Here is a 212,701-nt window from a genome sequence, read left to right on the forward strand (position 1 = left end):
ATCATTCAGAAGCATTCAGGATTACTGGCATTCCCAAGAGGCTGAGGTATTCGCCAGATTCCTCAAACACATTCATGCACAAACAGCATCAGGTGTCAGGTGCTGTTCTCAGTCCTGCCAGTGTCAGGGCATGATCATTAAAAACGTCAAGCCTGGCAACGTGAGCGGTTTGAGCAGCAACTGGCAACTCCCCAGGAACCAGACTTTTACTGAAACAGATGCTTGCCTTTATGAATTGTGGCATATCCTCAGGACTAGACTTTGCGCCACATTTCTCGGTTAACCAGCTTTGCCAAGAATGCCTTGGAATCAGTGTCCAAAAGCTAACCCGCAACATGACTCAATGTGAAATGTGTGCTGGTGAGCAGAGCAGAATGCGGATAGGGAGAACGGATGCAAAATGAATCCTATTTTCGATGTCTATTTGCGGTCTCTGCGCGGTCTGGTGTTCAACGTCTGGTTATTGGAATTGCATCCATTGAAATCAATGAGTTCTTTTAGCTCTGTGTGTCGAACTGTTATTGAGGGAGCTGGCTTTGCCTGGCATTTCCCCTCAACCGTGTATGAGGTCATTGTCAGGCGCACAGGCATTAAACTTCTGTTTATCTCACAGATGTGTGTGAGGGTTTGCGAGGGCACGTGTGTTAAAAAGAGCTGTCGTTGTGTTATACTCCAGCCCCCTCCTGTGGTAATTGACAATGCTATTAATGTGGTTTACACATCATCTAGCACATGTTCGCGCAGTGGTTCGGCACCCACACGCAGGTTTGTGTGAACGTGTTAACGTCTTTGCACTCTAGAAAGGCATTTTGCGGATGGTCAGCACCGTATAGGTCGAGTGGCTCTGTGTTCCACTGTGACCCACCACAGTGTGCCGATCATTCCACTTCATTAGTTCTTTGTTCTGGACATCATTCCTATCACCGTAGCTGGCAATCTGATCATGTTGTTAGGGCTGCTAATGGCTTGTTCTTTCCTCCAGAGATGGTGGTTTTGATTTTTGGCCCTTTAACAATGCAAGACCACACATACATTTTCCTCTGCTATTTTTAAACCTGTCTACAGAATTACAGAATTTGGTAAACTGATCTCAGTTGAGGAACTATTGGAGTACGTTTTGTAGCCTCAACAAGCACAGCTAACCAATGAAAGACAACCATATGTCAAACTATGCAGGTGCACATCTTTCAGAGACCACAGAGGCGATGCCAAGAAGCACATCTGGGTCTCACAGTGCTGAGAAAGCTGCATTTATCATTAAATAGATAGACTGTGACTTAGCTTGTTAAAGACAAAGACTTTATAATATAAAGCTTATTCCATTTAATTAGTTCGATTTAGTTCAGGATGTTTTAAACTAGGAAATAAATCACTATTGTTTTTAAAAGACATGCATGCATGTTTTATTAATGCTGACATTGAGCATTTTGATAGTGACAATATTTTCACTCATTTCAGAAGCAAAATGTTGTCACATTTTCAGCACTGTAAAGCACTCTTTTCCATAAACATGTTGGCAAGTATGGCTGGTTGATAGCATACCAGACTCTGCTTGCTCATAGAAATGCACACTGATTTGACTGATAGATAAGATTTGGTGTAAATTCAAACAAAGCAATGCATCTAACATTTTGAGGTCAAACTGTCATCTCAGTAGAACATGTCTATGTGTGTTTCAATGGTGTTTTTGACCTGTGTTGCAAATTTGCTTAAAATATTAACGTTACAATCTACTACAGGGGTGTCGAACTCTCAAGGGCCGGTGTCCTACAGGTTTTAGACGTTTCCTTGATCCAACACAACTGATTTAAATGGCCAAATGACCTCCTCAACATGTCTTGGAGTTCTCCAGAGGCCTGGTAATGAACTAATCATTTGATTCAGGTGCATTGACCCAGGGTGATCTCTAAAACCTGCAGGACACCGGCTCTCGAGGCCTGGAGTTGGACATCCCTGATCTACTGTTTTCTTCACTGTACTTTTGTCGATGATGCTGTGGATTTTATTTGACATGCTTACCACTGAACATTCTGAGTGGGTTAATTCATATCTCAGGAAACTTTTCTTATTGATAATTTTATGAAAGAAGAAAGCACATGATGTCAATCAGTTCTTGAAGGATTTTATGGAAGAGGTTGTCCAGCTGTTGCCCAACAATGGTTTACACTGTTTTTCACTTGCTTACATAGCTGCCCTGCAACAGTAAAGCAAAGGCTGTTCACTAACCAGTATGACTTTATGGATGGTGACTCAATTTGCTTTGTGCTATACACCCAGCATGCCCTGGTAGCACAAAAAGGAAATGAAGAACCAAACATCAAAATGTCAAAGATACATATCATCTGATTTAGATCATTAGAAATCCATGTAGTTGTTTATGTTCCAGTCTACTGAACATTTGACCCTTTTTACTGTGTATGTGCCTTCCCTTTTGAGAATTTTATGTCCCACTTAAAGCAATTTGCCAGAAAATCTCAACACATTCTCAAACAGATTTCAAGTGTACAAAAGTAACACAAAAGTGTCTGAACCTCAATACAAAAGCAACAAAATGGTGTGCTCTGCACGTAAGGACCTGTTGGAGTACGAATGACTGTTGCAATTTCAGGCTCGGAAACTAAAAAACGGCCCCTAAATCAATTTGTTTTCTTGTTATACAGGGTGGGCCATTTATATGGATACACCGTAATAACATGGGAATGGTTGGTGATATTAAAGTCCTATTTGTGGCACATTAGTATATGTGAGGGGGCGAACTCCTCAAGATGAGTGGTGACCATGGTGGTCATTTGGAAGTCGGCCATCTTGGATACAACTTTTGTTTTTCAATAGGAAGAGGGCCATGTGACACATCAAACTTATTGGTAATGTCACAAGAAAAACAATGGTGTGCTTGGTTTCAACGTAACTTTATTCTTTCATGAGTTATTTACAAGTTTCTCTTTGTCCACAGCCATTGACATGTCGAAGAGGTTAACACGTGAGGAGCGGATCAAAATTGTGTTGATATCTGGTGAACGCAGTAACCGGGTCATTGCAGCCGATTTCAATGCAAGACACCCTACGAGACCATCCATCTCCCATGCTACAGTTAGCAAACTGCTCGCTAAGTTTCGTGAAACTGGTTCAGTGTTGGATTTGCCAAAATGTGGACGCAAGAAAACTGTCACTAATGAAGAAACATCAGTGGCTGTCCTAGCTTCATTCAGCAAGAGCCCACAAGGTAGCACTCGCCGCATGTCAGTGGAGAGTGGCATTAGTCGAACAGCCCTTCGGCGGATATTAGCTACTCACAAATGGCACCCTTACAAACTCCAGCTACTGCAGCATCTCAACGAGGATGACCCAGATCGGCGCACAGAATTTGGAGAATGGGCAAAAAAAGTAGAGTAGCAGAAGATTTTGTTCAGTGATGAGGCAAACTTTTATGTGAATGGTGAAGTTAACAAACAAAACCACCACTATTGGTCTGACACTAACCCACATTGGATGGATCCCTCCAAGACTGTTGGAACAACAAAAGTGATGGTTTGGTGTGGTATATGGGGTACAACGATAGTGGGTCCATTCTTCATCAATGGAAACCTCAAGGCCACTGGATATTTGAAATTGCTACATGATGATGTGTTTCCCTCTTTATGCACTGAAGTTGGCACGTTCCTTGAGTTTTTCCAGCAAGATGGTGCACCACCATATTATGGGTGCCAGGTCCAAGCATTCCTAGATGAACAGTTTCCTGGAAAGTGGATTGGTCGTCGTGGGCCAGTTGAATGGCCCCCAAGGTCTCCTGATCTGACCCCCTTGGACTTTTATCTTTGGGGTCATCTGAAGGCAATAGACTATGGTGTGACGATACGAGATGTGCAGCACCTGAAACTACGGATACTGGATGCCTGTGCTGGCATTTCTCCTGCGGTGTTGCTATCAGTGTGTGAAGAGTGGGAGAAGAGGGTTGCATTGACAATCCAACACAATGGGCAGCACACTGAACACATTTTATAAGTGGTCAGAAACTTGTAAATAACTCATGAAAGAATAAGGTTACGTTGAAACCAAGCACACCATTGTTTTTCTTGTGACATTACCAATAAGTTTGATGTGTCACATGGCCCTCTTCCTATTGAAAAAACAAAAGTTATATCCAAGATGGCCGACTTCTAAATGGCCACCATGGTCACCACCCATCTTGAGGAGTTTGCCCCCTCACACATACTAATGTGCCACAAACAGGACTTTAAGGACTTCTATTAAATAACACCAACCATTCCCATGTTATTACGGTGTATCCATATAAATGGCTCACCCTGTAGATTCGGTGTCATGTTGTGCTAGCCTCACTTGAGTGAAAAGTTGTGTGTTGCATTGCTGATTGACAGGCTAACTTTAGTTGTTGTCCAATAAAAAGTGGGTGGGCAGTTGGACAGTTTTACTATGAATCACGTCTTTGCTCTGTTTAGTTACTTTACAATAAACTACAATTGTTTTGACTTTATTTATCCAACGCATCACAATTGGCCCATTGACACATAGAATATGGATATAAAAGATTCTGGCCTCCACATTTTCACCCACCATTGTTGGCATTGTAGCACTGCCACATTATTATTATTATTTTTAACTATTTATTTATTTTTCAGAACAAGAAGTAATCACCGGTGTATGAGCTAAGTTCTCAACTGTTGTTAGAAAGCTATGTCCATACACTACCAAACTATGAAAATACCAGACATTAACTCACTAAAAATAAAGCACAAGCGTCATGGATGAGCTGTTCCACACAGTAAGACATTATTGCCAAGATAATTCCATTAAAAATGTTTCTAAAGAGACCAACAGCACAGCTGATGACTTTCAGTGGCTAAATGCCTGATTGGAAGATACCAAACCAATTCCAAAGTGGAATAGAATGTTCTACTATAAACTGACATTTCAGATACAGACTCTGAGACTGTTTCAAAGACGCACGCTGAATTTTTCTTGTGTAACACTAAATCATTTGTAATCTTATACAATCCAGGTAAACGTGGCAGGCTTACTACAAGAGACACACAAAAATCCTTTCTTGATACTTGTTTTAATTTCAATTGTTAATAATAAAAAGAGAATCTACCCATAGCTAATGACGATGTCTGGACACCTGGACTGTGTGTGTGCATACATTTTTTACATCAACTAAGGCTTACAGATGACCATGCACTCGTGAATCAGCACAGAGATTTGGAGTCGGGACCAGACGTCCTGGACATGTGTCAAGAAGAAGTCATCTAAAAGCTAAAGTACGAAAATGAGGAATGTCTGCAAAGTCCTGCATTGTTAATATTGTATGAGTAAGATAACATGCGTGGTAATACATAAAAAAAACAGTGACTCACAATTGTGAACATACTTGCTCTTCAGACACTTGGCCACATTTCAGTCTGTGAACTCAGTTTAGCTTTATTTCAGAGGAATGAGGATGTGTCGATGGATCGTTTAGGACAAATACCAAAAGTGTTATTTCTCCTGAATTTCATCCAGCAGGGCTCTCTCATACTGATGCTGATACACATCTGAAAGCAATAAAACAAGGAAGAAAGAGGGACCGGCAAATTATAGATGATGAAAGAAGAATTTTAACAAGTTCATAAAGGCGTTTTTTTTACTGTACCTGTTTACAAGGCTTTATGTGAAGCTGAACAAGGTAAGTTTAAACAGCCAACTGATGCCAACGCAACACAACAAAGCTTCAAACTCATAGCATAGGTTTACATATCCCCCCGCACTGGTTTATTAATCTGTATTTATGCTTGGAGCTTAAGCTAACATGAACACAGATGTTATCGGAGTGTGCCAAAAGACCTTAGGACGAGCGTGTGCCTTATTCATACAGTTGTCTATGATATTTTCTGTGGAAGTCTATATAACTTTATTAGTGAGTGTTGATTATTCCTGCTTGGCTGCAAGCATTTACATGATTTAATCTAAGGATTTTACTGACCTCTACTGGTCTACTGTGTTTACAACAACAGTTTCATATCTAAAATTAAGAAAGTGTAATAGAAATGCCTGAGCGCCCTTTCAAACTGCTTCAAAGGATTTTTTTTTGTACTCATCTGAAAAAATAAGCTCCAAAAACAGCACAAAGTAACACCTTTTTATAAAGCATGGAGTGAAGATGTGTGTATGCAGTTATTGTGTATCACTTCTGTACAGATTCAAGTGCTGCAGTAACAAAACTGAAGCTTCTGTCTTGCAAAATACCAAAGACAAGTTGTGAGCTGCTTGTATGATGGCAGCAATAAGCTGAAACTGGCAATCTTCTTTTTTTTTTTTTAAACATATCTCTCATTATTGAGAGCAAGCCATCAAAAGTGTGTGTGATGGGTTGCATAAAGACTGCCAGAGTCTTCCCAGCTGTGTGATACTGATTTTGATGGCTCAACTCAGAATATTGCCAACCTAAACCTTTCCAGAGTCTGTATATCTAACATTGAATGACTTGGAATCAGTTTTGTGTCACATGAGACCAGAAATTGTTGAATTACCCCCCCCCCCAAAAAAAAAAAAAACTACACGCATTGCTGCCTGATGAATGACAGCAGTTTATAACTATATTGACTGAAGCGACCTCATGTAGTAGCATAAAGATGCCAATTTGAAGAGACATACCACAGATGAACTGTCAAAAATCTGGAAAAACCTGGACTTTCACTGCCTGTTGTGGCCCTGATCCTTTCCCCATATTTCTGCTCTGTGTTTACTTTTGCTCTTTAACTCACAAATATCGCAAATAATCCATTGAATTTTTTTTCAACCACTGAAATACAGCAATCTTCTATTTTAAAGTTGATAGAATCCTTCTACCCTAACCGTCTTTGTGTCAACTTTGTGTCTGTTTAACAATGCATCCTATGCAAAACTGATCCAGCTGATCCAGGGGTCAGCAACCTTTAACACCCAAAGAGCCATTTGGACCTGGTTTCCACGCAAAAGAAAACACTGGCAGCCGCAAATACTTTTTGACGTCTAAAATGAAGATAACACTGTATATATTGTTTGCTTTTTTTTACCTTTACCTTTATGCTTTGTGTGAACAACTAAAGTGTGTTGCTTATAAAATCCATGAAGTGCTAATGAGAAAGTTACATTTTATTTATGTAATTAACACATTTTGAACTCTTAAAGAAATATAACAAAAGGAAAGACACCCCCAGCTGAACTAAAATGATCCAGCAAACAAAAACTGTTGTGAGCCGCCACCCTTATATCGCCTTTGGGCTTTTGGAGCCTTGACCTGACTTTTTAAAAAATAATTGGGAAAAAAAGCACTATGCTGCTAAAAAATGAAAAGTAGATAGTTGCAAAATTCTGTCTAAATATGTATTTTACCTGGTTAATGTGTGTGGCGGGGCGTGGTCTGCAGCGTCGCTGCAGGGGAGGCGGACGCACCTGAGCGGCACCCGCAATCACGCCTCGCCACCTTAAAGTCTGTGCTCTCTCTGCTGTTGTTGGTGTGTGTCGGGCTGTGAGCTGAAAAGCTACAGCCGGCTGTATGCGTACAGCAACCGTGTGTGAAAAGTGGTCAATAAAGAGATGCTGAAAAGCATGTTCATGGAAACATCGTCGGGTCTGCCGTGATATGTTTACAATGGGACTTCTGCTCCTGAACCTCTGCGCACAGCGTCTGCAAATCGGGGCTGTACGAAGTCACTTTCATCTTTACGCAGGACTGTAAGCTGTCATCTGTGAGGCGTGAGCGGTGTTTGTTTGTAACATAGTTCACGGTCGAGAATAGCTGCTGACATAATGAGGATCAGAACATCCATAATTGGCCTACCTGGGGTTGAAAGTCTTGATAAATGCGCGGCGTTTTGGTGGGTATACCGGCTTCCGCGAGTGTGACGCTTATTTTGAGCGATGAAAAATAAAAAAATACAATTTTATTTTTATATTTTAATATCACAATAATCTTCCAATTTAGAACTACAAGTTAAAAAAAAGAACTAAGCACAAATAAAATACACTTCAGCTAAATACTTCTAATTTATTTTCCCAAACCACCCGGAGCCGCAGTATAAGGACAAAAAAGAGCCGCAGGTTGTCGACCCCTGAGCTGATCAAACCTCTAAATGCAAAGTAGACTTTCTCTGAAGCTTGCAAGACTGTCAGATAAATGAATGTTAATTAGTATGTATTAGATTAATGTGTAAATATGAATGTTCTTTGTCTTTCCACTCTGATCCCTTCTTGATAACCAGAAACAAATAGTAACTGATTAGCAACATTAGGGATTTTTTACTGTAACAGACTCACTTTCATCCTCCTCGCTGATATAAAGATGCAGTTGAAGGAAACATTCCTGGTTTATGTATCCCAGTGTCCAGCCACCCAAGTGGATGTAGCAAGCAGCTCCATCATATCAGGGACCAGGCGGTTCATGTGATTCTGAAATGGAAAGTCTGGCTTCTGCAGTTCTTTTTGCTCTGTCATAAGAAGCGAAACTCCTTAGTTGCTGCTTCTGGACAGTCTGAGTGACTCACAATTGGTCACACACATGCATATTTATTCATACACGTACACACAAACTCACACCTAAACACGCCAACACACACTGTGCTTGAAGGTGGCCCAGCATAAAATGCACCTACATAGGATAAAAGACGTCAGAGGCGGTGTTTGATGTCATTTTGCTGCTAATCCTGTTCCACATCCCACATGAGAATAATGAACAGAGCACACACTCATTTCCTCTGCTGGCCTCACATCCTGTCAAACAGCAGCACGATGGTTCACGTTCAGTCTGTGAGGTTTGATCATATCCCACAAACAGAGGACACACAGAAAGACCACTTCCAAGAAACCAGTACAGTAGTGACGTTTGGATTTCCTCATATCAGACCTGCAGTCTGTTCAGATGGCAGGATGTCAGATTTTTGCTCAGGAATGCACAAAGTGTGGAGCATCGAGTAAACATAAAGACAAAATCAGAAGCTTCTTGGAACAGGCCTCTGACTAGTAAGTGCAGTGTTGCCACCTTGTGGTTAGCTGTGGCAATCGCATCTTTCCTAATAAACGAAAGGGCAAAGACAAAAACGAGAGTTTTCACAAAACCATCAGCATTTACATCATTTAGATTAAAGGGTATAAATAGTAACTTTCATACAGGTTACTTATGGATTCATATTTCGTCCGAACATATCCAGTGTGCTGATAATCGTGATGATTTTTCGAGAAGGTAAACATCCTGTATCCTCTGCATGTAATCAATTAAAGAAGACTTCACGTAGAAAAGTAATGGTGCTCATCACAGCTTAACCCTACAGGGCGCAGCTTGAACATCCACTCCAGAGTCTTTGATGACCCCGAAGGAAGATGCCCTTCGAATACTAATAGGTATGCGAAGTGTTTTAACATACAGGACACATTAGCTACAACTACAGAACTTATGAATCTGCAAACGTGTTTCATTTTAAACACCAGTTATCTCTTCCATCACACGCATACCGCTCGGGTTTACTACATCACATTTGTTTAAAGAGTAACTCTACAAGAAGTTTGAATGTTTTACGCAGTAAATTTATTTTGGTTCTGATACCTTTTTGCTATGTTTAAACATGTTACCTAAAATGAAGACGCTTTCGTCTGTGCGCCCTTGTTGGTTTATACTTTATCATGGCCATTTTTCTATAACTATTCACTATCTTTAGTGAATAGTTATTTACTGACATGATTTTGTGACATGTATCAGATGCATTTATCTCAGGTGTGTTGCTAGTCGTTGCCACAGTCAGAGAAACTTTCCACTGAAATCCTGTCAGGGAAAATGGGTGTCAATCAGCAACTGGATGGACTGAGGGATGTTCTGGGTCAGCTCCAAGTCGCTCATGTTCCCCAAGCAACGGCCTGATGCAAAACACGGCGTTACTATGGTTGCCGAGACACAATCAGTGCATACAGTCAACGTGACTGACCCGGGCACATGGAGGACCTGAGGGAGTCACCTGCTGCTGAGGACGAGAGACTAGACTATATAGCGGAATGCGTCCTGAGGACTCTTAAACTGAAACAGGACAAATGGCAGAAATGCGTGTCCAGCGAGGACAACAGGCAGGTGCTGCAGGAGTTCCTGGACAAAGCCGAGCAGAGGACTCTGGTGGTGTCTGTGACTGCAGGAGGACAGCTACAGACCGCCTCCTCCTTCACTGGCGACTCCAAGAACAAGGCGGTGTACTTCATAAAGCGAACCACAACCACACTGAGTCCCGAATCCATGAAAGAGAATTTGTTTTACGGGGACCTGTCTTATGCTCCACTTGACCAGTTTTCTGCTCTAGTTGAGGAGGTAAGCCACAGAGCAGGGTACGTTAATGATTGTTAGGTGCATGAAGCCCTACTTACCACGACCGAGTACATTAACCTCCTACCTAGACTGCAGTAAGCATGCAGAGCTGCGAGTGAGGGTTCAAATTAAATGACCGCTTTCATCGTGGTCCAAAAACAAAGCACTATTCCTTTTTTATGCTTAAAACAGTACATATTTCAGTACTAGGTACAAGTACTTAGGTATTTCTAGGGAAAACCAGCAAGCAAACCTCGCCAAGCAAAACAGCCAAATTATTGAAATAGTAAAAAGTCAGTGTTATTAAAAATGATGCTTAAATTAAAAATGTAATTTAAAATCTGTAATTGAAAATATTAGTTAATACGTTGCCAAAACTAATATTGTACCTAAATGGTTGACATTGTTTGCTAAAAGTAATTGTTTAACAGTGATATGCATAACACTAATGACCTGAAAGTTTTGTCACAAGTAACGGTTAATAATTGACGGGGTTAAAATAATTGCTAATGTCAGTCTATAGTTAACTTACATGCCACACTTGAGAAAAATGAGTACTTTTAAAACTTTAAGTCCTTTTCCTAATACTGCTGTCACTCTGTACTTTAAAAGTTTAGTCCATAACATTTTTCCAATTTCTTTAAACTCCTTCAGGTTATAGCTCCACTGCTCTCCAACAGCAACAACTACATTCAGTGGCCACAAGTTGTGGTACAGGATATCAAGTGTCATGTCCACTCCCTTAAGAACAGTGTGTTTGTGGTGTCTGGCCAAATCCAAGGCAAGACTCTGTTGCCTCTTCCCGCAGGCTCGGAGCGAATAGACCGAGCCGCCCTCGAGACGGACAAAAGGTAAGCAGACCGCTGTGACAGGATCGTGTCAATGCATCATTTGTCCAACTCATACATTCTAAAATGCTTTACTTGTGAAACATCACAGGGGGGAAATAGTGGATAAAAGCATCATCCACTCCTTGGAGTCTGCAGTGATAGAGTGGAGCCATCAAATCCGTGATATCCTCAAAAAAGACTCCTCTGAGGCTCTGCTGGAAGGCAGAAACCCCACACCTCACACCGAGTTGCTCTTCTGGAAGAACAGGTCAGCACCTCTGTTATTACACACACAAAGTAGCCAGTGGCAGCTTCTGAGAAGTGCTTGTTTCAGTGTCACAAGTGTGAGAAAATAACACAGAAAATAATACAACTTTGAATTACTGAAGGGACCTAAGTTTTTGCTTCTAATTTCAGTTTCAAAGTGCCTGTGCTGTCGAGTGAACAATGTAATTTGCAGCCCAGTACTTTCTTTATTTCTTTGCTGAAACAAATCTGCTTATGTAACAGAATTACATCTTATGAGAATTACATGCTAGCAGTCCAGTATGCTCTATTTTTACCATTTGTTTTTCCACTGAAGAAATTAGACAAAAATGAAAAACAACAAAAGTTGTTCCTTTTTCTTAAATACATACTCTAATGCCACCAGCCTTTGGTACATTTTTTATGTTATTCATATGAACAAATTAATGCCAACACATATGGTAGTTCATATTGTGCAGTCTGTAGCTACAAAATTAACACTGACCCTGCGTTAATTGAATTCAGTTTATTTATTTATTTATTTATTTATGTAGCACCAAATCACAACAATAGTTGCCCCAAGGCGCTTTATATTGTAAGGTAAAGACTCTGCAGTAATACAAATGAAAAAGAAAGAAGAACAGAGAATCTGCATTTCTTTTTGATGGTGCAACCCGTTTGGCTTTTTAAAGAATCTTTAAGGAAAATATATGAGAAAATGTTTTGATTTGTTCCTTCAGTTCCAATCTATGTAAAAATTTCTGGATGAATTTCGGGTCTCAGTCTGTAATTCAAATATTTTATAATGTATATTTTATGAATTATAGTCCCAGTAAATGTGGAATAAATTATAAAGCCTGGAATGCTGAAGGTGATTGACATTAGCATATAAATGTGCAGTGAACCAGGTTTTGCTAATGTCTGGTTTCCAAATGGTCCAGAATGGTTTTTGTAGTTGTCATTTCCCAGATAAGATTTGTCCAACATTCGAGGCATAAATTAGTAAAACATTTTGGTTGTGTTAGGCTAATCAGATGTTTACCTTTCACTTGTAACCGCATTAATAATAGTTTCTTTTCTGTGATTTTTCTTCTTCACCTCTGCTGCGATTGCTGTTGCAGTAACCTGCTGTTAACACAGCTGACCGGGCAATGCTTCCAGGTTTTTAAGAACAGTTTTACACTTTCTGAGTCATTCTTTGCAGTCTTTCAGAAGTGATTCAGGCCCCTGGGAAGCTGCAGTTAAATAGATCCATAAACGTCCCTTGTTTTTCTTTAAGATATGCAGATTTTAAGTGCATCCACTCCCAGTTAAAATCATGCAAGGTGAATAAGATGGCAGTGTTGTTGGAGGCTGTGGAGAGCTGCTACCATGCTGCTTTTATGAACATGCAGCAGGATGTCCTTGCAGGTAATCTAACAACAGACAATAAACTTAATGAAGTTTGCTTTCTGAGATGCAATATGTTTTTGTTCTTTAAGGGCCAAAGAACAAGATGCTTTATCTTTTTACTTGTGGTCAAATTGACTTTGATCACATCTTCATTTGCAGCTCTCGAGGAGGCAGAAGACATCTGCACCTACCTGAGACCCCTGCAGCCTCTGTTTACTGACATGGAGAATGTGGAGATTCCTGCTGTCAAGGGTCTAATCGGCCCTTTAATGCACACAGTATGTCTGGTGTGGGCAAACTCAAGATACTACAACACTCCAGCACGGCTGATTGTTCTCCTGCAGGAGACATGTAACCTCCTCATACAGCAGGTCAGCTGCAGTTTCTGCTCTTTGTCTGCATGTTTTGTTGAAATGACTTTTGTCTTCACAATTCAATTCAGTTCAGTTTAAATCCAATTCAGTTTTATTTCTATAATGCCAATTCACAACAACTTTTGCCTCAAGGCACTTTATATTACCAGGTAAACACAATATTAGAAAGAAACCCTAACAATCAAACAAAACCGTGTCACACTATCCCCTATAGACAGGCAAGTGAATGTGTTTTACAGCTAGGTTACAGTTGGGCAGTCGGTGTTGCTAAGTAGTCATACTGCAGTGTTTCTGAACTGCGCTTTCAGGGATCACCTGTCACTGCGAAGTGGGTGGGTGATTTTCTTCTTAGAGTTTTTTTTCCTGTTTGTAGGTGGAACTTTTTTCTTTGTCTGCTCAGCCATGAAAGTTCATGCTCTCAAACTGTTCTGTTTTATTGTGTTAAGTTTATTGGAAGCAAGTCCCTGTTTTTGCAGCCAAAAATATATAATGTACCAGAAACTCCTTCCCAGGAAAGACCTGGCAGCCACCAGCGTTTACCTGCTGGGCTGTGCATTGGGAAACACTGAGCTGTAGGCTGTCTTTAGATTGCCACTGTGTCCCATGGCATTTAAGTGCCCACACTGCACATGGCAGTTTCAAACTTGGCCTAGATCCCAGAGACCAACCAATGCTTCTGTCTGGGCTATCTTCTTGTTTGCTGTTGCATATTTTTCTTATCACCACCTGAAACAATATTCACCATATAATGATTATAATATTAAAACTCAGTAGTGAAATTTGGCCATTAAACAACCCAGATTTTCAAGATTTGGTGAAAATACACTATTATTTAATGGCCTAACATTGCAGGGAACAGCCTTATTTGCTTTCTTCTCAGAGTTAGATGAAAGGGTCGATATCACATAAAATGCAGGAAAGTCACTTTTCTTGCTTTCATTGCAGCAAACTCAGCAGTAAGAGCTGTGTAATTCATCTTAGATGCAGCATCCTTTTCAATGGATAGAACAGCAGGTCTGCACAGTCTGCCCCGAGAATGTGATGTGCTCAGATAGCTGACGATTTGTTTCAACTTAGAGAAGCTCTTCTCTCCTGATGCTCCATTTACCGTGATAGGCACAAGAATTCTGAACACATCTTGCAGCTGAGAAATGTTTATCTAATGCCTTTGAGGAAAGAAAAGGTTTGAAGTGCTGTAGTTTTCTTTGGAATTGTAGATCTGAGTATCCTCAGCTCTATAAAAGGGTCTCTGTGTTTATGTCCTCAGATGCTCTGTGCATATGTAGATGCATTTCTACGTCAGTACATTGCAGTTCTTTAATTAATGCTTTCAATGGCAACTGGTGGTTTAATATATATATTTAAACTATTGGTTGATAAACATGTATATTTATTCATAACTGTTTGATGACAGTTGACTGTAGAGCAGAAGACAAGGAATAAATAAGGAGGTCCATCTGGATTCCTCCGTTTGCAGGAAGTTGCACTCCCCGTACTCGCCTATTAAACAAAACCACTGATGCCACTAAACACAAACGCTAATTACCCATCACATATTTTTTTAATCTTATTTTTAAAAAAAGATAATTCTTGTTTCTCCTTTATCAGGCCCGCATCTATCTAGTACCAGAAGATATTCTGAGAGGAGAGGTTTCTGAGACTCTCCAGAAAATACAGACCACCCTGGAGGTCCTGATTCTCTTCAAGAGCACCTATGAGGACCGGCGGGCCAATCTGAGGCAGTACCAGAAGAACGGGAGCTTGGTTAGGCCCTGGGACTTTTCCCCTCTTTTGATTTTCTCCGGACTTGACCGATTTGTTAACAGAGTCAAAATCATTAAGGTGAGTATGGAAATACGTTCTCAGCACCTCTTGGAGAAATGCCAGCATTTTTGGTATGACAGTTGACTGGAGCTTGCCTTCTCTGCAGGATATCTTGTTAACAGCTGTCGACCTGCTGAAGCTTGAGAAACTGGAGATTGGAGGCGTCCGAGGTCGAGCCCTCAGCCAGCAAGTCCAACAGCTCCAGCAGGAATTTACTGACACGTATAAGTTCTTCACAGAGAAGCCCTATGACTGCTTGGATGTAAACAACATGGTACGAATGATTATGATCATAGGATATATGGGGCTCTAGTTCACTTGCCTGCTCTCTTATTTTACTGAGCATTGTCAAGGTGAATTCCTTTTAAAAGGGCTTTATGAAATATGAAAGGCTACAGGCCCAGCAGAGCTTTTATACCTTCTTCTTATCCTGGCTAACAGCACAGTAGCGTGGTCGCCCAGCATCGGTGGAGCAAATTGCTTTTCTGCCAATAAAGTATTTTATTTGTAAATGTCATCTGTTTGCTTATCCAAGGTTTTTGAGACCTATAAGCAAATATAAATTGACTTAACTTGAATATCTCGAATCGCAAATTGTTGAATGGCTTTGAGTCAGTGAATTGTGAAAAGGAATATGCTTTGCTGGCTTTGCATTACATCACACTGCTGTTTGGTATTTTGGCTGTTGGTGTAGCTGAGCTATTTCCTCTGCAGGAGTTTGAAGAAGACGTGAGGCAGTTTAAACTGAAGGTGGATGACATAGACCGAAGACTCGGAGCTATCTTCTGTCAGGCCTTTGATGACGCCTTCAGTCTGGAGCACGCCTTTAAGGTCTGGGATCTTTTTCTCAGACACACACACATGCATACACCCACCCGCCCAAACTCACACACGTGCACACACACACATAATCATTAAGCCCTTTGGCATATCTGTTGTCTGCAGGTTCTGGACATGTTTGGCAGCCTGCTGGAGCGCCCGCTAGTGGCTACAGATGCTCTGGACAAATACCCTTTGCTTGTGTCTATGTTTGACAAGGAGCTGGACTGCTGTAAAATTCTCTACAACAAACACATTCAAGCTGCTGAGGAGTGGGGTGAGATTCACGACAAAGTCTTTATTTCACAAAAGTCTAATTATAAACAACATTATGATGGTGTTTATTTAAAGAATATGCCACTTTTTAGTCTCACAAACTTGCAAAGAAAGACACAGTCAGCAGTTAATGTTGGTGTCCATGATAACTCTATATTTAAGGTGCATTTATACACCTAAATATACTTCATTTTGTAGTTTAGCTGTAAACACCGTTTAAATTTGAGTATCAAGGGGAACTTGTCTTTCCCTGTTGAAAAACATCATAAAACTGCTTTTGCTTGGGGTTGGAAAAAAGGTTGAGATCAGTGAAGAGTGAGATCCATTACAACCCCTCAAGGATGTTGTCAAAGTTTCTAAAGGAATTAAACGTGGAGTGTTCTTGATTTAAAAACTTCTTAATTGAAACGACCAAGCTCTTTGGAAATTTGCTGAGTTTAAACCCTTAAAACCCCCACACACCCATAGTCCACCCACACAGATGATTTTCCTGTGTGTGGGTGTGTACATACTGAGCTTAATTAGGGCAGCTGAATCACCCTGTAATTGTTCATCATGTAATCCCCAGTGTAGCTCCTCCCAGCTGCTGATATGAGGTCACGAGGAAACAGCAGTCTTTTGAAATTTGCACTTTAAAGATAATCTTGATAGATTATAGTGTACTGACAAATCTAGCATATGGAAACTATACGACGAGGACATGAGGGGATCTCACATTATTGGGTGGTCGTTGCTCAGTTATGTGCCTTTTTAGTTCAGCTTTTCTCTGAATGTTGGTAGTATCTAAAATTTGGGAAAATTACATATTTAGTACATTTTTTGTTGTTGTTGTTGGTAAAGCAAACAATTTTACAGTTCAACCTTGGAATTTTTGCTGTCTGGAATGAGCTATGGTGATGCAACGTCTGGATCAGCCAGACTGGTGATCAGGAAGTCCAAAACTACTGATTAAGTTCAAAATCATGTGTTAGCGGAAATAAAAGGAGGTGAGGTTGGGACTGGCGGTAAGGGTACTCTGGTTTGTTGACCGTCTGTGGCTGGGTTAGAGAAAGGAAAAAATGGATTGAACTAAAAAGCTATCTGTGAAATCTCTATGCAGAAATCTTGAAATTGAAATCGGACAGGCTTGTGGTAATGATGCAAAGTACCAATTCAATTCAGTTTTATTCATACAGCGCCATATCACAAGAACAGTCGCCGCAAGGCACTTTATATTGTAAGGTAGACCCTACAAACAGCACTTTGGTGACAGTGGGAAAGAAAAACTCCCTTTTAACAGAAGGAAACCGGCAGAACCAGGCTCAGGCAGGGGCGGCTGTCTGCGGTGACCGGTTGGGGTGAGAGAAGGGAGACAGGATAAAAGACATGCTGTGAAAGGGAGGCAGAGACTAATAATCAATGCAGAGAGGTCTATTAACACATAGTGAGTGAAGAAATGCTCAATGCATCACAGGACTACCCCAGCAGCCTACAACTATTGCAGCATAACTAAGGGAGGATTCAGGGTCACCTGGTCCAGCCCTAACTATATGCTTTAGCAAAAAGGAAAGTTTTAAGCCTAATCTTGAAAGTAGAGATAGTGTCTGTCTCCTGAATCCAAACCGGAAGCTGGTTCCACAGAAGAGGGGCCTGAAAACTGAAGGCTCTTCCTCCCATTCTACTTTTAAATACTCTAGGAACAACAAGTAGGCCTGCAGAGCGAGAGCGAAGTGCTCTAATGGGGTGATATGGTACTACAAGTAAAGTAAGATGGGGCCTAATTATTTAAGGTCTTGTATGTGAGGAGCAGGATTTTGATTTCAACTCTGGATTTAACAGGGAGCCAATGAAGGGAAGCCAAAACAGGAGAAATCTGCTCTCTCTTTTACCAGCATCAGTTACTTCCTAAAAGAAAAACTTTTGAGGTGTCCTTTGCAGATTTTAATCACACATGTAGCTGTGTTCTTGTGCTCAGGATTTCCACCGATGAAGCCTAATCATGTACATGTATATCCAGTTGCTGGTACTTGGTGAGGTAATTGAGCCATCAACATGCAGGGATGAGTGTGAAAATATAGGTAATCTAAGGTTCACCATTAAACACTTACTATAATCAGAGATAACTAATAAAACTGAATGAAACTCATTTATGTATTCATTGATGTATTCAAAAACAAAGCTGCCAAAAGGTAGTACTGACTTGGCAGTGTACCGTGAGTTTGGCACATGTCACAGTTGCTCTTCGTCCCTCCATGAAATAAAAAGAAACTGTGAATTAAATGTTAATTCACAGTTCAAAAAGCTCATTTTAATGTGTGTTTGCTGCAGAGGCTGTATTTATTTACTTCTTCATAAATGACCAAAATATGTAATTTGCCTAAGGGTGCTCAAACTTTGCATAAAACCGCCTATCTGTGTAATTCTATGTGATGATGTTTGACCTCCTCAGGTTCAGCTCCAGTGAATAAGAATATGCCAGCAGTAGCTGGAGGGCTGAGATGGGCCCAGGAGGTGGAGCAGCGCATCCAGACCCCCTTCTTCAAATTCAGACACCTCGCCTATCCGTGAGTCTCACCTCAAATAAAGCAGATTAAAAAATGAAAGTTGATGTGGCCGTGCATTTCCAGTGGTCTCAGTATGAATTAATCACTCTGTGAGCAGTTTTAGAGGCCTCATAAAAATGAGGCTTCAGAATATTGGACCCTGGAAAGATATTGGCTCTACCCTTTGCATGGCTTGTAAAGCTTCATCTTCTCTGCAGGTGCTTGGAGACTGCAGAAGGAGCCAGGGTCATCCAGAAGTATGAGGAGATGATGCAACTGCTGGACAGGTGTGTGCCGCACTTATCTCAGCGTGTTACACTGTGTGTCATCATGCTGAGATGTATGTATTACTGAATAAAAGAACAGAAAGGAAGATTAAACAGAATAGACAGTGAAAGAATATGACACCATTTTATTGGAGTGCATAATAATACTATAAAGGCAGATATTAAATATTAGCTTTAGTCTTTGAAATGTAAATGTTTCCCTGTAATTTCATGCCAACCTTTCTTAAACCCAGCGTTTGTGATTTTGTTAGTTGAGTGTAGAAAATTTATGAAGCAGCCCCTGTGGAATAACATGTAGACATGCAGCTCTGGGCATGATTTATGTTCTCATTACTGTGGCGCTGCTCTGCAGATTATTTTGCAGGACTCCCATAATCCCATATGCCCTGTCACTGCTTACTGATGCCAAGTGAGAAATGGCCTTATAGACCGCATCCAACATCAAACCCTGCAAGATAAAGCATCCCACTGGGAAGGATATGTTGGGGTTTTTTGTTTGTTTGTTTGTTTGTTAGTTTTTTGTTTTGTTTTTTTGGGGGGGGGTGGGGAGGGGGGCTTGTTTCCTTTTAATCCTGTCCTGTGTTCTGGCAGATTTCGCAATCACAATTATGATTTAAATACACCGTTGTGCCAAACACATTTCGCTTTTCCTCTTGTTCCGGGTTTATCTGTTTATTTCTTTATTTCTATTCATGTTATTTCACTTACTACACTGTATATGTGGTCTATAGTATGACAATGTCTGAGGCAGTACAGGCAGAAAAAAATAACAAAAGAGAGGGAAAGGATTAGGGCATTTAAAATAGTAATGCACAATGTATTGCCAACTGCTACACCTGTAAGAACAAACAAGCATACAACAGGCATTCGAAAATGCACAGGTACATAAGCCGACAATCTTCTTGTGGTGTGTGTGTGTGAGTGTGAGAGAGAGAAACTGAGAGAGTGTGAGTGCATTTGTGTCTTTGTCACGAAATATATTTTAAAATGAGGGTTGGAAGCCAGAATACCACCCTCCCAGGAGTCAAAGGCAGGCAGAGAGCTAACTGAAGACCTAAAGCCACACATCTCAGAGAGAGGTCCTAGATGGGGCGCCCATGTCCACGGCAACAGGCAGTTGATCCCCTAGAGGACGGACACCCCATTGCAAGCCGAGATCAGGGTCCCAGGGTTTCAGGCTCCCAACAACCACCTGGTACCCGGCAGGAAATGCTGTTTGGATGGAATCAAACTGAGCTACACCAGTCAAAGAAACATCACAGAGATAAAAAAAAAATAATAATTGCAAACCATCAACATGTTTTCTCTCGTTTTACTGTTGCCAGGTTAGTTAGCTTAGCTAATGCAGTTGAATTGGATTGTGTTACTCTAAATTTCTGTTTAATTTCCTGTTATTTTATCTACCTGATAAGATACACTTTAACACTTTAACATAACACATTTGAGCAAAAGACTTCTCTTGAACAGTTTAACACATTGAAATTTTCATGAAGGGAGCATTTATTGCAGGATTTGTTAGACTGCATGAGTGTAAATCATTAGACACTTTGTTAATAGCAGTTAATATCACAATAACACACAAAATCCCATTTCTTTAGCTGAATCTACAAAAAATGATAAGTTTGAGGAAAGTGAAATGGTGAAAGTGGAGGACAAAAGAAGAAGAAGCTACCTACAGCATCTGATAGAGGAAAGTCATGTCCTCAAGAAATAGGAGGGAAAATCCAGAAAAGATGACCTAAGAGATGAATCTTGACCTTCATTTGATCCATCCACCTTTTCCCAAAACCTCATCAGAAATGGTCATAGTGGAAAGGTGGCTGTCAAGAAACCGTTCTTAATAAGAAAGTACAACATGATGAAGAGACAAATCACACAAGGACTGGTTTAAAAATCAGTGGGAACAGCTCTTATGGAGTAATAAATTCACATTTTTGTTTTAAATCTTTGTCAGTAGGAGGTCAGAGGAGACTTTCAGCAGTGAGTGCGGCGACTCTGTCATGATTTGGGGCTGCATTTCAGCTGCTGGGGTGGTTCTTATCAAAACTGATGGGATTGTGAACACACTACAATCAAATAAAACAATCAGACTTTGATCCAATACCATCTGAAAATCAGCGGTACGTTAACCTCAACAGGGGTTGGGAATGGCTTCATTGCATGACAATGATTGCAAATACAGTGAGAATACAGTAAAAGCATACTTAGATAGAAAAAGACACCATGAAACATGAAGTCGGTCTCCCCAGAGCCTGAACTTCAACATTACTGAGGCAGCAAAAGTCAGCCAACATCAAAAGAAGAGCTTTGGAATGTCCTTCAAGAAGCCCAGAAACTATTTCTGAAGACTACTTAAATAATTACGAGAAAGTTTGTAAAGCTTTCTTTACAAGAAATTAATTACAAGAAAGCTTGAGTTCGGGTATAGTCATACCAATTATGAACTTTCAAGGTTGTTCGAATTATACAGACTCAGTTTCTCCCTTATGTGCCGTATTTCCATATATGTTTACCCATTGCTGCACCTTCAGTTTTCCTAACATTTTGTTAGGAATGCTTGTTAGATGTAAAGAAATGAGGGGTGGCTCAAGATTTTTGCCCAGTACTGTAAGTGCAAGTGAGTAAGTGAGGTCTAATTATGCAGGATAATTGAAAGCACCTGTGTCGGCTTACAGGACCTTTAAACCTGTATTCATGAACATTTTCCACAGCAGACGTTTGGATATGCTGCAATAGCATTAGTGTGATTAATATTAAAGAGTGACTTCTTTTGCATACTAACTCAGTGGGACTGAGTCATCATGATTCTCAGTTTGCTTTTAATTAAATTTACTGCTGTGACAACTCAGTGTCTGCCACAAAAAGGTTTCATTATGCAGCAAAACAGCATTAGCTTCTTTTAAAATTAACACAACTAACATGTTAGTGAACTGCACCCTGTGTTGTTAATAAGTTAATATACATTAAAACTAACAGATGCTAAAACTAACAATTTCACTTATTTTTATTTTTTCAAAAGTTGAGTTTTTATTTTTATTTTAGTGAAGTAAAATATTTTCTTTAACAATTATGTTCACATCTTTTTTCAGAGGTTTGGTATATTGTACCTACGAAGACCTCCGTCTTTATAGTGACGCTTTCCATCGTTTCATCAGAGCCCCTCCGTGCGTTTAGTACTTCCTAAGTATTTATGTAGACTACATAGATTGGAATTCTGCTGCTACATGCTTGTTAAAGATAGTCTGCAGATAGTGCCTATGGCTCCAGTATCTTTGAATCGGGGAGCTTTAGCCTGCTATATGAAGGTGGGCCACCATAAAGGATCATCTTTCTGTTTACTGTTGGGCATTGTAAGCAGCAGTTACTGAGTGCAGTAAAGGTTAACCGTACAGCAACAGACAAAACAGGCTAAAAGGTTCCACCCATTTGTGTGTTAGCTTAAAATACACTGAAAAACATTTGTCTATCAAAGTATTATTTGAACAAATTCATTAAAGAGCCACATGTTTGTTCTCAAATTTGTGTTTTTCCACTTTGAATTGGTGAAGGATAAAAAATGATCACAGCAGGGTTGGAAACATTCGAAAAGGTGGAATGAATAGTCAGCCCTTACTGCTCCGGAAGTGTAGATGCGTGTGTGCACGTGTATGCGTGGTAGTACGTGAATGAAATCCACACACACTTACAGATTCCCATGCAGAAGCCCATTCCTTATGCCTCACAGACTTAATATCACTCCTTCACTTCATGTCCCTGCAACCACAGTAATGAGATGATGAACAACACCAGTTCTTTGCCCTCAATTTACTCCCATCAGAAATTAGAGCCCTTGTTATGCTGTAATAATCATCGCCGTTGCCTCCGATGAATGCCACCGTTATTATACACATTCTAGTCAGGAACAGAATGGGCATCCTCACTCATTACCCCCACAGACAAAATGTAGTGTGATTTATGACCATGACCAAAGCATTTGATTGCCTCTGCGTCTGCGGTGCCACTATCAGGAAATGAAGCTCACAGCTGAAATCCAATAAGGAGCACACAGCGCGCACTGAAGTTCTCATCATAATCGTAGCTATTTACAGATTGATATAGCTGTACAGAGCCCTGACATATTGTCTGTTCCCTGCCTCTTGCAGATGAATCAGCGTTTATCCTCATATTACCTCCCCGCACGCCTGGATCTAACCCTCCTCACTCCTCTCCCTTTATCCTTATTGTGTGCTTGATGCAGATGAGCGATTCGCGCCTCTCATTCTGTTTACAACCATGGAGAAATGGGAGAATGGCTCAATCATATGCCTTTTAGCCTCTTGTTTTGCTGTTTATGTTAATTTCCATGATATGAGACATTTTTGTGCCGGTGGCCTTAAATTAAAAACCTGGCCCTGGTAATGGGAATTTGAAACAATGTTATACTCTGATGGTAAAAGTGCAAATTGTTTTTCTGTTGTAATAACTTTTGCTCGATTGTCATCGCGCGTCTGCTTTTTTGTTTGCTGTTTTAGATATTCCACCAGCTTGTTTGAGACATGGACAGAGACTGTTGGTGAGAGTTCTCAGTACAACCTCAGCCTGCCGTTAATCAAACGGGACCCGGACACTCAGCTGATCACAGTCAACTTTAACCCACAGGTCTACATTAGCTCCCACACAGTTTGAAAAGCTGATGGGCTTGTGCTTTTTGTAATGAGATATATTAGAGTGGTGATATATCAAGCTAATTTATTTTCATCTTCCTCATTAGTATGGTCAGTATTTCAGTTTTTAATTGAAATGATATAATGGGTTATAATTATGGGCCAAAGTGATTTTATCTTTTCTAACATCGTGAATTTTAAAAAAATTATCTGATCAGACCAATTTTAATGTCTTGATATATGTTTCAGTGCTTCTAATGTACTTTTTAATCTCTTCCTAGCTGGCGGCTGTGCTTAGAGAGGTGAAGTACTTAGTGGCAAGACAGACTGAAGCCATCCCTGAAACTGCAGTGCAGATCTACACCATCAGGGGGCAGCTGTGGCAGTATGTGGCTAACCTTGAACTCACTGTGGACCGATATAATAAGGTTGGATCAGATTAGGTTGCAAGTTTTCAAACTGTGATGTGGAAATTTATCGTCAAAAAACTGCAAAAAAATAAATATATTCTGATGAGCTTTAAAGTGACCACCGTTATTCTTCAACAAAGCCTGAACTCTTCTAAGCCTTCGTGTGATTTCTTTAGGAATAGTTCTGATTTTTGAAGACCACTGTGCTTTACATTCTCTGTTATACCTCGCTCCTGACCTCTGATACTAACCAAAAACCTCAAATTTGGATTCATCATTGCTATTAACCTTTTAAGCACCCACGCACCCAAAGATGGGCGCAAAAGGGAGGAGTCGTGGAGATCAGAAAACCGCTGGGGGCTTAATAGGTTATGTCCAGTTTTTGTGTAATATGGCTTAGCTCAGTTATTTCTCCTCCTTATACTTCCGTCAATTTTGACAAGAGCTCCAAGACCTGAAATGCAGTCCCCGAACATGAATCCTGTCATGTGCTGTAGAACATTTTCCAGGCCTGAGGAGCCCATGTCCAAAGAAAGCTTTTTAGCATCTTCAGGAGTCCTAGAGAATTGGACCACTTTAAAAAACAAAGAAGCTCCTTGAAAGCAGAATAGAAAAAACAGTATAGCTTCTCGCTCTGTGACAGGAAGTAAGCAAGTAAGGTGGGAGGAACGAGGAGACGACAGCTTGATGAACCAGTACGCGTCTGCTTTAATTTAAACAGTTAACAGCTGTATATTTGCTTGTCTCCTGACACTGCAGATTAGTCTGATAAGGTCTGTGACTGCTGTGCATAGAGCAAAATGCCACTCATTTGCAGCTCTGAAGTGCCTCCCATAATTTAAATTTTCTCCAGCATAAATATTCAGTATATTAGTTGCCAGTAACAGCCCTGGTCTAAACCCTGGCACCAAGTCAGGGTTTGTTTGTTCGTGAATCACTGCTAGCAGGTACTCAACTCAGTTTACCACACGAGCTTTGCTTTTGTAGAAATGCTCCAGCAAAAGTTTCCAGTCAGATTTGACCTTCATCAAAGTCACTCAGAGGAAACTGCATGATAGAGGGTGACACTGAAGAAGGCGCTAGAAATCTTAAGGAAACATCTAGAGGAACATGATTTTCAAGCACAATGTCAAAGAATAGAATTTACAATAACTTGTTAATAACTACAATAGAAATTATGAATGCATATATAATATATAATAGAATAGAAATATAAGGCTGACATGATGCCATCAAGGCTGGATATGATGAGAAGTTATCCTCTCAAATTATTTAACATATAAATTATTTAACACAGTAAAATAATCTATGAGGACAGGACAGTGTGCCTGGGTGGAGCACTATCAGATAATGGAGAAGAATAGCTCTGTGACATGCACATTGCAATTAGACATGTCCTTATCTTTTTGGAGACTAGCACTATTAAAAATATACAGAATTATTTACCATGTGCAAAAGTCGTGAGCCACAGTTCTGAGGTTTAGCTGAATCTATGATAAAAGCCAAAGATAACAAACTCTGGCAGGGAAAAGTCGTGTTTTTGCACCAACAAGGTGATTCCCAAAGAGCTATTAGCAAAGACTTTGGCACATCTTGACACAGTGTGCAGCGTGTCTTTTAAAAACATGGCCAAGTGGAGGACAAAAGAATTGGCAAATGCACAGAATCTGAAAGTCACGTCCTTAAGACACAGGAAAAAAATCCCACAAAACACTGACACAGGCCTTTGCTGGATTATTTCAGAAATGTATTTATTAGCTGAATTACTGAGTACATAGTCTGTATTTATCAAAGACACCTTCACAGTTTTAATAAGAACTAAGCATTAGGGCAAAATAGCAGTTTCAGTAATGCGCCATGAAACAGTATACAGTTTCGTTGTGTAATTAATTCAGCCACACAAAGCTCAACTACACGTATTACAGCCACCTCAACGACATGATTACATTTTTAAAAATGTAGAAATCCAGTGCTTCAGGTAGGCAAAAGTTCAAGTCCAATTAAGTCATGACAGCATGGAACAATGCAGAAATAGTGACTATAATGAGGACGACATGCCGTGTTGACGCTCTGGGCTTGTGCTTGGCCTTTTTGTAGAAATGATATTTAAATGATTTTTCTGTACTCACTTAGTGGGAGCAGAAAATCAGGTCTCTCTCTTTTTTTCCTCTGCTGTTTGGCTGCAGGTGGTGCACTCCGTGCTTGATGTGGAACGTCCTCTGATTCAGGGCCAGCTCAGCGACATCGACGCTCAGCTCAGAAAGGCAGAGGACAGTCTGAACTGGAACAGCCAAGGTCTGCACATTTACTGATTAGTAGCCAATACAGCTCCGGACAAATGACACATTTAAATATGTCAATTGCTGCTGTCAGTCTAGTGACATTAGTTACGACAGTACTCAACTGACAGCACAGTACAATGGAGATGGCATCACTTTGCTGAAGAAATTATGCAAAACCAGTACTTTTATTTCTTTAAGTGTTCTGTGAGTATTGAGATTGACAGAGTTCAGTGCTGATAACATCCCTGCATGTCACGGTCTGCGGAGGCAGACCGTGCGGAAATGTGTGTGGTGGACCCAGGAGCGAACACAAGCGAGGATGCAGGAGTGGAGTTAAACAAAAGCGAGCCTTTTATTCTGGCTGATGAAAGGAACAAAACAGAGTGAGGGCAGCATAAGAGTAATAGTTAAACAGAAACCTAAACTGGACATAAACTAAGGAAAAGCTATGGCTGGAGATACGGAACACAGGGGGTGGTAACACAGACGACGCGACACAGACTACATGAAACACAGAGACTAAATACACAAGAGGGATGATCAGGGGAAGTGGCCACACATGGGAACACAGCTGACACAGATAAACATAACAAGACAAGGCAGGAGTAAACAACACTGACGGGAGACTGTCAAAGTAAAACAGGAAGTACACAGAGGTGCAAACAGGAGGAGAGAGAGAGCACTGGCATAGTGGGCTGGGGAAACATGGAATGAAACACAAGGAGGGGAGATGAGGGCTCACAGATACATAGAGGGGCACACAGGGGATAAGAGTCACAAGGGGAAGTCAAATAAGGAACAACATAACAGGACAACTCAGGAAACATGACCTAAATAAGGTACGAAATACAAAAATACAAGAAACTAAGAATACTGGGCCCACATGGCCCAGGACCATGACACTGCAACACTAAATGGACATCACGTCTATGATTGAACTGTGTTTTCCATTCTTTTACCGACACTTTGCAGCAATGATACGGCTTCCTTCTTTCATTGTTACAGCATGTTGGATCATTTTGACATTTCATTACTTATCTACTTTAATTTAACCCAGAAGACAAATGTGTAGAAATACTGTGAAGTGGCAATGTTTTTATTTATGTCTTAAAGAAAAGCAGCAGATTTCTTTGTATTTAAGCCGGTGCTGACCAATCACAGCTCTTTGCATCTTTGCAAACACAGATTTTTAAGTAGATGTCTGCTACTGAGCTTTGTTCAAACGAAACAAAAGAGAAACAATGCAGTACTCAGTGTTATATAATATCTCAGGCTGATCGCTGCGGAAATTTATTGAAAATTAAGCACAAAGCTAGTCAAATATTTCCATCTGACTTGTTCAAAAACAAAACAAAAAAACAGCATGTACGTTTCTGATGGAGAAACTGTGTTTTCAAGTACATTTAATATAATTCAGGTATTAAAAAGCGTTTTTTATTCCTCATCTTAACAACATACTCTGTATTTAACATAGAGTGGAAACAGTGGCAGTAAATGAGGAATGAGATTCCTGAGGGGAACCAAAAACTGCACAGCATTTTATAGAGTTAACCGAAGAGCAGGGGGTCTGGCTTAGCTCTGTCCAAAGTCACTTGATTCACTTCATATACATTTGTAGTTATGCTGGTGTTACTCTTGGCAAGCAGTGCTTTCCTTGATTTTGTTGACAGTGTGGTTGCCAGGTTGGTTACTATGCCTGCACACAGACTTTAATAATTTACACTGTGTTCACATCTTGATTGCTAAGCAGTGATATTAATTCTTGCCGTGTGATATTTCCTTTATTCTGTTTATAAAGTCCTGTAAAGAATTTATCACCACCGCCAAAGCGGTTATGTTTTTAGGTAGTTTTTGTTTTGGGTACTTGTGTATCATCATCCTGTCTGAATTCATTTTAAATGAAAAGTTTTAAATTAATTATAAGATAAAATGTTTTAGAGATGTAGAGTGGGGTCATGTTAACAGTCTATTAAAATCTGGCTTATATTTGGCTTCGCAAATTGATAATTTAGCATACTTGAAAGAAGTTTTGCCTTCACCCTCTACATCTTCCTGAGTGCCTCTCTCAGCCTTTGGTATTTCTTGAGGTTCTCGTACTCCTTCTTCCTGATATATCAACATCTATCACTGTGGCCATCGTCCACTGTTTGTCCACCACCACTATATTGGAGGTTAACCAGTCACCAGTTTGTCCATCAGTGTCTGGAAGTCCCACAGAATTTTAGCTCCATCATTCTCAACCATCCTGGGGGGATTGTGTTCTATTTTGACCTCGGGAGTTCCAGGCCATACTCGACAGAGATGTTCTTGTATATTATGCTGGCCACTTGGTTATGGCGTTCCATGTATGCCCTGCCTGGTAGCATGTTGCACCCTGCTGTTATGTGCTGGATTGACTCCAGGGCATCTTTACACAGCCTGCACCTGGGGTCTCGCCTGGTGTGATAGACTGCAGCAAATATTTTCTGGCACAACTTCACCTACTTCCGAGGTGCATGGAGACGATGAGAAACTCACAACGCAGGGGCTCCAGCAACACTTAAAAGTAAAGAGGAACAACTTTATTAACTGACCAACGCGTTTCAGCTTGTGGCCTTTGTCAGGGTCATCATCTGGTGTGGTAGACCCCAGCCTCTAAGATAAGATAAGATAAAATCTTTTTGTCTTTTGCCCTTCTCCCCCGTCCCTCTTCTCAGCTGTTTCTCTTTCCCTCTTTCTTTCTCCCCTTCTTTCCCCCAGTCAAGTCTGTCCCATATTCAGTAAGTGAAAATAAAATAAACAATAAAAGGTGAATCAAATGGACCATTACGGCAAGGCTGGGATGGTCAATTTGGTAAAGTAAATCCGTTGGGCATCTTTCTTTGCCTTTAGACAACAATTCTGATGCAAAAGAGCCAAACGGGACAGGCAAAAAGAAGAAGAAAAAAAAAGATAAGATAAAATCACCTTTATTAGTCCCACAGTCCCACGTGTAAAAGTTATATAGCAAAGATTAGAATACAATACGAATAATATACTGTACACAACTGTACAGAATAGAATAGAATAAAATAAAATACTATATACAGTAGAATAAAATAGAATAAAATATACAATAGGATAAAAATAGAATAGAAATTCTATATACAACTGAGTAAAAATACAACTTTGTCAGAAAGGAGTAGTGCACTTAGTCTTATTGCACATGTGTGGGTTTGTGTGTGTGTTTGAACAGCCGCAAAAGTCTTTGTTGTGGAGTCTGACAGCACCGGGGAGGAAAGACCTGCGAAATCTCTCCATCCCACACCGTGGGCGCTGCTGCAGCCACTGAAGGAGCTGCTCAGTGCTGTCAGAGTCTCCTGCATGGGGTGGGAGATGTTGTCCAACAGGGATGACAGCTTAGCCACCATCCTCCTGTCACTCACCACCTCCACTGGGTCCAGGGGGCATCCTAGAACAGAGCTGGCTTCTGATCAGCCTGTTCAGTCTCTTCCTATCCCCGGCAGAGATGTTGCCGCCCCAGCAGACCACACCATAGAAGATGGCTGAGGCCACCACAGAGTCATAGAAGGTCTTCAGGAGTGGGCCCTTCACTCCAAAAGACCTGAGTCTCCACAGCAGGTACAGCCTGCTCTGTCCTTTCCTGTAGTCTGAATTATGAGTCCAGTCCAGTTTGTTGTTCAGATGAACACCAAGGTACCTGTAGCTGTCTACAGCCTCAATGTCCATACCCTGGATGTTCAGTGGTTGCAGTGGAGATTGTTTGTGCCTGCGGAAGTCTACCACCAGCTCCTTGGTTTTATTAGTGTTGATCTGGAGGTAGTTCAGCTGGCACCAGTCCACAAAGTCTTGGGTCAGTCCTCTGTACTCCTTGTCGTTCCCATCAGTGATGAGGCCGACTATTGCAGAGTCATCAGAGAACTTCTGCAGGAAGCACTGGGTGGAGTTGTGGGAGAAGTCTGCAGTTTAGATGGTGAAGAGGAACGGAGCCAGAACCGTTCCCTGTGGGGCCCCCGTACTGCAGACGACCCTGTCCGACACACAGCCCTGAGTCCTCACATACTGTGGTCGGTCGGTGAGGTAGTCCAGGATCCAGGTAGTGAGGTGATGGTCCACTCTGTGGATCTTGTGCTCAGAGCTTTTTAAAAAAATTTAAAAGGAAAACTAAATACAAAACACAAGAGACAGGACACTACCAAAATAATAATAATAATGAATAAGAAATATATAAATAAATAAGAAATAAAACAGGTAAACCTAAAGTACCTGACACAGACATGGAGACACAGGGAACATAGGGGAGGCAGGTATTTTGTCTTGTAAAGAGCTATATGTTTAGTATATCTGGCTAATCATTAGTGCCTCTGTGCATAGCCAGGCATTTTATGTATCTGTGCTCTTGATTTGCCCACAGCTCAGACCGATGACAATGAAATTGCTTTACTTCTGCAGCAAAAGAGTTTCGCTTGAATCGCTCTGAATCATCTCTATGCTTTCTACCTGCTAATTTTATGAACACACACACACACACACACACACACACACACACACACACACACACACACACACACACACACACACACACACACACACACTCATGAAATTGAATTTTCCAATTAAATATATTAAAATAGCAGCGATGAATGTTTTTTAACCCCGTGAACCAAAGCTGAAAGTCCTGACTGTAAGTCACAGGACTGCAAACTGAATATATTAAACAGCAAAAATAACAGAAATATTTTGTGTCCTAAAAATATGACCCTGATTCAATGTTTGCTGTATTACAGTAGATGCATGATTACAAACAGCAATGCAGAGTGATCAGGCAGTTATCATTTCTATGAATATTGACAGATGATGAGATAAACATGCTTTCCTCATTCCTCCCGTCATGGCCCTCTGTGCCATTTCCAGAGCAGAGCCGTGTGCTCTGACACGCAACGTGAACAGAGAGGCTTTGCTTTTTGAAAAGCGCATGAAATAAGAATAGGAGAGGTTTTTAATCATTGATTAGCTTTGACTGACTCAGAGCAGGCAGGCTCGTTGATAGTTTCTTCGACTTCGGGATTCCCTGAGGAATGTAGCACAAATGAGAGGACTGTTGATGGTACGAGCCAATGCACTCGAAGTGTTTGGGGACAAAGTCACCGTTCCTCTGCAGACCATACACTACATTCACTTATCTGCCTTATGTTAATATCTGTGTGTGTGTGTGTGTGTGTGTGTGTGTGTGTGTGTGTGTGTGTGTGTGTGTGTGTGTGTGTGTGTGTGTGTGTGTGTGTGTGTGTGTGTGTGTGTGCATAGGTCCCGAAACTCATGTTTACACCATGAGACTTACATTTTTCATCTGTGTGGTTGACCCGGGCAGGATTATTCAATGACAAATGTATCTGTGTGAATACATTTTGAAAAGTGATAAAGTGACTGTCCCAAGTCTGACAACAATAGGATTTATTCTCTGTTTGGCCCATAGAAGTCTAAAAGAAGGACACATTTAGTGCTAAATAACAGAATTATTATTATTACCACCAAAACTGAACCATAAGCCTCTTGAATGGTTTGTATTACACACATCTGTAATATTAGTCTGATAATCTGAGATAGATGCTCAAAAAGACACCATCAGCAAAGAGTAAAGAGTCCAGTTTAAATAAATGGAAAATGGACTGTCCTTAAATTGTGCTTTTCTACTCTACTGGAGCATTGCATGTATGTGTTCTAACTGTCCTGTTGGCATTTAATTGTATTTTACAGAAAACAAACCCCGCCTTATTAAAATGACTGAGTACAACTTCTTAAAAATCCATATGTACAGAATAAGCTCCTCTAAGGATATTTTCTTTAAAAGTTCAAAAGTGATTGTTTCTCCCTGACTGATAATTCTGGTAAAAGCCAGTAAGTTCTCAGGAAATATAGCAGTATTTTTGACAACCAGGATACTATAAATGTGACTCCCTGTTCGTTCTTATGAAACTTTCATGAGCTTCTTTTGGCTTCTGCATTTTGAGGGCACAGAGCGTGCACATGAGATTTCCTCTGTCTAAGCGAATGGCTTCCTTTTAGCTCCCTGAATACATGTATATAAACTGAATAAGATAAATTAATCATACAGATTTGTCAGACTTGCTTAATTATAGCAGACCTAACAGGTCAAACTCTGATAAGAAAGACAGTCATTAAATGGTTGGTGACACGAAGTGAATTCATTATTTTACAGCAGCACCTTTTTTTAATCATATTCTTTGGGACGTACAGTTAAAGAATGTGATGATATATAACCTTACACTGTATGTCCTGAAAAGCAGGAAGGGCTACTTTTGTTAAAAGTTAAGCCTTTTTCTGCATTTATTTACAGGTCAAATGCACTTTTGTGCCATGCAGAGGTTGTGCAGTTTTTAAAAATCTCATTAAAATGTTCTTGCAACCACAGAGCCACAAAGAGAAAACTACGAAATGCTGAAGTTATTTAGTTACCCTTATTAGTGTTTATTTTAAATGCAGAAGTCAGCTTAAAAATGAGCCTCTAGTTTCATTCAGGTAATACTTAATTCAGAAGTGCAACTACAAAAATCAATTAAAAAAGAAAATGAGTATACATACAGTACTTATCAAAGGCCTTAGGATCTGAAAATAAAGGAAGGATACTTTCAAACCTCATGCAGTGAGATTTGTTTTTCAATTAAGTTAACCCACTGCGAAGAGAAAAATATTTACATTTAACTGTAATTGTTGTGAGCACAAATTGCCTTTACAGCAGCACCAGTTCCTTAGTTTTTAAGGTACTTGGCAGGTGGGATGGTGTAAGTATTTTACAGAACTCACTGTCTTGTCTCTATTCATGTAGCTGTTTAGACCATGTCATCTGTTGCACGACTCCTTATTCTTGTGTCTTGAAGTTAGTTATTTATGACTCCGACTGCACGCTAGGGCTTGTTGTATCAAGCCACAGAATACATTTGGGGCTGATTGTTAGATGAAAAAGGTATCGAAGAACTGTATACAATCACAAAATCACAAAATGCAATCACAATGGTGTGGTGTAGTAAGTCATGAGATTCAGTCGTGAGCTGAGTATGGACAGCTGTGTGCAGTACTTCTTAGATTAGACTTTAGTGAAAGCAGGTAATATATGGACCCGTAACTGTCTGTGGTGGCCCACAATTCCTTCTGTATCCTTGTACATTTTCTTTGGCTCAGAGCAGTATTAGGAGTAGTTGTACTAAGCCTGATCACTGCATACAGTAAAGACAATGAGACAGTTATGACAGAAGTTTGAATAAACAAGATGTATTTTGCACTTTAGTAAGGAAATTCCAAGTTTAAAAAAATAGTTAATATTAGAAAATAGTCTCATTATGACATTAGAAAGAAGACTTTCTCTTGTGGAGCTCGCTAAAATCTCTTTGGGGGGCATCGGTAAGTTTTTCTTTATATCAAACTCTGTATTGTTTTAGCTGGACAAAGTCATGTTTGTAAGAAAACCTTTTGTATCTGTGTTCAACCAAAGGATGAACCACATTTATATGAAAGGATCATAAAAATCATACAACCTTTGAACTTCAGTTTTCATTTTCAGTATATTTACAGACTTTTACAGACACTGAATGTGTATTTTGTTAAATATTGGCAAAATATGATAGTGTGGTTTGGAGCTTAGATTCTGTCAAACCTTTTTAAGACACCCACAGCTGGGAGCTCCCTGTCAATCAGCAGGGAAAATCATATGCTGATTATACCTGTGCCTTAGTGCAGATATTTTAATACAGCCTCAACTTTAGGCTTGATTTATCCATCCATCCACCTGTCCATCAGTTTTCTGCTGCATATCTAGATGTGGGCTGTGGAGGAAGCAATGTAAGTAGAGAAGCCCACTGCTTATTATTACTGCTACCTTAATGATAATGTAAATGTGGTTCATGCAGCTGTCAGGTAATTGCTGCTAATTAAACAGCACCAACCAGTTTAATGCTGAAAAGCTGTTGAAACTGGAGCTTTAGTGAAATCTCAAAATTCTCATGTGCTTGTAAGGGCTGTGTGCCGGTCTGTTACTGTTGCAGACGACTCTCTAATCCACTGCTAATTTTGTTGGTATTAATTCTTATGTGAGTATCTCATGTAGTAGCTCATGGTTAAAAATATCTTAAAAATAGAAAAAATCCCAGATTTTTGCATATCCCTATGTTGTGTCTCTACATCCTGGAATCAGCAAATTTTCTGATGTTTTGAAATTTATTTCAAAACATCAAAGAATGATATTGAAACATTTTTTTTTAACCTATTTGACCTTTTAACCTCTTTCAGGTGTTTGGGAGTATATCCAGGAGGCGCGAGACCTGGTGTGTGACCTGGAAAGTCGGCTCCAGAGGGCCAAAGACAACGTAGAGGAGATTCTGAGCTGCATGAGGTCCTGGTCCACCCCCATATTTGACAGGAAGGAGGGGAAAAAAGACGCTCTGCTCAGTTTGGAGGACAGGACTGAGAGGCTCGACAGATTTTACAGTCTGATTCGGTCTTCGGGGGAAAAAATCCACTTCCTAGTTAAGGTGCTTTGCTCATTGTTATGTGAAATGTCAGATGGGCTTTAAGTTTCACTCACATTTCATCATTTTAAGCAGTTATAATGGAGTCAGCAATTTCGGATTTGAACTTCATTTCTGCAGGACTTTTCAAATGCAGTAAAGATGGTGATTCATTATGAGTGTCACACTCTGTTATGTCTCTTAGTGCAATCGGGCGCTGTTAAAGGCTGAGCCGTCCTCTGAGGAGTGGAAGGCCTATGTGGAGTACATTGATGACACGATCATAGATGGCTTCTTCAACAGCATTGAGTGCTCTCTCAGGTTTTTCCTCGATAACACTGGTATGATTTTCATGAACAAATAATACTCTAAATAAGGAAGAAAACATAAAATAAGTACTTATTTACTGTTTGTTGTGCCTCAGTCATGTTGATGGTGTTACTACTTGCTGTCTCAAAGCCAGAATGTTGCTGGCAATCCTGAAATTAATATGAAAAAAATGCAGCGCTTCTCAGTACTCTGATCCAACAGCACCCTTCAGCCAGCACTGAATTGGACAGCTTCTTAGCAACACGTCCTCGGGGTTTTTGATGTCAATTGGGTGTCCGCCTCTATTGGCTGTGGACATAAAATAATTCTGGACTTGTTAGCTGGCATGAGTTTTGTCAGCCAGTTTAGATGGACTGGGATGTGGTTCAATATGTGATGGATTGCTGCCAGAATGCTACTGTGACCAAACCTTCTACTCCTTGTTCCGCTTCTTCGTCTTTTCCTTTCCCTCTCCTTGTTTGGCTTCAAAAACTCTTAAACTCTTTAATAAATGATGTGACCCAGGGGTAGCTACGATAACAGTAGGTCCAGCATCTAAAAGCTCTGGAATTTAGCTGTTCTTTCCTTAATGCAGTGTCTTGTTTAATGTAAGAACCACAAGTGTCCATTAAAATAAAAGGAAAAGCAGAGCGAGAGTTTTAAAGCAGCGCTAATCCCAAATTTTACATCATAAGCTGATCAAATGAAAAGCTTATAGTGACAAATTCACATGGAAATATCAGTGATGAGGGGGCAGTTGAGGAGGCTCAGTCCTTTCAACTTGATTAGGTCCTTATAAAATTAAGCACTGAATTAGAACGCTAATAAGAACCCAGTGTCAAATCTCATTCACTTAAATATGAACATCAACATGTATCAGGAGCGAATGGTAGTTGTTGATTCTGATTTTCTGTTTTCATTATATTGTAATTAATTACAAATAAACTGAACTTTAGAAAAAAGCTAAACCACAAAACTAAAATGATATTATAATATATGTTGAATGTCCTTAGTCTAAAAAGGCAGTGCATGTGTTTATTGAGTATGTCCATGTAACCGCCAAATGTTGCTTAACAACAACATTTGAACGAGTTATAGTATTATTATTGTTCTGGATTTCTGAGACTTATAATCTGAAAAATACCACACAACACTAAATACATCTAAACATTTCATTCTGGATCCAGTCTTGAAACTGGAATCAGTTCTGAGTAGTTACTACTGAAAGAATGAGGTCACGGACACAAGCATCAGAAATGAGCTTCCTCGAAGCTGGTGGCCCTTAGCGATAGCATGAAGGACTCTGAATAGAGCTGCGTAATAGAGTCTGTGCTTAGACTGCTACCCTTGTGACCTGGACATGGATAAGTAGCAAAAAAGGCTGGCAGGCATATTTCAAAATATCAAAGCTCTTTGAATGTCGAAACATTTTGAATGATTATATAGGTTTACTGCTTAGAACCAGTAGACTTAAGGAATAGTTGTACACAAAGTACACGTGACAGATGTGTATAGAGGTTGTGGCAAATGTTATGTGGCGCGCAACATCATCTGTGAAGAGTTCAGTACTCCTGTTATCTGGTGAATACCAGGTCACACGTTGGGATGTTGAGCCCTCATGCCAACATCATGGACTCAGTTTCTGACACTTTGGTCTGAAACGTGCAAATGAGGAGCCCGTTATAAGTTTTGCAAGGCTCTGCCAGTGCGCCTCCTGTTCATCCTTGCACAAGGAAGCACATGCTGGCACTGCTGCTAGGTTGATGCCCATGTTCTGAGATCTTCTCCACACTGTTGAGACTGTGCTGGGAGACACACCAATCCTTCTTGCATAAGCATTCATGGATGTGTTATACTGTGATGGTCAAGTGTTCGTTTCTTCCATTAATATACAGTAAACTTATTTTAAACCTAAGCTTGAATAAATGGTAATAAGGAATAAGCCGGTTAGGTTAATTCTCATTTAGGTTTCAGTTTTTTATTTGACCAAAGAACAGAAGTCACATTTAAACCTTGGAGGAAGTTTTATATGGTAGGTAATGTTCACAGTGCAGTCTCTTTTATAATTCCATAATAAACTGAAACACAAACATACAAAGTGCAAAACACAAACAATAAATCAAAAGCAATTCAAATGAAAAAGTAAAAACATCCTTAAAAACATCCAACTGGATTATAAAATTAGAGGCCATAAAAATGTAAAAGTATTCATATAAAGGATGATGTTAATTTTATATTATTTGATTTAAAAGATTGGGCCAACTCTGATTTTCAAAGGTTGAGTATTTATTAACTCAAACGGCAAGAAAAAAACAGCCTGAAAAATCCACGAGAGCCCAATCTGCTAGGAGGCACGACCACATACAGAGTCATGAAGTGTGTGATATGTTTTGGAATAATTCCAAACAGGGGAAGTGTAAAATGTATCTGTAAAAACCTTACAAGGAGCCAATAAATGGATCAACACGGAGCTTTTATAATAACATCTCAAGTGGCAGTGTTCTGCACCAGGTAGAGCTATAAAACTGTGCTCACAAGTAGCATCTTAACACTTATTCAAATCATAAAATGTGTGTTGCATTTCCTTTCACTTCAGACCAAAGAGCTGTCATTGCCCCCCTGTTTGAGGCTCAGCTGGATCTGAGGGTTCCTGACATGGTGTTCACTCCCTCTCTGGAGGTTGGGACTAGAGAAAGTTTGTTTGAGCTGGTGGAAGGCCTCATCAATGATGTGTTTGGAATTTCTTCACTGGTGCCACGCCTCGCCCAGCATAGCCCCTTTCCAAACTACCAGGTACAACTAGTTTCATGCAACTCCATCACATGTAGCTGGTCACATTAAGATTTAATCTGGACATTTTTCACTCAGGCTGACATGGAGGACATGGCTGACCTGGCAGACATGCGTAATCTCATCATGGAGCGGATCCAGGCGGCCATGGCAACGTGCTGCGAGTTTCGCAACTCTCTGGAGCGTTACAGCTACCTGTATGTGGAAGACAGGAAGGAGTTCATGCGTCAGTTCCTTTTGTACGGCCAGATTCTCACCAACCAGGAGATGGAGATTTATCCTGACAATAGTGTCTCTGAGAGTCCACCAAGTCTGGGGAACTTTAGAGAGCAGGTTAACAGGTAGGCATTACTCAAGAGGAAAGTGGTGTATGTTGAATTTTCATCTGAGGACATTTTTAAGTCATATCTTAAAGCAATTCATCTAAAATTTGGATTAAGGTTTTGTTTTCAGTTGAGCATAAACGTAATAGCTTGTTTTTGCTAAACTGCCATCGGTTTGTCTTTGTCCTGTAGTTATGAGAAGATATATGAAGAGGTGCAGGCTCTGGAGCCGGTGCATGTGTTCCACAGGTGGATGAGGGTGGATGGCCGTAGCATGAAGAGTGCTTTGCTCAACATAATCAAAAAGTGGAGCTACATGTTCAAACAGCACCTCGTTGACCTTGTTACCAACAGGTATGGCACCCAAACAACGAAAAAAGTTACAATTTTAGCTTCCATCCATTCTCTTCCACTTATCCTTATCAGGGGAAGCCTGGAGACTATCCCAGCTACCGTAGGGTGAGAGGCAGGGTACACCCTGCACAGGTGACTAGTGTTTCACATAGCTAACACAGACAGACAGATAGCCAGTGCCACTAACTGTATGTCTGGACTGTGGGTGGAAGCTGGAGTACCCGGAGAGAACCCACACAAACACAAGGAGAACATGAAAACTCCTCAAAACTAGGCCCCATGTGGTGAAGTCGAACCCAGGACCTTCTTGCTGTGAGGCAACAGTGCAAACAACAGCACCACCGTGCTCCCAAATGAGCATTTTCAATAAATATGATAAAATGCAACTGTGTCCAATCCAGGTAGACAGGCTAATATTACAGGACTTGTTTTACTAGCTTATGGCTCAAGATAAGATAGATATTAGTGTAAATTAAAATAGAAATGCTGATGTTTGAAACTGGTGGCTCATTAAAATCCTGTTCCCCTGTCCTGTCTCCAGTCTGTTAGACTTGGAGAAGTTTATCACAGTGGTTCAGGCTGGGTTGAGCCAGCAGGTGGAGGAGGGTGATTACGATGGCCTGGTGGAGGTCATGGGTAACCTGCTGGCTGTTAAGGAAAGACAAAATACTACAGACACCATGTTTGAGCCTCTGCAGCAAACCATCGCTCTTCTGAAGGAGTATGAGCAGGAGCTGCCCGATGTGGTTTACAAACAGTTAGAGGTAAGGAGCGATGTTCAGTCATCTCCTATTATTTTCAAGCCCAGATTGTTTAGTCTGTTTCTTCCAACTGAGACAGAGCAATTTTTCTTCCTTTTTCTTTGCTTTTTTAAATCTCTGTTTCATGCACTTCCTCCTGGCAATCCATCATCTGTCAATCCTGCCCTCCTCGCTTTTCTCCCCCTCTCTGTATCTATCTCTGCATCTGTCTGTCTGTCTGCAGGAGCTGCCAGACAAGTGGGACAATGTGAAAAAGCAGGCAGTGTTGGTCAAGCAGCAGGTGGCACCACTGCAGGCTGTCGAGGTGTCCGGTCTTCGTCGAAAGTGTGCTGCTTTTGATGTTGAGCAACACACATTCAGGGAGCACTTTCGCAAAAGCAAGCTCTTCAGGTAGAGAATCTCTGCTGTGTATAACATGGTGATTAGAAATAATGTGTCTAATCACACATGAAGAAATGTCAAAGTGTTTCGCATGCTTAAAACTTACTTGAAAGAGAAAGATTGAGCTTAGCAATTTCACAAAAAACAAAACCAAAAAACGTTGAAATTATATTTGTATTCTGATGTAGCTTGCTTTAGCAGCAAACAAAGTGTTACAATTTTATGTACGCTAGAGCTTGGACATTTTTCTGTATGCAAGCAACGCTGTAATTTTCCTGAACATAGATATCTTTCTGGAGGTGGAATACAGAGAGAAAAGTAGTACACAATCCTGCAGTTACAGTGTTGTTTTTTCAAACCTGGGTTCCTCATCCCTTTCAGATTTTTTTTGCCATGCTTGAGTTTTTTAACACAAGCCCCTATAGGATCAAGGGTAGTATTACAGGAATGCAGTCAAGCTCAAATAAAGTATCCAGAATCCCATTGGATCTGGGGTCAGTTCAGTTGTCTCGCTGCAGCGGCTGTGAATCTCCTCTATCGGTTAAAAAACAAACAAAAGATACATAACAACTTTGCTGAAATTTTAATATTACAATTACATTTATTACATATTATCCTGCCATTATTGTCAATGTGTTCATATTTATATTGCTAAAGATACATTAAAGTTACATTAAAAGGACAATGTAACACTCTGGGTTACTTGTAATCTCTGGTTCTTTGGACAAAATGTTTGACTACTGGAGTTGCATTGGGTGACTAAAGCTCCAAAAACACCATGTTTGTCTATGATAGAGCATGTGTGTTCATGACAGACCTTTTGAGCCTTCCTTGGGACCAGAGATGCCCCCCTTGTAAAACTTAACACCAGAGATTGATGTTCCTGGTTCCTTATGGCAGCTGCTGCAAAGGAATGTTTGCCAAACTGGTTTTCTGCTTTGGCTTGCTGAGCGTATTGTGGGAATGTTTGAGTGTCTGTTTTAGTGCCACTTTGCCAGCAAATGTGCCAGTGATTAGCAGAAGTCTGCAGTTGCAGACCTTGCAATGCAGAATTAGAGTTGGCCTTCGGTTCTGACCTTTTGGCAGGGCTGATAGCCATAGCTATAGCTGTTGGGTAGGGGTGAAACTCATCATGTCTCAGTCATGACAGTAGCTGAGTTCTCTTAGTTGAGTCAGCTGACAAGCTAATGGTAGTTTAACAGCTAATTGCGGCCTGCTAACAAGCTAATGCTAGTTAGATACTGAAAAGGATTTGTGTTCACGCATTAACCCAAGTTACAGAGTTGTTACAATTTCCCAGATTTATTTATTTATGAGAAAAAAGTGGATATTCTCTTAAAATACTGTTGTGCACTACTATTTATTTTATGTAGAATCTAATGTAACTGAAGGCACAAAGATGACAGATGAGCTTATTTCTTCCAATTATTACTCTATTGTCTGCTTCTGCTAGTGCTAAATAAGGGGATGTTGAAGTATAATGTGCCATCTCATTAGAGTTTTCCAGAACATTTCCTGTTTAACTTTCCTTTGGTGATGAAGTTGAGGGAGGACCTTTGAATGTTTAAGAATGTCACCTTCCTAACCTTCTGACTAGATAATAGAGAAGCGTTATCTCGAGGCTCTCACATCTGACAAGGCTAATTGAATCCTAACATAATGATAATTAATTCATAGGTGGAGATGCTTCGTCATAATGTATAATTGTCAGATTACTTATGTGTGTAATTGGTCTCTTAATAACCTGGTGATTATTTTCCCATTAATGTCATGGAAGTCATTGTTAACTGTCACAGCACTGGGACTCTCCTCTGGTTATCCTGCAGAGGGTAAAAGATGAGTTTGGCGAAAACTGGAGCCTTTCATTACCTAAACACGGCGTGATTTATACTGAGTTTGTACAAATGTTTGTGTGTGTGTGTTTTGATGGGTGCCTGTGTGCGTTCATGCATTTGTCCAGGTTTGAAAGTGAAAGCCCCTACCAGATGTTGGATGCATTCCACCGGCAGATCCAGGAACGGGAGGCAATTATGGCCTCTCTGGTGGAGTCTGCCAGCCTGTTTGAGGTCACTGTGTCAGAGTACAGACAGCTCCGACAATGCAGGTAAAGCCCAACGATGGAATAAGAAAAAAATAAACAAACATCACAAGACACTGATACATTTAAAACTAATTTAGAGTCGTTAATTTAACATAGATGCTCTCTTGCATTCAGTATCTGAGCTGTTTCATGTTAGATTAATCAACTTTGTGCTCTGTTTCATTCTCAAGGCATGAGGTGGTTCTCTTGAAGGAGCTGTGGGACATGATCACCATGGTGGAATCCACCATGACAGCATGGAGGACAACTTCCTGGAGAGAGATCAACGTGGAGGACATGGAACTGGAATGTAAACGTTTTTCCAAAGAGATTCGCATTTTGGATAAAGAGGTGAGAGGAGAGACGTGAAGTCAAAATACTTATGATCCACAAAATCTCTTTTTCAAACATCCAATATGGGAATTTTACTGATGCTGAATTGGAAACAATCTTTGCATACTTCACATACTAATTTAAGCCTTGTATTTAATAAACAGAATTTTTTCAGTGCTCAACTGTGATCAAATTTTCCACCTCACACAGCATGATGCTGCAAACAGCAGTGAAACATTTGGTGACCTTACTGACAAGTTCAGCTCTTCATCTAACATATCGCTCTGACTCCCTGCTCAAACCAGCGTGGTATGTCCTGAGATTTGATTTTCACCGGGTGTAATCCATATGCTTGAACCAATGACTTGGTGGTGTTCCAGGGTAGGATAACAGAGCCCTCTTTTCCAGTTCTTCCATGTATAAGTTGGCCACAATGGATCAAACTGACCGTTGTATGTGAAATATGTGGAATGACGACACAGATCCAATAGCAGACACATTGGTCGGTGCTGAGAGTGATCCCGTTGCTGAGGCTGGGGTCATCCTGTAATCTCTTACAAACTGCCTCAGTGACTGGAGCACAAGTTGAACATCATACTCTCACTTTTCAAAAACAAAATCCAAGGTGTTCTGGATGTGGTGTTCAGAGCTGCCAACCAACACGTTGAGGATCGAAGTGAGAAACTTTGAGATGAATTAGGTGACTGAGTTACAGATATGTGTGTAAACCATACAGACTTGGTGTAGCTTACCCCTGGGTATAACCTGTGGTATCAGGCCCAGTCAATAGCATTGTCTTGTTCTGACTGCCTCAGACATTCTGTCGTCTTGCATTGTATTTCTTGTAACTATTTCCTAATGAAAGTGGACTTTGGATTGGTGGGTGCTTTTAATATGAAGATGCAGTAGTAAGAAATCCTCAGGCTGTGGTAATGTCACAGCAGATGCCGTGTTCATCCATTCATTTCTTTCCTTAACCAGTCATTCAAATAACAGTTGCGGGGGGCAGGAGCCTATCCCAGCTAACAAAGAGCGGGAGTTGCGGTTCTTCTAGCACCGATCATCAGTCAGTAACACATTATAAACTTGGCCAACACATTCATCCTCACATTCACACCTACAGATAATTTAAGATCTCCACAGGAAATATATAGATGTGTTGTACGTAGCAATTGAATATATACTTACAGTGCTGTTGTATCCATGTCCATAGAGTTTTCTTTAGCATAATACTGTAAGGACACAGTAAATAATAATACTGTTAATGTAAATTTGTACATTAGGCCCACAGGAATATAAAGCAGCAATAAAGAATGGAGTGAAATCAGGCATTTAAGGATTTCAATGTCTTGCTCAAAGTAAAAAAAGTACAATTCAGAATAAATCCTGAACTGCTGTTTAAAGCTGCTTTCCTCTGTCCTAAACATGTGGCCTTGTGTGTGGCAGGTTAGAGCGTGGGAGGCCTTCACAGGGTTGGAGAGCAGGGTGAGGAACCTCCTCACCTCCCTCCGGGCTGTGGCAGAGCTCCAGAATCCAGCCATACGATCCAGACATTGGCATCAGTTAATGGCCGCTACTGGAGTCCGCTTCACCATGGACCAGGTTTACAGCTTATTCTAATTTTTAAAAAACCCAACATGTTGTGGAGTTTCATTTAGAGTATTTTAACATTATTATCACACTAGCTGCAGTATTTTTTTTATTCAGGTCCAAGCAGATGTGGTAATATTTTAATGGAGGTTCAAAAGGGGGTTCTTACACACATAAGCAAATTCATTTTTCAGCTCCTCTTTGGGGTAGTTTGTGCTGCAGAAGTTAAGATGATAGGTTTTTACAGCTTTTAAGTCTGTACAAAAATGTATCACAGAGGCTAACTGATCTGCTTTGATCTTTTTTTAATATATAGATTTATATAGCACTAGCTTTGTAAGGCTCTGACAGATTCCTCTCTCATACACATTCAGCTGGCTACAGCAGGGATTTGCTCGACTACCATCAGAGATGGTCTACAGCTGCTAATCTATTCTGACAAAGTAGCATCAGCAGCATCACCACTGCACCTGCACTTTTATCCCTGCACTTTTTTAAATGAAACACTTTTTTTTTTGCATAAACATTTGTCAGTGTCATCTGTCACATATTAAAAACTGACCAAATGTGCCATCTCATTTGTTTTTTCATACTATTACTTATTTAATAAATTAATCCAGATTTAATTGTATAGTATGATTTTAGAGCAACAGTCACCTCAATACCCTTTTGAAAGATAAAGACCCTGCAATATTAGATAGAATAACCTATCATAACTATGACATAATCCTCCATGAGCAGCACGAGCAGCAAGAAGCCAACGAATACTACCGAAGCAAAACTAACATTTTCTTCACTTTTTTTAAAGAAAATTCTAGCAGCTATTCTTGAGGTACTGCTGACAAAAGAACTGCGGGCAGCTCAGTTCCTGGTCCGTGGCTCTGTTGTACAGTGGCTAGGCTCGGCACTCAGCACGGAGCTTCCTGTTTTAAACCTTAAATGGGGCCTTTCTGTGTGGAGTTTCCATGTTCTCACTGTGGTTTCCCAGTGTTTCCTTCGGGTACTCCAGTGTCCGATCCAAAAGCATGTTAATTTAATTTGTGATTCTAAATGAGCTGTGGCTGTGAGTTAGATGCAGTCCTTTAAATAGGTCTAAAGTGATTTTTAGTGGTCAGTGAGACTAAAAAAGGCTGTGGGTGATAAGAGGTCAACATTACAGTCTGTGAGTAACTAAGTAACCTTTGCTTACAGGTAACATACATGTCTACTTGTAGGTGACAGAGTTTGTGCAGTTAACCCTTGTTCATTATAAAAAAATGGATGTCTGCTTTTGATAAATATGTATGTCCATGTTACTCTGAAACTAGCTAGTATTCACTGTTACTATGACTTTAATATCACCAGATTTGAGTTCTGGGTATTGTGACATAAGCAGTGACATGGCTGTCTGTGAGCAGGAGACCACTCTGGCTGATCTGCTGCAGCTCAACCTGCACTGCTTTGAAGACGAGGTGAGAGGGATCGTAGACAAGGCTGTTAAAGAGATGGGGATGGAGAAAGTCCTGTCTGAGCTCAACTCCACATGGACAGGTACAGAAACATGAATTTTTAACTTCTAACAGTGAATTTTAATTGTTTTTTTTACCTGCTTGTGATGTTCTGATGGACTTTATTGCAGGTATGCAATTCCAGTATGAGCCCCACCACAGGACCAAGCTCCCTCTGCTCCGTGCAAATGAGGAGCTGATTGAGACGCTGGAAGACAACCAGGTCCAGCTGCAGAACCTTATGTCATCCAAGTATATCGCACACTTCCTGGATGAAGTATCTTCATGGCAAAGCAAGCTATCTGTGGTCGACTCCGTCATCTCCATCTGGTTTGTGGTTCAGCGGACTTGGAGTCACCTGGAAAGTATCTTCCTTGGCTCTGAGGACATTCGCTCACAGCTGCCTGAGGTTACACACCAAACACATACATACACACACACACACACACACACGCACACACACACAGTTCATACAGTTATATATTTCAGGTATCCGTCAGTGTCAAGCTTATATACATGCAAGCCTCAACCTGCGCCCCAGTTGTTGCCATATGAACCTAGGCAGCATAACTGTAATAGCTGTTAATTAAGAATCCATTAATTAGCCTTACTTAGTTTAAGAGCTGAGATTACACAACTTTTTAATTGCTCCCGTGATGTTCAGGCTGTGCTTAAGCCCAGATGTTTGCTATTAAACCTCTGATTCTCCCTCTTTCTTGTGGGAATCAACGCCTGCCGGGCTCCCTCATGAAATCCTCTGCAGGACTCCAGGCGCTTTGAGGGGATTGATGCCGATTTCAAAGAGCTGGCAAACGCTATGCACGAGACGCCCAACGTAGTGGAGGCCACCAACAAACCAGGCCTGTTTCGTAAACTGGAGGACATCCAGAGCAGGTGAAAGTTCAGCCAAGATCAGCGGTTCTCTGTTTCTTCCCCATACGTCTCACACAAACACACACACACATACTGACTCTGCATGTGCTGTGCTATTTCTACAGGCTTTCTCTGTGTGAAAAGGCTCTGGCAGAATACCTGGACACCAAGCGTCTGGCCTTTCCCAGATTTTACTTCATCTCTTCAGCTGATCTGCTGGACATCCTGTCTAATGGGACCAACCCACACCAGGTGGCTTCACAAATTTATGCCCAAGGGATGGCAGTGAATTTAATGCTTCAGTCTGTTCACACAGATGAGAAAAAAACAGTACTAACGTTTTCAGCTCTTTCTACAATTTACTTTACTAACAGTTTTCTAAAACTATGCTCCATCGTGTCATTAGGCTTTTGACTCACTGCTGCTGAATTTTGTAGTACATTTAGTGCCCACACAGGGGCAATGGTGCTTATAGTTTTGTATGTTACTCCAACCTCCATCATGAGTGCACTGGGTTTTTTTTGTCCTCAGAAAAATAAATAACTGTTAAAAACAACTCGCCATCAAAATCTCTTTCATCAGAAGCTAGCAGAGGTGTAGCAGAACACTGGTCCTGAAAAGCAACACTGTAACGTTTCAAACCGTGAGTGTAAATTGATCCCGAGCTGTGCGTTTGCTCAGGTCCAGAAGCATCTGTCCAAGCTGTTTGACAACATGGCTAAGATGCGATTTGAAACCGATGGAGAGGGGAATCCTTCGAAGATTGGTCAAGGCATGTACAGCAAGGAGGAAGAGTATGTCCCTTTCAATCAGTCCTGTGACTGCAGTGGACAGGTAAAAAGAGCCTTGGATATCACCATTTCTAGATGGATCCAAATGCTGAAGACGTTAATGGTGTTTATCTTTGTGACTTACTGCTGACATTGACAATTTTTCGAACCAGTCCTTTTCTGTAATGATAGGAAATACACACACACACACACACACACACACACACACACACACACACACACACACACACACACACACACACACACACACACACATTTAAAAATATATATATAGAAAGAATCTGTTTTGCCCCTGGAGGTTTTGCATTTAAAGCTCATCAATTCATTCATTTTCCATTATATCCCGTAGTGTTTGCCTGACTCCACTTCCACTTTAATGCTTATTAATGGCCTCATTAGGGTCCACTGATAAGAGAGTACATCGGCGCTCATGTGACACACATTGCAATATTTTTTTGGTTTTTGTATTCAGGGATTTGCCTGTTTTTGTGTTTTCTCTGTAAGGTGGAGATGTGGTTAAACCGGGTGCTCGACACCATGCGCTCCACAGTTCGCCACGAGATGACCGAGGCAGTAATAGCCTATGAGGAAAAGCCTAGGGAGCAGTGGCTGTTTGACTATTCAGCTCAGGTAAATAGGTTTGGTTTGATGTATGATGCTGTGAAAAATATTTTCCCCCTTCCTGTGTTCTGTAACTCAAGCTTTCAAATTTTTCAAGTCTCTCAGATCACTGTGGATGAATGCCCCACTATTCTTTGCAGAATTGTTTCAATTCAGCCTCACTGGAAGGTTTCCAGACATGAAAGACCTGTTTTAAGATCATGCCAAAGCATCCCAATCGAATTTAAGTTCGGACTTACAACCAACCCAAAGCCATGGAAGTGCTCTCAAGCAAAGCAAGAGAAAATAACCCCTCAACCCCCATTCCTACACACTACAACCCTAATCTGATGAAGCCGAAAAAGGGACGTCACTACCGCCTGCAAAGGATAACGCTGCTCATCCACGTTGTTCAAGCGCTGAAGCAGAAAAGCAGGCCCAGACCGTGACACTACCTCCACTATGTTTGAATTGTAGTATGATGTTCTTGTTTTAATATGCTGTGTTAGTTTTACACCAATCGTAATGGGACGCAAACCTTCCAGAAAGTTTGTTTTTTTCTTCTCAGCCCAGAGAATAAATATTCTCTGGATCCTCATTCTGCCAATCCTGATTGCCTAGTGATTGCAGTGACCACGTCGGACATAACATCTCACCCTTAAGTCACCTGTGCTACCACACAGACATAATTAAAACACCTTTTCTCACTTCAGAGCAAATCTGAACCTGTATATGGGTTATAGAGTCTCAATTTCTCATAGTGAGACATCAAAAGAAATGCTAGGAATGAAAACTTTAGGTTACTTGCATCATCCCAGTTCTTAGAGAAATTTAAAAACTAGTAGTTTTGTTATGTATTTAATCTGGTTATCTCTCTAAAAAGTAAAATTTGTTTGATGATCTGAAACATGTAAGTGAGAAATATACAAGTAAAAAAAACAGAAATTGAAAAGGGGACAAATATGTTTTCACAGATTTAACTGCTGACATCTATTATTTGGACTGGTACCAAATTCCTGTCTGGGCCTCTCATAGTTACTTTCACAAGCTTAAAAATCCTTTACATAGCCAATGTGTGACTGTGATAATGGACCACTTATTCTTACCTGAAAATGCTACATACCAGGTATCACTGATTCATGTGTGGCTACAGATGGAAGTTAGAGTGGTCACTTCCTACCTCTTTTCACTTGGTCTGATTTAGGGTTGGATGATCTGCTCATTGTTTTGATTATACTAATGCTGGGAAGCTCAACATGCACAGCAGTGCTATAAGTGTGTAACTCATACACATACATGCCTAGACACCTATGACATTTATCTATGTCATAGGTCTCAGTTATATGCAGAGAGATGAATTGAAACTACAGCAATGTAGATTAATTTTTTATGAATCTCATAAAAATGATCATATTAATTGAATGCATCATTGATTAGTTATTGTCAATAACTTTGGTAATCTTCGATCCTAGATATCATCATCACAGCCTTAGTCTGATTATTGTTCACATGATAATTTCTTTTATTTGTTATTTTCAATTGAGTCCTGTTATATGAAGCAAATTCCACATTTCTGGGATATTCTGTTATCTGGCTTCACTTACTCTAACATCAGCAGTGTTGCTAAGCAGTCCGCAAAGATGGTTATGAACTGAGACATGAATTCGATGAGGCCAACCCGGGGTTTCCACATCTGACTTTGAGGGCGTTCACAAATATGCTTCATAAACAACCTTAACTGCCCCTCAAACTGGGTGGTGGTACCAAATCTACAGAGAATAGCAATTAAAAAAAAAAAGTTAGGCCTTTATAGCAAAGTTAAAATCAATTCCATGATCAATAGTGTTTATGAAAGCAAGGATAAAAATATATTTAGCTTAAATTATTCCAGAAGTAACTGACAAAGACTGAAGGTCAATCTTTTAGTAATCCAAATTAATTTTTTGGGCAGGCTTTAAATTAAAAACTTAAAGTTAGCAATAAAAGCAGAACGGTCAAAATCAAAGCAGCAAAGCAGCAGAGACATAGAAATCTTGCCTTTTGAAAACAGCCTCTTCTAGAATTCCCACATACTCATTAGCATTTATTGTTAGATGCTATTGAGTTGTTTGATCTTCTAGCTCTTTCAGTCTTCATCCCCAAAGTTTGCAACACAAGCCCTTTGTCATTTTCACAGACTTTTGAAAGCTCACTTCAGAAAACTGCAAACTTCAGAGTGACAGAAAACATTTTTCATTTTCTTACTTTTCAGTACGATTAGAAGGTCCTAAACAAGTGAAGTGCCCTATTACAATTAGATGCAACTGTTTAGCTGCTGAATAGTTTTGGATGTGTACAACAAGCTACTCCTGAAGTCATTTGGCACAAAAAAAGCTGTATTTTTTTGTGACACCAGCTGTGCACTACATCATCGGGTGTTCTTCAACCAATAAATAAATGAAAAACTGACTTTTTTGCAAAAAATACATTATAGTGAAATTGTTTATTTTACAAGTATAACAGGTGTTACATAAACCATACAACAGTGTATTTATAGCCTGAGATAGTTTGTAATGCCTGTATATCTGTATATTTGTATGGTGCGAACTTATCAGTCACACAGTAAATCACACACAGCTTTATTCTCCCTTTTGACACTAAAGAGGACCATGAATTACAAAATGAACATGATGCTCTTTCATTAACAGTAACTAGTGCTTGAGACCATAAGTTTATCAGAAAAGTATTTACTGAGGTCATAGTTTAGGGGAAACCAAGGATGTTTGTCTTGTAGACTCTCTTTGTAACCAGTGGAGATGCTCCTTGTTGGGCATAGATAGAATGCTTTCTTTTGGCTTGCATCACTCAGAAGCTAAGCTCATCTTTATTAGCTCATCTGTATACCTGATTTCTGTATACCCTCCAACCTTACCCTTTCCAGTTGCAAAGGTATTAGAAGGCTTCAACTGGAATTATTTTTAAATGCCAAGTCCATTAATACCCAGACAAAACAACACCTGCTCAGTTTATGTAGTGTTCCTTAAAGATGACTCTCCACATTTGTCAGGAACAACAGCCAAAACAAATCTGTTTTTCAGTTCAAATATTCCTTTACATCTCTTTCCAATGGTGGGGGTTTTTATGCAAAAACATATAGGGCCATATGTTTTGTGTGCCTTTGTTGGCACAATTCCTAGATTTGTTTTACATTTAGATGATGTTTTAGCTCAAAGTGAATACAAGTAAACTACCAGAGAGAATCAGAGTGGTTTCAATGTCTCTGACTCCCTTTTCAGGTGGCTTTGACCTGCACACAGATCTGGTGGACGTCTGACGTCACTATGGCTTTTGCACGTCTGGAGGAGGGCTACGACAACGCCATGAAGGAGTACTACAAAAAACAGGTCTCCCAGCTCAACACTCTTATCTCAATGCTGATTGGCCAACTTACACCGGGTGATCGGCAGAAGGTCATGACTATCTGCACCATCGATGTCCATGCCAGAGACGTCGTGGCCAAGATGATCACTCAGAAGGTGAGAGGGTCACGAGGGATACGTCTGCCAGAGCCAGTGCTCAAAAAATCTTATGCAGCTGCTGTATTTTTTGTGATGCTGTTACCAGTGAGTAATGAACTAAAGATATTCCAGCAAGTATGTCATTATCATAATTAGAAGGTGACAAAGCATATATTATTTTGGATTGTATCTCACTGTTTTTTTTAGGTGGAGAATTCTCAGGCCTTTGTGTGGCTGTCACAGCTGAGACACCGTTGGGATGAAAAGGAGAAGCATTGTCTTACTAACATCTGTGATGCCCAGTTTCTCTACTCCTACGAATACCTGGGAAACACACCGCGATTAGTCATCACTCCTCTAACAGATAGGTATGGAGGGCTTGGACAATTTTTTGTCTCTTTTTTCCCAGACAAAGAGGCAATGAAAAAAAGTGTCATGTCTATAACTTCTGTTCTCTGAATTTGATATACAAAACATATGGGATGGGGGATATCACACCCCGTGTATCCTGCCTGAAGACACCTCTATTCAAGCCTTTACGACAGATGACCTCTAATGATGTATTTGTGGTCCTGCCTAGACATATACACACCATCACAGTCATCCCTCTCTTTCAGGGAGCAGAAGTTGTAGACATAAGAGTTTGTTTCCTTTTAGCCAGTTCACTCAGTATAACACATACAGTATGGGACATATATGTTCTCTGCAGAACAGCCACTGAACTGGAGTCGGAGCACCAGCAGCCTAGTCCTTGGTAGACCCAAGAGAAGGGACACAATGATCCACCAAAGAGGCTGTCATGTCTAAATGATGGAACTCAGATTATTTTTGCCACAATACTCAACGACTTTGCTAGAAATGCCAGGATAACCAGTGGATATTCATAAAGTGCATACAGCCAACCTGGATGTTTGGTAGATTTGAGTGGGAACCTTAGCTTGTGGGTCCTTTATTCAAAAGGGCTAGGCTTGTTACTATGGCTCTTTAGGTTGTCAACGTTTTTTTAAACACTGTATTAAAGGTATTTCAGATTTGTACATTATTTGCTTTAAAACAAGAACCATACTGCTGGGGTTTGATTACACATCGATGCAGACAGTGTGTGAAAAAAACTATAACTGAAACCACAGGATTTATACAAAGGTTGAAAAAGCTTTGTAAAAATCTTGAGTTAAAGCCTAGAAAAGTGTCGTTCTGTTGGAGACTGCCACTCATAAGACCAGGCAACATTTTTCTCTGTGAACTGTTCTTACAGGAGTGTGGCTTTCTGCTGCTGTAGCCCTTCTGCTTTAAAGGTTGACATGTTGTGGATTGAAAGCTGCTTTTCTTTTTTTTTTCTCAGTTGTTACAACTGGATACTTGAGTTACTGTTGTTCTGTCAGCTTGAAGCAGTCTGACCATTTATCTCTCATCTCTGATATCAACCGGGCATTTTGGCCAAGAGAGCGGACACTGGCTGGATAGGATCAGTCCTAGAAAGCAAAGGTCTTAAAATGAAGCCACTCTCTGAATTCTTATGTATGTAGAAGAATCCAAAGATTAACTGGCCTGCTGTGTTGAGGAGAGGAAGTTTAGCAGTAAATAAAAAAGTAAATGAAAAACAACCAAGAATACTTACTGTGTAGTACTCTACAGGTGCTGTTTTGCAGGAAACTTGAGTGCTTTTCAAAAATCCATTTGTACTAATAGTCTTCTTCCCTTGTCACTGAGAAGAAAATGGAGGTTTCTCATCTGATAATCACCATCTGATGCTTTGGAAGCATCTTCATTTGAATCATTATGCACACCCACCACAAGTAAAATCTTTCAGCTCAACTCTGCATGGTCACTGTGCCAGCTGCTGGTTTGTTCGTGCCCACATGTTTTTGCAGGGTTAGTTAAGCTACAGAGAGTTGAATACCTGCCTCTCAGAGTCCTTTTGCGAACCGCAGTGTTTGACTGTATGGTTTTCCAAGCTGACCAGTATTCCCTTTGAAGCTTGAACAAAGCATAAACAATGGGCTTTGATGGCATCATCAGCGGCCGTGGAGCAAGGCTTCACCATATGGTGCATGCCCTCGCTGTGACTCACACAGTTTGCCACTGGCTTTCATTGAAACAATGGACCATAGACCAGGGGGCGAGGTGTCAAATCCTTTAATCCATGACTTGAGAAAATGGCTAAAATAGTGTTTGCTACATGAATTGTTACACAATTCTTCACATCAGAGTCAACAAGAGAAAAACACAACCTGACATCCACAGGCACCACAGTAGCATAGAGTAAAATCCACGTTTTTATCTTAACACTACATGCAGATTTCTGTGTATACTAACATATCTTAAATGGTTAGTTTATCTAAAGTATGAAACCATTATCTTTATCAAAGTTCAGCAAGTTTACATTATATGACATCAATTTTGCAATTCAGAAGAACTTTGTTAGAGATGGAACAAAGCTGTGAGATACGATGCAAGAGGATGACAAGGCAATACAAAAAAACCTATAAATATGATTTAGACTAAATCAGCAGCACTGTTGTAGTGCAGTGCAAGCTATGAAAATCAGTCCTTGGACACACAAGAAACCAATGCACCCTGAGAACTGGAGCAATACTGAAAAGATGTCTAAACAGTATTTAGATTTCCTTTAAAAGTGAGGGAGGAGGCCCCGGGGCAGACCCAGGACACACTGGAGAGATTATATCTCTCGGCTGGCCTGGGAACGCCTTGGTGTTCCCCCGGACAAGCTGGAGGAGGTGGCTGGAGAGAGGGAGGTCTGGGCTTTTCTGCCTGGACTGCTGCCCCTGCGACCCGGTCCTGGATAAGCAGAAGAAAATGGATGGATGGTGAAAGATGGAAATATATTTTTCTGTAATTATGGCAAAAAAGAAAAATACATCTCAGAGTTTACTACAGAATCATTTATTTATACTGGCTATCGTCAGGCTTGACTTAGCACCACATGAACCTCTACCTGCTGAAGGGTTCTGGTCAGAGTAACCCGCAACTTTGCAGAATAATAAAAATTTAAACAAAAAAAATGTCACAATGAGACGGGTGGTCCATGAGGTAAAATGTATGGAAGTGGGATCACTCCATCCATTTGTCTGTAAGACCTCTGCGAACTCTTCAGGCAGCCAGTAGTAGCTGTAGCTTGTAGCTTTTCCTAGCATGTAGGAACAATAATTCTTGATTTCAAATAAAGGGCACACTGGATGTTGCATTAATTCACTTCACCATCTTGTGGTTAAAACTGGTACTACAGAAAAGTACAACCGGGCCCTATTTCAGCTTAAGTTGATATATCTTTAACACGGCATATTTTGGACATAAGGTCATACCAGATATTTTTTCATATACTGTTGATAGCCTTAGTTAATTTTGAAAGTTTTTAAGCAATCTTTCAATGCTGCGATTTACAAGTCCATTTAAAAGACACTATTAATTTATTAATTACCCTCTCATGACAAATCAGAATGCTTTCTGTGACAAGGCTCTACAGCATCGGTTTACATGAAAGCAGGCAAACAGAATTTCTTAATTACTGACATTGCTGCGTTTATCAAAGCCTTTGTCACTTAAGATTTTAAACATTAATATTGTCTAGAAGAAATGTGAATTCTTAAGCAGTATGTGAATTCGTTCACATGACCTCTGTGTGATTATGTACCACAAGGTGGCTATTTTCAATCTGTTGTGCTCACTTTCTGCAGCAGGATAATTAGGCTAAAGGAAGTGACTCTAATCTATAACAGCGTGTATGTTATCAGCGTAATGTTTGCACTCACTCAATACTCCAAAGCTGCACCATTATGCAAAATGTCAACCCCCACCCCATACACACACACACGCACGCACACACACACACACACACACACACACACACACACACACACACACACACACACACACACACACACACACACACACACACAGGAGTGGAGGGAGAATGAGTCAGACAGGTAGGCTGATATATAGCTGTTCTTCTTAAAGACACTGTAATAAAATAAGTCACCTTATCGCAACCCTGTTTAGTTTCACTCTTTCCTATCTTGCTTTAGTTATTCAGTGCAGACCATCCTTATCCAGCCTCCTTGATGACTTAGTGTGAGATTTCTGGCCGTATTTTAGCGAAGAGTCGTGAAGCTGATTGGCTCTGATACACTGTATACAGATGGCATCATTTGTCTTCTCTGACTTCTATCTCTCGTTACGCTTCCCGATATTTTCCCCTTCCATACATCATCTATTAACCAGCAGCTTATTAAAACAACTGCTGTGTTGATATTTAAGGCAAACCAGCGTGTTCACTGCTGTGATCAATGGAGTCCTGATTGTCAGTTCACATTCGCAGTGCTTCTGCTTTTTATTGACACTAGCTGGGCAGACTGCTTGCTAGTCCTGACAGGTTGTGGAGCAGAAGCAATCAATGGTGTCACTAATCAGCCTGTGTCATAATCAAAGCACAGGAACAGATTATATTATCATATAATAAAATTATGTACAGTGACAGCTGAGACAACACCAAGACATTGTCAGTGCTGGTTATAGGACAACGCAGGGTTGTTTTTTGTCATGTTAATAGCTGCGTGCAGTTCTTGTAATGCGGTGGCAGAAACCCAAGCTTTTTTCTCCTATTGTGCATTTATTATAAGAGAGTGTGGATGATTTAACAGGATTGTATTGTTGCAGTGACCGGGGAAGAAAGTCCTCTGCATTCAGCTCTTTCGCTGCGTGCTGGTTCGGCTGTGTGAGGGACAGGAGCATTGTTCTTAAGTGAATTGGTGTAATGTCATGCTGATCACTGATGCCACTTTGTATTTTGATTTGACACGGAGGACTTCAGTGTCTCATTAAGCCACCTGTAAATCATGCACTCAGTCCAAATTTTGGTTTTCAGGCTTTGAAGACAATGTCTTTATTCAAATCCTTATTATGGTCCTCAGACACACAGGCAGCAACATGCAGGTTCCCACACAGAATAGTATGTTTTTGTTTTCTTATATCAGTATTTACAGCAGAAGTAGTGCTGGTAGCTGGTAGCACCTATACAGTCGCCCTAAAGCAAACAGTGGCAAACACATTTGTTCAGTTTACTGTTTACTGAAAAGCATGTTCATGCACACTGACATACCCATGCTAAAAACCTTGGGCTCCTGCATGTGTTTTCACAGAGTTTTGGCCAGAATTAGCAACTGTGAAATTTCAGTTCCTCAGCATTCATTATTTTGACACATAAAAATATAGAGAGTGTTCTGGGTTTAAACTTGCACAGAAGCAAGAGCCTTCTGTAGAGACGTTTTACTCCCGAAACTGTGATTTCATGTTTAAGTTTCCTATCTTTGTGCTCAACCAGAGAACCGACTTATATGGATGTGCGTGGACTGTAGTAATGCAACTAGAAATATCTCCACTATGTTTAGATGCTACATCACACTGACTCAGTCCCTCCACCTGACAATGAGTGGAGCTCCAGCTGGGCCTGCAGGCACGGGGAAGACTGAGACTACCAAAGACTTGGGACGGGCCCTGGGAATCATGGTGTACGTGTTTAACTGCTCCGAGCAGATGGACTACAAGGTGAGCAAGCGTGCATGAGCACAAGCTTCTGTGTTTGAGCCCACGCACAGAGCCAATGTGCGTTCGCAGCATGTGTGTTTCTTTTCATCTTTGCCTTTGTCAGCGATATGGTATGCATTTGTCATTAAAGTTGTCAACCTACCTTTATGCCCTTCTCTTTTCATCTTTGTTCTTTTCATCTTCTGTTTGCTTTCCCCTTGAAAGAATAGCTGATTAAGTAAACCCCCATTGTTATTGCTTTACCAAACCTTGTCAAAAACCCTTCTCTGTATTCAGCCTCCGCCTGCCTTTATTATGCTTTTATATTTCACTCATATTTTCTGCATATTGAGGGGTCAACGGAGACATAAACGCAATCTTACAATCCAGCTTGCTCCTGCTTCCACTAGACAGGGGAATCATTATATTATAGAGGTGTCCGGCACACCTATAAACTCCAAAGCTCTTGTGTACAGATAGATGTGCTAATACACATGTGCGCTTCAACATTTCGCAGAGCCCTGCATTGTTAGTCATATTGAGTTACGCACATACACAAGTTAAATCAATCCTCCGGTCAGCTCCAGTCCACGTCAAGGAGGCTTCGCTCTTTCTGCTTGTAATTGGAGTCAACGGCCTGCTTCATCTTGGTCTCAGGGGGGCTGTTCACCTGCTCTCGAGCCAGTGTTAAGGGTAGCTGTAATGTGTGCAGGCAATATTTTAGCCTTCTTTTTGTTGCCATCAGCCCCTGTTTTTACTAGTGTGACGCTTTGTTTGTGTTATTATTCACAAACTTGCATGTCTCTGTAGTAGCTATGACAAAACTGTTTTTTCATATATCTTCTGTGTAATTGCTGATACATATGCGTCTCCCTTTCCACGTCTTACCAGTCAGACTGGATCTGAATCTGACTGGCTTCCTGCCCCAATGTGTCTGAATATTTGTCTCTTCGTGTCCACAGTCCTGTGGGAACATCTACAAAGGCCTGGCTCAGACAGGAGCTTGGGGCTGCTTTGACGAGTTTAACAGGATATCTGTGGAGGTGCTTTCTGTGGTGGCTGTACAGGTACGATTCCCTCCCCCTCCCCCTCAGGTATTTGCAGGTGGAGTTGATTGAGAGCACCGTGTGTGCATTTTATTTGTGGTCCAACTCAATCAAGCTCTAGTGAAAAGCCCTTGAAAACACTGCTGTTCGAGGAAACGGCCTCTTCATAACCAATTCCAAGTATAATCTTTTCAGCTATAACATTAATGTACCAAGGCTGCCACCTTTGCACCCCAGAGCTTCTTTATAATTGGAGCCTTCTGTGATCTGATTTGAGAGTTGAAGAGGGAAAACTGCCTCCCCAGCTTAACTTTGCAAGCAACATTAGTAGCAATCTTTGCAACTCAGATGGACTGACATGAAACACTCAGAGAACAGATAGCAAAATATTCTTTATTTGCCAACAAAATGTAGAAAAATCATCTTACAGTTTTTCCTGATACAACTGACCCCCTACAAGTCAGTCAGAACCTTCAACCTGGCCTTTTGTCATCCATAAATTAAAAACAGAACAAAACAAAAAACACCATAATATTTTTTAACCTTCTAATGATTTTTTTTACATAATTTTCAGTTTTCCTATAATTCAGTTATAAATCACATGATACCCACCCAAATGCAGGCTCTCAGGGAGGCAGAAGTTTCAAAAAACTAACCTTTATTTCAGCAAAAGCAAAGTCCAAGCAGTGATGAGCAGTGGAAGTTAATGGAAACTAAAATACAAAACAACTGGCTGAAAGAACCCGAGGTGAGATAACAGACACCGTGACGAGGACTAAAATGAACACACGGGACTACCTCTACACAAGATGGGTAATGAGACTCAGCTGATAGTGATCAAAGACAAGTCAGGAGGGTAAATAATACTAAATGCAAGACACTAGAGATAAATAACTCCCAAAATCAACAGGAAGCGAGGCGTGGGAAGCACATGAATGAACTTAATATGAGGGAACTGACAGAAGAGGATAGAAAAAGAAACACTGAGGTTAGAGCTAAACTTGGATACAAACTGGAAATAAGAACTCAAGACTCAAGGAAATACATACAAGCATACCAGAAGCAAATATAAACACTAAGTATGCTGACAAATATGTTGTGATTGGTTGGTAAACAACGACCCATTACAGCACAATTCAAAGTGTTCACTAATAGGAACTGGTAGGTCGTTGGACTGCTTTCCATCTTTTACAAAACAGAGGATAAAGATGTTAATCTTTATGTTAACATAAAGATTAACATCTTTATGTTTACTGTATGTTTACTTGTCTGATTAATTGGTTTGAAAAACAAACAGTACTTCATAAATGTATGTGGGGAACCTGACAGCTGTGCACGTATTGTACCCATAATTTTGGGCAGTATATTACAACCTCAGTGATCCACCAGGCCTAAAAATGGTGGAACTGCTATTTACACATATGCAGCCTGAAAAACTATAAGGCAGTTAAAAAATGGACTATAAAAAACTAGGGAAATTTAAATTAGTAGTACTGTTTTACCTGTTTTGCTGATGCCCATCCACTTATGTCCACTAATAAAGGTAAGCTATCATTCATATATCAAAAAGGTCTACTTTGATTTGGTATTTTCCCAGAATTGGAAAACATATAAAGTCCTTGCTGCTTCTCGCTTTGTATTTCCAGAGCTGCACATACAAAGCTCCTCTGTTCTCTCTGTGCCACTGCACAATCACTAATTAGTGTAAAGGAAGTGGGTTGCGCTACATGACTCGAGTGCATGAATCGAGTGCACCATTAAATTGTATTGAATCACCCCACCCCCACAGTTGCAGCATCCACTGGGTATAACAACATTTTCTTGAAAGAAGCCCTTGGGTAAAGTGGTCACATAGTGGCCAAACCTGGTTTTCAGTTGGTCTTACTGATCTCAAGTGGCCTAAAATTGATTGGTGAATTAACGTTTGTGCTTCACAGTAGGGTTAATTATTTCCCCAGAAGAAGCTGGGATAGTGCTCTTTTTTTACTACATGGAGCTCTGTGAATGACCTGAACTGATCATTCTTTATAGTTATGCTCCTTTTCTCTCTTCACTTCATGCAAAATGACACATGTGGAAAAAAAAAAAGACTCTACACCGAGCATCGTATACTCTGTGTGACCTACAGTAGCTAACCCTCTGAGAACAGCACTCTTTTGAGAAATCAGCCATACTCTGCGTGTTTCAGCTGATTCTAGCTTTTCAGCTATCTTCCATTCTGTTATCCACGATCAAAGAGATCCTCTCTCTGTGGTTTCACAAGTCCCTGTGCTGTACTCCAATCCTGCCTACCGTTGGTCCTGACTCTATCTTCATGCATGTACACTACTGTCAAAGCAAAATGTACACAGTTGATAAGGATGCTGATTGCGATCATGATGATAATGGAGATAGAGCTCCTCAAAGGATCATTATTCACCCCTAGACTTAGCAGTCACTCCTCTGCCCTTCTCCCTGTAGCAGAAATGAAAGTCAAGCAGTCTTCCTTCATAAGCCATAGAAGTCTACAGTACTTAGAGAATTTTAAAGTGCCAGAAGAATGAATTGGTGTTGCGTGGTGTAATGAATAATAAATCACGGTGGCTCCTACGTGGAGAAGTAGACCCAGAGAATGGAGGAGCGTCAAACTCCTGCTGTGAGAGCTGGCAGCCCACTCCAGCGCTCAGCCTTCCTGAGAGGAGCCAACACAGAGCCATCTCCCACCATACCACATGCACCTAATCCATCTTCTTACAGATGGATTAGGTGCGCGTGGCATTGCACAGTGACAAACGTGGCTGAGGCCTGGGCCTGGACCAGTTCTACATTAAATAAAGCTGAAACCAACCAAAGGCCTGCAGTTGTTATAACATGGAGATGGCTTGGTGGGGTTCTGCCTCGGTTACATCAAACACTGAATGTGTTTTATTTTGTTTTATTGAAGCCACTAGCTCCAGAGAGGAAAAAAGAATGGAGCTGGACCTCTCTGGATCATACCTCTTTTCTTGAGCTTCTTTTAAATGTGATTTTTGTGTTTTACTTCCCTTCCTATCCCTGTAGGATAGCAGTGGTGAGCTGCTGCCATTTCATATAAAACACAAGCTCCTCTGATGTTGTCCTAAAAACTTTTATTTCTTCTTTTTTTTTTTGTCTGATGCAGCTTCCCTGTTTGTTTTTGCATTCCCCCCTCCTGCCTCTCCCCGTTGCGTTAGTATGACTGAGTGATCTGTAGCCGAGTACTCATCCATGAAGAGATGTTCCTCCTCTTTCCAGCTGTCGACTCGCTGTTCTACCGCTCGCATGTTAAATTCATAAAGCTTCTTACAGGCTGGGATTCAGAGTTTTAGGCCAAGACACACACATGCATGCACGTATACACACTCACAGAAAGTTCATTTCTGATATCTCATTCCCTCATAATGTAGACAAGCAGGGCTTTGGTAGTTCATCCATCCAGTGAACCCTGGCTGATAACATGCTCATACTATTGATGAAATTGCGTCCCTTTGCAAAAAAAGTTGCATGCTGCATAACAATTTGACAGGCTGTTGCAAATCGACTCTGCTGTGTGCTTGGTGATATTAATAATATGTTAATGAGAGTTGACCTGATGCCGGGATATCAACTGTGTTTCAGATAGTTTCGGCTTGGCGTGGTTTGGTAGGGAGCCGGTGGCATAGCTATTACCCGCATGTAGATGCCACATTGGTTGGAATTTTTATTACAAAGGTGTGTCAGTGAGGCCGCCATATTGGATGAGCGAGCCTGTATATTTCTCAAGGCAGACTAGAGATGGACCGATCCGATATTACGTATCGGTATCGGTCTGATACTGACGTAAATTACTGGATCGGATATCGGAGAGAAATAAAGCTCAAAGACATACTTTTCTTTCTTATTCTCATTTAAAATGTCTAGCTTTTTATAAATAATTATCTGAATCTTACACCCAAAGTTTTAATCTTATGTAAAATATATAGAAGTCCATTACTGTATATAGTAACTGTTAAGTCTAATATACCCTAGTAAGCTAGTTCTTTTTCCTTTGGGAAGGTACCATCTGTGCAGTCTGCAATTCTGTAGAAGAAAGATGTTGAATCTATTTAATTATTCTTGAAAAATAATTTATTTCTGTGCATTTTTTTTCACGCTGCATCAAATTAAAGTTGACTACGTCAATTAAGCATCATGAGGTGGAGGGTGGGGGGTAGTTCCCTATTTTTTTTTTCTGGGAGTTTGCAACCCTATTAGTTAGGTTGCTTAATTTTTCTGCTAAGTACTCTTTAAAATACCAGAATAGGGAGGATGGAGTAGGTTTAAGTTTATTAGATTGATCAGTTTTGCTGAACTATGAAATATTTTGGGTGCAGTATATTTTTTACATACAGGTATAACAGAATAGCTTTAGTGTTGTTGTTTATTTAAACTTGAGTATGAACTTATACAAAATGCAGCAAGATATTAAAAAAACAGTTTTATTGATTAAAAAACACTATATCGGATTCATATTGGTATCGGCCGATATCCAAATTTATGATATCGGTATCGGACATAAAAAAGTGGTATCGTGCCATCTCTAAGGCAGACATGCTGAATTTTCATCCAGCTTACCAGCTGTTAGGTTTGTTACAAATGCTATAACTGTATCCATTCATCAAAAGTTGATTTTCAGTGTTCCAAAATAGAATGTTAAAATGACTGTAAAGACATGTCCACACCGCAAGAGACTTATAGCGACACGGTAACCAGAAACCAAAGAGAGTGAATATTTGGTGAGTTCCAGATGTGTGACTGAAGAAACTACCAATGAAAGTGAGAAATACTGTTGAATGAAAAATCATGGCACCATGGACCCAAGTCCTGCAGGGATAGCACTGTTGGGAGAGTAGTTGGCCAAAGACTTTTTGACAACTATTGGATGGATTTCTATAAAATTCTGTACAAACAGTTTTGGTGCCTAGAGGATGGATTATGGAAAGTTTGGTCACCCTCGAAATTTCATTAGTGCCTTGAACATGTAGGAACCTGACGGTATTGAATTGGAATAACTGTGCAAAGATTGCATATTAGCACTTCTGATTCAACACATTAGTTGATGTATGTAATGACTTGATTATATATCCGTGTTATGCTTTGGCATGTATGTAGTTGGTGCATTGTCATGTAAATCCTCCGTGGACAAGTCCAATGTCTGTTGGCCACAATAGACAGACACAGACACTCTGTCAGTTTACCAAATGTCATGGCTCTGACCCAAGCGGGCACTAGTAGACACTGATGCAAAAAGTATACAGTAACCAATGCTGTACTAAGTAAAAGTGAGTGTTAGCAGTTTAACATTCTCATTGTATTTTTTCATTATTATTCATTAATTAGCTTAAAAATAATTTTAACATGCCGTTTTTTAAACTGTGACCAAAAAAGCCGAGCAACACCATGTAATTTGTCACAATGTATCACATGATTTTGACTTAAATGATGATTAAAAACACATTTTTGTATTTGTTTTTTTTAAATTGTGGTAGACAGAGTGTGCCCTTTTTACTGCTTGGGAACATACACTATATACCCCTTTAATCCTCAAAAATGGGGCTAAAAAATGTTTGTGTGTTGGCATCCAGTTGCGACAGTTAATTCCATTTTGTATTATCTTTGAAATTAGGTCAAAAGCATCCAAGATGCCATCCGCGATAAGAAGCAGAGATTTAACTTCATGGGAGAGGAAGTGAATCTTTGTCCCTCTGTTGGAATCTTCATCACAATGAACCCAGGCTACGCTGGCAGGACCGAGCTTCCTGAGAATCTCAAAGCTCTGTTCAGGTAGGCCAAAAGATCTTCATAATGTGTACGCTTATTTGGATCATTCAGCTTGATCCTTTCATTTATTTCAGCTGGGTTAAATGGTAAAATGGTAAATGGCCTGTGTTTATATAGCGCTTTACTAGTCCCTAAGGACCCCAAAGCGCTTTACATATCCAGTCATCCACCCATTCACACACACATTCACACACTGGTGATGGCAGCTACATTGTAGCCACAGCCACCCTGGGGCGCACTGACAGAGGCGAGGCTGCCGGACACTGGCGCCACCTGGGTTAATCCATCTGTTAATATTTAATCCTGGGTTTACTCATGCATCAAGAGTACAAGTCATACCAAAATTCTGGAAAGAGTCCAGACCCCGAGCCACTAAAGTGGTTCAGACTCCCTAAGTCTATTTACTCAAATTACCAAAATTGATACGTAGGGACTGTTTCTTCAGCATAATGTAGGCCTAATGAAAAGTGCCAACTGTGTTTTCTGTGGATTATCAGGAGAACATGTTTGTATGGACAAATGCAACTTTTGTACATTCAGGTGATGATTCTGTGTCATTAAACGGGTTTAATTTAAAATATCACATAACTGATCCTTCTTTTAGGCTGACTAAATATTAAATAACTGTTTAAATAACATAAAGGTAAAAAACAACAAAAAAGTTGAACATTGTAATATCTCAGGTTAATGTTGGAGTGGACATTCACTGATAAGCTGTGTTTGCATACGTGTTACTGGAGAAGAGCTGTGCCGCTTTTCTTAAATAATTGTAATGGATTCAGACCTGTATGTTGACATTGTTCTATTTTTTGCAGTGTATGAACAATATCCCTATAGTGCAGTGAAAAAATGTTTGTCCCGTTCCAAGTAAACACAGAGTACAGTTTTTGAATGATGATTTCATTTGTTAAGAGAAAAGGGTATACAACCTGTGTGCCTCCCTTAAACTAACTGGCTTTGCCACCCTTAGCAGCAAAAACTGCAATTAGGCATTTGCGATAACTGGCAACGAGTCTGTCTTTCAGATCACTGTGAAGACAATACTTAACAGAATAGTTTTAATTCAGGGTTTCGAGTGTGTGAACGGGACTCAAACCTTCCAATCAATCAATCAAGGCTTTTTTCTCATTAGTCCGCAGGGCTGTATGACTGTAGCCCAGGTAGTAGACCAGGACACCTATTTATCGGAAGGTTGGCGGTTTGATCCCTGTCTGCTCAAGTTTGCATGCTAAATATCCTTGGGGAAGATACTAACACCGAGTTGCTGTCCGATGCATCCATCGTAGTATGAATGTGTGTGAATGGTAGATAGAAGCACTTACGTAGAGCACAGAAAAAAGTGCTCGTATGGATGGGTGAATGAAGCGAGTTGTGCAAGGTGAGTGCTCAAATAGAGTAGAAAAGAGCTACATAAGAACCATCCATGATGTACTGTAGTGCAGGTGACAAAGGATTTCTCCATGTGGCAGCCATATGGAAATTAACTGCAGTGTTTTTTTTTCTCTTTTTTTCCATATGGGTATGAACAAACAACTTAAAGTCACTGCCTTCTTTACATTTGTACACAGACCTTGTGCCATGGTGGTGCCGGACTTTGAGCTCATCTGTGAAATCATGCTGGTGGCTGAAGGCTTCCTTAATGCCCGGGTCCTTGCTAGGAAGTTTATCACCCTCTATACGCTGTGCAAAGAGCTGCTGTCTAAACAGGTATTGCTTGCTTCATTCGATGTAACGCAGCCGATGTGGTTAGTAAAACCCAGATCCATTGCCATTTATAAACTGAGCAGCTGACACAAAGTTCTTTTTATAATTGCGGCTTCTGATAAAGGAATGACTCAGACGCTCCATACAAGAGCTAACCTTGTGACCAACCGTTCGGGTGAAGTATCACATGCATATAAATAAGAAGCTGCAGGGGGATTGGATGTTATTTCATCAACATTTTTCTTTAATCTATTTTACCCTGCTCCTGTTTTACATGTTATGCCATCATTTACGTTTTTTAAAAAAAGCAATAAAACCACTCACAGTGCTGACTAATAGCTACACAGGTGCTCCTTAGCTTAGGTAAGTGATTTTATGAGCCCTCAATTCTGGATGAATTTCCCATGACCACAGGCCTGTTTAAGTGTCATAGCACACTAATTTCTTTTTATGGCTGTTTTATGAATCTCTAGTTCTTCAGAAATGTTTTAAAATTACCTTTTTAGGTTTTCTTTGCCTGGGTTTTCCAACATTAGCAACTTAGGCAATGAAATGAAAAGATAATGAACAGACTGCTTCTCTAAGCTAAATTCATATAAGGGCTGAAACTGCAAATCAATGAAAAGTGCAGATTCAGAAAACAACTTTCTAAAGCTTAACAAGTGCCTCATAATTATGGCTTTAATATTACAGAAGTTCTGCTCCATGGGCTTGTGACTGGCCATGAAAGTGGTTTTAAATGATTGTATTTTCATTTACTGCTTTCTCAATTTCCTCTTGACTCCTTTGTTCCTCTGTCCTTTGTGTTCACTCTTAGATATTCTTCATGTTTCTGTTAGTTTCTTTTTTTTCCTTTCCACTTCTTGGGGACTGTGGCTCAGGAGGTAAAGCAGGTCATTTAGTTGGGCAGGTTGGTGATTGAATCCCTGACTGCTCCAGTCTGCATGTCAAAGTATCCTTGGACAAGTTCCTGCTGCGCTCATTGGAGTGTGAATATTTTCATATTGCATTCACTTGACACGTATTCCTTCATTCATTTGTTTACCAGAGTGATGGTGGAAGGACGTGTCACTCATATCTCATTTTTGCGTCAGCGCTTTTTGCCAGATCCATCCATGCTGTACACGGCAGCATCATTAATTTCCAAGGCATCCAGATACCAGCAGTTGTTTTTGTTTTCATATCGTCCTACTGTATTATCATCAGAATCTATGATAGACGCATTTAAAATATAGGCAATATCACAGCACAGTTACTATGTTTTACTTGTATTCTACTTTATTTTATCACATTTATTCAGAGTAACTTGGGACACAGGGCTTTGTACAAAACATTTGATCACCTTCAATTTACTGTTGAATCACGAATAGCTGTTAGATTGCTGGGTACCAACAGCCCAGCTGATATGATAAGACTAAACACTTCAAGTGCTGATCAACAAAATATGAAGCAGCAGCAGATCTGATAGCTCCATGACAAAAAATCTATGGCTTTATCTTTTCCTTCATTGTGAAAACAAGGGGGGTTAACAGTTAATCACAGCACATATTGATGTGATGTGAACCTGGTGGTTTCTTTCTATATTTAAGTGTGTTTTTCTGTGTGTTTGTGTGTGTGTGCGTTTATTAATATCTTTGTGGGGACCAAAAATTGGAAATTTACTATACTCGTGGGGACCAACAGCCCTTATGGGGACCAAAATCCCGGTCCCCACAAGTTTGAAGGCATTTTTGAGGCTCAAAATGTGGTTTTAGTGTCAAGGTTACAGTTAGGTTATGGTTAGCTTTAAGCTAAGGGTTAGAGTTAGGCATTCATTTTTGATGGTTAGGCTTAGGATAAGCGGCTAGGGAAAGCATTATGTCAATTAGATGTCCTCACAAAGATATGAAAACGAGTGTGTGTGTATGTGTGTGTGTTGCCTTACTCTCCCATGTTATTTGGAGAGCCTCTGGATGGAAGTCAAAAACTGTGTGATATTATACTTCTGCCATTATGCAAATGCCTTTAGATACAGTCATCCAACACAGGTGGCAGCTTTAGATATGTTCTAAATTGAACCTGAGGTAGTATAGGTTTTTACACAAAGTCAGAAATGATCAAGTAAATAGAGTTGCATATTTAGTCTTGTTATTTCTCTAAGATTGAATTGCTTAATTATCCTCCATAAAAACATTTTTTAAAAGGTGATGAGCTTGTCGATGAAAAAGGTTCTAATAAGAGCGGTGTGTATATTTCTGTAGGACCACTATGACTGGGGTCTCCGAGCCATCAAGTCAGTCCTGGTGGTGGCCGGCTCTCTGAAGCGAGGAGACCCCGGCAGAGCTGAGGACCAGGTGCTAATGCGAGCTCTCAGAGACTTCAACATTCCGAAGATCGTGACCGATGACATGCCTGTTTTCATGGGACTAATAGGAGACTTGTTCCCTGCCTTGGACGTCCCCAGGAAGAGAGACCTGGACTTTGAGAAGGGCGTGAGGGAGTCCATCCTGGACTTGAAGCTGCAAGCCGAGGACAATTTTGTACTAAAGGTGTGGTTACTCCCTGACAGTCTTCAGGGTTATCTGCTGCAGTTTATCCAATTGTATTTTCATTACAGCTGAATAAATGAAGGACCCGTATGAGTGTAAGTCAGTTGCAAAGCTCAGGATGAAAGCAAACATAATCACAAGTTGTCTGAGAAGCATGAGCCAGGTCCCCAGATGGGGGGTTTCATCTTTAACAATTTAGATAGATATTACAGTTGTAGCACTTTCATTTAGATTTATCTTAGTTCTTTCCAAAAGCTGTTTACCTCATGTCATAATGTTCCACTGGGAAATACACATTAGTGTCAAACAAGACACCAGCATCTGGATGAATTGGGCAAATATTGCTGAAAACGAATGAGAGTTCAGGTGCCCAAGCTGATGACCTAATTCTAGTCATTATATTACATACAGATACACACATACAGACTCTCAATAGAAGGCATTGTATGTCAGAGACAGATGTACGCAGGACCAGGGGAAATAAGTGCAATCTGCCTCAGGTCAAATAGACACGGAACCACATAATAACACTCCATCAATGGAGGCTTGCGCTGCACCATGCCACTTAACCCTGACATTGTGAGAGCCAGCCACAGAAATAAACAAAGAGGAGGAGAAACAGAGCAAGAGAGGGAGAGAATTGCAGAGCGGTCAATAACAACCGTCCACACCCAGAGCCTGAACTTTTACTTCTATGTTTGTGTAGCAAACCTTTTGATTTCAGACCGTTAAGGGGGGAGGGCAAGAGCATACCTTTAGTGTTAACCTGTGCTAGCATTAGTCCTCCGCACATCAAAGCGGTAATCAGCCAGGGTCTTTGAGAGTGCAAAGCTGTCTGTGCTCTGGCTGAATGGATGTGGAGAAGGAGCCCCAAGAAGCCGGGTCGATGGCATTGATTGGGTGTATGTTACAACGGAAATGGGGAGGAAATATCTTTCTCTCTTTTTTTTGTCTCTGTCACTCTTTTTTTAAATCACTCTGTGGTGTCCACTCATACTGAATATGTTAACCCAGAAATGAAGAAGTCTGAACCCACAAAGGAATTTTGGAGCCAGTTAATTTGCAGTTCTAAAAATCAAGAAATGCTGCAGTTTCTGTGGTGAAAGAAAAGCAAACTGTTTAGATATTTTATTTCTAGTTTGCCATTTAGGTTAATTGACAACATTTTCAACAGCACATTGTATTTAAAAGCAGTGTATTGCTGAAACATTAAGCTAAAAAGCATTGTGTGTTTAGGGTCTTGTGATCCTAAAAGAGCACTCCTGCAAACTTAATTAGAAAAACAATTAAAAAATAGAATTTTTAAGTCTCCTCTCTCTTTATGTACACAAAAGAATATACACAGATCATCCACAACACTGATACTTCAATTCAATTCAGTTCAGTTGTATTTATATAGAGCCAAATCACAGCAATACACATTAGTGTTAAACAATTAAAATACACATTTAGCAAAATATGTAATTATCAGTGCAGATTCTTTAGCACTTCTATCATCTGACAGATGACGTTGATCATCTCATTGTGAGCTGCAGGGACAGAAACCTTGGATCCTAAAATTCACTTAGGTGTTACTTTTATTCATACCATCTACAGGGCAACCCCAGTGGCCCAGTGTGTCAAACAGCGGTGCTTTTGTTATAAGAGGTGAGTATTGCAGATATATGTACAAGGTGCCCATTGGCACTGGTGCCTCAATGCATCAGTGCACAGCAATATTGAGAACCGGGCTAATGGTCCTGTTTTAAAGAGTCTCGATAAGGAGGCAGGAAGGGTGGCGGTGTAATAAACAAGTTTCTCAGCCAGGCTACAGTTCATATCCCAATTTGAGAGTTTTGTGTTCTGCTTTCTTGTTTCATTTTAAAGTTACTCCCTCATTTTTACTCACTTTGTACTTTTTCCTTTGTGACTTTGGTTTAGGTACCAATAACTTCATGGCCTGGGATAAAATAGTGATACACATTAGCAGTGCGCTCACCCTGGATTTTAAAGAGCACGAGAGGACTGTGCTTCATGATAGTTATAAAAAGTACTAAAAATAGTACAGACAACTTTCTATACTGCATATATTATGATTGATTAAATCTATAAAGTACTATACAGCTTTAATGTTATGGTTAACCAGTGTAGGTACACATTACTGTGGGGAAAAAAGTATCCTTTTAATGCCATAAACAGATTTGAATGGGGTTTTTTTTATACAAAAGATGAGAGAAAAAGCTAAAACAAATAAATGTGTTATAAAAGTGGGGAAAGTGAGGGGTTACAGTAAATAAGGTTTATTTGTGGCTTGAAAGTTGTGTTTTTTATTGGCTAGGTGCTGTTGAATCAAATGTTTGGCTGGGGAACAAGTCAGCTAGTGTCTTGAGGTTGAGAGCAAGTCAGACTGGTGAGAGAGCTGGAAGCAAGGTGTGTGTGGTGCTGGTAGCTTAACTGAGACACAGGGAGACAAATAGTGTCTTTCACTAATGAGGGCCATCTAAACAAGACAAGTAAACTACAACCTGACATATAATGTTTTGTGTCCAGTCTTTAGTAACAATCTTCAATCGTTCAATAAGAGCTGGATTATAGTAACTTGATTAGGTACATGGTTATTTAATGGGGTATTTAATGACGCCCTGCCAGAAACATACAGAGAAACACGGGGCCAACAACAAGACTTTTACTGTGAATTTCTAAGTTAATTTGTAAATTTTGTAGTAACCTGTAAATTGTAAATACTGTAAAACTTTTTTCTGTCATTTAATGGTTGGGCATTGTACAGCTACAAGCATTTCACCCCCATGTCATACTGTGTATGGTTGTGTGTGTGTGACAAATAAAATTTGAATTTGAATTTGACCTGAAAAGAGCGAGGAAAATAGAAAGACTGTAAAAAGATGGTTGGGCAGAGACAACCTAATATTGACCTAATATTTACATTCAAAGCAGCATCACTTCTCCTTATGCACTGCTGCTTTAGACAATCTTGGAGAACCTCCCACTGTTCTTTTGTAGATTTAGTCTGCTTCAGTTTCTTCTGTATTTTCAAAGTAAACCCAGACTGACTCCATAGTGCTGAGATCAGGGCTCTTTGGGCCCATACCATCTGTTAGGGACATCTTTGCTCTTGTTGCAACAGAAAATAGTTCTGGATTTCACAAAACTAGCAAACCGAGCACCATAAAACGAGAGGCGAGGTGGAGCGTATGAAAAGGAAACAAAGGAGATCCAAATAACATCAAAACTTGGTCTTAGTGGAGACTGACCAAATGCCCTTCTCTATCAGTTCTGTTTAATTGTCTGCATATTTGTTTGCCTGCATTTATTAATGCTATCTTAAAATGTCTTTTTAATTCATTAAATTGTTTGGTTTTCAGAGGAGGACACATAATTATACTGTGTAAAATAGATTGGGTGGCATTTTGATTATGCAGACATAGTAGTATGTGCAGAGATCTGTCCTCCCTGAAAACAACTGCTGTCATTTATCGTGGTCTGTGAACAGTGTACTAAGCTGCTGTGCTGCACTGCAATGCATCACACTCCTGTCATTCTGCATATATATTATAGCAGAATAACAAGGAGGAGTTGCACTAGACTGAGCACCACAGGGTACACAGAAAGCTACATATTTGCATATTTTGTAAGGGAATTTAGTCCTCAGTGTTATGTTTTCTTTGTGTCTATATACAAAAAAGAATTTCTAATGTTAAACTGTGTCTGTCTATTAGGTGGTGCAGCTGGATGAACTGCTGGCAGTGCGTCACTCTGTGTTTGTGATAGGGAATGCAGGCACTGGGAAGAGCCAGGTGATGAGATCACTCCACAGGACCTATCAGAACATGAAGCGTCGGCCCGTGTGGGCAGACCTCAACCCTAAGGCTGTGACCAATGACGAGCTCTTTGGCATCATCAACCCAGCAACCCGAGAGTGGAAAGATGGTGATTACAGAGTCCTTCACAGATACAATGTGATCAGTGCAAAGTGTTTAGTGTACTGTCTCAAACATCCAAAATGTCTCATGTCCTTCCTGCAGGTCTGTTCTCCAATATAATGCGCGAATTGGCCAACATTAGTCACGGTGGACCAAAGTGGATTGTTGTGGATGGAGACATTGACCCAATGTGGATTGAGTCACTCAATACAGTCATGGATGACAACAAGGTGCTATTGAATTAAACACATGCGAGTGTGTGCTTGTATTGATTTAAAGAAAATGTCAGTTTGACACAGAATAAAAGACTGTCTGTTGTTCACTGAACGAGCATTCAGATATGAAAAGGGAACGTGGTTGACTCATCACTGATACGAAAGGATAGTAAACTGTTTGTACTCTCTGAATGAGAGAGTGAATAACGGTGTCTGCATGTAAAAAGAGGCTTGGACTGTGTGCCAGGCACAAAAAGAACACATTCTGTTTAAGTTATTTCTGTTATTTCTGTGTGTGAAAATCTGCTTTCCCCTCTTGTTAGGTGCTGACTCTGGCCAGTAATGAGCGGATCCCTTTGAACCCCACCATGAGGCTGGTGTTTGAGATCAGCCACCTTCGCACTGCCACCCCTGCTACTGTATCCAGAGCGGGTAGTTCTTGTTATTCCTCTTTTCTCACTGTTTTACTTTTGCTCTTCTGATAAGTGTTTAACCCTTTAAAGCTGGTCTTAGCAGGCACGCTCCGTTTTGAGTAACTATTTTTAAATCCCAGTAGCTCTGCAACCACGTAAGCTAGCTCAATAATTTTTTTTGGATATGAAACCGGAGGAGTTGTACTTACATCTTATGCCATCAGCTTGTCCTAGGTCACGGTTTCTTTCCACATATAGCTTTGCAAAAACTGCATAAAAATCACTTGCAGCAACAAAAACATAATATTCCAGAAACACGCTTTGCCGATCCGATCAGCTGTTCGTAACACTTCCTACGTCCATCAGCGCAAACTATCACATGTCCGCCATGACCTGCCCAAAACCGGAAGTGATGTCATTTTGCGGAAATGTAGTTTTTTACCATCAGGGCCTTATGAGCCTATACTGGTGTTTTTAAAAGTTATGTTTGACTTTATGACTTTCTGGATTCATATTGCACTGCTGGAAATAGTTTATTTTGATGCACATGCTGTTTTTTTGCAAATTTGCACTATAATATTTATTTTCGTTTTTCCTGCAGTATATAAAAATTGGTGTATTTCAAAAATAAAACTATGAAGACACTCAAAATAAATTTCCTGTGGTGGGAAACTATTTTGTGCAACTTTTTCGTATTCACAGTTTTGAGGGATAAGCCTCTTAAATTTCTCTAACTAGAAATATATGTTAAAAAACAAAAATTATTTTCAATTGTTTTGTAGTTTATTGCACTTTTTTGCAATTTATGTAATTACTATGCACTTAATGCATACATATTATTAAAATTTGGACTATAATGGTTGTATTGATGTATAGCAACTTGAAATGCTCCCAAAAATGGCACTACAACATGTAAAAATATAATATAAGCTCTGGCGGACTTGATTCTATGATAGGTCTTAAAGGGTTAAAAAGGACCAAATTCACTGTGGGCCACTAAGTTAAATATGATTTAATTCTTTTGTGTGTCTGTCACATAGCTCTAATTAGCAATATGTGTGTTTGTGAACTTGTGAACCAAGCTGGGTAGCGTTAGCTAATAGCTTAGCACTCCACCCTCTCGTTCAGGTATGGTCACTTCTAGCTCCAAAAAATGAAGTTGCAGTGGCCAAAAGGTGCAAAAGCTCCAAAATCAGTGGCTGATGTCATAGTGGTTCCATCCATCTTTTATATACGGCATGCTTGGTGCATGGAAGGTAGGGTGGGGGGGTTCAGCAGAAGTCCAAAAAATATCGTTGCCCAAATCCAGCCCTGTTATAAACACTGTAAACCTGAATGTGATAAATTTAAATCTTACTCTATGTTTTTTTTCAGGCATCCTTTACATAAACCCAGCAGACCTTGGGTGGAATCCACCAGTGTCAAGCTGGATCGACAAGAGGAAAGTCCAGTCAGAGAAGGCCAACCTGACCATTCTCTTTGACAAGTATATCCCACCTTGCCTGGAAGCACTCAGGTCGAGGTAACGCAGCTCCTCTGTGGCTTTGTGCCACTGTAACAGGAAGTGCATGGAGTCATATATTGACGCAGGATGTTGGGGTGTGACATAACACGTAACAAATGGTACTAAGTGGGCGTGTTAGACGAGCAAACACGGACTGAGTCAGCAGAATTGGATGGTGCTTTCTATACAGGACCACTCGCCTCTTCCAACACCTCCATCACTGCTCCTATTAGAGCACACAGCAAAAACAGGAAGCAGAGGAGGGCAAATTTGTTCACAATGTGAGACAGTGTGTATGGAACCACTGTGCCACAGCTCATAAATATGTCCTCTCTTTTCTTGGACTTCAACATAATTCAGTGTGTTCAATTGAAAGAAGCTGTGTTTGTTCTGTTAAATGAGGAAAAGAAACATGTGATCCAATTCAAAACTGCAGATTGTAACACCAGAGTTTAACATTTTATTGTTTGCTGTGTACACAGTTGTTCCTTTATGTACTGAATGAGCAACATGAGACGACTACAATGCTTGAATCGTGTGATGTAATGCATCTATCTTTGTTCAGGTTTAAGAAAATCATCCCTATCCCTGAGCAGAGTCTGGTCCAGATGCTGTGCTACTTGCTGGAATGTCTTCTGACTCCAGAAAACACCCCGGCAGACTGTGCCAAAGAACTTTATGAGCTCTATTTTGTCTTTGCTGCGGTCTGGGCCTTTGGAGGGGCCATGTTTCAAGACCAGGTAATGCAAAGGGCTCTAGGCGTGTGAGATAAGTACTAAGTGGTTGCATAAAGAAGGAAAAGAATGGGAAATAACTGAAACAGCTGAATAATTTTTCTCCCCATAACCCCTTCCTGAAAGAGTTTTCTTGCACTTGGTATTTCTTGGTATTATTCCATCCGTGATGGCTCTTATGCAACTCAACTCTGTGTCTCTATTTGTGAAAAGTCATTTCAATGTTATTTTCAGTTGATGAAATGGCAGGGGTTTTAAAAGGGAGAGATCTTCATCTGAAAATGAAGTGGACTCCATTCCCCCTGAACAACACACAGACTGGCTGAATTTAAATCAGCAGGAGAGCCATGGCGAACAGTTGCTAAGCAATCCAGTTAGTGCCGTACAGTAAGCGCGTCCGTCTAAGTTATGGGATAAAACTGCTTTCCCCTTGGTACAAATGTACTCCACTTTATTTTCCCATCACAGATGCATTTAAATGCTAAGTGGTTTTATTGACTGGAGAGTTGGTAGTGAATAGAGAAGACAGGTAGGAAGGAGTGGGGAGGCAGAGAGGAAGGCAAGGAGCTGCCAGCCAGCAGGTGATGAGGCTACTTCACCGTCTGAATCGCAGAGATGCATAGATACGCCTGCCATCTCTTATTTTCCACCCTTCATCTGCTGTAGCTGGATCACTATATTGCTGCCATTTATTTGTCCTCTGGTTTGCATTCGCACCAGTATAAATCAAACACATAGATCCATCGCTACTGTACAGAAAAGAAGCAGAGGGGAAGTCATTTTAGAGTATTGACCGCTCGCCTACCCTCTGTGTCTCTGCATGTGTGCTCTGTGTGAGCACAGCTGGTTGACTACAGAGTGGAGTTCAGCAAGTGGTGGGTGACCGAGTTCAAAACCATCAAGTTCCCTACCCAGGGCACCGTGTTTGATTACTACATCGACCCCAAGAGTAAGAAGTTTGAACCCTGGTCCAAGATGGTGCCCAAGTTTGAGATGGATGCAGACACACCACTTCAGGTACAACAAAGGTTTTAGATTAGATGCTTTTTTGTGTGTTTTCTTTCATTCTTTGCTTTCTTAGGTTTTATGTGCTATTTACGTGACTAAATGTTCCAACCAGCCAATCAGTAGCCATCTTGAAAAACCTCAAGGCGTTAATGTTGGCAGTTATTATTAAACATTTGAACTAACATTAATTTGTATGATCCAAAGCTTATTCCTTTAAATAAAAACTACTGTTAAAAATTGCTCCAAAAGGGTTTGAAAAAAATTCATTTCTTTGGAAGTTCTAACAGAATATTTACTGTTTTAAAGTATAGACTATCACAATGTCAGCCGACAAATTTGACACATTGGACAACTTTGAGCAAAAGTTAACACCAAGGCATGTTCACCAAGGGTTTGTGAAAACTGTCACAGAATTAGGATTACATTCTGCAGGTGGCTGTAACGTAACTCCAAATGCTCTAGATGTGTGAATAGACAAGCGCTTGTCTTTATGTCAACCATAGCTAATATTTTAAAGACCTGTCCACATGAGAAAAAGTGATCAGAATAATACACCTAGAATTTAAAGTAGCTACAGTAGTTCTTCCTGTTGTGCATAGCAGCAGGATGGGGACTCAATTGGAGATAAAGTATCTGAATTTCAGGAGCTGGACCACACCTCCAAACACGCTCCTTCCGGTTCTCATCTATATAGGTTCCCCCAGTTCTACAAGCCATTCATTCTCATTTACGTGCCCCACCCTCCATCCCCTTTTCACTTCTTTAACTTCTTTACTTCTATGGGGATCTGCCAGGCCCAGGAGCCGCTGTCAAACCTAAAATGAGGACGTGGGCCCAGCGAGTGAAAAACAGGATAGAGGCAGAGTAAAAGTTAATTCCGTAATCCAACTCTTGAATACAAGCTGATCTTGTACATTGGTGGGCACTCACAATGCAAATCAGGTAACAAACACACAAAGGACAAAGGAGCGGCTTTGCAATATTACACGATTTAGACAATTAGGAATACGAGGAAACAAAACGGTATAGAATAACAAGGAATGTATGAGGTATAATAACGACACTGAACAGTCTTACTAGTGTTCCCATCAGACAATGTGTATCAAATATTTGTGAATGATTCCCATGTTGCAGGCATGCCTGGTCCACACTACAGAGACCATTCGAGTTCGTTACTTCTTGGACCATCTGCTGGAGTACCGAAGGCCTGTCATGCTGGTTGGAAACGCTGGCACCGGGAAGTCTGTTCTGGTTGGGGAAAAACTGGGATCACTGGACGCAGAGAAATATATGATCAAAAATGTCCCTTTTAATTATTATACCACATCTGCTATGCTTCAAGGTAGGAATGATTTAAAATGGCAAATGGCACACCTCTCTGTTTAAGCTGTGCATCTGAAGGACTGTAATTGATTAAATAACTGTGCTAAGCTGTTGCATGAGGTCATAGTACTGATGGAGTTTGCTTTTTTACCCCTCATTCATAAAAGACTGATAGAGTATTGATTTCACCAAGCCGGCTATGCAGGCAGTTCGTGATTTTGATACCATCGTGTATTTACTAAAAATCTGCGATGATTTTGAATCTTAGTGGCTTCGACCTCAAGGTCAAGGTCAGAGGTCAAGTTTTGTGAATGTGATAACTTAAGAATGTGGCAACAGAGGATTTTTATCCCATAAATGTGTTTACTTGGAGACTGAGGGGTAGCACTGGAAGTCACCAGTATTTCTTCTACTGATGCTGACCAACTCACAGTGATCCTTACAGAGAGACATATGAAATCATGATTGCATGATTTATATAGCCATAGCTGTGTTTCTGTAAGGTTACTCAAAAAATTTGAAAACATCAACATTAATATAAAAGTTATTTTACATAATTTTACAGTTTGTTTTACATAAATATTGTAAAAAAAAAAAAAAGAAAGGAAAAAAAAGTAGAATATTTTTATGTCAAAGGATATGTATATTATGGAGCCCCGCAGGGGACATGGGAGAAAAAAAAATTAAGACGGACTTTTGCTAGATCTCGCAAAACTATCTCGGGATCTCGCAAAAGTTTTGCGAGATCTCGCAAAAGTCCGTCGTAATTTTTTTTTTCTCCCATGTCCCCTGCGGGGCTCCGTAGTATATGATCTTTAATCAGGGATACTCGGTCTTTTCTGTGTTGGGGTCTCTGTCAGGACACAGAGTCCCAGAACAGAGCAGCCAAATGTAAATTACTGCAAATATAAATAACAAATCTGTGTTTGTCTTTAGCTGCTGGTTAACCCTGTGAAGTCTAAGTCATCAGAGACAATTGCCTTAGAGTTAGTGTCAGAGTCGTCATGACAACTTGGGCCTCCGAAGGTTGAAGATACAGTTTATCAAAAGAAATACATACGTACATCCATGCAAATGTAGCATGGGTAATGCTGCTGATCCGAATCTTTATTTTCCATATTGGGACACCTCAGACTGCTTTAGTGCCTGTACCCTGTGTCCTTGTGTCTTTTTCTTGTCAGTGCTTAACACACAGAAATGTCTAACTGCTCTTTGCATGTTGCAGCTCACTTGAAATGTCAATTAATATTTTTCTTTTTTTTCTTCTTTTATTGTAAATCACACTGAGACCTAAAAAGTTAAAAATACTAAAACAGCAAAAAGAGAATAATAGAAAATTATATTTCGTATAGTGGAATAATTTTTCTTACATATTAGTTATCATTGCCTTGGGTGTTCTTCTAAAGTCAAAATGACCCCAACTCCCAGATTCGAAGCTACTCTGTAAATGCTGTTTTTCAGTTACAGTTTCCTCTGTGCTGATTTTCCTCTTTCTGCTGTCTGCTCTTTCATTCATCTCCCGCACAGCTGTGTTAGAAAAACCCCTTGAGAAGAAAGCAGGGCGCAACTACGGACCCCCAGGCAGCAGAAGACTGATCTACTTCATAGACGACATGAACATGCCTGAGGTGGATGCATATGGCACGGTTCAGCCTCACACACTAATACGCCAACACATGGACTACAACCACTGGTAAGGCGCTGTCATTTATCATGTAGCTGTGCAGTATCCACACATGTATGGGAGAGAATATACACGTGCTGCTTGAAAGAGGAACATTATACTTATAGGTTGTGCTGTCAGAGGTGATTTTCAGAAAATGCTACATCAGCACCGCTTTAATTGCTCAAATGATGGACAGTTTTGACAATTTCTCCCTGTATTAACAGATAAAGGGATCATTCAGATAATTGAGTGCCAGTAGCTGATAGCTGTGAAATGTTAATAATTCGCAGCTTTCCTCTGAAAACTCCCTCATTTTAGTATTCACAGAAATCCCTGCCTTAGTATCAATATGCTACAACTTTTATGAGTGTCAAAAGTCAAATGTGGGAGCAGGCTTGTGTGATTCGCCTTAAAAGGATTTTGTTGCTCATCTCTCTGACACAGTGAAGCCATTCTGAACATGGTTCCACTGCGTCAGACACAGGCTAACTGGCTTAGACACGGTCAGCCCATTAGAGATATGCTAGGAGGATTTCAGGTATGAAATTTAGAGGAAGGAGGATGCTGCTGTGCCACGCCAGCTTAAGTGGGAGCTGAGGCGTCCATATCTGCAAAAGTGTGTGTGGGTGTGTGTGTGTGTGTGTATTAGAGACAGGGGGCATGAGTATTTTTCTGCATGCAAGACTGTTAAAGAGTGATTTTTTTCTGCATGTGTGTGTGGACTCCCAGGTATGAGCGTAATAAGCTGCTTCTGAAGGAAATACACAACGTTCAATACGTGTCCTGCATGAACCCCACAGCTGGCAGCTTCACCATAAATCCACGGTTACAGGTACACACACACACACACATTCGGCCTCCCAGCACGCTGTGATCCACTGGTTATGCAACTCGCTGCTGAGGTTTCACGTGCACTACATCTCACACGTTATCAGTTTTTCTTTAAATTTGCTTTCTGAGTTTGAATTCAGAACCATTATCGACAAGTTTAGCAGATGTGAATTTAGCCCAGTCCTAAACCCTTTTCACTGACCTTTACTTTTAGTCTAGGACTAAGTTAATCTAAATATGCTGTTTTACAGTCATTTATTTCTTCCTTGTGAATTTGCCAAATTGTTTGTTTCTCTCTTTGTTAATTTGTCTGTTCCTTCATGCAGAGTTGATTAGATTTTGACAAAACTTTCAGGAAGCGTTAACTCCATCATTTCTCAACATTATAATTCAGCATTTAGAAAATTAGACTGGTTTGCCTGAGGGTGGTGCCGCATTTATTCTTGCCTATTTGTGTGGCTTTGCGTTATCACACACACAACTAATCTAATGTAAGAAATTAGAAAAGAAAAAAAGAAAATATCCCAATATACATTCATGTGGCTTTCTGCCGTACAGAGGGGCTATACTACAGAAGATTTCAGGGTCAGAGTTAAAGAAGTTGCAAACAACTTCTGCAAATATATAGTATTAGAAACATAACAAGCCAGTGTGCAGCATGATGAGGACTTTGTAATGTGATATTACAAGTCACCATTCAGTACTGATTCACAGATATAGCAGAAGTGTAGGCATATTGTTTGGTATTTTTAATATACAATACAGAAAAACGATGTGGGTAATTTTAAAAACCATATCATCACATAGTTTTTCCAGCAGAGCAGCTCCAATTCCATTATTTACAGTATATCCAGCCAGCGTGTCTATTACATGCTTTGCTGTGATGTCAGGTTTATCCAGCCCTGTCTCCAACAAATGTAGCAGAGCAACATCACAGCTGGGTCACATCAAGCTGCTAGTTTTTAAAATACATTGGTTTCAGTCTAAAGTAAAAGAAAATGCACACCCCATTCAGTAGCTTAGGTGCAGTAATAATGTTCTGTATAACTTTATTAATGGCATCGTTATGGCGAAACTTTTGTTTATTGAGGTCCTACCGACTGATTCCACATGGATTAAGATGTAGGCTTGACTGGGCCACTGCAACACCTTGCTTCTATTTTGGCCTCTCTTTCGTTAACTTGCTGGTGTGCTTGGGTTCATTGTTTGACTATAGAATATTTTCTGTCAGCATTTGTGATCAACTCGACAACTGCAAAGTGCCTAGGTCTATTTACTACAACACTAGTCAAATTTATTCGTGTAGCACTATTCAGACACAAGGTAATTTATAATGCTTTACAAAGGGATGTAAAGATGACTTCAAAGAGGCATTTATAACATTTATGTAAAGCATGCACAAACAGTCGTGATAGAAATGTTTTACAACCATTAGAAAAACTAACTCGTTTGATGCTTTGAAGAGTTGTTTTCCATGTTCACAGTTGTCTATCTGTCTCTGCTGTATGAATCTAGTTGTTTCAGTTACAGTCTCAGTAAAAGCAATGTCAAAAGAGCAGTAAAACTGTGGGAGGACAGAGTCCTCTATGTTATGTCCCAGGGAAAGCCGTTTGACTCTGCACTGCCATGCCTAATCTGAGACCATATGTAAAACGGGGAACCATCCACTAGAAAATAATAGAGATGAAAGGTTAAGAAGGAGGTTGCAGCCAGAGTGGAATGAAAGACAATAGATGTATTATTGGGAAGGGACGCAAGGCCAAGAGCGTTGGAGGTAGATTCAAACTGTTCTGTCATGGTGTAGATATGAAGTTGAGTAGGAATAGTGTGAATAGTGTTATAAAGGTAAAGAGTGCCAAACAGGATCAGAAGTTAGAAGCTGGAAATTGAAGGGTGAATGTTGTCACTGGATGTGCCCTGTGAGTTAGATGTCAGTTAGAAGAGAAAGAGGACTCCTGGAGTAAGTTGAATGAAGTGGTAGAGAGTATCACTAGTGGACTGAGAGTGGTGACTGGACCAGACTTCAGTGGACATGAAGTGAACAAAGATGACGAGGAGCTGTTGGGTAGGTTAAGGAGAGGAATGTAAACAGGCCGATAGCAGTGGATTTTGCTAAAAGGATGGAAATGGCTGTGTTGGACACATATTTCAGAAAGAGTGTGGAAAACAGGATAACATATAAGAGTGGTGGGAGGTAAACTACATCCTCTGCAGAAGGTGCAGTGTAAAAAAGATAGGAGACTGCAAGGTGGTGTCAGAGGAGAGTGTAGCTAGGCAACCTCGGATGTTAGCTTTGGAAATCAAGAAGAGGAAGCGAGGGAAAGTAGACGCAATGATTAAAGGGTGGTAGTTGAAAAATAAATATTTATTTATGTGATTTTAATGCTCTGGCTCGGTTGTGAAGCACTTTATGAGCTTTGTCTCGAAAGGTGCTATAAAAATAAAATTTTATTCTACTTGCTTTACTGTTACTAATATTGTGCAGAGTTCAGGGAGGAGCTGAGACGGGCTCTGGGTGGTAGGGAAAAGTTATCAGAAGACTGTGAAAGTACAGCTGAAGTGGTGAGGGAACCTGCCAAGAAGGTGTTTAGTGTATTTTCTGCACAGAGAAAATAGGACAGGAGACTTGGAATGGAATTGGTGGAATAAGGAAGTAAAGGATTATTTAAAAGAAGATGCTGGCAAATAAAAAGTGGAACAAGCAGAGATGAAGAAAGTAGACAGGACTACTGGGAGGCTTGGTATACGGCAAAGAGAGAGGTGGTTAAAGGATTATGGCGAGTTATACGTGAGGCTGGACATAAGGAAAGAGAAAAGGACCTGTAACAATTGGTGAGGCACAGAAACTGAGCTGGAAAAGATATGCAGCTGGCCAGGAAGATTAAGGATACAGATGGAAATGTACATATGAAAGAGTGGAGCTGAATAAAGAAAATGTTCAGAGGATTAGTAAGCAGAAGTGAGGGCAGCTTTGAAGTGCATGAAGAACAGAAAGGGGGCTGGTCCAGTTGATATAATGTTTGCTTTCAGTGTGTTGATGAAGGTGGAGGCATGCTTTGGAGAGAAGAGCGGAATCAAGACAGAATACATATGTGAGAATGAGAGGATAGACAGGTAAATGTGGCAAAACAAACATCTGTCAAAGATCAAGAATTTAATAAGTGAAAGAATCAAAACACAGAGTGAGACTGACATCAATTAGTTGTCGTTTGAGCATTGTTTGCCATATTGTCACTAAATGATTTTGTGGCTAGCATCATATCTAACATCTGAAGGAGTAGATCAACAGCTGCAGGGCTTAGATAAGAGAACAATGCTGCAGACTCCAATTTAAAAGGACTTTAACATGAACATCAAAACGTTCTCACAGAACATTCAGGTCCAGAGTGTAATGCTCAACTGTAGGAAGATTGTTGGACTGAATTCTTTTCGATACTGTTGCGATTGCTTCCTCTGGTAGAAAAAGAACAGATGACGGTAGGTCAGGGTGCCGCTTGTCATTACACTGAAACAGCTTGTAGAAAAGTTAGTGAGACATGCCTGCAATGAAGAGGTTGGGGGACAAACTTTGGTACATGGCTACAGCGTTAAAGAAGAGAGAGATCAACGATCTGAAGGTATTTAGTGTACTTTATTAGGGCCAGGAGGAGGTGATTCAGCAGGAGAGATTTCCAGCAGTTGTACTATCAGTGCTGCAGACATGATAGGTAGGAGAGTAAAACACTCCGTCTGTCTCTGATGTTTTTTAAAAACGAACTTTGTGGAATGAGAGAGCAGGTGTAAATACTAATGTTTCTAGGGACTGTTTTTTAACTGTGGAGTAAAATACACTTGCTGCTCCAGGAAATATTTCAATTTATTAAGTGGGGAAAAAAGCTTTACAAACCTAGCAGGCCCTATGGGAAAATGTAATTGTCCTATAAACCTAATTACTGGTTGTGTCACCCTTGGCAGCGAATTGCAATCAAGCATTTGCGATAACTGGCAATGAGTCTTTCACATTGCTGTGGGGGAACTTTGGCCCACTCTTCTTTGCAGAATTGTCTTATTTCAACCACAGGAGGATTTTTGAGCATGAAGGGCCTGTTTAAGGTCATGACAACACATCTCTATCAGATTTAAGTCTGGACTTTGATTACTTGTGTTTGATTACACGCTTGTTTTCCCTCCTTATAAATGAAATTATTTACCAACTGCATTTAGTATTCATTTGGGTTATCTTTGTCTAATATTAAAATTTGAGTGACGATAATTTCTCACAGCACTTAATTTTCTTTATCTTGTTGTGGAGCAGCAGACATCCAATAGAATGAGGGACATTTTTGTTTAATAAATGAAAGTTTTGGTACTTGGCTAAATGCAGATTATTTCTGACCTTGTCCTCTGCAGTTAGATTAAAAATGACTTTTGTTTACAGACACAAACTCTGACTGACCTGGAGTCACACACTTTGTACACCCAGACATTCACCCTGTCATATTTAAATTCTAAAGTCATTCTTGACTGGGTGACAGCCTTTCTTCACTTATTGCTGCAAACACCCACAAGGTGACCCTTGGTTTCATTCTGGAAACAAACCGACTGCATAATAAGTGACAAACATGTGTTTACTCTTGCCTCCTTTATGCTCTGCCCCCCTCTATAGCGCCACTTCTCAGTTTTTGCCCTGTCGTTTCCCGGAGCCGAGGCCCTGAGCACCATCTACACCTCCATTCTGTCTCAGCACCTGAGAGGAGAGGGTTTCAGTGCTGCCCTGCAGAAAAGCTGCTCCACCCTTGTGCAGTTAGCCCTGGCCTTGCACCAGCGCGTCTCCTCCGCCTTCCTCCCCACCGCAGTCAAGTTCCACTACATCTTTAACTTGCGAGACCTCTCCAACATTTTCCAGGTACTGAACACATACACCAGAAGGATTTATCCATGCAGAAATGATTTGAGAGGTATGACCTCAAGCTAAACTTCTCACAACGAAAGGCAAGAAGTTACCTCCATAAAGTTGGGAGCTTTTTTCCACATCACTCCTTTTAACTTGCTCCTTTCTGTTTCTACGGCTCTGCTTCCCATGCGGGTAGAGCCAGGCTTCTATCACTAATTTCTCATCTAAATGATTATTGATTTAAGAGCTGAGTCTGAAAGCCAGAAATAAGTCTGAAATAAGTGTAACAGAAAATAGAATGGATTTGCACTTCCACGGGTGTTAGTGATGATTTAATGTATTTAAATGAATATAATATCAGAGCGCTGTAGCTGTCAGGGGAGAAGCTTTTGGGGCAATATTTCTGTCAGAATCCTCCACGGTTTCATGGAGGGCAGGCTCTCATTTAACACCCTCCGTTGTATAATTAATGCTTTAAGCCACTGAGCTATAGGAACTAGAGTTTTCATAATTTTAGCTTGGAGTTTACAGAGGACCAACTGAGGTCCAACTGAGTTTTTCACTGTGCAGAATATATAGGTGTGAAACTACGCTAGTTTAGATTCTTTTCTAATCCTGATTTTTTTTTCATATAGGCTGAAATTTCACTCCAGAGTTTGGGCAAGCAAAACTCACAAACATGACAAACAAAGCCGGTCAGTTAAAAGCAAAAACTGCCCAAAAATACCAGCAATCAAAATCAAAATAGCAGCTGAATCCAAAAAGGCCATTAGCAAAAGCTTAAAAGGACAGCAATCATCTGCCTGTGGTCTGCCAAGCACGTCGTGTGGTTCAGAATGACTGGTACATGATGGACCTCAAGTGACAACTTTCACTGCCCCAGAAGAATGTAGACAAGTTCAAATTCATTGAGCACAAAATGTAAGTGCAGGGAGGCAGCAGGAGAGTCTCCAAGTGTAACTGTATAAAAGCATACAAAAAGGAACGCAGCTATGTGCAATATTGTTATTTGTGCATATTTGTCACAATATCAAGATTTTCCTTTAAGTGGTGATGCAGTGCTTACGATTCACAGTGAGGTTTGAACCTGGTGACCAGCTGAGTTTGCAGTTCCTCTGTGTGCTTGTGTGGGTCTGCTTTAGGAATTCTGGTTTTCACAATCCAAAGACTTTCATGTTACATGTGATTCTAAATTAGCCGTAGGTGAATGTTAATGAATGGGTGTCCAGGGTGTATCCTGTCTTTTGTCTTATTACAACCGGGAAAGGCTTCAGCACCCTCATGTGCTGTTCATTTATGGGTGGATGGAAAGTTATTATTCCCGTTTATTGTGACCCACGCCAAGGATGGTGTGGATCGAAGAACAGCAAAACCAGTGGGGACACCACTGTGATGTGGAGATGTGGGAGTGTCTTTAGTTATCTCACCAGAAACAAGAATGGTAAAGACAGCTCTGTGCTGCACACTGGAGGGCTCGAAACAGCAACTCAAGAAGCTAGAATAGCTAGACCTTCAGGCATTGATAAAATACCAACACTTAGTGAATAGACAAGTACACAGTACAAAAATATTTTAGCATTGCCAAACACTGAAGAGAGCAATATTAGATGCCAAAATTCATACAGTCCTACATCACTGGGTTACGGTACTTTTCTATAACAGATAATGTGGTAGGCCTCACTGAGTTTAAGGAAAGAAAGAAAAGAGAGAGCCAGATAAAGTTTTTAAACCATCCCACCACACCTGGCAAATCACTGCATGATGTAGATGCAATGTCAGTGTTCAGCCGTCACAAGGAGAGACTCTTTTTAGACCAGATTGTCAGATGAAGTATGCTGAGCCTTCTGCACTTTAAGATTAAAGCCTACTTATCGTCCTTGCCAATGCACTCGCCCTGACCACCTAAAGACTTAGCTTCTAGGTCCTAGATCACACACATCACTGCCGTCAAAAAGTTGGGAATTAAATTGCACCACAACACTTTGAAGCTAGTGTTTAAATAAGCCATTCTGCCTCTTTCATCAAAATCTTTTTTTTTTTAATTGGTCTGCACAGCGAGATCGGACATCTAATAACCACAAAGAGGAAACAATGTCAAAGCTGTCTCCTCTCCCCATCCTGAGAGGAAATGTAAAGAAAGCCAGAAAATGGACTCCTGGAGCTTATTTGAAGTTTTTTTTTTTACTCAGTTCTCGCCGCAAAGACCCGAGGACAGGTGGGTAGAGGCGAGAAACCTCTTAGCTTACAGCTCTGCCTCGGCAGTATTTTCCCAGCCATACCTCTGTGCTTTTACACCTTCAAAAGTGGGAAAGTATTTGGCTTGACAGTACAAACGTTTCCTCTCATTTCAGCTATGAGGCCTAAATAGTTGTCAGTCAGTATTTACTAGCTTGATGTTTCAGATGTTTGCCTCAGCTGAGATAATTGGAGGACTTTTTTTGTAATTGATTTTTTCCTCTTTTCTTCAAAACTTGGAGATGTAGCCAGAGGAAGCTGTCTCATTATAATCAACACTAATGAGGCAGAAAGTCAAGCTTAGAAGCTCTGTGGGAGCTTGCAGTGGTCTGTGTAAAGGTGTTTTTGAAAATGACAAAAGGAGCGGGTCCACAAAACAGTCAAGGCTGCATCTTGAGAAGATTGTTGCTGTTTGCTGGCAAAGTTCTAAGGTTAGTGGAGGTTGCTGAATAGTTAACAGGAGCTAATACTTTCTAAACTTTACCTTCCTTTACTCGCCAACTTTTTAAAGTACCCTGTCCTTAAAAAAGTTGGCGAGTAGACAGAGAGCAGACACATTGTCTCCATAAATCTTCAGTTTTCCTGGGCTTTAGTTTGATCATTCCACCCTGCGGATGTTAAATTAAACGCACTATAAGTGAAGTACAGTAGCCAAATTCCACTAATAGGGCTAGACAAACAGTTTGCCGTCCGACTGGGAGCATTGTCAAAGAGCTCCGTTTGCCAGCGTTCGTTCTCTGCCATGACCAGCGGGCATATCCATGGGCTTGTCTTCTCCACGTCAGCCTAAATGAGCTCCTCGACGCTCGAGAGGCGAGGGAGGAGACGGGGGGAAAGATGGATGTGGAGTGGAAGAGGAGGACAGAGACTAGGGAGAGAAAGAGAATACACGATGGTGCAGAGAGACCAAAGCCAAACTGTACTGACTACACAATATGTCTGCATGATGTTCTGTAGATAGTCAGCTGGGTGCATTTGTTAGCAGGGGAAGCATTGTTTGGGGCTTGGAGCAGCTGTCAGGCTACGAGAAAAGCGAGCATGCTGCAGACAGAACGACAGACAGATACATGCCGACACCAAGTGCTCTCTAATCCCTCTCCTCTGAGTTGAACAAAGCAATGAAAGATCAGGGGCACGGAGGATGAGATAGTATGCCAAAGTCAGCTGGATAGAAGAAAAACAAAGTTCTGTCTGCTCTCAGTTTGTTCAAGTGATACTGCTAACAGCTAAGGCTGTGATTATTACTGTTATATAGAGTTAGGTGCCATATGGTGTTTTGTTTTGCTCAAGCACACTTGTACACAATGAATGCGGGGAGTCGTGATTGACACCATTAAACAAAGAAATGAAGTAGAAAGAGCTGGATCTATTAAAAGTCAAAAATATGACATCATTCACACATTCTCGTGGAAAACGTCTTAACTTTGGTAGAGCCGGAGTGGTGTCCATTACTCAGGCTAGGTTTGCATCTTAAGAACACTCATCCACACCCAGAGCACACCTCCCATCTGCACAATTACACAGTGGATTTAGCAGCCAGTTGTCTCATTCAGCCGGCTCAGATATGGAGTCAGATCAGACTCAGCTGGCTTTACCCCCGGAGATGATTCTGTTGATTAGAATAAGTTCTGGGGCTGGAAACACACAGCATCTGCTTGCCTCTGCCGCTGCCTCCTGGGTAACGCTGTGCAGAGGGGAACAAACAGTGCCTGGGCGCCTCTCCAGCCTGTTCTCATCCTATACGGCACCTGTTATGTGACGCGGTGAGACTGTTACGAGATCCGCCTGGCTTCATCGTCAGCGTCCCCGTGGGAAAGCCGTCGCATCACACTGGCTTTCTCTAGAGATGCATTAATCATCAATCATCCACCAAACACTCATCTGCTCATTGTCGTGACTTTTTTGTTTTAATCTAAGGGATGAAAAGAAAAACCCACAAAAACAATAAATTAAAAAAACACATTCATGTTCAGCCATGCTGGCTCAGTTGTTTTATAGATATTGTTGAGTGCAATTACTGCTTCTGGCCAAACTCAGAAGAAGATGAATCTTGATGATAGCCAGAAATAAGCTCTCACTTTTCCTTAAACACCACCATGGGGTTTATATTTTTAGTTGTCTCCAATTGCCATAAAATTTAAAACAGATATGCATCACAGCTTACTGTTAATAGGGACTAATTCTGCTCATTTCCATTTCCTCCATGTTTTTATTCCTGGACCTCGAGTAGCTTTTCATGATTCACATTTCAAAATAATCCTTGTTTTCTTGCCTTTGTGTAGCTTCTCAGTTCATCGCCTCTTAAAGAAGTTTAAGCTTTCTTCCTCCTCTCTAAGCTAACTTTCTTGTGATTGGCTGCCTCTCATAAACACATGCCCTAGATAATCATAGCATGATACCCCTCAGTGATATCAGAAGGAGCCAAGAATAGAAAAAAAGCTGTCTGATTCAGCATTTAGAGCAATCTGATTGCTCAGTTTTAGGCTAACACTTCATTCGTATGTCATTATTTGAAATCTTGGCTACTTGACTCATCAGCCTGTCAAAATTTTCATTCATCAAATAGCTTTGTATTTACATGTTGAATTGACACAGGTTTTGCTCAAAATATTCACAGTCCAAAGAAGATGAATCAGACTGATCCCCCCCAGTTTTGAGGTGGGGGGGGTTCTTTGATTTTAACCTGACTTTTTCGTGTCTGCAATGGATTAAATATTCAGTTTATCTACTAAAGTTTTATTTTTAAGACTCTTAACACTTCCTGCAAAGTCTTCAGTGTGCATATGTGTCTGCGCAGGTAAAATATGTAAATTGCAGCAAGGCAGTAATTATAGCTCAGTTAGTACCATTATGGTCCAAAAGGACTAAAATTTCCATATGCAGTTAGTTTCTAGCTCTGTTGAGCACGACTCCCTCTCCTTGAGACGTGCTTTCTTAGAAACCCAGCAGTGGAGACAGTAGAAGCAAGCCCTCCAGTGCATTCCAGAGCTGGTATCAATAAGAACAGACATAACACTGATCAGGTCAGTATTACATTACCGTAAATAGGAGCTGGAGTGGAGCTGGATTGCAGTGTGGCTTGTATTAAATTCTTCTTTGCTGTCATACCTTGGAGGTCATGTATGAAATCTGAAATTCTTTGTTAACCAGCACATATCTGAAAAAGTGCATTAAACTTATAATAAATGACTGATATCCAATTAAAATGTAGGTTAGAGCATAAGATTTGTGTTTAAAGTCTCTGTGGGAATGATGTGTGGAGTCTGTGCCTGATTTATTTATTTCTTTTTTTGGTCACTCTTCCATCTCTGCACGCAGCAATACCCTTGAGACTACACGCTGAAAGAAAAGTGATCCCATATTTCTTAGTTTTATCTGACACACCTCCTAACAGCTTGTCCACTCAATATCCATTGATTTACCTGCAGTGAGTGTGCTGTGTTTCCCTCCTCGTTGTGGAATAAACGGAATGAAACTTGAAACCTTCCTCCCTCCTTTCCCTGCTCAGGGCATTCTCTTCTGTACCGGTGAGTGTCTGAAAGCCCCCCTAGACCTGCTGAAAATCTACCTGCATGAGTCGAACCGGGTCTACAGAGACAAGCTGGTGGAGGAGCAGGACTTCCAGCTTTTTGATAGGCTGCAGGCAGACACAGTAAAGAAGTTCTATGAGGTGAGAGTTTTACAAAGTTCAGCGAAGGAAGACAAGAGCGGGAGGCTGGAGGCTGGGGAGGGAGGGAAGTGCGGGATCATTAGGCTGCCTGCTCTGTGTCTGGACCTGGACATCAGTGGCCAACACAGCGAGGAGAGGAGAAAAAGGAATGTTGGGGGAGAATATTAATCAGTGTGGTGTGGGGGTCTGCCTGTCATGTCCGTGCTGTCAGCCTGGCAAATTGGAAAACATTTTAATGGTTTTCTGTCCACTGCTCCCTCACTGCACTCCCTAGCTCTATCACATGCACACTAGTCATCCCACAATGAAGAACCTGACAAGTGTATGTGTACATACACACACAGAAGGAGAAGGGAGAGAATAACCCTGCTCATGTATAGTTTTCACAGCTGGCAGCTAAGGTAAACTTATGACATTTTGCCCCTGTGCCACAGAGCAATATGCAGCATGGTTTACTGCTATATTTTTACATGCAAACAAGACAATGTTTAGAGACTTTTATAGTCTCTTTAAATACTACAGCTGAACGTGATAAATATGTAAGCTTGCAAAAAAGTAGAAAAATAGTCTAATTCATCACATCTACTGCAGCTATTTGTTTTCCGAGGAAACCAGCGTGCTGAACAGACACACAGTCTTTCCAGTCAAATGTTTGGGGCCTAACACTTGCCAGAGTGAAAATGAACTAGGTCACCCTCTGCGCAGCTGTGATATTCAGCTGTGTCCCTGTCCAGACTGTTTAGGCTTAACACTAATGTTATGCTGACAGGGGTAGTGTGTGGGTCTGTATGTATGTTTATCGCTGAAATGTGTGTGTGTGTTTGCGTGTGTGCCTCCTGAGGACATGGAGGAGACTCTGGAGCAGACCAGAGAGATGAACCTGTACTGCCACTTCGCCCATGGTCAGGGGGAGGCCAGATACATGGCCGTAGAGTCCTGGAGCAGCCTAAGTAAAACTCTGCTGGAGGTGCTGGATAGCTACAATGAGGTCAACGCCACCCTAAACCTCGTGCTGTTTGAGGACGCCATGGCTCACATGTGAGTGGAAGTTTGAAACCCCGGGGAGGAGGAGGACTACAGATAGAGTTAAAAAAAAAAATGTATCTGTTTTTTTATTGTCTGTCAAGACAGTCGGCTGGCTTCCAAGGTATTTTAGGATTACCGCTTCCATTTTATAGACTGTCAAACATAGAGACAGGTGAATCTGTGAAAAAATAAAAAATAGCATATATCATGACAATTTAATCCAGACTGGATGCTCAGTCTAAAAGTATTTTGGTTGCAAGATTCAGAATCAAAAAATCAGTCGTCATTAAAGTTGATTTTTACAAACAGTCAACAAATTCCACAAATAGCCAAATACACCAGTCCTCTGTGCCACAGTTCCTGTCGTCCAGAACGTTTGATCAGCGTTTTCTATTCCTAGAAATAACATCCAGATTGGTTACATTAACATGTAGCTAATATTTCTTCCATATTTGGTTTAAAATCTCAAACTGAATAAAAATGCCTTATTTAAACACCTTGTTAAGAAAACAAACCTAAACTGATTGACGCTTCAATCAGGTCTCCGGGGGTAGAATTAGACTGATTAGAACGGGATGTGCTGCTTTTCTCTTCCCCAAAACAGCAGCTTCCTGAGCTGCTCCTCCTTGGAGAGTTTCTTTAACTAAGAAGTCTTTAAGACTAAAAGAATTTAGAGAAGTAACAGCAGCCACTTCACCGAGTAGATAAGCAGATGAAATAAATGCTAAAGAGATTCAACGTTTTTCAATAAAAAATTTTAATTAAAAAAAAAAAGTCTGCATGTCACCCCGGCCTCTGTAGCATATTTTTTGTTTTTTATTTTACCAGTTTCCCGTCTTAAAGTCTTCTAAAATGTGTAATTATAAGACTTTTATTTATACGGCACATCTAAACTAACAGCAGATGACCCAAAGTTCTTTGCAGTCTAGGCAGATAGATTAACATTCAGTATACAAAGTAATTAGTGATCAATGGGTTCGTAGTAAGGAAAATAGCATGACTACATCTTACTGATTTTGGTCTTTTTGTGGGATAATTAACAACATATAAGAACAACAATACTTGGGCAATATTCAGTGGATTTAAAATAACATTCTTAAAAACTAACGTGGACAAGTTTTTAGTAAAGGAGGTGATGACTGGTTAGAAAATGTGTGCGAGCAAAAGATTGAGTTCTGCCTGCTTATTCAATGCACTTTTTCAAAGTGATGTCATAATGCCACCACAAAGTTCTTGTTCTGTAAAGGTCAGCTCTTTTGTCTATCTAATGTCTGACACCTGTTATCAGCCAGCATAGATTTATGTCCTGAAATGTTAGCATGGAGTAAGATTATCTGTCAGACAGATACAGAAACTGTTTCTCATCATTTTATAGATAAGTTAACCAATGAAAAGAGAAAAGTGTGCTTTCTTACATTTATGGCTTTAGCTACTGTAAATAGTTCATCTCTAACTGTGATATCATATCTGATCTGTTTTTGGTATGAGATGTGGAGCTAATTTTAAATTCACTGCAACTGTAAGCCGGGCGCACTCACATTAGGTTTGAAGCACTGATTGGATCTTAGGTGGAAGCTAAAAGTAGATGAGTTGAAGTATGGCATCTCAAAGGAGGAAAACTTTCAAGTTAAGCCTTGCAGGAAGTAGAGTCAGCAGTTTGTGTACTATCACTGAAAACAGCTGAGTTAGCAGCTGCAAGTAGTCAAACTTTTACCTGAGTATGAAAAGTGTCACTTGATTTTTGAACCGTGGAAACAACTGCCAAAGCAGTGAAAGCAATTAAAGTGAAAGAGAAAAAAGCAACCGAGTTGTTAATTGGAGAGATTTCAGTTCACTTGAATTCTAAAAGATCTAAATTGAAGCACTTACGTGAGTTTACAGCATCAGAGAACTGACTCTCAGGTGTCAGGTTAAGTGAAAGCATTTATTGTAGATAGAAAAAGTCAGATGTGAAAAGCTAAAGTATCGTCATCTCCAGCCCAGGACTGACACGGAAAGCATTTAAAGTGAAAAAGATAAAAGCATTTGAAGAGATTTAAGTGAAAATGGGTGAAGTTTTAGAACTGACAGCAGCTGCAAAACGAAGCCGTACTGTTGACGAACACAGTTCAAGAAGTTGGGAGCTTTACACAACGACAGTTAAAATTGAATCTAAAGCTTTCAAAAGCTGCTAAACTGTGATTTGAAGCACTCTCAGCAACTAAGTCGACATTTACAGGTAAGAGCTTAACGCACTTAACTGTAATGTAAAAGATGCAAATGGATAAAGTGGAAATTGACATGGTGAAGTAGATGCAGTTTGAAGTGTAATAAATCTTAGTCGATGTGTCAGTTGAGTTTAATTTACATTAAACAACTTAGAAGTGAAAGCATAGAAGCAGAAGATGTATCTATGACTTGCTAATGTGGATGTGCAAGCTCGAAAAGTTGCTGAATCATAATTAGAAGTGTAAGAAAAGGAAGCAACTGAACTGTCAGAGATTACATTTACCAGGCCAGCTGAAGTGAGTGTCTTTTGGCACAAACGGAGCAACAGAAGCGATAATGAAGTAATTTCATCGACAACAGCAGCACACGTCTTGTGTTACTAAAATCATAAAGATTCTCCGGAGCACAGTGCAGCTGAGTGTAATGTTTGATATATTTCATTGCTGTACGTGTCAGTGGAACAGTCTGGAGTAGACGGTGGTGACAGTTAGCATTAGAACAGAGAGAGCAGGAGACAAACCTTTTTGTCTTCTGCTATTTGTTGTATGAGTCAGACATTTTTATCCGGCTCTCTTGTCTCACCCTTTCATTCATTCCTCCCCCACACCTCTCCCACCCCTGGCTGTCTGCTCCTCCACATAAAGCTGCCGGATAAACCGAATCCTGGAGTCTCCACGGGGTAATGTGCTGCTGGTCGGAGTGGGCGGCAGCGGCAAGCAGAGTCTGACCCGGCTGGCTGCTTTCATCTCCAATCTGGAGGTCTTCCAGATCACCTTGAGGAAAGGCTACAGTATCGCTGACCTAAAGGTTTGAAGAGGAGTACTTGACAAACAGATCATCCTGTAAAAGCATGTTTCATTTAAAATCTAACAAAGTTTATTATGTGCATGCACTTTTGCCAAACATAATCCTCACAGTATATAAATTTAAAGCACTCGGGCATGTATCGCTGCAAAATAACAAATCTTATTATGGGTGCCACTTTTCCCACTCCAACCCTCTCACTCTCCCTGTCATCCAGAGTGACCTGGCGTCCCTCTACGTGAAAGCTGGCGTAAAGAATATTGGCACTGTGTTCCTAATGACTGATGCCCAAGTGGCAGATGAGAAGTTCCTCGTTCTGGTCAACGATCTGCTGGCATCGGGTAACAGCAGGTTTTGCTAATTACTGCATGTCATGTTTAGCAAGAGAGAAATGCTTTCATTGCACAACAGCAACACATCACTGTGGTGCCATTTTCGGCACCATTACTCATGTGCTACCAACACATTATTGTGAAAAATTGCAGAGGAGGCTCAGACTCACAGCTACATTTAAATGGGGCATTTTAATAATCTAATGAATGGAAATTACTGTTAATAGAAAATTACTGCAAAGCAATCTGTGCTAATGTTGGCTTGCAATAGTTTTGTGAGTGTACCGTATCACTTTAAGTAGGAAGATATTTAGGATATGAGGCGTGTGCCAGCAGATGTCGATGCATTATTTAGTGAAACACTGCTGCCTGCCTGAAAAGAAAAGAACAAAAAGAACAACTACACAGTTACCCGGGGTGCTGTCATATGTGCGTTACTGACACAATATTTCAAAATATATTTACTTACTGTCAATAATATAAACGAATAAAAGAGCAGCTTGTGAGGCGTGCATGGACAGTAGTGCGAACGACCGAACCTGGCAACACCATTACATGTTTATCATGAAACGCTTTGTTTGGTGTTCTGATGTTTATGGCAACAAATATAAGCAAACACAAGCTGGAATTACATGTTTTTACTCCAGTATACTGTTAGTAGCTGGTTTCGCTTAAATGGGAAATAGAATGATTTGTGTATAGCATCATTCATCCATTAATACAACCACTTTTTGCTGCACCCAAGTGCTTTCTTTCTAACACTCCAGAGTAACTAGCAGTTCAGCATGCTCAGATCGATATTCACATATTTTGGCACACAGCCTGGAGTAGCCAGGGATTGAGCCACCAGCCTTATGTTTAGCCTCCTCTATCTAGTGAGCTACAGCCAACTGTGAGCTTATTGAAGGCGTTAGAGGTACAGCGGGGAAAATAAGTATTTGACACATCAGCATTTTTATCAGTAAGGGGATTTCCAAGTGGACCATTGACACAACATTTCCACCAGATGTTGCCATCAAGCCAAATATTGACGTCATACAAACAAATCAGAACATATAAGTATACAAGTTAAACCACAATAAATAAAGTGAAATGACACAGGGAATAAGTATTGAATACATGGAGATAACAAGGGGCAAAATGACATAGAAAGCCAGGAGATCACCTGAAATCTGTCAGTATTGATAGAGAAATCCTGTCCCCTATCAGTACTGTTAAGATTCAGTATTGAGGAAGGGTACAAGAGGTGATCGAAGAATAACCACACCGATCCGGCCGGGTAAAGTCAAACGATGATTTTAATGAATACACGCGTGGGAAGAGAACTCTGTACGCAGACAGGAAGTAGTCTTCGACTTAATCAAAGCATGAACAGATATTTTATAGCATCAGGGTTTATTTACTGACGCCCCTTCATACGTCACAGATACATTTTATACATAGATCAGACCAATATCATGACTTTTCACCTAGAAAATCATCTTCTATTTTCATGGCTAGCCCTTCCTGTCTACCTTTCAGTTCTTGTCTTGTTCCTCTTTCTTGCCGAGACACCAAGAAACGGTTCCTCTTTTACCAAGACAATTTTGCAGTTACAGCCAAACATAACTAACCTCTCCTCTAAATAAATCTAATTTAAAGTGTGTGTGTGTGTGTGTGTTGACCTCACATGCTCTTTGTGTCACCTCTTACACTTCTGACCTTTTACCAGACCAGAAGCTCACTGAGACTATGTGTATGTCTTCTACTAAATAAATGTTTTAATCAAGAACCTCTACTAAAACCTTAATATAAAATGATAAAGCTATCTGTTACATTGTTAAAGCCTCGTCTTAGCCTGCGGCTCAAAATAACTTCCTGCTTCTTTCTGCATACAACTTCCTGTCAGCCTGCAACTCAGTCTTTCTGAAAGAGACACTGTCTAAACCTTGGAATGCAATATCCATGCTGCAAATTATATTATTAATGCAATAACAATTATTTAACAATAGCAGTAAAATAATTTCCCTCCTCGACACTCCCCCTTTTGACCTCTGGAAAACCAGAGGTCACAATACATTGTGTCCTCACGCAGACCCTTCTCTGGTGGTCTCGAACCTCGAGATCTCCAGGATCCTCGCCCCTCCTGTGGTCGCCGAGATCTTCTGCAAAGGAAAAAACACCTTTTCTTGCATCTCCCTAACTTATCCTATCTGGGACTCTTTAATCAAAAGCCTGATCCTAATTATCTTCTTAACTTATTGACTCGTATTTATGTATACTTTTCAACGTTACTCATCACTTTAAAATTCTTTCAAGCGCTGGTTTCACGTCCAGTTGCTCGCTCTACTTTCCCTTATCTGATCATCAACATCCTGTGCACAAGTTGTCGCTGCTGCAAGTTAATCTACTCCAAAAGAAAACAACCACTTCAATCAATTAAGTTTAAGCATATAAGCAATTACTCCTGTATACATTTCATCATAGCTAAATGCTGCCTTGAAACAACTCCTATGTGTTAACACTAACTTCATTTTAAAACCTCACATTTCCTATGTTATCACCTGTTTTGGTATAACCTTTTTATTTCATTTTGCTCCCTTAATGTAACAATACCTCCTAATTCTAGTTTATCAGACTTAACCAAAATATATGCTTTCCTTCCTCTTTGGTCCTTCTTTAAGTTCAGTTAAAAGCTAAATGAATTTAAGGCCTTTTGCCTGGAATCAATACTGTCATGTGTGTTTCTTAACTCTGTGTCTGTAAGCGTGTGCAATCCTTCATGAACTCATATTATCCTCACAGTAGATTGGCTAATCATAGCGCTAGCCAAAGGCTCGTGACCCTCCAGAGACAAATTTGAGCCACAACTCCTTTAAAAGCACAAAATGCAATATGTATAAAATAGTTATAACTGCACCTGAAATACAAAGTTAACATCATCATAAACATCTTATGGTCATCAAAGCAATGGGCAGGGCTGCGACCCAATTTAGCCCTGTCTGCGCACAAATTTTAGCCAACTTGTTTTCCAAATTTAGGTTCATCCTCTCTACCTCTTGCAAATCTTTATTCTTGAAGTGAGTACCATTGTCTGATCTAATTCTCTTGGGAAACCCATGCCTTGGAATGTAATGATTGATTAAGCACTTAATCACGCTTTTCGCGTCTTCACATTTAGTCGCCCATGCTTCGGGCCATCCAGTCAAAACATCCACACACACCAACAAATACCTCACCCCACCTGGGCCTGTATCAATCATGTCGGTATAATCAATCACGACCTCTTCTCCTGGCCTTCCTGGCATGAGAAACTTACCAGCTTCAGGTTTTACTGCTGGCTTTGGGTTGTGTGCCCCATAAATTAGGCACGTTCTGGCCTTTTCCAGTATCATCCTTCTCAAATCAGGATGCCACCATCGGCACAAATTTCTCTCCATCTGTTTCACTCCCACGTGACCAAGCCCGTGAGCCTCATTCACCTTTTGTTCCGCCATTTTGGCCGTTAAAGCGGGACGCCCATCTGGCCCCCTCCACAAACCGCCATCTTGCCAGGCTCCTTTGTTTTCCCACACCCCCTTTTCCTCTGGGGATGTCTCCTCCTGAGCCTGTCTAACTTCTCCCATGCTGTTAGTGCTACCCTCCTCTTCTGGGGTTACCTGCACCAGTTGTCTCTGTCCTTTGTAGCCCGCTGCTTCCTTTGCGGCTTCGTCAGCTTTCTGATTTCCTCTTGCCACCATACTGTCTGCTTGTGAGTGGCCTTTGCATTTTATAATACTTACCTCGTCTGGGTCCTCCAGGGCCTTTTTGTGACAGATGGGTGCATTAGTGGCCGTTCTGAACCCGGCTCTCTTCCACTGAGCCAGTTCCACATGAGCTGCTCCAAACGCATATGCTGAGTCAGTGTAGATGTTCACTCTCATGTTTTTAGCCAACCTCAGGGCTCGAGTTAGGGCTATCACTTCAGCTCTCTGGGCCGACTGTTGTCCCTCGATTTTTCCTTCAACCTGGGCTTTCTTAATACAGTCATGTGGTTCTCCTGACCCCATTAGGTCTGCCATATTTATTCCTTCATGTGTGAATATCAGATTTGGCGCCTCTAAAATTTTGCTGAACCTTTGTTGCGTCAGTGGAGTCATTGTGAATGCCTGTGAGTTCACATAGGCCACTACACTGTGTGTAGTAAGCACTTTCAGTGGGTGTTCCCTCACTATATGTGCTGTTTTCTGAATTATCTTTGCTACTCCTGCTGCGTGTTGTGTGCATGTGGGATGCCTTGCTTCTGTTGAATTTAATCTTATGCTGACATACATAAGTACATCCCTACCTCCCCCTTTTTTCTGAAACAACACACCATTCACAACTCCCTTTGTTTCTGAAACATCAAGATAAAATGCCTCATCATAGTTAGGTGTGGCCAGATCTGTGGCTCTTGACAAATCCTATTTTAGTGAAATGAACGCTGTCTCTGTGTCCGGCGTCCAAGGCAATTCAGCCTTCAGATTTCGAACACCAACTTTCTTGATCAAGTCCCTTAAAGGGGCCGTTTTACCCGCATAGTTCGGAATGAACTGCCTGCTGTAACCTGTCAAGCCAAGAAAGGAAAGCAACTCCTTCACAGTTCTTGGTTTTGAATGTGTCAGAATTTAGTCTCTGTGTGTGTTCATTAACCCCACTGATCTGTGTACGATCACCCGGCCCAGGAATGTTACCTCTGGCCGGACCAACTGCAGTTTTTCTTTGCTCACTTTGAAGCCACACTCCGCCAATCTGTTCAACACCACGAGCGATGCTGCCGTACAGGCCGCTGCTGACGGGGCTGCAATAAGAAGATCATCAACATACTCTATTAATGTACAGCCCCCTGGCAGTTGGCATGGGGACAATGCCTCTTTCAACACCTGATTAAAAATTCCTGGTGAGAGTGCAAAGCCTTATGGTAGGCGTGTGTACCTAAATTTGCGGCCTCTGTATGTGAATGAGAAAATGTCTCTGAGTGACTCGTGCAGTGGGAGACAAAAGAATGCATTCGCTAGGTCAATACATGTGAACCACTTTTGGTCTTCAGTTTTGTGCTTCTATTATGGTCTGTTAAATGGTATGTCATACTTCAGCCGGAACAGGACAGGCGAACAGTTAGCTAGACCCACATCTGTGGGCCCTGCGGACCACAAAGTACCAGGCAATTTTGAGAGCTCAGCTACTGCATCAGGATGATCCATTCTTTCCCTGCCATGTATTCTGGAGATTTCTTTATGTTCTAAGATCACTGCATCGTTGGACAAACAAGTTATGCGATATATTTTACATTTTGGTGCATACCAGACATTTGGAATTTGGGTGCCTTGCCAGCATGCGTTGTCCAGCGCCCGCTTGACCATTGGTCCCAGATCTCTTGGCCCATGACCCTCGTGGACCGCCAATGTAATGTGAGGGGCTGAATCCTCTTCCACATTGTACCAAGGCAGTTGTTCATCAGTAAATTTCACAGCCGCGGCCACACCTTCTGGTCCAACATAAATGTTATGTGTTTGCACATTCCACGTCTGTCCCTCAAGATCAGACTGGAACTGTTCCCAATAGATATCGTTATCTTCCCTATCATAAAAGAGTGTAACGTGGAAAGGATCTCGCGGAGGGGAATAGACGGCCAGGCTCATTACCCAGGGTTTCCATAGCTGATAATGTCTCAAAATGCCTTCTTCCACTAGCCTCCCCCAGTAGTTAATTGATATCAGCTGCTTTAGTCCTAATTGATGGCCTATAAAGGCTCCTCATTACCCAGAAGGCACACAGGAAAGACTTCATGATGGGTAAAAGCAAAGAACTCTCTCAAGATCTTCGTAATCTTATCGTTGAAAAGCATTTTGATGGGAATGGTTATAGGTGCATTTCCAGAATGCTGAATGTTCCTGTGAGCACTGTGGGGGCCATTATCCGGAAATGGAAAGTGCATCAGTTCACCATAAACCTGCCACGATCAGGTGCTCCACGCAAGATCCCTGTCCGAGGAGTCCAAAGAATAATCAGGAGGGTTCTCCAAGAGCCAAGAACCACTCGGACAGAACTTCAGGAAGACCTTGCATCAGCAGGTACTGTTGTTTCAAAGAAAACTATAAGCAATGCACTGAACCGCCATGGCATCCATGCACGCTCACCACGCAAGACTCCATTGCTGAACAAAAAGCATGTCAAGGCTCGGTTAAAATTTGCGCAACAGCATTTGGAGAAGCCTGTGGATTATTGGACGACTATAGTATGGTCAGATGAAAGCAAAATTGAACTTTTTGGCAGTCATTCTACACACCATGTTTGGAGAAGAAATGGCACTGCTCACCACCCCAAGAACACCATACCAACAGTCAAGTTTGGGGGTGGAAGCATCATGGTTTGGGGCTGCTTTTCAGCAAGGGGTACTGGCAGACTTCATATTATTGAAGGCAGGATGAATGGAGAGATGTACCGGGACATTCTGGATAAAAATCTGCTGCCATCTACCAGGAAGCTAAAAATGAAAAGAGGGTGGACATTTCAGCAAGACAATGATCCCAAACACAAGGCCAAGGAAACAATGAAGTGGTTTCAAAGAAAGAAAATCAAGTTGCTTGAATGGCCCAGTCAATCACCTGACCTAAATCCCATAGAAAATCTATGGAGAGAACTGAAGATTAAAGTTCATAAAAGAGGCCCAAGGAACCTTCAAGATTTAAAGACCGTTTGTGTGGAAGAATGGGCCAGAATCACTCCTGAGCAATGCAGACGACTGGTCTATCCATACAAGAGGCGTCTAGAAGCTGTAATCACCAACAAAGGCTTTTCTACAAAGTATTGAATAAAGTGTGTTCAATACTTATTCCCTGTGTCATTTCACTTTATTTATTATGGTTTAACTTGTATACTTATATGTTCTGATTTGATTGTATGACTTCAATATTTGGCTTGATGGCAACATCTGGTGGAAATGTTGTGTCAATAGTCCACTTGGAAATCCCCTTACTGATAAAAATGCTGATGTGTCAAATACTTATTTTCCCCGCTGTACATACTATGATACACATACTACATACTTTTTACTCATTTCATCAAAGCTGTCTAAAACAAAATTAATGTGGCTTTAATCCAAGGAGAACATGACACTGCATTTGCAGGGAGGATGATGAAATATAATATATACGGAAATCCAAAGAATTAGAATTTATATGAAAGGCTTTTTAAAAACATATAGATGTTAATAATTGCCTTGTGTGTGATGATGTTCATGTTTTGTTCAGACTGGCCCACCTGTTATAGGGAGGAGAAGGGATCCAGACACAATAAAGTAACATTTCTGGGGCAGTGCTGCAATGTATGTGCATCCCAGGAATGTAGTAGTGATTTACAGTATTTGAAGTAAAACGCTGATCCAGTTGAATATTTCAATTTTGGAGGTCGAGTGTTTTCTCAATATGTGCACAAAGGCAGGAAATCTCTCATCAACGGAACCACCCAACCCTCCCATCAGGTCCCTTACTTCCATTTTTCATTGGCATTAAATACTCATACAGTGTCCGCGTGAACTTGGAATAATTAAAGGAATGTGGGAAAGCATATTTACGTTTTTAAATGTAAAAGCTATAATAATGGAAGTTCATCATATGATGAAGTCATCAGCTGCCGGAAAACATAATTGGAGATTTTTCAATGCAGAGTGCTACTCTGTCAGAAACATGTCCTCCACGGTGCAGGATATATATATGTCAAGGCTCTGTGTGCGGGCAGGCGGAGAGGAGGATCCAAACGCAGGACTCGAACATAGATTTGAGAATCAAAACCACAGCTTTATTGCTGGCCAGAAAACAAAACATAAACCAAACATGAAAACACAAGCTGGAACACACAGGCACGGTCTGAGGGTGAACAGACGTTAACGACGCGACACTGACATAAAGACACACTGGGTTTAAATACACTGAGGGAGTCATCAAGGAATTAGAGACAGAAGGGGGACACAGCTGGGAGAAATAAGACCTAACGAGACAGGGAGAGCGAAGCCGGAATACTGACATCAGACAGGAACAAGAACCTTCAAAGTAAAACAGGAAACAAAACACACTTTACTAAGACACAGACTAGACAGAGACAGACTAGACGCTGACCAAAGTCTACTAAATAATAATCATAATCACAACAGTATCAGATCATAATATAAAAAAAAAAAAAAACACCAAGATAACAGAAACACCAAGTACCAGAGAAACAAAGGAAAATCCATGATGCAAAAGTACCAAAACATAATGAACTCAAAATACTGGGTCCAACGGACCCAGAACCGTGACAGTACCCCCCCTCTAAGGGCTGGCTCCCGACAGCCCAAAACGAAAAAGCACAGAGCACCAGGCCAGGGCGGGCGGAGGGGGCCCAGAACGGAGGGTCCGAAACAAAAAGGAGCACAAGAGTCCAAACACACAAGAAGGCACATCAAAAACAAAATGAAATAAAAGCTCAAGAGTCCATGAAGAGGTCAGGAGACCGACCGTGCACACGGCAACGGCGGCGACAGGCAAAACAGTTCTGGAGGCCGACCGTGCACACAGCAACGGCGGCAACGGGCAAACAGTTCCGGAGGCCGACCACTTGGAAGGCAGTGGCAGCCACTGAGCAGGTCCGGAGGGCGGCCGCGATGCCAGCGGCGGCGACAGGCAAACAGTTCTGGAGGCCGACCACTTGGAAGGCAGTGGCGGCCACTGAGCAGGTCCGGAGGGCGGCCGCGATGCCAGCGGCGGCGACAAACCTTTTCCGGAGGCCGTCCCCGAAGGCCATGACGCCACCTTAGAGGCCTGGAAAACGGCCGGCAGAGGCGAGGCGGAACAGATCGAGCTGGCTCCGACGGTGGCGTGGCAACCGCAGGACCAGACGAAGGCGAAGGCGGAGCTGAGGCCGGACCAGACGAAGACGAAGGCGGAGCAGAGGCCGGACCAGACGAAGACGAAGGCGGAGCAGAAGCCGGACCAGACGAAGACGAAGCTAAAGCCGAAGCCGGACCAGACGAGGCTGAAGCGGAGGCCGGACCAGACGAGGCTGAAGCGGAGGCCGAAGCCGGACCAAGCGTGGATGAAGAAGCGGAGGCTGGACCAGGCGACGGCGTGGGCGGAGCTGAAGCCGGACCAGGCGTGGATGACGGCAGCGGGACGGCTGCGGAACCTGACGGCAGCGGGACGGCTGCGGAACCTGACGGCAGCGGGACGGCTGCGGAACCTGACGGCAGCGGGACGGCTGCGGAACCTGACGGCAGCGACGCTGCAGGCGGTGATGCAAATGGTGATGATGTGAATGCCGTAGGTGGTGGCGTGAATGCTGCAGGCGGTGATGTAGGAGTCACAGGGGATGTTTCAGCAGATGGTAGCTGAACAAACTTCCCCGGACCGCCAGCAGATGTGAGGATGTGCTGGCTGGGTCCTCCAGGACCCTCAGCTATTGAGGCGTGGTGCTGGGCGGGCTCCTCGGACCCTCCAGCAGACGTGGCTTGAGGCTGTCCGGGCTCCTCGGGCCCTCCAGCAGACGAAACATGAGGCTGGCTGGGTTCTCCCGAACCCCCAGCAGACGAAACATGAGGCTGGCTGGGTTCCCCCGAACCCCCAGCAGACGAAACATGAGGCTGGCTGGGTTCACCCGAACCCCCAGCAGACGATACTTGAGGCTGGCTGGGTTCACCCGAACCCCCAGCAGACGACACTTGAGGCTGGACGGGCTCCTCAGGCCCTCCAGCTGGAGCAGATGCAGGGCCAGAGGCAATAGGGACCCCTGACTGAGGGTGGAGATGAGAGGCTGATTTAGCAGAAGACAAAGCTAACGATTCCTGCACTAGCTGCGCTACTGACTGGGCCATGGACCGTAATAAAGTCTGCAAAAAGTCTGATTGAGGTAGCGACTGAGCCATGGATAACTGAACTTGAGGTGATAGTGGGGGTGGTGGTGGAGTTGGTGACTGGGCTACAGACAGCTGCTGACCAGGTGACACTGGAAACTGTGCTACAGACGGCTGCTGACCGGAAAACTGAGCTGAAGGTGGCTGCTGACCGGAAAACTGAGCTGAAGGTGGCTGCTGATCGGAAAACTGAGCTGAAGGTGGCTGCTGATCGGAAAACTGAGCTGAAGGTGGCTGCTGATCGGAAAACTGAGCTGAAGGTGGCTGCTGATCGGAAAACTGAGCTGAAGGTGGCTGCTGATCAGAAAGCTGAGCTGGGAACTGCCATAAAGGTTGTAGTGATGGTGGTTGTGATGGTGACTGAGCTAATCCTCCTGAGCCTTCTGAACACGACAAAAACTGCTGGAAGGGCTCACCTGAGCCTCCAGCTGACACAGGAACGGGTGCCGGCACCAGCTGAACACCAAACCCTTCCACCCGAGAAACTGAAATGGGTGGAGGGGAACGCTGGGCCCGAGCTACCCTAGGAGCAGAAACAGGAGGAGCGAGAAGCTCAGGAATGGTCTCAAAATGCCCAATATTGCCAACTGGGTCTGGGCATATAGTCTTAGCAGAGTGGGCAACCTGAGAAACATTCAACCGGGACACAGAACAGTCCCTGGGAAGAGCCACGGTCTTAATAGACTGTAGAGAGGTGCAACTAGAGTCCTTAAATGTCCTTGGGGAACAGACAGCCCCTTCCTTCAGAGAGCCTGAGTTACAGCCTGCAATTTCTGTCCCTACCAACTGCCTGCGCCCTTGCTGAACAGTACATGGTTGAAAGGCTGGCTTAGAAACATTAACCACCCCCCTTTCAGCTGACTTGAAAACAGAACTTGAAGCCTCCGGAAATTTCACAGCAGTTCGAACATTTCTCCCCCCAGATTTAAGTGGAGTAGTCTTATTCATTTTAACACTAGGTTCAGATTGGGCAGAATGAAAACCGGTTCTTAAATCCTCAGAGCAGGGGTTCACAGGGTTAACAAACACAGACTCAACTACCTTTAAGTTAGTGGATTTAGATTCACTTGAATGGCAGGTAGTCTTCAGAATCTTAGGGGTGGATTTATTGTTTGTTATGTTCATGAGTTCAGGAGGTGCATGAGATAGACAGTCTTTGCTGCTCACCACTGCTGACTGTCCAGAGGAAGCGGAGCGACGGCTGCGTGAGCGTCGCTCACTCTGGGAAGAGGGAGATAAGCCAGACTGCGAATCCTCCTGCAGACCGGGCCGAAAGTCTTTCGGTGGGCCGGGCTGGGACGAAGAGGCGGGAAGTTTGTGTAGCTCCGAACGTGGAAGTCCCAAAAACAAAGCAAAGGATTGCAGTGGAGTAAGCCCAGTGTCTTCCACCACATAATCCTTCTTTCGTCGCTGCTTGCCCCTCCTGCAGGGCCTGAATTCTGAGAGCAGCGGTGGAGTGACGCCAGAAAACGGAGGAGCTACTGCCGTCGAGGGAGAGCGCTTGGCCCCTCGCATCCCTGACGAAACAGCTGATGGAACGACGGTAGCCATCGCAGTTTGGAAGCTGCGGGACCCACCCAGAGCCAAACGAGACCCATCGAATGGTGACTCGTGCTCCCAGGCACAACTAGCCCCCTGCCTCTCCCTCTCCTTGAGGAAGGTGGAGACTGCGGGTCGCCGATACCATACGGAGTCTGCTGGATCCATTACTGGTCGCGTCGTTCTGTCAAGGCTCTGTGTGCGGGCAGGCGGAGAGGAGGATCCAAACGCAGGACTCGAACATAGATTTGAGAATCAAAACCACAGCTTTATTGCTGGCCAGAAAACAAAACATAAACCAAACATGAAAACACAAGCTGGAACACACAGGCACGGTCTGAGGGTGAACAGACGTTAACGACGCGACACTGACATAAAGACACACTGGGTTTAAATACACTGAGGGAGTCATCAAGGAATTAGAGACAGAAGGGGGACACAGCTGGGAGAAATAAGACCTAACGAGACAGGGAGAGCGAAGCCGGAATACTGACATCAGACAGGAACAAGAACCTTCAAAGTAAAACAGGAAACAAAACACACTTTACTAAGACACAGACTAGACAGAGACAGACTAGACGCTGACCAAAGTCTACTAAATAATAATCATAATCACAACAGCATCAGATCATAATATAAAAAAAACACCAAGATAACAGAAACACCAAGTACCAGAGAAACATAAAGGAAAATCCATGATGCAAAAGTACCAAAACATAATGAACTCAAAATACTGGGTCCAACGGACCCAGAACCGTGACACACATATATATATATACACACACACACACAATCACTGCTGTTTGCACGCTCGGTGGTCTCCTGGTAGCAGAGTGAATTATTTTATTCATTTCAGGAGAGATCCCTGACCTGTTCCCAGATGACGAGGTGGAGAACGTCATTGGCAGTGTGCGGCCAGAGGTCCGTGGCTCTGGGTTGATGGATACGAAGGAAAACTGCTGGAAGTTCTTCATCAGTCGGGTTCGCCGACAGCTCAAGGTGAAGCAGTCCGACGCTTAGACATGCACAGGAGTGAAAGCTGTGTTTTTTGCTATTTTGAATTTTACTTGTTATTATCAAGTTGCTCTCAGGGGCTCTCTTCAAGGGGGAACTTTTCCATTAATCTTTCCCACACAACTGCATATGTATTTTATCTCCATCCGCTCTTAATAGAGCAATAACTTGCCGCCTCACACTCTAATTTACTATTCCTAAATAAGAAACCCCTCATACTTGGATAAACATCCAGTTTTAGGATGAAGCCTCTTCCCAAACAATTTTCTATACTTTCAGATGAACTTGAGTACAATGGGAGGTGTTGGATGTCGTTATAAATCACAGACACGGGCAGAAAAGCCGGCGTTTAGCTGAAGTTAATTTCACCATCGCGTAGCTGCTTTGTTCCCCCTAGAGAGGGACAGATTCCAAAGCATTGCTTATTCTGTCATTATTACAAGCATGCGCCACCGACACCACCCACATCATCCTCCACTTCTGTCTCGCTAACAGCTCAAGCCTCCCTGGGTTGGCAAGTGGATAAATAAAGAAGGCAATCCCAAGGGCACAGACATATCAAGAGTGCATTTCTAACTATGCAGTTATGTGTCTCAAAATTGTCTGAATAGAAAGGATGTTTTCCCGAAGAATTACCTAATCTTGTTCATAGAGTTTGTGTGACATTTGCTGAGGCTGTGTCTCTGAGCTGAGTGAAGACCTAACAGCATTATTACTTTATCACTGCCACAGATTAAAATGCTTTTAGATCAGTGGTTCCAGGCTTACAATATGTGGAGAAGGAAGTAACGGCATGATATCACAGTATCCAGTGATGCAGGCCTAGGACGTGCTCTGGATTGTCTTGAAGCCCATGTTTGCTGAAATATATAGTGGCTGTCCTGTTTGTAGCAGGTGTGACTTTATTCAAATATTTTGATCAGTCTGCCAGTTATTCTTGGCCAAGTCATTATAGTATTTTACTGTTTGAGACAGAAAATAGTGAAAGAATTTCTGGGTCAAAAATCTAACTGAGAGCATTTTTAAGCAGTCTGCTGTTCAGAAACTATGCAACATACCAGAGTTTAGAGTTATTTTATTGCAAACACACAACACTACATGCATGATAAATGTTGTGACAAATACTTTGTGGCAGGAAAGTATTTTGAATAGTGTGTATTTTATTTATGAACTGAAAATCAGAGCATATCCTCTCCTACCTCACAGACTCTAGAGAGGATTTATCAGAATCAGATGTATCAGTGCAGAATACGACACTATTTTTTACCCTTACTGTTTTAAAGAGCAAATATTATGCTCGTTTATAGGCTCATAACCTTGTTTTTGGGATCGACAGTAATACGGCTGAGTGGTTAATACCACTGTGTGCCAAGTGACTGTGACTGTTTTGGTCCCATACTGGACCATGTCATACCACATTACCTCTATTAATGTTAACCATTGTTCTTGTACCTGACCATTTACAGTGTTTGTTTGGGGGGTTGTATCATTTGATAAGCCACGTAACACTGACCGTTATTCATTTAAGCATAAAAAAGGCACCAGACTTCAATGATGAATCAGTGTTGCATCTACACATAACAGACACCTTAGCAAAGAACCAATTTTAAATTATGTCTTTAGGCACTTTGTCACTAGCAGTATCAAACAAACAAATGAGGTGTTCCCATTTCTTTAATCAAATCTGCAACAAATGGTTAAGATAACACAGTTTGACTGGAATAAAATTGTATTTTTCCACCAACAAGATGATTTGCAAAGACCTATAAGCAGAACACTTACCTCAGCCATATCTCAGGGGTTCCCAAAGCCTCATCAGAAATGCTCTGAGTAGAAGGATGTCTGTCAAGAAATCATCCTCAAGAAATAGAAACACAAAGAAAAGTCTGAGGCATGCCAAATTACATTACATTTTTATGCCATATTGCTTAATCCCCTGATGAACATTAAGCATCTCAAAAGGGAGATATTTGAATAACCTCCAACAAAAGGAAAAATGTTCAAGCTAAAGGTGGAAACAACGATGCTGTTTCACCACTTTTGCCAAAAAACACAGTTTTGGTATTATTCCTCTGGCTCTGACTGTTCAGCCTGATGTGGAACAGCCATGTTTCATGCAGTCTTGAAAAAAGAAAAAACATGAAATTATTATTTCTGTTGACATCATCATTAGTAATCAGTGTTGGGAAGGTTACTTTATTCCACTACAGATTACAGAATTCATGCCCCAAAATGTATTTTGTAACGTATTCTGTTACGTTACTCAATGAGAGTAACGTATTCTGAATACTTTGGATTACGTAATATATTGTCATGCTTTTTACAACTACATGAATGTACTATTGCTGTGTGATTTATTACTATTACTGAAGGTTATTCGCCATAGCAATACCAACTAGATGTTTAAATCTTAATATAAAATGAGTAACAGTAGGTGGATATTAGGTAAGGCTGCACTTTTTGCAGCGATCTCAGATAGAAAACTATTCCGCACGAATATAAAACAGGTCCGCGGCTCCGAACCGTAGTAAAGGGACCTCTGGCTAATACGTCGGGTTCCGTGTCGGGCTCGTAGCCGAAATCTAGCTTTACTTTGTTGTCTGGGTCAACTTTGTGTGTGTGTATATATATGTATATATATATATATATATATATATATATATATATATATATATATATATATATATATAAACACCCAGCACGCCCCTGCGGGCGGTTTATCCTTCAAGCTCGGGTCCTCTACCAGAGGCCTGGGAGCTTGAGGGTCCTGCGCAGTATCTTAGCTGTTCCCAGGACTGCGCTCTTCTGGACAGAGATCTCCGATGTTGTTCCCGGGATCTGCTGGAGCCACTCGCCTAGCTTGGGAGTCACCGCACCTAGTGCTCCGATTACCACGGGGACCACCGTTACCTTCACCCTCCACATCCTCTCGAGCTCTTCTCTGAGCCCTTGGTATTTCTCCAGCTTCTCGTGTTCCTTCTTCCTGATATTGCTGTCATTGGGAACCGCTACATCGATCACTACGGCCGTCTTCTTCTGTTTGTCTACCACCACTATGTCCGGTTGGTTAGCCACCACCATTTTGTCCGTCTGTATCTGGAAGTCCCACAGGATCTTAGCTCGGTCATTCTCCACCACCCTTGGGGGCATCTCCCATTTTGACCTCGGGACTTCCAGGTTATACTCCGCACAGATGTTCCTGTACACTATGCCGGCCACTTGGTTATGGCGTTCCATGTATGCCTTGCCTGCTAGCATCTTGCACCCTGCTGTTATGTGCTGGATTGTCTCTGGGGCATCTTTACACAGCCTGTACCTGGGGTCTTGCCTGGTGTGATAGACCCCAGCCTCTATGGATCTTATGCTCAGAGCTTGTTCTTGTGCTGCCATGATTAGTGCCTCTGTGCTGTCTTTCAGTCCAGCTTTGTCCAGCCACTGGTAGGATATATATATATATATATATATATATATATATATATATATATATATATATATATATATGTATATATACAGCGGGGAAAATAAGTATTTGACACATCAGCATTTTTATCAGTAAGGGGATTTCCAAGTGGACCATTGACACAACATTTCCACCAGATGTTGCCATCAAGCCAAATATTGACGTCATACAAACAAATCAGAACATATAAGTATACAAGTTAAACCACAATAAATAAAGTGAAATGACACAGGGAATAAGTATTGAATACATGGAGATAACAAGGGGCAAAATGACATAGAAAGCCAGGAGATCACCTGAAATCTGTCAGTATTGATAGAGAAATCCTGTCCCCTATCAGTACTAATTGATATCAGCTGCTTTAGTCCTAATTGATGGCCTATAAAGGCTCCTCATTACCCAGAAGGCACACAGGAAAGACTTCATGATGGGTAAAAGCAAAGAACTCTCTCAAGATCTTCGTAATCTTATCGTTGAAAAGCATTTTGATGGGAATGGTTATAGGTGCATTTCCAGAATGCTGAATGTTCCTGTGAGCACTGTGGGGGCCATTATCCGGAAATGGAAAGTGCATCAGTTCACCATAAACCTGCCACGATCAGGTGCTCCACGCAAGATCCCTGTCCGAGGAGTCCAAAGAATAATCAGGAGGGTTCTCCAAGAGCCAAGAACCACTCGGACAGAACTTCAGGAAGACCTTGCATCAGCAGGTACTGTTGTTTCAAAGAAAACTATAAGCAATGCACTGAACTGCCATGGCATCCATGCACGCTCACCACGCAAGACTCCATTGCTGAACAAAAAGCATGTCAAGGCTCGGTTAAAATTTGCGCAACAGCATTTGGAGAAGCCTGTGGATTATTGGACGACTATAGTATGGTCAGATGAAAGCAAAATTGAACTTTTTGGCAGTCATTCTACACACCATGTTTGGAGAAGAAATGGCACTGCTCACCACCCCAAGAACACCATACCAACAGTCAAGTTTGGGGGTGGAAGCATCATGGTTTGGGGCTGCTTTTCAGCAAGGGGTACTGGCAGACTTCATATTATTGAAGGCAGGATGAATGGAGAGATGTACCGGGACATTCTGGATAAAAATCTGCTGCCATCTACCAGGAAGCTAAAAATGAAAAGAGGGTGGACATTTCAGCAAGACAATGATCCCAAACACAAGGCCAAGGAAACAATGAAGTGGTTTCAAAGAAAGAAAATCAAGTTGCTTGAATGGCCCAGTCAATCACCTGACCTAAATCCCATAGAAAATCTATGGAGAGAACTGAAGATTAAAGTTCATAAAAGAGGCCCAAGGAACCTTCAAGATTTAAAGACCGTTTGTGTGGAAGAATGGGCCAGAATCACTCCTGAGCAATGCAGACGACTGGTCTATCCATACAAGAGGCGTCTAGAAGCTGTAATCACCAACAAAGGCTTTTCTACAAAGTATTGAATAAAGTGTGTTCAATACTTATTCCCTGTGTCATTTCACTTTATTTATTATGGTTTAACTTGTATACTTATATGTTCTGATTTGATTGTATGACTTCAATATTTGGCTTGATGGCAACATCTGGTGGAAATGTTGTGTCAATAGTCCACTTGGAAATCCCCTTACTGATAAAAATGCTGATGTGTCAAATACTTATTTTCCCCGCTGTATATATACATATATACATGTATATATATATATATACATGTATATATGTATATATATATATATATATATATATATATATATATATATATATATATATATATATATATATACATATATATATATATATATATATATATATATATATACATATATATACATATATGCGATAGGAGAAGGAGAAGGATCGTTGAGTGCGAGAGGAACTGACCTGAAAAATAGGATCATGGCCAAGCTTGAAACCTCGATCCCCCGTAGCCGGTTACCAAGATTACGTGAAGTACCCTCAGAAGGTCTGCTAGATGATGTTAATGCAGCACTACGGGCAATACCTACAACCACGATTACCGACACTAACAAGCTGATCTACAATACGGCAGCAGTGATCAGTGAGATGCTTTAGATCATATATGGCGAGATGGCGCCGGTGCGTGTGGCTTGCCGTCTATCACTGCCAGTGTTATGTTTGTTTGTTTTGATTTTATTGACTATTGTAATAAATGCCAACTCTCTCTTGGTGTATGATCGCCTAACCCTACTGGATCTCCGACCTTCTGTCAAAGGCTGGGCAAAGTGGAACCAAGCTGAACATAAAACTTTGCCCCCGCTAATATCGGAGATCCCGGCTCACCTGTGCCGTGTTCCAGATCCACCACTCCGGCAAAAGTGCCGTCGCCGGGGTCGAAGGGCTGGCTTCCTGGTGAAGCTGAAAGCTTCTTTAAGGTATTCTCTTAAGCCCTTGTCCAGAAAACAAGGAGTGGTGCCAAACTTCTGTTTCTCTCGGCGATCGTTGGAACCTGTCTGTGCCTGGCTGGTACCTGTCATCGGCCTAGATGGGATGTCCCGAAAACCCTGCTCTCCTCGCCCCCGCCGACGTGGTGTGAATCTGCGGAACCTGCGGCCTCTGTGTCGGGCTTCTAGGACGGCTAGCGACGGGGATCCGCTGCTTACCGCCAGGATTGGCCTGGTAAATGCTAGGTCCCTAGCGAACAAAACGTTTATCCTGAAGGATTTTTTCACATCCCGAGGACTGGATTTTCTTTGTGTGTGCGAGACGTGGCTGAGCGCCGGTGAGTGCAGCATCTTCTCGGATCTTCTACCCGGCGATTGCTGCTATTTTAATTCCCCACGTATGTTGGGCCGAGGAGGAGGAATAGCTACGATCTTTAAAAGTCATTTTAAATGTAAGCAGCTATCAACCCCGTCATTCACCAGCTTTGAACTGTCTGTGTTTGAGCTGGGCTGCTCTCACACAGTGTTGTGTGCGGTGGTTTACCGGCCTCCAAAATACAATAAGGACTTTGTGAGTGACTTTGCTGACTTCTTGGCTGAATTCATGCCAAAATATGATCGTGTTCTTATTGCTGGGGATTTTAATATTCACGTGTGTTGTCCTGACATGCCCATGGCAAAGGGCTTTTTAAACCTTATTGATTCGTTTAATCTGGTGCAATGTGTGACAGGTCCCACACATGAACGTGGACACACGCTTGATCTTGTTTTATCTCATGGTTTTTCTGTTTTTAACATAGAGATTTGTGATGCTGTGTTTTCTGACCACAGTCCTGTGCTATTTGAAGTTCCTCTTGCCTGTGCCTCAGTTAAAACTCGCGCTGCTGCTCAGCGCTGTCGTGTTTTTAACTCCTCCACTGCTGAACACTTTTCAACAGTCTTTGACCAGATCTGTAAGATCCCGGATTTTTTATGCAGCCAGACTGAGGAACTGAGCTCATGGTTTTATTCTACCTGTCGGACTGCTTTGGACACTGTGGCTCCATTAAAATCCAGACTGCCTAAAACTAAATCTGAGCCCTGGCTGAACGACTTGACCCGAGCTGTCAGACGCGACTGCCGTCGAGCTGAGCGCAAGTGGAAAAAGGACAAACTACAAGTGTCATTCCAGATGCTGAAGGACTGTTGGCGTCGATATCAAAGAACTGTAAAAGATGCCAAAAGAAAACACTTATCTGACATTATTTTGTCAAACTGCCACAACCCACGTGTTTTATTTAATACTATTAACTCTGTTCTTAATGCACCATATACTGACTGTATTGAGCCCTCATCAGAAGCCTGTGAAAATTTTTTACACTTTTTTATCGAGAAGGTCTCCTCCACAAGGGCTCAAATCTCTCCTCATGCTCACGACCTCTCAGTCTCTGTTTCCTGCTCTGCTGTCTTTGACAGGTTTGAGCCTGTGACTCTATCCTTTTTAAAGGAGACTGTTGGTCATCTTAAGCCTGCAGGGTCTCCAAATGATGCTGTCCCTCCTCGACTTTTAAAAGAGGTGTTACCTACAGTTGGTCCTTTGGTGCTTGAGCTGGTAAACCATAGTCTGATGTCAGGTGTTGTCCCTAAAGATTTTAAACATGCAGTAGTCAAACCCCTGATTAAAAAACCTGCTCTTGATCCTATGGTTCTTGCAAATTACAGGCCTATCTCCAAACTACCTTTTCTTTCCAAAATTCTTGAAAAGGTAGTTTACAACAAAATAATGGCCTTCCTGGAAAAGCAAAATGTTTTAGAGGTTTTCCAATCTGGTTTTAAACCCTTTCATAGCACTGAATCAGCCCTTTTAAAAGTTTTTAATGACATATTTTTAGCGACTGATGCTGGGGACTGTGTTGTTCTTGTGCTTTTAGATTTGACAGCTGCGTTTGATACCGTGGATCATGCCATTTTATTCTCTCGTTTGGAGCACTGGGTGGGCATTAGGGGCACAGCACTGGAGTGGTTCAGGTCCTACTTGACGGGGCGAACTTTTTGTGTCAGCCTTGGTGACTATGCGTCGTCCTCCGCTCCCCTCTTGTGTGGTGTCCCACAGGGCTCAGTTCTAGGCCCCCTCCTCTTCTCTTTATATCTGCTTCCTCTTGGTTCTGTACTGAGAAAGCACGGCATTGCTTTCCACTTTTATGCTGATGACTGTCAGATCTATGTCCCTCTAAAGAAAAAAGGCAGATACCTTACACAGCCATTACTTCAGTGTCTCGATGACATTAAGGCTTGGATGTCTGTTAACTTTTTAAAATTCAATGATAAAAAGACCGAGGTGATGGTTTTTGGTAGCCCCACTGAGACCCCCAATGTGTATGTAGATTCCCTGGCACAGTATGTTAAGCCAACTGTCACAAACCTGGGGGTCAAAGTGGACTGTGATCTAAAGTTTGATAATCAAATTAAGGCCGTGGTAAAATCTAGCTTCTTTCACCTCAGGCAGCTGGCAAAAATAAAGCCAATTCTTTCACGGCAGCACTTTGAGACAGTGATCCACGCCTTCGTTAGCACTCGGCTGGATTACTGTAATGCACTTTATATAGGGGTCAGTGCATTATATATTAGTCATCTACAGAGGGTGCAAAATGCCGCAGCTCGTCTTTTAACTGGCACTCGAAAGTTTGAGCACATTTCCCCTGTTTTAGCTTCACTTCACTGGCTGCCCATTTCTTTTAGGATTCATTTTAAAATTCTTTTATTTACTTTTAAAGCTCTCCATGGCCTAGCTCCATCTTATCTCTCTGAGCTGCTACAGCCTTATACACCCACCCGCTCTCTCAGGTCAGCTGATCAGCTGCTCCTGAAGATACCCAGGACTGGGCGTAAACTTAGAGGAGATCGTGCTTTTGCTGTAGCAGCTCCCAAACGGTGGAACGAGCTTCCTTTAGAGATTAGACAGGCCACTTCTTTATCTGTTTTTAAGTCACTCTTGAAAACCCACCTCTTTACCTTGGCCTTTGACACCACGTGAGATGTTGGTTTTTCATTTTATTTTAGTTGTTTTTAGGTGATTCGATGCTGTTTTATCTTGTTTTTGCTTTAACATAGGGCTGTTTTAATTTTATGTCTTATGTGTTTTATTTATTTAATTTGCTGTTTTTTGTTATTTTATTGTTTTAACTTATTTTCTGTACAGCACTTTGTTCCTGTGCTGGGTATTTTAAAGTGCTTTATAAATAAAATTGGATTGGATTGGATTGGATGCTTGGCTACACGTTGAACAGCGACAAGGGGCAGTACCCTCCATGGAGAAGGAGGCTAGAGGGCAAGATCAAAGTAGCACGGAGGGAGGTTAGCCAACTAACGGAGTTGCAGAAAGGTGCGACAAATAAGGTGCCTAAGAAATACAGCAAGCTGTCCATACCTGAGGCCTTGGAAACTGCCAAGCAAAGACTCACAGCCTTGGCCAGCCGCTTGAGGAGGTACACCAGAGAGATAGAAGGCAGGAGAATAAACCAGCTGTTCTCCACAGAACCAGCAAAGGTGTACTCTCAGTGGCAAGGGAACAATAAGAGAACAGCACCACCAAGGCTGGAGACGGAGCAATACTGGAAGAGCATATGGGAGAAGGATGCAACCCATAACGGCAATGCTCAGTGGCTAGAGGATCTGAGGGCAGACCACAGCAACCTCCCTGAACAGGGTCCAGTAACCATCACAGTGGCAGATATCCAAGAAAGAGTCTCCAGTATGAAGAGTTGGACAGCACCAGGGCCCGACATGGTTCATGCCTACTGGCTGAAGAAGCTGACTGCACTCCACGAGCGTCTGGCAGCACAAATGAACCAGCTGCTAGTTAACGAGAGACACCCGGAATGGCTAACTGAAGGCCGGACGGTCCTGATCCCCAAGGACCCCAAGAAGGGACCGGTCCCCTCCAACTACCGACCAATAACCTGCCTCAGTACTACATGGAAGCTCCTGTCAGGCATCATATCGGCTAAGATGAACAGGCACATGGGTCAATACATGAGCGGGACACAGAAAGGAATTGGCAAGAATACCAGAGGCGCAAAACACCAGCTACTGGTAGACAGAACAATCAGCCGAGACTGCAAGACCAGACTGACCAACCTGTGCACTGCCTGGATTGATTACAAGAAGGCCTATGACTCAATGCCCCACAGCTGGATACTGAAATGCCTAGAATTGTACAAGATCAATGGGACCCTAAGAGCCTTCATCAGGAACTCAATGGGGATGTGGCGTACAACACTAGAGGCCAACTCCAAGCCCATAGCACAAGTCACCATCAAGTGCGGGATCTACCAAGGAGATGCTCTGTCCCCACTGCTGTTCTGCATAGGCCTGAACCCCCTCAGTGAGATCATTAACAAGACTGGCTACGGATACCGACTACGGAACGGAGCAGTTGTCAGCCACCTCCTGTACATGGATGACATCAAGCTGTATGCCAAGAGTGAACGAGACATCGATTCACTGATCCACACTACCAGGCTATACAGCAATGACATTGGAATGTCGTTCGGACTGGAGAAGTGTAGTCGGATGGTATCAAAGAGAGGGAAGGTAGTCAGAACTGAGGGGATTGAACTACCAGAAGGCAACATTGCAGACATAGAGGACAGTTACAAGTACCTGGGGATCCCGCAGGCAAATGGGAACCATGAAGAGGCCGCTAGAAAGGCTGCAACCACCAAGTACCTGCAGAGGGTCAGGCAAGTCCTGAGGAGTCAGCTGAATGGTAAGAACAAGATCCGGGCCATCAACACGTACACCCTGCCCGTGATCAGGTACCCTGCTGGGGTAATAGGCTGGCCAAAGGAGGAGATAGAAGCCACTGACATAAAGACAAGAAAGCTCCTTACCATGCATGGAGGGTTTCACCCCAAGTCCAGCACCCTGAGGCTGTACGCTAAGCGGAAGGAAGGGGGCCGGGGACTGGTGAGTGTCAGCACCACAGTCCAGGATGAGACAACGAACATCCAAGAATACATTGGGAAGATGGCCCCAACTGACCGAGTGCTCAGTGAATACCTCAGGCAGCAGAAACCCAAGAAAGAGGAGGGAAACGAGGAACCATCATGGAAGGACAGGCCCCTGCACGGTATGTACCACCGGCAGATAGAGGAGGTGGCTGATATCCAGAAATCCTACCAGTGGCTGGACAAAGCTGGACTGAAAGACAGCACAGAGGCACTAATCATGGCAGCACAAGAACAAGCTCTGAGTACAAGATCCATAGAGGCTGGGGTCTATCACACCAGGCAAGACCCCAGGTGCAGGCTGTGTAAAGATGCCCCAGAGACAATCCAGCACATAACAGCAGGGTGCAAGATGCTAGCAGGCAAGGCATACATGGAACGCCACAACCAAGTGGCCGGCATAGTGTACAGGAACATCTGTGCCGAGTATAACCTGGAAGTCCCGAGGTCAAAATGGGAGATGCCCCCAAGGGTGGTGAAGAATGACCGAGCTAAGATCCTGTGGGACTTCCAGATACAGACGGACAAAATGGTGGTGGCTAACCAACCGGACATAGTGGTGGTAGACAAACAGAAGAAGACGGCCGTAGTGATCGATGTAGCGGTTCCGAATGACAGCAATATCAGGAAGAAGGAACACGAGAAGCTGGAGAAATACCAAGGGCTCAGAGAAGAGCTCGAGAGGATGTGGAGGGTGAAGGTAACGGTGGTCCCCGTGGTAATCGGAGCACTAGGTGCGGTGACTCCCAAGCTAGGCGAGTGGCTCCAGCAGATCCCGGGAACAACATCGGAGATCTCTGTCCAGAAGAGCGCAGTCCTGGGAACAGCTAAGATACTGCGCAGGACCCTCAAGCTCCCAGGCCTCTGGTAGAGGACCCGAGCTTGAAGGATAAACCGCCCGCAGGGGCGTGCTGGGTGTTTTTCTTTTATATATATATATATATATACATATATATATAAAATATATTTACATGCTTCCATCTCCCGTTTCTGGTCGGTGACATCTCTTACTTTTCGACTCTTTTTCTCCCTCCCTGGCTCACAGACACATAACGGGTACAGCAGTCCGTTCTCCCTGCAGCATGGACTACACTGCCCATGAGGCTACATTCTTTAGGGCGAAGCCTGTAACACTCTGCCTATTGCCATCATATTAAATCATTTTTGTGAATAATTTTTTTAAATATTTCTTCACGTCATTATGTGGGCCGCAAGTAGGTGACATGGGCCGCGTGATTGAGACACAGACATGAGCGCCTCTTAATGCGTGTTTTGTTTGGGTTTCCACCGGTGTGGACACCAAAAATATAGAGTTCATAGCCTTATGAAACAGGAAAATACCGCCGTGTAATCCATTCATTTCAACAAAGTAACTGTATTCTGAATACCACCTTTTAAAACGGTAACTGTAATGGAATACAGTTACTCATATTTTGTATTTTAAATACGTAACAGCGGTACATTATTCCGTTACTCCCCAACACTCTTAGTAATTCAGATCAAATAAATGTGACCTGATAAAATAACAGAAAAACTGATGGGTGGAGAATAAAGAGCTGCTGTAAATAAGAGGAGAAAGAAAGGGGCCACAATGTTCACTGTTATGTGAATCCTGCTCAGAATGGTAGATGCAACTGTTTATCATTGTAAGATAAATTAACTTAGTGATGTGGCATTACGACATCTTTTACAGTAAGTAAATCCTCAGTCGATAGAATATCAGTCAATATTCTACTAGTAAATAGAATATCACAGTGATTGTGAGGTAGATGTGTGGTGTTTTCTTTCTCCAGAGTTAATTATAATCAGAAGTGTCTTTGGGCATGCCTCCTGCATGTTTGTTTCTTCTGTCTAATGCATCGAACATCTGGCTGAGCTTCTCAACAAGCCAGCTGTTCATTTCCAACAGTGAATTTCAGTCTGACGTAGCCCACAGCTCAGCATATTGTTTGATTCACATCTTTGCTGGAGGCTTTGTGTGTTTAATGATGGAACTGCAGATAATTAATTCACAGTGTTCCGCTCCCTCTCTTGACCATGAAGGATAAGTCTGAGCAGAAGTGCTCACTGTGGCTCCAATCAGAAGGAAGCGAAATTAATTTGATCGACTGTGTTTGACTTGACACTCGATTCTATTTGACCTCAGTGTGCCCGTCTGTCTCTTTGGATGTGTGTGTGCATGTATTGCAGGTGGCTTTGTGTTTTTCTCCAGTTGGCAGTAAACTGAGGGTTCGCAGCAGGAAGTTCCCAGCAGTAGTCAACTGCACAGCAATCAACTGGTTCCACGAGTGGCCACAGGAGGCTCTGGAGTCGGTCAGCTTCAGGTTCCTGGAGGAGGTTGAGAATATCAATGTGAGAACAGTTCATAATCTAATACAGTGAGGTGAAGCTACTCACCTAAATGATTTTCACACTCTGATGATATAATTTCAAATGTCAACCACCATGACAGACTGAATGTGATATTCATTTAAGAGTACCAGAGGCCCCTGAAAATTAAATTCCAAGCCCGAGCCTCAAGAAATATTACTCTATATCTACATCTGCCCAGTTATCTGCTTTTAATGGGAACTAAACAGTTGTAGGACTTTTCATTCCCGCAGCCCCAAGTGAAGGAGTCGATCAGTAAATTCATGGCTTATGTCCACATGAGTGTCAATCAAATGTCGAAGGAGTACCTAGCCAATGAGCGGCGCTACAACTACACCACGCCCAAGTCTTTCCTGGAGCAGATCAAGCTGTATCGCAGTCTGCTGGGCCAGAAGAGCAAAGACCTCACCAACAAGATGGAGCGGCTGGAGAACGGTCTCCAGAAGCTCAACAGCACCTCTGCTCAGGTATTCATCCACACTGTGTTTTGCTCAGTGTTCACCTAGCTGTTTGAACTTCACTGTGCGAAGTGAGACATGTTCACAGTTTGACACTCAAGGGGGTTTTAGGTTCATGTGCTGAATTACGGGGTCTGTGACATGTAAGCTGATATGCTTTAAAAGGTAACTTACAAAAGTGTGATGTAGAAACTGGAAGCACGAGTTCACAAAATAATCTTACCACAATCCTCATTTAGTAAATGGTGTTATTAAACTTGGATATCAGCTTGTAAAATACCTCTTTAATGTAAGCATTGTGTATAGATTGTTTCATATATTAACGGAAATAGAATATCTAATAGTTAGAACAACAATCCAAAGTGTTCTTTATCATTTCTCTCTGATTTCAAGTACATATTTATTTATACAAAGGCAAAGAAAAAAAACAACCTTTTTATCATTTAGACGTGTTACTCTTACTAGAACTATGTGTATCATGCTGCAAAGAATAATTTTAAATTTTGAAACAGATGGTGATACCAAGGTCATAAACTGTATATAAAGGTCACACTTTCATTTTCAAGTCTCGACTGGTAGTTTTGGCTCTTGCCATCTTTTTTTAAAACCAGATATGATTGTATTTAGATAGGATGGTAGCGCTGGGGAGTTACTGGATTATGCAAGGTCAAGGTGCAGGCACAGTGAAATATTAAACTGGAAAACTTTGGTCGGGAAAACCAGCATTACAAAATACTTTCCAAAAATAAAGAATAAGCAAACTGTTGTTCATTTTATGACTATATATATATATATATATATATATAAAAACTTTTTTTTAGATAAACACACAATGCACATATCAAAACAGGCCAAGCAGCATCAATTAAAATAAGATACAGTGTGACTGTATAGTAAATAAAAAGAAAAAAATAAAGTTAAAATAAAATTGAAAAGTTCTAAACAATAAAACTGTGATAAGCTGAGAATGTTAAAGATATAAAATGTTTAATAAAATTTACAAGAAAGCTGTACATTGAAAATTAAGTCTAAAATTAAGGGAAAAATTAGCTATCGATAGACACTTTTCCTGATTTCTTTATGGGCTCTAGTGGTAGTTTAAAGTCTTCACTAAATACAGCAGGACATTTGGACTTTGTAAAGTATGGTCCAAATTTGAGCCAGAAAGGAATTTAAACAAATATATCCTTACTTACTTGCTCACGACTTGTGATTAACAAGTCATTAATCAATAGTGGCTTCATGTATTTTATGAATGGTACACCAGGACTCCAACACTAGGCTGGATTGAGTACAAGAAAGCCTACAACCCAATGCCCCACACATGGATATTGGAGTGTATAAACACAGTATAAAGCCAATGCATTAATGCACGACTCCAAAGCAATCACGTAAGTCACATAAGTGTGGCATATACCAAAATGATGCACTGTCCCCACTGTTGTTATGCATAGGCCTCAAACCCCTTAAGCCAACTCAATGCAAAGAGTGGATACTGATATAGATTTAGGAGTGGAGTGACTTCCAGCCACTTCCTATACGCTGGCTCTGATCCATAATGCAAAAGTGTACCACAGCTGACAGGGCCTAAGTTGCTGTCTGTGCAGAGATGCTACAAAGACAGACAAGGTGCCCCAGCTACCAACCACCAACCTATATCTGGTTGGTGGTTGACAAGGAACAGAAGTCTGTAAATGTGGGATAAATGTGACAACCCCAGCCAACAGTAGCATCATAAAGAAGGAGCACAAAGAAGTACCAGAAGCTAAAGGCACAACTGCAGCAGATGTGGAAAATAAAGTCCAAATTCTCTTTCTCTCTCTCCCTCTCTTACTCACACACAGACACACGCACTTATATAGGTGTGTGTCTGTGTGTGTGTGTCAACAATACCTTATTGCACTGCTTTCATGCCCGAGCTGTAGCTCATCATTAGTTTGTGCAGACTCGTGCATCCTGGATACTGACAACGACCAGATGCTCCCACATCAGTATCATCATAACTTCTCTGCACTTGTGATTTTTTTTTGAGAATCCATGTCAAAGTATCTTTAATTACATATGAGACTTTACATAACAAGGCACCAGATTTCATCAGTCAGCTCTATGCTGTTAAAAAGGGCTTTGGTGGGTAAGGCCATTTAGCTGCTTCAAGGTCCAGGTTAAAGTCAAAGAGGCTTCTTTTGTTTTGTCTTGCATCTCCTCTTGTTACAATTTAGTATTCAGTCTCTAAAAAAGAATCAATGTCCTGACTAACTAATATTGTGAATATTTTATTTTGTCAAATATAGCTCATAGTTACCACTAGACTCCATGTTAACTATTTAAAATACTCTTTTATGCCTTGTACTATGTTTTTTCTGTATGAAAATATGAGCTTGTTTCTGTTTTTGCCTTCAACATTTCTCTGCCTCTTAAGCATTTTTTAATGCTTTATTCTAATTTTCTTGGTTTTTGTTGTTATTATAGCAATTTCTTTTCTTCCATAGGTCATAGTTAAAGCTATGACAGTGTTTGTGCTGTAAGTGAAGCATTATTTCTGACCTAAAATGGCCAATATGCCATTTGACCTTTGAAAGCCAGGCAGAAAGAAGCTCCCAGAACATGTTTCAAAAGTATCTCCTTCATCAAAGACGGCATCAGGGTCAAAGACAGGTGGGTAGGAAAATAGATAAGTACTTAGGAGAAGAGAAGAGTGGTGCACTGAAAATCTGAGCAACCTAGCAGTAGTCTCCTTAACAGCGTGACTCTGGATGTCTGCTGGGTTGAAACTACAATAGGCAGAAGATGGACTACAAAATACATCTAATCCACCACAAGTTGTTCTTAGCTTGTTGTTTTATTCAGGTCAATTAAATGATAAGAGCCTGTGAAAAATACCTCTGCATTACAAGTCTAAAGAAGGAGGAGCATTTAGGGAAAGGTTTACTATGACAGTACAAAACCTTTTGCTGTTAAAAAAAACTACTGGATTTACCTAAGATGTCAATTTTGTGAGTGAAAGTTGTGGACAGGATTATCTTTGCAGCTAGCCTTATGGTATATGTAGTTGTAAGAGTTTCCCTTCCAGGAGGATATTCACATGAGCCATGCAAATGTGTTTTACAGAGTTTGCAGCACACAGTTTACTGCAAGTTGCAAAATCCAATTCCAAAAAAAGCATGTCTTATGCCTAAGGTGGCTGTGATGGTTGCTACTAGGGTTGTCTTTTTTAAGAGGGGGAAATGTTATCAGAATGAGTGTAATTGGCACTTTGTGTATGCGCAAATCTGTGAGAGTAGGGCCAAAACTTTGAGCTGTCTTTTTCTCAGCAGTGCGCACACGGCAGGCAACGTCTCTGAGGTTGAATCTGTAATGATTAAAAGTGAAATGTCTAGGAAAATTCATCTATTAATAAATATGTGTAAGTGTGTTAGATTTATGCCTGAATGTTGCTGTGTGCTACAAAAAAATGTGAATGTGGCACAGTAACATAGTAACAGTGATCACTCATAATCCTCTTTGGCGTTGTTCTACATATCATACAGGTCAGCTGTTGTTCAGGTTCACAGGGTGGAACAGTTTGTAATAGAGCAGCTTTCCTTTGACTAAATCCAGCACTCCACCTGACTCTCAATCCTCAGAACCCTATGCACTGTGCACTCTCAGAGAGAGTTGCCTTACACTAGATTATTTTGGTTAGTAGCGATTCCACTCTCTCCTTCCCGCTCCCTCAGTGGGTCTGCAGATTTTTGACTCTCTAATTTGCGCTGACCTTGGTAGAATGTTGGTTATTACTTAAGTGAACTAGTTACATCATTGTGGATTGTGGGGCATTGCAAATGCTGCAACTGCATCATTGCACTTATTTCCACCATTTAATAAATTGTCCAGAAGCCCATAAAATTAAATACATCTTATTTTCTTATATTTTCCAACTGGCTAGTGATCTAGTCTGACTTCTTTACTCCTCCCTGTTTAGGATTTATGTGACTAAAATAAAATTTCCTCCATCCATCACTTATCCCTGCAGACCTAATATTTTTGGTATGTTGATATTCACTAACATTCGTTGCCCTTGTTAAATAAATACATAATGAAATAAAGGCTCATGTGGCTGCGTAAGGACTTTTAATTTTGTAATATATGGGAAAATGACTCTTGAATCTTTTCCTCTGTGACCTCAGTAAGACTTGATTCGAGTGATTAAGCCTATGAACTCATCATAAAAATGTTTACTGAATGCATCATGAAGTTCTAGTTATTGAATCAGAGTCAGACAAGAGAATAAAGCAGGATAATTTAATGGCTAATTCCTCATGATGGACAAGTTGCCAACTAATTAGTGTGCTGTATCCTTAAGTTTCACATTTAGCTTTCTTAAGCCAGATGCCAAGTATATGGAGTGGCTCTAATATAGTGACAGGGTCAATGCTGACTTTAAGGCCTTTTAATTAGACTTCATTTACTTGGATGTCACAGTAGCATAGAGGTAGTAGAGCTAGCATTTATAATATTAGCAATGACAATTGAAGAAGTAGTGCTTTCTCATTATGGGTATGACATTATAATAAATACAGATATATGATTTTTACTAGCAGGGATGTAGTTGAAGTGATAGCTGTACATGGTGTAACAGTAACAGATGGATAAACATATCTGTATTTATGAATGACATACTAAGGTGTATGATTAGTTAAGCACTTGCTAATACCTTACAAATGCTCAATAGTGTGACATCAATTATAAAGAGCTAGGGTTAGCAGTAGTAGAAGTGATATATATAATTAACATAGTGGTGGAAGTAGCACAAGTGGCAAGAGTAAAGGCAGTATTAATGGTAGTAATAGTTAAGTTGTATTAGTAACAGCAGTGGATTTAGACTGCTACTGTGGCCATTTGTTCTGTGTGCCATAGACAGCCTGTTAATCTTACTAAACCGTAGGTAGAGCAGACAAATACCTGGCTAATTTTTGTTTTTTCATTTGTATTACAAAATGTTTATCTGAATCATTTAATGTTTCCCTCTTTAATACATACACCTGGATCAATTTGTTTAAATGTTTCCCATCTCTAAACCTTTTCAGAAGAGCAATATGGAATATGAATAATGTAACAGAAAGTCTGCGTGTGAGGCAGCCCTAATGATAGTGGGTATACTAAACCTGTTGAGTAAAAGCAAAGCCTCACATACACACACAGCCCTGCACACACAGTGTCACTGTTACATACCATGCATCTCCAGTGCTTTGCATAAACAGGCCCACACATTTCCACCCGCACAAGATCACACATACATAAACACCCCATAAACAAGTGACGTTAGTGTTGAAAGCTGCAGAGCGAAGTTTTGTTTCCCGTCTCCCATTTACTGTAGGAACAGACTAGCACACACACATGTATGCACACACGCAGCCACACAGACACATACATGAAATATACGGGGGGGGGGTATGATAATTGAGGAGCCTTCTAATTAGAGAGCATACCCTTTACAGCAGCAAGCCACCATTAGTGCACCCTGTATTTGTTAGTGCATTCACAATGATGGCTGCCCTATTATAAGTACTGTTATTTAACATTCTGTGCAAGGGAAACTGTGGCTCACCAGGGGCTGCGGCGGTCATGATAAACAACGACCGGAAGGGTTCAAGCAAGGGATCTTTGTCTGTGTGTGTGTGTGTGTGTGTGTGTGTGTGTGTGTGTGTGTGTGTGTGTGTGTGTGTGTGTGTGTGTGTGTACAGTATGTGGGTATGTGTGTGTGTATGAGTCATCTGCTCCCCAGAGAACACATTAGTTTCATGTTTTTTTTCCCTCTTCAGTTTTACAGAGGTGGATTTCTACCTTTGGTTAGTTTGCATTGTGACATATTTGTGCATGTGCTGTGGTACTACCAGCTGAAGTACTATTGCATGCTAACTGTAGTACTACTTCTAGGATAAGTAGTACTAATACAAGTAGTAGATGTACTTTGAGTTCTGGTAGAAGCAGTTGTAGAAGTATTACTAGAATGTGTACGAGTTGCAGTAGGAAGTAGTAGTTCTGATACATTAGCAGCTGTAATAGTAGGTTTTGCTAAAGTAGATTAAAGACATTAATTTATTTTGTCTCGCTTACTAATAAGGGGCCAGAGCATTCCTTGTGAACAACTAAATGACTTGTGGTATACACGACGGCCAGTATTTTATCAAAAATGTATGACAATAGGTAATTTATCCTAATCTGTTACGTTCTAATTGCATGATAGCATTCAAGTTCACCCTTTTTTAATATTTACTAGTCTATATACAGACCATCTGTATTGGTCTGGAAGCCAGCATACAGTCTCTCGTGTTGAAGAATTTAATCAATATTCTGATACAGTGACCATATAGAGTAGCATCATATAGTTCCTGCAAGACCATTAATAGTACAAGCAGTAGTACAGATAGATAAGTAGGTGTATAGTTAGAGAAATAGTGGTCAATTTAGTAATAACAGCAGAATGAAAAATAAAAGGTGTAGTATGACTAATCACTGCTGTAGCAATAAGTACGTCTTTGCAGTAATTCTCCTGTTCAAATCAGTGTGGAGGTGTTTCATGTAATCGCTCTAAACTTAGCTCCTACCAAAAGAGGCTAACTCCTGACAGCTATTTGCACTGGGGAAAAGAAACGGGAGGGTTTTCTCTTATATGGATAATAACTGGAAACATTAGACACCCCGTTCCCTTAACACACAAACGGCCAGATGTCTTTTTGTTGCATGAATGAAGCTATACTTAGTCCACACGGCAATGTAAGCAAACACTGGAATCCCAAACTCTGTTGAATTTAAACGTGTGTTTTGAGTGCATAAGCCATCGCATTTGAATGAATGGGTATAGTCTTTTGGTTTTGTATTGAATTTTCTCTCGCCTTAAGAAATGGTTGTTCCAATTTACATTTCCAGCTGCAGGGAGTGAGAGTGGGCTGTTTTATACAGGCAGTCAGGGGCACAGAGACATGTTTTTCCTACTTGGATTTCTATCAGCAGTACATAAACACCGAAGCAGCGCAGATATATTGAATATCACGCTTGTCTTTCACCAATTAGTTTGTCCCTTTTTGCCCCTCTCCCTCTTCCCACCCTCCCTCTTTTGCCCAACCCCCACCCCACCTATTCATCATGTTGATGGCTCACTTGGTGCTCGTCTAATGTTCAACTGCATATTTTATACAGAATTGTCGCAACCCAAAAGGGCCGTCTTCCCTCAGGCCTGATTTTTCTGTTTGTTAATTAGCTGAAAGACAAGCATGAAAAACAGTCTGTTTTTATTTCCCCAGTGCAATGTTTTGATGGAGTCGGACGTTAATGTAGAGCCCTAGTTGTCAGGGAGTTATGAGGAGTTTGTAACAGCTTTAATTTCTCTTTATGATCGTCTTTGGTCTATTCATTTGTGTGTGTGTGTGTGTGTGTGTGTGTGTGTGTGTGTGCGCGCGCGCGCGCTGATAGCAGCTCCAGTCCTAAAGCTTTTATATTTTCAAACTATGCATGCCGTTCATCTCTTATTTCTCCCTTTATCTGCTTGGACAGGTTACAGTTTTTTTTACAGTAATGCTAAAAGGTCACATGCATGACCCATGGCACAATCCTATAGGGCACAAAATAGTATCTGCAAATGTTTAGTGTCCTTTATGAAGCGTATTTTTTTGACTCTCATAAGACACAGAATCATATTTATTGCCTTGAAGAACTGAGATGTTTACCTTTCAGTTGAGATGCTTTTGAGCTCAATCAGCAGTCGTATTAATAATGAAGATCCAACAATGATGCAAACGACAAAACAAAATGATCAGTCCTTCAAAACTACTTGAGAGATTCAGTTAGGTGATAGTGGCAGATTCATTAGTCTTAATGATATGCACACTGATTGCAAGACCATTTAACAAAACAGAAATAGATTATTGTCAGTAGCCCGCCTCTGCGCTCAAGTCATTGTTCCCTTCATCTTAATCTTTGTGTTACTTTTTTCCTTTCAACTTATGTAAACTGGAGACTGTTTCATGTTTTAATTAAATGTACAGTTCAACATCTGAGCAGTGACTCTTTTTTTGGAGAAATAGACTGATGCTAGTATCATGTTTGTGATGTTAGGATGTCTATTTTAACGTTAAAAAAAGCTGAAGCTGGTGAACTGGATGGATCAATAACTGGATGGTCTGAGGGGGGACCTTTGCAATATTAAGCTGATGGTGGTTGATACATTTTATATCTCTGCAGGTCAGAGGTGTTTCAGTATTCACTGCAGTGACTCTGTCTATTTGTAATCACAGCCAGGTTGTAGTATTGGGTGCGAATCCTGTACAGGCCTATACTAAAAGCTTTCCTCACAGATTTAAACTATTCAGTTCAATTTAATTTATTGAGAGCGAAATGAAAACAAAAGTTGCCTCAAGGCTCTTTATATTGTAAGGTCAACATCCTACAATAATACAAAGAAAACAGAGAAAACCCCAACAACCAGACAATCACAGTGCTTTGGTGACAGCAGGAAGGAAAAACTCCCTTTTAACAGGAACAAACCTCTTTGGGTTGAGGGGAGGAAGACAGGACAAAGACACGCTGTGGAAGAGAGCAATACAGAGATCAGTGGTCAGTAAGAATAGAGAAACTCCATATAAATGCTGGTCTGTTCACTTAAAAAAATCTCGTTTCTTGCCTACAGATTTGCTGGTAGGCACTCATCTCTTTGTAACTCTTAGCATATACTACTGTCAGAAATTTGTTGTACTGCTCCATTGAACAAGGATTTGACTGGCTGAAGATCTCATTTATCCAGATCTTCATCCAGGCAAATCCTCCTGACCTCCCGCTCTCCGGTGTCTCATCTTCCGATAGGTGGATGACCTCAAGGCCAAGCTGGCTGCTCAAGAAGTGGAACTCAAGCAGAAGAATGAGGATGCTGACAAACTTATACAGGCAAGAACATATATAACACCAGCACCTCAAGAAAAACAAAACAAAACATGTATCTGTGTTTTGGGGCATATTTCTCTGGCAGTGCTTAAAGAAATGAAGTATGATGTTAAATAAATCTTAATTAAGCACTAGGCTGTCATATCAGAAGCAGCGTCCCTATCTACGGATGGATTTCTAGTCTTGGCTGGAACTGCTCAGTAAAATATTAGATATTCAGAGAAAGTTAGGCTTAAACCTCAGTGTCAAATTAGTCGGAAGAAAAAACGCCTGCATTTTGTTTCTCAGAGCATTCTTTGTTCTCAGTCTTATACCTTGGAATTTTGATTTGTCTTTTTACAGTTTAAAATACCAGTTTTGCTTAATTAAAGAGTAGTTGTGTTTATTAAGCCCCTTTACATGTTAACCTAGCAATAAATTCTGTATGCTGGCCCCAGGAGGTTGGGATAGAAACTGAGAAAGTGTCCAAAGAGAAGGCGGTGGCTGATGAAGAAGAAGAAAAAGTGGCTGCCATTGCTGTGGTAGTCAGCGGCAAACAGAGAGACTGTGAAGAAGACTTAGCTAAAGCCGAGCCAGCCCTGCTTGCTGCTCAGGATGCCCTTAACACTCTCAATAAGGTCAGTTACTCTCTTGTCCCCTGCTGTAACGTATTGATTTACTTCATACTTTATACTTTTCTTGCTTGGTTTTGATTTAATTTTCCCAGCTTCAGTGGAATAACTTACGTGCACACAAGCCTTGAATTGTATAGGAGATTATTTAGTCATAGGATTTAGCAGGTCTTCCCCAAAATAATGTCTTCTCTGTGTTCTGCAGACATTTTACTTTATCCTTGCATCCCATGTAGGTTTATGAGCATCCTGGGGGATATTCAAAAACACCCTCTGTGTTTAAAGGTGCTCTCTGTTCAAACAAGCAGAACAGACAGTTCAATCACTGCTTAGAGCTCTCTAAAGATGCCCTAATTAGAATTCTCTGTTGTCTTCTCAGAGTCAGCACAGGTTCTTCTGTCTTTATTCTAATCCTTTCCACTTTCTCTCTTTTCCCCTCAGAAGACCACAGACAAGTACTTTTATACAAACTCAATTCGATCACAGCTTTCATTTTTCATTAGTGACTCTGTCTGTCTTCCCTACATCAGAACAACTTGACTGAGCTGAAGTCATTTGGCTCTCCAGTGGCAGCAGTGACCAACATCACAGCAGCAGTCATGGTCCTGATGGCACCTGGTGGCAAAGTCCCAAAGGATCGCAGCTGGAAGGCTGCAAAGGTAATGATGGCCAAAGTGGACACATTCCTGGACTCTTTGATTAACTTCAACAAGGAAAAGATCCCAGAGGCTTGCCTTAAGGCCATTCAGCCTTACCTGCAGGTAAGTGTTCAATTAGCCCTTACTCATTGAATTCCTTGCTAACACTGTTCAGAGTGCAATGTCTGCCGCATGGCAAGCTCAACTAATAAGTCATAAATTTAGTAGGGGTGTGATTATAATGACAATGGCACATTATGGCTGCCAAGTGTTGAAATGACAGAGAGAGAGAATCAGCTAGTAAATTAAGCATTACAAATTTAACAGCCGTCCTGATGATGAAGTTCAGTGAAGCAAACATGAGGAATGTCAGTGTGGCCAATAAAGGTAAAGTGCAGCTTAAGTTCACTATGTAGGAACTGTTGAACTGAAATTAATCTCTGTACCTTGTGAAAAAAAGAACTATTTTGGAAAAACAGGTAAAATAGTTCAAACTGAGAACTATTTTCCAACTGCCTGTGCACCAAATGATTTTACTTTCATTATCACTGATTTGCTTTTGACACTGTGTGTTTGAGAATCCAGTAATATCCTGTATCCTTTAGCCAAAATAGCTGCTGCAGATCAAATTACACAGGATAACATGAAAGGACTGTGCCAAAGCAATATAATAAACAAAAATATGTCAGCATTCGTTTTGCAATAACAAACTCATTTGTAAATTGATATTCATTCTTGGTGTACATTTAATGGACAGAGGTAGCAGCTATATCAAAAGATTTTCCAAGAAAAGAAACAGCTAGCTATATCCTTGTTAGCCTCTCATGCTTATGAGTTGGATCATGAATTTTTTACCATCATTACCACGTAGTTGCTGATGAATTATTTCAGGCCCAAACTGATGTTGATGTAGAACTGTGTGTCTTCGCCTGTATGTTTTGCAGACAAAGTTACAAAAGTTAAGCTAGCTAATGTATGTGAGAAGCCTGCTAATGCCCAAGCGTTGTAAATCATTTATTACTCTCTCTCACTTCACATCAGCAACAGTGTTAAGCCTGCAACTTTACCACACAGCTCTCCTGACGTTATTACACAGAAAGACATTTTATACTGCATTTTAACCATAATTTAATATGAATTTTATGTTCATTTTCAGGATATTTGCTGACAGCCTGAGAAATTATTAACGCATTTTGAATTTGGAAGCAGGATGTGACAGCATGTGTATCCTTTTCTCCAGGATCCAGAATTCCAGCCAGACCTGGTGGCATCCAAGTCATATGCAGCAGCGGGTCTGTGCTCCTGGGTTTTAAACATCGTCAAGTTCTACGAGGTTTACTGCGAGGTGGAGCCGAAGCGTCAGGCTCTAAGCAAGGCCAATGCAGAGCTGGCGGCTGCACAAGAGAAGCTCGCCGCCATCAAAAGCAAAATCAATGTAAGCCACTGCACTGAACTGAGACTACAGGAAATGAAAAGTTTATTTGTTGCCTGACAAGTATCTGTTTCAAAAGAAGACAATTTCAATATCTAAAATCCAAAGGATATATTCTTTGAAATTGCATTACCATTTTATTAAAGAAAGGAGTACTGTTCTTTGAAGGCATGTTCTTGTCTTCTTCTTATCATTTCTTTGACACAAACGCAGTGACACGCACAAAAAAGTATTAAAACTTAAAAGAGACTGAGAGTTGAAAAATGACTTATAAAAGTCAGAAATCCTCAGCACCTCACTATAAAAGATTCGTGAGACATCAGTGAGGATCAACAACTCCATCACCTGAAGATATGTAGTTATAATAAGATTTTGGTGCTACAGAAATAAAATAGAAACAACTGGAAGCCATAAGCAAAAGTTCAGAATTATTTTTCCAACGCTTGAGTGACAGTTGACACATGCGTTCTTCCAGCAATGATCTACCAACAGCATTTCATCAATGCTAAGCTGTTGCAAGTGCTTTTAAAAGCTTTTGCAGTTAATTAATCTAAAACCAAATCTGTCAGCCTGAAAACCCTATTGATAAAAGCAGCTGTAAATAATTGTTTCTCAGTGGCGTTTGGCATTCAGCGCATCAGACAGCCCCAGCAGAGCACTGGGTTCGGTACGCTGCAGCAGCTTTTGCTGCTTACATCAAAACCTGCAGAGTGCAGAGTGACGACTATTAATAAGATCCAGCGTGACTTCTCGCTGTCATTTTTCAAGCCCTCAGTCAGATCGCTTGAGTGGAGAGTGGCTTCGGAGCCAAGGGGAATTAGCAATCCTCAAACTAATCTACTGAACCTGTGTGCCTCTCCACCGATTAATCCTGTTTGTCCTTGCGCTAATTGCTTCCATATGCCAAATAAATCCATAGTGGGACTAATGATAAGTTTTACCCAACTTTCTACACACTCCTAAATTTCTTTCATAGAAACACTTTGACTGTCTTTAATCTCTGTCTCTTAGGATTCGTTATGACCACACTGTACTTTAACAAGTGCCAATTTTTTCTCTGTTTTTGTGTGCGTGTGTGTTTGTGGCCTATCAGCACCTTAATGAGAACCTGGCCAAGCTCACAGCCAAGTTTGAGAAGGCCACTGCAGACAAGCTCAAGTGCCAACAGGAAGCAGAATCAACCGCGCACACCATTTCCCTGGCTAACCGTCTGGTGAGGAGGCTAGCCACTACCACAGACAAATACACTCTGTTTCCTGTCACAGCATGCTTACATAGTTACAGATGTGTGCACACTGCAATACTGCATTTTAAATCTGATGTTGATTTTGTCTTATCTTTGATTAGTAGCATTTAGACTAAGACACTTTCAATCAATTAAGCATTATTTGTGTCATATTTTTTATTTTGAGGTTACAACTGTCAGCACCTTTCTTGCTGGGTACCTGGGTTACCGATTCTTTCTTGTCTGTGGTGTAGGAAAGATTTTATGCCTAACACACATAAAATGATATCAGAAGCGCTGACTGAAGAAGCCAGCCACATCCTCTTCACCATCAATTATCGGGAGGAAATAGATTTAAAATGAAATAAAAGAAATGACAGGTGACGCATAATGTCTATATCAAAAGTTTCTTAATCTGATAATACAATCAAAAGAGGAGCTGATGCCATATGAGATAGCACAGAAGCTATTTGGGCCAGAAATGAATGAAGGCCTGAAATTTTTGCTATTTCATGCTGTAGTTATTCTGCCAACTGCATATACAGACTTGGGAAAAAATAGGATTGCTACAGAGTACATACAGAGTATTAATGTCATGAATTTCAATTTATATGTGACTTTTTGTGCTGTTTTATGATTTAATAATAACACATGATTGACAGAAATCCCCATTGTGGTCCCACTGGTATAAATAAATGGAAAAGATATGTTACTTTTTCAGACAACCAACACTGTCCATCAAGGTCGTAAATATTTAACAAAATAAGATTAAAAACTAGATTTTTGTTTTCCCCAAGATAACTAACATAAAATAAAATTATACAGAAATGTTCTGAGTGTCTCAGTTGGTGATCCTGTTTCTCAAAAGAATCACTAGTTTGATCAGAACTTGAGCAGAGATGAAAATCTCTCTTGGAAGCCTGACCCTGCTTCCTGGGCCCAAACAAAGGAGACTTTTGAGGAGAAGTCTGGCAAGGGTGTGGCTTTAGTCACATATAAAGCATCGGCAAAAGTTGGAGTGGGGCAATCAGCTACTGCATTGATTTTCTTTGGGTCAGCCTTCATATGTCCACCTTCGCTGACGTACCCTCGGAAGGTTACAGATGGAACTCAAAATCACACTTTTTTGTGATAACAATGAGGCTTTGAAGCACTCAAGAGACTTGTCAGCGATGCTCTCTAATGGTTTTGAACAGATAGAAACCCATTCCATAAAGCTCTCTGTGCTTTTGTGCCACTGTTCTTGAGCTAATCTGAAGGCCACATGAAATTTAAAGGTCTGTAGCAAATTGGTGAATTCTGCACCAGTTTTCGTGGCTGAGTTGCTGATATTCCGCTTCTAGTTTGTTATAATACCGCCAACAGCTGACTATAGAATGGTAACACTCCTGAGCTCCTAAAACAACCCATTCTGCCCTAATGCTCAATTATACATTTTATATACCTGTGGTGATGGAAGTGCTTGGAACACCTGAATGTAATGATTTGGCTTGGTGAGTGAATACTCACCAATAAAAGAAAACATCTGTGCCTACTGCTCAGCACCGAAGTCCACCAAAGCTTGTAAAGACAGAGAATCTTTTTTAACACACATGCATCAGGTAATAGCATGTGAGGTGAGGTGGAGCTGCTTGGGAGGGAAGCATGGATGACAACCAATCATGGACTGACTGTATCATATTGAACATTTGCTCCCGGCACTGTTGTTCAGTCATTAACTAGAGGGCTTGATAGTCTGGGCCCAGAAAGGCACCTTGCACAGTTTGGCCTGTTGAAATTAGATTTGAGTCATGTAATGACACTTTCCAGTAAAAAGAGTAATTTCTTTATTTGACCATATTACCATCATTTATCCTGCTGATTTGTCATGCAGCACAACTGCTTTTCTGAGTCATTACAGACAACCTGCTTTTAAGGCTTCATCAGAAGATTCTGACATTTCCTTCTGTCTTAGGAGCAATTCACATGATACTTATCTAAGTACTGCAAAATTAAACTGCTAGAAGCTAAGGCTTTATTCAGTAATGGAGACACAACTTACTGACAGGCTAAAAAAACGCTAGACATCTTTATCCTTATAAATAACGTTTCATCCAGTCTTCTGCAAAGGTTTTGTGCACTGCAGAATAAGAAAAATGGTCTGATATTGCACAGGTGTCTACTCCATGATTTGATATGAAAAGCTGCCATCTTGAATAATACACAAGATAGGGACCGTCTCAAATGTGTATTCAAAATAGTCTGCAGACAAAGAGCCTCCTTTAAAAATCTGTCACTATATATCGTGCTGCTTGTTTAATAAGGGTGGTTAAAATGGCTAAAGTGATTAATAGTAGTTCAAATATAAGAGCTGAGTCATTATAGGTGGTGACAATAACTTGATATTTTGGAGAAGGTCAACCAGACTTTTTATAAATAAATTTAACTTTGTAACTCAGTAATTATTATTTTCTTTGTTCCTAGATTGCCAACAGTTTGGAGGATAATTTAATCAAATCATCCCCAATGATGACAGAACTTAAAGTGCTAACTGGAACTTTATTCCAGTTAGTTTTTGGAAAAACTGCCAGGACAAACGTTAATTAACACAGTGTGAAAGTATGTTTATTTATATTTATATATGTAAATATATATATATATATATATATATATATATATATATATAGTCCTGTGGGACTTCCAGATACAGACGGACAAAATGGTGGTGGCTAACCAACCGGACATAGTGGTGGTAGACAAACAGAAGAAGACGGCCGTAGTGATCGATGTAGCGGTTCCCAATGACAGCAATATCAGGAAGAAGGAACACGAGAAGCTGGAGAAATACCAAGGGCTCAGAGAAGAGCTCGAGAGGATGTGGAGGGTGAAGGTAACGGTGGTCCCCGTGGTAATCGGAGCACTAGGTGCGGTGACTCCCAAGCTAGGCGAGTGGCTCCAGCAGATCCCGGGAACAACATCGGAGATCTCTGTCCAGAAGAGCGCAGTCCTGGGAACAGCTAAGATACTGCGCAGGACCCTCAAGCTCCCAGGCCTCTGGTAGAGGACCCGAGCTTGAAGGATAAACCGCCCGCAGGGGCGTGCTGGGTGTTTTATATATATATATATATATATATATATATATATATATATATATATATATATATATATATATATATATTTAAAGATATCTATATCTTTAAATATATATATATATATATATATATATATATAGATAGATTTAAAGATATCTATATCTTTAAATATAGATATATTTGCCCCATGTTAGTGTGGTTGTCTCTGCCTTTAGGTCCACAATACATTTACATACACACACACATATATATATACATATTCACATATACACATAAATCCTGTAATCATCTTTTGGTTTGTAAATCTCCTGCTTACAGCAGCAAAATGCAAAGATGAATGTTGACAATGCTAGTATGATAATCTAAATTATTCAGAGAAAGCTTCTAAAAGACCTGACAGAAGCAACAAACAGAGGTTGAGGTTGTGCTTATTGCCTAGTCAATCCAAAATGTCAGTGCAAATGCAGTCAACTTGCTGAAGTGCACGGTATTTCTGTGATGTGCACTGAGAAGTTGCAGTCTGTGTTAGTGCATGCGCCCTCTGAAGTTTAGAGGACATAAGATATTGAGGGGAACTTTATTGATCCCTGGAGGGACACTGGGTCATTGCTAAAAAGTAAAAAGTAGTGGTGTCGGTGCACAAGCAGAGTGTTTAAACCTAAAAATGGTAATAAAAAAAAAACAACTCAAAGGTATTAAGGCATTGTTGTGGAGATTTCCTTAAATTATGGTTTAGCACCTTGGCAGCAGCAGCCATCATTTGATTTTGATTCTTTCCACAATGGCTTTGGGGAAGATGATGGAATGACGGTATTTCATTGGGAAAAATGAAAAAAAAACAACAACTTTAAAAGTGGTCTGCTGCTATTTTCTGTTTAGGTGGGTGGTCTAGCATCAGAGAATGTTCGCTGGGCAGAGGCTGTAGAGAACTTCAAGAAGCAGGAAAGGACTCTGTGTGGAGATGTTCTCCTCATCACCACCTTCATCTCCTACCTAGGATATTTTACCAAGCGCTACAGGGTCCAGCTTATGGACAGCACGTGGAGGCCTTATCTCAGTCAGCTGAAGGTGGGTTCATTATGTGTTATTTCAACTTGAATTAGCCACACTGCAAGAATTGTGAAAAGTCTTTGAAAACCTTTACTTGTAAATCTGACTGAAATGTAACACAGAAATGAATCTGCAACCGGCCCTGTTGGTCTTTCTCTATCTCTGCATGTAATTATTGTTTGCTAGTGATGTCAGGACTTTAGGAATTTTGCCCACAGCTAAATGTACAGTGGAAAAAACAATAATCTGTTCAGAAAACCTTATATATATTTTATAAAATGGTTCAAATTTAAATGATTAATAATATAACTTGAGTAAATATAAGTAGCTTTTGTAAAAAAAAAAAAATAGACTTAAGGGATATTAATGCTTACTCAGCAGTTACAACGGGTTTGTATTACGCAAAACATTTAGAATACTTTATGAATTAATTAGGTCATGTATCATGGCTGATAGGACACATTAACAACTGCAGTTATAAAATGTTATGTAGTGTTGTTTATCTATTTTTTATTGCTTGCAAATTGTAATGCTACTGGTAAATGTTCCATTACTGGGCAGCTGCTGGCCTTTTGGGCCACTAATAGTGTTTCCATGATTTGAGTCCACCTGTGAAGCAAACTGGCTGAAATGAACCCTCACCAACAAGCAGTGTTTTGTTACAAAAGTAAAAGTCCTGCGTTGAGCTACCTGTTTGAATTGTTAAAATGCGAAGGAAAGCAGCCCACCTCTCTTGCAGTGTGGTTGAGGCTGCAAATCTGCAAAGTATTTTGCAGATTTATATAATTAATGTAAATCTGCTAATATGCTCTATAATTTAATCTATTAAAATAAATTAGGTTGGCTTTATTTGGAGGTCAGTAAAATTTTACCCCTGAAACTTTAACTAAAGTTTAATTTGCGATCAATCGTTTTATTCATAATGGTTGTTAAAGAGATTGTACCTGTTTGGACATTTGTTTGCCTGGAGGCCCAACTGAGAAAACGTTATGTTGTACATTGCTGGTCTAATTCCCACAGCACTAAACACTGCTGTTTAGTCAAACTCTATGGCATCTCAGAGATAAATACAAGGTGTCCTCTGACACTGGTGTCATGAATCACCCATCACGATGACAGATGGGTCTCACAACCAGGCAGGAACATCACATTTTGACACAACAGGCACCTTAAGCATCCTTTTTTAAAGTGAAGGATTAAAAGATATATTTTAATCCAGAACACGATCATTTTGCAAGCCTAACTACGTAGTTTTGGTGGTTAAATCAAAACGCAAATGGAAATAAATGGCAATAGAGAAAAAAAAACTAAACTGGAATGTCACTGTGATGTCACTGTCTCAACTGTAGTCAGAATCAGAAAATCAGGGAAAAACGGGCTAGGAAGGTAGAGACATTCATTCATTACTAGCAATATAATGCCTGTTTTCTGTGCTTGAAAATACCACGGCCGAATGTTCACAGAAGTCCTGAGGCACAAATACAAAACAGTGGTAGCACAGATAACAAGTTGCATTGCTTTTTATCACTACCACCGTCAGCTTCTCTGACTGAGACATGTCTGTTATGTTCACTGTTCACTGATGGTTTAGCTCTTCTATTAATATTATTAAACATTAATTTTCTTGTTTTAATTTTTTAGTATTTAGAATAGATTAGAATAATCCTTTAATTGTCCCACAAGGGGAAATTTGGTTGTAACAGCAGCCAGAAAGACACATATACAAACAAAGAGTACACAGGACACAACAGAAACAGGGATAGCTCAGTAGGTAGAGTGGTTGCCCATGATCGGAAGGTCGGGGGTTCGATTCCCCTGAACAGCTACCCTGAGGTACCCCTGAGCAAGGTACCGTCCATACACACTGCTCCCCGGGCGCCCAATGGCTGCCCACTGCTTCACCGAGTGAATGGGTTAAATGCAGAGAGGAATTTCCACATTGGGATCAATAAAGTACTCTTTCTTTCATACACAATTTTTTTACATATTTACATTAAGGACAATGGTTACTATATACAGAGTATTGTACAGTTATTAAATTAAATAAAAATAGCTACAGATAAGAGGCAAACCAGGTTGTAGTGCGAATCGGTTAATTAACTTATTGCAGTTACAGCGCAGATGTAAACATCTCTGATTGTTGGGAGCAGTTCTGATTGTACAGTCTGACAGCTGCAGGGAGGAAGGACCTACAGAAACGCTCCTTCGTGCATCTAGGATGCAGCAGTCTGTCACTGAAGGAGCTCTGCAGTTCAGCAACATTTACATGCATGGGGTGGGAGACTCTGTCCATCAGAGATGTTGGCCAGAGTCCTTCTGTCTCCCACCACCTGCACTGGGTCCAGGGTGCATCCCAGAACAGAGCTGGCCTTCCTAATGAGTTTGTCCAACCTCTTCTTCCCGGCTGCAGATAAACTGCTGCTCTAACATACCACACTGTAAAAAATGACAGATGCCACCACAGAGTCATAGAAGGTCTTTAAAAGCGCTCCCTGTACTCCAAATGACCTCAGCAGCCACAGCAGGTAGCGTCTGCTCTGACCCTTCCTGTAAAGAGCATCAGTGTTGTGGCTCCAGTCCAGTTTATTATTCAGGTGAACACCCAGGTACCTATAAGAGTCCACTATCTCAATGTCCACTCCCTGGATGTTTACCGGTGTCAGTGTGGTGGGTCTGCGTCTCCAGAAGTCCACCACCAACTCCTTCGTTTTCCCGCCGTTGATCAGCAGGTGGTTCTGCTGACACCAGTCTACAAAGTCCAGAGTCCACTGTCTGTACTCTGAGTCGTCCTCACCTGTGATGAGGCCGACTATGGCAGAGTCGTCAGAGAACTTCTGTAGGTGGCAGCGTGGGGAGTTGATGGAAAAGTCTGCAGTGTAGAGGGTGAAGAGGAACGGTGCCAGCACAGTTCCCTGTGGGGCCCCCGTACTGCAGACCAGCGTATCAGAGACACAGCCCTGTGTCCTCACATACTGTGGACGTTCTGTGAGATAGTCCAGTATCCACTTTGCGCTATTAACCAAAGTTTAATGCAAATCACATACAATAATGATCCAAAGAAAGGATTACCAATTTGGGCATTTATTTGCAGATGTAAATAGTCCCAAATGTAATCCTGCTCTACATGGAAACCACAATGTTTTTTATTCTAACAGCAGTTGCCAGTCGACTTTTGATGAACATAGATTTAAATACTAAAGGGAAAAGTTTATCTGTTCCTTTTTAACAACGCACCATTGCTGTGACTTGTGACCTGTCAGTCATCATGAAGAAGAATTGAAACAGTTCACTGGGAAAAACTAATTAAAATGCAAATCACGTGTAAGGTTCCTATCCCAGTGACGCATGACCTGGACCCTTTGACACTGCTGACTGACGACGCTGACGTTGCTACATGGCAGAATGAGGGGCTACCTGCTGACAGGATGTCCACGGAGAATGCTACCATTCTTACTTCTTGCCAACGCTGGCCCCTTATGGTGGACCCCCAGCTGCAGGGCATCAAGTGGATCAAAAACAAATATGGTGAAGACCTGCAAGTCATCCGCATCGGACAGCGAGGGTAAGAGCCTCATAGAAAACTGCAGTACTGAGGTTTTTTGGGCATTTAATAACCAGAATTTTGACAGATTCATTGTTATTTGTACCTTAAAGGTACCTAGATGCCATAGAGAGAGCGCTGGCAGCAGGTGATGTGGTTCTGATAGAGAACTTGGAAGAAACGCTAGATCCTGTTCTTGGACCTCTGCTTGGCAGAGAAACCATCAAGAAGGGAAGGTAAGGCTCATGCTGAAAGGTGTCTTAATACTTGTAGCACTGAATGAAGCATTGTAAGGCACTGCTTCAGACAATGATCTAATTCAGGAAACTTTCTACTCGTATGTAACACCGCAACAAGCACTTTCTTTTCACTGCCTTTTTTAATTATTGACACCACATGACAAATTAAAAATAGACACTATAAATGTAAATCTTTGAGAAACTATTGTTAGTTAAAGCCTAGCAGAACTTTCCAAATAAACCATTTTAGTATGTCTGTGGTTTCCACACAAAAACATTTTAAATACATTTAACTTCATTAGATTCAATACATGAGCTCTATCAGTGATTACACTATATAACATTTCTTTTTAATGAAGATGGACAGTGGCATTTATTAACTTGGTAATGTGTTAGCAATGAAAGGATATTGTTTGATGGAATTGATGGAAATGAAAACTATCAACTTACAGAGAGCTGAATTGAAGGACCTCCTGAAATCATGTAAAAATTATGCAGCAGGTCAAAATTTCATTGCAGCAACTTAAAATGGTACTCAGTAGAAGAGCCCCACATGCCCGACAACATCAGGGCATGCTTCTAATGAGACAACGTGCGCTTTCCTGGGAAATCTCCACACAGATCTGGACCAGGGTTACACTGACCCCCCTGGAGAGTCTGAGGTGTAATCTGACAGTGTTGGATGGACCAAAATATAATATGCCACAGATGTTCTATTGGATTTAGGTCTGGCAGATGTGGGGGCAAAGTCAGTGGTATCAATTCCTTCATCTTCCAAGAACTCCCTGCCTCCAATCCTGCCAATGCCTCATAGAGTAACTACCTGTCTGCTGGAATCTCCTCCATGCTATTGAGACTGTGCTGGGAGACACAGCAAACCTTCTGGCAATGACACATATTTGGTTGGACTACCTGTGCAACCTCTATGGGTTCCAGACATTGGTCCATGCTATCAGTAGTGACAGTGACCCTAGCCATTTATATATATACAAACAAATATATATATATATATATATATATATATATATATATATATATATATATATATATATATATATATATATATATATATTTGATTCCCAGATCCTCCAGTCCATGTGTTGAAGTATCCTTGGGCAAGTAACTGTAGCCCTGAGTTGCTCCCGATACATCCGTCGGTGTGTGAGTGTACAAGTGAATGTTGGATAAAATTGATTATGTTGAGATAAATCCCTCTGTGGATGTGTATGTGATTGGGTGAAGGAGAGCTTTAGTAGAAAATGCTTTGAATGCTCAAAATTAACAGAAAGGTGCTACATAAGTGCAAGTCCATTTACCACTAGGAAGTAGGAAAAGCAACTTACCTAGCAACAAGAAGTGTTTTACAGTGTATTGAAGGAACTTTAGGATTTAAACAGCTGTTCATGATTTTAGTTAGTTATATAAAAAAAGCTTATGATAGAGTGTGTGTGGTGTTCCTCCTTGTGCCTAAATAAGCCAGTGAAAAGAGTGAGTGAACCACATGACAAAATAACAAAATAAAAGCCTGGTCTGGTGACACCCTGATGTAAGTAATGGTCTCAGCATAGCCACACCTATAAATATTGTCTGGTTCAGTCACTGTTAAATACACATAGAGGGTCACAGGACATGTAGTACTGACAATTCAGGCTTACTAGAGCGTCATATGTGTCCCTAACAGTTTCCTAAGTTTCTGCAGTTTAAATGTGCAGCATTTTCAGGAAATGACTGTAATACATTTGAGAGTATTTTTTTTAAACTATATCTGTCATGAAGAAAAATCAGTTGGTTTGGCATTGTCAAAAACTATCATCCTTGCAGAAAGGTTGTGTGACATTTTTGACAGGTTCTCATTACAAACAAGTGTCCCAGTTTGAAGATATTTGTTTGTATTAAACATATGAAAGACAGAAAAGACAGATGTTTAGATCTTTGCCAATAATGACATTGTCCACTATTATATGTGCTGTTTCAGAATCTCTACTTTCACTAAGAAACCCTCACTGATCAAACGTTTCTGTTCCTGATTTACAAACAGGTACATAAAGATTGGAGACAAGGAGTGTGAGTACAATCCCAGTTTCCGTCTCATTTTACACACCAAGCTTGCCAGCCCTCATTATCAGCCAGAGCTGCAGGCCCAGTGCACCTTAATAAATTTCACAGTGACCAGAGACGGTCTGGAGGACCAGCTGCTGACTGCCGTGGTCAGCATGGAGAGACCTGATCTGGAACAGCTGAAGGTGAGAAAGTCAGTGTAGGCAAGGAGCAACCCTGCCTGATACAACTATTTGACAACAAAGGGGAGTTTTGACAGATTCGTTTTCATCCAATATGTTACAGGAATGTAAAAGTGAACCTGAGCAGACATGAAAAGAGCATCTGTCACACTGCTCGGATGTTATCAGAGAACAAACAAGCATTCCACGATGGACTCTTTGAGTTTCTCTCTTAACATCTTTTCTGAGCAGGTGTAATTAAAAGTCACAGTCAGAGGAGTCAGGGGCCTCCTAGAGCTGCACATAACACTCTTGCTCGTCATTATCAATCCTTAATGGTTCTCGTCAGCAAGAAAAGATCGTCTGTCTTTAAACATCACAAGGTCCGGGCTCTTTGATTCCAAAACAATCAGCTAGCATCTTTGATTAATGGCTGGTGGATGTGGGATAATTATGAGGCTTAGTATGGCGCACTTATGGAGACTGGGAACCTGCACGGCTGTGAACGTGCACATCGGCACCTGTGTTTTCACGTGGCATGTGTGTGAGCATGAAGTCGTCTAAATGAAACATTTTTAAATGTACACCAAATGGTGGTTTTAAATTCAAAGTGTAATAACGTCCATCCTCAGGTATGGTGATGTTCACAGTTTCCCAGCAGTGTTCCAATAGTGTTTTCTTAGGGGAGTTGTTGAAATTAATGTGACACACAAGCATTTGCCCAGAGCTAATTCCCAATTACAGGACATTTGCATATTGCTCCGAGAGCACAAATAATATTGAAACGGTTCATTTTAAATGCAGAAATCAATCGGAGTTGTATCATCGCACTATTTCTCATGCTCTGTCAGTACCTTCTTGTGACAGAGGGGTTCTGTCTGTCTGTGCAGGCTGTCTCGTAAGCACACTGCACATTCACTCATTTTTTAATCTTCACCGCGATCATACAGCTACCATTATCCTTCTCTGATACGAGGGTCGCACATCAAAGCAGCAGTGTGTGTCGTTTGGACTGATTGCATTTCTGCAACATGTTAGCAAATAGTTGCCTACTGAGTTTCCTCAAACAGAAACCAGTAATCAGTTAAATACCTGGTCTCTGGTGTGTTTCTGATTGGACACAATGAAATACACGGATTAAGTGCTGATTTTGTTTTGTGACTGGGCATCTGCGTTATTTTATATTTAGCAGTGCTGTTGTGTTCTGCTACTTCCATCCCTTTCCATGTGTGCACCCAAAAACCTGAAGGTGTGGAGAAAGGAGAAACCATAACAGCAAATATGACAACGATTAAACAGGATGGCTGTAGCTCAGGAGTTAGTAGGAGGAGGTCAGCGAGGTTGGTGGTTTGATTCCCGGCTACTCCAGTCTGCCAAGAGCAGGATATTCTTGGGCAGATAGAAACACTTAAGTTGAAAAGCATATAAAAAAGTGCTTGTGTGAATGGGTGAATGAGGCAAGTTGTGTAAAGTGCTTTGAGTGTTCAGGTAGAGTAGTAAAGCACTATACAAGAATCAGTCCATTTACCATTAGGTCAGAATGAGAGGGGGGAGTGAAGGTGGGTTGCAAAGCAGGTTGCAGATGTGGGTTTGTTTTGAATTAACTATTACTAAACTTGATTCGACAATTACTTTAACAGAGATCTTTTCCACGAATAAAAAATATCCTTTTTATTGTGGAAAAGATCAGTTGAGTTGAACTATGATTGCACCAAAACTGCAAAGTCATGTTCCATGTAACCAGAAAAGGGAGCTGACCCACACTTCAAGCCAACCCTTTGTAATACATGCAGTTATTCAATCTGTTTGCTGTATATAGGAAAAATCATGTAAATTGCTGACACATCAAAGAGATATGGCTGTAATGGTCAGATGTAAAGCCTGCTTTGACTCCGACAGTGGCAGATATTTTATCGTATAGTGAGCATCACATTGAGCCTATCACACTGTTCTCTGCTCCTATTGAAACGGTGCAGACTGTCACCTTTTATGCAAACATTGATCCTAAAGACATTACAGAACAGTAATCATTATATGTGACCTCACGCTTTCCTTTTCTTTCTTTGATTTTCACCTTTTGTTTGAGTAAAACAGTCTTTTCATTGCTGGAAACATTGCTTTGATGCAAGGTCAAACAGAAATAAATGCTTTCATAAGCTCAAGCTACCATCTTAAATCATTTGATGATAGACAATATCAGAAAAAGCCCTTGAAGCACTGCCCAGCTAAACAGTTAATCCTAAATCAAAAAATCCTATTCACTTTTGAAGCACTGACATGTGCTAATTTACCATTGTGTTGCAGTCACCCTGGGTACTGTTCCTTTGACGTGCTGCCGTTTATCACCAAACTTTGAGAATTATGTAATCCTGTCTTGATGCTCCCCGTAAGGAGCTTTAAGCTTTTTTAAGCGTTTTACTTTGGTAGCCTCATTTATGTTCACACATCTCCAAAATCAAGGGAGATGCAGATAGACGACGCTTTAAGGTGTATTTCCCTTTTTAATGTAAATGGCTGCCTTTGTTCTGTAGAGCTATTCTATTTCAGGCAGCAAGGATTAGAAAGCTGCTGTTCCACTCTGTTGATCAGCAGCTGCAGCTGTCCGGCTCAGTACTCAGTACTGTGAGCAATTTACTGCAAGTTGCTGGCAGCTCTGTAGACAACTTTTGAGAAGTAATGAGCAGCTCTTAGTTCCAATATCCATAGTATGGGCTGATGTTTATATTTAACCCAAAATTCACTTGATCAAAGCTGCAGTGCATATCAGCTGCTTGAAACTGATTGGCCGATAGCGTTACTGTACCACAGTAATTAGACGACACATTGACACACTTTCACTGTTCCTTAAATGCAGCTCTTGTTAGTTGAGGAGTGAAGGGGAAATAAGAAATTCCTTCTTGAGTACAAGTGTAGCTGACGGCAGCGACTCAGAGAGATCAGAACGGAAGATACTGTTGGAACTCTGTTAATGGGTGAGGCAGATTTACTCTAACACAATCCTATTTGCATTTTGATGGTTTCTTGAGGTGCCTTTGTTTGTGTTGGGTCTCCGTGGGCAGCTCTTTACTCCAACCTGTGGGCTTCCATCCAAAGTCAAATCAGCATTTTTAATAAATGAAAATGGGAAAAGAGAAGTTAAAAAAGCCAAAATGCCAGAGTTATTTTAAGCCTTATGCCCCCTCAGCAAAATCCAATCGAGAAGAAATAAAGTTTGATTTAATGAAGCTTGTTTAATTAGCATTTCACTGAGATTGGAGGATGACAAAAAAAAACAAGATCTAGAGCTCACTTATCATTTTAATTAACGCTGAAAGTTGAAGGTGGGTGGTGGTTGGGGTGAGGGTGGGGGTGAGCTGTTGCTGGCTGTGTTCACTCCCGAACCCCCTCCTATCAAAACGTGGCCGACAGAATGAAGTGCTGAATGGCTCTTTGTTGTCAGTAAACAACCCGGAGTGATAACAATCATCAGATTGATGAGGGAGTGCAAATTGGCTGTACCTGTTTATATTCTTCGAATGACTCTGTGCCATTATACCTTTAATGAGGTTAGCGTTGCTACTGAGCCGTAAGATGACTGCTGGGTGAAAGCGCTCTCATTTAAGCAAAGCCAAAGATGGAGCTAAGGAGCTTAAAATGTCAAGTTGCCTTTTTGGAGAGTGCACAGGGGGATGAGTCTACAACCTTTTACCACAATAACTACGTCGTCTGGTCCTCCCTAAGCACATGCAAGTGTGTTTGTGTGCACATGTGTGCATGCTTGCGTATTCGCTCCGGCGCAGGCCTTTCGGTATTAATGAGAGCTAAAATGCTCCACTTCTTAAATTACCTTAACAGGGCTGCTTGCTGGCTCTCGCTAATCATTTGCCTAAAAAAATGATAGATGTAATATCTTATTTTAATCCCAATTAGAGTGTTCTGCTGACTGGTTAATTGTTTGTTTTTCCAAAGCAAGGGTAATTACAAGTACAATGTGCCAGAGGAAAGCTAATCGTTAAAAACTGACTCATTACTGGATCCAGTTGGGAATGTTTTAGCTTGGATAGCTTTTCCCCGCAAGAGCAGAGAGTGCAGGCAAGTAGAAGGTCACAGTTGAGTCACTCCAGTTAAATGTCTACCACTCAAACCAGGCTTTTTTCTTTTCTTTTCCAACCACACACACATGTCAGGTTTTTCCTTAAAATGCCACGATTCATTCTCTGTGTGCAACTTTTCTGCTACAGAGTTGGTAATAACATACAATTTAAAGCATCTGGGATTCAACAAAACAGAGGCTCAATTAGTTCTAACAATGGTGTGAAATACCTCTCATCACAGCAGTAGGAAATACTGTCATAAAGAGAACAATTAAGCATTGTGATCTCTTAAACTATCTGCTCCCCTGGCGCGATCGAAGCCAAGTACGTCTTTTGTCATGTGTGAGTTTTGCCAGAGGGAGGAGGAACAGTTCCACCCCCACCCCATCAGCATCTTCTGTGATTACACGTGGGCAGAAACAGCACTGCCAGAAACGTATTACCAGCCGCCTGTCAGGGACCACGCCACTCAAAAAACCCCTGTGCTATTATCCGTCCCCGACAACCCTCCAAGTAGGCAAATCTCACAACAGCCCACCCTCCAGTAATTACAACAATTCAAAGGTCGCAGAGGCTTCTATTAAGGGAAACTTCAATAAAGCAAAGTCATTAACGGGCAGAAACAAGGAGCTGCAACAGAATATAATGAAGGACAGGGCAGGATGAAGCTCTGTCTACTTTGTTCTCCTGTCAAACACCAGGCTTTGAAAAAAAGTGAAAGTTTCTCTCAGGTAATTTTTTTAAGCCAAAACCAAAAAAAGAAAAGAAAAACCTGCTAGATTGAAAGCTTTGTTAGAAGACGGACTGCTCTAATGCATTTGGGGAGGTAATAACCCCATTATTGCACTGCATGATGCCTGCATTGGTACATAATTGTAAACACGGCATCTTGTAAAAGCTCATTCAGAAAAGATGTGTGTGTAATTCCCCATCAAAGCGCCCTCCCATCTTATTCAAATCGACGGCCTCATCACACCAAGGGTTAGGTGACTCTGAAAAAGTTTGATGTTGGCAACCAAACAGAAGCTGGTTAATCCATCCCAGAAAACCCCCTCCATGTGTCCGGACAACTGATGCAGACTGTATTGATTAGTTCTGTCTTTGAGGTTCTTTTTTTTCTGTTTAAAGTTTGACCTGACGAAGCAACAGAACGACTTTAAGATTACTCTGAAGACGTTGGAGGACAACTTGCTATCCCGTTTGTCTTCAGCTTCAGGAAATTTCCTCAGTGACACGGAGCTGGTGGAAAACTTGGAGACAACCAAACGCACAGCTGCTGAGATCGAAGAAAAGGTTTTTGTCTTCTATTTGCTTTAATCTTTTCTCACACTTTAGATCACAGCCTTCAAGTGACAGTGTTACTACTGACTACAAGCTCTCGTTAGAGCACTTACCATTGACACCATCTGAAGTCTTCCTCTTTTCCTACTGCCTGGCAACTCCATCTTCAACATCCCTTGTCCACTATCCCTCCTCTGCTCACGTTCAGACCACCTCAACATTGGCTGTCTAACTGTTCAACCTAAACTGTTCCTCTCATGTACTCATTTCTAATCTTGTTCATCCTGCTTGCTCCTAATAAAACTCCTAATATCTTCAACGGTGCCGCGTCGGCGTCCTGTCAGTGCCGCTGTCTCCATGCATAATAGCAGTTCTCACTACCATCTTGTAAAACTTCTCTTTCGCTCTTGCTCCTTCCTTCTGTTGCAAATCACACCTGAAACTTGTGTACTCTCTTCTTCACATCTCTTGTGCACTCTCTGTACTTGACCCATGTAGTCTGTCTTGCTTCTGTTTGATTTTCATTCAAACAGAAGCATACCTCTACCTCCCCAGGTTCCATTTCATCTATGAACATCATAGTCCACAGAGCATGTTGCCTGATTGCATCTGCCAACCTGTCTCTGCACACTTTTGCATCAGTGCAGTTTGTTTCTAATGTTATCCTAAATGAAATGTAGAATGCAGTATCCTTTTTAGACTGTACTTCTTCAATAATTCCCATTTGCAGGTGCAGAATAACTGTCACCTAAAGTGTTGCCATACTCTCAGCTCTGCTTCCCTTGCTTTGTTTCTTTATTTCTTGTGGTCAGATTACAAGATCACATCAGCTCAGCGTATGATGTCTGCCAAAGATGAATTAGTTTAGAGCACTTCTTAAAAGCTCTGTGTTTTTTTTAATCTTAGAGTGTGCCTTCTGTCTGTGAGGAGATGAGCGCTTCCTTTGCAGATGTTCATCCTTAACATAATTGCACAGGCGTTTGCTGGTTATTAAAACAAAAAAAAAGCATGATTGTCATGATCCACAGAATGTGAGGACATTTTGAAGCGTGAAATTGCAACAGGACTGCTCTTCACTGGAGTATGTTTTATTGGATTGTGCACAAGTTCATCATTAACTGATTGATGGACCTTGAGTATATCCTCGTCTGTGCTGATGTATATGAGTGTGATTCCGTTTGCACTACTTTACTGCAGGTAAAAGAAGCCAAGGTGACAGAGACCAAAATCAATGAGGCTCGAGAGCACTTCCGACCAGCAGCAGCACGGGCTTCCTTATTGTACTTCACAATGAACGACCTCAATAAAATCCACCCCATGTATCAGTTCTCTCTAAAGGTACCCTGTCTATTGACCCACCATGTTACCGACCCTTGTCATGGGCCCCCAGTGAGACCCTTCTTTACACTCACTTCTCTGTTGTTTCCCTCCTCCTTCCATTTGCTCACCGTGTTTTATGCTCTTTGCCCTGCTTTTATTGTGTTTGTGGCTCCCTAATGTGGTTATGTAGAGCATAATGTCTTTCATATTGTCAGCCAGGCAGTGCTGAGAGAAGGCAGCCTGAGATATTGTTTGCAATCTCTTCCGACTCCGCAGGTAGTTGCCTCGGCCCGTCTTATTTCCCAACATAATAAAATGAAAACACATTCAGTGTTTATGTACCTTTGACCTTGTGAATGAAATGAAATACATTATAATATGTGTTCTGTATACAACCTCAGAGCTAAGTGTGAATCTGCTAAATGAACAGAAATGACAGCACATTTCCTACAGTGAAAGAGGACAATTATTGTATTTCTGTGGTAATAAGTTATTTTAGAGTCGCTGCAAAAAGTGCAAACAAACTGTTTTTCCAGTACTTCAAACTCTGCATGGTTCAGTATGTTGAAGGATCACAGTATGACGTGATATTGGAATCAGAAGTCAGATCCAGTGCAGCAACAATTATTAGAAAGTTAGAAAAGCTCCCTAAAACAATGAACGTCCCTTAGTGCTATAGGCTCAGGTTGCTGTGCGATCACAATGCACTGAGAACCTTTCACTCCTTATGTGGTATATGTTTATGTGCTATTTCTGCATGTTATTAACTGTCTACTCTCACTTTGCTTTGTCCTTGTCTCTCTATGATTTTTTTTGCCTCTTTGATATTTATCTGGTTGTTGGGTTTTTCTAGCTAATACTTTAGGGTCTTTACCTTATAGCAAAAAGAGCTTTGAGCTGTAATTAAAAAATTGGAGCTCTGTAGCACAGATGACCAGATTTTGAAAACATCCTACTTATTAATGAGGTCCATTGCAAAAGATTTTTATTTTGTTTATTTTTGTGTTTAGAAATAATTTAAAATTGTCTATGTCCATTAAAGTTTTTCATTCAAGCTTACCACATTGATAAAATATTTATACATACATAAACGTTGTAATCAATTACAGCTGTCGGCTTTCCTTATAGAGCCAAAGTAGTATTGATCAGTTCATTCTTAGAACACTGCATCATATCCATCAAGTCAGCTGTAAATGACAAAGACTGATGATATCTAATTTATACTTAAAGATCAGTATGAACACAATCCAATTGCTGGGTTATCATTTGCTTTATTGGATTACCTTATGAGTTTGTATCTAACAGTACTGTTATTCTTGTGCTTTTAACACTTTGATGTCAGACACTGTTTCTGTATTGTACCTGCTCCTGTGCGTCCTCAGGCGTTTAGTGTGGTCTTCCAGAAAGCAGTTCTGAAGGCTGAGCCTGCAGAAGGTCTAAAGCAGCGGGTGTCCAACCTAATTGACAGCATCACCTCCTCAGTCTTCCAGTACACCACCAGAGGCCTATTTGAGTGTGACAAGCTCACATACATCGCTCAGCTCGCTTTCCAGGTAGGAAGGTGCATCCGGTTTCATCCTCTGCACGGTTTGTTTTTGAGCACACGTTTGCTGCTGAACAGGCTTCTCCGGAGACCGGCGGCCCTGTTTGGGTTTAATCAAGTAGAAAGGAGATGTGCTCTGTACCGAAAACGCATCATTGTAAAGTTATTCCTGTTTGTTTTGTGCCCAGATACTCCTGATGAATAAAGATATAAACCCTGTAGAGCTAGACTTCCTCCTGAGGTACCCTGTCCAACCAGGTGTAACATCACCAGTGGAGTTCCTATCTAACCACTCCTGGGGGGGGATCAAGGTATGAAAAGAGGCTGCGTGAAAGGGCACAACTCGATCATTTTTTCACAGTCCCTGAGCAAACCAGAGATATGTGATGTTGTGTCTTAAAGTAACTGTCCCAACACACACACACACACACGCACACACACACACACACACACACACACACACACACACACACACACAAACTTCCTGTGTCAAAGATTTCCTCCACCTCTGTGAGTTAACTGTCCCTCATTTTCAACCATTTTTTAAAATTAAAAACACTTTGTGTGTAACATGTATAGTTGGGGAAATAATTATTTGATCTAATGCTGAATTTGTACATTTGCTCACTTACAAGAAAATCAACAATCTCTAATTTTTATGGTAGTTTTGTTTAAATGAAGACAGAAGGATCTCAACCATAAATCAGGAAAAAACACATTACACAAAAATTAGAAACTGACTACTCTATGACCCATCCAGAAGTCTGGTTCCCACAGATTGCCTGTGCGCCCATGTGCTTCACAGATTACAATCAATCACAGATACTCCTGATCTGAACTTCTTATGTGTATAAAGCACACCTGTCCACAGAATCATTTTCTTCCATTCCAACCTCTCCACCATCATGGTCAAGACCAAAGAGCTGTCGAAGGACATCAAGGACAAGACTGTAGATCTGCACAAGGCTGGAATAGGGTACTAGAGCATCAGCAAGAAGCTTTGTGAGAGGCTGTTGGTGCAATTATTCAAAAATGAAAGAAATACAATATATAATATGCATCAATCTTCCATGGAGTGTGGATGATCACAAGAAAGGTGGTGGATCAGCCCCAAACATGGGAGGAGCTTGTTAATGATCTGAAGGCAGCTGGGACCACAGTCGCTAAGAACACTATAGGTAACACACGCTGTAAATTATTGAAATTTTGCAGTGGCCTCAAGGTCCCCTGGCTTAAGGCACATATACAGACCCGTCTGGGATCAAATAATTATTTCCCCCAGTATATACCATTAAAACATTAACACAGAGAGAGAAATATAGTTATATATGGATACATATTTGATTTATCAGTGTGTTCTTATTCAGACTCGCATCAAAGGTAATTTTTTTTCACTTACGAACACTTTTGTTCTGTTTCTCAGAAATAATTAAGCCCAGTCCCAGACTTTAACCTTTTTTCCGTAGCTATCTTCATGGTTTTGTTTTTTGTGTTTTTTTTTCAGTCTGTGGCTAAGAAACGTGCTGACTTTGCATTATATGAAACTCTTGTAAAATTGGAGGTCCTTGATGAAAACAAGTTTGTGTTTTTACTAGTAATCATTATCATTCTGTGTTTGTAGGGGACTCCTGTAACTTTTGGTGGCCCAAAGATATTTAAAAGCAATTTTGATTTTCCGAACCTTTCGGTCTCTACTTGTTGAAAAGCCTGGAGGATTCCTGGAATACGCGCGAATGGATTGCACCCTTAGTTGTGCAGCCTATACTCAGTCCTTTCTTGGACTCCTTAAATGCCGGTGTGACAACATCTGACCATATTTTTCCATCTATATTTTGTTTTCTTTGCTTTTTCCACTACGTTACTGAAATTACAAAATTTCATTCATAGTCTGTAATCACCCTAATATGTTTTCATTTTCCAGTATGATTTTTACTACTCGAAAAAGTGGTTGCAGCTCAACTGCATTTACACCTGGTTAATAATAATATCTACGAGAGATTTCAATCTGGTTTTCGCTCATGTCACAGTACAGAAACTGCTTTACTTAAAGTCACTAACGATCTTCTTATCGGAGCTGACTCTGGTCTTTTCACCATTCTCGTCCTTTTAGATCTGAGTTCAGCCTTCGACACCATTTCTCACTCTGTACTTCTAAGCAGACTTTCCTCTCTCGCATCTCTGACACACCCCTCGCCTGGTTTCAATCATATCTCCTTGACCGTTCCCAGTTTATTCAACTAAGATCATTCCGCTCTCGTCTATTCCCCGTCACATCTGGTGTACCTCAAGGCTCAGTTTTAGGCCCTCTTCATAATATACATCCTCCCTCTAGGTACCATTTTCTGCAAAGTTGATCTTCAGTTTCACTGTTTTGCTGATGACACCCAGTTATATCTCTCTTGCAAACCCGATTCCTCCCTCCCACCTTCTTCCCTTTCAGAATGTCTATCCGAGTTAAAATCCTGGTTTACCTCTAATCTAAAGCTCAATGAGGATAAAACTGAGATCCTCCTTATTGGCACTAAATCCAACCTTTTGAAGGTGAACCATTTCTAACTCACCATCGATAACTCCACAGTTTTCCCTTCTCCTCAGGTTAAGAGCCTTGGTGTCATCCTAGACAGTTCACTTTCCTATAAATCTCACATCAGTAATGTCACCCGTTCTGCCTACTTCCATCTACGTAACATTAACAGATTGCTTCCTTCTCTTTCCACCCAGTCTACGTCCATTCTTGTCCACAGTCTTGTTACCTCTCGTATTGACTACTGCAATTCTCTTCTGCATGGTCTCCCCCAAAAATCCCTCCATAAGCTTCAACTGGTTCAGAACTTTGCTGCTCGCATTATCACCAGAACCCCCTCCTACCAGCACATCACCCCTGTTCTTCAGGAACTTCACTGGCTCCCTGTGAAATTCCAGATAATATTCAAACTTTCAACAGTAGAAACCTTCTTGGCTGTAGGTCTGTGAAGGGTCTCCGTCATCCAGGTCATCGTAGTCTAAGGAGCTTGGAAAGAAAAGTGTCTGGACTTCTTTCAGTTGCTTGAAGACTTTTTACCTCTCATCCGAGAAGCTTCTTCAGTTCTAAGGTCAAATGGTGGAGACTCCCAGATTTAAGCCCTATAGGAATGTCCCCCCGAGAGGGACATGGACCCCCTAATGATCCTTTACCTAATCACGTGAGCCAAGGTGTGAAAATGGGAGTAGGTCACAATAGGCCTTTTGATCTCTGGAAATCACATGATAGGGTTTTTAAATAAATATATTATTTATTTCTCTTAAAATAAATATTTTTTTCACTCCTTGGCTCACGTGATTAGGTAGAGGATCATTAGGGGGATCCATGTCCCTTTTGGGGGGAAAGTCTGGGACTCTCCACCATTCGACCTTAGAACTGAAGAAGCTTCTCGGATGAGACGTGAAACGTCTTCAAGCAACTTAAAGAAGCCCAGATGCTTTTCTTTCCAAGTTCCTTAGACCTTCTTGGCTGTAATGGTACAAAGCTACACTGTGAAGTGTGAATTTGATGAATTCATCAAAAGAAGCTGTTCTTTCAGAGAGCTAGAGCTCCGTCTTGAACTTCATAAAGATGCAATAACTTGTAGATCAGCCCTATTTTTCGAATTCCATCCTATATGTTGAAATCTCTAAAAGATAATAAAAAATAATTCACCTCTATTTCTTTCTAAATTTTGTTGTCCTCCACCTTGTCATCTGCGAGATTCAAGGCTAATATCTTCCGGTTCCTTTATCGGCTCCACACAGTGCGCAGTATGTACAGTGGATTTTCCCAACAAGTAAGCACTAAAGTGAATGCACATAATTGGAGTGTATATCTCTGTATCACCCAAAACTCCAGTCTGACAGCATGCAGTCTCCAGGGTCCCACTGTGCTATGTGACCCTGCTAGATTCTAACACTGAAGGGTGCTAGAAGAAAAACTCAGTCTCTCTGTTTGTGTCTCAGAGAACGCAGTGCTGTGGACAGCAGAGGTTTCTTATCTTGTCAGATGCGTTTAACAGCAAGGTAAACCCTAACTGCAGCATGTCTTTTAGCCCCTCGTGCTCATGAATATTTCACTCTATATCGCCTTCAATATTAACTTAACCTAAAACCCCTCTGAGGATTAAGAGATGGCCTTTCTGTAACTGTTCTCAACCTGCTGTGGATGTTTAAGTCCCTGCTAATCAAATTCTGTCACTTGATTTTTCTTATCGTAGTTGGAAACATAATCAGTTGGAAAGATTTAAAGGAGGATAACGTCCTCTGATTGCTTGCCCCAGTTGATGATATTAGCAGAGCTGGAATCCCTCGGGACCCAGTGTTTCTCATTACACTGGGGCTGATCGGTCGCCAACCACCTGTAGTAATTAAACTGAGTCACAGTGAAGGTGATGTGTGCCGAGCCGCTCCTTCTCACTCTGCTCTATGTCTTCCCCTCATGGCTTGTGTCGAGGGGTTGGTTTCATAGAGTGACACGGGATGTTTTTGCCTTGACACCTTGTATTCTGTGTCTCTGCTGAGAGAAGATTTCAGCATCCTGCTCGTAGTTTGCACAGTGCGGGAGACAGCAGAGCTGCTTGAGGCTGCACTGCGTGACACTGCTGTTCTCTGCAGATGAGATGAGGTGTCTGTCATCTGGGGCATCACAATGAAGCCCTCACTGGTTCTGCAAGAGATGCATATTTAGTGCTCCCCTACCCCCTGTCCCGTTATGAAAGCTTTGTGTTTACTCAGCATTTCTGTTTGAATAAATATTATTTATAAGGACATGAGGAAAGATAAGCATTCTGTTTTTTTATGACTCTCCATATTTTGCAAACAGACTCTCTTTTTTTTTTTTTTACCTGTGCATTGTGAAAAATATCTCTGGTCAAGAACTTTAATGTGTATCATTGATCGCAGTGCAGCAGCTCTTTTAACAACATGCACTATGTTTCACTCCACAAATCCTATTTCTTTTCCAAAACCTCCAGGCTCTTTGCTCCATGGAGGAGTTCAGAAACCTGGACAGAGACATTGAAGGCTCAGCCAAACGCTGGAAGAAGTTTGTAGAGTCCGAGTGTCCGGAAAAAGAGAAATTCCCACAGGAATGGAAGAGCAAAAGCTCACTCCAGAGACTGTGCATTATGAGAGCCCTGAGGCCTGACCGCATGACGTACGCTGTCAGGTAAGAGGTGGTATCATTTCCCTTTGCTCTGTGATCTGTGAAAGCTCCTACTTGACCTGTTCTGGTTACTGAAAAGGTAAAAAAGTTGAACAACAGAACCTTTGGCTTCTATCCTGAGATGACAGTTGACTGAGTCACACAGATTTTCAGGGACAATCATCAAACCTAAGTATTAAAAGAGAACGTCTGTGTCCACTTGTACCAAATCCAGACCCCAGTTACACTCTGAATTAACATACATTAGGTGTGAGATGCAGTATTTTAGTTCTATTAAGATGCCTGTGTCTGTGGGGTTTCTTAGATATTAGGCTTTGGAGATATTAATTAAACAGATTATGTGGTTTTTTGTTTGGTCTGAAGGGCACTAATGGCTCCGAAACAAACATTTCACAAGTTCGATTTCTAATAAACTGGGCACAAATCACTCCAGTATGTGAGTGAAATTTTAACCAGAAGGCTAAAAGTGGGGAATTAAAGCTGACTCATCTAATGATTGTGATTTAAAGTGCATATTACGAGTCTTATGAAGATTGTGCTTGGTTTAATCTGTGTCCATAGTTCTTTAGCGAGAGGAGGAACTGAGTCATTTTGCTCAGTTCATTACGCAGATTCATACCTGTAGCCAATAACTATGTAGCTTGTTCATATTTTTTTATAAGCAATGCGATTACATTAATTTTGAAATGAATAAGTGAACAGCTAGATCACTACTCATAATACATTATAATGCAGTTTATCACTCTTGGTAATTTGTTAAGACTGGCAGTATAATAACCAGCACCACATTGCAATTTAACATCTCAGAGTTCATGAATTTGTTTTTAATGTGCTGCAGCTTTAGATGGTTAAAACCCAGACTGATTACAAAATATGGATGTAGCTTCTAGATGTAGCTTAATTATTCAGCATGCTGTGTCACACAGTTTCATAGTTAGTTCTACCCTGCACTCACAATGTCGGGTTTTAAAAAATATGAGATGGATGACATCATGTTGGCTTTCCAAGGTGGAGACCAAAAGAGAGCTAAAAGTAGAGCAAATGGTGGAGTTTAGAACTGCAAAGGTCTCCACATCTGCCAGGAAATTCTTGGAGTTGTGGTCAATGCGCAACAGCTGGACAACTTATTGGCACACTGCAGAACAAATACACAGAATTCACATTTTGCTGCTTTCTGTGTTTTCATTTCTTCACTATCGGTTCTGCACATGTATGTTTGTATTTTCAGAAACCTTAAGTGGAGGCGGAACTAAGGTTATAGGACAAAATACAACATATGTACAAAATATATTTTGTTAAAAAGTGAATTCTTGATTTATTTAAGACTGTGATTTGGTTGAAACTGAAGCAAGAAAAGCATAATGTTTGAAAGACCAAAGCATTTAATCCGGAGAGGGTGAAAAGAGCTACTGACAGCTGAGTCGTGACTAGAGTTTATAGTTTTGAAGCAGCTGTCTGTCTAATGCACTGTAATACAGACAATTCCGGTTCTTCAAGTTCTTCAGCTTGTTGTCAAAGATAATAAAGTCTTAAGGAGAACTGAGTCACACTCTCCTTTACAGAGACTTTGTAGAGGAGAAACTGGGAAGCAAGTATGTGATTGGCAGATCACTGGACTTTGCCGTCTCCTTTGAAGAGTCAGGTCCAGCTACGCCCATGTTCTTCATCCTCTCTCCTGGAGTTGACCCTTTGAAGGATGTGGAAAAACATGGTAAGGCTTCTGCTTGTTTTATCTTTAAAAAAGCTTTTAAATCCTGCTTAAAAGTGTGTTCAGGACTTTTATAAGAGCGAACACATTGCCAGTCTATCGTTTCTTTTAGCTGTGTAGGGTTTTGGGTTAGTTATTAAGAGGAAATGCCTTGTCTACCTGCATGCATGATTTCATTTTAGTTCTGTTGCATAGGATTATCAGTCAGAACAACACATTTGTAATGTGTATCTGCTGTAATATCAGCCATCACTGCCGATGCACAACCAGCTCTGGATAGACTGAAAGGATTATACTAAAGGTCAGAAATATGTGAGATGACACCACTGGTGTATTAGGGGCAACAGAAAGTAAATGTCATTGGTTTTAGAGTTACTTTACATTCCTTTATGAATAATGGGTGGCGAGATGATTTTTACTAGAAATATGGAAAAAGTTGAAGCTTTTGTTCTGACCTAGGCATTAATTCAGTTTTTGGGTATTTGAAATCAGCTGTATGAAATATTCAGATTGCAGGAATTGTTTCAATTAACTGGAACAGATTTCCTCATTATTTCTCTTCTACCCAAGCATATGCATCGGCATTTTTGCATTCAAGTAATGAATGATTTGTTAGGGTTTTTGTTGTTTTGTTTGTTTTGCCTTACTTGGGTTTCAGTTTCTCCTTTGTCGTCCTTTTATCCTCGGATTAATTTATCACACAGACCCATTTCAGCGTGTTGAAGTGTTGGTTTATGCCCAACACACTGCATTATTTGTGACTATTTTTAGATGCTTCATTTTTATAGGCATCGCCAGGTGGTTAAATCAACCATGGAGCTACTATAGGCTCAGAAACCCCCTGTAAAATCCTCCATCCTCTCCTAATACCATACCAAATAGCACTCCTGCTGAAATTGCCTCTAAGGGCTCTGATTATTGATTAGCAACACCCTCATCCTGACCATAGCCAATCACATCAAAGTTAAAGGTAACCAGCTGCTCCTGTGCTGATGAAAAGCAGCAGAACATGTTTTTTCCCCATTATATTTGTGTCTGTGGGGTTTCTTAGATATTAGGCTTTGGTGAGATTTTCATTAGACAGATTATGTGATTTTTGTTTGGTCTGAAGCGCACTAATGGCTCCGAAACAAACATTTCACAAGTTTGATTTCTAACAAACTGAGCACAAATCACTCCAGTGTTTGTGTGAAATTTTAACCAGAAGGCTTAAAGTGGGGAACTAAAGCTGACTCATCTAATGATTGTGATTTAAAGTGCATATTAGTTAGTTTAGCCTGCGTCCAAGGCATGGATAGTGCTTTAGCCAGAGGAGGAGATATTGTGGAATTGAGTCATTTTATTCAGTTCATTACACAGATTCATATCCAATAACTATGTAGCTTGTTCATATTTTTCTAAGCTATGCAGTTAGATTACATTTGAATAAGTGAGCAACTAGATCACTACTCTTAATACTGATTATAATACTGTTTATCACACTTAGTGATTTGTGACTCCCACCTAAGAACCATTTGTGACGCTCAGTCATAGACTGTACATTTAAAAATGGACTTCACCCACTGTTTTTCACTGTGTTTCTGTTTTTGTGTTTCTGTTTTCTGTGCGAGGTTCTGTGTGAAATTTTGGTTTTCAAACTGATCGCTTTTAGTTTTGCAACATTTAGCCTCAATTAGCATCGATTGGAACTAAAAGAGACATCTAGCATTACTTTTAAGAGGAGACTAATAAGATATTAAACATATAAATAACACAGTTTGTTTATTACTTTCTTGGCTTATTTCTTTAACAGTTAATCAGAGCTTGGTCTGTACCATTATTTTGCTAATCTAGGCTAAGCACATTTCAGAGCTACCTCTCTGTAGTGCAGAGAGGTAGTAAAGATGCAGATGGATGCTAAATGGAGTTTAATAGACTAGCAAATAGCAGTCCAGTTCAATAGACTGCATTTATCATTTTAGTCTTTGCAACTGTTTCTGCAACCAAAGTTTTATTGAAACAATTACTTTTTTTTCTTTCAGGGAGGAAGCTGGGCTACACATTTGACAACAAAAACCTCCATAATGTCTCTCTGGGTCAAGGTCAGGAAGTTATCGCTGAACAAGCCCTCAACTTGGCAGCTAAAAACGGCCATTGGGTCATATTACAGGTACAGCAAATATACTTTTGAAATAGGGACTGTGATGTTATTTGTAAATATGAGTATCAACACAAATTCAGTGAGTTCACACTCCAACCAATATGTTTTCTGAAGATTATTGCAACAATCACTGGTGGTGGTCAGAGGGCCCGGTGGCGCCTGTGTCCGGCAGCCTCGCCTCTGTCAGTGCGCCCAGGGTGGCTGTGGCTACAATGTAGCTTGCTATCGCCAGTGTGTGAATGTGTGTGTGAATGGGTGGATGACTGAATGTACTGTAAAGCGCTTTGGGGTCCTATGGACTAGAAAAGCGCTATACAAATGCAGGCCATTTACCATTTAATCATATCAAGTAGATCCAATTATAGTTTGTGGTGTTTGAACACTAACACAAAAGGTATAAAATGACAATTCATTATAATTGTTAGAACATTTTGTCTTTCACTGAGTTGTCCCATGTGGTAAACCCATCCACATCACATAAAACGTGCCAAATTACAAAAAAATATGTCTGTTATAAAATGTAATATATACAATGCTGTAGGCACTCGGAAAACTGAAACAAACACTCTTTGGAAATTGAATACAGGGTTCATTTATGTCAAGGATTTTCTATTCAAGGGGTGATTTTATGTGGCATTTCCTTTATCTGTACGTGTTCTGAATGAGGCACATTATCACTTTGTTTTTCATTGCATACTCAGTGGGATGTTTGCTTTCCTCCAAGGTTCGTCTCTGTGGAAAAGCGAATTTAATTTTCGAGGGAAATTTCCTAACTGAAAGGGCCACGGCATTATACAGTACAATATCTACAGCCACGGTGTCTGTTCTCCTCTTATCTGGAGGGCAAGGCTGGCTTTTGCATTTTAAGTGGAAACCTTGGTGGAATTCTAATGTGAAGTATCGACAGATATGAACCACAGACCAGGCACTGTGGGACACCCATTTCTTTTAATTCACACAGCTTGTTGGATTTCAAAAAAAGAGAGAGAAGGTTGCGACAGCATCACTCTCCTCTCCAGACCCAGGATAGCACAGACAAGCAGTTGTTTAATTACCTTTGCATAAGAATCCCGATCGATACGCTTAAAAAGGCCTTGTCCCCCTGGCAACAAACCTCCTACTCGCTTTATCTGTCTGTTTGTCTGCCTACCAAGTGCCACCCCTATGGTACTGGCCAGGGAGGGAAAGAAAAAAAGAGGGGAGGGGAAGGGAGGGGAGGGGAGGTAACATATTCCCATCTATCTCCTGCTTAAACCATCCGTATCTTCTCCATCTTCTCTTTTCTATTCCTCTGCCCACTCTCTCATTCTGTGAAGTAACTTTGATACTTTGGTTTTATCATTTTCTCCACCACATCTAACATCCTATCAATCCTCCCACTTTTCCTGCTAACCTGCTATCTCTTCATTCCCCCTCTTTGACCTTCTTGTCTCAGTTCTCCTCCTACCTATTCACCACTCCACCTTTATTAAGCCTGGCTCCATCAGTCCAGGATCATGTTAATGGCAGATTCCCTTTTGCTGCTGGGTAATTATATTGGAGAGCAGCATCTTCTTTTCAGATGGGCACAAGAGACAAAATAGCAGAAACTTCAAAGCAGTCCAATGCATTTGGTGGGAGTATGTGTTTGCAGATTGGAGTTGAAGATCTTACATTGGCCAGGAGGCCAAAATCGAGTGGCCAGAACTTGCTGGTCTGTTTCGAATGCCACTTTTAATCTTAAAACCACCCATTTTGAGCTAGTGACAGAAAAACGTCTCTGGAGGGCAGACAGTTGGATGAAACGATTTCATCACGATGTCCTCCCCTCACTTCTGAAAGAAATGATTCATAAATCCCACAATGACAAATTTCTCATATTACAGTCATGAAGTCTTACAAAGATGGCAATAAATAAAAAACAATTACAGCTACATTTAGAATATGATGCATGCATGTTTTTTTAAGTTAAGGGTGACACATCTAAAGTGACATTTTGTAGTCTTTACAATACAGTGGCAAACTGGAAGGAGCTGCTGGCTGCAGAAGGGTTTTTTCCGGTGAATATTGCACCTTCAAAGATTTCATAGATAGAAATCCATGTCTAGAAATTGATCATTTTTTTCAGTAGTTATGGGTATACAGATCCTGTACGATGACAAATTCTTATAAGGTTTAACATGCAGCTTTAATTGTCCTGCAGGAAAAAGGCAGCATAATAACATTTGTGTCAGGTGAAATAAGTACATTTGCAGGAATTCTCATTCTGCAAGTTGTGGACATATCACATGACCTCTACAAATTACTCTACAGTGTATAATAGCAGTGGCATAAAAATAGACCATTTATGAACCTTTAAAGACCTCCAAACCCTACACTAAATAAATATGTATCTTTTGGCATTGGTGGATGTATGCCTTTATTTTTAAATTTAGTCTCAAGGGCGTGTCATGCTGTCAGTGCCTGCAGTGTGTCGACAGTCCTGCTTGTCCCTCCATCCTGTTCACGATGTTCCAGTGTCACTCAGAGTCTGCTGTGATACCGCAGGGCCGCCTCCTCAGTGTGGAGCCCGGCAGTGCTGCAGCTCCTTGACCAACAGGGTTTTTTTACGTGTAAAATAGAAAGATTATGTGTGGGCACCTGCTCGTGTTTCTGTTTGCTTGTCTGTGAGCCAGCGTGTGCAGTTGGACGTGCCATTGTGCCTTCCCTCAGGTTGTGTTTGGTAGCAATGCATCAAAGACCTTGCCAGTGGTGTCTTCTAATGGGTTTTGGATTCAACTTTTATATTATTATGTAAATAGGTGACTCTCTGATGTAGTATCAGCGTAGTCATTGCCAGGGCTGGGAGGCCCTTATCGAGAAGACGTTGAGGGAACAAAAAATGTCGCACCTGAAAGTTAATTAAAAAGCCATAAAAACGCGTCTGCCCCTCTGTCTTGTTTGTTTGTCTGTCGGTCTCTTCGCCCCCTTCCTTTCCCCTTGCAGCCAGAGGATGAATGGTTTCATTACAGTGACAAGTTCTGAGGCAGTCTCTCACTTCTTCTGTTGGCTCTCTTTATTGCCAAACTATTTACATGCCAAGAGGAAAGGTTGTACTCTGGCTTGATGAAAAAGTGCTTGAATTTAGACTTTTAATTTGTATACCATTCATTATTCTCTAAGGCACTGAGAAGAAAACTAGCTTATCCCCTTCTCAGCTCCCAGCTCATTCTGGACACTTGCTCACAGAATGTAAAAGTTTCTTCTCCTGTATTTTTCAATGACTCCCCCTAAAATCGACGTTCCGCTCCCTTCTGTGTCCCATCGTTTGGAAACTTCAGCCATCGTAAGGAAGATTAAATGTGGAGTGCAAAGGGAAATGAGAAAGTAAAGAGGCTTATGAATTAATGACTGGAGTTATTAGTGCTGTAATTAGATTTAGGGAATGGGCAGTGCTGCGTGGTGAGATCTGGGGGGTTTGGCTGACTCCTTATCATTCACGGGATATCCTGTAAGTGTCAGGACAGTTGAGATGGAAAATTGAGCTCATCCATGCTTGTGTGATAGTACAAGTCAGCCCTGCTGCCCGCACCGCACCGAGCGATGATATTGCAGAAACGTCATGGTAAAGTAAAGCCAGAGAATGGTCGTTCAATGTCAGCAACCTAGAAATGGGTTTCATGTGCTATGTACCATTTAATTTGGTGCCACATCAAAGTCACGGTGAAGCGAGAGGAATATGAAACATATTAATTGGTCCTTTTGCTAGTTGTTATTACAACAAATATACATAAATAGGCAATATTTGATGCATTAGCATCAAGCAGAGTATTAAAGTATTGTGTACACTCCATTAAAGCCCAGACTTTTGTAGTCTTCACCTCCGTGTAGATTGCGTTTTCTACACTTAAAAAAGCAAAACTGATTTGCATAAAAATGAGCCAGATTAACAGCAGGCTTTGCCCTTGTAGAACATCCACCTCGTGGCTCGTTGGCTGGGCACCCTTGAGAAACTTCTGGAGCAGTACGGAGATGGAAGCAATGAAAATTTCAGAGTGTTTATTAGTGCGGAGCCCTCATCAACCCGCGAGGGCCACATCATCCCCCAGGGTATCCTGGAGACCTCCATCAAGATCACCAATGAACCACCTACTGGCATGCACGCAAACCTGCACAAGGCCCTCGACAACTTCAACCAGGTAACACACTTACAGGTTTAATACCTGCTCTACCTTTATTACCTACCTACGCTTCACCACTGGAAAGCAACTTAGCACAAAAGGTTTTTATATGGTTACATTGTGTGTAATTATGTGAAATCTTCTTTAGCTTCTTTTTCTATGAACTTTTATTTCAGAAGCAGCAGACTGTGGTTTTAAGCATAGTTACCCTAAAAAATCCACATTTACAGCAGAGAAGCAAAGGTAGTAGCTAAAGGAAGGCTAGATAAGACTAATGTTGGTGTAGGGCAGCTGGATGTGCCAATTAAAATTGGACTGATTCTTATATAGCACTTTATACAACATACCACATTCACCCAATCACTTTCTTCTAAGCTTTTAGTGCTTCCTAGCTAACATTCATACTCTGATGGATGCATCGGAGAGCAGCTTGGGGTTAGTATCTTGCCCACAGATACTTGGCATGCAGACTGGAGGAGCTAGGGATCAAACCGCTAACCTTACAATCAGTAGATGACCTGCTCTACCTCCTGAGATACAGCCACCCCAAATGTAGACCTGTTTAACTTTACTTCAGCTAAATAAGCATACATGATAAGAATGAAATGAATGAAGAAAGATTCCTTTGTGCTGTGTCTGGAATGATTTAAAGGGCTGCATCGTAATACTGTGTTTTTAATGTGAGTATTTCTGGCTTAAATCTGGGTCATAAACCAGTAGAGAGAAAGAAAATGTGATTTGATTGAAACTTGGCAAAGAAAGCTGAGAGATCTGTGACCATTTTATTAATTAACTTTTTAGTTACACCCACTAGTGCAGCATGAGGTTACAACTAAGGAAAAGAAAGCTATTTTTTTGTAGCAGTTCAAGTGCCCGTTCCACAGGATCTTAGTAGGCTATTCTTTTGAGGATTCTCTTGATTCTCTAGGATTTTACATGCTACCTACCTCTGAATGCTCATTTTCCTTTTAGCTGTGAGTGGCAGTTGAAACAAAACATGTCAGTTCCCGATTTCTCATCAAGTTGCCAATTTGCAGAAGTCTTGCAGCGAGCAGATGGCAGCTTCACCTTTCACTCACCCTGGAATTGCTTCTGACCTGAAGAGGACAGATGTGATCATCGCACATGCTAACGCTAAAAGTTTGGTTACATTCTGCTGTGAGAAAGAGGGATTACTTGAGCACAGACCTCAGCAAAGTCCATTTGCTGATGTTTGTGTGAGTTATTGGAACACATCCAGACAATATCACTTACCCAGACTATTCTCCAGCCCCATAGTTAGAATGGATCAGGGTGCTACAGTGGCCTCTCCTAGCTTTACTTTACCTTATCAGTTCTTAGTCTCTATCTAAGCTTTACCATTACCTCTGTGCTTTGCTGCTAATGCATCTTCCTTTGCACCATTACCTGAGTGCTCAGTTTCCTCCCGGTCCATTTCCATGATCCTTAGTTTGCCGATGTGTATCTGTCTGATAAGAGCATCATGCTTGTGAGCCCTGCCTTATGCAGAGCTACAGGGAGGTCCACTGAGGGGAAGATGAGAGAATATTCCAATCATGTGTACTCAGTGAAAGTTAATCAATATTTGGCTAACTCTCAGTAATGGCCCATCTACACGGCAAAAGGCAGAGAAGTGACATTTCTTTTCTTTTGGTCTATTCGCTGGCAAATGCATACAGCATCACAGCTTTTAAACAGCCTCTGCTAGAGTAGTAATATCAGCACGGTGGTACAACTAAGCTGTTGTGAATTTACTGTTTGTCTAAGCTAATCATTTAAATGATGAAATCATTTTAACAGTATCAGACTACACAGCTTTTTCAGACTCTTGCATACCCAGATGTTAATCTTGAAACTGTTGTCAAATCATAAATATCAAAGTTTGTGTTCCCTTGCATGTGCGAGGACTTCGACATGTGTTTATGCGTCTTTGTCTCTCTGCGATCGGACAGCATGCCGATTTTCTCCAGTCCACGGGTCATGAATAGAGGGGCTATGCATCTCTTTCAGCTGTGTTGAGCAGAGGAGTACCATACAGAATACTAACTAAATCTCCAAAAGGGTGCGTGCATGTGTTTGTGAGTGTGGTAGTCAGCCTGCGCTCTGCTTGTGCAATCGTCAGAGTCAGCTCCCCTGGGCACTGCAGTAGCGGAAGCGAAAAGGCCTTCACCGTAGCACTCGGTGACACATGTTAGAATAAAGAGAATTTAGCCTTCCTATTTCCATAGGGGTTATTGGCAAGCTTATTTAACTATCTCTCCCCCCTGAGATTACAGTGCCATTTATGTCCACTTTTTTATTTGCCTGTCTTGAATAATGAGCCCATGAGATAGTTGAAGGCTGAAAGCGCTTGACAAGTTGTGACAATTAAAAAAGGGAATCTCATCGTTGGTTTTATTGCCATCTAGTCTTCTCATTGTCTGTCTTTTACCATGAAGCACTGCTGGGATCTGACAAAATATTGCAGATCACAGGGCTACCTGCCACAACTTTTTACCCATAACATGCAGATATAACTCCAGTGCGAACAGTTCGAGATGCCCTTTGAACATGCCGCTTTTTGTTCTTTTGCGTTTCAGGATACGCTGGAAATGTGCGCAAGGGAGAATGAGTTTAAGAGTATTTTGTTTGCCCTTTGCTACTTCCATGCGGTGGTGGCAGAGAGGAGGAAATTTGGTCCTCAAGGTTGGAACAGATCATACCCCTTTAACACCGGAGACCTCACCATTTCTGTCAACGTCCTCTACAACTATCTGGAGGCAAATCCAAAGGTACACATGTTTCTTTACAAAGCCTGCTGTTTGTTATCTTAATTGGAAATCCGAACACGGGTGACCTCAGCTAAACACCAAAGGCCACTTTCCAGCAAAACAACATCCCCGTGCTCTGTAATCCCCAGGTGCCGTACGATGATTTGCGCTACCTATTCGGTGAGATCATGTATGGTGGTCACATCACAGACGACTGGGACCGGCGTCTGTGTCGCACATACCTGGAGGAGTTTGTTAAGCCCGAGATGATGGAGGGGGAGCTGTACCTAGCACCTGGTTTCCTCTTGCCTGGAAACATGGACTACAACAGCTACCACCAGGTGAGGCAGATAAGACTGGACTCATTTAGGCCATGAAACATTAAATAAAGATAATGTAGCCACAAAAAGGACACGACAGAAAATTAAAAGCAGAAGCTCCTAGTGGAATCAGCCATGTAAAAGCATAGTATCTCCCACTTACAGTGCAAGAAAAATATTAAGATTGTATTCTTCAATGTGTCCCCAAGGGGCGTCTATGTGGCCTCCAGTAAATTAATGGTGGATTAATGTGGCCATAACTGAATTACTGTAATTAAAAGGTTTTCACCATCATTATTCCCCATGTACAGTGTGGAGTAGTACAATCCAATGCTAAATCAATAACAATAAAATGCTTCCCATATGGGTCCCTGGGACATAACAGATTGTTGTTTGAGTTACATAAATATTTCTCTGAGGTGGAGCTGCTCTGTGGGTGGAAACTGTTTGCCAGTAAGTCTAACTGGCAAAGTTAAATGTGAGCAAACCAAGAAACATAAAATGTATGCAAGTCAGAATAAATAAAACCAGTTGGGTCATTGAGCTTACAGTATAAAGCAGGTTTCCAAACAACAAAATAGTAAAAATAAGAAAACAGTCGGTGACAGCAGCTACAGCTGTGTGCTGCTAGACTTTGGGAAAATAGCATTTTGTAGGGTTTTTGTCAGTAATTGCAGCTCCTGTAAAAGAACACAATATGAATGGATGTCCTACAAGCATGCCTTTGATGATGGTAGACTTAATTTGACCATCGGTCCGTTCCCAGCACTTATTTCTCAAACCTCTGTGGCTTCAGTAGAGGATAGGCTGTTCATGTGTTGCTTAAATGATCCAAGATCCACTGGGTGATCTGCATTCAACTAATGCTGAGCCAGTTTATTTGGTTCTTTAAAGCCATGGGAAAATTGGATTTGAATCCAATAATTCGAGGTGACTGCACAGTCTGGTGGTCACTGACTACTGGAAACACAATAATACTGGAAACCATTTATAGCAACTGTTTGACTTTTTAACTTTAGAACAAATAATTACAATAAAGGTGAGTAAAGTCCTGAAGGTCACATTTAAAAAAAAAAAGCAAAAACAAGAAAGTCGTGGGGACAATAGCACACCAAAGGGATGACAGAAGCACTAATACTAAGGTTTGTTCATTAGAATGCACTTTTATACTAGAATAGAATAGAAATATTATTTTTTGTCACTCAGTTCACGAGCTGCAACAAAACAGTAGAGAAACGGAGTTTAGGAGTAAAATTCAAAGAAATGAGAAATGGTAGCTTTATTGAATTACAGTTTGTTTGTATACACATTGTCTTTTGGGGACCCACTCAGGGAGGCTCAGGGAGGGACACCCACTCACGACAGATGGCTGCCCCTCCCTGAACCTGGTTCTTCCAGAGGTTTCTTCCTAAAAGGGAGTTTTTCCTTCCCATTGTCGACAATTGCTTGCTCATAGTGGGTCAACCAATTGTTGTTGTTTTTTTTCTCTATTATTGTAGTATGTTTACAATATGTATGTTTAGAATAAAAAGCATCTTAAGGTAACCTTGAGATGCTATGTGAATGCATTAAATTGAACTGAATACACCTACACTGAATAAACCTGCCCACGAGCATTCTTGGGCGTGATACGTGTAATCACCTTCCATTTTTCAGTAACACAGTAATATTATGTATAAATCACATGGTAGTTATGTTATTTCTTGGGTTGTACAAGGTCTTGAATTATCTAAATGGTGATTTAATTTCACTGAAGGATAGAAACACAAACCGTAAACTGTAAATGGGCCATAAAGCAGTTGTTCATAGGCTGAACTATAACAGATAACATAACACATAACATCTTTCATGAGACAAATCACAAGCTGCCTCACATCAAATAAAACCAACAAAAGATAATTCTTCAATCTATTTTCAAACAGGCCCAGTGAACTCACAGATCATAGACTGGAGGCCAGAGAGTTCCACAGTGTGGAAGCTACACCTGCAAAGGTTCTGTCACCTTTGCTTTTTAGTTTGGATAACGAGCCTCTGATCAGAAGGCCATAGAGTCGTGCTGGTGACATATGGCTGTCAGAGTTCATTGGTGATTCACCATGCAGAGGCCATGCAGGTGAAAACCACAACTTTAAATTGAATTTTGAATTTGATGGGGAGCCAGTGCAGTGACATCAGTGGAGGTGTGACATGGGAGGTAATCTAAGGAGCTTGGAAATAAAAACCAACTGGACTTGTCAAGTTTCTTGAATAAATTTCACCTCTTATCCGAGAGGCTTCATCTGTTAATGGTGTAGAGTCCCAGATATTTTGGCCCTAGCAGGAGTTGTCTGTTAAGAGAGTCGTTGACCCTCATCACATGAGCTGACATGTGAAAAAGGGTGTGGCTCTTTAGATTACCAGGACCTGGGTGACTGAGAACCTGCACAGACATCCAGGGAGGTTTTATTGTGACAAGTTAAAATTGAGTTACAGCAATCAAGGCAAGATGAAATAAAATCATGAATAACAATCTCAATCTCAGATTTTGATGCAATAAATCAGAGTTTACTGATGTTTCTCCAATGATTAAAACAGGAACCAAACCTCTGTCCTGCAAATCCAATAATAAAAGACACTCCTGTGTTTGCAACAGTTTCCAAAGATCTGGAGGACCAAGCTGAAAATGATCTGATATCCAAGACTGTATGCAGACCAAACAGTTTTGTATATTTTCAACTTCAGAAACACATTTGAGGTTTAAAGTTTGATGTAAAATCACCATCATAACAACCACAAAACTAAGAGCGATCATGGCCACAGATCTGTGTGTTGTTGCTTTTTTAATTTTGCGCTTGGCTTTGTGTTATAGGAAATATTGAAAAAGCAGTTATTTTGATTGTTGTCGCCTGAACTCACTGAATATCGTTGATCTTCTATAGCCTCCGGTCACTTCTAATAGTGTCCTTTGTGGGCTTCTCTTAAGGTTTATAATGTAAACGTATTATTTTACAAAGTATCCCAGGCCATGCTGTGGAATAACACAAACATAACTTAACAAGCAACATAAGTAACAGATATTGTACATTCCGTTCTTTTATTTTATTTTTGGAGTTACAATCCAAATGCTAGGTTTAACTCCACGAATCCAAACAATCCAACCTTGTTCTGAAAAATCAGAAGTTTAACAATTTGATGACATTATAGTGTTAATCCGCATACAGAGAAAATGGTAAGCTTTGGAAAACTGTAATGATGTTAATATTCTTCAGTCAAATTCTTTATATGACTCAGATTAAACCCAGGAATTCTTTTACTGGGTCACTGCAGTGCTATCTTAGTTACACATTTAAGACTCTTCGAATAAACCTGCAACATATTGTACATTTGCCCATTCCCTGTGTGATCACCGTTAATAATGTTGACATGGACATGATGAAACCAGACTGTGACAGCTCCAAGCATTATCACGTTACTGCTTCCCCTCACTTGACCTCACCGTGTTTCCTGTCTGTTACTTGTCATTTAACACTAAACTCTATTGATAGGGTAAAATCCTACAGACTTCACAAGCAAGGCCAAGTATGTTCAGGTTGCTTTAGAATTTATCTTCAGTCTTTGACGGCACAAACCAGCGTGACATTTCCCTTCAGCATTTATGCAGTTCACATTTACTGCATGTGAACCACGAATTGTCATTGCTCTTGTGAGCACAAGAGCACAGGGGAGCACAGGGGGAGTGGAGAGTTTTTTTGCAGTTAGCCTGACTAGGTGGTGGTAACTGAGTTTTTAGCTGTTTAAATTTGTCCAAAGAACAAAGGCTTTAAAGACCTTTGTGTTGTTGGAGGTCTGTTGGGCCATCTCCTACCATCTAAAACAAACCTACTGTATAAGAGAGGAGACAGGTGGACCAAGCACAAAGAAAAAGCCAGCGAGTCAGCAGTTCTCCTCCACTTTCAACAACATACAGGTGTACTCGGTGAGTAAATGTTAGCCAAAAAGTACTGAGGCTATCTCAAAACAGCTGACTACAAAGTGTTTCTGTATTAAAGGCCAGTATATTTTCCATCAAGACTTTCATCAGGACTTGATTAGAAGAACTTTTTTTTTTATTTAAGTGCCCCACAAAAGCCCCCCTTTTCAGTTGAGTTTTCACTTTCATCTGTACTGACTTAAAAGCATATTGATATTCATTATGGACCAGCAGATGGAAAATGTCACATTTCCTTTCCCTTGTTATGGTCATTAACAGTCTGTCAATTGATCCAGAGTGTTTGAATCTCCCCCAGAAATATCTCACCATTTATATGGCTCCATTCTTGTCCTTTGTCAGCAGTACTTCAAAAGAAACACCAGAGTGGAGAAAAAAGTGATGGTACTTTCTAGACAGGAAGCAATTGAGTTGCAAATTTCCATTTTGTTATATACAAAAGAATGAAAAAGAATCTAAGTGTAAATTAGGGTTAGTTAATCTTAAAAGAAAACAATACTTTCTGACTGATTCTGATAAAGTTCTGACTTTTTCCTGCTCCAGTACATCGATGACAACCTTCCTCCTGAGTCCCCTTATTTGTATGGCCTTCACCCCAATGCTGAGATTGGCTTCCTTACACAAACCTCAGAGACACTTTTCCGCACTATCCTGGAAATGCAGCCGAGGGACAGAGGAGTGGGTGAGGGAAGCGGGACGACGTGTGAAGAGAAGGTAAATGCTTAATTTGTTTTTTACAGTTTAGTAAGATAGGCAAAGTTTGCAAAGTACCTTGTATTTAAATGTAGTTATTAGTAATTAGGTTGCATTGGGAACCATAAGATAGTGCTCTGAAAATCCACTGTCAGCTTGACGCATCGCAGTCCTATTGAACCATCGGCAAATTAAGCTAATAAATAAAAGTCAAGGACTGTCACTAGTGAGCTCTAATTACAGCGTGTCTAAGAATCCATTTGTGTAGTACATAGATTGTATACAAAGATCGTCACCCATTGGTTTTAACTGGGCTGAACTGAAATCTTGAGAACCCCTCTACAGTTGATCTGTCTATAAAGGTTCTCAGTCATCCAGGTCATCGTAGTCAAAGGAGCTTGCAAAGAAAAGCGTCTGGACTTCTTTAAGTTACTTGAAGACGTTTCACCTCTCATCCGAGAAGCTTCTTCAGTTCTGAGGTCAAATGGTGGAGAGTCCCAGATATAAACCTAGTGGGAGTGACCCCCCACAGAGGGACAAAAGGACCCCCTGATGATCCTCTAATCGCCTGAGCCAAGGTGTGAAACTGGGTGTGGGTCCCAATCAGCCAGAGTTTCAGGTGAGTTCATTGTGAAACCTGGCCCCACCATATCATGCGAATTCCTGAGATCAGATGGCCCAGGATGTGAGTGGGCGTTAAGGCGTCTGGGAGGGGATCTCAAAACTGGATTATAGATGGCAGAGAGTTGGTGTCGTAAACCCCCGCCTCTGTTCAAAGATGGTCGCTCACAGTGGACATAGGTGGCTTCTTTCACTCCTCTTTCAAACCATCTGTCCTCTCTGTCCAAAATGTGAACATTGCCATTCTCGAAAGAGTGACCTTTATCCTTAAGATGCAGATGGACTGCTGAGTCTTGTCCTGTGGAGGTGGCTCTTCTGTGTTGTGCCATGCGCTTGTGAAGTGGCTGTTTGGTCTCTCCAATGTAGAGGTCTGGGCATTCCTCGCTGCACTGTACAGCATACACCACATTGTTAAGTTTGTGTTTTGGCGTTTTGTCTTTCGGGTGAACCAGTTTTTGTCTGAGCGTGTTGCTGGGTCTGAAATGCACTGGGATGTCATGCTTGGAGAAAACTCTCCTGAGTTTTTCTGATACACCAGCTACATAGGGGATGACAATGTTGTTGCGCCTGTCTAGGACCCTACACCACTGGGCAGAACATGTTCCCTCTAAGCCTGAAGGAAAAAAGAAGGAACACACACATGTAAAGGAAGCACGAAGCACTCAAAACGTGCGGCTATCCTAACTGGGCGTTCTTAAAGTCAGCAAAGAGGCACAGAAAAGAAGATCAGACACCAGCGAGGGAGGATAAGAAAGACAGACGCAACAACATTGTCATCCCCTATGTAGCCGGTGTATCAGAAAAACTCAGGAGAGTTTTCTCCAAGCATGACATCCCAGTGCATTTCAGACCCAGCAACACGCTCAGACAAAAACTGGTTCACCCGAAAGACAAAACGCCAAAACACAAACTTAACAATGTGGTGTATGCTGTACAGTGCAGCGAGGAATGCCCAGACCTCTACATTGGAGAGACCAAACAGCCACTTCACAAGTGCATGGCACAACACAGAAGAGCCACCTCCACAGGACAAGACTCAGCAGTCCATCTGCATCTTAAGGATAAAGGACACTCTTTCGAGGATGGCAATGTTCACATTTTGGACAGAGAGGACAGATGGTTTGAAAGAGGAGTGAAAGAAGCCACCTATGTCCACTGTGAGCGACCATCTTTGAACAGAGGCGGGGGTTTACGACACCAACTCTCTGCCATCTATAATCCAGTTTTGAGATCCCTTCCCAGACGCCTTAAAGCCCACTCACATCCTGGGCCATCTGATCTCAGGAATTCGCATGATAAGGTGGGGCCAGGTTTCACAATGAACTCACCCGAAACTCTGGCTGATTGGGACCCACACCCAGTTTCACACCTTGGCTCAGGCGATTAGAGGATCATCAGGGGGTCCTTTTGTCCCTCTGTGGGGGGAAACTCCCACTGGGTTTATATCTGGGACTCTCCACCATTTGACCTCAGAACTGAAGAAGCTTCTCGGATGAGAGGTGAAACGTCTTCAAGTAACTTAAAGAAGTCCAGACGCTTTTCTTTGCAAGCTCCTTTGACTCTACAGTTGATCCCATCTTTATCCAGCTGGAGCCAGAAATATAGAAAGCACTTTGGACCAGAGGTAGTGACACCGCAAACATCATTAGGGCTCTGTCAGGACGTAACTTTCTTTGAGGATCAATATCTATCAAATGATTAAAATTATTTTTTTAAAATGACCACTAGCATACAGATCATAAAGAGTGGATTTATCTAATGGTTACTGACCTCATGTCAGGATCCATCCATCCACTTATCCAATTCAGGGCCATGGGAGGGCTGGAACCTATCCCAGCTGCCATAGGGTAAGAGGCAGGGTGCACTCTTAACTGTCAAAGGGCTAACACAGAGGCACAGACAACCTTTCACACCTATGGTCCATTTAAAATTCCCAACGAACCCAAACTCACTAACTGCATGTCTTTGGACTGTGGGAGGAAGCCAGAGCACCTGGACAGAACCCACAGAGGCACGGGGAGAACATGCAAACTCCACACAGAAATGCCTCAGCATTCAAACCCAGGACCTTCTTGCTGTCAGGCAACAGTGTGAAGATGTCATAGGGTAAAAAAAATTGGTGAGATGTTGTGTTTTGTCAGAACCGAGCGAAAAACAGCTCTAGTGCTGAAAAATGAAGCTAAACATAAAGTGACAAATTTCAGATACTTTAATGGTTACTTGAGTCTAAGGCTCTGAAAGTGAGTCAGTCCCAGAGTTTTACGACCTGGTGCAAAAAATGGGCTTTGATTGTATAGATAACATACAACCTAAACCTGTATCAACTGTATGGTGGTTTATTTGTGAGTTGTTGTTTTTTTTTTTATTAATAACTCAACCATTTGGTATTGTTGTTAAAGGCTGTGTTGTGTTTGTATAGCATTTTGGCATTTTAGTGGATTTTCCTAACAAATAATATGCCTCGTGTCTTGTACCGTCCTTAGACGTTTCTGCCCATGTGACCACTATTATATAATATAATATATGACATAATAAGAAATGGGGAAACCAGGTTTTCTACATGCAGAAACAATATTTCAGGAAATGTAGATCTAAGTTTACGATATTTTAAATTTATTGTATGTAAATAGAATGATCCCATTAATAAAAATATTAGTTCATTTTGAAAACATTTAAATGAAACCACCAAACAGGGGCCCTGAGGTCACCCACAGCATAAGCTCATCCCCTCACAGAAAAGGGGCTCCGCTGTTTATCATGTCTTGAGACGTGACCAGATACTCTGAAAATCCAGAAATCTCATAGTAATGAAATATTATTTGCAGTAGCAGTAAGATTTTATTTCATTTGAACTATAGGAGCTGGCAACACCCAAGAAAAACCAGACCAATGTATTTGTCTTGAAAATGTAACATCCCGCCTCTACTTTCCCAAAGCTGATGTATCCTGATTCTTTGGCAACTGATAATCATATCTGATAAACTAACCAGCACCATTTTTCTTGCAGTGAGATATGAAATAGTTGCAAATTAATTTTGTGATGATTAACTAGTTGAATAATGGACTAAGAAATTGAGCTCTGATGGGGAAGTACTTTAGGCTGTATAAAATCTCTTTAATTGGCACACAAGGACTTGCAGAAAGATTTGATCTGATTTCAGCATGTTTTTTCCTACTTGCTGATTAATGCTCTTGCATTTTCAGGAGTTTCTTACTTATACTCATTGCTTAGTTTGACTTGCTTTAACTTCCTCCAAAGATTTTCTTTACTTTTGTCATTTCTCCTGATCTTCTGCCAAAAATTGATGTTCTTAGTCTGAACTGACAGATTCATTTTCACCTGGTATTACTTTTGATTTTAAAATTAGGAATCAGCCTGGATCTGTTCTGTGATGACCTTTGTGATCAGGGCAGGGAGGAAGGAATACACATATTCATTAACTCTAGTGACCTGTACTAGCAAGTTCAACATACCAAACATACCCAAGATATCCATTATTTTTCTTCAATTACATCATATTACACTGACATCAGGCTAAGCGGGCACAAGAAGATGGTGTTCAGCCGGATAGACCAACCACGAGTTTTCAAGTCTATCTGTGAGTACATTTACATGAAACGGGGGGTATTGTGGGTATTTGATCAATCAGAAAAATGGGCAGGTGTGCTGGCAAGGGAGTGATGTAAGAAATAATGATAAAAACTATGCTGTGAAAAGATAAAGAAGTTACACACAAGCTGAAAGCAACTCAAACAGCAGAGTGTGACTGTGTGTAAGAGGAAAAGACTGTACAATATTTTAATATTGAAAGCTTTAAACGACAGAGTTAGCCCTCAAGTTTTGCTCAAATCCTGCTTCAAACTACAGGGCTCTGTTGTCTGTCAGAAAGTGTCCATACCATAATAATAATAATGGATTGGATTTATATAGCACTTTTCAAGGCACCCAAAGCGCTTTACAATACCACTATTCATTCACTCTTGCATTCATACACTGGTGGAGGCAGCTACGGTTGTAGCCACAGCTGCCCTGGGGCAGACTGACAGAAGCGAGGCTGCCATTTAGCGCCATCGGCCCCTCTGGCCAACACCAGTAGGCAGTAGGGTAAAGTGTCTTGCCCAAGGACACAACGACCAGGACAGAGAGCCCAGGGATCGAACCGGCGACAGATACGCTTCCCAACCCCCCTGAGCCACGGTCGCCCCAATAACCATATAAACATTATATACATATATTCAGCTAAATATTAACAGATCCTCATGAGGTGAGGAGGATCGTTGGAGTGGTGGTGGATGAGCCCAAAACTACATGGGAGAAGCTTGTTAATGATCTGAGGGCACTTTGGAGCACAGTCACCAAGAACGCAACTGGTAACACACTATGGCTTAATGCAGCGATTCCCAACTCTTTGTAGTTTTGTGTCTTATTTTGAAAGAAATATTTACACGTTACCATAGCAACCAGAGAGCATTAAGGGGCAGAGAGGAGGATGTCACTCTCAATGCTGTTGGCGCATTTCAGGAGGACGGTGCTAATAAAGTTGCACAGTTATACAGTGAATTTGCGTTTATTATTATTATATTTACAAAATACCACAGTTTTTGTCTTGTCTTGTCATTTTATTTTGTTGTATTTATCTGTGACATTTTAAAGGCCAGTCCGTAAAAATATTGTCTGATATTAAACCAGTTGGTGGTGCAAAGAAGGTTGGGGACCGCTGCCTTAATGGATCGGGCAATGTACTGCAAAATCTTGGATGAGAACCTTCTTTGCTGAGCCAAAATACTGAATATGCCTTGTGCATGTGTAACCCATTTGTGTGTGTTATGCCTATTGATGTGTTGTGGTCTGGCGAATGAATAAGAGGCAGGAGACAGCACTGGATCTCTGGGCTCTTTACTGCAAATTGCTGTAACATCTGCAATCTCCCGCCATGCTGAAAGGAGCTGTGACTGGGGTACACATGCACGTGTAACACTGGTGGTGCAATACTAGGCCTGTTAGTGCTACTTCTTGCCTTCTTTGCCTGTAGTACGGCAGTATAATTACCTTTAACCACAGTACGAGGACAGAAGGGAAATATGGACCAGATCAGACAGGTTCTAGATTCGTAGGAGCCAAGGGTGTATGACAACAGAGGACTTGTACACAGTAGGTGTAGAAAACACAATTGCATTTATTAGCAATTATTAAAGTTGTGCACATTTAACAAAAGTAGAGCGCTCTTCTTGAAAACAAAATAAAATAAACCCCACAAATGGTCGACCTAAGGATATATTGTCTTTTGTGTCTTTTTTAAAGTCAATTTCAGTCTTTCAATGTTCAGTAGTCATTCAGTGTGTTTGTAACCAGTCGGGTTACAATCTACCAGTTCATCCGGCTCTTTGGGCTGGGCTCGCCATCCAGTACTGGAAAAGGGATCCTCGATTCTTCTCAGGTCCTCAAAACCAATCCAATCCAAATAAGCAAAGGAAAAAACCTGACCTGGGGACCAGGCCAGAACACAGTAGTTCAACATTTAAGCTATCATGCCTGTAACTTATTATTACTACTGGTTGCTTGTAGTGCTTCTAAATTTCTTTCAAAATATTCTATGTTGTACAACAAATTATTCTCATTTCAAAGGGAAAAAGTGCATAGGAAACACACATTTAAAACAATACACATTGGCTTGAGACTTATCAAGTTTCAGCTAAGTAAAGTGCAGGTGAAGGCACTTAATTTCACATTGCTAATACTTAGTGTGCAGAACTATAATTAGCACCATGAGAAAAGGGAACATGTGCTAACATAACATCGCACAACACCATACATTATACATCAATACCACAGTAATGTGACATAAACCTTTAAAGAACATCTCATATAAAGTGCAGCAGACTCAGTGCTAATTGCTTTAGCCTCGGAAAAGGCACTTTCATTGCAAAATGGCTAACGGAAGTTAGCATCAGAGCTAGCGGCAAGTAGCATGCTATGCTAGCGCACGTGTGCTGCCTGGGACTTACCATGCGAAGCAACAAATGCTACACGGGGCTTCACAGTGCTCACGTTGGCTCACGGCCTCTGGAATACAGTATCACTCTTATTATTCTTGCCGAAAAAAGGACTTTCTCTATCCAGCTAGCTTCTTTGCCGCACGGGTAAACTGAATTTTTGGGGAAATTCAAAAGCATTTAACACATATCCTACACAGGATCTTCCAGGATGAAAATGACCCAAAACATATTGTTCAGGCAACAAAGACGTGACTGCAGAAAAAGCATATCAAGGTCAATGAGTGGCCTTAGCTGGTCTCCAGACCTCAGTTTCCAAGCAGCACCCAAGAAACCTAAATAATCTAGAGTTTCTGTAAAGAGTGGGCCAAAATACTTCATGAGATGTGTGCAAACCCAGTGAACAACTGCAGGAAACCTCTTGCCGCTGTGCTTGGCAACAATGTTTTCTCAATCAAGTACTAAGTTTTGTTTTGTTTGGAGATCAAATACTGATTTTTCTGTTTGTTGGCTGATTTTGTGTCTCTCCATTTGAAGTATGTTAAAAATTAGAAACTGTTCATTTCTTTGTAAGTGAGCAAATTTAGAAATTCAGCAGAGAATCAAAAACTGATTCCCCCTTCCTGTGTGGTGCCTACGAAAATTATTTCATTTTAATATTCCATGTGTTTTGTGCCTGCACCATATCTCCAGTTTTATTATTTGACACACATTCTCCCTCAAAGACTGGCCTGACATATTTGGTACCATTACCATCTTCAGTAAAATGTGAATTAGGTTTAAGCAGTGTTTTTCTGCATAGTGTATATTTGTTATGACAACGCTACAAGCAGGTCAGTTATATTCATGGGTATATGGGAATGGTAGCATTTAAACTCAGATTTTGATTTTGATGTGATTTTCTGCCCTTGTGTACGGTAGATATCCCAGGCAGAGATATGAACCAGGGCCTTAGTAAGTCTCACACGAAACTCTAAGCGAGATCCCCAAAACTTAAATGTGTGATGACAACGGGTGACATTTTCTGTGGCTCCTGCATGGCCAATTGAAAATAAATTGTGACCAACTGTTTGGGGCTTTGAAAACACCTAGGGTGAGTTTTACAAGGATGGCATTTTGTGGTGCATTTTTTGGTTCAGTACTGCTGTGAAATAAAGTTTATATGAGTGTAAAAGCTAAAACAAATATTCTGTCAGAGAGTGCAGCTTTCTGCACTCCCTCTATGGAGCAAGTGTCACTTTTCTTATATCATGATCTGGAAGTGTTAGCTTTGTTAAAAAAAGATGCAGTAAAAGTTACCCTGATTTTTTTCTCCTCCTTTAAAAAAGAATGAATAATTTGTTTTTATATAACTGAGAGTGGCTGTGGTTCAGGAGTAGAGTGTGTGTGCGTGTGTGTTTGTGTGTGTGTGTGTTAGAGAAGACTCTTAGAAAATGAGTTTATATGAATGTTTGTGTTTTTGGACGAATGAAAGTTGTTGTAAAAATTGCTTTGAGTTGGAGTAGAGAAAACACTATACAAGTATGTATGTTGGTATATTCATCCAAATAAGATAAGATATGCCAGAAATTGGGAAACAGTAAAGACAAATGATAAAAATATGATGAGAAAACAAGGCAGAAGAACTCAGTACAGTCAAAGTACTCCACTAGACAAATAAATAGAATACAGTAAAAAAAAAAAAATTTAAAAATTTTAAAAAAAAAAAAAAAAAAAAATATATATATATATATATATATATATATATATATATATGTATATATATATATATATATATATATATATATATATATGTGTATATATATATATATATATATATATATATATAGGGCGTTGTTGGAATGCTACTACGCAAGTAACCCCGGCGGAAGGGGCTACATGAATAGGATGAGGGACCTATGGATTCTTCGATACCCAACATCCACAATGACGGCGAAACAACTAGTAGCTCAGTGTTCCAACATTCGAAAGAAGGGACTGCTCTCACAGCTAGAGATTGACGAGGTACAACACAAATGCTACGGCAAGGAGGAGTCAGGACGCCAGGTCAGGGGGGAGATATCATCACCCCCACCCGAGATTGGGTACATAGCCCCAAGTGCGATAGGAGAAGGATCGTTGAGTGCGAGAGGAACTGACCTGAAAAATAGGATCATGGCCAAGCTTGAAACCTGGATCCCCCGTAGCTGGTTACCAAGATTACGTGAAGTACCCTCAGAAGGTCTGCTAGATGATGTTAATGCAGCACTACGGGCAATACCTACAACCACGATTACCGACACTAACAAGCTGATCTACAATACGGCAGCAGTGATCAGTGAGATGCTTGGCTACAAGTTGAACAGCCACAAGGGGCAGTACCCTCCATGGAGAAGGAGGCTAGAGGGCAAGATCAAAGTAGCACGGAGGGAGGTTAGCCAACTAACGGAGTTGCAGAAAGGTGCGACAAAGAAGGTGCCTAAGAAATACAGCAAGTTGTCCATACCTGAGGCCTTGGAAACTGCCAAGCAAAGACTCACAGCCTTGGCCAGCCGCTTGAGGAGGTACACCAGAGAGATAGAAGGCAGGAGAATAAACCAGCTGTTCTCCACAGAACCAGCAAAGGTGTACTCTCAGTGGCAAGGGAACAATAAGAGAACAGCACCACCAAGGCTGGAGACGGAGCAATACTGGAAGAGCATATGGGAGAAGGATGCAACCCATAACGGCAATGCTCAGTGGCTAGAGGATCTGAGGGCAGACCACAGCGACCTCCCTGAACAGGGTCCAGTAACCATCACAGTGGCAGATATCCAAGAAAGGGTCTCCAGTATGAAGAGTTGGACAGCACCAGGGCCCGACATGGTTCACGCCTACTGGCTGAAGAAGCTGACTGCACTCCACGAGCGTCTGGCAGCACAAATGAACCAGCTGCTAGTTAACGAAAGACACCCGGAATGGCTAACTGAAGGCCGGACGGTCCTGATCCCCAAGGACCCCAAGAAGGGACCGGTCCCCTCCAACTACCGACCAATAACCTGCCTCAGTACTACATGGAAGCTCCTGTCAGGCATCATATCGGCTAAGATGAACAGGCACATGGGTCAATACATGAGCGGGACACAGAAAGGAATTGGCAAGAATACCAGAGGTGCAAAACACCAGCTACTGGTAGACAGAACAATCAGCCGAGACTGCAAGACCAGACTGACCAACCTGTGCACTGCCTGGATTGATTACAAGAAGGCCTATGACTCAATGCCCCACAGCTGGATACTGGAATGCCTAGAATTGTACAAGATCAATGGGACCCTAAGAGCCTTCATCAGGAACTCAATGGGGATGTGGCGTACAACACTAGAGGCCAACTCCAAGCCCATAGCACAAGTTACCATCAAGTGCGGGATCTACCAAGGAGATGCTCTGTCCCCACTGCTGTTCTGCATAGGCCTGAACCCCCTCAGTGAGATCATTAACAAGACTGGCTACGGATACAGACTACGGAACGGAGCAGTTGTCAGCCACCTCCTGTACATGGATGACATCAAGCTGTATGCCAAGAGTGAACGAGACATCGATTCACTGATCCACACTACCAGGCTATACAGCAATGACATTGGAATGTCGTTCGGACTGGAGAAGTGTAGTCGGATGGTAACAAAGAGAGGGAAGGTAGTCAGAACTGAGGGGATTGAACTACCAGAAGGCAACATTGCAGACATAGAGGACAGTTACAAGTACCTGGGGATCCCGCAGGCAAATGGGAACCATGAAGAGGCCGCTAGGAAGGCTGCAACCACCAAGTACCTGCAGAGGGTCAGGCAAGTCCTGAGGAGTCAGCTGAATGGTAAGAACAAGATCCGGGCCATCAACACATACGCCCTGCCCGTGATCAGGTACCCTGCTGGGGTAATAAGCTGGCCAAAGGAGGAGATAGAAGCCACTGACATAAAGACAAGAAAGCTCCTGACCATGCATGGAGGATTTCACCCCAAGTCCAGCACCCTGAGGCTGTACGCTAAGCGGAAGGAAGGGGGCCGGGGACTGGTGAGTGTCAGCACCACAGTCCAGGATGAGACAAGATGGCCCCAACTGACCGAGTGCTCAGTGAATACCTCAGGCAGCAGAAACCCAAGAAAGAGGAGGGAGACGAGGAACCATCATGGAAGGACAGGCCCCTGCACGGTATGTACCACCGGCAGATAGAGGAGGTGGCTGATATCCAGAAATCCTACCAGTGGCTGGACAAAGCTGGACTGAAAGACAGCACAGAGGCACTAATCATGGCAGCACAAGAACAAGCTCTGAGTACAAGATCCATAGAGGCTGGGGTCTATCACACCAGGCAAGACCCCAGGTGCAGGCTGTGTAAAGATGCCCCAGAGACTATCCAGCACATAACAGCAGGGTGCAAGATGCTAGCAGGCAAGGCATACATGGAACGCCATAACCAAGTGGCCGGCATAGTGTACAGGAACATCTGTGCCGAGTATAACCTAGAAGTCCCGAGGTCAAAATGGGAGATGCCCCCAAGGGTGGTGGAGATTCCTGTGGGACTTCCAGATACAGACGGACAAAATGGTGGTGGCTAACCAACCGGACATAGTGGTGGTAGACAAACAGAAGAAGACGGCCGTAGTGATCGATGTAGCGGTTCCGAATGACAGCAATATCAGGAAGAAGGAACACGAGAAGCTGGAGAAATACCAAGGGCTCAGAGAAGAGCTCGAGAGGATGTGGAGGGTGAAGGTAACGGTGGTCCCCGTGGTAATCGGAGCACTAGGTGCGGTGACTCCCAAGCTAGGCGAGTGGCTCCAGCAGATCCCGGGAATAACATCGGAGATCTCTGTCCAGAAGAGCGCAGTCCTGGGAACAGCTAAGATACTGCGCAGGACCCTCAAGCTCCCAGGCCTCTGGTAGAGGACCCGAGCTTGAAGGATAAACCGCCCGCAGGGGCGTGCTGGGTGTTTTATATGTATATATATGTGTATATATATATATATATATATATATATATATATATATATATATATATATATATATATATATGTATATATATGTGTATATATATATATATATATATATATATATATATGTATATATATATATGTATATGTGTATATATATATATATATGTATATGTGTATATATATATATATATGTATATATATATATATATATGTATATGTGTATATGTGTATATATATATATGTGTATATATATATATATATATGTATATATATATATATGTATATATATATATATATATGTATATATATATATGTGTATATATGTATATGTGTATATATGTATATGTGTATATATATATATGTGTATATATATATATATGTATATATGTATATATGTATATATGTATATATGTGTATATATGTATATATGTATATATGTATATATATATATATATATTAGGGGTGCAACGATACACAAAATTCACGGTTTGGTTCGGTTCGATACTTTGGTGTCACGGTTCGATATTTTTTCGATATAAAATAAGATGTTCATGCCTTTTTAATTTGTCATTTATTAAAATTATAAATATAGATTTTAACTCAAAAGTACAGTTTTTAAATTTAACCCTAACCCTTGTGCGTGTTTTTTATTTTGACAGCGAATGCGCACCTGCGGACCACTTATGTGCACCCCTGGTTATTTAGCTCATCATATCCAGCCACAGAAATTCTTTTGTCCATGAAACCATAAAGCTGCACTTTCTTTTTGCCTTATAGTCTGATTTGTCATAACTTTTCTGTTTTGTGGTAAGCTTTTCTTTGGCTGTCACTTCTTCACCCTGACCTGTCTTATTTGGCTCAGCAGAACTAAAATATATATCCTGCTGCTTTTACACACGCACTCACATAAGCTCAGCGATTCTCTGCGCGATCAACCTCTCACATGTTTAAGCTTGCTGCGGGAGATTTCACTTGTCATGTTTGCATAGTAAGCTAACGATTGATAAGACGATGTCAGAGGAATTGGTGCACAAATTATCATCACTCACCAATCAGTACTGTCGCTCTCTATACACAGTTCACGCGATTGCAAAGTGAAAGCAAAAAAAAATTCAAACGCGATTTCAATATGTCACATATTGACAGTGGCTCACCGATGCCAATGACATAATTACTCAGCTACATTTCCGAAAGAATGCAAAAGCATTGACATATATTTTTCCTTCCTACAATAGCCGGACGGGCAGGGAAGAGATAGATTTTGGTAGCCCGACTGGAAAAATCGCTAGCCCCAGGACGTCGGGCTAGCGATTTTGCGAGCCCTGTATCTGATTGAGGAATCACTCATCTTTGGAAAAGAGAGTTTATTACAGAGAAATGGCTCTTTCCAAAACAAAAGTTATACTATCCGCTTCTTCTGGGCTATATTCTCAGCAGCATATTAAACATATCAGGTCCCCATAAGGAGAATCATGTGCTAACGGCTGTCTAAATGACTCAGGTAAAGTTTGTAGCATGCAGGCTTGTTGTTTTTGTCTTTGCACTAGGATGATGTCGGCGTAAATGTGCAGTCATATTCGTTGTGTTCCCACTAGTGCTTTCAGGTTAACCTCGTTAAAATGACCTTAACGCCACAACACGGCAAATCTCCGTTAACGAGCTACCCCTGATAGCCCCGTGCATGGGGCTAGACGGCCAACACGTTAACGAGCTAACTGCGCTAACACACTAGCTCCCACCCATGTAATTGAGCATTGTGTGGCACATCCAACATACTGTTTTACTTTAGTCCATGACTGCTTACCTTCAGGGTCATACGTCACATGAAAACCAAAATAATTCCAAACGCCAGATCTGAATGAGGGTGGGGGAGGTTCAATTTGCCATGTTGCAAGGAGAGCTTAACTTCTGTCTCGCTAGCTTGCCCTGCGCTCTTCCTTCTGACTATGCTGTCTGTGTGGAGCGCACATTGGATCTGCGCTCGACAGTGCAGCCTAGGCGGAGTAGTCGAACGCAGATTCACTGAGCGCTCCACACAGACAGCATCGTCAGAAGGAAAGTTGATAAAATAAATTACAAATGTTGTATTGTTCGATACATATGCGTACCGAACCGAAAGCACTGTATCGAACGGTTCAATATCGATACGAATATCGTTGCACCCCTAATAGATAGATAGATAGATAGATAAATTATTTTGGTTTGTTTTACTGTATTTGATTGCTACAGTCACACTAGTGAAACAGTGGTTGGAGACTGTAGCGTGACCAAAGTTGTTGCAACTGTGTGCAATGAACTTGTGATTTTGTTGCCTTTGATATGGTTGCTTTGAAGACGGGGGACAGATCCTTGACCACTCACAGTCAGCTGCTATCTTCAAAGTGATTTTGGTGACTCACAACAGCAATTAAATGACAGAAAAACAGAATCAGTCTCATTAGATGTTATCTGCTTATGATAACACAGCAGTTACTGTAATAAATAGGCAAAAAGTACAAATCCAGCTATTGCAAATGTGTTGATTTTTACATACACGGAAATTCACATGAAAAAGGAATTCACATTAACTGCTTACATTTAGAATCCCAGATGATTAGAATCAGAAATTCATTCACAGATAGTGACATAGTTGGTGCTTAAAAATCGCATTCCAACTTTTATATAGGAATATAATGAGAAGACGAGTTGGCAACCGGCTTACTCAAGTCCCCTACTGCAAAAAGGCATGTCACAGACAGGTTTAGCTCATCGGTTCAGACTGACTTAATTGCGAAGTTTTGGAAAATAACTGCCAATTATATGTTGACCTTGACTAATCTGTCTGAGAATGATTACAGTTAGTCCAAGATGGACTATTTGAAGATTGTTTAAAGATAACTTAAAAGTGACTACCCCAAGGTTAAGCATGAAAAGGCCTTAGTTGGTTGACTCAACTACTTGTGGTCAGATGTACAATGCAAAAAGTTCAATTTATTAATCTGATATGCATAAATCTTTCCTATTCACAAAGAGACTCTCATCCTATTTTTGCTCTAATATGACTGAGCCATTAAAAAGTAAAAGCTTAAATTAATTGCTTTAAATAAAAGTGCCCTGTAAAGTACGTGGTTATGGAAGCTATTTATAAACTAAACTATAGCTAAATAAGCCACACAGCCCAGAGAGTGGTCAGCAACCATCTGACAACCACGGATTGCAAAGGAAAAACAGGTATTCCCCAACCAAACAATTGACTGCTGGCAGTTGTTGTGAAATTGATCAATAAAGCCCCATTCACATGTGTATTGTCCATTATTCAGTCGACTAAACTGTGTGTTGACAATGTTAAAAATGGGAGTAGTTAATGACTGTATTGTGTATCTAGTATGTAGTCCTGTGAATGGGCTTATGAAAAAATATATCACAGTTAGATACATTACATGTACATCTCTGGATTGTTAGTATCACCATAGGGGACAAAGTCGGTGTGGCAAACCAAACCAAAGAATAACATGCTCGTGATGATCGTGAATGTGTGATCACTTTTGTGGTTTTCAGGATCTGATCCATTACAGCATAGTGCTTCACCAGTTGTTTTCTTAGTGACTGTGATCTCAACTGCCTCCAGATTATGAACAAGCTCCTCCTGTGTAGTTTTGGGCTCATCCACATTCCAGCTCCCGATCAAGGATGATTAATGGACATCTGCAGGCCTACAGTCTTGTCCCTGACATCTTTAGACAGCTCTTTGGTCCATGTTGGTGGAGGTGTGCTTTTTACTCATAAGTGTTTTTCAGAAAAATGTGTTTTTCTGGATTTTTGTTGATATCCTGTCTCTCTCCTTTAAAGTAAAACTATGGTAAAAATTAGAGACTGTTTTTTTCTTTGTAAGTGAGCAAACCTATGAGTTCTGCAGGGGATCAAATAATTATTTCCACCACTTTATGATTACAATTTGATAATTGCAACAACCCCTTTCTAACAGAAAACATTAATTTGATTTCACCGCTGACCATTAGGGAAGTTTGCTCAGCATGTTTCATTCATGTTTAATTCATATGCGCATGCTTTTAACTGGGATTGATTTACTTACGTTTGCTCTCATCTGTATTTTGAAGTCAATGATTAGTTGACCTTAAAATGTCTAAAAACATATATGTAAGGTTGATTTGTGACTTTACATTTGCCGTGTGTGTGTGTTTCCGTGTTTCCATTGGTCATTTAATATATTATGATTTGGAATCTTTCTGGCTTACTGAAGAGGCCCACTTTGTATTCTGGGTGTTCAGTAGCTGCCAAAGTCAAGTCAGATATTCAGAATCATCAGGAATAAAAAATCCATAGATACGATGACCTGATATCCTTAGTTTGGTACCTAATCCTTTGATTGATCTCTCTTGCTGGTTGTCTTGGGAAAGTTTGGACACAGACATTAGCTTTCACCCCTTGTCCACAAAAATACGATGTGAGCATTGATTTTCTGAAGGAATAATACTGTTATTGAAAACAAAAAGCTGGTGTTGCAAAAATATGTCTTCATGAATATTTATGGAACAATTTCAAACAGTTTCTCAGACTGTCAGCATTGACAGGACTGAGTTTATGTGACTCAGATGAACCCATCTCTTTCAGATGTTTGCTTAGGATAGTATTGTCTTACCATTGGTGTTTCTTGTCCTACTTAGCTTTAATATTGACAAGCATAATGGGCTACTTTACTGGGAAACACTCCTCTCACTTTTTTCTACATTCCTATCCATGTTATCAGGTGCATGCAGTGCTGGAAGAGATACTGGAGAAACTCCCAGAGGAGTTCAACATGGCTGAGCTTCTAGGGAAAGCAGAGGAGAGGACTCCCTATCAGGTCGTGGCGCTGCAGGAGTGTGAGCGTATGAACATTCTCACCCAGGAGATCAGATGCTCTCTTCACGAGCTAAGCCTTGGACTTAAGGTGAGTAGTGGCTTTGAAGTGTTAATGGGAGGCTATGCACTGTTATGAGACTGGAGATGGAAGTGTTTTGCCTTGCAAAAACATTTACATTGTACATGTCCTGTGGACAAAGCCTGAGTTTTATTATGATACAGTATTCAGTAGCTACCAAGTCAAATAAGATCCATCCATTGATTCCTCCACTCATCCATCTTCTTTCACCTATCCTGTGCTGGGTCACATGAGCAACCTAAGCAAGGAAGCCCAGAAGTCCCTCACTGAGGTGTTCCCAGGCCAGCAGAGAGACCTATTTGACATGGGTCTACTCCTGGGCCTCCTGCTGGTAGGAGATAGCAACTGGTCACACTATTTCAGTCACTACCCAAAGCCCATATCCATACGTGAGGATAGGGACGTTGATCGACCAGTCTAGTCTAAGGTTCTAGTTCTCATTCCCACTGCTTCAGACTTGCAAACCACTCCAGTGCAAGCTGGAGGCCACTACCTGATGTTCATCCTAATAGAGATATCTCCAAATGGAGCAACCTTTGAACGACAGTCAGGACCAATTTTCCAAGCCGAAGGTGCGGGGAAGCAACCGTCTTTTCCTGTAATAAAAACTCCAATGGTGATACGTAGGATATCCAGGCCTCCCCACCTCCTTCCACCAAAGGCAACTCCAGAATGGAAAAGAGTCCATCCCTTCTCCAAGAGACTGGTTCCAGAGCTCAAACCAACTCAAATGCATTGAATTTAGCCGTTTAAATTTATATAACACAAATGACACAGCAAGTGGAAGCCAGAACGACAAGTCTGGGGGGAGATATCATCACCCCCACCCGAGATTGGATACCAAGCCCCAAATGCAATGGAAGAAGGATTGTTGAGTGCAAGAGGAACTGACCTAAAAGACAGGATCATAGCGAAGCTTGAAACCTGGACCTTCTGTAGCCGGTTACCAAGATTACAAGTTCCCTCTGAAGGCCTACTGTCGATCAGAATCAGAATACTTTAATAATACCTAAGTAAATTATGTAATTATGTGAATGCAGTACTACAGACAATACCTACTGCAACCATTACCAAGACAAATCAGCTGATCTACACCACGGCTATAGTGATTAGTGAGATGTTTGGCTAGGAGTTGAGCGACCATAAGAAGTATAGAGAACATTCGAGATCTCTGTCCAGACGAGTGCAGTCCTAGGAACAGCCAAGATACTGCACAGGACCCTCAACGACTAAAAACCTGCAACGCAAAACAGTGAACTGTGACTTGAATCCCCACCATAAAAAGCTTCAGTTATTCTCAACACCTATGATTCACTTTACATAGGCTTCTCTACTGTTGACATCAACAGACTGCTTAGTTAGTATTCCTGCACAACTAAATCTTTTCCTTTGTTGTTTGTCAGAAGCACGGTTGTAAGAGTGACTCAGAGATCTGGCTTACAGAGTAGCAGAAAGGAATGAGATGTCGGCATTCTCTGTGTCAAGCCTGACTGAGTCATGTGTTAACAACAAATGAAAAGAGAAAGAAAGGGGGAAAAATATGTCAATGCATTTGTCAGGAGTTATGAGGCTTCGATCTCCCCGCCCTACAAGCCCCAATAAATCGGCTCAGTGATTTAAAAGCCATGTATACTGTTGTACCAGCAAATGGAATCATATGTTGCCTCTATAGTTCAATAAATAGGAACTATCAGAATGTTATCCTGGTTGAGGTGTTGGAGCTTCATAGTGCTATGAGGTTGAGTATGAAATGGCTGAACTGATGGATTATTTTGAGGAGTGGTTAATGATAAAGTCACTTATCTAGATAAACCCACAGAACCTTATCACCCTCATAAAGAATTCTTATGTCAGAAATGGGTATCTATACATCAGCGATACATCAGCTACACTATCAGCAGGTGAAGGACACTACTGTTTTCACTCGCATGCTGTCTCATTACTCATCAGTGCCATCTTCTCTTGGCTATCTTACAGCATGTTTCCTTATCTGGCATGGCTTGCTTATTCCCATGTTTACTGATTTCTAAAGGGCTTGTTACCATTCAACACCTTAAGTAGCTGGAAGGTCTCACCTCCAGTGTTTAGCTAGACAAGCAGGAACTTTTTTCCCTTCCTGTAAATAGCATTCAAAAACCAGCAAGAAGTTTTTTGCACAGACACAGCATTTGTCAGCACTGAGAGTACTCGCCCTAATTAAAATGGGTATTTCCAGATGATCAAGAAGAGCATGAAAGCCAAATTATACAACAGATTTTTCATATCCACAAGCAGCCTGTTCAATAAAGTACAGCAAACAATGGCAATAGAACTAATATTAGCATTTATGGTGACATCACCAGCCTAGCAAGCTCTGGTGATTATACTGCAACAAATCCGCACTATATCAACATAATGTTATCTGAAAGATTTTTTTTTTCAAAAATGAAGTTAGAAATTGGATAAATTAGATTTATCTATTTTCTATGGCAAAGGGACAGAACTTGCCGATACCCGTGTAGATGTTGCAGTTTCGTGTTTCATGACCTGCCTATCAAACACTGGTCGGGTCACACCAGCAGTTCATATTGCAATATCTAACATTTTAATGGAATCCTCACATTCTAACAAGTAAATCCATACTTTTCTATTGCATCATATTCATGTTTGTTTTAAAGCAAAATGTCTTGAAATTACTGAACTTCAAAGGAATACCAAGGGAGTATCCAAAACAGAGGAAAATGTTGTAGCTTATGAACACAATCAAATGTTATTTTCCTTTTCTGTTGGCTTCCACACATATAAGTCTCAGAATTCTGCATGTGGGATAACCTATTGTTATTGTAATGCCGACATAGAAGTGTCCTTTAATTTATTATAGTGGTAGATTTATGAAGTCAGGCCTAGACCTCAGTTTGCACCCACTATGCAACAGCAAGTCGTTGGTCTTCCTTGGTCTCTTGTGCTCTGGGGGTCTCTGGATGTCTGGAGCCTGGATCTCCTCCATACCTGCTTCATGCCCTGGAGGACGGGGCTGTGGCTCCCCACACCCTCTAGCAGATCATTACATGAAGGAACCTTTTGAATACAAGCGCGCTCATGCTCACAGGTGTACACACGGGTGCTCACAGACACAAATTACACCTTACCTTCCTACCTCAAAGCACACTGTGAGCTGTTGATCTTATGTGCTGCACAATAATATTCAATATTTAGTATTTACTTTTATATTCACACAGGTTATCGTGATGTTGTTGTTTATTATATTGCTCTTTTTTTTGCTTGTTTTCTCTTTTTTCTTTCTCAACCGGTGATCCAGGTGATGATTATGTATTTTTTGTCTGTTTGTTTTGTTTGTTTTTGTTTTGTGCCCTTTATCACCGTTCCTCTTCCCCGCTGTTTTTGTTTCCCTACCTCTCTTTCTTTCTCCCTTTTCTTTCCCCCAGTCATGTCTGTCCCATGTGTAGCAAGTGAAAATAAAATAAAATAAACAATAAAAACAAAGGTCAATCAAATGAACCAATACGGCAAGGCCGGGATGGTCCATTTGGTAAAGTAAATCCGTTGGGCATCTTTCTTGGCCTTTAGACAATAATTCTGATGGCAAAAGAACCAAACGTGACAGGTGGGGAAGAAAAAAAGGCACAACTTCGCATCACACTTTCTTAATTTTCACTATGGCTGAGTGGTTAGTTAGCATACTCTGTGTTAGCTAGCAAGTGTTTGCAGGCAAGGCAGCATCTTCCACACAATCTACAGGCAACCACAGCAGTCTCCTAGCTACCAAAGCAATCACAGGAAGGTTTTTCGTATACCACTGTCTTTGAGGCCAACCTCACCCAGCAACAGCCTCTAGTAACCACACACCAGCTGGTCAGGAAATACACCACTGTCAACCATTCTCTAGGTCTGTGTGACAGAGGCCTTAGCTATCCAGCTATCTGCAGTCCTTTTTGTCTAGTAACACCACTTTGTACCTCTTTCCTGACTGTCCTCAGCCATGCACAACAGGAAGAAATAGTTTTGCTATGCTCATAGAAAGATATTTACTGAAAACGCTGCAGAATTAATAGGATAAACAGGATATAAAGAGTGGCTAGTGTAGGAGCCATAATTGAATGTATTGGATTTTGATGATCACTGGGTTTTTTATTTGTTTGGTTGTTATGGGAGTCACGTGGGTGCTAGCGGTGACATAAATGGGCGTTGTCAGTCTGTCATTCACTGGTTTTGATTTTGACAGAGAGGAGGGCTGGGTAGCCGTAGTTTTTGTTGACCGCTGCACGACATGTTCGCTTCGTTATATTAGAGCCTGTGATGTTGTAAGAGTTTGAATCAGGAGCCGATGATACTACTCTGTAAAAATCGCAAAGCACTTTAATTAAACGAGCAAACAATTCCATCTCTCGCATTATTGCGTAACTGACAGCGCATCAGGCAAATAGGCAGGCTCCATCCCCGGCCTGTAGCGACTGTGGAAGTCGCTACATCTTTAGTCAACAAAAAACGGCATTCTGGAGAAGCCAGCCGCGAGCAGGATCAAAGAAATCAGATCAAGGAACCTGAAAGACGCCAAGTAAGTGCAGCGCATCTGAATGAGTGAGCCCAGCAACACCGACACACCTGACGCAATTCTGAGGAGCGCAGGTAAGAATACCTGTGCATGTCTGGTTGTGGAAAAGGAAGCCACATTGGATTAGCGCTGAGATGTTTCAAGAAGAGACACTGAATGGAATGAATGTTGGTTAAATGTGCAACGTTTTTGGCTGCGCTCTTGGAATGATGTCTGCGCTGCGTCTTATTACCGTAATTATGCTGCTTGGATGACGTTCAAATGGACAATTAAAGTGCCGTTACGTTGAAAGGATTTTATGGTCAAAGTCTATTGTGGCTTCCAGTGGATATATGTTTTAATGGATGATCACTGAAGATTAAAATAAATAAATAAAAAATCGAACAAACAAACGGGAAAATCATGAGTCAAACAGCTGGTGATGATTGTTCCTCTAATCATTTGAGGGGAAAGAGAGAAAGAAAATTGACTGGAAAGGCATTGTTGAATAAAATCGAAAAATTACAAAATGAATGCAAAATATATGTCAATAAAATGAAAGGACTAATACAAAAAATGAAAGCGCTCATGCAACACACTGAAAATCTTTCTCAAATTAAGCAGTATTTGGTGGATTTAAAGGCACTGTGTGAAAAGGCTTCAAGTTCACATGTTGAGGTGTTGTCTTTGGTGCCAGAGGAAGAAGTAATAAAACAAGAGGAATGGTTTTCAAGTATCATGAAATACACCAATGTGTTTTTAAATGAAATTCAAAACTGGATAAATCAAAGAGAACAAAATCCTGCTGTTCGTCCAAAGCAAATCAATTTATTGGAAAACAATGTTGCATCAAATACTGAGACAGAAGTGGAGGATGATATCAAGCCAAGTGATAGTGTTTCAAATGTTGAAAGCCACAAAACTTCTTCATCAAGATCTTCAACTTCATCTGTTCGTATGAAAGCTGAGGCAGAGTTGGCAGCTTTAATGATAAAGCAGAAATTATTGAATGAGAAACATGTACTGGAAGAAGAGGAGGAACGTCTTCGTAAAAGAAAGGAAAGGCTAAAATTGGACACTGAAATTGCTGAAAAAATGGCTACAATAAATGTCCTTAAAGCTCAAAGTATAACAAGCAAAAAAGGCTCTTTAAAAGTTTCAGATGGAATGAATTCATACATTTCCCATGAAAGATCTAAACAAACCCTTAATGTTGATGCATTGGAATTTATACCTCACATTTCTGCAAAACAAAATTCATTGACTAATGCTGAAACTCAAAACAGGAGAAAAGATAAAACCCAGGAATGTGTCATGCAACAAGCCGTGCTGACTGAATCTTCTCAAAATAAGCACCCTCGACAATATTCAGTTATTCCTTCAAACCCATCTGATGCAAATGGACAAAATGACTGTCATACAAATGGTATGGTGGAACTGGAACCACAAAATGATGTTATTGGAATAATGACTAAACAAAATGAAATAATAACACTCTTAATCCAACAACAAAGACTCTTTTCTTTACCAAAGAGAGAAATACCTCATTTTGATGGAGATCCACTTCAATATTATTCATTTATTAAAGCATTTGAGAATGCAGTTGAGTGCAATACGAAAAATAACAGCGATCGTTTATATTTTTTGGAACAGTACACAAGAGGCCATGCAAAGGAATTGGTGAGAAGCTGTCAACAAATGAACTCGGATCGTGGTTATCACAAGGCAAAATCACTGTTAAAGGAGCACTATGGCGATGAACAGAAGGTCGCAGCTGCATATCTGGACAAGGCACTTTCATGGCCATCAATTAAAACGGAGGAAGTAAAAGCTCTTCAGAACTACAGTTTGTTCCTCAGGGGATGCTGTAATGCAATGGAGGAGGTGCAGCATCTGAGTGATTTGGACATGCCTTCTAATATGGTGAACATTATTAAAAAATTGCCGTATAAATTTAGGGACAAATGGAGAAGCCATGTTTGTGACCTGCAAGAAAGGCATAAAAGAAGAGCCAAATTTATGGATATTGCAGACTTTTTGGAGAAGCAAATAAGAATATTAACTGATCCTGTATTCGGTAATATTCAAGATTCTCCGCTTTCTTTACCAATAAAAGGAATGAGTAAAGCCAAGTATCAAGGCAGACCTGGAAATAAAGGAACAAGCTTTTCCACCACTATGCAAGTTGTGGAGAGTACACCTAAGCCTGCGGAAATGGAAATGAAAATTAATCAGGTTGGAAGGAACGTCTGTATTTGTTGTGGAGGAAGACACATGTTGGACGTCTGTGCACAGTTGGGAAAAATGGCTCATGAGAAGAAGATAACCTTCTTAAAGGAAAATGGCATCTGTTTTGGCTGCTTGTGTATAGGACACATCAGTAAAGATTGCCGTAAGAGGATTTCCTGTTCCAATTGCAGCCGGAAACATCCCACCATCCTGCACAAAGAAAGTTCACCTTCTGAAAAGACCGACAGGAACATGCAGCCGCATGTGAGCACACTGGTGTCGAGTGGTCTTACAGGGGCTGGAGACCAGGACTGTAAACTGCCCATTGTGCCTGTCCAAGTAAAGTCAAAGAAAGGAAGCAACATTATTACAACATATGCTTTTTTTGACCAAGGGAGCACACTAGTTTTCTGCACTGAGAGTCTGATGCGCAGACTTCACCTTGAGGGAAGGAAAGGAAACATCCTCCTCAGAACCATGGGCCAGGAAAGAGTTGTGAGCAGCAACACTTTATCAGGACTGGAGGTTGCCGCTCTTTGTGGTGATGAATTTCTGGAACTGCCAAAAGTGTACACACAGGAGTCCATGCCTGTACATAAAGGAAATATTACAACACCAAGAGATATTGAAGGATGGGCACATTTAAAACGCATAACCTTGCCTCAAATAAATGCAGGAATCGAACTTCTGATTGGAACAAACATTCCCAAAGCCTTGGAACCTCTGGAAGTGGTGTGTAGTGTTGATGGAGGACCGTATGCCGTAAGGACAAGGCTTGGCTGGACCATCAATGGACCACTTTCAGGAAACTGTGAAGCTACAAGTGATCAGAAGCATCCACAAGTTACAGTCAACAGAATTTCTGTTGTCACGCTGGAGGAGCTTTGGCAGCAACAGTTCAAGAATGACTTTCCTGAGAGCAAAGTTGATGAGCAGGTTGGATTGTCAAGAGAGGATCAGAGATTTCTGGAAATAGTGACTAACTCTGCCAAATATGTGGGTGGTCATATCCAGATAGCATTACCTTTTCGGAATGCCAGTATCAGTATGCCAAACAATAAGAAAGTTGTTCAACAACGTCTGTGCTTTCTACAAAAGAGATTTGAGAGAGACACAGTGTTTCATACTGAGTACAAAGTCTTCATGAATGAGCTTCTGGCTAAAGGTTATGCTGAAAAGGTCCCGGAAGAGGAGATCAATCGCAATGATGGCAAGCTGTGTTATATACCACACCATGGTGTTTACCATCCGACCAAGAAGAAACTCAGAGTTGTGTTTGACTGTGGAGTGAGTTATCATGGAACATCTTTAAACTCCCAACTCTTACAAGGACCTGATCTTACAAGCTCTTTAATAGGAGTGATCACAAGATTCAGGAAGGAGCCAGTTGTAATTATGGGAGATATTGAATCCATGTTCCATCAAGTCATGGTTCCAGCTGAAGATAAAGATCTATTGAGATTTCTCTGGTGGCCTAAAGGTGATCTGGAACGACCAACATCTGAATACAGGATGAATGTACATCTCTTCGGGGCAACTTCGTCACCAAGTTGTGCCAAGTTTGCACTCAGAAAGTGTGCGGATGACTTTGGACATCTCTACAGTGAGGAAGCTGTGAAGAAGTTGTTGCACTGTTTTTATGTGGACGATTGTCTTGTGTCCGTTGAAACTGATGAGGAAGCAGTGTTAATGTACCACGAGTTGGTTTCTTTGTGTGCCAAAGGAGGATTTTTGCTCAAAAAGTGGATCACCACCAAGCCTGGAGTGCTGGAATCAATTCCTGAAAGTCACAGAGCCACAGGAATGAAAGAGTTGAACATGGAATTGGATTCCTCAATGATCGAGCGAGTTTTGGGCGTGGAGTGGTGCATAAAATCAGACTCTTTTAGGTTCAAGATTGTGCTCAAGGACAGACCGCTCACCAGAAGAGGAATCCTTTCAATTGTCAGTTCTATCTATGATCCTCTTGGAATGCTAAGTCCTGTGGTCTTAACTGCTAAGAAAATCCTAAGAGATCTATGCCAGGAAGGAATCGGCTGGGACGATAACGTACCAGAGCTGTTTTCCAAAAGATGGTTAACATGGCTCCAGCAGCTCCAGCTATTGAGCAAGTTTGAAGTGAGTCGTTGTCTGAAACCTGATGGATTTGGAGAAATCACGAGTGCTCAGTTGCACCATTTCTGTGATGCCAGTGAGGATGGGTATGGAACAGTGACCTACCTGCTGATTGAAAACATTTGTTCAGAACGACACTGTGCGTTTGTTATGGGAAAAGCTCGTGTCGCTCCTCTTAAATCCTTTACCGTCCCGAGAATGGAGCTCATTGCAGCAACCATGGCCAGTCGATTGGATGTACTCTGGAGGAAAGAGCTGCAGATGGAACTTCTGGATTCTGTGTTTTGGACAGATAGTGCTTCTGTTCTTAAATACATCAGGAGTGAAACTTCAAGATTCAAGGTTTTTGTGGCCAACCGAGTTTCACAAATCTTAAGAGTTTCATCTTCCTCGCAATGGAGATATGTGGACACTGCCAGTAATCCAGCAGATATGGCCTCAAGAGGAGTGAAAGTCGATGTTTTTATGAAGAATACAAAATGGTTGTCTGGGCCTCAGTATCTTCTACAATCTAGAAGTGAATGGCCTGTCTACCCAGATGACATCAGTCTGCTTGCATCTGATGATCCTGAGGTAAAAACAGTTGCCACAGTGAGTGTTGAGCAAGCTGGAGAAAATTCTGTTACTCGCTTGTTTAAACATTTTTCCACCTGGACACGTCTTAAGAAGTCAGTGGCATGGCTGTTAAAATTTAAGGACTTGCTTCTGTCCTTTGTGAAGAAAAGGAGAGAATTGTGTTCAAGTTTACCACAGTCAGAGGTCACCAAAGAGCAACAGAAATCATTTGTGGAAGAAAAGCTGAGGAACTTTAAGAGGACATCTGTGATTAAGAATCTTACAGTGGAAGATCTGGACAAAGCTGAGGTTGTCATTATCAAGTTCTGTCAGAGGAGGAGATTTTCCTTGGAGCTTGTGAATCTGGAGAAGGGACAACCCATTATAAAATCAAGTCCTCTAAGAAGAAGGAAGAAGGAAGCTTCGCCCCAGAAAGGCAGCAGGCCCAGACAAGGTGTGTCCTAGGATGCTTAAGGCGTGTGCTGCTGAACTTGGGGAGCCGCTACAACGAGTCTTCAACCTCAGTCTGCGACTGGGGAGAGTGCCCGCCCTATGGAAGACATCCTGCATCGTCCCGGTCCCTAAAAGGAACCGGCCCAATGAGCTGAATGACTTCCGACCGGTGGCACTGACGTCACATCTTATGAAGACTCTAGAGCGGCTCTTCCTCAACTTCCTCCGACCACAGGTACAACATGCCCAGGACCCACTACAGTTTGCATACAAGGCGGGTGTCGGAGTGGAGGATGCCATCCTGTACCTCCTACACAGAGCCCACTCACACCTGGATGGGGGGAAAGGCACGGTCAGGATACGGTTTCTTGACTTTTCCAGTGCCTTTAATACCATCCGGCCCTGTATGCTTCAGGAAAAACTGAACAGGATGGAGGTGGACCCCTGCCTGGTGGCTTGGATCTCCGACTACCTCACCGACAGACCACAGTACGTCAGGCTGAAGGACATCACGTCTGACACTGTGGTCAGCAGCACAGGAGCACCACAGGGAACTGTGCTGTCCCCTCTTCTCTTCACCCTGTACACCTCTGACTTCTGCTACAACTCTGAATTATGCCATATTCAGAAGTTTGCAGATGACACGGCCATCATGGGGTGTATCTGGGATGATCAGGAAGAGGAGTACAGAAGTCTGGTGAGGAACTTTGTCGCATGGAGTCACACAAACCACCTGCAACTCAACACCTCAAAGACTAAGGAACTGGTTGTGGACTTCGGGAGGTCCAGAGAAGGTCCACTGCCGGTTCAGATAGAGGGGGAGGAGGTGGAGGTGGTCAACAAGTACAAGTACCTCGGGCTGTGGGTGGACAATAAACTGGACTGGTCATGCAACACAGAGCACCTGTATAAAAAAGCCCAAAGCCGACTGTACTTCCTCAGGAGGCTGAGGTCTTTTAACATCTGCAGGAAGCTCCTGAGGATGTTTTACCAGTCGGTGGTTGCTGGAGTACTTTTCTATGCTGTGGTGTGCTGGGGGAGCAGCACAGCAAAGAGGGACTCATCCAGGCTGGAGAAACTGATCAGGAAGGCTAGCTCTGTGGTCGGCATGAAGCTGGACACTCTGGTGACAGTGGCAGAGAAAAGGACATTAAAGAAACTGATGGACATTATGAACAATGCTGGGCATCCTCTGCACACGGCCATAAACAACCAGAAGAGTCTGTTCAGTGACAGGTTGCTTCTCCCCAAGACAAGAACTAACAGACTTAAAAACTCCTTTGTCCCACACGCCATCAAACTGTTTAACTCCTCTCTGGAGGGGAGAGGGAGGGGAAACAGGAAACAGGAGGACAAAGGAGGGGGGAACAACTAAGCTGTAGTGCCTCTTCACCTCACTGTACAATACCTTGTGCAATACTTTTTGTAAATAGTCAACAGTGCAATAGACTCAATACTTGAAATGTGCAATTCACTTGTATTTTTATTTTTTATTCCTATTTATTCTATTTATCCCCTTTGTATACTTTATTTATATTTGTCTCTGTATTTATATATATGTGTGTGTGTGTGTGTGTGTGTGTGTGTGTGTGTGTGTGTGTGTGTGTGTGTGTGTGTATATATATATATATATATATATATATATATATATATATATAACAATTCTGTAACTGTAACTTCGGTCGTTGCTGTGCTTTTTTTGGAAGTCGAATTTCCCAGAGGAACCCACCCGAGGGATTAATAAAGTTCTATCTTATCTTATCTTATCTTATCTTATCTTATCTTATCTTATCTTATCTTATCTTATCTTATCTTATCTTATCTTATCTTATCTTATCTTATCTTATCTTATCTTATCTTATCTTATCTTAAGACTCTGCCCACAGCTGCAAGATGGAATTCTCAGAGTAGGTGGGAGACTTGGTAGATCATCAATGCCGGTTGAGGTGAAACATCCCATAATACTAGCAAAGGATCAACACATTTCCGAGCTCTTGCTTAGACACATACATCAGGAAGTTGGACATGGTGGTCGTAACCACATGCTGTCTAAGCTAAGAGAAAAGTACTGGTTGATTGGAGCTAGTACAGCAATAAGAAAAGTGTTATCTAAATGTGTCATCTGTCGACGTCTTAATGCTCCACCGGTGAATCAACAGATGGCGGATTTGCCCAATGAAAGAATCATTCCAGATGAACCTCCATTCACGCGGGTGGGAGTGGATTACTTCGGACCCTTCAGTGTAAAAAGTAGGAGGAGCGTGGTGAAGAGATACGGTGTTATGTTCACCTGCCTTGCTATCCGTGCTGTTCACATTGAGGTTGCTCCATCATTGGATACTGACTCTTTCATTAATGCGTTCAGACGTTTCAATGCAAGAAGAGGTCAGGTTCGAGAACTGCGTTCTGACAACGGAACCAATTTTGTAGGTGCTGAACGTGAACTTAGAACTGCCATTGAACATTGGAACCAGGTAAAAATCAATGACGTCTTTCTGCAAAAGGGAGTTAAATGGACCTTTAATCCACCTGGAGGTTCACATCACGGAGGAACCTGGGAGCGACTGATAAGACTGGTTCGCAAAGTACTTAATTCCATAATGAAAGTACAAAATCTGGATGAAGAAGGTCTTCATACTGTACTTTGTGAGGTTGAAGCCATCATTAACAGCCGCCCAATTACCAAAGCCTCAATGGATCCTAACGACCTGGAAGCTTTGACCCCTAATCATCTTCTTCTGTTAAAGACCTCACCGATATTACCACCAGGAGTATTCCATTCCACTGATATGTACACACACAGAAGATGGAAACAAGTCCAATACATGTCTGATTTGTTTTGGAAAAGATGGGTGAAGGAATACCTACTACAGCAACAGGAACGTCAGCGATGGATTGGAGTAAAAAGGAACCTCATCGTGGGAGATCTGGTTCTCATCATGGACAGTTCGGCACCTCGAAACTCTTGGCCAATGGGACGTGTGATAAAGACTTTTCCTGACCGAAGAGGATTCGTTCGTCAAGTTCGGATTAAAACTCAGACTAGTTGCCTGGATCGACCTATTACCAAACTGTGTCTACTGCTGGAGGCAGATCACAGTTAAAGACTTCTGGGTCCAATTATCAGACTTTGATTGTATTTGGATATAAAATGTCTCTCATTTTTCTTTATAGATAGACTTTAAGATTACCTATAGGATTCCTGCGGGTAATATTGAAATACAGTAAATGCTTGACTTTTCTCTGCATGTTTTATGTCTCCTACTTGGTTAATTATGGGTAATTATTAGAAGGGATCCTAATAATTAGGGGCTGGTGTGTAGGAGCCATAATTGAATGTATTGGATTTTGATGATCACTGGGTTTTTTATTTGTTTGGTTGTTATGGGAGTCACGTGGGTGCTAGCGGTGACATAAATGGGCGTTGTCAGTCTGTCATTCACTGGTTTTGATTTTGACAGAGAGGAGGGCTGGGTAGCCGTAGTTTTTGTTGACCGCTGCACGACATGTTCGCTTCGTTATATTAGAGCCTGTGATGTTGTAAGAGTTTGAATCAGGAGCTGATGATACTACTCTGTAAAAATCGCAAAGCACTTTAATTAAACGAGCAAACAATTCCATCTCTCGCATTATTGCGTAACTGACAGCGCGTCAGGCAAATAGGCAGGCTCCATCCCCGGCCTGTACAGTCGCTACAGCTAGTATTTCGTTTAGCCTTGTTCCTTCCCTCTCTGCTGGTGGTAAGGTGCAATCCAGAGGACACTGCCTAAAGCCCAAATCAAGCAGATTATCCAGCAGATCATCATGCAGGTTGTTTGTTGGAAGGTGTCAATGTTGTATCAGTGGGATTGTAGCTTAAAACACCAGGTGCTCTACTGTCAGTGTGTTGCAGAAATTAATGAAAGGAGAAATAAGAAACAAGAATTTTTTTTATTACTCCGTTAACGTGTAGCAGTATATATTTTTTTATCTCATCTGTTCTCTCTCCTTTAACCCTCGCTCATCAGGGAGAGCTGACCATGACCAGTGACATGGAAAACCTTCAGAATGCTATCTTCCTGGACATGGTGCCAGAGAGTTGGACCAAACGGGCATATCCCTCCATGTCTGGCCTGGCCCTGTGGTTCACTGACCTGCTGGCCAGGATCAGGGAGCTGGAAGCTTGGTCAGCTGATTTCAGCTTACCTTCTGCAGTGTGGCTGGCTGGCTTCTTTAACCCTCAGTCCTTTCTCACAGCCATCATGCAGGCTATGGCGAGAAGGTAGGGCTACTCAGCATTAAGATATAAGAAAATGATGGAAACCACATGGCTTGTTAACAGGAAATTTGTGGTTATGCGGCAGAAACGAGTGGCCCCTGGACAGTATGTGTCTGCAGTGTGATGTCACAAAGAAGAATCGCGAGGACTTCAGCTCTCCACCTCGTGAAGGGGCCTACATACACGGGTTGTACATGGAGGGTGCACGCTGGGACACACAGGTACATGAGTTTTTATTGATTTCCTTGTTTAGCTGAGTGCCGCAAAGTTGCTACAGAAAGTTGATACAACAAACACAACACGCTTTCACTTGCAAGCTCCTCAGACTATATATCTAAATGAGGTGAGCTGACCCTCACCTCATTTAAGCTCACAAAAAAAGCACCTTCACATTTCCTTAGTGGCTTCATTTTCTGCTTTGCAACCTGCTTGTGTTCAGCTGTTGGGGCATAGCACATTACTCAGCTTCCCAAAGCTCTTTCTATCTCTATACATTCAAGCTCTGCATATGTGCCCAGCTTTCAAGGTGCATCCCACTAGACTTCTTAATTAGGGAATGTGCAGAGTGTGCACTTGAGCACTAAGATCACCCTTTGGAGGAGTGGTTCCTTTTTTCTTCATTAAAGTTGGAGGCGCAGGCAAATAGACAGGCAGCCCTACAGGCTGGGTGGCTTCCACTCACACAACTCTTCTCCTCCTACCCATTCTCCTCTCAGCCCCAGGGCCAGTTCTGTGCCACTGGCAGGGAGTAGCAGAGTGTGAATAGGCGAGTATGCAGCGCTCCGTTTGGACAATGCTCTGTGCAGCCATTAAAGTCAAAGATTTATATTAAACCTAATCTATATTAATGAACCTTACATTTTATTCAGAGATGGTTCAGACATCATGTATTGCATGTGGAATCACAGAATATGCAGATATGTCCTTTGAAATGATTTGTGTTTGTGATGGACACTACTTATTGATGTCCTGCTTTGTGATGTACTTGATTCTTTCAATATGTTGTGTGAGCACACGATCAAAATGGATATTCGCTAGTGTAGTAAGAGTGTAGACACAGCATCATTAGGACAATTTATAATTGGGCGATCGTGGCTCAAGAGTTGGCAGGTCGTCTTGTAATTGGAAGGTTGCCGGTTCGAGCCCCGGCTCGGACAGTCTGGGTCGTTGTGTCCTTGGGCAAGACACTTCACCCGTTGCCTACTGGTGGTGGTCAGAGGGCCCGGTGGCGCCAGTGTCTGGCAGCCTCGCCTCTGTCAGTGCGCCCCAGGGCAGCTGTGGCTACAATGTAGCTTGCCATCACCAGTGTGTGTGAATGTAGTGTAAAGTGCTTTGGGGTCCTCAGGGACTAAGTAAAGCGTTATACAAATACAGGCCATTTACCATTTTTACCATAATGACTTGCTCACTTTAGGATCCTCATCATTGTTATTTACCCGAAACAGATATAAGGTTATTGGTACTTAGCAACTCTTTAAAGTGTTGTAGGAATTGCAGATGCAGTCTGGGCTTTGTCCTCTTTGCTTTCCAAAGTCATCAGGATTTACATTCATTCCTGAAAGTCACTGTGCATGCATGGAGAAACTTCTGTTTGTCAGGAGCTAATTGTAGGAGGATTAATTAGCGAGACAGACCACTCTGTTTCCGACTGTTTAGAGAGTGTGTATACTAAGACAGGGTAGCTCGACTTCAGCTCAGACTCTCTTGACTTTCACCACTTTTCAAGGGTGCCACAAAACTGTGTTTAACAAACTCTAACTCTGCTTGTGCCATCCAAGATTAGTCAAACAGCTTCTTTTCTTTTCTTTTCTTTTCTTTTCTTTTCTTTGCTCTGGCACAAAATGATTATTAAATGGAGGCTCAATGGCAAGCACAGCATCTGAGCAAAGCTTCCTCAAACCTCAAACTAATTTATAACTTCTACAGTTCTGTGAAATGTTCCTGTCTGGGGTTGATTGGCTTGTCATTCCTCCTTCACACCCTCCCTCTCCTTCCCATCTCCCCGACTTTCCTTCTTTATTTCTTTTTCTTTCAGACTGGCTTGATTGTGGATGCCCGTCTCAAAGAGCTCACCCCAACCATGCCGGTCATGTTCATCAAGGCTATCCCAGTGGACAAATGGGACAACAGAAACCTCTACCAGTGCCCTGTTTATAAGACTCGTCAGAGGGGACCCACATACGTATGGACCTTTAACCTGAAGACCAAAGAAAACCCCTCCAAGTGGACCTTAGCTGGCGTGGCTCTTCTTCTACAGATCTAGAATGGTTTAAGATGAACGCGCTAATGATCCTGAAAGAGGGAATGGTTCAAATGTCAATGGACATATATGAGATGTGTTAGTATTTGGGAATAACAAATGAAAAGGTAGATTTATTGGTCAAAGCACTCAGGGAATTCTTGCTATAGCCTCTGTTGGTTTTACTCTAGATAGTTTCAGAAAGCTAAGTTAGACCGTTCTTACTTTTCCACCTACATATAAACATTTCAAAAGTTTTGCAAAAATAGAAACTGACTCAAAATTAAACACCTTACCCCGCCTAAATAACTCTAAGACCCAATGTTTTTAGCATTGCTTTAACAGGAACCCCATATTATAGCATTTGTTAAAGGTAACTTGGCGTCATTGATTGTGCCATTATTGTTATAGTGGGACTTGTGGCCACAGTGGTTGCTGTTCTGATTATGGGACACCCGTGATTATAGGACTTCATTTCCAATCTTGTGCTTCTGAGCATAGGACTCTTTGATGATAAGAACCACTCTGACACTTGTCCTGTGGGGAAAGTTTCTATAAGAAACCTTTGATCTAAGAAGAGATTTCTCATCTTTGAAGGCCTGTCTCTCAAGTAAGTGACACATGAAAAATGGCAACATGTAAAACCCACATTAGTGTATTTTGTAAATCAGTCACACTCTTACATTTTCTCCTGTCAGGCTGTTGAAGAGCTCCAAATCATTTTCTGAGACACTGAGCTTTATTTTATTTTTTTCTGTCATCATTTACGGCAACTATAATTCCGGACCTTCCCTATCAGGGGAGCGTCACATACATTTCACATAAATCATAACAGCAGAATTCATTTGAGCTTCTGTGGTAACTACAAACAGTCCATTTTCTTGACTCAGTCTGGTTCATTACATATTATTTAGCCCAGACAAACCAAGACTTGTTCCAAACTTAGCACATGAACATCTGCTTTGGAAGACCTGTACCCCTAAAGAAAATAGGATCACGTTCCATCTGACAAAAATGTGAAGAGTTGGTAAAGAGATATCAAAAAAGTCCCTTTTAAAGATCCCAACAACTTAAAAGGGTTGAGAAAGGTGAACCATCATCTTTTTTCAGTCTATTACAAAGAATTCAACCAATTTGACTAAAAGAATTCTAAGTGGCACATTGGCAGGAAAGTGGAAAAACTAAAACTAAGCTAAAATTTAGAGCAACTCAACTCCAAATTTACAAAGTTTCACTGAAACTAAACACACAAATGAAGCGTCCCATTATTTATTTGTAATTTGTTTTTAAAAACATTTGATTGACTTTATTTGGTTATACAAATCTCTGAACAGTCAAAACTTATTGTTCCCACATGTAAAGGAGGCACTTTAGTATGAGTGGTAAGCAATGTCCCCTCCAGTCGTTGGAGGTCGTGACTCAAAAAAAAGAACACATTACTGGTTACTGTAATGCAGTATGTTACTTAACTACCAGAGTAATGTGTTAAACTGCTTGTTACATTACTTTCTCGCAAGGCCATAAATGGACCTAAAACTCATTGTCACATAATTACCAGTTGACAGTATAAATCCATGCACCAACACATATCCCTGAACTCTAGTGTTTACGTGTGAACACAAAGCCCACAACAAAAAGCAAAGATTAAAACCAGCCCAAAGAGACCTCAAAGCACTCGCCACAGCAGCTCTGCTGTAGAAACATGAAGAAATGGAGGCTGCAGTGCTGCAAACACTCAAAGCAAGTCCTACTCACCCAATCACATAGACAGTGTACAGCACTTTTACATTTATACACACACATTCCAGTGCATGCACTGAGGGCAGTTATTTGCCCAAAGATATTTCAACAGAAACATGGAGAAGCCAGGGACTGATCCACCAGCCTTTCAATCTTTAGACTCCCCATGCTCACACATGCTCCACAGCTGTCTGAAGTGAAGGTGAAAAGGCTAAAAACTGCATTTTTTCCCACTTGAGGCTGGTTCCATACATTCCCATGTTAAAACGTCCAGTTTTACAGGGCTAAAATCATGCTTACAGTCCTGTACAATAGTGTTCTTGTCTAAGAACAGTTTTCCCCTGCATAACAACTATGCAGTGGGCACTTTTAAAATTAGGAGTATGCCTACATTTTTTTAACTGTTTTTCCGAGACAGTCACCACCAGGAAGTGGCAAAAACTTCCTGTTGGTGATTTTATATAGGACTATATAGAAGTGTCACAAAGAGCAATGTTGGATCTTTTGCATGATGTACCTTTAAATGTAACTTTGTGAAGCTTGAAGCGTTTTAATTACTGGTCATCTGTGTGTGGAGAAATTCTGCAAATATGTATCTGTGAGTCACTGTATGAGGAGGTGTTGTAAAAGATGTGGCTGGTTGGAAAATATCACAGAATAAATTTAACTATTGGGTGATTTAACACTTTCTTACTGAATTCACATCAGTAGAGCTACCTACACTATGCACACATAATCTCATAATCATATCTTAACTAACCACATACAAAATATATGTTTGAAATATATTTATATGTGTAAATATTTTATTCATTTGTACTTTCTTCCAGAAAAGTTGCAGAATAAAAATGCTTTATCTTGCCTCTCCAGATTGCACATGTGGTTTTATTTTCATATACTCCATGATATATCCCATTTGAGTGCCAATATGCAGTCATTTCGCCTATCTCATGTTTCCAGTTCCCCACTCCTGCCTCTTCTCTTCCAGCTCTTTAGACCTACTCTCTCCCCCTCTCCTCCTCCTCCTTCCTTCACCCCTTTCTTCCTCTCTCCTCCCCATTTGAGATAATAAAAAAAACATCTCCAAAGCAGAAAGTGCGCAATCTCCCAGATACACCCATGCACACACACACGCACTATGATATAACCCAACTTTAAAACTCTGTCTTCCTTTCTTTTTTCTTGTTCTGCTGCTGTCTAAGCCCAGGTTCCCCAGCGTCATCTTTATCTGGTTATTTGAGAGCCTTAACAATGCTCTGAGAGACAGAGGCACGAGGAGCACGTGAGGGGAAATAGGAAGAGAAAAGTAGCGATGTACGGCGAGGAATTTTATGTCGGTCTCCTAAAGTACAGCTTCAGGTGTCATTATGAAAATAGATCCTGCTTTGGTACACAGGTCATGTCACTGTAGCATAGCTTATGGCGTGCTGTTCAGCAGCAGTGCTGTAGTTATTCTCTGATGTAGTATGACATTATCTGTTTGACCCTTAGTGGAGCTCAGTCATGCTTAGCAGCTAATGCTGCAGTATATCTGTCAAACTTTGCATTCTTACACAGAAGATTTTGCCATCAAATAGTTGTAGATTTAACAGTGGTGTGAAAACTCACAAGTAAAGAAAAGAAGACTTTCTGATTTCTAACTAAAGGCCATGTTGTATGAGGGTGCAAGAATTTCTACATTTATAACCGTGATTAAAAGCAAAAGTAAAAATTAAGTTTTTTAAAATTAGCAAAAGTGTTATTGACATTGAAATTGTGTAAGACAGAAGTGCAAATTGCATAAATAAATATTATTTAGACTATAAATTTAAGAAACACATCTGCATGAAGGTAAATTACAAATTATGTTTGGGATCTGATGCCTGACAAGTGTGTTCATTTGTAACATAATGAAGAGTTGTTATACAGTTTAACTATGCAATTCAATTCAATTGTATGTATAAAGCCCCAAATCACACATATAAACACACGCAAACATAAATAGATATATGTGTGTATGTGTGTGTCCATTTTTCTGCATTTACTCCCTGGGGGAAAAGAACTGGTCATAAGAAGCTCAAAAACTTTCTATTGACAATAATTTGTTAATTGTTGATTCATAAAATAAGCAGGTTAAAAGTCTAGAAATGATTAAAGTGAAGTAGGCCAATCTTGGGCAATAAAAAAACCTGAAGAAGACTTCAGGTGAACCACGAAGAGCAGTTTTCAGTACTGAGTTTGCCATCGAGACTAAACATTTTGCATAAGTGGCTACTAGAATGGTAGGAAGATACAAATTTGTAGAAGCCTTTGAAGCCATCTTCCACAAAAACAGAGGTGCCGGTGTAATGTGATGTCCAGTGTCGATGTATAACTGGATGAATTATGGAGTCCACGGAGTAAGACTTTACTGCATCCTAACCCTGGAACATACCGAGAACGTAACGTAACTGAGATATGCAAAGAAAAGGGTGGAAGTTTCTGTAACAGCCAAGTCAGTATTAGGATCTCAATGCAACTGAGCTGCTAAATACTGTAATCTAGACTGTAAAGCAAAACAGAGCAAGACCTGTGAACAGACATCTAATGACAGCCTGGCAAAGGATCACATTGAGGAAATGCATCCAGTGATTACAAAGGACTTTGTAATTATTAAGCCTAACATTTGAACTTTGAAGAAGTTTTGTTCTCCTAAATGGTTAATGCTACATTAGATTTCCTCGATATTGTTTCACATATGTGTGCTTTTTCTTCGGTTTCTTTTCTTTCATTATCCCTCCTACATTCATTTTCAGGTTACCTTAAAAAAGTCAACCACTCCTCCACTGTTTTAGATGATAACAGGACAGTTTCCAAACTCACATTTATTACTACTACCTTAGTTGAAGGAAACAATATCCTTAATAAATTCCAATCTTGTTACAGACAAAACCACATCACTGAAACAGCTGTATTAAAAAATAAGTGCTGACATAAGATGAGCCTTCCTAGATTTATTGGCAGGCTACGCTTATCAACAGATTACAAAACTGGTGGGCATCATTGGTACTGCGCTCAAATGGTTTTCATCCAACAGTTCAGAATTCATATTAACCAATGTGTGTCCTCATCTGCAACCCTCATATGTGGAGTTCTCATGGCACAGGTCTTGGACCAATTGTGTTTTGATTTTTAATATATATATATTACCTCTGGGTAATCTAATTAATAGTTTTAATCTCCTGTCACTGGTATGCAGATGATACACGGCTGTACTTTTCTGTTAAGCCAAAAACCCTCAACAGCCTCTCTAAAATTACTAATTGGATGTATTCAAATGTCCTCCATCAACTGGCCCTGACTGACCTTCTCTGACAAAAGTACACACATTCTGTACTTAAGTGGAAGTATAGATATGTGTTAAAAAAAATACTCTGGTAAAAGTTAGAGCGGATTGTAGGAAAAGCTGACTCAACTTCTTTATTCAAGTGAAAGTGAAAAAGAAGAGACTAAAATGCACTCAAAGTAAGAAATTTAAAAGTAGATCTTCGGTGGATATTTCTAGCAGCTATTTTTGTGCAAAGATGACTAAAAGCTGTGCAATATTAATGGAATAATAAGCAATACTGATAGATAGGATTACATTGGACATTATAATACATTTTTTTACATGATTTCCTCTGGGATTAGAGTATTCTAATTCTAATCCTACTGACTTTTAGTGTGATTTGGTAGGTGGGGAACCACCTGGCTCACTGTGGGGAAAAGAATCACAACTCACAATAATTTCTGTTCAGAGCTCCACTAAAATTTGCTAAAAATCCACACACAGCCCAGTACTTACTCTTTGACTCCCATCACCCACCCAGGGGATTATTACCTGTGACTCTACACCAATTGTTCTAGACCTGAAGAAGCCTCTCAGAGAGATGAAATGTCTTGAAAACCAAGAAGTCCAACTGTTTTATTTTTAATCTCTGAAGATGAGCAGGACAGAGTGTATCGGAATGAATTGGAATTTCAATAAGAATAAATCAAATGAAAAATGTAGTCAGCTTATGACTATTTTTTGAAAGCAACTAACAGCTTTTTTAGACACAAACATCAATAATCCCTTCATGGTTATAGTTTTGGAAAGGCTAACAGCCAAAATATAAATGCTGAGTTGTGTGTTATTTATTTGCAGTGCAGACTAATAATATGAGCTTCAAAATGCCCCTGCAGATCAGCACTATCCTGGTGTGTCATGAAAAGCCAGATGTATCAGCTCTTAAGAGCAGTTAATGATGCGGCTTTGCCTGCTACGCCAGCTACAGACCCCTGGTCTCAAAAGGCTAAAAAAAGCATGACGATTCATATTTCATATTTGTAGGTTATATGAGTGTTCTTGGCATGCTACTGAGGAGAATGCTGGAGTCGAAGTAGTGGGCGGGGGGGATCTATCAAAGGCTCCATGCTCAGAATGGAAAAGAAGGTACCTTTAATCATCTGCTTGTGTGAGATGTCACACGGTTGCTAGGTTACAGGTCAGCCCAGAGAAGCTCCTGAGTGTTATAGAGATGCCTTAGTGTGTATAATGTGTAAGCATGTCAAATTCTAATTACAGTCATACGTGATGATTTAATTCCAGAGCTCGACATTAGCAAATGATCGTGGAGATGTCTTGATGACGTCTTCCCATTTCTGTTTGTTACTGTGCTGCAAACATTCCGCACAAGTCCAGCATATGCAAAAATCATCAAGATGGTCATCTGACTAGAGGGTCAGTAATCCTGCGATCATGTGGCGATTGCTGTCGCTGCTCACTGGTCACGTCTGTGCTGTTTTCACACTATACACCTCTCAGGAACCACTTGGCAGCCAGACTGTGTCCACTGCCCATCCTAAAAACTCACATCCCACTCCTTCTGACTGCTGAGAAACATGCTGCTGAGATATATCACTAGCAGTAATTTCCATGACAGGCGTGTTACAAGCTGATAAATAGTACAATGTTTTCTCAGCCTGTAATTCTATTTAACCCATTCTTTCCACTTCTCTGACCTGCAACTCTCAGCCATGGCAGAATGGCTGGATTACCCACTCTGATTCCTGCTACAGCACTGCAAGCCGGTCTTGTCTCCTCGCAGCCTCTGGCTCCTCATATCCTGTCACAGCCAGCAGACTCAGCTGTTATGCAAACCAACTGCGAGAGGAGCAGTTTTTGGCTTTGGCTGGAAACTGGGGTAATTAGCTTTGACAGAGCTGATGAGTTGCTAATTAAATGTTTATCTGAATCTGGCATCTGTCGTAAAACAAATGTCTGTTAGCTGCCTACAATCTGTGGATTATCAGAAATAACTGGGGTTGGGTCCTGCATCCAGGCAGATAAGCAGAGAGGACGGTGTTTTGAGCAGTCAGGCGGAAACTAGTCACAACAACAGCACCTACTGTGTACATGTTAGGAGCTTAAACTCACCCGTAATGGTTAGATGATTCTGTCAGTCCACATTCAAGCTGGCACTTGTGTACCAACAAATGTTGTTACAAGTACTGACTAATATCAATTTGAAAATCTGTTATCAAAGCTAATTTTTGACTTTTTAATACATTAGTTAAGAGTTATACATCTTTGTTTGTTTTCGTGACAGGGCATTATCTTTAAAGGGAAACCTTGACCTTTGACGATATTTTATTTTTGCAGTTGTTTGTGTTTTCTGGTGTGACACTGGATGCAGATGTTCACTT

At 41.1% G+C, this 212,701-nt stretch overlaps 1 protein-coding gene and 1 long non-coding RNA gene across 2 annotated transcripts; one reads left to right on the top strand and one right to left on the bottom strand.

Moving 5' to 3' along the window:
* Positions 1-9,808: 9,808 nt before the first annotated feature.
* dnah9 (dynein, axonemal, heavy chain 9) lies at positions 9,809-206,100 on the top strand. Its single transcript, XM_080305671.1, is given in 78 exon segments — positions 9,809-10,321; positions 10,973-11,183; positions 11,269-11,416; positions 12,674-12,804; positions 12,946-13,157; positions 14,769-15,002; positions 15,091-15,258; positions 15,699-15,815; positions 15,930-16,080; positions 18,508-18,622; positions 18,820-18,888; positions 23,400-23,526; positions 23,813-23,959; positions 26,128-26,236; positions 34,504-34,745; positions 34,927-35,062; positions 37,627-37,823; positions 37,899-38,161; positions 38,336-38,497; positions 39,039-39,261; positions 39,482-39,648; positions 41,600-41,743; positions 41,911-42,070; positions 43,499-43,654; positions 45,040-45,172; positions 45,261-45,538; positions 45,893-46,023; positions 46,128-46,254; positions 46,684-46,836; positions 47,298-47,423; positions 50,669-50,908; positions 51,098-51,258; positions 56,296-56,452; positions 57,394-57,498; positions 63,119-63,276; positions 64,842-64,980; positions 67,218-67,505; positions 71,222-71,432; positions 71,528-71,655; positions 71,964-72,072; positions 73,428-73,575; positions 74,123-74,297; positions 75,135-75,308; positions 76,434-76,641; positions 78,150-78,315; positions 79,018-79,120; positions 83,765-84,004; positions 89,736-89,897; positions 90,751-90,935; positions 93,776-93,938; positions 94,153-94,276; positions 106,546-106,688; positions 119,728-119,889; positions 120,141-120,374; positions 129,204-129,284; positions 129,719-129,898; positions 130,423-130,653; positions 131,771-131,965; positions 133,056-133,175; positions 137,138-137,326; positions 140,635-140,870; positions 140,963-141,085; positions 143,127-143,331; positions 148,509-148,673; positions 149,859-149,999; positions 151,364-151,534; positions 151,713-151,835; positions 156,504-156,697; positions 158,257-158,405; positions 160,424-160,551; positions 164,472-164,699; positions 167,261-167,452; positions 167,581-167,772; positions 172,262-172,432; positions 188,723-188,905; positions 202,787-203,040; positions 203,123-203,258; positions 205,073-206,100. Coding segments are annotated over 78 exon segments (13,398 nt in total). The 5' UTR covers positions 9,809-9,958; the 3' UTR covers positions 205,301-206,100.
* Positions 178,190-179,491, bottom strand: LOC145430486 (uncharacterized). Its single transcript, XR_013911056.1, has 2 exons — positions 179,039-179,491; positions 178,190-178,517 (listed from the first exon to the last, which is right to left on the bottom strand). It is a non-coding gene; the product is annotated as an uncharacterized LOC145430486 (long non-coding RNA).
* Positions 206,101-212,701: the final 6,601 nt, after the last annotated feature.

Source organism: Astatotilapia calliptera, chromosome 8 (genome assembly GCF_964374335.1).
Source record: "Astatotilapia calliptera chromosome 8, fAstCal68.1, whole genome shotgun sequence".
Lineage (NCBI taxonomy): Eukaryota > Metazoa > Chordata > Actinopteri > Cichliformes > Cichlidae > Astatotilapia > Astatotilapia calliptera.